The 233,476-nt window shown below is 47.9% G+C and overlaps 10 protein-coding genes and 1 long non-coding RNA gene across 31 annotated transcripts; 3 read left to right on the forward strand and 8 right to left on the reverse strand.

Annotated features, from left to right (window-relative positions):
- Window positions 1–1,855: 1,855 nt before the first annotated feature.
- On the reverse strand, window positions 1,856–18,552 carry LOC148109232 (uncharacterized). The gene is made up of 2 exons (XR_015726416.1): window positions 5,446–18,552; window positions 1,856–4,225 (listed from the first exon to the last, which is right to left on the reverse strand). It is a non-coding gene; the product is annotated as an uncharacterized LOC148109232 (long non-coding RNA).
- A 134-nt stretch (window positions 18,553–18,686) lies between these two features.
- On the forward strand, window positions 18,687–81,758 carry SNX27 (sorting nexin 27). Of its 2 annotated transcripts, XM_045790535.2 has the most exons (13): window positions 18,687–19,205; window positions 41,049–41,280; window positions 56,475–56,667; window positions 58,217–58,281; window positions 60,184–60,288; window positions 65,916–65,994; window positions 67,811–67,974; window positions 70,156–70,245; window positions 75,654–75,710; window positions 76,006–76,155; window positions 76,429–76,557; window positions 76,950–77,009; window positions 77,908–81,758. In XM_045790535.2, exons 1-13 carry the CDS (start codon window positions 18,895–18,897, stop codon window positions 77,953–77,955), a joined length of 1,683 nt encoding a protein of 560 aa, XP_045646491.2. In that variant the 5' UTR covers window positions 18,687–18,894; the 3' UTR covers window positions 77,956–81,758. The 2 variants fall into 2 exon arrangements, with proteins under 2 accessions (XP_045646491.2, XP_045646492.2); XM_045790536.2 differs by lacking the exon at window positions 75,654–75,710 and having other exon boundaries at window positions 18,705–19,205.
- A 5,082-nt stretch (window positions 81,759–86,840) lies between these two features.
- Window positions 86,841–105,076, reverse strand: CELF3 (CUGBP Elav-like family member 3). 12 transcript variants are annotated; one of them, XR_015726415.1, is made up of 16 exons: window positions 104,814–105,076; window positions 104,558–104,719; window positions 100,330–100,534; window positions 99,068–99,150; window positions 93,899–93,947; window positions 93,346–93,474; window positions 93,129–93,208; window positions 92,108–92,251; window positions 91,805–91,946; window positions 91,444–91,593; window positions 91,008–91,073; window positions 90,576–90,716; window positions 90,161–90,304; window positions 89,337–89,474; window positions 88,347–88,408; window positions 86,841–87,657 (listed from the first exon to the last, which is right to left on the reverse strand). XR_015726415.1 is itself a non-coding variant. In XM_045790527.2 (15 exons), exons 3-14 carry the CDS (start codon window positions 100,472–100,474, stop codon window positions 89,347–89,349), a joined length of 1,398 nt encoding a protein of 465 aa, XP_045646483.1. In that variant the 5' UTR covers window positions 100,475–100,534; window positions 104,558–104,719; window positions 104,814–105,076; the 3' UTR covers window positions 86,841–87,657; window positions 89,337–89,346. The 12 variants fall into 12 exon arrangements, 11 of the variants coding, with proteins under 11 accessions (XP_045646483.1, XP_045646487.1, XP_045646482.1 ...); XM_045790527.2 differs by lacking the exon at window positions 88,347–88,408 and having other exon boundaries at window positions 93,346–93,471; XM_045790531.2 differs by lacking the exon at window positions 88,347–88,408 and having other exon boundaries at window positions 86,842–87,657; window positions 100,330–100,435.
- A 724-nt stretch (window positions 105,077–105,800) lies between these two features.
- On the forward strand, window positions 105,801–132,305 carry RIIAD1 (regulatory subunit of type II PKA R-subunit domain containing 1). Of its 6 annotated transcripts, none has more exons than XM_087866296.1 (5): window positions 105,801–105,954; window positions 106,429–106,505; window positions 110,995–111,041; window positions 120,867–121,864; window positions 127,664–132,305. In XM_087866296.1, the coding sequence occupies exons 1-4, from the start codon at window positions 105,871–105,873 to the stop codon at window positions 121,004–121,006; spliced, it is 348 nt and encodes a 115-aa protein (XP_087722422.1). In that variant the 5' UTR covers window positions 105,801–105,870; the 3' UTR covers window positions 121,007–121,864; window positions 127,664–132,305. The 6 variants fall into 6 exon arrangements, with proteins under 6 accessions (XP_087722422.1, XP_087722423.1, XP_087722421.1 ...); XM_087866297.1 differs by having other exon boundaries at window positions 120,867–121,204; XM_087866295.1 differs by lacking the exon at window positions 127,664–132,305 and having other exon boundaries at window positions 120,867–121,204; window positions 121,714–123,691.
- Window positions 130,650–134,797, reverse strand: MRPL9 (mitochondrial ribosomal protein L9). Its single transcript, XM_045790657.2, has 7 exons — window positions 134,638–134,797; window positions 134,308–134,464; window positions 133,699–133,823; window positions 133,432–133,482; window positions 131,883–131,984; window positions 131,289–131,372; window positions 130,650–131,173 (listed from the first exon to the last, which is right to left on the reverse strand). The coding sequence occupies exons 1-7, from the start codon at window positions 134,752–134,754 to the stop codon at window positions 131,039–131,041; spliced, it is 771 nt and encodes a 256-aa protein (XP_045646613.2). The 5' UTR covers window positions 134,755–134,797; the 3' UTR covers window positions 130,650–131,038.
- A 3,105-nt stretch (window positions 134,798–137,902) lies between these two features.
- On the forward strand, window positions 137,903–141,060 carry OAZ3 (ornithine decarboxylase antizyme 3). The gene is given in 6 exon segments (XM_045790656.2): window positions 137,903–138,144; window positions 138,433–138,493; window positions 138,495–138,569; window positions 139,306–139,481; window positions 139,997–140,082; window positions 140,832–141,060. Coding segments are annotated over 6 exon segments (561 nt in total). The 5' UTR covers window positions 137,903–138,124; the 3' UTR covers window positions 140,975–141,060.
- A 1,753-nt stretch (window positions 141,061–142,813) lies between these two features.
- Window positions 142,814–157,801, reverse strand: TDRKH (tudor and KH domain containing). Its single transcript, XM_045790655.2, has 14 exons — window positions 157,722–157,801; window positions 149,754–149,902; window positions 148,900–149,006; window positions 148,115–148,304; window positions 147,273–147,412; window positions 146,848–147,172; window positions 145,687–145,847; window positions 145,327–145,499; window positions 145,038–145,102; window positions 144,625–144,776; window positions 144,292–144,393; window positions 143,934–144,030; window positions 143,660–143,749; window positions 142,814–143,477 (listed from the first exon to the last, which is right to left on the reverse strand). The coding sequence occupies exons 2-13, from the start codon at window positions 149,875–149,877 to the stop codon at window positions 143,697–143,699; spliced, it is 1,689 nt and encodes a 562-aa protein (XP_045646611.2). The 5' UTR covers window positions 149,878–149,902; window positions 157,722–157,801; the 3' UTR covers window positions 142,814–143,477; window positions 143,660–143,696.
- Window positions 157,802–166,277: 8,476 nt separating this feature from the next.
- LINGO4 (leucine rich repeat and Ig domain containing 4) lies at window positions 166,278–172,689 on the reverse strand. Its single transcript, XM_045790514.2, has one exon. The coding sequence runs from the start codon at window positions 168,785–168,787 to the stop codon at window positions 166,880–166,882; it is 1,908 nt and encodes a 635-aa protein (XP_045646470.2). The 5' UTR covers window positions 168,788–172,689; the 3' UTR covers window positions 166,278–166,879.
- Window positions 172,690–172,838: 149 nt separating this feature from the next.
- Window positions 172,839–195,372, reverse strand: RORC (RAR related orphan receptor C). Of its 3 annotated transcripts, XM_087866298.1 has the most exons (12): window positions 195,244–195,326; window positions 193,042–193,071; window positions 190,183–190,237; window positions 182,034–182,119; window positions 181,557–181,698; window positions 179,844–180,353; window positions 179,501–179,622; window positions 178,412–178,544; window positions 178,142–178,249; window positions 177,849–177,959; window positions 176,377–176,486; window positions 172,839–173,487 (listed from the first exon to the last, which is right to left on the reverse strand). In XM_087866298.1, the coding sequence occupies exons 3-12, from the start codon at window positions 190,187–190,189 to the stop codon at window positions 173,326–173,328; spliced, it is 1,491 nt and encodes a 496-aa protein (XP_087722424.1). In that variant the 5' UTR covers window positions 190,190–190,237; window positions 193,042–193,071; window positions 195,244–195,326; the 3' UTR covers window positions 172,839–173,325. The 3 variants fall into 3 exon arrangements, with proteins under 3 accessions (XP_087722424.1, XP_045646472.1, XP_045646473.1); XM_045790516.2 differs by lacking the exon at window positions 190,183–190,237 and having other exon boundaries at window positions 195,244–195,372; XM_045790517.2 differs by lacking the exons at window positions 190,183–190,237; window positions 193,042–193,071 and having other exon boundaries at window positions 195,244–195,343.
- A 4,986-nt stretch (window positions 195,373–200,358) lies between these two features.
- On the reverse strand, window positions 200,359–201,738 carry C2CD4D (C2 calcium dependent domain containing 4D). Its single transcript, XM_045790513.2, has one exon. The coding sequence runs from the start codon at window positions 201,736–201,738 to the stop codon at window positions 200,686–200,688; it is 1,053 nt and encodes a 350-aa protein (XP_045646469.1). The 3' UTR covers window positions 200,359–200,685.
- A 7,028-nt stretch (window positions 201,739–208,766) lies between these two features.
- On the reverse strand, window positions 208,767–219,714 carry THEM5 (thioesterase superfamily member 5). Of its 2 annotated transcripts, XM_045790512.2 has the most exons (6): window positions 219,273–219,714; window positions 217,732–217,933; window positions 216,319–216,457; window positions 212,483–212,593; window positions 212,060–212,184; window positions 208,767–211,748 (listed from the first exon to the last, which is right to left on the reverse strand). In XM_045790512.2, the coding sequence occupies exons 1-6, from the start codon at window positions 219,393–219,395 to the stop codon at window positions 211,705–211,707; spliced, it is 744 nt and encodes a 247-aa protein (XP_045646468.1). In that variant the 5' UTR covers window positions 219,396–219,714; the 3' UTR covers window positions 208,767–211,704. The 2 variants fall into 2 exon arrangements, with proteins under 2 accessions (XP_045646468.1, XP_045646467.1); XM_045790511.2 differs by having other exon boundaries at window positions 208,767–212,184.
- Window positions 219,715–233,476: the final 13,762 nt, after the last annotated feature.

The raw sequence follows: 233,476 nt of genomic DNA on the forward strand, positions 1-233,476 counted from the left end.
AGGAACTGGGAGCTGAGACCAATATATATATCTATATCTGTATCTGTATCTATATCTATCTATCTATCTATCTATCTATCTATCTATCTATCTATCATCTATCTATGTATTCTCTCTTATCTCACACCTGGTCTATAGGATATACTGTAATCTCAGGGTCAGGAAGACAGAAATTGACTACCTTCCAAAATCTCTCCCTATTCTCTTTCTCTTTGTAAAAAGAGTCACTCTCCTCAGTGATTCAGGCGAGAGACCTTAAAGCCATCCCTGACTCCTCTTTCCATTCCTTTGTCCTTTGTGTCCAGTTGGTCAACATGTCCTGACGTTTCCTTGTTTGAAAAATTTCTCAGCTTCGCCTCTTCGTGCGTCCACAGCCTTGTCTCAGCCAGTCTTGAAGGCTGGATTGCCTCGGAAGCCAGTGCCTGCTGGTTCCCTACCTTTTAGTCTAACCTACCCCAAGCCCATCCCCCTTACCACCATCATGGGAATCTTTCCCAAATACTAGTTTCATCCTATCAGCCGGGGTTATTCAGCCAGGATGAAAAAAGGCTGATGGGAAGCAGGACAGTCTCTAAAGATGAAACTCTCTCCTGTAGGAGGAGGCGCAGGTTACTCCATCTGGCTCCAGCGGGCAGAACTCAGGTCTGTGGGCGGGTTTGTAGGAGACAGCCAAGAGACAAAAGACGCACTGACAGGGAGAGAGGCTACTGCACTGTCATGTCCGGTTGCCAAGTTTCCCTGCGGACACCAGTAGTAGCCTAATTAGAAAACACCCTGAAATATAAAATACCTAGAAATTGGGGCGCCTGTGTGGTGCAGTTGGTTCCGCGTCAGACTCTCGGCTTCGGCTCAGGTCACGATCTCAGGCTTGTGGGATCGAGCCCCGCAGCTCGCAGTGAGTCAGCCAGAGTTTCCCTCTCCCTCTCCCCCCCGCCCCCGCTCACTTGCTCTCAAATAAATAAGTAAATCTTAAAAAAGATACCTAGAAATCACCTTTATTGGAAATGTCAACGAGCGATGTGAGGACAATGACCAAATACGGGAAAAGTCATTGAAGAAAAATTCCCTGGCTGGCAAAGTCAAAATTGTAAAGATGTCAATTATTTCTTAATTTATTTTCAGGCTTTGTGTAATTACAGTGAAAATCCCAACAGAGTCCTTTTAGAATTGGATATAATTATTTTAAAATTTATCTGAAAGAATAAACAGGGGAGATGGCAAAGAAAATGTCGAAGGCAGAGCTTAACCGGGAGGAGTATTAGTCTTGGCTGATAGTAAAACACATAGCTTACGCATCAATTTAACAGACTGGCTAGGCAAAAATCGACCCAATTTTATATCAGCATTTAAAAAGAACAATGGGGGGATGCCTGTGTGGCTCAGTCAGTTGAGCGGCTGCCTTTGGCTCAGTTTGGGTCCTGATCCCAAGGTTCTGGGATTGAGCCCCGCAGGGGCTCCCTGCTCAGTGCGGAGCCTGCTCTGCCTTCCCCTCCCCTTGCTTGTGCCCTCTCTCTCTGACAAATAAATAAACAAAATCTTAAAAAAGAAAAAGAACAATGGGGAGAAAGGCATTTGAACAGTTGGTTAAAATTTGGGGTGTGGGGGAGGGAGTAGAGGGCTCTATCCTTAAACAGTACACCTAAATAAATCCCACTTAATTAAATATTACAAGTTAACTGTAGGAAAAAATATAATAACTCTGACAGGAGATCCATTTAGAATTTTAGCACTAAAGGTCATGAAGGTATATGTCAATTATACCTCAATAAAAAAATTTAATTCACAAAAATGTGGAATTCTGAATTAAGCTAAAGGAGGCCAAAAGTGAATGAGGAATTATTAGTGACAAAGATGATGAAAATGTAGCATTTTTACTGAGAAGTGCAATGTAACATTTTTAGTGATGAGCGCAAATATAAAAATACGAAGATCGCCTTAGACCACTGGTCGGTGTACGAATGGGTAGTTCATACACGCGTTTCCTAAGCTCCCACTGTGCCGCCACCTAGCCTCGGCCTGAGGATTCCAGTACGGTGACAGCAGTACGGGAGACAAGGGTGTCGGGGGGATAACGTGGGCTGCAAGTCCAACCGGCTTAAGCAACACAGGATCAGTGTTCAGTTCAGGTGAAAGGCAAGTCAGCGGCGCCGCAGGCCCGGGCAGGTGCTCGCGGAGCACTCTGAAGTCTCGCTCAAGACCTGGGTTTGTTCTGTCTCCTCTCTGCGCAAGAGCTTTGTTGCAGTGCTTCTTGTCATAGAGTAAAACGGGCAGCACCACGAGTTCAACAACAGAGAAATGGGTCCAGTGCGTGAGGATGTGGCTTCCCTGGGATATTATGCATTCACTACGAATGGCCTTTATGAGGACTGTGTCACATCAGGGAACAGTGCTTAGCATGCCAAGTGACAAAAAGTAGGGCACATTTTATGGACACTTACTACAGCTTTGCAAAAGAAGGAATGTTTCTAAAAAGGCTAGAAATAAATACTCTGACCCACTCACCATGCTAGTGCAGCGTGGTTTGTTTTTCTGTTTGGTTTGTGTTATTATTATTTTTTTTTTAAAGAGAGAGACAGCCAGCGAGAGAGGGAACACAAGCAGGGGGAGTGGGAGAGGAAGAAGCAGGCTCATAGCGGAGGAGCCTGACGTGGGCTCGATCCCAGGACCTTGGGATCATGCCCTGAGCCGAAGGCAGACGCTTAACGCTTAAGGACTGAGCCACCCAGGCGCCCCTGGTTTGTGTTATCTTGACCCTTCCTTTTCCAAACTTCCTATGGCGCTCATTCTTCTCTCTCCAGCAAGGCCGCTTCCCACACCGCCGTCGGCTCCTGTGGGGATCATTCCTGTCTTTGTACGTGTTCTGGTGTTATTTCCTTCACCTGGAGTGCCTTCTTCTTTTGACCCGTTACCTGTTAGATATTTACTGATCATCAACACAAGCATATTGTGCAGCGTATGGAAGATAATGTACATGAAAACGCTTTGTAAAGTGCTTTACAGGTGTTAGTTTTTATTATTAGGAATTAAAAAGGAAGAGGAGGAGAAAGAGAAAGAAACCTATTACTTGCACAGTATTGTGCCAGGTGCTAAGGGAGATCAGAATGGAAAAATCCAGAAGCTTACCATCTCATCGGGTGGGTAGGGGAAAAATAACGACGTGTGGAATGCTAACATGAGAGAGGCAAGTAGTGCTGTGAGAGAAGGGTGGAGAGGATGTGGGGTTAGAAGCAGACCCTGAAGGATTCGGGCAGGTAGGTCCCAGGAGGAAGGGCAAAAAGAAAGCCCAAGTTAGAAATAATCAGCCTGTGTGGGGGATGGTGAGCACAGTTGAAGAGTCCTGCTGGAGGAGTAGTGGGGGACTAGCGGGCAGGGGAAGCAGCTAGGGTGGGCACTGCCCCCAGAGTCCGGACTCTAATCTTTACAGCAACAGGTCTCCGATGGAGACTTTTAAAACTAGTGTGTAGGTTTCAGGGGCACAGGGGTCTTCCTCACCTCTCTTGTTCAACACTGAATCCCTAGTGCATAGAAGCATGGTTCCTGGCACACAGTAGATGCTCAATAAATGTTAGTTGAAGGGAAGTGGGAATGAAGGCTAATCCCGAAGAGGTGGACGACGCAGACTGAAAAGGTAAAGGCTGCCGGCAGAGAGACAAGTTAACAGACTGTGAGGGCACCTCCAGGCATGAAGTAATGAGAGAAGGACCTGGGCTAATGGCCACGGAACTGCAAAGTAAGGGGCTGCTGTGAGAGCCATTTGGAAAGACGGGCTAGGTCCTAGTGACCCACCAACTGAACGCAGGACATGGAGAGAAAAGAATCAAAGATAACATCAAGGAAATTCACTCCTACTTCAAGATGGCCTGGGTTCCTCTGCCAGGAAGGCTTCCCAGAATTCTCAAGCCTGTGCTGTGTGTTCCCTTTCTGAACGCAACACAAATAATCTGTACCACCCCGTTTTAGGGTGTAAACATTATAATCCAGACTTTGCTTATGTTTGTTTGCCCAACTAGACTACAAGCTCTTAAAGGTCAGGGCTATCTCCCGTCCCCGCAGCGCCTGCCTTTACGAAGTTGATGCTCAGTAAGTCTTCACTGGCTGAGAAGAAACCTGTATTCTCCTCTGTGCTGAAGAGGGTGTTCTACTTCTGTTTCTTTTCTTTTCTCTTCTTTTCCTTTTTTTTTCTTTCTTTTTTTTAATTGCTTTCATCTTCTCTCTTGGTTGGTTCCTGGAAATGAGGAGGAGGCACATTCTGAATACTAATACTTTCTCCATGGAAAAGTCAAGTGCCAACGACTGGCATTGCCACCAGCAATGAAGAATTCCATTCACTCATTTGTTCTGATATTGGCTTAGTCGTAGGGGAGTAGTGTAGCACAGAGCCTAAGCTCGGCTTGGGCTTTGGATCTTGCTTATGATCTTATTTTTTTTAAAGATTGTATTTATTTGACAGAGAGAGAGAGAGACAGCCAGCAAGAGAGGAAACACAAGCAGGGGGAGTGGGAGAGGAAGAAGCAGGCTCCCAGCGGAGAAGCCCGATGCGGGGCTCGATCCCATTACGCCCGGATCACACCCTGAGCCGAAGGCAGACGCTTAACGACTGAGCCACCCAGGCGCCCCTGCTTATGATCTTAGATCTCTCATTTACTGGCCATGCTCATTTGGAAAACTTAGTGTCTCTTAGCTTAGATTTCCTCATCCGTAAAATCGAGATGATAATGTCTACCTAATAACATTTACTGCATGCTAACCATGTGCCAGGCACTGCCATTTAATTCCCATTTGACAGATGTGGACATGGATATGCAGAGAGAGTAAGGGTGCACAGGCAGGAAGTGTAGAACCAGGAGCCAGTCACAGGCCACCTGATCCCACAGCTCTCGTGCTTGGTGCTGTGCTTTCTAGCCTCACAGGTGTGGCGGTGCGCAGCGTAAAGCTGTGTGGAAGCATCACGTGCCATGGGTCTGGCACACAGCAGACCCTGGATATGTTAATTATTGTTAATATTTTTGAGCACCTAACACGTCAAAGGTAGAGGCTTAGGCTTTGGGGATGTGAACAGGAAGAGAGACGCTCTGCCCTCAAGTTGCTACCAGTTTGGTAGTGCCACCGCTGTTTGTGGGCCAAGGGGCAAACACACAATCATAAACGAACACCACTAAAAGAAACCACAGAAAGCACAGAACTTCCTCACTTTACAGGTGAGAGCATTGAGGCCCAAATTGGGGGTGGGGGTGAGTCGCTCAAGGCGGAAGCTTGGATAAGAATCTAGACCTCCTACACTGGAATGCTGGGTCCTCGGCCGAAGAAAGTGCCCCCAAAAGGCAGGGGATGGTCCTTATCCAACACCTGTATGCACTTACAGAGCAGCTTTCCTTGGGGAGCAGAAGATGGGGTGGGGGTGCCACGGACAGGGGCAGAGAAGCCCGTCAGGTCGTCTCTGCTCACCTGGCTCACCAAGTCTGCAACTCCTTAGCATCATCGTGTCCTTCTAAGCTTCAAATGGCAACTCCCTCTTCCTTCCTTGTCTTCCAATGAGGATGGGAGTTCCATTCCAGGCTACTTCTCTAACTGGGATGCATCCTTGGCCAAGTGACAGAACCTCTCTGATCCTTGGGTTCCTTCTCTTTAAAAAGAAAGCCAAAAAAAAAAAATGGGGGTTGGACTAAGGTCCCTTTCAGCTCTAAAATGGCGTGGGTCTCGTGGGGGAACGCTTTCAGAGCACGTTTACTCAGCAAACCTGAAAAATAGAGAAGAATTTTTTGTTTGCCAAGCAGAGGTGGCGCTGCACTGCACGTTGCAGCCACAAGAGGGCAGTAGGTCCTCGAGCACCTGGGCAGGTGGCCGTGGTGGGCCCCACAGGAAGAGAAGAGGCAGGCTCTCTCCCGGACCTTCCCTGGGGTCACGGAGTTCTCCTGTTGTAAATGCCAAACTCACTTCTTTAGCAAAGGGCAGCCAGCAGGGTTGGGGTGAGACAAGGGAGCAATTTTGCAAATTAAGTCTAGCATCAAAAAGATGAAAGACCAGGGCTAAAAAGAAATTGGATTCTAGGAAAGTAAATATTTTATGAAAAATTGAAAATTTATCCCTGTCCTAGTTTAAGTTGCCTACAGCTCACATCATCAGAGGCAGAGCTTTGAGAAGAGCTGGGAGCATTTTACAGGCTGATAAAAAGTTTGGCAGGCTAAAAGGTGATTTTAAAACCTTGTTTGTGAGGCTCATGTGTTAGACCAGCGTTTCCTAAAGCTACTTGAGAAGTTTCAGTTTATTTTGCTCATGTTTAGTAAGCCCTTACTCAAGAAAGAATTAGTTCTGGAAGCTTCCAAAGAGCTCAGCCAAGCTACCACTATTTTTGTTTGTTTGTTTGAGATAGCGTAAAATAACCCAAACTATCATGTGTCATCGAATGAAGAGCACCAGCCTGGACACATTAATGTGTGGAAAGGAGAGGAAGTGAGGATGTCGAGGAGGCCTGGGTACTGGCTTGGCTTATCCTCTTCCAGAATTCCAGTCAGCAATAATCACATTCCAGATCATCACAAAAGCCCATAGATTCCAGATGACCTGCCCAAGGGCCTTTTCAAATATAAGAGACCTTGATTCCTTGAGAAGACAATTCCCATTGTAAATTACAATCTTGCAAAACTTCTACAGCACCCGCACAACAAAAACTTAAGCCTGAGTCTTGTATAGAAAGGGAATCTTGCTTAATTATCAGCAGTAGAGTTACAGCTTCCATTCCTTTTTGCCTCCACACCCAGGGCCATGAAGGGGTGATGGTTGGGATTAAGCTGCTCGCTGCCTTACTCATCGAGCCTCATTTCTGCACCTCTATCACCTTGTGAGTTTCCAAAACAGACTGTGTCCTCCCCCACCTCTCTGCTTTTGCTTTTGCTGTTCCCTCTGCCTGGCACTCTCTGCCTTGCCTTAGCTTTCTAACAAGCTTCTATTCAACCTTCAAAACCCCACTCAAATGACACGGTTTGGCGAAGTCTTCCCGACTCCCCAGAGAATCCCCAACAGTTAATCAGTGCTCCCATAGCAGCTGGTCCAAAACTTATCCCATTCTGCAATAATTGTTTGTTTTCATGTCTGCCTCTCCCCCCAGACCTGAGAATTCCTGCAGGGCAGAGCTAATGATTTATCCCTGTGTCTCCAGCCTTGGCCCAGTGCCTGGCCCGTTGTGGATACTCAGCCAATGCCAGCTGAACGGAAGTGGATTCTCTTTCCTGTAACCAGCACAGTGTCTTGCGAGGTGACTGACCAGGCTCACAGAACGAAACAAAATCCTTCTTGAAGGGAGCCCTGGAGCACTGCCTGGTATCAGGAGCTAAATGCAGAAAACTGCTAACATTCGATGTCTGTGCTTTGGAAGGCACACAGCATTCAAAGCTTTTAATGGAGGCTATTTGCCTAGAACCTATTTTAAGAATAAGATGACACGTAAGGAGAAATTTTCTGATCATGTGATTGAGCTCTGGGACATGCATTTAAGGGAGTGATGGGTGCTCCCTGTTGAAGATCTTCATAATCTAGATGTTTTGGAAAAGACTGTTTGGAGGGAGTAGGTTACATATGAACAGAGACTTCTGATTATAAGTTTATGTAACAGAAGCACTCAGCTCTGGGCACTGGACATGGGGTGCGGCTTTGCTAGCTTCCGGTGGAGTGACGTGGCCCTCCATGAATGGTTGTTGGGGTTGGATACACAACTCACTTCTCTGCACAGCTCCTCACAGCTTGGTCTCATTTGCAAACATCTGAGGGATTAGGAAATATTAGTAGATATGTGTTGTCAGTAAATAGGCTCTGTGAGCGCTGCCAGCACCCGCTGGTGCTAAGTGCCTGTGCCTTCCCTAGCCCCAGGTCTTCCTCTCTGCCTCCTTGGCCCAAAGGCTCTTGGCATGGGTGTGGGGAGCCCCAGCTGTACTGAGAGAGGACTAGGAGACGAAGGAAGGGGCAGGTAACCTTCAAGGGGAAAGGAAGTAGGTTTCATAGTTGGTTCCATTCTGTGTGTGGGGGTTCCCTTGCAGGGCACTTTTGGGGGATGGAATTTCTTCATCTGCACGCCAGTCAAGACGACAGCGGGTATGAGAAAAGAGGGAAAGATGAGACATGATGTGGAAAGTAGTGATTGCCGAGGCTAGGAAATGATTCTCACCCACAAATTAAAATGGGCAAAAGCTCAACATTAGGTTATCAGAGAGAACCATGAATTTGTATTATACGTTTGTACCTTTTTCAAGTTGAGTGAAGTTCCTTCATTGTATATCTTAAACAGCCTCACTATTTTATTAAATTTTTTATTGTGATAAAATAGACATAAAACTTATCATTCTAACGACTTTGAAGTGTATAATTCTGTGGCAATAAGTATATTTACATTGTTGTTCGACCGTCACCACCATCCACCTCCAGAACTTCTTCCTCTTCCCCAGCTGAAACTCCGTACCCATTAAACACTAACTCCCCACTTCCTCCTCCCCCAGCCACTGGCAACTACCATTCCACTTTCTGTATAAATTTGAATACTCTAGGAATCATATAAGTGGAATCATACAATATTTGTTCTTTTGTGACTGGCTGGTTTCACTTAGCCCATCTTTCAGATTCATCGGCGTTGTAGCATGTGCCTCATTGTTTTATTATTATTATTATTTTTTAGAGGCGGGGAGGGGCAGAGGGAGAGGGAGAGAGAGACTCTTAAGCAGGCTTCATGCCCAGCACATAGCCCCATGCGGGGCTTGATCTCACAACTCTGATATCACGACCTGAGCCGAAATCAAGAGTCAGATGCTTAACCGTCTGAGCCACACTGTTTTGTAAGTGTATCCTGCAAAATCTTATTTCTTAAAGTGTCTCCATGTATAGATTAAGTAGGCATCGTCATCTCTAGTTTACAGTCGGAGAAACCAAGTTGAAGAGAAGATAAGAGCATCGATATGACAGGCTGCGTCTTCAAATCTATATCCCTCACACCCTTCTTTCTTTCGGCAGAGCCCCGATTTTGTTCTCCTATTTACTGGCAAGCTCTGCAGGGACTACTCTTAGCTCCATGAGTAAGTCTTGATTAGTTTGAATCAATCACAGTAATTTCGGTTCCTTTGCCAATGACTGGTTTAAGTGATACACTTTTGGCCAATGAGACATGAGAGAAAACCGATGCAAGACTTTTAGAAAGAGTTCCTTTGCTTTTACGAGTAGACACAAGAAGAAACTTCCTATTTTCTGCTTCTTAAAGTGGTCACGTGTGTGTGACGCTTGGAACTCAGTAGCCATCTTGCCACCATGGGAGGAGTCAGCCAAATGTTGAAGTTGCAGAGGAGAGAGATGGAAGGAATCTGATCCTTGACGATATGAATAAGCTGCTGAGTTAATCAACACTCGAACTCCCCACCTTAATCTTGCTATTTATGTGAGATCATAAATTTCCTTGTTGTTTAAAGCACTTTAAAATTTTCTGTACTTGCAGCCAAAAGCGTACTGAATGACATGTTAAGGATTACAGCTAAGCAGGAATGCAGAGGACACAAGTCTCACTCCCTTTTTCCACTGGATGATGCTAGTGACTCAGGACTGGTCTTTCTGCTATGCGATCTCCCAACCTATTGTATTATTTCTGAACTGTTGGCTCTGGGAAGTAATTTCTGGGAAAAAGGACCCATGGAAAATTAAGTTTGATTTTGAGGAAAAAGTGGGGGGCATTGGAGAAAACGAAGAGAGACCCAGATAACACAGTGACAACTGCCTTGGGAGTTACAACTGGAAGGACGGTGAAAAATGTTATTTGGGAATGACCCTCTGAAACAGAACAAGTGTGGTGAGAGGGGCTGATGGAAAAAAACCAGCCAGTGTGGCTGTAAGAGCCAGGGAGCTTTTCCTTCCAATAGGAAGCCCAGCAAATCTTGGAGAGGTGGTATGTAGCAAAGTGGGAGACAAGGGCATGATATGAAGATGGCCAGGTGAAGGGCTCTGAAATATCACAACTACTGGTTGCTGCTAGAGAAGTAACATAATTATAATTACATACCAAGCTGACGCCAATGGTCACCTAAGTGAAGCCCATGGTAGATGGTACTGGCTACTTTGTATAGTTTACCCACAGCTTTCTTTTGGCTTGTGACGTGGGTGAGTGATCCAGGTTTGGACAATCCTAGTTCTCTGTCCAGGCAACTTTAATTGGTCCAGGTGATGGGCACATGAAAGGGTCAAAGTTCTTCCCTGAGAAATATTTGGATTTTGAGAAAAATAAGGTGTTTCTCACTAATAGATAAAGAGAAGAAGAGATGAACAAAAATGAAAGACAGATGAGAAAGAATGAGGTGGCCCTGGGTTCTCTGTGTCTGTCCCTACGGCTGTGGTTCCTATAGTGCTTGGTTTAAATCAAGGAGCCATCCCAGTTTGGCAGATTGTATTTTTCAGAGTTGGCCACTTGCTACATCCCATCCCACATACTCTGATTATGTTGCAAAATTGACACTCTTCTCATCTAGTGGTTGTGTCTGTGTCCCCTCCTATTGTACCTGAGCAGACCTGTCTGACCACCAGGACCAAAGCAATATGGTGGAGTGATGTCATGTGACTTTCAATGCTGAGTCATAAAAATTCCATGCACTACTGCTTAATTCTTCCAGGACATTTGATTTTGGAACTCAGACACCACGCTTGAAGAAGCCAAGAAGAAGAAACCACATGAAGAGGCTATGTGTGGGGGTCAGGCCAACAGCCCCAGCTGAAGTCCCAGCAGACAGCCAGCCTCAACTGCCAGGAGTAAAACATTCCCAGATGACCTCAGCCATCCAGTCACCCTTAGCTTTTGAGTCTTCCCAGCTGAGGCCCCGGGCAGTATGGGCCAGAAACCAGTCATCTCTATGTGTCCTATCAGAATTCCTGACCCACAGGGCCATAAGCATAATAAAATGGTGGTTTCATGCCGCTAAGTTTTGGGATGGTTTGTTACACAGCTACAGTTAACATGAATACCCAGTGTCCTTCTTAGTTATGTGAACCCATAAATTCTCTTTGTTTTGCTTAAGCTAGTTTCGATTAAGTTTCTGTGACTTGCAACTAAAAGAAATTTGATTCATATACCCTTTATTCTGCAGGTATTATTCACTCTTGCAAATCAGTGACTCAATTTACCAAAAATAAATAAATAACTAATTTTTCATGTGGTCTTCATGGAGAAAGTACAGAAAAAATAGTGAGGAGGATAGAAGACTCAGAATTAGGAAAAGGGTGTAAAAAAAGGACTCTCTTTTTTGTTTTCTTCAACCCATGAGTCCATGGGTAATGACATGCTTTATTGCCTCATTTAAACCACTTCATTTTTCTTTCTTAGTGTTGAGTTCTGGCCACTGATGTGCTGAGGGACCTCTGACAAGACGTGATACATTGCTCAGTCTATTTGTTTTGTCAGAGAGTGGTAGTGGAGGGAGCTATTTCTTCATCAGCGAAATGAGGGAATGGGGCTAGATGTGGTATCTATTAGTATACATATTAATGATAACTATATGCTAAGCATTATGTTACGTGTTTTCCACATATCACTCATTTTACCCCCGTACAGCAGCTGTTATTAGACACTTTCTGGTCCTTTTCTGGACTAAGATTCCATCGATACTCCTTCTCTTGTGCCTCTCACTCTCCCACTCTCTGAGGACACAAGTCACGTGTGACAAGTTCCTTGTTTTCCAGAAACTCACGTTCAGACTGGAAAGGTAAAGCCGGACTAGACGTTAAATGATCACCATTGAAACTGAGTGTCATAAATACACAGGAGTTACATTTGTTTTCTGCTGCCGTGCAACAGATGACCACAAACGTAGCCCCTTAACACAACACACATGTATTATTTCATAGTTTCTGTGGGTCAGGAGTCTGGACTCAGCTGGGTCCTCTGTAGGGTCTCACAAGCCTGCCATCGAGGCGTTGGCTGGGCTATGTTCCTTAGGGGAGCCCAGGATCCCCTTCCAAGCTTATGTGGTCAGCGGCAGAACTTCTTGTAGGCACGGGACAGAGGGCCCCTACTTTCTTGCTGTCAGCTGGGGGCAAGTCTCCGTTCTTAGAGGCTCCTGCAGCTCCCTGCCGTGGGCCTTCTCCATAGGCAGGTCAGAACACAGCAGCTTTCTTCCTCAGAGCCAGCGGGAGACTCCTTCATCCTAGTTTGCTGGGAAGTGTTACATAACGTAACTGTTAGCATGGGAGTGACACACGTCACCTTTGCCACATTCTGTTGCGTAGAAGAAAGTCACAAGTCCTGCCCACAGGCAAGGGGAGGAGATTACACAAGCGTGTGACTCACCGGGAGGTGGTGGTGGTGGGGGGTGCCCCTGCAAGGTGTGTCTGCCACAGGAATTTAGAAAAAAAGATAAGTCAGAGTGAACTGGAATCCTCAAGGCAGGCTCTATGGAGAGACTTAAGCTAGAGCTTAAAGGAGGAGTAGAATTTAGACTCACAAAAAGGGAAAGAGAAGAGGCAGATTATCTAGGATCAAAGGACCGTACACATATGAGCAAAGGTGTGAAGGTGGGGTTCTCACTTAAGTTAATGCCCACACAAAACCTAATGGAAACCTGCTGACTTTTTACATCACAAAGGGTAGGAGGAATTTCTTTCTTTCTTTCTTTCTTTCTTTCTTTCTTTCTTTCTTTCTTTCTTTCTTTCTTTCTTTCTTTCTTTCTAAGATTTTACTTACTTATCTGAGAGAGAGAGCAAGCGCATGAGCAGGGGGGAGGGGCAGATGGAGAGGGAGAAGCAGACTCCCTGCTAAGCAGGGAGCGACTCCAGGGTCAAGACCTGAGCCATAGGCAGACGCTTAACCCACTGAGCCACCTAGGCACCGCTCTTTTTTTTTTTTTTTAAGATTTATTTATTTATTTGAGAGAGAGCTAGCAGAGGCGAGGGGCAGGAGAGGGAAAGAGAATCTTTTTTTTTTTTTTTAAAGATTTTATTTATTTATTTGACAGAGATAGAGACAGCCAGCGAGAGAGGGAACACAAGCAGGGGGAGTGGGAGAGGAAGAAGCAGGCTCCTAGCGGAGGAGCCTGATGTGGGGCTCGATCCCACAACGCCGGGATCACGCCCTGAGCCGAAGGCAGGTGCTTAACCGCTGTGCCACCCAGGCGCCCCGGGAAAGAGAATCTTAACCAGACTATGCTGAGCACAGAGTCCCAGGCAGGGCTCCGTATCATGACTCTGAGATCACCACCTGAGCCAAAATCAAGAGTGGGATGCTTAATCGATTTAGCCACCCAGGCACCCCAGAACCTTTTTCTCTCTTTAACCAAAAGGAAGCTGGGTAGTGAAGAGAGTCCTGGCCGTGATGTCAGAAAATTTGGGTTCATGGTTCAGTTTGCTATAAACTAGCAGTATGACTGGGGCGGGCTGCTTAGCTAAGCCTCATTTCCTCTGGATGCTTCTATTGACATGGCTATCGTGAGGACTATGGAAGCTCTTGGGTTGGAAGTGCTCTGCATACTTTCTGGGTCCCCTTTCCAAAGGCAGCTTCAGCGAGTTCCAAGACCCCACTCTCTCCAAGGACACCTTGCTCTTGCTCTCGGAATCCTCTTTCTCAGTGTCACCAGGTCTCTCTTCAAGTCTCCTGAACGGCTGGAGGGAGGCATTCTCCAGGTTCTGGCCTTGGCCCCCCTAATCACTTTGTTTCCCGCTCTGCCTGGTGCACTCCTCCAGCACCACGCACCACCCGGAGCCCACGCTCACCAACACATGCTCGGGCAGACCCTTTCCCCAGCACCAGACTCACGCATCCAACCAATTACTCATCTGTCCGTCCTGGATCTCCCCCAGACCCCTCAAATCCCTCGTACCCAGAACTAAACTCTTTGTCCTCCCCTCGAATCTCTTCTTCTTCTGCCTGGTCTTGGGAAATCACACCACCAAGTCTGGGCTCTTAGGCCATTCTTTCCCGCCTTGCCCCCACATCTGAGCTCCAAGTGGTGCCAAGTTCTCTCTGCCTGGTGAGGCCCTCTGGTCACCATGGCCTAAGCCTCCCTCTTGTCAGTTCTTGTGGGAATCAGGGCACCTAGTTCTCAACCGGTCCTCCTGGCTCACTTTGTTCTCCACACTTCCTGCAGGATGAACTTTCTCAAGCATGGATTTAATAATATGTCTGCTCTGCTCAAAACCAGTCAGAGGCCCCTAAATACTTGGGAGTGATTTTCAAACTCCTGGACAAGATATTCAATATCTGAAATCCTCTCAGATGTGATTCTTGCCCACCTCCCCTCTTACACCTCCAGTCCTACTGACTGCTGTCAGTTCTCACACTGCACCATGTTCTTTCAGGTCTCTGCATTTCAGTGCACTGTTCCTCTTGTCAGAAACACCTGACCACACCATCCTTCTCTGCCTTGCTGACCCTTCTCATCCATGATTACTCAGCTTAGTGATTCCATTTTCAAGACCCCTCCTATGAGCACTCTTGCCAGCTCGTGCAGACCTCTAGCACAACTCTCATTACTCTGGAGACCCAAAGCCGGTGTTGTAATTGTTTTTTCTTTTGCTCTCTTCCTAGATTGTGAGTTCTCGTGAGCAGTATGGTGTCTTATTTTAGTTTCTTATTTTGATGCTCTGATCACTTTTTCTTCCAATCTGATCCTTTCGACATATTTTATGTATTTATTTTTTGAATAGGTAACACATTCATCTGTCTAAAATTTCAGAAGCTACAAAAAGCTGTATAATGAAAAGTTTCCCTCCAACCGCTGTCCCCACTCCAGCCGTCCCGTTCCCCTCTCCAGAGGCGATCAATATTATTAGTTTCTTGTGAATACTTCTAGGGATATAAATACTTCGAGAGATAAAAACATATCTATGGTTCCCCCTTTACACAAAAATGTTGTCACGTTCTCCAGCCTGTGCTGTACCTTGTTTTCACTTATGCACTGTACCCAGGAGATCATTTAATTGCAGCACATAAAGAGCTTCTTATCCTTTATTTTCAGTTTTCAGCTTTCCATTGTGGTTGTATCCTAGTTAACCAATGAACATTAGGTTATTTCCAGTCTTTTGCAAATACAGATAAAACTGCAATGACTGTCTTCACAAAAATGTCACTTCACACATGTACAAGTGTGACAGTAGAACGAATTCCTAGAAGTGGAGCTGCCACATCAAGGAGTATGTGCATTTGCAAGTTTCACCATGTCATACTGCCCTTCATGGAGTTTGTAGATAAAATCTTATTTATCTTTGTATCCCTAGCCACCATTGCTGAGTCTAGAACAGAGCAGGCATTCAGTACATTTTTTTGTCAAATAAACAAATGAAAAAAATAGCTCTTTCAGTGGAAGCTCCCTTTTTCCTTTCTTTAATGTCTTTAGTGGATAAATAAAAACATCCAGTGGAAAAAAGACAGTCTCTTCAATAAATGGTGCTGGGAAAATTGGACAGCTACATGCAAAAGAATGAAACTTGACCACTCTCTCACACCATACACAAAGATAAACTTCAAATGGATGAAAGACCTCTATGTGAGAGAGGAATCCATCAAAAACCTAGAGGAGAACATAGGCTGCAACCTCTTTGATATCGGCCACAGCAACTTTTTTCATGATACATCTCCAAAGGCAAGGGAAACAAAAGAAAAAAATGAACTTGTGGGACTTCATCAAGATAAAAAGCTTCTGCACAGCCAAGGAAACAGTCAAAAAAACTAAGAGGCAGCCCACGGAATGGGAGAAGATATTTGCAAACGACACTACAGATAAAAGATTGGTATCCAAGATCTACAAAGAACTTCTCAAACTCAATACACGGGAAACAAATAATCAAATCAAGAAATGCGCAGAAGATATGAACAGACACTTTTCCAATGAAGACATACAAATGGCTAACAGACACATGAAAAAATGTTCAAAATCATTAGCCACCAGGGAAATTCAAATCAAAACCACACTGAGATACCACCTTACGCCAGTTAGAATGCCAAAAATTGACAAGGCAGGAACAACAAATGTTGGAGAGGATGCGGAGAAAGGGGATCCCTCCTACATTGTTGGTGGGAATGCAAGTTGGTACAGCCACTCTGGAAAACAGTGTGGAGGTCCCTCAAAAAGTTAAAAATTGAGCTACCCTATGATCCAGCAATTGCACTACTGGGTATTTACCCCAAAGATACAGACGTAGTGAAGAGAAGGGCCATATGCACCCGAATGTTCATAGCAGCATTGTCCACAATAGCTAAATCGTAGAAGGAGCCGAGATGCCCTTCAACAGATGACTGGATTAATAAGATGTGGTCCATATATACAATGGAATATTACTCAGCCCTCAGAAAGAACGATTACACAACATTTGCAGCAACATGGACAGGACTGGAGGAGATTATGCTAAGTGAAATAAGTCAAGCAGAGAAAGACAATTATCATATGGTTTCACTCATTTATGGAACATAAGAAATAGCAGGAAGATCGGTAGGAGAAGGAAGGGAAAAATGAAGGTGGGGTAAACAGAAGGGGGAATGAACCATGAGAGACTGTGGACTCTGGGAAACAAACTGAGGGCTTCAGAGGGGAGGGGGGTGGAGGATTGGGATAGGCCAGTGATGGGTATTAAGGAGGGCACATATTGCATGGTGCACTGGGTGTTATACGCAAATAATGAATCATGGAACATTACATCAAAAACTAAGGATATACTATATGGTGACTAACATAATAAAAATTTATTATAAAAAAAATTCCTTCCCATTCAGAGCTCAGTTCAAACCAAATGATTGTACAGTATCATTGTAGAGCAAAATTCTTACTCCAACTTGTATTATTTCCCCTATTTGTGCAATTAATTGACTCCCTTCTTCATTAGGTTGGTTATAAAATAAGGTCATACTAACTTTTATGTTCTAACATAATAACTGAATCCTCATCCCACATTTTGTGAGATGTCTTAATTATTCTACTACTCTCCTCCCCCACATCCTGAGCAATTGCTGGAAACCCATACACAGCCCACAAATTCTTTCAGGGGGCTGCTTGTTGCTTTTATAAGTCATCAGACCTGTCTCTGCAACGTAACTTTTACTTTGCTTTAAGATTTTATTTATTTATTTAGTTGAGAGAGAGAGAGAGAGAGAGGGAGAGCGAGCGAGCATGGGGGAGGCAGAGAGAGAGGGAGAGAGAATCTGAAGCGGACTCTGCACTGAGTGTGGAGCCCAACCAGAGGCTCCATCTAAGAACCTCAAAATCATGACCCTAGCTGAAACCCAGAGTCAGACACTCAACCGAATGAGCCACCCAGGTGCCCCACTTTTATTGTCTTTTTAAAACTATAAATCCCTGTTGCTTCTCCTGGATTATTTACTAGCTGTGTGGCTTCTCTATGCCTGTTTATTCATCTATAAGTAGGGCACATTATGGGATTGTGAACATTAAATAAAATTATAGATGGAAAGTCCTTAGAATATGTTTGGCACATAGTGATGTTGAAAGAAACAGTCCTTCATGGGTCTGTCATGCTTCTACTCATCTTCCTGAGTATGCCGAAAATGCAACACCCTGACTGCTGTTTACCAGGGTCAATTCTCAAGGTTGTGTTTATAGCGAGCAACTTTAAGAAATGAAGTAATGTCTCCCTCCAGGACGGAGAACAGGTTTGCTTACTACTTCCCATAGCATGGTAGGCTCCCCAAACTCAGTGTTCCCTCAACTGTGCTGTAAATCCACCAAGTAAGTGCACGGCATTCACGTGAGCCCTCACGTCAGCCCCATAAGACTTACGGGGAGAAGAATTGTCATAAACGTGCTGAAGCTCATGTCCCTTCCTGTGTCCTAATAGTCCTTTGTCTCCGACCCAGGAATTCTGTGTCTTTTGTCGGCATCCAAAAAACAGTAACAGACTAACTTACCAGCCAGTCAGTAGGGTAAAATAAAATACCAGACTCGAGTACTAAGTGCTTAAGTAAGCTATTTTCATTATTGTTGCTCTTGCTCTTTTTTCTGGCCTTTGCCGGGCATTCTGCACACTATCCGTGAGCGTACATTTGGGTAGGTAGCTGAAAAACAGCAACTGCTGCCAGTGGCAAAGAATTCTGCTGTGCTGTTGGGGGCAATAAAATAAATTAGAAAGAAAGGTAACTTCAAAATCATTGCCCAATTTAAAGTACTACTTGGCCCCTCTACCACCCAGGTCTCAATTGTTGAGACCCGAGTTCTCCCTGCAGACACTTTTCGTAGAGTTGGAGCCTAGCTTTTATGTAGTTGCAATACATGGAAGTTGCGAAAAGATAACCGGGCCTCAGTTCCTGTTACCTAACAGCTGGATGACTCTGGGCTCTCTACGGTTCAGTGTCCGAATAAGTGAAAGAGAGAAACAAATTCATGATCCAGTCAGCTCACAAGGCTGTTGGGGCTACAGAATAAAATAATATATGTGAACACAGAAGGTACTGAACAAATGAGTTGTTATAATTTAAGGTTGCAACTTAAGGCTGTCGAAACACAAACATCAGTTTATCCTAATATTATTACGAAATGAGTTATGAAATGAAAGAAGAAAAAACTTGCCCCACGTCAACAGCTGAATCAGTCCGCCGCGCTCGGTGCTGTGTAAGCTGCTCAAACTACAACTCCCGATAGGCTTTGTTCTCCAACTGCGTCACATAACCTCCGCTCCGGCCCGGGCCCTGCCCTCTCCCCTGCCCCCACAGTCCAGAAACTACAACTCCCAAGAGGCTCCACGGGGCCCAACCGTCCGTTTTTTCCCCCCGCCCCCGGCCTCCCGTTTACCCCCGCCGGCAGCTCTGTGGCGGACTCTGGTCCCGCGGGCGGCGGAGCGGGCGCGCGCGTCGAGGGTCGCGCGGCTGCTGAGCAGGGCGAGCGCGCGCGAGGAGGGAGTGGAGGCGTAGGGGGGCGGGGGTACGGCTCGCTCGCTCGCAAGATGGCGGACGAGGACGGGGAAGGGATTCACCCCTCAGCCCCTCACAGAAACGGAGGTGGCGGCGGCGGTGGGGGATCCGGGCTCCACTGCGCCGGGAACGGCGGCGGGGGAGGCGGCGGCCCGCGGGTCGTGCGCATCGTCAAGTCCGAGTCCGGCTACGGCTTCAACGTGCGGGGCCAAGTGAGCGAGGGCGGGCAACTGCGGAGCATCAACGGCGAGCTGTACGCGCCGCTGCAGCATGTGAGCGCCGTGCTGCCCGGGGGGGCGGCCGACCGGGCCGGGGTGCGCAAGGGGGACCGCATCCTGGAGGTGTGAGTATCTGGGCTGCCCGCCGCCCCACCCCGCCCCACCCCCTCCGGCCGTCTCTGCATCTCCCTCTACCCCTGTCGCCTTCAGGCCGCACCGTCCCCCCTCCCCCCTCCAGCCCCTGAACCGGTGCTCGGGACTCTGTTCCTCTCAGGCCCCGCACCTTCTTGGGGTTGACCCTTTCACCTACCCGCGCCCTGGGTTTTCGTGACCCGCACCTCCCTCCTGTAACCAGTCTACGTCCCTGCGCCCCCGCTGTTTTTACCCCTGCCCCCATTCTTCTCCCTTCTTTCCTGCCCTTTTGCTTCCCCCCCCCCCCCGGGCATGCCGCTTTCTGCACCTCCCTGCCCTCCTAATGGACTTCTGCCCCTCGCTGACAGCATCTCCTTTTCTGACCCGGCCCCTGCCGTGTCCTCCCCAAGTTCTCATCTTTAGCATCGTAGTTTGTTCTCCACTGCTGCCGTCAACCCCCATGGACCGTCCCTCTGTCCTCTAGACCGAGTAGGCAGGACCTGTGATCGGCTCCCACTTTTCCTCCGGGAATATCATCCCTCCACTACACTCCTTTTGCTTTCCTTAGTTACCCTCTCCTGTGGTTAAGCACCCCCTGCATTTTTCTATCCTGCCTTGTGTCCCTTTCCTCCCCTCCCTTTTGGATTCACACTCCCAAGAGTGTACCTCCTTCTCTGACCCCTGCTTGCTTGCTTTTGGTTTTGTTTTTGTTTGGTGTTCGGGGACGGTGTCTTGGACACTGGAGTTTCTTTACACTGTTGTCCCGTATTACACCAGGCTTTTGAACCTAGTGTCTCCCATCTCCACATCCCTCTGAGAGCATCCGTATTCGGCCTTCACTTCTGCACCATACTCCTGCTTCTTTTTAGTCAGGATTATGGTGGAGCTCTCCTTCGTTCCTGCTTGCCCCCCAAACTATACCCCTCTTTTGGGTCTTTGACCTCTTTACTTTTTCCAGGCATGCCCTTTCCATTCTCTCTCTTAGTTTATCCTGTTGTGATCCCACGCTCGACCTTGTCCTATTCTTTATCTCCTCCAGGCTGCTTTCCCTTCTCTTTTTAGGCTCCTGCTGCAACCCATTCTCTTCCCTACTGCAGCCCCTCCCCCTTCATACTCCTCGTCTTTACCTCCCCACTGCATCCCTTAAAGCTCCAGCAGGATGCTGCCCTGCCTTGCAGTTTCTGTGCAGACCTCTGCCACCACTCTCATCCAGGTTTTACCTTGGTGGCTTTGTACTTTTGTATTAAAATTTGTGTAGTGATTGCTGGTTGACTGGTAGGTGGTATGTGCTCTCATAACCTCCATTCTCCTCAGCAGTCTTCGGTCCTGTATCTCTTGCCTTTTTACTGAACCTTATTTTTTCACACTTTTGCCCTGTCCCTTGTACTTGGATTTGCCCTCATGACGTCTTTCTCATTTTTAATAAATGTTATTTTCATTATAATTTCCACAACCTTCAGTCTCTCCTTTAGTAAAACAGTAGGTTTGCTCAAGGTTTCAAAGAGGTTAGTATCTTGAGGGTCTGGCCTATAGAGGAGTCCATTCCTTTTAATTTACCTTATGTCCCTTGCTCTTATCCTTGACACTCTTACTCTGTGGAATTCACTCATTCTGTTGCCTCTTACCTTCCACCTGAAGAAAGAGTAGCTCACCAAAGTAACTGTTTGGAACTATTAAACCTTCCATGTATGCTTTCTTTTTCCATTAATGTTCTATGTGCTCTTTTCTTATTCTCTCGTGATACGTTCTTAATCTTTGGGGGCTAGGGCATTCAGATATAGAATGCAGTAGTGACCAAAATTTTGCTTCATACCTGGGCATCTAATTCTTTTCTTTCTAGATAACTCGGAATCTGTGGCTGATGTTTCCTTCTGATAGAAGCTCTTGGAATTGTCATTTTCCTTTCCCTTTGGAAGTTAACTTTGGATCCAGCTGTTTATTTTTAAATTTAAAATTGAAGTATTTATTTAAAATTATGAATTTATCATAAAGTTCTAAGTAGTTTACTCTTTATAAGAGCTAAAGGAACTAAACCAAAAATAATTCTGTAGATGACTACAGCTAACATGATCAACCATTTCAAATATATATGTATATATATATCAACTAACATTGTTGGTAGCTTCTTGCCTTTATTGTGATTTTGTAACAGAGTCTAGACATAAATTAGGTACTGTAAGGGAGACCTCCGATGATCCCCTAGGACAGGTGGAAGGACTTGCCTCAGGTCCGTGTTCCAGTCTATGCCCATTCCTCCTTCGACAGAGAAAACACTGATTTTGGAGCATACTTGGTGGTGAGCAGAGACTCTGTCTTTGAAATGACCAGAAAGTGGGCAGGACAAAAGAATGCTCTTTACTTAGAGAAACTTACTCTGAAAGGTTGTGATGATGAGACTTCTTCCTGGCAATGGTTTCTCACCTTCCAACTGTATTTCGATTTCCAAATTCTGTGAAGCTTCTTTGCAACTATTGTGGAAATGGTGATAGTTGCAACACAGAGTCAAGCAAGTTGGCAAATTCTCTGAGACCTCAGCTATACGGTCTCTTTCCTTCTTCCAAAGTCTGCATCTTCTCCTTAGGTTTTCAAGTGAGAGGAGGAAATTAGCAAACAGACATGATTCTTGAGGGATATCTGTGTCTGTTACTTGTTTTGATTTTGGTTAGGTTGATGCTAATTTCCCTAAGGCATTCTTCAGGCAGCACTCCTTAGAGCTTTTCTTTGTCTCCTACAAGTTCCTTAAGTCACCTCTCTGTTGTCCCAGGAAAGTTTTGCATGTTATTGAAGTGCCAAAGTGGGGTCAGGGTTAGGCATAGGTAGATTATTACTGTGTGGACATAGTTTGCGTGAAGACCTTGATGATTGCTGTTTAACTAAGACTTGTCCCTTTTTTAGACGCTTTCCTCCTATACACAAATTATTCCAATTTTCATATATTGTAGTCATTTGGACAACTGAGTTGTGGAAAGAACTGAGTAACTTTGAGATTTAAGGAATTAAAAGCTTGGACAAAAGTAAGAGCATTGGCTTCTCTCTATTTCTTTTAAAGTTTACCTTACAAACGCCCTGTCCTGATTGAATCTTAGAACAGTCATTAAACTAAATTCAGTATGGTTCAGTTTGTCCTTTCTCCCTTCAAAACCGACTAGATTCTAACCGGTTTGGAAAGAGTCATGTTACAGGGCTTGGTAGTAGGTTGTGAACAAGCCCTCTGGGCTCTAAATTTTACTGCAGATGGAAAGTTTTGTACTAGCAATGTTAATCTCCACCTTGTAATTTTTCCCAGTGTAACATATATTGAATGTTTCCCTTTGATGTGTATATACCTGGAGGGATGCTTTCAATAAGTAGAACCAAAATAAATAGGTCTTTGCACTAATTATATAGTATGTGAAGTAACATTTGACTTCAGGTTAATTTTCTTAAGGTTAAAGTATTTCCAAGGGCTCTTGATTGATTTCTTGAGAGGTGCCTTTAGGAGGGTTATAGTTGTGGTACCATCTTTATTTTTAAGGGATTAAGTTTATCTGTTGACTAGTTTGTTTTATCTCTTTGGTATTTGGGTAGTGTGGTCTTTAATAAGCATGGACCCCTAAGATTGACGTGAAGCATTTAAATTCATGATATATTTGTACTGGATAGAGTATATGCTTTCCCTCTTCATAGCTTCAAGATAATATACCCATCAACTTTCCTTTGTTAAAGTTACACTTGATCTTAGCCAAAAGACCAAGAAGCGATTCCCTTGTTAAAGTTAAACCATAAGAAAAATTAAAGGTATATATATATATTTGTTTATTGGGTGTTCATTTTAATAACTTAGGAATATATCATGGGCATTCTTTTTTTTTTTTATTTTTTGACTTCATTTAATATTAAAGTTTGGACTAAAGAGGTTGCTGCCACAAGAAGTATTTTTATGAGTTAAGTGTGAGTCATTTAATGTTGACTGCCAGTACCTTCTCAGGAGCTGCTTTCTCAGTTGTAGGTGAATTCTCTTTGGCCAAGATTTTCCAGGTAGATTTTAGAAATGGTGTTTGAAATCATGGTTATTGATCAAAGGAAAATTTTATGGTAGTGATTCTTAAGCTTTAGTGAGAATAAAAATCACTGAGTATGTTTTTTAAAAGTGTGGATTCTTGGACTCACCCTTTAAGGGTTATGTATGATTCAGTAGGTCTTGCATGGGCTGTAGAAGTCTTTATTTTTCACTCCCTTTGCAACCCACATACCCAACCCATACCTGGAGCCACACTGCAGGTTCCAGGCCTTGAATTCTCAGTTCATCTTATCTTCGTGGTTATATTGAGAGTCATGAGCTAAGACTATACTAACAAATAGTGATTTGTTAGGCTCCTGAACTCCAGCCCTTAGAAAGTCAATTCAGTAAGACAGTGGACTATTATATCTGCTTATCTAGACTTTATTGAATCTTTCTAAATGTTGTAATAAAGGTATGTGGTGAAGAGTGAGGACAAGTTAATAAAATCATTATATCACTTTGCACTTTTTTTAAATTAAAGGTTTATTTATTTTAGAGGGGGGGCACGAGGAGGGGAGGGGCAGAGGGAGAGAGAACCTCAAGCTGACTCTCTGCTGAGCACAGATGCACGGCTTGATCTCAAGACCCTGAGATCATGACCTGAGTGGAAATCAGGAGTCAGACATTCAACATCAAGAGTTGGACATTGGGGCGCCTGGATGGCTCAGTTGTTAACTGTCTTCAGCTCAGGTCATGATCCTAAGACCCTGGGATCGAGCCCCGCACAGGGCTCCCTGCTCAGTGGGGAACCTGCTTCCCCCTCTCCTCCCTGCTCATGCTCTCTGTTGCTATCTCTGTCTCTCTCAAATAAATAAAATCTTAAGAAAAAAAAAAGAGTCGGACATTCAACCAACTGAGCCACTCAGGCACCCCTCACTTTGCACTTTATGTAGTGTTACAATTTGCATAGTATTTTTACATTTGATCTTCACAACAGCCTTGTGAGATAGGAAGAATATAAATTCCTTGAGGATAGGGACTATATACATCTGTGTTGTTTCCCTAGCCAAACGTCTAATGGCATATAGAAGGTATTATTCAAAAAATATTTGCTGAATGAATGTATGAGTATTTTTGTCCCTTTTTCATAAGAGAGGAAACTGGGTGTTGCGCTAACGAATATTAACCAGAATTAAACCTAGGACTTTGGATTCTAAATGCAGTGTATTTTCCATTTCTTTGTTTTCTCAGCTATTTTTGACTGTTAATATTCTTGACTGTTCTTGACTGAATACTCACTTAAAATTCTTAAAATTTAGTCACATCCCTATAAACTTGGAAAGCAGTTGAGCTTTGGTTCTGTTGTGAAATGTAACTGTCTTGTATCATTTTTTACCCTGTCTCTCTGATTGTTAAATTGGATGGGTGACAGGGAAAATGGCTGTTCGTTGCCCTTGTTTGTTGATATCTTTATTGGTTATCAGTGAGGAGAGCCTGACATAATCATAATTGCAGCCCCAGGAAGTACTTTTAATTCCCTAGGTAGTTGAGGTAGCAAACAAATAAAACTAAATTTGAAAATAGCATTTATCTTCCTCTTGGAAATCACTGCCACAACAGTGCTGTTATCACGAAAAGATCTGTTGTTAGTAACATGAAGATGTGTCCAGGTCATATAAATTATTGTGAAGAAGGCTTCTTTTCAGCCCCCACTGACTAGTTTGTTTCAGGTGAGGGTTTGTTACCATGCTCTCAAGGATAATTATTTTTTAAGATAAGTCCCATTGGGAGTAATTCTTTTTTTTTTTTTTTTAAAGATTTTATTTATTTATTTGACAGAGACAGCCAGCGAGAGAGGGAACACAAGCAGGGAGAGTGGGAGAGGAAGAAGCAGGCTCCTAGCGGAGGAGCCTGATGTGGGGCTCGATCCCATAACGCTAGGATCATGCCCTGAGCCGAAGGCAGACGCCCAACCACTGCGCCACCCAGGCGCCCCCGGGAGTAATTCTTATGATAAGCAAAGAGACTCAATTGACAATCAGACACTTAAAATTTATGATTGCTGCCCTGTGCTTTGGGAGCATGATTTGTGGTGAGTTTATTTGTTAGATGATGGCATTACTGACACAGTGGATGTTGTAGGTTTAGGTTAGAGCCAGTTAGGATCATTCTTTTTGACTATCCACTATATAGATGATCTCTGTGCTTTACTTGGGCAGTTCTATAAAAGTGTATGTATGGGTGGTATACTTCTAGCCCCACATGTGGAAAAAAAATATTGAAGATTTTTTTTTTAAGTACGCTCCATGCCCAGTTGTAGGGCTTGAACTCACAACCCTGAGATTAAGAGTTGCATGCTCTACCAACTGAGCCAGCCAGGCGCCCCGAAAATATTTAGGTAGTTTTAAAATATTTTTAAAAAATTTGCAAGTCTCTGTAGGAGATATATTTTATATTAGAACCAATATAAATACAAAAACCCCACCCGAAGCAAGTTTCAGAAAACCATATTTAGTGTTACTGTGCTCCCTGGCATTTTTTAGTCTGTTCGGTATTTCAGAGTTTTTTGTTTTGTTTTTTGAATGCTGATGGTGAGCCACATTAATTTCATGACTATTAGGTTATGATCTACTGTTTGAAAAACAGTGATTTAGGGTATCACTTTTCTGGTGTTGGCCCACTGATATATCACCTAATCTGATTTTGCAATTAAGCGCAAACTATGTGTAAATTATTGTTAGGCCTGTATGAGTCACGGAGTCCCCACATCTCTGTCCTTGAGAAGCTTAAAACACTGTGGTGGGGAAAATGTATAGTTTACTGTGTGTAAAGCAAATGAATTAATGGAGATAAAGGAAAAACACTATGGAGTTTAAAGGAAAGAGTGAATATGGTTGAGATGATTGGTGGGTAGATCAGTCATAGAAAGCTTTTAAACTGTGATTGAAGGACAAGTGTAATTTCAGTAGAGAAGCGGGAAGGAATTTATAGGTTGAGGAAACTAAAGGGAGGAGGATATGAAAAGTTCTTGGGATAACAAGGAATCTAAAGTTGCTATTTGTAGACAGTTGTGCTTGAAGTTAGATCAAAAAGGTCTTTGAATGCAGTGCTACGAAGTTTGGATTCTTTTCTCTTTTTGAGGTCAGAATATAATTAAATGTGCATTAATACCTAGGACTCCCTGTGAATTTAGTTTTTATTTAATTATTTACCCGAAGAGGTTGAATAACTTCCAAGGCCAAGGAGGAAAATCACTATTAGAATTAGAAGAATTTCAGAGCATCTAGTCTCTTGGGCTGTCTTGTACTATATAAAGAAGGGAACTAAGAACAACTAAGCTCTAACACCCAGAGCTGGGAACAGCTGGTGAGGAGTTGGTTGCCTTTAATTTGTATGTGTTTTACCTCACATTCTAGTCCAGCTTGTCGAATATCCACTTCTCTTTCTAAGGTTTTTTTTTTTTTTTTAATTTATTTATGTATTTGGGAGAGAGAGAGAGAAAAGAGAGGCAGGGTGAGAGGGGCAGAGGGAGAGATCTTCAAGCAGACTCCCTGCTGGGTGCGGGGCTCCATGCGGGTCTCCATGAGGATCTCACAACCCTGAGATTGTGACTGGAGCTGAAATCAAGAGTCGGATGCTTAACCCACTGAGCCACCCAGTTGCCACACTTTAAGTTTTAAATGAGTGTACTTAACTGTTGTGTTCACAGTTGATAAGTTTGATCCTTATATGCTGTAGGCCCACTGTGCTCTGCCCTATGATGTTCTGTTTTAGCTGTTCTAAGAATTCCTAGCTTGCTCCTCTGATTTGAAGATGCCTCCTTTAATTTAAATCTTTTGTTTCTGCATACAGCATATTGTTGGGAGTTGAGGGGACTGAAGACTGTAGACAGACAACTTTAAATAAACTAAGGTTTATACCTGCCGTCTACCTTCTGAATGAAAATCCATACAAAGATCCTTGAATAAGAATTGGTGATGACCACAAAGTAAATTTTTGCTTTCTGTCAGTAATGTGAAGGGTACTTCAGGATTAACTTGTGTGATATGGTTTTAGTCATATGCTAGGTAGTATGTATGTAGTCTCTTATTTTTACTTAGTGTGCTCCCTGCTAACCAAGTAAGGTTCTCATAATAGTTGAGGAAGTACACCTATTTGCAAGGTATTAAAGTTGCAGAGTAAGGAACTGTATTTTGTTCTTATGGGTACTTCCTTCCATGAACTTAAGTTATTATGAAAACATCTTTTAAAAAAATGATTTATTTTTGCTTAAGCTATCTAAAACTGTAGAGTCTTGCGTCAGACCTCAGAGCAAAACTAGAATGACAGATCTATGTATTCTGTGGACTTGAAGCACAATTAATTTACTTCTCTTTGGAAAAGTACAGAGTGTCTGCAGAGAGTCAGCTGCTTGTGTGGATATTCTCCCAGCTGTGTTCAAGCAGCTGATTACTCTTAGAGAACTGTTCAAGGAGATTAACCAGGAAGTTGTCTTTTTCCCCCCAAATACTGCAGTACTTTTATATTTATATGTCTATCTGGTTTTAGTTATGTTTATTTAGTGTGTTTTAAAAATTGAGAGATTGATTAAAATAATTTTTGGCTATCTTGGAAAATGTGAAGGTTTTGGAAACTTCTTCCACTTCTTTTACTGATCAGTTTAATCATCTATAAAATTTGTAATTTGTAAAGTGTGTCATTTGTCTACTGAATACATCATGGGTTACTTACTTTTTTTTTTTTTTACGCAATATTACTGTCATTTTGATTTTGGTAGGGTTAAAAACTACTTTTTGGATCTGATTTCTCAAGATATGTAACCTGCATCTATCTTTACTTGGAAACAGCGATGAGTTTTGTTCTCTAGCTGGTATTTTGAATCCAAGGAAATGTGACACTTTTATGAGTTATGTGCTGGTAGATTATTTTAGATTTCCCTGCCCTACCCAGTTATTCTTCATATTGCTGATTCAGGAAAGGTCTTATTGTACCTTTCTTCTTGTTCAATGTGTTGAAATAGACCATAGCTTACAGAAACTATAGTCTGTGTTCCTCAGCTTCCGAGAGTAATTGCCCACATTTAATTTGGATTAAAGGGTGGTATTTGACTGCTGAAGGACGTATCCCTTCAAAAGTATATCTGTTGTTAACTGATTTTTATTGTTACAGATTTTTAAAAGCCGTCTCTCATGAATGAAGATATTTGAGCTGATACATCTGTACTTCTTTCTTTTCTTTCTTTCTTTTTTTTTTTAAGATTTTATTCATCCATTTGACACAGAGAGAGCGAGCACAGGCAGGGGAAGTGGCAGACAGAGGGAGAGGGAGAAGCAGGCTCCCCGCTGAGCAGGGAGCCTGATGCGGGGCTGATCCCAGGACTCTGGGGTGGTGACCTGAGCCAAAGGCAGGCACTTAACCGATGCCCAACCGACTGAGCCACCCAAGCGCCCCCTACATTTCTTTCTATACACTCGTGTATAGTACCTCTTGAGAGTAATTAAATATTTAGGAAATAGGTATTAGGATTCAGGGTGCAGGCCTAGAACAAACTTACCAGATCACAGGAGGAGCCATGCTTTTAATCACATGTAGCAGTCCAGAAATAGTAGTGAAATAGAACTTTAAAAAAATTAAGATTCGATGTTTGGTAACTTGTGTCACTTACAATCTAAGATTGTTGATAAAGCTGGTAGATTTTATTCTTTAATTAACTTTCGCTGTGATCAGTATACCAAATTAAAAACATTTGGGGGTTGCATTTAAATTGGCCATGTAGGCAGTGGTTCAAAATACAGCAGATCTCAAACTCTTTGAGTTGGTGTTGGGAAATGATTTAAAACTGAATATGTTTGTTTACTGGTCAATAACTGAGGGAGGGATTCTCAGCAATAGTAGTGTACGTAGGAAGCTATGTCAGCCTAGGGAAACCATAGTGGCTACTAGCAACTTTCTTACCCCTATCTAACATTCATTACCCCACAGTATAAAGGAGTAATCCAGTTTTCACATCCAGCCTTACATTTAAATAGAACCACACGTTACTACATGATGATCAAATGTTTAAAGGCAAAAATTGAAAAACAGTCCTATCAAAACAAAATAAGTCAGTGTTGTATATAGTTTTAGCATCAGAACTTTCTTTAAGACCTTACTGGTAATTCTTTAGCCTCTGTCATGTGAGGGAACCCATTGTGCTTTAATTTTTTCATACTAAGTGTGGTGCATTTTGTTTTCATGAGGTGAACAGTATAATTACAATAGATTTTTCCCAGAATTCACATGAAATAAAGACTTGCTTTTTAAATGTCAGCATGTTTATTTCTTACCTCATTTTGCTATCCTTGGAGTCAGTGTTTATATTTAAAAATTAATAACAACAATTCGTTAATTTTATTTGCAACACATTTGAGTAAAAGAAAACAGCCTCACTTTGAAATTGCTTACGTAATTGAATGCCGTATTTTACTCTTAAGCATTATTTCTACTACCTCCCATAATAGAAAGCAAGATGATCACTAATACTAAAGTTTGGAAAATGTAGAGCTTGCATAATGTTTTTAGTACTTCCCCCTAAACAGTGAAACCAGTATAAAAGTTAAAAATAAGGATTGGAGTTATGGAAGTGCATGAAGGAAAACCATTATTTAATGTTTTTCCTGGTAGTCTTAATAATTTTTTCATTCATTCAGGGAGGATTTTTAAAAATTTTTTAAAAGATTTTATGTATTTGGCGGGGGGAGAACAAGCAGGGGGAGCAGCAGAGGGAGAGGGAGAAGCAAGCTCCCCCTGAGCAGGGAGCCTGTTGCGAGGCTCGATCCCAGGATCCTGGGAACATGACCTGAGCTGAAAGCAGATGCTTAACCAGGTGCCACCCAGGTGTCCTTCGGGGAAACATTTTAATGAGTGCTTACTACCTGATGAACATGGGATTAGACACAGGGGATAGAAAGTTGAATAACACGTAGTCCTTGCCCTTAGGAAATTAGCTGCATATCCATTCCTCTACTGAAGGACATTTGGTTGTTTTAAAGTTTTGGTAATAATAGATAAAGCTTCTTTTTTTTTTTTTTAAAGATTTTATTTATTTATTTGACAGAGACAGAGACAGCCAGCGAGAGAGGGAACACAAACAGGGGGAGTGGGAGAGGAAGAAGCAGGCCCACAGCAGAGGAGTCTGATGTGGGGCTCGATCCCACAACGCCGGGATCACGCCCTGAGCTGAAGGCAGACGCCCAACCGCTGTGCCACCCAGGCGCCCCAATAGATAAAGCTTCTATAAACATCTGTGTGCAGGTTTTTGTGTAGACAAGTTTTCAGCTCCCTTGGGTAATACCAAGGAGGACAGTTGCTAGTTCAGGCGGTAAGAGTATGTTAGTTTTGTAAGAAGCTGCCAAACTGTCTTCCAAAGTGGCTGTACCATTTGGCATCCCCACCAGCAATGAAGGAGCGTTTCTGTTAATCCATATCCTTGCCATCGTTTGGTGTTGTCAGTGGTCTGGATTTTGTTCATTCTACTAGGTGTGTGGTATAAAATTCATTCTTTAAATTATAAAGTATTGTAATGTGTTAGAGAAAATTTGGAGACAAAGGAAAATAAAAATAATCCCCCATCCTATCATCCTAACGAAACTACTTTTGGTATTTTGGCTGTCTTTTTTTAAGGCATCTTATATGAAGTTGATTTTTTAAAATTAATACTTTATTTTCCAGAACGTTTGATTTACAGAAAAATCAGACAGAGTTCACATATATCCTTCTTCCACCTTCACCATATACTTTGTTCTTTTATGAACATCTTACATGAGTGTGGTCCATTTGTTTAAATTAATGAACCAATATTGATATGTTATTACTAACTTAAGCCCATAGTTTGTTCACATTTCTTTAGTGTCTAGTCCTAATGTCTTTCTGTTCCAGAATCCCATCCAGGATAACACATTACACTTAGTAGTTGTGTCTTTTTAAGCTCATTTTGGCTCAGTCTTTCTGTTTTTGATGACCTTGACAGTTTTGGATATTGGTCAGGTGTAGTATAGGGTGCCTGACTATTGGAATTTGTCTGATCTTTTTTTTCACAATTAGACTGGGGTTTTGTTTTTGGGGGAGGAAAATTATAAAGTACCATTTTCATTCGTTCATATGAAGGGTATGTACCATCATTATGATTTGTGATGTTGATCATCTGGCAGAAGTGGTGTTTGTCAGGTTTCTACACTGTAAATTTATTCTCCTCAGCCCCTCTCCCCTACTGTACCCTTTGGATAGGAGTCACACTCTGTGTGGCCTACACTTAAGGAGTGGGGAGTTATGCTCCCCTCCTCTAGAGTGTAGTATCTGTATAATTTAGTTAGAATTGTTCTGCATAGGAGAAGGATGCCTCTTCTCCCCCATGTATTAATTTATTCAGTCATTTATATCATTATGGACTCATGGATACTTACTTTATAATATGGGTTATATAATCCAATACCGCTTTATTTTATTGCTCCAGTTGTTCCAGCTTTGACCACTGGTAGGTCTTTCAGTCGGCCCCTGTGCCTTTTGCCATACCCCCCATTAATGTTTGGCTTGTTTTGTTTTGTTTTTGAGTATTTCTTTACTCTGTGGCACTACCAAAAGCTCCAGGCTCATCTTGTGTATTTCATGCCCCAATCCTGGAATCAACCATTTCTCCAAAGGGTCCTAGTTCTTTTTATTGGGGAATAGTATTAGGAATCAAGATCTGGGTGCTAGATGTGGTGGCAGCTACTAGGGTATAACTTCTTTCAGGTCCTCTCAGCTGACAGCCAAAGAATATATGTGTGTATATTAACCCCTGTATATACAGATGTCTATAAATATTTCTATATATAACCATCTTTATATTAAGTTAAACATGAATTCTTACTGATACTGTAGCTTTACTCCATTACCATATGGATTTTTTGTCACCCTCCCTTGCAGATCTGTACATTTCCACTTCAACAGTGAGAAATTTGGCTCCCCACGTTCATCATTCATTTACTTAATTGTTCAATTCCAGTATACATGTATAGCAGTTGTTAACTTGTACCCTGGGGAAGCAATTTTATCGACTAGAGTATAGTGCAGTCCCTTTTGCCTTTGTCTTACAGAATTCATTCCAGTGTCTTAGGTCTGTACCTTTTCCCCCACTCCCTTCAGTGAGGTTGTTTGATATCCATTTGAAATACGGTTAAATGCTCTTGTCACAGTCTGGGATTCTCCCAACCTACTAGCTGATTTTTTAAAAATTTGCATACATTAAGGTTTATTCTTTGTGTTGTAAAGTTCCATAAGTTTTGACAAATGTATTATGTTATGTTTGTGCTGTTACAGTGTCATACAAAATAGTTTCACTGCCCTAAAAATCCCCTGTGCTTCACTTATTCATACTTCCCCTCCCTCCACGCCCCTGGCAACACACTGATCTTTGCGTTTTCCGGGATGTCATATAATTAGAATCATACAGTATATGGCCTTTTCAGATTATCTTCTTTCCCTCAGCATATGCATTTAAGGTCTCTCCCCCTACACCATGTCTTTCTGTGACTTGATAGCTCATTTCTTTTTGTAGCTGAATATTCCATTGTCTGGATGTACCACAGTTTGGTTTATCCATTCACTTACAAAGCATATCTTGATTGTTTTCAGGTTTTGACAATTATGAATAAAGCCAGTATAAACACTTGTGTGCGGGTTTTCACATAAATATAAGCTTTCAAGTCAATTGGGTGAATACCTAGTAGTGATTGCTGGATCTTATGGTTGAAACTGTTTGGCTTTTTAAGAAACTATCAGTTTGTATTCCAAAGTGTCCATACCGTTTTACATTCCCACCAACAGTGAATGAGTTGTTCTTGTTTCCACATCTTCACCAGCATTTGGTGTCATTAGTTTTTTTGGATTTTAGCTTTTCAAATAGGTGTGTAGTATCTTGTTTTGATTTGCAATTCTCTAATGATGAATGATGTTGAGTAAATTTTCATGTTCTTTTTTCCCCTAGATTTTCACTGAGCAGGGAGCCTGACATGGGGCTTGATCCCAGAACCCTAGGATCATGACCTGAGCTGAAGACAGACACTTAACCCACTGAGCCACCCAGGCGCCCCACTTTTCATATTCTTTTTTTTTTTTTTTTAAAGATTTTATTTATTTATTTAACACAGATAGAGACAGCCAGCGAGAGAGGGAACACAAGCAGGGGGAGTGGGAGAGGAGGAAGCAGTCTCATAGCGGAGTAGCCTGATGTGGGGCTCGATCCCACAATGCTGGGATCACACCCTGAGCCGAAGGCAGACGCCTAACCGCTGTGCCACCCAGGCGCCCCCACTTTTCATATTCTTATTTGTCATCTGTATATCTTCTTTGGGGAGATGTCTGTTCATATCTTTTGTCCAGTTTGTAATTGGGTTATTTGTTTTTTTATTGTTGAATTTTAAGAGTTCTTTCTATATTTTGAATACAAGTCCTTTATCAGATATGCATTTTCCATATTTTTTTTCTCCAGGCTGTGGCTTGTTTTTCATTCTCTTAACAGTATCTTTCACAGAGCAAAGTTCAGCCTAGCAATTTTTTTCTTTCATAGATCATGTTTTTGTTGTTATATCTAGAATCTCTTTGCCATACCCTAGATTATCTCCTGTTACCTTTTAGAAGTTGCATTTTATAATCCACTTTTTTTAAAAAAAAAGATTTTATTTATGTGTTTGACAGAGAGAGGTAGAGAGCACAAGCAGGGGGAGCAGCAGAGGGAAAGGGAGAAGCAGGCTCCCAGCTGAGCAGGGATCCTGATGCAGGGCTCAATCCAAGGATACTCGGATCATGACCTGAGCCGAAGGCAGACACTTAACTACTGAGCCACCCAGGCACCCCATAATTTTGTACTTTTTAAATTGTTGACAAGATTTGCTGTTTATTGGAAAAAGCTCAAACATTTTAGAAACCTTTGGCCATTTACATTCTCTAGTTATACTTCTCTTTTCCTATCAATAGATTAGGTGTTTTAAAATGTAAGATGCAAGATGTTATTATTTCTGAAACAAATTCCAAAAAATTTATTTAGTGGTCCGGAGTAGTAATTTTGTGTAGATGCATCCAAGCTTCACTTCTTTTGGCAATGTTCGGCTTACGCATGTTTGAATCTCTAATCTTGAGTTTAAGGGCAAAGTACAGCCTGATTGCTAAGACAATTAGTCAATAAAAATATTCTCTGACTTGATTGTTTGCCTGAGTAAGATAGCAAGGAGGCAGAGTTAGATGAAAAGGAGCCAATCTAAGCCAGTCAGTTGCTTTAACTGCAAACTTAGAAAGGACAGATCTTCACATTTCAAGAGTAATTCCTTGTTTTTATAGTCTGGTGTCTAGTATTGCTGTGTACCCACTAACTGGGCAATGAACCAGTGAAAAGTCAAAGGAAGTGTCTCTCTTCTGATGTGTTGGGGGTCTGTTTTTCTCCAACTTCTGAGTCTTCACCCAAATTCTAAGAAGATATATTGTGAAGAAAGTAGGGAGGTTGTTTAAAAAGCTTTGTGCAATTGAAGAAATAACAGATATGTAAAATTCTTAAAAACTACTCATAATTCTAGTCACCCTAATTCAACTATTTTCGTATTTTACACATTGTGCCTTTTCTTGGGCAAAAGTATTTTATGTGCTCATAATCACAATAGACAGTATTTTGCATTTAACATAGTATAAGGACTTTTCCATGTTATGTTACATATAATCTTTGTAGATATTTTTTAAGAATAATTGGTCCAGGGGTGCCTGGGTAGCTTAGTCAAGTGTCTGACTCTTGGTTTTGGCTCAGGTTGTGATCTCAGGGTCGTGAGATTGAGCTCTGCATTGGGCTTGTGTTCAGTGCAGAGTCTGCTGGAGATTCTCTCTCCTTCTTCCTCTCTCCCTCCCACTGTGCTCCATCCCATGCTCGCTCACTTGCTCTCAAATAAATCCTAAAAATAAAAATCCGGAAAAAGAATTGTATGGTCCATTTGCTAGATGTACTTCAATGTCTTTATTCAGAGTAATCTAAAAGTAGAATAGGGATTATGTTTCACTCTGATGAAGGACTACTATTTCACATTTATAAATGAGGATATTGTATAATAATTTTTTTTAAGATTTAATTTTTTTTTAAAGATTTTATTTATTTATTTGACAGAGATAGAGACAGCCAGCGAGAGAGGGAACACAAGCAGGGGGAGTGGGAGAGGAAGAAGCAGGCTCATAGCAGAGGAGCCTGATGTGGGGCTTGATCCCACAACGCAGGGATCACGCCCTGAGCCGAAGGCAGACGCTTAACCGCTGTGCCACCCAGGCGCCCCTAAGATTTAATTTTTAAGTAATCTCTTGATTACTTAAAATGTGGGGCTTGAACTCACGATCCTAAGAACAAAAATTGCGTGCTTAAAGGTTTTATTTTTTATTTTTTTAAAGATTTTATTTTTAAGTATCTATACCCAGCATGGGACTTGAACTCACAACCCTTAGATCAAGAGTCACATGCCCTGGGGCACCTGGGTGGCTCAGTCGTTAAGCATCTGCCTTCAGCTCAGGGCGTGATCCCGGCGTTCTGGGATCGAGCCCCACATCAGGCTCCTCTGCTGGGAGCCTGCTTCTTCCTCTCCCACTCCCCCTGCTTGTGTTCCCTCTCTCACTGGCTGTCTCTCTCTGTCAAATAAACAAATAAAATCTTAAAAAAAAAAAAAAAAAAAAGAGTCACATGCCCCACCTACTGAGCCAGTCAGGTGCCCCAGTAATTTTTATTTTTAAATCAGCTGTATTGAGGTTTAATTTACGTATGATCAGATGCACACAGCTCAGGTGCACACAGCTTAAGTGCAGAGTTTGAGTTTTGACTAAGGTATAGACCCATTTAACCACCACCCCAATCAAGAGATAGAACACTTCCCTCATTTCCGAAAGCTTCCTTGTGTTCCTTTGCATTCGGTATTTACCTCTGCCCCCAGACAGCCACTGATCTGATTTTACCACTGTAGAATAGTTTTGCCTCTTCTGGTACTTCAAGTAGGTGATGGAATCAAATCAATCAGGCCCTTTTCTGTCTCACTTCTTTTGCTCATTGTGTTTTTGAGATTCATGCATGTTGTTGTGGATATCAGTAATTTGGTCCTATTTATTGCTGAGTAACAGTCCATTGCATGAATATGCCACAATTTTTTTTTTAATCTGTTCACCTTTTGATATTGGGCTGTTTTTAGCTTTGGACTATTATGAATAAAGCCTCAGTGAACATTCAACAGCAATTGTTTGTGTGGATATGTTTTCATTTGTCTTGGATAAATACCTAGGAATGGCATTTATTAGGTCATATAGTAAATACGTGTTTAATTTTATAAGGAATTGCCAGATTGTTTTTGCTTTATGCTCCCATCAGCAATGTATGAGAATTCCAGTTCTTCTACATCTTTGGCAAAAGTTGGTTTTGTCCTCTTTTTTATTTTAACCATACTTGTGGGCATGTAGCCGCTGTGTTTTAATAGACATAATTGAAAACTATATCATATTGCTTGCAGTTATAGGAATTTATTGTCTATTTTTTTACAGGCTGCCTCTGAGGGACTAATTGCCCTTTAATTACTTTCTTAAATGTCACAGGGGGTCAAGATGATATTCTGCTTACCACACAGAATGGCTCCTTGCTATGGTGCATTTAGTGATTGGCTCCGTCATGTTTCCATCCATATTTAGTATATACTGAAACTTCCTTCACAGTATACAAACCCTGACTATTTAGAGCTTTTTTTCTTGCTTTTCAGAGTGTTTATATTAGCTTTACAATTTCCCCAGCTGGCTAACTTTAGTTGAACAAGAGTCTTATCTAAAGCCACTCTTATTAGCTAGCTGAAGGCCTCTGATTGGGCTAGATTTTGGTCTTATGTAAAAAATGAGAATTTTTAAAAAATTATTAGGTATATTTTTATAATGCTGAAAACACAGAGTAAGTTTTAGGTATTATCTAGTTACTTAAACAAAATTTTGGTCTTATTTGTGGATTGTTGCAGTTTTTTACTAGCCTTTTTTTTCCCCCTCACATTTTATTATGAAAAATTTCAAACATACAGAAAAGTTGAAGGAAATACACAGTGAATACCTGCATACCTACCACCTAGATTTTATAATTAACATTTGGTTGTATTTGTTTAATCACATATCTGCTGAAAATGTTTTGATAGTGTGTTTAAGCCGTTCCTTTTTTTTTTTTTTTTAAAGATTTTATTTATTTGACAGAGATAGAGACAGCTAGCGGGAGAGGGAACACAAGCAGGGGGAGTGGGAGAGGAAGAAGCAGGCTCACAGCAGAGGAGCCTGATGTGGGGCTCGATCCCATAACGCCGGGATCACACCCTGAGCTGAAGGCAGACGCCCAACCGCTGTGCCACCCAAGCGCGCCAAGCCGTTCCCTTTCTTTATAGAAGAACATAGATGAGTAGGACGCATTGGGAAGTAGTTACTTTTGTGTGGTGTAGGACTAGGTGGTTCTCTGATGCAGTGGTCTTATGAAGATGATTCCCTTCTTGTGATGGGTCAGTGTAGGTTGAGAGCTTGATCATTTATTTTCAAATGAATTCCAGCTAGATTATATGACAAAGAAGAAAGGCAAGGGAGATCGGTGATGGAAAGGATTTGTGTCATCAGGAAGCCAATATGCTACTAACCTGCTTGCCCAACTGATAATACTATCACATGAATAGCTATCATTTATTGAATGGTTACCATGTTCTAAAGCTTTATCTCATTTTAGTTCTCATTCTGTTAGCTATAGGTATTATTAGCACCATTTTATGGATTAGGAAACTGAGGTTTAGTGAGATTGAATAATTTATCAACGTCTCATCTGTTAAATGGCACAAATGGTACTCAAACCCAAGTCTGTCTGACTCTAGAACCCATGCTTTGAACCAGAAGTCTACTGCTGGAAGTTTCCTTTATTGCAGAATTTATAGTTTACATTTATGTCTTTAGAATTGTCCAAATTTGGGCCACACTTAATTAGAACTTGGTATAGTGGCATTCTTGTGGAAAAGAGGATATCATATAAACATTTTTATGATTGTGAAGGCCTCTTAATTCTTGAGGAGGGAAGGCCCTTTTTGAAATTAAACGTCCTGGGGTTTTTACTGACCTCATTTCATTCTTTGAAGAATGAAGGAATTTCCAGCCTTGTATTAAATTGTGGAATGTATAGCATTCCTTTTATAGTTGAACCAAATAAACATTAGCACAAGTGTGTTTAGAATGTGACACTGGTAGTTCGTTCCTGTCTTTCTCTTTTCTTTCTTTCTTTCTCTTTCTTTCTTTCTTTCTTTCTTTCTTTCTTTCTTTCTTTCTTTCTTTCTTTCTTTCGGTTCTTGGGATGATAGTCAATTTGAAGCTTGGTCTTTCTGATAAAGAAGTGAAACTAAGCAAACTCCCTTGCTCCCTGGCTCTTGGAGTAAGCTTCAGTTAAGTTTCTCTGATGACTTTTGGGGCTTGTTTTTTAAGTGACCCAGGAACAGTGTAGTCTAACTTGAAAACTGAATGGGTGGAGAAGTGTGCATTGAAAGCAGTAGTTCTTAATCTTTCTGGTTAAGAACTTTTGAAGCCAGTGGAAGCTGTGGACCCCATACTCAGGGGGAAAAATACGTATATGCACAAATACAGTTATACAGACAAATGCTATAGGTGTTCAGCAACCCCTGGCCTATTGACAGAATACCCCAGATTAAAGATCTTTTAAAGGGGAAAAAACAGGGGAGCTGAAACATAAGATTTGAGCATAGTAGTTAAACTTTTTTTAATAAATGTGTACTTCATAAAATTGATTATACTAACATAAAAATCTTGTTCTAGTATCCAAGATTTTCAGTCTCTTAAAGTGAGTTTTCCCTACTTTGTTAAAAAAATTTTTTTAAGGGTATTCATGAGTAAGCTAAGATTCCTTGCGGTAGATGAAGTTCTCTATGTTGATTTCTAATTTTTGCTTTTTCCATTTTATTTCTTCTGCCAGCAAAACATTTTGTCAGAACTACTAATAAGACTAAAGATTTAGATGAAATCCTTTGGCAATCCCCAACTTCAGGTTTCCATTTCTTCTTCAGCCAACATTTTTTCAACAGCTACACACTACTTTCTTATTATACCTTCTAATGCAAGTGTTCAGGTATTATTCCCAGTGACTTACATGTTTCATTACATTAATCCTCACAACAATCCTTTTAGAGGCTTATTATTGTCCCCATTTTACAGATGCAGAAAACAATGCTAAGAAAGGTTAAATGACTTAGTTAAGACCAGTGCCTGTACCAAAGGCAGGGCCAAGATTTGAACCCATAGCTTTAAAGCCCATTTTTTCTCTGTTTTACTATCTAGCTGTGTGATCAGAGTTGAGCATTTTTTTTCTGATTACTAGTTTGACCTGATCCAAATTTTAAAAGCCCAAATTTCCATCAGTGGAAGGGGTGCTTTTATTTTTTTCTATAGCTAGTCAATTGTAAAATTACTGATTTTTTTGTGTGTATAAGTTAGATTTAGTTTGTGAAATGTCTAGAGTGCTGATTTTACTGATTAGATTGTTAAACCCAAAAGGAAGGAGGCTTAGCAGGGTGATCTCCTGCCTGTTCTGTTTATATAAATGGATGTTTCAGATACCAGAGTTTGACAGAAACAATTCCAGTGACTGAAAAGTTTGTGGAAGGCCTGTTACTAAACTTAGCATCATTTTCAGGAAGGAAAAATCCCTAATGGTTTGCAACTGAAAAAGAGCTTAACTCTAAAGGGTAGTAGATAAGCTTTTATCACATTGACTAAAGGCCAGCCAGGTGTATGTTTCCTAACTCTCGGGGGATAGCCGTGGAGGGAACCTCCAGGTCAGCTAGCTGCCTAGTGGTTTTTGCTGAGACAGCAGGCAGGGTCAGCATTGTAGGAAGGTAGTTCAGTTTGCTGAGTGAATTTTGTGAAACTCAGCATCTTTCTTGACAAAATTATTGTTCTTCCAAACCTTGTACTTTTCCTAGTTGCAGCTTTTTTATCTAGTGAAACAGGGAAGAGAATGAGTAGGTTGATTTACTATATAACTTCAGATGTAGGTTTTTTTAGTTTGAACTGATGACACAGGGCTTTAAGTGAGATAGCACAGAACAGAAAGAATAGTAGATAGAATGCTAAGAGGGATTAATTGATATAATTGGGAGGACAAAGGAAGTTGGTTCACATAATGAAATTTCAAAATTGCCTTTTTAAGAACCAAGTGATAAAAGAAATTATTTGTATGAAGATATATACCACTTAACTCCCAAGGTGATGAAACTTGGTATAAAGGAAAATTAAATTGCCTGATTTGGAGATATGGGGTGAAATCAGTTATAGATGTGAAAATTACCTTGAGTCATACTTTCGAGTCTTTACAAATTAAAGGAATGCATTTTGTGAAAAATTTCTTCTAACAGAAATTTTAGGAGGTTTAAAAAGAACTAAGTAGAGTTCAAATGGCAGCATTGTTAGAAGACACTTTGATTGTATTGTATACATGCTTGGTTAGGATGAGGAAATTAGCTTTGAAAGCTTTGTTTCCTCTGCAACTTCCCCATGTGCTTTCCTGAAGCTGTGTGTGGGATTCTAGCATAGAGGAAGGGCAGGTTCTCTCACCTGTTTCCATTTTTTCTCCCTGCCATAAATTCACAAACACTTTTTCACGTTATGATCTATAAAAATATAAACAGCTTTTCTGGAACCAAATTAATCTTGATTTTATGGTTCATACTGCGTGACACTGGAGTCGGGGCAGGAGGGTGGAGATATAAGGTGTTTGGACCCTTCTGGTTTATGGGATTTCTTTTTCGCTTTTTCCCCTTAGGAACGGCGTGAATGTTGAGGGGGCGACACACAAGCAGGTGGTGGACCTGATCCGAGCAGGCGAGAAGGAATTGATCTTGACAGTGTTATCTGTACCTCCACATGAGGCAGATAACCTAGATCCCAGTGACGACTCGTTGGGACAATCATTTTATGATTACACAGAAAAGCAAGCAGTGCCCATATCGGTCCCCACATACAAACATGTGGAGCAGAATGGTGAGAAGTTTGTGGTGAGTGTCAGCCCAAATCAATCCTCAAAACATTTAGCTTTTATTTCCCCCCAGCCTCGTCATTTATGATATATATTAGAGCACTAGAAGTAATCACCGCAACCTAGATCAGTTTGTCTACCAGGAAGATGGGTTCACACATAAATAAAAGACACTGACCATAATTTTTTGCAGGGGGTGAAGTACAGTAATGAAGAGGATTTCTATTTCTGCTTAAGTATAATTCCATTTTCTTTCCAGACAGTTTTAAGTTTGCATTCTGGCCTGTTGTAAGCATGTGTTAAGTTGGTTTTATTTGTTTATTCTTTTATTGGTTGCCATATCTTTTTGCTAATAGCAGTCTCTTACTTACAATTGACTCTGTAGAGGTATAGAGGAAGATGAATTTCAGAAGGTGGTGTCTTCCAAAACATTTGGGTAATACAGAATTTGTCCACATCAGGACCTACAAATGCCTTACACTCCTCTCCACGTCTTGTTCTTTTTTGTTTTCTTTGGAGATATCTGCGTGAATTATTAACTTGGTTTTCCGCAGGGTCCTAGTTATACTCTGACTCCAGTTCACATGAACCATTCTGTGCATTTCCAGCCTGCTGCTGTTGTAGATGTGCAGGAAAGCCCACCCTGAGTTCTGGGTGACATGTGCCAGCCCTTTTTTGAGTACCTTTGCTTGTTCCTCAAAACCTAATAGCTGCTGGTAGCCCAATCTACTTACTTTTTCTCTTGATTGAGGTGTGCTTTATTAGCCTTTGATTATTTGGGGAGTGTTGATATGAGAAATTCATTATTCTTTGTAGAAAGCGCAGTGAGTTGTGTTAGGTATCGGCAAACAGACTACACGTGTTTCAGGCCGCACTGCTGACTAAAGTTGCAGTCTCTGAAACTGGGATTTGTTCCCTGTATAGGAATGAGCCACAGGACATTTATGATAAATTCTTTTTAGTGGAGAGATGAGAAAAGCAAGCAAAGAATTCAGAAAAGTTCAGAAAGATCAAGTGATGTTCGACTGCATCTTTAATTTAGCTGATGATGATAGCACATAGCATAGTTTATGTCAGCTTGGTCTATGGATTCTCAGAGCCATTTACACAAAGTTTACAGTTCTGTGTTTCGAAGGTGCTATACTTTGAATCATAAGGCGTGTAAAAAGTAGAAATCAAGGTCAGCTCCTAAAAGTGGAGCAGATTGGAAGTTGAGACCTTTGGGAATTACCTGAGACCTTGGGGAACCTCTGTAGACTTCAGAAAAGGAATGAAACTACTGATTGTCCCTTTTACGAAAATCAACATTATTGAGCATAATTTACCTACATTAACATTCACCCATGTTGAATGTCCAGTTTCATGAGTTTGGATAAATGTACATAGTTTTATAATCACCATCATCACAATCAAGATACAGAACATTTTCACCACCCCAGAAAGCTCCCTTGTGACCCTTTGCAGTCAGTCCTCTCCTCATAACCCCATCCCTGTCGACCACTGATCAGCTTCCTGTTAGTATATTTTGTCTTTTCTAGGATGTCAAATCAACAGAATCATATAATAAGTAGTTTTTGGTGTCTGGCTTTGTTCATTTAGTGTAGTCTTTTTAAGAGTATACATGTTGCCTGTATCAGTAGTTTGTTCCTTTTAATTGCAATTAATTTTTAATTGGATAAATTTACTGCAATTTGTTTATCCAGTGACTTGTTGATGCATGTTTGGGTTGTTTGCAGTTTGGGGCTATTATGACTAAAGCTGCCATGAAATAACATTAATATATGGGGCTTTATGTAGATGTATGTTTTCATTTCTCCTGAGTAGCTAGGAGTGGAATTGCAAGGTCATATGGTAAATGAAAGTTTAACCTTTTTTTTTTTTTAAAAAAAAGATTTTATTTATTTGAGAGAGAGAGCATGAGCACGAGAGAAGAAGTAGGGCAGGGGCAGAGAAAGAGGGAGAAGTGGACTCCTTGCTGAGCATGGAGCTGATCACAGGGCTCGATTCCAGGACCCTGAGATCATGACCTGAGCCACCCAGGCGCCCCTCCCATTTTAAAACTTAAATTGCTTATCTTCTTATTTTGTTGTTAAGAGTTCTTTGTGTATTTGGAGTCCTTTATCAGAGAGGTGTTTTGTAAGGTATTTTTCCCAGGCTGTGGCTTGCCTTTTTATTTTATTTTTATTTTTAATTTTTTATTATTATGTTCAATTAGCCAGCATATAGTACATCATGAATTTTTGATGTAGTGTTCAGTGATTCATTAGTTGGGTATAACACCCATTGCTCATCACCACACATGCCTTCCTTAATACTCATCACCCGATTATCCCATCCCCTCACCCTCCTCCCTTCTGTAACCCTCAGTTTGGTTCCCGGAGTCGAGAGTCTCTCATGGTTTGTCTCCCTCTCTGATTTCTTCCCATTCAGTTTTCCCTCCCTTCTCCTACAGTCCTCTGCGCTATTCCTTATGTTCCATGTGAGTCAAACCATATGATAATTGTCTTTCTCTGCTTGACTTATTTCACTTAGCAAATCCCCTCCAGTTCCATCCCTGTTGATGCAAATGGTGGGTAATCATCCTTTCTGATGGCTAAGTAATATTCCATTGCGTATATGAACCACATCTTCTTTATCCATTCATCTGTCGAAGGACATCCTTTTTATTTTATTTTTAACAGAGTCTTTCAAAGAACAAAATTTTAAATTTTGATGTCCAGTTTGTCTGTTTTGTTCATTTATGGGTAATTCATGTTCTAAGACATCTGCCTAACCCAAGGACACAGATCTTTTGTTTTCTTGTAAAAGTTTTATAGTTTTAACTCTCTGTACAAAAACTTTATTGAGGTGTGGTTCACATACCAGCAATTGCACACCTTAGGTATACATAATTCAGTGGTTTTTAGTTTGTTCCCAGAGTAGTGCAACCATTACCGCAGTCAATTTTAGAACATTTTTATCACCTCAGAAAGGCTATACCTTTTAGCCACCATCCTCCAAACCTCCCATCTGCTCCCTACAAATCTTTGTCTTTATAGATTTGTCTGTTCTGGATATTCCGTATAAATGAAATCATAATGTGTTCTAGGGTTTATCCATGTTGTAGCATGTATCAGCCTAGTAACATTCCATTGTCTGGATGTGCCTCATTTAGTTTCTCTCTTCTTCAGTTGATGGACATCTGGGTCATTTCTACTTTTTGGCTGTTAGGAATAATGCTGTTTTGAGTATGTATGTACAGTTTTTTATGTGGATATATGTTTTCGTTTCTCTTAGATATTACGTAGAAGTGGAATTACTGGGTCATATGGTAACTCTTATGTTTTAACCTTTTGAGGAAATGCCGAACTGTTCCCCAAAAAGTGGCTGTGTCATAGTTTTCACTCTTATGTTTAGGTCTGGGATCCATTCAGAGTTGATTCTTGTATCAACACTATGATATAGGGGTCAAGATTTTTTTTTTTTTAAGATTTTATTTTCATTTATTTGACAGAGAACACAAGCAGGGGGAGTAGGGAGAGGGAGAAGCAGGCTTACCGAGCAGGGAGCCGGATGTGGGGTTTGATCCCAGGACTCTGGGATCATGACCTGAGCTGACAGACGGTTAACGACTGAGCCACCCAGGCGCCCCAGGGTCAAGATTTTTCCCCCCATATAGATATCCAGCTGTTTCGGCAACCTGTGTTGAAAAAGAATATCTTTTCCCCATTGAAATACCTTGGCTTTATTAAATGTTGAAGATCAATTGAATATATATATATATATATATATATATATATATATATATATATATATATATATATATATATAGTTCTGTTTCTGTATTCTGTTCCATTGGTTATGTCTGAACATTTCAATATTTATGTTATTTTGAGGTTGTCCTCTGTTTAGTGTCTTTTCCCTTGAAAAGGGAATAGCCTCCTGGTTCTTTTATACAGTGAGTAATTTTGGATTGTATCTTGCATATTGTGAATGTTGCATTGTGTAGGCCCAGAGTTGTGTGATATTCCTCTGAAAAATGTTGATGTTTTGTTTTACCTGGCAATTAACTGTAAGCAGTGCCACCTGTGGGCTGTACTTCACGTGTCAGTTCAGTTCTTTCGGATGTTTCTATGCTAGTTGGAGTCTGTTCTCGATGTATATCATTCAGGGAAGGATCAGTATGAGAAGTATGTGGTCTTCATTCACAGAATTAAGGCATCCTTTTCTCTGTTTCTCTCTTCTGGAATTGTCCACTCATTCTGATGGCAGCCATGGTTGCCTAGAATCTTTTCTCTCTTTCCTCCAGACAGCAAAATGTCAGAGTTTCTATTGGAATTTTAGTTGCCTAAGTCAGGCTGCTTTGTGACTGATGCCCACTATCAGAGCAGACCCCCCTCCGAGCCCTGTGGGGTACTCCATGTTTTGACTCCCCTCTGCAGTCTCTTTCCATTTAAGTGTAGTATTCAGAATCCTTCAAGTAATTGGCTTTTGCATTTTGTCTAGAGTTTGTAGTTGTTATCACTGGAAGGTTGGTCTTTAGGGGAATCTTCAGTTCCATCAATTTTTTTTTTTAAGATTTTATTTATTTATTTGACAGAGACAGCCAGCAAGAGAGGGAACACAAGCAGGGGGAGTGGGAGAGGAAGAAGCAGGCTCCTAGCGGAGGAGCCTGATGTGGGGCTCCATCCCACAACGCTGGGATCACGCCCTGAGCCGAAGGCAGACACTTAACGAATGCGCCACCCAGGTGCCCCTCAATTTTTTTTTTTTAAATATATAATGAAGCTGTTGCCTTCTTGATGAATTGGCTCCTTTGAGAATGAAATATCTCTTTATTTTCTATAATACTCTTTGTTCTGAAGTCTTTCTCTGATATTATCATATAGCCACTAATAGCTGCTTCACCTTTTATTTTTCTTTTTAAGATTTATTATTTGAGAAATTGTGCACGTGGGGTGGCGGGGAGGGGCAGAGTGAGAGGGAGAATTCCCCCCCCGCCCCCCCGCAGCAGAGTCCCCACTGAGCGGGGAGCCCAACATAGGGCTTGATCCCAGAACTCCAAGATCATGACCTTAGCCAAAATCAAGAGTCCGCTGCTTAACTGACTGAGCCACCTAGGTGCCCCCCACCTTTCTTTTGATTATTGTTTTCATTGGATATCTTTTCCATCCGTTTACTTACGTATATAGCATACTTAAGGTGAGTGTCTTATAGACAACATATACTTGTGTCTTGCTTTTTTTTTTTTTTTAAAGATTTTATTTTTTTATTCGACAGAGATAGAGACAGCCAGAGAGAGAGGGAACACAAGCAGGGGGAGTGGGAGAGGAAGAAGCAGGCTTCTAGCGGAGGAGCTTGATGTGGGCCTCGATCTCATAACACTGGGATCATGCCCTGAGCCGAAGGCAGACGCTTAACCTCTGTGCCACCCAGGCGCCCCTGTGTCTTGCTTTTTTATCCAATTTGGCAATTTTAGTCTTTTATTTGGAGTCTGTAGTCTACTTATATTTCATTTGATTTATTGATATAGTTAGGTTTATAACTACCATATTATTCTTTGTTAACTGTATCTCATCTGTTCTCTATTCCTTTTTTCCTCCTTTCCTGCCTTCTTTTTGATTAATGGAGTATTTTTTTAGATTTTGTTTTATTTTTTAAGTAATCTTACCTTGGGTCTTGAATTTATAACCCTGAGAGCAAGGTCGCATGCTCTACCAACTGAGCCAGCCAGTCGCCCCAATGGAGTTGTTGCTGTTGTTGTTGTTGTTGTTGTTGTTGTTTTGAGAGAGAGAGAGGGCATGAGTGAAGAGGGGCAGAGGAAGAGAGAATCCCAAGCAGCACAGAGCCTGATACGGGGCTCAATTTCACAACCCTGAGTTGATGACCTGAGCCAAAATCAAGAGTCAGGATATCCGCTCAACTGACTCAACAACCCAGGAGCCCCTGGGGTGTTTTTTTAATGATCCTATTTTATCTCCACTATTGTATTATTAGATATAATTTATTGTTTTATTTTCTTAGTGGTTGTTCCAGGTTTGTAGTATACATCTTTATAAATATTACCTTTAAATAATATAGTATACTTCTCATATAATAAAAGGCTTTTACAACAGTATATATCATTTCCTTCCCTCGTCCTTTGTGCTGTTGTCATACATTTACTTCTGTATGTGTTATAAATTCCATGTTACTTTGTTGTTATCTTTGCTTTAAACAATATAAGAGATTAAAATTGAGGAAGGGGTTCTTTTATATTTACTCACATAGTTACCATTTCTGGTGTCCTTCATTCCTTTGTGTAAATTCAGTTTCCATCTGGATTCCTGTTGCTTCTGCCTGAAGAATTTCCGTTAATGTTCTTATAGTGCAGATCTGTGGGCAATGAATTCTCTTAGCTTTTGTTGGTCTGAAAAAGTCTATTTCGCCTTTATGTTTGAAAGATATTTTTACCTGGTAGAAGATTCTGAGTTGATGATTTTTTTCTTTCAGTACTTTAAAAATGTGACTCTAGTCTACTGGCCTGCATAGTGTCTGGTGAGAAGTGAGAGGCCTGCTTATTTTAGTTTTGTTCCTCTCTATGTAGTTTTAACCCTTTATAGTGACCTTCAAAGTTTTTAAACTTCAAAGCTAGGTCTTTTTTAGTCTTTATCCTGCTTGGGGTTTTCTAAATTTTATAGCTCTGTGGTTTGGTATCATTATTTTTCAAAAATTCTCGGCCAGTATGTCATCAAATATTTCTTAGCTATGTTCTTTTTCTCTTGTCCTTCTGAGATTCCAATTACATGTATGTTAGACTGTTTGATATTGTCCTACAGCTTTTGGATGCTCTATTCTGGTTTGTCTGTCTGTCTTTCTTTCTTTCTTCCTTCCTTCCTTCCTTCCTTCCTTTCTTTCTTCCTCCCTTTCTTTCTTTCTTTCTTTTTCTTTCTTTCTTTCTTTCTTTCTTTCTTTCTTTCTTTCTTTCTTTCTTTCTTTCTTTCTTTCTTTCTTTCTTTCTTTCTTTCTTTCTTTCTGTAATATTTATAACCCTGTTTTCAAGTTCACTGATTATTTCCTTAGCTGTGTCCAGCCTACTGTTAACTTGTCAGAGAAATTCTTCATCTCTGATATCATGTTTTTTATTTCTATCATTTCCCCTGAAATTCTCCATCTGTTTACACATGTTGTCTACCTTTTCCATTAGATCTTTTAATGTATGAATCATAGTTATTTAAGGTCCCTGCCTGATAGTTTTGACACTTAGCTATCTCTGAGATTGCCTTACCTCTTGACATAAGTGGTTTTTCTTTGTCTTACTTTTTTGTCCTGTAATATATGATTGAGTGCCAGGCATCATGTGTAGAAAAGTAGAGACTGAAGTAAATAGTATTTGAACCTGAAAATATGCACATGTCTTCTTCTTTCGGGGATCTGGGTGTTGTTTTGGCTTTGGTATCTTTATTGTGTCATAGGCTTCAAATTCCTCTAGGCAGCTTTGTGCTTAGAGTGGGGGCTGGGGTCAGAGGCTCTGTTTTTCTGTGTTTTGCTCTCCCTTCCCTCTCAACTTTTAGCTGCCCCTGCATTGCCTGTACCACAGACAAGTTCTCTCCACCTTTGCCTATCCCCCATTGGTGGACTGCTCTTGTTTTTTTATTTAGGCTAGATTTGTAGTGGGAGTTCTCTGTTATCTGGTCCAGCTTCCATCTTAGACAGGGTCCACAGGGACCCTGTGCCTGTGTCTTGGGAGTGAGACTTTTTTTTAGTTTTTCTGCCCTTCTTCCTTATCACAGCTAAACTCTGCCTTGTATCTGTGGTTAGTCTTGGAAGAGTTTCTTGTCCCTCCTCTAGCTGTAGCAGACTCTACTTAGTATCAGTATAGGAACTTGGGCCTGGGGCGCCTGGGTGGCTCAGTAGTTAAGCGGCTGCCTTCGGCTCAGGGCGTGATCCTGGCGTTCTGGGATCGAGCCCCACGTCAGGCTCCTCTGCTGGGAGCCTGCTTCTTCCTCTTCCACTCCCCCTGCTTGTATTCCCTCTCTCACTCTCTGTCGAATGAATAAATAAATCTTAAAAAAAAAAAAAGGAACTTGGGCCTAAGATGATTTCCTGCCTCTCACCAGGAGTAAGGAGTAGAGGGTTTTTGCTTTTAGTTTTTCCCCAGAAGCAGTGGATCTTTGCCAGTGCCCTCTGAATGAGAGGATTTGCTGCCCATCCCCCCAAGGGCTTAAGGCTGTTGCTTAATAGAAGAGAAGGGTCTAGGGGAGGTAGGTGGGGCATTGTCTCTCTCCCCCAACAATTGCCAAGCACCTCTCTAATGCCTGCACTGCCACAGTAGCCCATTTCTAGTGTCCTGCTCTGTCTCTAGTTTTCTTGTGAACACAAGACGCCCATGGGGAAGACTTATAAGTGCATGGGAGATCTCTTATCTCTGGAGTGGGATTACTTTTCTTGCAGCTTCCTAAATCCTAAACAGAAGCAGTCAGTGAGAGCTGCTTAATGTATTTGTCTGCTACTACTTTTGTTTCTGTCATTTCTGAGTCTCCTACTGACTGAGTTTTCTCCAGGTTATAGGTCAAATTTTCATGTTCTTTATATGTCTAGTAATTTTTGATGGGGTATTGCACCCTGTTAATTTAATGTTACTGTGTGTTAGATTTGGTTATATTCCTTTAAAGAATGTTAGATTTTTTTCTTTTTCTCTTTTTTTTTTTTTCTTTTTCTTTTTTGCTGGCATGCAGCTAAGTTACTTATAGATTACTTTGATCCTTTTTCAGGTTTGTCTTTAAGCTCTTTTAAGGTGAGCATAGAGTAGCCTTTACTCTTAGAGCTAATTTAGCTCTACTCCTAAAGCATGGCACTTTTGAGTTCTTTTGAATGCCGTGGAGATTCAAGGGAGAGCTCTATTCTGGCTGTAGAGAAGTCAAATGACTCCAGATGCTCTTTGAACTCCAGTAATTGTTATTTACAGCTCACTCTGGTAATAGTTCTTTCCTCAAATTGCTATTCAGCCAGAATTCACGGGGATCCTATGCAAATTTCTGGAGCACTGTCTCTCTTTCGCTCCCCACCTCTTGTGTACTCTGTCCAGATTCTAGCTGCTTTGGCCTCCCTGAGCTCTAGTCTCTGTCTCCACACTCAGTGAAGTTGCCATGCTGTTTGGATGCCCTGTCCGAGGTGCAGTTCAGGAGCCACCTCTAGACAGAAACCCTAGGTTATGGTAGGGCTCATCTTTTTTGTTTCCCTTTTCTCAGGGATCACAGTTCTTACTTGCCTGTTGTCCAGTGTCCAAAAAATAGTTGTTTCCTATGTTTTGCCCAGTTTTCTAGGTGTTTAGTGTGGGAGGTTAATTCCAGACCATTCAGAAGTTCCCAGATTATCCTATAAAAACAGAATATTTTTATTTATAGGTAATTCAATTAAAATTTCATTTTCAATATTCATGATTTTAAAAGAAATACCAGTGGAACCCTGCTTCATACTTTTTATGAAATCTGATTCCAGGTGGATTAAGGACTTAAATGACAAAATAAAAAAATTAAAAGCTCTTAGTAGAAAGTATGGGTAAATAGGTTTTTGATCCTGGGTATAGCAAAGAGTTTAACACAGAAAGCATTGGTTATAAAAATATTGATAAATTGGACTCCGTAAAACTGAGAAATTTTTAAAAATTAAGTTACGTAATAAAGTGAGAAGACAAATGACCCAGTAGAAGATGCAGTATACAATGAAAAAGATTGTCAAGAACTTATAATGAACTCTACAAATCAATGAGAAAAGCACAAAAACTCAATGTAACACTGAACAAAATATATGAATGTGTATTTTATAGAAGAGGACACTCACATGGCCAATAAATATGTGAAGAGATGATCAACATTATTAGATGAAACAGTAGAGAAATGTAAAGTAGGACCACAGTGAGAAATCTTTTCACACCCGTTCCCCATTGGCAAGAAATTAGAGGATCTTTTTATGTTTTACTGAAAGGAGTATAAATTGATGTTATCTCTTTAGGTTGATTATTCCCATACCTTATAACCTTGCAGTTCTACTCTTAGTAAACCTAAGAGAATCTCTTATATATGTACAACAGAGGGCATGTATACAAGCTCATAGCAGTATTTGTTCATGATAGCAAAAACCCAGTAGCAACCCAAGTGCCCATCAACAGGATAACAGATATTTTAAAAGCAAAACAACAAACTGTTATATACAACAGAATAAACCACAAAGGTACGTAACATTGTGGTTGAGACTAAGGGAAAAAAATAAGCTATGAAAGGTCTCACTCTGCATGATAACCTTTTTATAAAACTAAAATACTCCCCCCCACCCTTTTTTTTATTAGTTTCAGAGGTAGAATTTAGTGATTCATCAGTTGCATATAACTACCCAGTGGTCATTACATGAAGTGTCCTCCTTAATGCCCATCGCCCAATTATCCCTTCCCCCCCCATCCACCTCCCCTCCAGCAACCCTCATTTGTTTCCTAGAGTTCAGTGTCTTTTATTTTGCCTCCTTTTCAATTTTCATCTTATTTTTCCTTCCCTTCCCCTACGTGCATCTGTTTTGTTTCTTAAATTCTGCATGAGTGAATTCATATGGTATTTATCTTTCTCCGATTGACTTATTTCCCTTAGCGTAATACCCTCTAGTCCCACATCCATTCACATCTTTGCAAATGGCAAGATTTTTTTCTTTTTGTAATATTCCATTAAAACTAAAATACTCTTTAAAAATTAAAATAAAAAATAAAAATTTAAGGATTACTTATACATACAGAAAAATACCATAAAAAGAAAAGCAAGGGAATGATGAACATGATTGAATATGTTAATTTTGGGGGTCAGGGAAGCAGGGAGAGGGCATCAAGGTGGCGGACTATGGTTAGAAATTATTGTCAGGTGGGGCGCCTGGGTGGCGCAGTCGTTAAGCGGCTGGCTTCGGCTCAGGGCATGATCCCGGTGATCTGGGATCGAGCCCCACATCAGGCTTCTCCGCAGGGAGCCTGCTTCTTCCTCTCCCACTCCCCTGCTTGTGTTCCCTCTCTCGTTGGCTGTCTCTCTCTGTCAAATAAATAAATAAAATCTATAAAAAAAAAAAAGAAATTATTGTTAGGGTCTTAGCTTATAGTGTACTTTTTGCAAGGTGAAAAATACTGATTAAATATCCAAACAAAGAGCTTGCCATAATGAGACTGTGTTGTGAACCAAGGATTATGATTAATCCAGTTCTGTACACCTGAGGTCCAAATAAAGAAAAAAAAGTAACAGAGACCATATATGATCCATCTTAGGGAAAATACACATATGCGTGCATGCACGCACACACAAGAAACCTAAGTTATTTAAGAGCATATTGTGGCTTTTATGCATTTTAGTTTCAAGAAAAAGCCTAAATACTTCAGCATTTGGGAAAAATCCTGGAGTTAAGGATCACACACATTTTACCCAGAAATCAACTAAGAGTGCTGTATCTCCTTTTACTTTATAAGCAGCTTGTGAATGGCAAATAATGTAGTTTTTTTAAGATGAATTTTCAGCTAAACATAAGATTAAATAGGGTGGTGTTGGAAACAATTTGTTGGTCATAATGTACATTGAAGATTCATCCAGAGCAATAGCGGGAACCAGGACAGCATCTATTTGACTTTTGGAAGTTGAACTTGGGTGATATTGCCAAAATGTCATCATTCTATTTTTTTTCTAATCACTTTTGCATTATGTAAGGAGATTCTCTTCTGTGTGTTTAATAGCACAACTCCTGTCACTTACTAGAGATTTGAGAAAATGAGAACTTTTTAGTATTCAGATCCTACATAGGATGAGACATTACCATTTCAAAGCCTTAAGAAATCTATAGGTGGGGGGTCTAAGGAACCAACAAAATGGAGATCTCTGATATCTGGAATTTCAGTTTTGCTGCTGAATACAGAGCCCAAATGTTAATAGAATTGCTTTCCCTGCAGTGCGTTGTACTCATTGTAAGATTTTCTCAGTTACAGGGCGCCTGGCTGACTTAGTAGAGCACAAGACTTAATCTCAGGGTTGTGAGTTCAAGCTCCACATTGGGCATGGAGCCTATTTAAAAAAAAAGCGAAAGAAAAGAATTTGTCAGTCACCATCTTCTGGCATTCATTACATAGAATTAATTCATGAGGCTAGAGAGAGAAATGGCATGGCGTGGATTTTCAGCATTTACATACTAGAAATTATTTCGAAGCTGAATTTTAGTGAAACTTTGACCTGCAGAATCCAGAGAAACAAAATTAGATCACTGAGAGATAAGTTTTATACTTTCCCCACCCATATTTTTTCCCTGTTGAACTCTACTCTCCTCTATCAGGAGAAGTAACTGAAATTAATGAAACTCTTGCAGAAAATCCAAGACTTGTCAACAAATCCTTTACGAACATGGTTGGCTGATCAAGGTAACACTCAGTAATCCTTCAGAATTGGATACAATAATGAGTGAAGCATATGATAAATACATACAATCTATTGAGGAGTGAAAATGGAAGCCCTCAATAACCCCCCCAGTATGAAACAAAAGAAAGAGAGGAAGGAAGGGAAGAAAGAAGGAAAGGAAGGAATGGAAAGAAAGGAAAGAAACTTGTTACCTCAGACAACTGGCTTTGCAGTCTGAACATTCCAACTTGAAGTCTTTTGGGATATGGTCAGTTGGAGAAGAAAGTGACCAGTGATCATAAAATTTAGTGTACTATTGCAAGCTAGACTAACTTCATCTAACTCCATTGAGGAGCCAGCCAGTTGTAGGGTTTAAATTAAGGTAGAAAGATCCTAGAAGCACTGCCTGCCTGTGTATTTCTTTAGTTCCTATTTGATTATGTTCCTCTTCAAGTCCAGAGAATATATTTTTTGATAGACATTCTCGTTTGTAATGAGACTATGGGCATTTTTTTAAAAGATTTTATTTATTTATTTATTAGAGACCACACAAATAGGGGAAGCGGCAGGCAGAGGGAGAAGCAGGCTCCCTGCTGAGCAAGGAGCCTGATGCAGGACTCGATCCCAGAACCCTGGGATCATGACCTGAGCCAAAGGCAGACGCTTAACTGACTGAGCCACATAGGCATCCCGAGACTATGGGCATTTCTCATAGACTGTGGACATTCTTGAGTTTTAGGCAGAAGACCTCAGCATGCACTCAGTGAATCAGTCATTTTTTTTTGCGGACAAGTGTGTCCAAACCAGGGAAATATGAATACTAGTAGACCTTGGTTAATTTTAAGGACCAGTGAAGAACAAAACAATCTTTGGTGATCTTTTTGTATGTTTCTCATTTGCTAAACACAGTAATTTAAAAATGGTTTGGCTCTTGTGGAAGCCATTCCGACCTGCATTGAAGTATTACAGAACTGTCAAGCATCCGGATTATTTGTATTTCTGTTGCCTTGACGCCACATTTAAATTGGGAGTGGTGGGGAGGTAGATGAGAGGCTAGTTGATATTGCTCTTCTCACTTTATAAAGAAACTGAAAGTTGAATCAACTTTTCAGGTTTCTTGTTGAAATTATCACAAAAGCCTCTCAGGCTGTAGCATTCTTTTTACCCTAGGAAATGTTTTACTGGACTTGAGGTCACTCAAGTGATCACCTTGGGAGAAAGCAGTCGTAGTCTTCATGTGCATTATCAAAGACCTACTCTGCTCTTCCTTGGAAAAAGACATTGGGGAATATCTTTGAACCAGCAGTGTCACCAGCTAGTTTTACCTCCCTCCCTTCCTTCCTACCTAGTATGAGGAACTCAGGCTGATATGTATCACCCATAGTGTTATGGACTTGCTTTTTAAGCAACGGAATGGTGATGTTATTGAGAAATTTGGATAGTTTAGTTTGAGAAGGAAGTATACAAGACCAGATTGACTGAATAAGACTTCATAAGACTGCCTGCCCTGAAGAGAACTGGGGTCTTGTCTAAGGGGAATGCTGTTCTCTGTTTTATGCATTTGTACTTCAGGAGGCAGTGATGGGAATACTTGCTAATATATGTGATTCATTACAACTTTGAGTGATAATCACAGGAAGAAAGCTCATTGATCAGGATCATAGACATCCTTGGAGACTGTTTCATAGTGATTAGTGGCTTTGCTTTTAATTGGGGAGGAAACAGGTGGAGAGTTATGGGAGAGAAGTCTTGAATGAATAAATTATTTTATTTTTGCATTTAATTCATACGTCCTAAATCACAGAAGCATGGGAAAGATACTTCTTGAGCTTTGAAGGAAAGGTTTTGGCCTATACAGTCTCAGTGATTAACTCTTGATTCCTTGAGTAGATGATCTGTTTTGTGCACAATTAAAATTTGGAATGATTTTTGCAAAGCCAGTAAATGTGATTTGGGGCCAGTTTTTCCATCTCTGCCTCATTTGTTATATTCTGAGAATACAAAGTAACTTGGATTATTAGATGTTTTTGGATTGTACGTTCTGTCACTTTCCTTTATGAGGGTACATATTCAAGAATTTCACATATATCCATTTATTTCTTCATCAGATATTTACTGAGTACCTGCTATGTTCCACACCCTGTTCTAGAAGCTTGGCATGTATCTGTGACCAACAGACAAAAATCTAACCATTTCTTCTCGAGGAGTATTAGCTCTGTAATTACAGGGTCGTCCTTAGAATACATTTATTCTTCAACTTTTTGTTAACCCTGTTTTAATGATGGAAGGAAGAACAAAACTAAAGATATCTGACTTCAGGAAAGGAGTTTTTGCAACGAAAACATTTTGCTAACAAAATGATACTATTACATCATTTTTAGAACTTCCTTTGAGGTTTGGGCCACACACAGATATCAGTCACGTTGCTTTCTAGTCAACCCTCACTTTGTACATCTCTAAGTTTGCTTGCTTGTTCATTCACTAGATTTACCACGTTGGCTTTGAATGACTTAAATTTCTGAAAATAAAATCCACTCTTAAAAGCTGATAATTGCCTTTGAAGATATTTGAAACAACGTGTTGGAGGTAATTTTAATAGCAAAAATAAAATCATGGGCCACTTGAAAGGAGGAACACTCTGTTGTACATATCATTTTTCGCATGTTTATTAAAAGTAAGTCTTATTTTACAGTGACCATGAACACAATCTCTGTTAAGTACATAGCAGATACTTTACCAGTATTTGAGCTTGACTTTAGATGATTCTGTGATTTAATTTGTAGTAAGTAGGTTTTTTTGTGTTTCTTTTCTTTCTTTTTTTTTTTTTTTTGTTCTTTCCCCTCACCAGGTATACAATGTTTATATGGCAGGGAGGCAGCTGTGTTCTAAGCGGTACCGGGAGTTTGCCATCCTACACCAGAACCTGAAGAGAGAGTTTGCCAACTTTACATTTCCCCGACTTCCAGGAAAGTGGCCGTTCTCTTTATCAGAACAGCAACTAGATGCCCGACGTCGGGGGTTGGAAGAATATCTAGAAAAAGGTAAGCTGGCCTATTAAACTCTACTATCTTAAGTAGACATGGAGTCTAGGTATGTGCTACAACTCTTAAACTCCGTAGCTAAGTTTCCTTAAACTCAATAGTGAAAGTAAATCACATTTCTCTGACCGTTGATGTTGAATGATCTGAGCTTTGAAGCCGAGACTGAAATGTCCAGGGATTAATAGTCTATTTCATTGACTTGGTGAGCACTTAACAACAGAAAAGTGTGTAGTTTTTGATGCATTAGGGACCTTTATTTATAGGGTTGTATTATTTGCCAGCAAACACATACAGACAGACACATCAACATGCTGCATTGATTTGGAAACTAAGTGGACATTATTTAAAACATTTTTGTTAAAATGATTCTCAGTTCACTGGCGTATCCTACTTGAAAACTCCTTTTTCCTCTTACAGGTGCCAAGTTGTAGGTAATCTAAGGTGCTGTTGATCTAAGCAGATTATAGGTTGAAGTATTGAAACCTGCTTGTTATCTCAGGACTTCCAAACAGTATATCAGAAATCTGGGATGTGGATGTTGAAACATTTGCTTATTGGAAAGGCAAGGAGAAATGACCTGGATCTCCAGAATAAGATGGTTCATTTTGTGGCTCAGAGAAGAGATCTGGCTTCACTACATTGTGGAGTTATGTAATTTGCCAGCTGTGCAACAGGCTTTTTTTAAAAAAAAATACTAATTTAATAGAATAATGGTCTTACGTGATATTTATTAATTCTTTGTCCTTGTATAGGAACTAATTGACCTAGTTGAATTTTTTTTTAACTTTAGTATAGAGCCCTATCCCTGAAGAAAAAAGTATTTCCCTTGTAGAAGTTAGTGAGACTTCCTCATCTGTTTTTAGCTTTTTTCTAACATGGAATGGCCTCTAAACACAGCCCTTGGGAAATGAAAAAGGGCATAAATTTTTTTTGATGAAATGAAGTAAAATCATCAGTATAACTTAACATTCTCATGAGTGTCAGGAAATTAACTTTCTTAGATTTAGACAAGTAGCTACTTACCTGCTTTCCTTCCTCCCTTCCTTTTTTTCTTTTTCGTTTTTTTGGTTTTCTTGAAGCTAAAGTTAGTGAGGTGAGAAGATGTGCTGAGCTTAATACTTAATTACCTACACATTTTTTCCAAAGTGGTTTTAACTGCTTGTGGTTCTCTGACTGGACTGATTCCTAAGCCAAGCAGACATTTTCCCTTTTGTATTTCAGTTTTGTGTTTGCTTTATTCCTAATTGACTGTATCCTTGCTCTGTTGTCTGACTTGGTCTTAGTTCACATGAGATTGCAAAGTTAAATTTACTGAACTTTCTCTTTTTTGGGGTGACTTCCTTTGGCTATGTTTAATATTTTTAGCAAGCTACATCTTTGAACATCCTATCATTCCTCTGTTCTAGTTCATATTTATGTGAATGTTTGTTGTGCCTTAACATGTCATATGTCAGGAATGGCATATCACCTCTGCATTGTTCGATATGTTCTTGACTTTAAAGTCTTGATTTTAGGGCCTCATGCCAGATTCTATTTTTGCTTTCTACAGTGTGCTCAATACGAGTCATTGGTGAGAGTGACATCATGCAGGAGTTCCTATCAGAATCAGATGAGGTATGTGAATACTCCCTTCAGTGACTGTTTACCTCTTGGCTCCTTGTGGGGGAAAATAAAGATATCGATTATAGATTGAATTGCCATGAATTCCCCAAATGACTAGTTTTTCAATTTCCCTTTCTTCTGTACGCTGCTTATCTTTCAAGACCTAGTGCTAGGTTCACCTTCTCTTTGACGCTTTCCCTGATACTCAGGGCATTGGTTTTTCATTCCACTAAGAACTTTCGCAGTCAGGACCACCCAGTCATCACCTTGTTGCTCTCTCATTCTCTAATTTTTTATACATATCATCAAATTATCACTAGACTGTGAACTACCTATAGGTAAGAGCTAAGTCTTTTTTTTTTTTTCAGTCTTATTGAGATAGAATTGCCAAATAAGATCCGTCTGTATTTCAAGTATACTACTTGATGTTTTGATACATGTATACATGGTGGAAGATCACCACAGTCAAGCTAATGAATGTATCTGTTACCTCATAGTTACCATTTTCTTTCTTTCTTTCCTTTTGTGTGTGTGTGTGTGTGTGTGGCGAGAACACTTAAGATCTACCCTCCTAGCAAAATTCAAATACACAATATAGTATTGTTAAGTCTGATCACCATGCTATTATACATTAGAACTCCAGAACAAGGGCTAAATCTTGATCATCTTTATATTCCCAGTGCCTTACCATAATGCCAAGCATATTGTAGGTGCTTAATAAATGTTAATGGAGTAGAAGAATGAATATGTAATGCTGCTGTATTAAATAGTGCATTATCTACTAATTATTTTATATGTGTATATCTATTTTCCCAACTAGATTATAAGTTTCTTGCAGACAAGGGCTTATAATGAAGTAATGCTTAGGATGGTTTTAGATGATGAATATTTTTTAAGTGGTAAATGAAAGTTGACTTGCTCTTAAATAGTTGTTTCTCTCTAATAAAACTTAGAATGTCAAGAATCTCTTAGAGGAGGGGCACCTGGGTGGGTCCGTTGGTTAAGCATCCAACTCTTGATCTCAGCTCAGGTTTTTTTTTTTTTTTTTTTTTTTTTTAAGATTTTATTTATTTATTTGACAGACAGCCAGCGAGAGAGGGAACACAAGCAGGGGGAGTGGGAGAGGAAGAAGCAGGCTCATAGCGGAGGAGCCTGATGCGGGGCTCGATCCCACAATGCCGGGATCACACCCTGAGCCGAAGGCAGACGCTTAACCACTGTGCCACCCAGGCGCCCCTCAGCTCAGGTCTTGAACTCAGGGTGATGAGTTCAAGCTTCGAGTTGGGCTCCACGCTGGGCATGGTGCCTACTTTAAAAAAAAAAAAATCTGTTAGAGGAATATATTAATCATGAAAAGCAATAAGAAAGAAGGATCTTTTGAATTAAGGGGTAAGAATTGTTTACTCTTCTCTAGAAGAAAATTGGGCATTATACTAACTCAGATTCCTGCATTTCATCCATTTTTCCTGTCAGAGGTATCATGATTACTTCAGGGTTTACAAAAGAATTTAGGGTACCACTTGAGCCAATCTAGCGTGCCTAACCAGAGAATGTTTCTCAAAACTACTGCCTTCAGTTGTTTTGTTTTCTCATTTGCAAGTTCTGAATGTTTGGAAGTAAGCCAAAAATCTCATCTGTGTTTGACCTAGACTGCTTCACACAAGTGTTCTGTTTTGAAATGTGAACACATTGGCTTTAACATGTTTCTTTCCTCCCTGTTCATCTTAAAGGTTAACTTCAGCTGCAGCCTGAAGTCAGCTTTCTGACTTGTAAAATGTATTGACTTTAATTTTTTTACCCCTTTTCATTGGAACTTGCTTTCTATCACGTTTAGGTTGTTGTTTAGCTAGCACGTTACAAGGAGAGTGAGGATATGCTGGGTCATAAATTCTGTCTCTGTGTCTTTTCCCCCAGAACTACAATGGTGTCTCCGACGTAGAGCTGAGAGTAGCACTACCAGATGGAACAGCAGTTACAGTCAGGGTTAAAAAGAACAGTACTACAGACCAAGTATATCAGGTAAATTAAACTTGAACAAGTAGACTCAACGTTGGATTGTATAAAGCGAAGGAAGATTAAATGAGTTAATACATATAAAGTGCTTGGACTATCTGGCATATAATAAGTTTATTAAATTTTAGCTACTCTTGTTGATGTTACTATTAATGTGAAAGTACTTTGCCCTCCTTGAAAGAAAGGTACAGTATATAGCCTGGGTCATAGTGGTTGTGATTAGCCCCCTTCTTTTTTTTTTTTTAAAAGATTTCATTTATTTATTCGACAGAGATAGAGACAGCCAGCGAGAGAGGGAACACAAGCAGGGGGAGTGCGAGAGGAAGAAGCAGGCTCATAGCGGAAGAGCCTGATGTGGGGCTCGATCCCATAACACCGGGATCACGCCCTGAGCCGAAGGCAGACGCTTAACCGCTGTGCCACCCAGGCACCCCTAGCCCCCTTCTTTTTAATTGTAAAAGACTTTAACATACCTGAAAACAGAACAGTACAGTGAACCTCCATTTTTCCATCACTCATATTTAATAATCATCAAGATATTGCCACATTTGTATTACCTATCCTTTTTTCCTTTTCCTTTGTTTAATTTTTTAAAAAAGATTTTATTTGAGACAGAGAGAGAACATGAGCAGGGGGAGAGGGGCAGAGGGAGAAGAAGGGCAAGAAGCAGACTTCCCACTGAGCAGGGAGTCTGATATGGGGCCTTATCCCAGGACCCTGGGATCATGACCTGAGCGGAAAGCAGACCCTTAACCGACTGAGCCACCCAGGCGCCACTTAGTTTAAATATTTTAAAGCAAACTCCATTTTATTGGACCTGTGTACTTTTGGGATTTATATTGATAAATCTCTAAAAAAATGACATTCTTCTTATATAAACACAAAGCCATTATAAGACCTGAAAAATTAACAGTATTTTCTACGCATTAACTAATATCAAATCCATAGTCAAATTTTCCCAACTGTCTGAAAATGATTTTTTATAGTTGGTTTGTTAAAATCTGGATCTAAACCAGGTTTGGTTTTTATGTTTGTTTTAATATAAAGCAGTCTTCCTTCCCCAACTTTTTATTTCCATGTTATTGGTTTGTTGCCGAAATTGGGTCTGTGTTATACAGTGTCCCACATTCTGAATTTATCTGTTTATCTGTGTCATTTCTTATGTCCATCTTCTCCTTATATTTTGCATAAATGGAAGTTTGCTCTAGAGGCTCGATTAGTTTCAGGTTCAGCTTTTTTTTTTTTTTTTTTTAATAAGAATACTTCATAAGTGGGGCGCCTGGGTGGCTCAGTCGTTAAGCGTCTGCCCTCAGCTCAGGGCATGATCCCAGAGTCCTGGGATCGAGCCTCACATCAGGCTCCTCTGCTGGGAGCCTGCTGCTTCCTCTCCCACTCCCCCCTGCTTGTGTTCCCTCTCTCGCTGGCTGTCTCTCTCTCTGTCAAATAAATAAATCTTTAAAAAAAAAAAAAAGAATACTTCATAAGTGGTGATATATATATCCATCCTATTGCTTCTCAACAGAAGTTACAGAGTATCTGGTTATCCCACTTTTAGTGATACTAATAGTAATCAGTGGGTTTAGGTGGTGATAATCTGGGCTTTCTATTGTCAGGTTTTCCATTGATGTATAATCAGATGAGTGTATGTATCATCGATGATTGCTGCCTTAACCATTGATTTCTTTAAGGGTTGCAAAGTACTGGTTTTCTGAATCTGTCATTTCTTCATATTTGTTAGGTAGAATTCTTCTGTAAAGAACTTTTCCTTATTAACTAGGGCTATGTAGTTACATAGGTTTCCTACAAACCTAAAATAGAGTTTGTAGGAAAGGGAGGATAAATATTGGATTTTTTTATTGCCAATTTTCAGAGTAAAGAATTGGTGTCCTAGTTGATTCCAGTGATGTCCAATGAGATAATTATTTTTATTTTATTTTATTTTAGTATCATGGGCTTTTAGGTATTTAATGTGATTTAATCATATATTATCTTTGATGCTCAGATTATTCCATTTTTGGCCAGGGAAGCTCCTTCGTGTCTGCTTCTGTATTCTTTTGATGCTGCTTATTTGTGATAGCATTGTTGCTTTTTGGTACAACAAGATGTTCTGGCCTCATCTTTGTATATTTCTCATCCTAGATCTAGAATCAGCCACTTCCCTCAAGGAGTCCTGGTTTCTTTCAGTGAGAAATTATATATATATATTTTAATTTAATTTAATTTAAATTCAGTTAATTAACATATGGTGTATTAGGTGTATTATTAGTTTCAGAGGTAGTGTTTAGTGATTCATCAGTTGTATGTAACACCCAGTGCTCATTACATTACGTGCCCTCCTTAATGCCCATCACCCAGTTACCCCATCGGCCCACCCTTCTCCCCTCCAGCACCCTCAGTTTGTTTCCGTAGTTAAGAGTTTCTTATGGTTTATCTCCCTCTCTGATTTCATCTTATTTTATTTTTCCCTCCCTTCCCCTATGAGCCTCTGTTTTGTTTCTTAAATTCCACATATAAGTGAAATCATATGATAATTGTCTTTCTCTGACTGACTTATTTTGTTTAGTGTAATAATTCCATCCATGTCGTTGCAAATGGTAAGATTTCATTCTGTTTGATGGCTCAGTAATATTCCATTTATATGTATATCACATCTTTTTTATCCATCGATCTGTTGATGGATGTCTGGGCTCTTTCCACAGTTTGGCTTATTGTGGACATTGCTGCTCTAAACATGGGGGTGCAGGTGCCCCTCTGGATCACTACATTTGTATCTTTTGGGTAAATACCTAGAAGTGCAATTGCTGGGTTATAGGGTAGCTTTTGAAGACCCTCCATACTGTTTTCCAGAGTGGCTGTACCAGCTTGCATTCCCATCAACAGTGTAAGGTTAGGTTTCCCTTTCTCTGCATCCTCACCAACATTTGTTGTTCCCTGCCTTGTTAATTCTAGCCATTCTGACTGGTGTGAGGTGGTACCTCATTGTGGTTTTGATTTGAATTTCCCTGATGCCGAGTGATGTTGAGCATTTTTTCATGTGTCTGTTGGCCATTTGTATGTCTTCTTTGGAGAAATGTCTGTTCATGTCTTCTGCCCATTTCTTGACTGGATTATTTGTTTTTTGGGTGTTGAGTTTGATAAGTTCTTTATGGATTTTGGATATTAGCCTTTTATCTGATAAAATATTTGCAAATGTCTTCTCCCATTCTGTCAGTTGTCTTTTGTCTTTTGGGTTTGTCAACTGTTTTCTTTGCTCTGCAAAAAGCTTTTTATCTTGATGAAGTCCCTAATAGTTCATTTTGGTTTTTGTTTCCCTTGCCTTTGGAGGCATGTGTAGCAAGAAGTTGCTGTGTCCGAGTTCAAAGAGGTTGCTGCTTGTGTTCTTCTCTAGAATTTTGATGGATTCCTGTCTCACATTTAGGTCGTTCATCCATTTTGAGTTTATCTTTGCGTATGGTGTGAGAAAGTGGTCCAGTTTTATTCTTCTGCATGTGCTGTGCAATTTTCCCAACACCCCAACACCATTTGTTGAGGAGACTTGTCTTTTTTCCATTGGATATTCTTTCCTGCTTTGTTGAAGATTAGTTGACCATAGAGTTTGTTTTGTTTGTTTTGTTTTTTTTAAACAGACAGCACAAGCAGGGGGAGCAGCAGCATGAGCAGGGAGCCCAATGCGGGACTAAATTCCAGGACCCTGGGATCATGACCTGAGCCAGAGGCAGACATTTAACTGACTGAGCCACCCAGGCGCCCCTAGTTGACCATAGAGTTGAGGGTCCATTTCTGGGTTCTCTGTTCTGAGAAATTATATTTAAAGGTCATGATCTGGGTGCTAGATCTAATCCTTACTTTTAGGCCTTTTTGTTTATCTTTAATCCTGATTTGATCAAGACTTTCGGAGGCAGATTTCTGGATATTAATGTTTATTTTTCTTTTGTAGCAAAGAAACAAATCTGTTGCCCATAATTTACTCATGTACTATATACCATGGCAAAGGGTATGTGCAGAATTTGAGGTATTTCTGAAATTACAAAACGGTGCAATGATTGCAAGGAAAATGTTAATTTTATAAGTTGCTCATGTTTTGTATTCTTTGTTTTTTTGGTTTTTTTCCCAGTGTTTCCCTAGCAAGGCCAATTACTTATTTATTTCTTTGGCACTTTTCTCCTCATCCTGAGATTTGTAGCTATAAGCCATTTTCCAAACCTTGAAAGCATTTCAGTTTCTGTTCAGTACAGTATAGAATGGTGACTTAGAACATTTATAATCTCCAGTTTCTGTCTCACATTAGCGATGAACTTAGTTTTGATATGTGAGTAGATCTGGGAAGAAGGATATGATTATATTTGGTTTACTGAGACACTAATATTTAACAATTTTATCTTGTTCAGTTACTACCTTATTTATATTGGGATTGATCTTGAAAAAGAATTGTGGTACTATTTTGTGTTTTTTGAGTTTTGTTGTCCTCTGTAATTTCAGTTTTCATTTATTTGCACATGGAGTCTTTCAGTTGTTTTTTGTCATATGAGCTCCTAGAAAGAAGGACTAATACTTTTTTTGTTTGTTTGTTTTTGTTTTGTTTCTTTTTAAAAGATTTTATTTGCCAGAGAGAGAGAGAGCACAAGCAGGGGGAGTGGCAGGCAGAGGGAGAAGCAGGCTCCCCACTGAGCAAGGAGCCGGATGCCGGACTCAATCCCAGAACCCTGGGATCATGACTCGAGCTGAAGGCAGATGCCTAACCGACTGAGCCACCCAGGCACCCTCTAATATTTGTTTAATATGCTTCTGTTGTCCCAACATTTTACTGTCTTCATGTGGATATTCATGGTGATAATTCTTAGGAAATGGAAGTCCCCAGCCCGAGGCATGGATCATCCAAAAAATAAATAAGAATAATTTTGAAGCATGAACAAAACTGACAACCTATTTTAAGCTCAAGAACCAAAGATAAAGATTTTGTATGTTAACAGCCCGTATTAAATATAGTTAAATGTGTAAGAGTGGATATTTAAGAATTTATTTTCTTCTTAAGATCTGTTCTTATCAAGCACATGACTTCTAAGTGGTGTTAAAAAAGACCTTCGTCGGGGCGCCTGGGTGGCACAGCGGTTAAGCGCCTGCCTTCGGCTCAGGGCGTGATCCCGGCGTTATGGGATCGAGCCCCACATCAGGCTCCTCCGCTATGAGCCTGCTTCTTCCTCTCCCACTCCCCCTGCTTGTGTTCCCTCTCTCGCTGGCTATCTCTGTCAAATAAATAAATAAAAATAAAATCTTTAAAAAAAAAAAAGAAGACCTTCGTGGGATGAAGTCATATTTTAGAGAGAAAAGATGATATTTAAGGAGAGATTATTACCAGCTTGAATTGAAGGGGGAAACTCATATTTAGAGATCATAACTGTTTGGGTCAAATACTACAGGTATTTTTCCCCTTTTATTTTATACATATGTGTGCGTGAGTGCATGTACACATACATACAAAGAAGAATAGCTGTAGACCATGAATTTAGTTCATGTGAAACCAAGATGGCAAAACTCCTCCCTTCTCTCCCCTTGCACACGCACACACCTATCTCTTCCCATAGTATTGTCTGATTTAGTTACCCTAAAATGAATCTGTCCTGTTTACACTATAGGCTATTGCAGCAAAAGTTGGCATGGACAGTACGACGGTGAATTACTTTGCCTTATTTGAAGTGATCAATCATTCCTTTGGTAAGTGCCAGTCAGCTGATTTAAGTTTTGTTTGTGGGTATTTTATTCTAATACTATCAAACTGAAGCCCCCAGAAGCTGTCAGACTGAAAATATTTGCCTAGAATATAAGAGCTTGCAGAAGGGGAGAACCCACTCATTAGGACTGTCTCCTATAAGCAGACCAGGCAAATCCTATTAAGCCCAAGTAAAAAGGGTGTCTGATCACTGTCAATCCTTTTTCCTCTTTCGTAAGTATAATTTACTTAGACCTAGCACTGATACTTCATAACATTTTTTAAAATCAGAGTTTCAAAATTAATATATTCCAATGAAATAGCCAAAAAGAGGGATATTCGATTTAGCCACACTTGTTTTAGTGTGCTTTTATGTTTTTTGTAGATAATTAAGAATAGCTTTTTATTTTCAGGAGTTAGAAAGAGATACTTTGCTTAAAAGCCTTTGCTTTCATGCATGTATTTAAGTTTCCACGTAAATAGATATTCTCTTTCTAAGAAATTCTATTGCATGGTGACAGGAAGTTTCTCATATGTTATTTTATAAAAACTAGGGATGGTGGTCACACTGGTTGCATTGAGATCAGAAAGGGAAGGAAGCACTGAGTGCTTGCTGTTAATGCCATAGGTTTCCTATAGTTGATGGGTCTTTTCCACATCATATATATATATATATATATATATATATAGGCTAAGGCCAGAAATGACAGATAATATTGATTGATCCCACCTTTCTTATCTGGAAAGGGGGAGAGTTTGGTAGGTTTGGGTCACCTCGCCGTCCCTGGTAAGGTAGAACAAGGTTGATTCCTCCTGAAGCAGCTGTCTCCTTATTACTCTACATCTTCCCAACTCCCTATGGTCTAACTAGACAGATATAAATGTTAGAGGATTGCTAGGGAACCAGGGCACTTGGAGTCTAATCTTACCCTTTTTTCCTAAGCTTTAGTTAACAAATAAAATGGGAAATATTAAATCTGTCTTTTGCAGTATTACAAAGTCAAGTAAACATTGAGAAGAAAACTCTGTGCCTTTCCAAAGAAAAGTAACATAGAAATTAAATGTGATAGTTTAATGCTGTGCATTGTTAGGAAGAGGAAGAAACATTACTGGGAAGATACTTTTCACCTTGATGAATGTCTTAGAGTTGGGGGTGGGGGGTGGGGAGAGCCTTTTAGCTCTTAACAAGAGAAGCAGTTCATTGAGAATTGCCACGTGAGAGACTCTGAATGCACCATAGGTGGGTGGGTAAGAGGAGAGGCTTGCTTTAAAGATGTTCAGTGGACATTGCTGTAACTTACAGATCATGGATAAGGTATTTTAATTGACTTTGGAATAGATGCTGTCTGCACAGTCAACATGTTAGCTGAAGGGTGTGTCATACAGGTGATAGATTTCCATCAGTTTGACGCTCGATTGCCATAGTCATAGTTAGAAGGATAGATTTGATGGGTAGTAAGGAGGGCACGTATTGCATGGTGCACTGGGTGTTATACGCAACTAATGAATCATCGAACTTTACATCGGAAACCGGGGATGTACTGTATGGTGACTAACATAATATAATAAAAAAACATTTAAAAAAAAAAAAAAGAAGAAGGATAGATTTGGCTAGAGAAATGGTTATTCTGTGGTCCCATAGGAGAGCTCCCTGATGGTTCTAAGACAATGTTCTGGTTAAGGATAGACTGCCATACTTGATCTGTCTTACACAGTTTGTGCTGAGGAAATTCGTTATATATCTTTTCACTTTAGCTTTCTTTCTTTCTTTCTTTTCTTTTCTTTTTTTCTTTTTTTTTTTTTTTTTGGCCTTCTCTTCAGTACGTAAACTGGCACCTAATGAATTTCCTCATAAACTCTACGTCCAGAATTACACATCAGCTGTGCCAGGCACCTGCCTAACCATTCGAAAGTGGCTTTTTACCACAGAAGAAGAAATCCTCTTAAATGACAATGATCTTGCTGTTACCTACTTTTTTCATCAGGTAGGTGAATTGATCTTCCTGGAAAGGCCTGATTTCTTTTTCTGCTTATATGTAGTATGTAATTTACAATCCAGGGTGAGTCCTTGGATAAACTGCTTTGCCTCCTATATCTTAGTTAAGTTACATTTTTAAAATGTTCTGTCATGGGGCAACTGGTTGGTTCAGTCAGTAGAATATGCAACTCTTGATATTTGGGTTGTGAGTTCCAGCCCCATGTTGGGTGTAGAGATAACTTAAAAATAAAATCTTTTAAAAAATAAAATAGAATGTTCTGTCCCACTTAACGGAAGATAAGTAAGTTTAAGAAGTAAAGATTTTTTTTTTTAAAGATTTTATTTATTTATTTGACAGAGACAGCCAGCTAGAGAGGGAACACAAGCAGGGGGAGTGGGAGAGGAAGAAGCAGGCTCCCAGCAGAGGAGCCTGATGTGGGGCTGAATCCCAGAGCACCGGGATCACGCCCTGAGCCGAAGGCAGACGCTTAACGCCTGTGCTACCCAGGCGCCCTGAGATGTTGTTTTTTTAAACAACAGGAAATGAGCATATGGCTATGTACCTATTAAAAAACTTTTCATCAAAATTTACATACATAGAGTTTAAAGCATCAAATAGTTCTACACAGGTTATGAAAAATGTTAGTTACTCCACTTATCTTTATCTCCACTCCTCTTAGACAGCCATTTTCACCCCCTTTAGCTTTGGTTTGTTGTTGTTTATTTTGTTTTGTTTTATATTTACTCCCATGTCTCTGTCATGACTTGGTTATATTGCTCCTACTTGAATTTTCAGATTCAAGTGGTATCTCTTAATTTCCTACTATAGATGATGAGATTCTAGCTCCATTTCCTCCTGCATTCCCACCCCATACCATGCCTGGACCCATACTCAAGCGTACCTTGCTAGGTGACAGAGCTAGAAGTTGAACTAGTTTCTTGACTTCAACTCTGAACTCATTGTGTTATGTAAATATTTTCCCTTAAAAGGCTATGGGGAATAATTTTTACTTTAAAGAAATCAGCCATCTTCCATTAAAGGTTCAAGTGGCCCCAACCTGGTGCCTGCAAAAGTCATCCTTGTAGCAGATCACTGAGGTTGGGTTCTGAGTACCCTGGACAAATGATTCTGTTTGTTCTTTTCCTTCCTTTTTTTCCTCTCCCAAAGATGAGTTTTCCCTTCTATTCGATTTTTAAAGTTTTTCTTGGGGTAGAGTGAGGTTGGGAAGGAGATGCATGTTTCATATAGCTGAACCAGGCGTAGTTGAGAATAAGAATAAGCATATTATATCTAGGTACCTTCATGCCTGTATCAAGTGCTGTTGGGGATTTTTGTCCATGTACCATCTCAGATTGATCACTTCCTGTCTTCCAGTTGCTACCACCCTAGCTTACAGTCTTGTTTCACTTCATGCTTAAAGCACCATAACATCATCAGTCTCCCTTATTTCATTCTCTCTGTACCTTGGTTCATTTGGCACTCATATACAAATCAGTCTGTCTTTTAAAAATAACACAAATTTTTATTGCTTATTTTAGCTCCAGTAGTCCTTAGTGCTGTCCTTAAATCTAAATTTCTGTGCCTGTTTTCTGGGATCCTTCATAATCTGTTAACTTACCCATCCAGTGTTCTATTTTGTTGTCCCCTGACACGTATCCTTTATTTAAATCAGGCAGATCTGTCTCCCAACTGTATTTAAGCTCAGATGCATTCCTGTTTCCTGACTTCCGTTTGTAGTTTTCTCTGTTCAGCCTAACCTTTGGGGTCCAGCCAGGCTTCCCTGATAACTATGATTAGCCAAAAACTCTGCTGTTCTTACTGTGTATCTCTCAGTATCTAAACCATACATCTTTGCTACCTCATTGTTACCTTTAACAATTATATAGTGTCTTTCAGTGTTCTCTAATTGCTTCAACCTGTATAAATTAACTGGAACTTAAATCTCTTAACAGGAGAAACAAGATCCCTCTTGTGCCTACAATTCTTGAGCACATACTGGGCCCTCGGTAAACGCTACTTATTCCAGTAAATACATCCTTGTGGCAGAGTTCACTGGTGATGATGATGGTGGTCTAAATGGATAAGAATTTTTCTGAAAATGAAGCTGCGTCTCCTTATTTTTATCAAGAATATGCTCGATAATGACTTTGATGTTCCTTTCTTCCCTGCCCTTGTTTGTGGTGACAGGCTGTTGATGATGTGAAAAAAGGTTACATCAAAGCAGAGGAAAAGTCCTACCAATTACAGAAGCTATATGAACAAAGGAAAATGGTCATGGTAGGTTTATGTTCCCATAATCTCTTTATAACGTTCCCCTTCTTATCTCTTAAACCTGTTGTTCTAGCGATTTTTGAAAGATGTTACAACTGTTCAGTGGCTTGATTAATTTAAAAAAAAGGAGGGGGATATAGATCTTCATGTAAAGCCCATTATGTTCCTCCATTTAGCATATAAGAAGATATTTTGCCACGTGTGGGTATTTAACTTTATTATTGACAATAACCAAACAGTATTTACTTTGATAAAAAGTTCTAAAACAAAAGATGTGCAAAACATTTAATATGTAAATATCAATTCTTTTGAAGTTGAATTTTTATTTTTAACGTTAGAAATTATTTTATTTTGGCTCAGGTCGTGATCTCAGGGTCGTGAGATCAAGCCCCGCCCAGGGCTCCACACTCAGAGGGGAGTCTGCTTGAGATTCTTTCTCCCTCTCCCTCTGCCCCTGCTTCTCACTCTCCCTCTGCCCCTACATCTGCCCTGCTCGTTTGCTCTCTCTCTCAAATAAATATTTGAAAAAAAAGTATTTTATTTGTGATTTAGCAATTGCAAAATTATTTGTTTTTATGACTTCCTTCTCTGCAGTTGCTTAAAACATGTGTGCTCGGTGGTGCCTTTGGTTAGTGTGGTATCTTAGAGCTGTGCTGTTTGATTCAATAGCTGCTAGCCTCATGTAGCTATTTACATTTAATTTTAAACTCATTTAAATAAAATTCAATGCCTCAGGTGCACTAGCCTCATTTCAGGTGTCTAATAGCCACATATGGCTAGTACCTGCCGTGTTGGACAGCCCAGATACAGAACATTTTCATCATCACAGAAAGTTCTGTTGGAGAGGGGCTGCCTACAAAATTCCTTAAATGTTTTAAAATGAGTTTTCGGTTTGCACCTGCCATAAATACAGGGATGGAAATTGTCAAAAGTAAAATTTGTAAAGAACACTTACATAAACTTTCACTCATAGCATTTTAAAATTTCTTTCTTGGCAAATTCACATATAGTTGGAAGTTTTCCAATTACAGTTTTTCATGATTTCACACAAGACAGTTATTGCATTGGTGATGATGCTGATAGGTCACTAACTTTCTTTTGTACCCTCTATGTGTGCACTTTTTATGAGGGAATATTCTCTTTCTAAACTAATTGGGTTGGAGTAAGAATACAAATAAGTCAACCATTGAACGCAGCCCATAATCTTATAGCTGGGATAGTTATTTTATCGCTTATATGACAAAAGTAATAAATCTGTTTGTCTTAGAAAACTGCCAGAGATCAGGGAACCATTTACCAATGTTCTGCATATCAACAGGCTAAAATAGACAAAAATCTTTTAAACAGAATTAATTCTTGGCAGAATTTTGGTAAAGGGAATTTTACTATGTGAGGAACTGGATTTTAAAACTCGATTTTGGGACACCTGGGTGGCTCAGTCGGTTGAGCATCTGATTTCCGCTCAGGTCCTGGTCTTGGGGTCCTGGGGTCAGGCCTCCCCGCGTTGTTGGGCTCCACACTCAGTGGGGAGTCTGCTTCTCCCTCTCCTTCTGACCCTCGCCCTGCTCTCTCTCTCAAATAAATAAAATCTTAAAAAGAACACAAAACTCGATTTCCACTTGTTCTTTAAGATCATGGCATTGTCTTCTGTATATCAATGCGTGATTCTGACGAGCACATTTGCATCTTTTTGGTGAAAAGGACCAAATACTAAAGGGACCATCAGCCTCTGGAATACTTCTTTGCCTTTGCCAAAGGCAGCAAGTCAAAGTAATTTCATAAGGGCTTCTAATAATTCCAATATGGAATACATATTGTTTCTTCGCACATGTAGTACTCTGTACACACTGTCTTCCATTTATGCATTCATCAACAAATATTTGTTGAGTACCAGGTGTGTGCCAGGCACAGTAGAAGGTGCTGAAAATATATAAATAGGTTTGGGTTGTCCTATGGCAAAATATATAAGATCTGAATTTAACAGCTTGGTAATCTATTACAAAATTACTTTTAGACTCAAATTTGTATCTCGTAATCACTCAAGTTAAGAACTCTAGTACAGGGGCAGTTGGGTTGTGCAGTTGGTTAAGCATCTAACTCTTTGTTTCAGCTCAGGTTGTGATCTTAGGGTCATGAAATCAAGCCCTGCGTAGGTGCCTCTGTTTAGGACTCTCACTCCCTCTCCGTCTGCCCCTCCCCCCCCCAAGCTCACCTGTGTGTCCTGTCTCTCAAATAAAGAAATGAATCTTAAACAACAACAACAACAACAAACCTTAAGTACAGTTGATGTTTCCCCCTTGGATCATTGGAATTGAGTGTAAGATATGCTTAAACATTTATGGAATTCTGTTGTCTTGAAAACCTAGTGCCACAAAGAAATGTGTACTAGCCCTATAATATTACAATTAGATTTTAAATAAAATCCCACCAAAGTTTGAAAAGCGTGAATTTTATTTAAGTATAATTTTATGTATTCAAGTATTAGTGTTCAAGGACATTAGCCTACCCAGTGGTCATGTTCAATACATTGAAACTTCCAACTCAGATGGACCCTTCTGAGCCCATGCATCTTGATAGCAACTAAATATTGTTGATAGGCCTAAGATTAGGTCAAATCACTGCTGTTAGTTGCCAAATCACTGTGAGACCTTCAACAGTTCACAAACTTCTCAGTTTTAGTCTCTTTTCTATAAAATGGGAATATTCAGATTGCCAGCTATCAAGTAGGCTCTTGACAAAATACTCCAAAATTCTTAAACAGTCTGTAAGTTCCCTGGTTTTCCAACTACAGAGGACAGCTCGTATCTTTATGCTTTGTGCAAATCTAGGCATGTAGAGATTTACCTAAAGCTGAGAAATACTACCTGACCTGAGAATCTTTGAAAACGTTGCATTTCCCATGTCACACCGAGGCCACCGGTGCCCTTAGTTTCCACTCAGGCTATTTTTGGAACTTAACACTATTAGAAAGTCCCCTAGAGGTTCTTTGCTTTCAAGGACTAAATTCTTGAATATGTAGGGATAAATCAGCATTTTGATTCAGAGGTGAGAAGAAGGGGCACATGTAGTGTGCCTGGTACTGTCCGAGGCACAGTATGTACATTCTCATTTCCTCCTTCTAACAACCATGCAGGTGTGCGGGGAAGTGGAGTCTGAGAGATGAAGATTCTTAACTAATATCACTTAGCTTGTCAGAAGTGGAACTAGAATTTGAACCTATTTCTGTCTGACTTCAAAGCATGTTTTTCCCTATAGCGGGGCAAAGCTTTATTTCCAGATGGCAGAGAGGAAGCCCCCGGGCAGAGTAACTTAAACAAGGTCACAGAGAGAGAGTTCAAGGTATGCATAGCTCCATGCCTCATCTGATGTCTTTTCCTAATCCCTCCCATTGTCTACGTGTTTCTCTTCTGAAGAAATAAAGCTCCCTATTAGGAATATGGCAGAAATATTCTTAAAACGGTAGTGGTGCCTCTCAAAGAGGAGAAGTCTCAGCAAATGTGTTACATGTAATGCTTTCTTGGTAAAGGACGTGAACAGAACCAGCCCCAAGGCTGCGTGACACGTTCCAGCATTTGCAGAGGTTCTAAGCATCTTTGAGCAGAATTTGCTGCTTATTGAGCATGCAGACTTTCCCATGACTGTTAGGAGGATGCCGTGGATTGAGCACTGGGAGGCCTGCTTACAGGGCACTCTTCTTTTTCCCTTCAGTATCTTATTGTAGAAAATTTCAAATAAGTAAAGAAGTTGGAAGAATAGTACATTTAACCCCCATGTATTCATTACCCAGTTTCAGCAAAGTTCCACTTTTCTGCCGTTCATGCTTTATCTGTCTCACACATGTGCTTTTTTCCCCTGCAGTTTTTAAGAGTAATTTCCATATACATCATTTCACAGGGCATTCCTGAAAGAGGAAATAGTTGAGCCCTCTGGCTGAGGATAATGGAGTCCTTAAAATTACTTTTTTAAGCTGTCATTTATTGAATACCTAATTATGTACTAAGTACTATGCTAAATACTTTAATGGTCACAAATAACTGTGTGATGTAGGTGCTATTACTATTATCCTTTTCACAGGAGAGGAAACTAAGGCTCCTGGGGTTTAGCAATTTATCTTGAGTGCAAGTCCCTTGCCCAAGGTGACGGAGCCAGGATTCAAGCCTAGGGTAGTCTGGGCCCAGGCTTGTGCCCACTCTTCGTCCTGCTTCCTGTCCCAACCTTTGTTTCTGCTTATAACCGCAGAAGAGTTTTATTCCATGGCACTGCCTGTCCTATATACCAAAGTTTAGAGGCCAGAGATAGCTTTTTGGTCATAGTGCTAATGGCAGGGCCAAGCAATATCTACTTTTATCCCTAGTACAGGAAGGATGATGAGATAGGCGGATGGAGTAGGGTGATGAAGGAGAAATGAGAAAGGAAAAGTGACGCGAATCAGGTATTGTGGCACTTTTGAATTGACCCTGTCGCTGTGTTCTTGGTGTCATTTTATAATTTTTCCCCTTTGAAGTTGCCATTATTTTACCTAAACAGAAATAAATACAAAGTAGGGAAGGGCACATGTGGTGTGACTTTTTTCCATGGGCCTTTGAGTCCTTCCAGAGAGTCTCTGGGGCAGTAGCGACGGTCTTGGGTGCCGTTCCTGGGTACCAGAGCTACAGTTGCGCAGGGTCCTTTTTGTGCCTACATCCCTTTGTCTCTTCTCTCTTAGGCAGAAGGTGACTGCAGTGTGTTCCATCTCCTGCCATCTCGTGCGGATAGCTAGTGTGCCGTGCCTTTGTTTTCCTTCCAGCAGTCCCTGCATGTCCCCAGTGTGCTCTGTTCTCCTGTGTGCGGGGGCTCAGGGCTCTTTGCTTATTTCCTGGTCAGTCCCTGAAAGGAAACTGGGTCAGAGTCCATGCATCTTTGTTTTTTAAGTCATCTTTTCCCTATTTCTCTTCTGTTCTCTTTCCCACTCATCTTTTACTCTCTGTTCTCAACTCAGAATAGTGAGTTGAGTGAAAGAGAGGCCAGTCTTCATTGTAGAGGGGAAAGGACAAAACTGAGTTGGAGTCCTTTCTGAATCAGTCTTACACCACCATACTTCTGAGGGTTGTATATGCCACTCCGTTTGGGCCATGTGCTTTTTAAGGAGGCATAGGTACTGGAGACCAGGGGAGGGTGGCACTGATTTGGGGACTAGTTGGCAATGGAGAAAGGACCAGTGGCCAAGAAATTAAATCTGGCTTCTAATCTTGACTGTGCCACCTGTGACCTTAAGCAGGTCTCCTGTGGGAGACTCTGGGTCTAGCTTTAACAGTCTCTTTCAGCTTAAACATGTTACGAGTATGAGATTTGGGGTCGCTTACTTCTCCTCACGGAGATCCTTATTATAACTTGATTTGGGAGGAGACCTGAGATCCCTTTCCTTAATCATGCAGATCGGTTTGATTCCCACCCCGGAGGCAAGTGAAAGGAGAGGCAGGCATCCTGGCATTGTGAGTTCCCCTGTGGACAGAGCACCTCTTCTGGCTCGTTTGTGTACTTACGAGGTGGAGAAAGGAGGTGGGGTTGGAAGTACAGAGGTAGCCCCTGGAAGTGGAACAAAGGATCGGCTCCAAGCCACGGCTCTTCTCAGGGCTGGGTGTGAGACCAGGGCATGGTCTTCAGGTTGCTGGGTGAGAGGATTCCTTTCGTTCTTTCTGTGGCGCCACACCAGCAGCCCTTCATGGTGGTTTAGTACCACAGTGAACCACAGTAACACTGTTTTCACTCCCCCCCCCTTTTTTTTAGTACCTCAACATGCTAAGGACTTGTGAGGGCTACAATGAAATCATCTTCCCCCACTGTGCCTGTGACTCCAGGAGGAAGGGACACGTCATCACAGCCATCAGCATCATGCACTTTAAACTGCATGCCTGCACTGAAGAAGGACAGCTGGAGGTGACAGTTCAGCGTGGGGCTGGGACTGGGAGCGCTAGGGACACTGCTGCTCACTCGCGTGCTGGGAGGGGAGGTGAAATCAGAGCTCTTTGGGTGGGGCAGGTAAATCGGCACTGGGTCCACACCAATCCTTACCTTCCTGGCTACTCACGCGGACTCTTACTCTTCTGTCAAAGCCTTTTCTTTGAATCATTTCACTTCTGTCTGGTTCAGAACCATCCTAGCTAAGCTCCTCAGCATTCTCAGACTTACACTCTTGTTTCGGTTGTTTAGAACCAAGTAATAGCGTTTGAATGGGACGAGATGCAGCGATGGGATACAGATGAAGAAGGAATGGCATTCTGCTTTGAATATGCCCGAGGAGAGAAGAAGCCTCGATGGGTTAAAATCTTCACACCATACGTGAGTGGTAGACAGGGAAACAGTCTTGGGGAAAGTAGATTGGGTTTGAGGTTCTCAAGCTGAAGGCATAAATGGGGAGAGCTATAGAGGTAGCAGTTGTGTTCTGAACCCTAGAGCCCCCGGCATCTTCCTGTCTCTCCTGGAGGGCTGACTAGGATTGGCAGTTTCACGTCCCGTTTGACTCAAAACTACCACTAGAAGGAGCCAGAGAATAGTAGATGAACCCAGGCCTGGGTGTTTTTTTTTTTTTTTTGTGGTGCTTGTCAGGGTTTTTCTCTAGGCTGAGCCACATTTGGGAGGTGGGGTGACAGAGGGCAGGAGTTCAAAGGCATGGCCCTGTGGTGTGTCTTGAGAAGTCAGTGTTGCTATGTTGCTTTGTTTTTGTTTTTCAGTTTAATTATATGCATGAATGCTTCGAGAGGGTGTTCTGTGAACTCAAGTGGAGAAAAGAGGTAATTCTAAACAATCTTGAATTGACTTTTTCATCTTTTTGTGTATTGAAAATGATATGGCCAGATAGATACCTGGGACCTTCAGTTCCATCTGAGTCTTTATAGGAATATTAGTTAGAGACTTTATTCTAGGGAGGTTATTTTCCAGCCTTTGGATGCTGAACAGACTGCAGAAGCAGCCCTGCTTCTCCCCTGGTCCCTTGGGTAGCCCGGCTGTAGGCTGTTCCATCTCCCATGACTTCATGGACCCTCCTCTGCTATGGTTTGTTTTGTTTTGCTTTTGTTTTTTTAATACAATCACTGCCTGTTCCTGACCCAAAAGGGCAGCTGTCCTCAGTTTTAGCTGTTCTGACGAGACGAGTCGTGACAGAACCTGTCTGGGCTAACCACTAATGCGTATGTGTGGGAAGGTTTCTGCTCCTGTTTCACTGCTGTCCGTATATGCTAGTGCTGGAGCAGAATTTGGAAGATTCTGAATAATTAGCTACTGATTCTCAAAGACAATGTTTTTGAAGTTCAGCAGATAAAGTCAGGGTTATAGAAATTTATATTTTTGGTATAGTAGAAAGAATACTGGGCTCTGAGAATCAAATCAGGATTTTTTTTCCAGCTTTTTTCCTCCCTGCAACGTTGGACAAATGAGTCTCCCTAGATCTCAGTTTTCTTGTCTTCTCTCATCTATAAAATGGGAAGGCTGAACCAGATAATTAATATCCAAGCTCCTTTCTGGGTCTAAAAGGCTGTGCTTCTAGATGGGAAGTTATAGCAGAGGTGGAGGCCAATCAGATTGAGACATCTAGCCATACATATTTCTGTTTCTGTCTGAGGGTGGCTTCCAGGTGGGAGGAGACGCAGGCACCTCAGGCTTCCCAGTAACTGGTCTCTGTTTTCCTTTCAGAACATTTTCCAGATGGCGAGGTCACAGCAGAGGGATGTGGCCACCTAGCCTTTCCTCACCCCCTCCTCTTCACCCTCATCCTCTCACCCCTTTCGTCTCCTGTGTCAGACAGAGTAACCATTAACACAAAAGAAGAGAAAAAGGAAAAAAGTCATTATGTTCAAAAGCCCTAAACTAAATACTATTAATAGTCCCTCTGAATTTCATGTCTCTGGAATTGAGCTGGTAGAGAACAACAGGTTGGTCAGCACCAGGAGTCAGCTGAGTTAAGACAGGAAAATAAGCCCAACAATGCGCCAAAGGTATCTTTGTCCTTTCACCTGGGCCTCATACCAACAGACTCTCCTTGTACTATATTTTTAAAACTGGAACTATGAACTCCATCCATTTGCACTGTTCAGACATATATATGTATGTATGTAAAAATTATATATACACAAATTAGCTGCACGTATATACATATATATATTTCTTTTTAAATTTCATATTGATGGCAGTACCTTTTTTAGCTTGTGTTTTTACACACCTTTCACTAGAATTCATGACTTCTCTCTTGCTCTCTTTATTTTGAAACAAACTTTAAAAAGGAAAAAAAATATTTTACCAGGAAAATACCTCTCCTCGTGAAGGACTCGAAAAGTTTACAACCTGCTTGGGTTTTTTCCCCCCTTTTTTGTATTGAGTGAAGATTCTGGCTCATGGGTTGCCATAGAGTCTGAGGAGCAAGGAGCATAGTTTCTTTATCTTCCAAGAGGCTGCTGGGGAGGAGAAAGAGATGTGTTTCTCAAGGGCAGCAAGGCTTGCAGATCTGCAGGGAGAGTCTAAAGACTTGGTGTGGTCCTTGATTCCAAGACAACTTTCCTGGTCCATCTCTCTCTCTTTCCACTCATGGCTTTCTAGCCACATTCCACATCTCCTTCTCACTTCCCGAGGGCCCCTCGAATGCTCTCCCTCCACTGGCCTAGAATGGAGGGGAGGGTCAGCTCAGGAGGTTGATGCCGCAGGAACCTGAAATACTTTGTGGATGTAATTTCCCATTTCCCTGCTGTTTCTGAAGCAGACAGAGTACTAGGGACCAGAGTTGAAGCCAATACCTTTAGGCACAAAGATTGGACTTAGTAGGGGGAAAAGAAGGAAGAAATGCCCTAAGTATCTAAGCTTTTCCCTACCCATTCCTGACCAATAACCACCCATAACCAGTTACATTCTCTGCAACTTCCTTAAAGAGCCGTATTGGGGAGGGATCTGACAATATCCCCAAGGCCTTGGGGAAACTTGGAATGAGTCAGTGGTCTGTGCCAACCAAACCAGTGCCCATCCAAGCCAGCTTAGGACCCAGGAAGGACCAGTAGGAATATGGTTGATTTGAGTTGGATCTCAACTTTTAATGAAAAGGAGACTGAAGGAAAACCTTTTTGTCCCTCAAAGAGCTCCTCATCTCACCTTGCACTTTGAGCTTTTGTGACCTGAGAGCTGCATCTCAGGACGTAGGGGCCGGGCCGACCAGGTGGGGCGACACTCTCAACCCCAGGTTCTAAGATACTGTATTGGGAGCTCAAAGTTGGGCTCTGATGCAACTAAAACACTTCTGTGAGCCTTCTTTTCTTTTTCCCTTCTCTACCTTCTAAACAAAAACCTCCATTGGGTGGCATCTTTTGCTTTGTCTAACTGGGAGGCAACCATATTTGGTTTAGTCACTCTACTGAGCAGTGGTGGGGTGGTTTAAAGTTTCTTTTTTGGTGACTTGTTTTTGCAGATCGTTGTGAGGCCACTTTTCCTTCTCTCTCACTCTGTTATCCTGGCAACTGCTTGCCCCAGGACAGTGTGGGATCATACAGGACACTTGTCTCCCCTCCCCTTCTCCAAATCTAGGTGGAATCAGAGAATACAGAACGTAGGGATGCTGAATGTTTTACGTTATAGAGAGTGATCCCTGGTTTGAAAGTTTTGATACAGGATTAACTACTTTTGGCTTAAATGAATTTAATAATGAGCCAAAGGACCCTAGAAGGAAAATATGCTGATTCCCCGCTCCAAGATGCTAAAGAGGCTTTCGGCGCCAGCTTTGCTCAGACTGTAAACATAGCAGCAGTTTGCCCATATTCCCTCAGAGTGGGAGAGGAATGAACAAATCTGGAGTCCGTGCAATATCCCAAATCCTGACCTCACGTTGTGAGATGTATCCCCCCCCCCCCCCACGGGGGATACCTGTAGCAGGGAGGCCCCTTGGACTGGGTGGATGCTGCTCTGGTCCCTTCGTGGCAGAGCTTTCATTCCCTTGGTGCTCTGGAGACTGGGCGAGGGCCCCATGGGTGTTGGCCTGTGGGCAGAATCTGTTTAGGGACAGCCCCCACTTGTGGCTGTACCACTAACAAAGCACCCTGTTGTAGCAAGGAGGGGGAAGGAGGGAGCCCATGGAGGACGGAACCTTCCCCTCTTCCACCCACGGCGGCCTCCTGGACCAGGGCAAGGGTCACTGTGGCTCCATAGGATCAAGCTCTTTTTTGCATGAAGCAGTGTTAGTGTGACACTCCTTTCCCCCCTTGCTCTGTACTTCCTCTCCCTAATCCCTGCTCTCTTTCTTAGTCCTGGGTTCTGCCCAGGGAGCCTTTCTGCTCAGTCTTCTTTTGCAGTTTGTTTCTGGGAAATGGAGGGGCTCTCCCTCCCCTCTGCTTTGCCCCAGCAGAGCCAGCAGGATCTTCCTGATCTCCTGTTGTCCTCCCCTCTGTACTCAGTTTCTGTCCTCTTTGGTAAAAGCTCAGAGTTTTATATAGATCAGGAGAAAATGCAGGCCCTGAGAAACCTGTCCCTGCAGAAGGGTTTCCTTGGGCCATGCTTTGGGCTCTCTGCTCTCTGTATTTTTACTTTACTCTTCCATTTTCCTACCCTCCCCTTGCCCTCAGCCTAAGCTCAGCCCAGATATGTGCTCAGGGCAGCTCCTAGGCCTGGCCTGCCTGGTTTCATCCTGTCATCACCCGGGCCGGTAGCTTTGGTTATCCCCTCTTGTAGCTCCAGACCTAGTGCTTGGAGCAGCAGTACAGGGCATTGACAGGAGGGGACACCTCTCTCTCCTCTCAGAATTTGCCAACTTACGGCCTGGCTCCTAGGAGGCAGTTTTCCTTGCGGAGACTGCATCCTGGTTGACCTGAAGTCTCCAGACCTGGAGGGACTACTGTGCCCCCCCTTCTCTCCATTGTGCTCTCTGGCTGGATCAGTTCAGTCTAGAGACCATTTGGGCTGTTGGAGCCCAGCATACTGCTAGGTTCCCTCACCAGATTGATTGTGTCCCATTAGCTTCCTTTTGAAGGGAGGACAACATGGTTGATAGAAGAGAGGCAGTGGATTTGCTTCTTCGACTCCTGTCTTCCAGTTTCACCTCCTGCCTTCCTTTCCCCCTAACCCTGAGCACGTCATGCCAGGCCTCACTCATACCAGGACAGCAGCTCACTCCTCAGCAATAATCTTGAGTGTGGGGAATGTTTAGGGTTCCAGGGAAGGGCAGGAGCAAAGAGGGGAGTGCTGCAGGCTGGAGGCACTTGGCCAACTGCTAAATTGGACACCAGTTTTATATCATGCCCCCTTTTTAAGCCAGTGAGCTGGGCTTCAGTTTTCCCCAAGCCATGCATACTTTTAATTTATTTGAGAAACTCTAATTGTATTTTCACTGCAGTATCTTGTATTTTTTATTTGTGATTTAAGAAATGTGAAGAGAAAATACACAGACACATAATGGCTAACAGTGTTTCTTTCATTCCTTGTTCTAGAGCTAACCACTCTAAAATTGTTTGGTTATGTCACTTAGTGTAATTAATTGTAACATATTCTTTTAAATAAATTGATTTATTGATGAATCTAGTCTATGCCTTCCTAGACTACACATCCTTTGGGTTGCATGGGAAGAAGTGAAGAGGGACCTTTGAGATTGGAGTTAGAAAGGTCAGTCTGAAAATGGGAAGGAACACCTGCCTGGTTCTCCCAAGTAGCTAGTGGGGCAGTCTTTTGAGGGCAGGAGCTAGAGAAGGGCAAGAGAATGAGAAGCTGGAAGGCCCCTCGCCTAAAGTTCTGCTTCCAGTGGCTCCATTAAATGCCTCCTCCTCTTTCAGAGGTCGGAGTTGATTATGCCAGCCCCCTGCCCCCCCCCCCCCCCGCCGCAATCCATGGTAAGACTCACAGGACTCCTCTCCCTCAGCCTTACTCAGATGGAGCCTAGCAGAGCCCTTGGGACACATCTTAGCACTGTCCCCCTACCCCAGCAACATGACATATACTATTTGATTTTACAAATACCTCGGGAGACTGATCTCCTGAATGTGAACCTAATGAATAATAATAATAATAATAGGGGCGCCTGGGTGGCACAGCGGTTAGGCGTCTGCCTTCAGCTCAGGGCGTGATCCCGGCGTTATGGGATCGAGCCCCACATCGGGCTCCTCCACTATGAGCCTGCTTCTTCCTCTCCCACTCCCCCTGCTTGTGTTCCCTCTCTCGCTAGCTGTCTCTCTCTCTGTCAAATAAATAAATAAAATCTTAAAATAATAATAATAATAATACATAATAATAGGCAATAATATTCCCTCCTCTGCCCACAGCCCTGAGAATAAAGGTGGTCCTGGGTGAACTTTGTTTTTACAGAGGAATCCGGTGCCGTGGCCTAATGACCTACTCCAAAGAGTACCTGCTTCTCTCTGTACATTAATTCATGGGCTGAATCTGCTCTGAAAAGCTCAGCATTTGTGTTAGGTCAGATATTTTTGTTATTTTTGTAAACCTTTTTTTATTTTTATAACCCCTGACCATATGCTTTTGCTCCTTGATTGAAGACTATAAAAGCAAAAACTAGTTTGACATTTCTTATGCAGTTTGGGGAGAGACATTGGTTCAGGGTTTCATTCACTCAGCCATCGGCATTAAATAATTGGAATCTGATAAATCTGATAATGGGGAAATAATTTTTTTCTTTAACAAGGAAAGAATCTGTAGAGAAATAGAAAGTGGAATCCCAGAGTTGAATGACAAAAATTTAAGTCAACAAACACTGATTGGCTCTCTGCCACGCTCAGGGCACCCTGTTCCATACCACAGCAGGTACGAAGGCAAAGTAAGAGCCTCATCCCCACTTTCAGCCCAGCGGAGAACTGAGAGATTTACGAATGACATAATACGTGGCAGTGGAAGGTTGAAGTGCCATAAGGACTAGGAAGAAGGGGGAAAGAAGACCTCTGGATGAAAGCAACTAAGGACATCTTCGTGAAGAAAGTGGCATTTAAGGTGAACCGTGTAGGACGAGCAGGATTTCAACAACAACGTTTTCCGCAAACCTTATTGAGCTGTTATGTGCCTGACACTTATAATTGGGAATGAAAAGCCTTGGGGGGAGGGGAAGGATCAAACTTGTCCAGATGAACAATGAGTAGTCCTATTTGATTAGAACATCGGGATGTGTAGGAATAAGATGGATGATGATGTTTGAAGAGCCTTGAATGCCAGGATAAAGTGTTCTACATTAAAAAAAAAAAAAGTTTTGTTTTTTGGCGCTCCAGAATACATATAGAAGGCTCAATTAGGACACTGCTATGATTAGTTGGGAAGTGAAGGCAGTGATAATTGAAAGGGACATGGATGTGAGAAAAAAATTGTGGAAGTAAAATCTTTTGTAATAACATTAGTGCATGTGTCAGGAGTAAAGACTCCTGAGGTTTCATGTCTAGGTGGCTAGAAAATAGAAATGTTTTAGCTTTGGACCTATTATGATTTAGGCATGGGTGAGAAATCTAGATATATAGACATCCAGTAGTTACTTTTTAATTATTTGTTGAGCACCTTCTAATGTTCTGGGCACTGTTGAGGGTGATGGGAATAGAGTGGTAAAAAAGGCAGAAGACAGACTCAGCATCTGTCTGTGAATGGATTTGTAGAAGGCTTCTATGGAGAACAGGTTGTAGGAGGGCACGAAGGGAACCGTAGAGACAGATGAGGCTACCAGAGGGCTCTGGTGGTACGAGGGTGACTTCGGACTTTGTGACCATGGAGACGGAGAGACAGATGTGCGAAGGTCAACAATGTATTTGAGAGAGAGGACAAGTAAGGCTTTGCAGTTGGATTGGATAGGAGGTGTGAGACGAATAGTGGTGCTAGATACTTGTGAGGAAGACTGAGGGAGGAAGGCACTACCCAGACTGAGTTCAGGACAAAAGTTCATTTAGAAACACCCAACTGGGAGTCATTCTCATCGAGTGGATGAGAGGATGCAGTATATTGGAGGGAAACCCGATTTGTGGGGGGCAAGAGGAAGCTGCCCGATTACTCAGGGAAGTAGACCCAGAGAATGGGAATCTTCGAAGGACCAGACACTTGGCTCAGGGCGACTCAAGTTGTCAGACTCGGAGAAGAGATGTCTTGGCCACAAGTGGAAATGCCCGCAGTCACAAATACTAGAAGCCAAGACCGCGAAGGTCTTGACATTTTAGCAGGAGAGTGAAAAGACAAAGGAAACCCTGCAAGTCAGAACGGGCTCTGAGGGGTCTACACTGAGGAAATGAAAATACCTTGCCTGACGTTTGTGCGTTTCTAAGCTCTCAAAATATGGCCAGGGCGTGGGGGATGCATTGGAGGAATTATCCAGGGCTTTTCCTGGCCACACTCTCATCCCTGGAGCCCCCTAACTGAGGATATTTTTCTAAATGTCTGTTTTCGTTTCTATAAATGGAAGACTTCTCCCAATCCTGCTATTAATCTGTCAGCCCCACTCTTCTGCCTTAAGAAGTTCTTTTCCTCTTCCCTTCTCTTTAGGCTGCCATTACCATTGAAACAGTAACTTGATCATTTTAGCAGAAGCAGCTGAGTTTCATCCTGCTTGGTCTGAATTAGGGGATCCTATTGTCCTCATTTCTTATTTCTTCCGCTTTCCCATTTTAGTACTGCTCAGGCCTCTCCTCAGAAGAGGTGGTAGTGACCTTCGGGAGCTAACAGAACTACTCTTCTTTATACCCTTTTTACTATATTTGAAGCTCATGTGATGCCTAGAAATCAGTTTATACAAGATACAAGTTCGGAGCTGCTGCTTCTGTCTCCGAGTGTCCTACGTTTTGCCATCAAAGTACGTGGAGATAATGAGTACTGGGTGATGTACAGAATTATTGAATCACTATATTGTACACCAGAAGCTAATATAACACTAACTATACTGGGGTTAAAAGCATTTTTAAAAAGGACATGGAGAATCCCTGCCCCCAAAATATTTTGTTTCCCCCAGAAGACCCCTCCGTGTCTCCCTCTTCATCATTCAACTTCTATCTACTGCTTCTCTGGAGAAAATGTGGCGGCAGCCTTGCAGGGAGGGGCACAGCAATGAGCAGTGACAATAAATACTCTTCAGTGTTTGGTGAGGGGCTGCCTGAGATCAGGGAAGATACCAGGAGGAGGAAACTTCCAAGTCCTTTTGCCTCCCAACTCCCACATCCCAGGAGAACCCACCAGTCAGTATGTCACCCTGGGAGATGCTCTTGGGTCTAAAATTCACCTTCCATCTCTCTGTCCTGACCCAGAAACTGTGGTGAGGCCACAGCGAGACAGTTCAAGGGAAAATTCCTAGTGTTGATACCAACTCCTGCTATCCTTACACACACGCATACACGCGCACACACACCTATATATTTGAGATTTCAGATGCTCCTGGCTGGATTCTCTTCCTTCTGAATAAGGCCCCATCTCTGATATCTGCCCATCTAAGAGACTTTCCTCCCTGAAACAATATCCACAGATATGTTTCTGTGGTACTCCACATGTCGCTTCTCTTTCTACTACTCTCAGTTTGGGGCAGTTTAAGAGAAGGCCAAAGTATGGGGCTGAGCTGGGCTGGGTGGTAAGGATTCATGCATCCTGGTGGGACTGCTCGGCCTACGGCTGGCTGGGCTGGAAGTTATGTAAGCAAGTTTAAAGTGGGGGGCGCAATGAGGGTGAGGTGGCAGGTTGCTGCTAAAAGCAAGTGGCCCAGATGCTGTGAAGTCACACACTACCCCTGTGTGAGCCCCCTGAACCGATCCCCAAAGTAGTTCACAGAGAAGAATCTAAGGACTGAACCGGAGGGACCTCAGGGCTTCTGCAGTCCACCTTCTGCGTGATGGGAATCGCTGCCACAGCCTGCTTGGTACTTGTTGGGATCTTTGCCTTGGGTCAAAGAACAGGTAGTTGAGCCTGCTAGACGAGAGAATCACGGGCTTTGGAGTCTGACATATTGGGCCTCCTTCCTGCAGCCATCCCTTAGTAGCTTTGTGACTCTGGGTAAGTCAATTACCCTCCCAAGCCCTTTTTAACCTGTCTGTAAAATTCTATCCTGCCTCACAGAGTTGTTGGGAGGTTAAATGAGGAAATGTACATTAAGGGCCTACAACAGAATCACAGCAAAGCTTAGCTCCCTGTATCCCCACTGGTGGGTGCAGGGACAGCTCACCCCCATGAACAAGGGAGAAATGGAGATCAGGAACATGAGACTCAAGTCCCCAGCCTTCAGAGTGACAGGGCTGGATACAAGAGGCCTGCAGGCCTGCTTGCTTCCCTCTTTGCCTAGTGCTGCAGAGCACTCCAGGATGAAGCCCCAAGGAAGGGTGGAAGAATGGGATCATGAAGCCATGGTCAAGGCCTGGACCTGCTCAAAGGTCTTGGACCCTCCCAACAGGTCTCTCTCCCAAACCTCCCTCCCTTCCTCCCCTCCCCAGTGCGCAAAATGCCCTACCCTCAATTTTCCAAGACTCTCATTTGATGCTTTTAAACTTTCTTCTTTATTTAGACAGAAAAGACCAACTCTTTAAAAGTAAAATGCAATAAATAAATAAGTTAAGCATAGAGAAGTGTCTGAAATGGACCCCCAGTCTCCCTTACCATTCCCACCCCCACCCCTTTCCCCTAAAACCTCTTCCTAAAGAAAATGATCAGGTAATAAACCCCTGTAACCCTCCCCACACCCCTCCTCCCAAATACCCAATCACCCCCAAAGCAAAGGGAGAAATCAAGAGAGAGAAAAAATCCAAGGGAAACATTGTCTAAACTCCCAGAAAGAGAGATGGCAGCGTCCGGGCCGGGCCGGGCCGGATAACGCACGGGTGGTAGTGGTATTTACACGGAGGGGACCAGCAGAGACTGTAAACATTTTTAGGGGTTGGGGGAGGTCTTTTCCTCTCGAAAGGAGGAGGGTCTCTGTGGCTGACTGGTGGAGAGGCAGCCCTCAGGGCTCCCCCACACCCTCCTTAGAGGGGGCCCATGGGGGAGGCAGTGAGTTTTAGGGCTGGGAGCCCAAGGTTCAGGGATATCCTACCTCTAGCTGAGGGTGGCAAGGAGTGTGAGAACCAGCTTCTGAGAAACCCCTAATGTGGGGAAGAGGCTGGGGTGAGGGTGAGGTGGGGAGCTTGTGGGAGGCCCCTCTGCCCTCCCGGGGGCCACAGGCCCACTGGTGGGGGAGGCAAGTGCGAAAGCTGGGCACAGAAGGTCAGCACAGGAGCCCCAGCAGAAGGCAGATACCCCGGAGCCTTTGAGCCTGTCCCTTGCTCCCTCACAAAGGCCAAAAGGGCACCTGGGAAGAAACAGGCCCTTCAGGAGGGGCGGGGTGGTGGGAATGGGCCGGTGTCCTGTTCCCCCAGGGCTGTGAAGCAGCTTTTGCCCCAGAGCCCCATTGAGGCCCCGGGCAGGTGTGCAGAGAGGGCTGGGACCAGACGTGGGGAGAGGCGTGTGGTGCCCCTTCCTCTGGTGTCTCCAGACCTGTGAAGGAAGGAGACATGGGTGAAGCTGTGGGGAAGACACAGCCAATGCAGGTCACAGGCCCTGCCAGGGAAGAGGTAGCTGGGTTGGCTGATGCAGGATAGGATGGGGCCACCTGGGGAAGGCAGGTCATCGGAAAGGCCTCAGTCCAGATGGAGCCCCCCAGCTGTTGGACAAGGGGCAATGATGGCGGAGACGGGAGGGAGAGGCCCCATGACATAAGAAACCAAAGGATATTCAGAAGGAGATATTCACATAGCCCGTGAGAGAAAGAAAGGCTGGAAGATATGGTGACAGGGACTGGAGGGGACAAAGCAAAGGAGTGAGACAACAGGCAGGCAGGCAGAGATAGCTAAGAGAAAGGAGGAGAAGGGGCAGTGGACAGACAGACACCTGGAGGAAGAGCAAGGCGGCCAGACTAGGACCTGGGGCTGGGCTTAGGGCTGCAGACTTGAGGGCTGAGAACCCCAGCCCCTAGAGTGCTCTCATTCCTTTTCAGAAAGGAACAAAGAAAGCAAGAGAGAAATGCACAGACACAGACCACAGTCACCAACCACTGTTGACCAAGCACATCCCGCGAGCTGCCCCCGGCCCTGACCCTGGGCTGCGGGGCGCTTCCCTCCGCGGCCCCCTCCCCAAATAACAAACAATCGGCTCCAAAGACAACACGCTCGTTCCATGCAACTTACAGGGGCCCGGAGCAGGGGTCCGGGGATGGGGGCTTCGGCCGACAATGGACACGGGCCCTGGGCTGGGGGGCCCCCAGGGTGGGGGGAGTTAAGCAGCCAGGATTGGGGGGAAAGGGGGAGAAACAGAAGATGTGGGTATTGTTCTTGGGTTGTGTTTTTTTCAGGGGTTTGGTCCAAAGGAGATTAAACAAACACAAAAGTCACCAAAGCTCACAGCTCTGTGGCCATGAGGCTAGGGTAGTGGTGGCAAAGGGGTGGAGAGGACCCATTTAGTGAAATTCAGGCAGTCCAGCATTTTGGCCTCCTCCACCTAAACCGAAGCTGCTCCTGGGAGGCCTGAAGCTTGGAATCCCCCCAGTCTGTTCTATGCACGTTCCACTGTCCCACGGGTCTATACTACATAACAGTCCAGGGTCTATACTACCTGGAGTCCAGGGCACTGAGGATCTGATGTCCCCACCTCTCAGAAGGATAGTTATTCCAGGAGCCATGATTCTAGAACCCTCCAGTACCTTATACCAGTCCCCTTACTTCCCCAACTCTACTCCCCTAATTCCACTCCGACCCAGAGGAAAACCAAAAAGAGAGAGACACACAAACACATGGACACAGACAAATGAGACCAGATACTGAGGAAGACCGGGGAGGGGACACAGATCTAGACAGACCTGGCTCTCTCTGGGGTCACGTGTATGTGTTTGTGTGTGTGTGTGTGTGTGTGTGTGTGTGTGTGTGTGTGTGCGCACACACACGTGGATGTATGTGTGTGTGAGAGAGAGAGAGAGAGAGAGAGAGAGAGAGAATGACTCGGGAGACTGAAACACAGCAGAAGGAGCTATACCAGATCCCTGCTTCAAGTGCCCAGAGTTGGGGTGGAGGTGGGGTGGGCATCCCTGAGGCTGGGGGAGCAAGGGTGGGGGCGGTCCGAGTGAGGGCCCTGGCTTCAGTGTGAGGGAGCTGAAGAGGTCACAGGATGGGAGCAGGACCCACCTGGGGGCCCTCAGTAGGGCCGGTTGGCATCCTTAGGCCGCTTTAGCTGGACTTTGAGGCGCTTCATGCCGATCTGGAAACCGTTCATGGCCTGGATCGCAGCCTGGGCACTGGCCGGATTGTCGAAACTCACAAAGCCTGAGGTGAGAGGGGCGTAAGGCCCAGCCCAACTGCACCTCACCTGCCTGTGCTGAGGGCCAGAGCCTGCTCTTTGGCTCCCCGGCAGCACCCTACTTCCTCCTGGGATCCTGAATGCCTGGCGCACAGTAGGCATTCGACGGGTAGCTGCTGATTGATAGGGTGAGTAAATGAATGTGGTCCAGCCACTCACATGCACTAGGACATTCTTTCCGGCACTCTTTGAAGGGCAGCCCCTTCCTCAGCCTGGATAACTCTGACCTGCCTTTTGAGAACACCACTTGTGGCCCTTCATGACTTCTCAAGTGGGGAGGACAAGGCTCCTTCTCCCCTGAAGCAACTTTTCAAAGACACAAAGGCAAAAAACTCCACTCCCTAAGACTTCCTTTTGAGAACCAAACACCCCGTTCCCGAGCCTCTTCCAGTCGTCATGGAGCATGAATCTGACCAGGGCTCAAGGAGAAAAGGTGAAGCTGCAGTTTTTGGAGGAAGAGCTGGGCCTGGACAGCAGCCGGTACGGGCTGCCGAGGGTGTAAGAAAGGCTCTTTCCGACTCTGGGACAATCTGGATTTCAAAGTGTGGGCCCGCTGTGACCATAAATGCCTTCAGCTGTCTCGGACCTTGTCCACGCTGGGACTTTGGCAAGAATGTGCCATATTTTATCTTTTGGATCGTCATATTCTTACCAAAACACTTGCTCTGATTGGTGGCCCGGTCAACAAAGACTTTGGCTGAGATGACGTGGCCAAAGGGGACAAACATCTGGAGGATCTCCGAGTCCGTGAACTCCTGGGGCAGGTGGTAGATGAAGATGTTGCAGCCGTCAGGGCCTGGGTGGCAGCAGAGACAAGAGGAAAAGCTCAGCAACTGGGAAACACTCAGGGGGCAAGGGCCCCACAGAAAGCAGGCCCTGAGAGGACCCTCCAGTCCCAGCCCCCAGCATGCGGGCCAGGGCGCCAGACACCTCTTCCCCACTTGCTTTCTTCCCACACACGGGGCCAGAGTCAGGCTTGGAGCAGGCGACAGGGAGGCCCTGGCCCAGGACAAGGGCGCTCCTATCCCCGAAGTCTCTGGGCTGGGAGGAGCGCGCCCAGGCCGCACCTTCCCGCTGCTGCTGCTGCGGTTGCTGCTGCGGCTGCTGCGGCTGCTGCTGCTGGGGCGGAGGTGGGGGCTGCTGGGCGACCAGGGCGGGAGGCTGCGGGAACGCGGGCGCGACCAGGCTGTAGGCTGCTGGGTAGGCTGCTGCGGTGGGAGAACGGAGAGCTAGTGGAAGTCCCCAGATCCCCCCCGCCCCCGGCTCCCGGGGACCTCTGGCCAGCCCCGTCTCCCTCCCCCCAGCCCAGGCCAGTGCGGTGGACAGGGCTGAAAGGTGTCCGAGAAGGCGCCACCTGGGACTCTGGGAGCACCGCCCCTAACGGTAGGGCCCGTAGGAGCTGTCAGGAAGCGCGAGGAGGTGGCTGGCAGGGCGGGGCGCCCGGCAGCCCAGCCTCTGTCCCCCGCTGCCCCTCCCGTCGGGGGGCCTGGGCTCCTCACCTGTGTAGTGCTGCATCCCCGCGTAGGCCTGCTGCAGGGGGTCCACGGGGGCCGCGGGGCTCTGGGCTGGGAAGAGCAGCGCTGACTGTGAGGGTGGGGCAGGACGCAGGGCGAAGGCCAGGTGCGGGGGGGGGGGGGGGGGCGGACAGCCTCACAGGGCACGGGGTGTGGCAGGAGCGCGCGCAAAGGCACAGAGCCGCGGGCAGAGAGGGCAGAGCGTGGTCTGTGACTGGCCGTGCAGCCCTGCGCTCCTCCAAGCCTCAGCTGCCCTGGCTGAACGGCCAGGAGCATCCCTGCCCCAGCCGGACAGAGCAGGAGAAAGCCCCTAATCACCCCGAGGCCTGGAGAGGGACGTGTGCCACGGCTGTCTGCCGCCCATGGGAGCCGTGGCTTTGGTAGTGGCCGGGGAGAGAGGGGGGCAGGCAGAGACCCCCACCTGGGTAGGGGTGAACCCCGTTGGGATACAGAGCGTCAGGGGCAGGCTGCCCGGTGGGCTGCGTGGGCACTGGGCTGTAGCCGTTGACGCCCAGGGCAGCAGGGATTGCAGAGACGGGCGTGGCAGCGATGGCAGGAGGGGTGCTGGTTCCTAGGGAGGAGAAAGCGACAGAGACAGAGCGGAGAGGCGCGTGTGCACGCACAAACGCGGAGAACCCGTCAGCACGTCTGCAGGCAGAGGGAGGAAGCAGGCCACTGAGCAGTGCCCTGGGTCCCACCCCCCGGCCTCCGACACACGGCGGGGTGGCTCCTCTGACGGGTCCCATTCACGCCCAGCCCAACCAGTCCCACCTGGGCCTTACCTGAGGATGGGGTGATGGGAGTGGCGATGAGGCCATTGGCATTGATGGCGGCCATGTGCTGCATCTGCACGGCAGCCATGGTGGCCATGGGGCTGAGGTAGGCGCTGTGAGCCGCTACCAGGGCTGCCTGCTGCTGCATCAGCTGGGGGAAGGGCAAGAGAGGAGAGTGGGAGCAAGTCCCCTGGGCCCAGCCTGGTTCCCCTCCCAGCCCTGGGCCTCGGCACTGGAAGGGTGGGGACCGGTCCTGGAAGCCAGGAGGAGACAGGGAGGGGCCAGGCCCGGTACACAGGGGTCGGTGCTCACGGCCTGGGTGTAGGCGCTGTAGGCTCCAAACTGCAGGGCGATGGGGCTGAACATGCCCAGCTGGGTAGCCACCTGCTGCATTCGGCGGAGACCTCGCTCCTTCTCCGTGTCAGCAAACTTCACCACCAGGCTGGATGAGGCACCCTGGGCAGGGGCCATGCGTGTGGTTAGAGGGACAGAGTCGGGATCTCTCCTCCCCAGAGCCCTCAGGGCCCGGCCTCAGTTCCACCCCGCAGGCTTAGCCTCTTTGGGAGGGCAGACATCATTGCGCCTCTCTCATAGGCGAAGATTTTAATCCCAGCCTCCCCCTGTGCCAGGATGTGCAAGAGACTAGAAAAAGTTGAGGAACTCGAAGGCATGTGCTTGAAAAGGGAAAAGCCTACTGGAATCCGAAGGGCATCGCTGGCTTCTCCGTGAGGATTCTGAGCCAGAAATTATCTCCAGGGTGGATCAGCCACAGCCAATAGTTAATCTCAGGATGGTTGTGGCAGCTAGCTGCCCCAGCCCCCGTACTGCCACTCCTACCCCGCACCCCAAACCTCATCGTGTGTTCAGAGGACGAAGCCTCAAGTTTTAATACCACCTTGGACTAAATAAAAAGCCAACCCAAGAACATTTGCAGAGATTGTTGTAGAACCCTGGAATCTAGAATGCAGTTCTCTATTTAGTGTTGTATCCTCTTGACCAAGTTCCTACTAAATGCTTGCCCAGCCTCTGCTGAGGGACCCTCAGAGTCAGCTAGTATCGTTTGAGAAATTTGCTCTGCTGGAGAGCCCTCCACGAGTGCAGTCAGTCTGCTAATGTACAGAGGGCACGGGGGGCCTCTAAACAAGCGTTCCAATGCCCAACCAGTGAGGGTGGGGGGTATGGGAAGGTGGGGGAAGAGACAGGAGATGGAGAGGCTGAGGGGGGGAGGAGGCCAGAGAGGAGGGCAAGGCATGTGGACTGGAGGTGAGGGACACGGGTAGGGGTCAGAGGTGGGGAGATGCCATCTAAAATGTGAATGTGAGAGGGGGCTCACCGGCAGGGTCCGGCTGCTGTGAAGGGTGTTGATGGCCGCCTGGGCCTCGGCGTGGGTCTGGAACTTCACAAAGGCGCAGCCTACAGCGTCCAAGAGCAGGGAGGAAAGGGTGAGTGCTCACCCCCAAGGGCCCCCACTGTCCCCGTTGCTGGGAAGCCAGGGGACATGCGCAGGAAGGCCAGAGGGCCCGGTTGGGGAAGGGGTAGCGACTGGATACCTTTGCTGGTGCCATCCGGCCCCCGGAGCACAGTGCACTCGTCTATGGTCCCAAAAGGCTCGAACATCTTCCTGACGTCCTCATCTGTCTGCTGCTTCCCTAGCATCCCCACAAAGAGCTTCCGGTCTTCTGGGGGGTAAGGCACAGGAGGAGGGGCCTGTTCAGGGCACCCTGGCTGCTTTCCCAACTCTACTCTGGCTTGGAACAGGCAGGAATCCTGCCCTTCACCTTCAACAATGCCCTGGAGCTCCAGGCACTGCCCTCGCCCTAGGACTAAGGCTTCTAGCATGTGAAACCGGTGATGTTTGGGGAAATGGGGTACAGTTACAGAGAACGCTCAGCCCAGTTCTGAAGGACTTGCACTTTACTCTGGGCTGCAGTTTTGCCATCTCTATAATGGGCTGGATGACATCCCCTCTGACCACACTGACTTCAATCCCCACCTTGACCGGGAACCCTATGGAATTCTCAGATTTTCTTCCTCAAGAGAGGCTGCCCCTCAGCTACTCCAAGCCCTGGGCCTAAGTCCAGAGTCCAAAGGTACAGCACCTACCTCCTCGGCTCTCGCTGTCGGCCGGCTTGACCTGGATTGGCCTGTTCATCTAAAGGAGAGAAGAGAAGGCAACTGCTGGGGACCTCCTCTGAACCCCCCAGGAGCCCTCCCCAGGCCAGGACCTGCAGAAAGGCTAGAGGGAGTGAACCCCAGGCCCTGAACTGCTGATGGGAAGGAAGGGATGGGCCTAATCTGGTTTAGGATTAGGAGCCGAGGGGATTAGAGGCAGTGGAAGGTGAGGATGTAGACTGAGGATGCTCCTGGGGCCAGCTCTGGCTCCCTCGAGGCCCCGGTGACTTGGCCAGGGGTAAGTGACGCTGTCTTTAGGGGGAGAATGGAACTTCCCGTAGGACCTGGGTCCTGAGACAGAGCCCAACCAAGGGGCTATTCAGCAAGAGCTGCCTCAGTTTTACAAAGTAGGGGCAACAGAGGCCACTCCAAATAAGCAGCCCCAAGGAAGACTATCGACCCGGAGACACCCCACAGATGCCACGATTTCCTTCTAACCCCTAGAGGTGTGTCTGCTTCTCTATCTGCCCCCCTACACCCCTTGACCCCAGGGGGAAGGCACTCGGGCAGCACAAAGGGAGCAGATGCCCAGTCTCCGTGGCAACGGGAGAATGCGCGCCATGGCAACAGCCCACTCAGCCTGATTTATCCCTCCCGTCACCCTGGCGACCATGGTGACGTCATCACTTCTGCTGCTCCACACACCCGGAGAAGGAGTGTGGGGGGGTGAGAACAGGGTAGGCTGGGGGCGGAGGATTTGGTGGGGGCTGGGCGGTGGGGGAAGGGCCCAGGACAAGCTTCCTGACTCGCGCTGAGCAGAGGCCCTGCAGGAGCCACCCTGTCCCTTCCTCTGCCTTCCTTGGCCAAATCAAATCCTTGGTGTCTCACAGCTGAGAGGGCTCCAAAGGAGGAACTGCTGACCTGCGCTCTTTTGACATTCTCCCTGTACCCTGAAGTCCTCTAGAGCTCTCCCTTCTCTTCACTCCTGCAGCACCTCCCTTTGTTCAGTCTCCAGTGGAAATGCAGACACCCCCCCCCCCGCCCCGGTTCCACTCTCCACGTTCTTGTCTGGTGAGGGGACTTAGCAATGACTTCTGCAGGTTGATTTCCTTAACTGGTGGGGAGCATCTTCGGAACTGGAGGGAGGGGATGGACTCAATATTTCGTGTCTGAAAATATTTTGCTATTGAGGGGCAGTCCTAGCTCCAGTGACCAAAAATAGATATTAAACAAAAGAAACCATTTATCTACAATCCGAGGGGGGGGCTATGGGTATCCTCATGAAAGGCACTGGACTGGGAGTCAGGAGGCCTGGGTTCAGGGACTGGCCCTACCACTCACTAGCTGGGTGACCTTGGACAAGTCACTTCCCTCCTCAGGGCCTCAGTGTTCTCATCTGTAAAACAGTGGGGCAGACCAGGTGGTGGTGAGTCAGGTTCCCCTTAGCTCCCATGTTCCAGCCTTTGGGAATCTTGCGTGTCGTCACTTCACACAGAGAAGCGCAGGACTGATAGTTACCCCTTGCCCCTGCTCACACCAGAGCCTCCTCCCTGGCATCAGGCCATTCCAGTCAGTCTGACAGGACTCTGCTTGTGAGGTATCCTCAGCCCTGGATCAAACCTAAGCCCCACCTCAGCTGACACTCCTGTCCTGCCACCCCCATTTATGGATCTGAGAGCAGCTGGCTGGGGGGAGGTGGGTAACAGTCACCCAAATCCTCCAGCCAATGTGCCCCCAGCTTTATCTTCCACCAATCTGGGATTATCCCATCGAGGTTCAATCCCCTCAGGAGCCTCTGTGTGTGTGTGTGTGTGTGTGTGTGTGTGTGTGTGTGAGAGAGAGGGAGAGAGAGAGAGGTGCGTGTGTGCGGGTGGGGGTTCCATGCCCAGCGCTCTCAGTCTTGCACCCACCTCCTCTCTGTAAAGCAATCAGGAAGTGCCCCACGGGCACCTCAGCACCAGCCACACCCCCTCCAGAAGAGGCAGAATCCGAATCAGGGTCTTTCCACAGCATCAGGGAATGCTTCAGTTGACACCAACCCCTGCCCAAAATGCCCCTAGGGATTGCAGTTCTAGTCAAGGGTGGGGAACCTGAGACCCAGAGAGGAAGGATGCCATCCCTTGCTGCACGGACTCCCAGGCTCAAAAATAGCACCTCAGTAAATATCCACAGCTGATAGGGGTTCACACAAAGACACACGCAAGCGCACAGGCCGCAGGCAGACCACGTTGACAGAAGGCTCCCCTCACTCCCCCACAGATAGACAGCCTCCCTCGGTGGCCCCCAGTGACCCGCGCCCAGGCTCTCCTTCTTGGCCTGGCACTTCCTGTGGGAAGCCTGGTCTTTGTTAGCTCAGCTCGGGCACACCTGCCCCCTCCCCTGAGTCCAGCTGGGCCCTGTTTACCTGGCAACCCGGAGTCAGGCGCCTCTCTTCCCTAGCCACCACCAGCCAGGTGATTAGCCCTCCCGAGGGCCTCCCAAAGAAGAAGAGGTTATTTATACTCTATCACTCAGACCGCTCCCCCACCGACTTGGTCACTCATAAGGCCCTCATCCTTCTCACCAACAGCAAAGACCCCACTTCCAGGAAAAGATCATATTTCCAGAAAAATCTCATTCTCCTGAGGACACAGGCCTGCTGCTCTGCCACCCCTGGCTCCGGACTTCCTTCCACCCGGTGTCCCAGACCACATATGGGTCCTTTCCATGGGGCCAGAATTCACTGGCTCAACAGCAAGCCGACAGGGAGGGCCCATGTCCCCAGAGTGCAATTTTGGAGAGGGCGTAGGGCAGGCTAGGCAGAAGTCCCTCCCCCCACCATCTCCAGGAGGCCACACCCTCCGGGCGGGAAGAATCCAGGGGCCTGTAGCCAAGCCCCTCCTGGGAACACTCAGGGGACAGAAAAGGAAATGGGGCTTGACAGCCATAGGCCCAGCCTCCATTCTTCCTCTCTGCAGCAGAAGCATCACCCTAATAACGGTGGCACCTTGCAGATTCCGGGTGACAGAGGTGGGGAGAAAGGAGAGAGGGCTAAATGCCCCCATTAAAAAAAAGCCTATATTGGGACACCTGGCTGGCTCAGTTGGTGGTACATGTGACTCTCGATCTCAGGGTTGTGAGTTCAAGCCCCATGTTGGGTGTAGAGATTACTTAAAAATAAAATCTTAAAAAATAAAGAAGACTGTATTAGGAGGGTGTGGAGGGAGATTAGACAGTAGGAAGAACTTCCCACAGAGCCAGCACACTAAACAGGTGTCCATGCGCGCGCACACACACATTGAATGACTAAGGAAACAACACTTCCAGGAAGGCAGGTGGTGGAGAAAAGACTTGGGCGATACAAAGGGTCAGGCAGAGCCTGGCCACAGACATCTGCTCCCCTAGACTGCCCTGATTTCCTCCCCCAACTCCCAGCACACGGGTCCCTTGGACGATGGGACCCCTAATTTCCTACTAGAGGCTCTGTCAGGCCAATCTGGATCCTGTCCCCTGAGACAAGGGCCAAAGCAGAGGCCTCAGCGTCACCCGGGAGCTCACTCAGGAGCAGGGCTAGACAATCATTAACCAGGTGCCCTTCTCCCTCACCTCCTACCCTGGGCCTATTTTTCTTCAGGAAGGGGAGGCAGAGCCTTTCTACATGCAGACAGTTGGAGCCCCGTCTGAGCACGCAGGCAGCTGGAGGGGCTGACCCAGGGCAGGCGCCTGGCTAGCAAGACAGCAAGAAAAGAGGACATGTGGCAATGGAGATGGGAACTACTGATTTGTCAGGGGTCTCCACAGAGAAAAGGAAAGAAAGGCAAGTGGAGATGTGACATGATGGAAACCAGGCTTCCCAGGGATGCGTGTACCCACACCCACACAGCCAGGCTGGCGGGCACACGTGCACACATGTGCACACGCATGCGTGCACACACAGACTCCCTGGATCCCAAGCCCTCTCTCACACACACGCACGCACGCGCACAGATCCTTAATTCCATGGGCCGGGGCTGTTCTGGCCGCCTTGCCACCAACTAGGACAAGACAGAGGGGTGAAAGCCAGGCGGGCTGTGGGATTTGCTCTCCTAGCCGTACTCAAGGGTTGAGGGCCACAGAGGGGGTGAGTCACAGACCTACTGAAGGTTTGAAGTTGGGAGTTGTTGAAGCGGTTCTGATTTTCCTGGATGCCCCCACCCTCTTTGCCCATCTGTTTTGTCTGTTCCCCTCCCAAGACAGGATGGAGAATCAGCCTTTTTCCCAATTTCCCACGTGGGGGCAGGGGTAGAGGCTGTGGCACGTGTGTCTCCAGCACCCAGGCTGTGCTCAGCAAATGCTTGCTGAAGGGATGGACGGGGTTAGCTCTCACTACTCCTTCCTGGGGCTCTGGGGGTGGGAGACAACAGAAGCACACAGACAGTGGAACAGAACAGCGCATCCTTTCCCCCAGGCTGCATGGCTGGAGGCATCCTGAGATTCTCTATCCCTGCCAGGCCAGGCCTGGAGCAATCTGCAAGGCTGTCTCAGAAGAAAAGAAAAAGAGCTCTGACTTTTCAGGAGAGATGCCATGTCGGAGGGCATCCCTGCCGCCCTGGGCACATTTTGGGGGTCAGGCCTGATCCTCTGCAGTGATGTCTTCCCCTGCTCTTGCTTGCCCCCCAGCCCAGGCCCACCCAGGCCCTGCTCCACCCTGATGCCCAAAGCTCTTCCTAGGAGACACGAGGTGAGTCTGTCAGAGCTCAGAAGCCAGCACAGGGATGCTGGGCCAGCGCGCACCAGCTGTCCGTGTCACAGCCAGACATCCCACCTCAGAGCCGCCAAAGAGTACCTGGGTGCCTCCTGCTTGCTTTGCCACACACTTGGTGTCCAGAGTCTGTCCCCACACCTCCCAACCAGCTAAGTTCTCTCCCTAAGTGTTGCCCCATGAGCAGGTTGGGAAGTGGGGAAGGGGCGGCATTCGCTCCTTGCAAAGTCACATTTGCTCTGCTAATTGCTCTCTTCCTTCTCTCCAGGTAGAAGAAATGAATGCATCTCCAGCAAGAAAGAGGGGTATTAGAAGGAGAGGGAGTCTTCCTGGTGATGAGAGGAGGTAGAAAATGTGCTCCATGTCTCAGGAAGGTGGAGAGCCCCCTGCACCTTCTAGGGCCCTTCTCAGCCCTCTGGCCCTACAAATATGGGACTCACCCCTGGAAGCGTCTTCTGTTCGTGCAGGGCGCTCTGGGCCTTCAGGGCTGAATCGCGGGCACAGTATGTCAGGAAGGCACATCCTGAGGAGGGGCAGGGGCAGAGAGACCGGGTGGGGATGAGTCCCTGATCTCCCCTCCCTAAAAGGCTCCCCCCAACCACGAGACGGAGGACTGGGAGACTTGTCTCTGCTTGCCACCTTCTGGCCGCTGGATTGGGAAGGTGTCTGAGAGGGGCCAGACATTTTGCCCCAGGGAGTCTCTGGGCTGCTGAGCTGGGGACAGAGACCCAGGGCCTGGGAGGTTTCTGTGATGGTGGCATTGGGAGAAGGAACTGTTGGGAGGGGGGCTTTGTGTGGGGGGGAGAAGGGGCATGTGGTTGCCAGACAAGTGTGTACAGTGTGGTTTCTCTCTTCCTTCGCTGGCCTCTTTTCCCCTTCTCCTTCGCCTGTACCTCCTTCCATCTTGGTCCGCATCACCCCTCTCCTCTCCCATTTTCCCTATTTCCTCATCTCTCTCCAACTCCGCGGGAGGCAGGGGGAGGGTGGAGAGTGGGATAGAGGAGAAGGAAAGGGGAGAGCAGTTCACTGCCAGTCCCTAGGCCAGTGGAGGAGGAGGCAGTGGGCCCCTCACACCCACCCCCAGTACCTGGAGCTCTCCAAGTCCTGACTGGGACCTGACCCTGCTTAGCAAGAGTGCACAGCCCTGGACAGGCCCAAGGAGTGCCTCTTGGCCGGGCCCTCTTAACTTCCGGCCCCCACACTTCCCAGATCTATTCTAGTCTCTGTCCTCCACACCCTGCTTCTCAGGTCCCTCTCTTGGGAGTCCATGTCGACTCTTGCCAGGTTGACCCCCACCCCAATAGTGTCTGAGGCTACTAAGATTCTCAGGCGCACGCGCGCGCGCACACACACACACACACACACACACGCACACACACCCCTGCCCTGCTCCTTATCTCCCAAACCAGATCCTCCATCCTCCTTTGAGTTCATCCACGACATCACCCCCTCATCTCTGGGATCCACATCTCTGCATCCCCTGGACAACTCTTCCCCCAAAGAGGCCGTCCTTAGGCCTGCATCAGAGTCCCCTGCTCACCCTGGCTGTTCTCTTCCAGCTCCTCCATCCCCTCCTTAGCCCCTGAACTCTTTCCATCCATATTGGCCCTTTCCAGCCCCTCTAGCCCTCCAGGCTGGCTTCTCCTCCTCCCAGCCTCCCCTCCCACCCCTGACACCTCTCCAGCCTGGCCTGACCCCTCACCCTTGTGCAGCCCGGTGTACTTGTCCTTGATGACAGTCAGCTCGAAGATCCGACCAAACTGTTCGAAGATGGGCTTCAGGTCCTTTTCCTCCAGATGCCTCGGGATCTGCCCCACAAACAGCTTGATGGCATCCGGCTCCTTCATTGGGGCGGCCCAGGAGGAGGGGCCGAGGGGAGCAGGGAGAGGCCCACAGGCCAGGGGGAGCTGCCCAGCAAGGAGGCAAGTGGTGGGGGCCGGGGCCCAGCCGGGGCTGGCTTTCCCTTTGGCCCCCAACCACAGTGCTGAGCAAAGCGGCAGCTCTTCACACAAAGGAGGCCCAGGGAGTTGAGGGCTAGGGGGTCAGGGGTCTAGGCAGACACTGTCATGCCACCAGGGGGCATAGCCCAAACAAATGATCTCCCTCCCAGAGATTTGGCAAATATCCCAGGATGGGGGGCAATGTGCTCAAGATCTGGAGGATTAGGGTGGTATCAGGGGTGCTGGGAACTGGGGGTTAAGAGTTGGAGTTGGGGAAAGGGCCTGAGGAGGGTGATGGAGAAGGAGGCTTAGGGGTTAGGGGCCTGGTAGGTTGCCAGCAGCGTCGGGGTGGGGGGGCACTCCTGATGTGGGGCAGGTGGAGCTCTCGTTGGCTTTCCCGGGAGGACACCTCCCCTGTGGCTGATCCTTCTGCTGGGTCCGAAGATCCCTGATGCCAGATGCTTGATCTCTGATGGCGGCAGGGCTCCGGGGGTCCCTTTTGCCCTGCCGCCCCCCTTCAGGTCCTCCCCTCAGCCCCCCTCCCACCCCCACCCTGGTCCCCGGGCCTGGGATGTTGCTGGCTGCTCCCGCTGCTGGGGCTGCCTGCTTTCCCGGTCACCTGGGTCCCGGAGCTCTGCTCTCCGGCCGCGCTCTCCTCAACAAAAACCTCCCCCCTCCACACCCCCCTCCCCACTCCCACCTCCTTTCCCCTGACATCAGTGATGTCAGTCTCAGGGGTAGAATACAAATTCTCTACCCTGGAGAGGGACGCACAATCCAGACAAGAGCCACGCCCTCTTTCTATCTCCTTCCTTCCTGACTCCCTTCCCACTCCCAGAAGAGCAGCTGGTCCTGTTGATAATAACCCTTCCCCCATCTTACTCCCCAATCACGAGTTGGGCAAGACACTAAGATGGAGAATTTATAGAGGAGCCCTAAGGTGGGGTCCATTGTTCCGGGGGCTGGAGCTGTCCCCGGTGCTGGAAGCAAAGACCCAGGAGAGGGGAGCAGTGGGGAGGAGGAGAGGGGAGCCGGCATCTGGGGACACTGAGTGTGGGGAGCCAAGGAAAGAATCCAGGGAAAAGAAAATGGCATAGGAACAGTTGGGCAGGTTGGGAGTGGGGGAGGAGGGAGGTGTAGATGGGGTGGGAAGCAGGTCTCAGAGCCTGGGGGAAAGGGCAGAAGGGGACCCAGAAAGGAAAGATGGAAAGGGGGGGCAGGGAAGAAGATAGCGGGGTGAAATGAGCGCAAAGAGAGAACTGTGTATTTTCCAGAAAAGGATCCAAGAAAAACTATGTCTTTCTGGCATTTGCCAACGCCCCCTTCTCTCCCTCTGGGTGGTTTGTGTGTGTAAGTGCGTGGGCAGGGAGGCGGCAGTGGTGACGACTGTGAGAGCTATCGCTTGTAAGCTCCTTGAAGACCAGGGCACGGTTTAATTCAGCATTTTACTGTTTGGGGTCTAGCACAGTGTCTTGCTCATACGTAGTTGCTTAACAATTATTTTTTGAATAAACAGTTGATGCAAAGAACCTCTGACAAGAGCACTCTGATTTCTGATTCCTTTAGGGGGAAGAACCACAGCTGGCAAGCTCCCCAATTTCTCCTCCCTTTGCCCCCCTCTCCCAGTTAGGTTCCTTGGGACTAGGACTCTCAAAGTGAGTCAGGTAGCAAAAAGGGATGGGGGGAGCACATTTGGGGGCCATTACTCTCCTAAACAACTCTTCTTCTACAGGTGAGCTAGTTCCCCTATAATCTCAAGGGAGCTTAATTAACTTTTCCATGCATTGGGCCCACTCACGGCACCCTTCAGTGCAGGGAGTACCTGCTGACATCAACTCTCCGGGACAGGGCAGCCCTTGCTTGCAGCCCTTGTGGAACACCCTGTCTCCTGTCATTCCCTTCTTCATCCCAGAGTGGGGCTGATGTCTCCATAGTGGCACTGGTGTCTCTGAAATACATCCCAACCAAATCCTGGCCGCCCCCATTCCTCGGCTGTCACAGCAGGCAAACCTATCTTCAGGAAGGGAAGTAATAGGAATGGCGCTTAGATGACATGGTGTCCCAGGCATTGTTCCAAGTGCTTTGTATTTACTAATTTGTTTAATCCTCCGCACTACCCTATGGTGTAGGTTCTACCATTACCTCCAAATAAAGATGAGGGAACCAAGGCACCAAGAGATAAAATGACTTGCCTTATGTCACAGAGCTAGAAAGAGGCCTCAGTGAGGGTGGAGCCCAGGCAGTCTGGTTCCTGAGTCCTGAGTTTAAGCCCCACATCAAATGCTCCCCATGGGAATGGAAGGAGTTGTTAAGCTTGGCTTTCTTCCTCTTGTGTCTTTAATTGAGCTCTGTGTGAGAGAAGGTCTTCTTCCTACTGCTTGATTCTCTGTTGACCACCTTCCATCCTTCCTTAGCCTGTGTTTGAGTGTGTGTGTATGTGTGTGTGTGTGTGTGTGTGTGTGTGTGTAAATATGATTACACTTCATCAATGGATGCCCAGGTCCTCCCAGTTGGGCTCCTAAGATGGACACAGGGGGAGAGGGTGGAGGACCCAGTACTGGGTGGTCAGAACATATGATGGCAGTGCCAGGGAACCAAGAGTGCAAACACATCTGGAAAGTAACTTTCCACTCCTTACTCCACCCTCACTGCTCCTTTTCTTGCCTCCTAATCTGATCTCAGTATTTATGGAGATGCTAAACAGATCACACCCTCTGAGGATGGAGCCTAGGAAGACCCCATGGCCCTGTTGATCTGGTTACTCTGTGTCTTGTCAGCAGATCTGCCGCCCTGCTGCTCATTCAGGCTTGGGGCTAATCACATTAATTGAAATATTAAACATTTACAAAAATGAATTATAATGAACTCCCCTTACTCCTCCTCCCAGTCAGCAATGGGGGAGACAGCTGCAGGCAGCAAAATGCCTCCATCCCTTTGCTTAGTTTGTGGTCCCCGGATGGAAGGTTTCCATCTGAAAGGAGAGGCAGGGTTAAGGGGAGAAGAGCTGGGAGGTTGCATCAGGCCATCCTTGCTGGGTGGCTGTGGGCACATCTCTGCCTTGTGAGGTAAATCTAGGGCGTTAACCCTACGGCTCAGAGACTCATTCTGGGGAGTTGCTCTCCAGGAAGAAATGAGGCTTCCAAACCTTACTTCCTCCAAGGTCCTTTCTCTTTCCACCATCCCCAAGATCCCCCTCTTTCTTATTCTTCTACATTCAATGCTAAGCTGCCCTACATAAAAAGATTATTGACTTTATAAAGGAAGAACTCTACTCCTGATTTTAGATTCTTAGGGAATGAATAATTGGGATATATTTCAGAAAGAGGAAAATGTAGTGGTGGTATATGTGGCAAAGTGGCCAGTCACCAAGTACAGGGTGAAGCCACCTGCAGCAGAAACCATGACACTGGACAAAGAATCTATTATATGATCTTCCTTCCCTCAAGTGGCTTCTACCTCAGATGGAGAGGTAAGACAGGCCAGTGCCGTGTGCAATAGTGAGCACCGAGGTGCTGTAAAAACACAAGTAAGTAGAAGTAGCCTCTCTTATTTACACAGAGTGGTATTTGGGCCATGCGAAGTGCTCAGTCAAGAAAGACTTGGTTGATTCTCAAAGTACGAGAAGACCACAGACTAGCAGAAGGAGGACATTACTTATTTTGCGCACAGGCTGGGAAGATGGAGAAATTTTGCATACTTGTGCATGCATGTGTGTGCGTGTGTCAATTTGCCAGTCCAGTTCCAGCACTGTTTAATAGAAGGCAAGCCATATACATAATTTAAATTTCTAGTAGCCCATTAAAAAAGTTAAAGAAATAGTGAAATTACTTTTAATAGATTTTAACTGATATATCCCAAATATTATTCACGGTGCTTATGAATCCAAAATATTCAACATATCCTCAATATAAAGTTATTAATAAGATACTTTACTTTTTTTAAAACTACATGTTCAAAATCCAATGTGTATTTTACACTTAATATACTTACAGCAACATTCGAGTGCTCGATAGCCACAGGTGGCTCGTGGTGACCGTATTGGATAGTGCAGCTGAAGAGCTTCCTCCACGAGCTTTTCTGGGGGTGGAGGGGTGGGAAGAAACAGGTCTTGGCCAACAGGAACTATCACCTCTGGTTAACGTCCACTCCTGCCTGAAAAAATCACCGGTGACAGATGGCAGCTTATCTATCTCTCTACTAACCCTTTCTCCTAAAAGCCAGACAAACAGCTGCAATGATTACTAACCTGGACGAGCTTCCTGGGAAGACCTGTAGCTGACTGCCTCATCTATCTTCCGTGGTTTTTTCCTGGCTTGGGAACTGCCAACATTTTCATTTCTTCTCCTCAGTCTTTGCTGAGAAGGATAGAGGTAGACCACTGAGAGACCCCCTCCATGGCCATGGTCTAAATGCTGGGCTTGTTTTTCCTTGGGCAGTTGTCCACAAATCTGAAAGACCAGCCTCCCTTCTGAGATCTTTTCTCAGTCCCCCAGGAGGCCTCTGCTGGGCATGATCTCCGGGAATGTAAAACTCAGCACCCTATATATGGACAGACAGGCTCCTGCCCTTTCCAGGCCTATTTTCAGCTCTTTGGCTTTATGTTTCACTTTCCTTTCTTCATTAGATACTAAAAGAGCACGCCTTGAAGACCAACTGCCTTTCCCCTCCTCTGTTCAGCTGGGAATGGGAAAGATGATTTAGGATTTATGAGGGGCAACTTAATCTACACAAGAAAGTCAGTCCAAGAAGGGAAACCTCGGGCAGGATGTGCCCCAGGTCCTTTCCAGTATCTTTAGTGTGAGAATGTCCCTTCTTTTACAGCACTCTGTCCACTCCATCCTGTGGGATGCCTTCGTGTTGTTAAGTGTCAAGTGTCTACAGGGCTCATGGAGGGGCTTGGCTTCGGACCTGCGGAAGGGGAAGAAGATTGAATTCTCTCTCTCTACTACTCGGTTTCAACAGCTGCCAAACAAGGCAGAGGGTCAGGAACCAGATTCTGGGAAACTCTGCCTTAGGAATCCCTTTTCCAGTTTTTCTCTAGAGCCAAGGGAAAAAAAAAAAACCTATTTGAAGTTGAGTGAGGTCAAGAAGAAGGGCTCATTCCACATACTACCAAGCCGGGAAATGAGTCCCCCAATCTGGGGCAGGAGATCCCTTGGAGCCCCTCCCGAGTTTACTCGTCTTCAGAGTGGCCCCCGTATTCCTTCCCCCAGCCCCTCCCCGCTTGCTGGTGAGGGCCGGACTTGGGGGGTGGGGCGGGGCCTCGCCGCCGCGTGGTCCGTCGCCTTGACGACCCGGGCAAGATGGCGACGCTGCAGGGCGGGCTTCTGGGGCCGGACCCAGGGGCGCTGAGCCCCGCGCAGCAGGAGCAGCTGCGCAACTTCAAGGTGGGTGCGCCCCCGACTTCCGCCTCCATTAAAGTCAGCCCCCCTAGGACAAGGGCTGCAGACCGGGAGGGCGTCCGGGAGGAGGGCCGCGGGAGCCTGTTCCCAGATGAACTGGCGGAAGGCTGGGGGAGACCCCAGGCGGAACCCTGGCTTCCGGAGCCCTGAACCGAGCCTGACAGGCGCCTGAAAGTGCAGGAAGAACGACCACAGGGATCTGGCCGGTGAAACGGACCGAAACTACTGCCGGAGACAGTAACTTAGATACAGACAAGAACTTCCGGACGGTGGAGACCCTGAGCCCCACTGAGCAACTGTTGGTCTGTCATAAAACAGGCGGCTTAAAATTTCAAACATCCCGGGAAAAGACCCAGGTCAAATGCACACCTAGGTTCCCCAAGGCCTTCACACCCCCAGGGCTTGAACCCTGAAATCGGCCTCCTCATGGAGCGTGACCTTTTGCTCTCATCCCGCTAGATTCAGACTCGGATTGCTAACGAAAAATACCTGAGGACCCACAAGGAAGTGGAGTTGCTCCTAAGTGGTTTCTTCAGGTAGGTGGTTTTCCCAACCGGCCTTGACAGCTAGTGGAAACTATTACCAAATCTTGGTTGGGAGAGATGAGTGACTGCTGCCTTTAGGGTCAGAAAGGTAGGAAAAAATAAAATAAAATAAAATAAAATAAAATAAAATAAAATAAAATAAAATAAAATAAAATAAAATAAAATAAAATAATGCATGTACATACATATATGTTAAACTACATAAATTAAAATATATATATATATTTAATTTTTTTTTAGGTAGACAATTTTTTAAGATTGAGTTTTTCTTTTTCTTTTTTTTTTTTTTAAAGATTTTTATTTATTTATTCAACAGAGATAGAGACAGCCAGCGAGAGAGGGAACACAAGCAGGGGGAGTGGGAGAGGAAGAAGCAGGCTCATAGCGGAGGAGCCTGATGTGGGGCTCGATCCCATAACTCCGGGATCACGCCCTGAGCCGAAGGCAGACGCTTAACCGCTGTGCCACCCAGGCGCCCCTAAGATTGAGTTTTTCTAACTCTGAGATTTGTGGCACCCAGGGTGTTCTTGAGTTATTTCTAGAGGTTTTCTTAAATTATCTCTAAATTCTCAAAAATATTAATAGTCAGACATTTTAGCTGTAAGGATAAATGCATATCTCCTGACACTTGGAAGAGGTAATCTGGCATTGAGAAATTCCACAGGCAGCCATTGGGTGTAGAACACTATTTCTCCATCAGAGGAGCTTAACAAGATCACTAGAACTTAAAAAAAATTCAGGTGTCTGGCCCTTCTCTCCCTGAGAGACTTGTTGTGGAAAGACTCCAGTGGCTGAAAGCCATTCCCCTGTTAAGTCTTGGGGAAGAGACTATTTTCCACCATATCCTGGAGCATGTTTTTCTTTCCCGTACATTGCCCTGCAGCGTGGCGTTTGTTTGAATGGGAGCACTCTGCTAATGGGATGAAAGGCAAAGAACTGTCACAAAAAAAAAAAAACCTCGGAGCAACAGTGGATGAAAACAATAGAGCTATCTCAAATACTGTTTGGCTACAGACAAATAGGCAAGGTTTAAATAATAAGAATGGCTTCCATTTCCAGGCACTGTGTTGGTTTCCTACGTTAGCCTTTATCACCCTGAATTGGAATTTCAGTGTCCATCTTATGTTTCTGTCCCTGGACCAAAACCCCAAGCTGGCACAGCCATGTTTAGGTCTCCGGTGCCTGCACATTGTATGATGTCTTGGTACTTGTGCTGAGCCTTCCAGCAACCACAAAACATAGCTTATCACTTCCATGTTGCAGCGGGAGAGGTGAGGTTCCTTCCCCAAGATGCTGAACCAGGATCCAAACCCCTGGTGTTTCCACTGTGTTGGGTTGAAAGCTCATAGGAGCTGGGGAGCCAGAGGTGGGGCTCTTCTTTGTCTTATCAAAAGTAGACCTGGAGCAGCGTCTTTTTTCCAGGCTCTTTTGTCTTTCCAGGATCTCACTATTCTTCATATCCTGGTCATTTCTCCAATGGCAGCAGATTCTCACAGGGCAGATAGGGGATGGAGAAAGGGAAAATAGAAATTTCTCTATGAAGTTTGGTTTTATTTGACCCTGGGGTAAGGCTTAGGCAAAAGATAGTTTAGGGGTCTTCTGTCAATGTCAGTCCTGGGAATCAGGTCATCATTTTTTGTACTTTTTCTTCTAAAGGGAAATAAAGGTTGACCTCATTCCTATCCTGGGGAGTTTGCTGTCCAAGTGAGGGATGATTCCAGCAGTCAGGTTGGGGATAGATGTTAAAAGCCTGAATTAAATCACCATTTACATTGTTCACAAACACAAGGAATGAGTGGTGGTGGGAGGCGGTGGTGAATGAAGAGGGTGGTGTTTTTAGTCACGAGTCAGAGGTAGCCCAGCTTCTCTGTCCAGGAGAAATTTCCAGGAGGAACTGGATGTCTGTGCCTGGCTGCTGTGAGAACAGCCCCTTCCCTTCCTTGTCATCCCCACCTCTGGGGCCAGGTAGGCCACCAGGCTCTTCCCTTTGCTGTCCCTGAAATTACCTACAGGAAATGCTCCTGGCCCCTTTTAGGCCTCTTTCTGAGGTGGGGGTGGGAGGGGGAGAAGAAGTGTTTAAAGTTTGAGGGTTTGCTTTTGTTGTTTTTGGTGTTACTGTTCCTTCCTTTGGAAGATACCGGGATGAACTAGAATCAGCCCCTCATCTGTACTGGATACTTCGGATGGTTTTTCCCTTGGGAAAAGAGGAATGGAGAAGAGGGGACAGAATCCTGGGCGGCATGCTTGCCCTCACGTCTTCTGCAGGTCTCTGCTCTCGACTTACCACAACCCATGAGAAGCTCTAAAGTGGTTTTGTTGGGAAGCGAGCTCCCCACTTGGGTTTTCCAGATCGTGATGACTTACAGTGATTCAGTCACAGCTCTCCAGGGCATACTTGTATATACAGTGTACGGAACTCTTAATACCTTGAATTTTGGACCTGAAGACTAAAAAGAATAGGGATCTAGATTATTTTAGGCCTCCGGAGATCTAGGGTTTTAGGCTGGAGATATGACAGCAGAGTGTGAAACTGTAGAAAGGCTTTATTAGATATTTTTGTAAGTAGCCAGCAGATGAATCTTCCCAAAATTTAGAACTGATTATGTCATTCCTTGGCCGGAAAAATCTGCGGTGGCTCCACAACATTGCCCCCCCCCAACTTTTTTTAACATTCCGTTGAAATATAATGAAAACTGGCCTAACCTAAACTGGGTGAACTTTCACAAGATGAAAATATACATGGTTCTAGGGTCCAGGTCAAGAAATAGAACCTGACTAGCATCTCAGACCTGCTGAGACCCTTCCAAGCACTTCCCCTCACAAGGTAGCCAGTATCCTGACTTCTCATAGCATGGATTTGTTTGGCCTTTTTGCACTTTATATATGTGGAACTCTCCAGTACATGCTCTGTTGTGCCTGACTTCCGTTGCTCAACTGTGTCTCATCGACCCTCCGTCCTCATGGCTGCGTATGTTCCGCTGTGAGACTCGTCTGAGCTTTAGGCACCCATTCCCCTTGTCCTTTGAATTGAGTATAAATGTCTCTCCCTGGCCTTCCAGGCTCTCCGTAATAGGGCTCCTTTGCTCCTGACTACTCTCTGTGTCTCCCAGCCATCCCAGCCAGATGGAACCTCTGATCATTCCACTGACCTCCCCACCGACGTCATCAGGAGGCACTGACACTCCCAGGGGTCCTGACACTTCTGGACCCTGGGGATACAAAGGTGGATATTCCAGTTCCTCCTCTTGAGGAGTTCACCATCTGTAGGACATGGGCTCTCTCCTTTCATTTCTGGGCCTTTACTTTTGCTGCTTCCCTGGGTCTGGGATGCCCTTGTCCTGTCTACTGAAATCAAGTGGCGCCAGCTGCTCTGTGAAGATTTCTGGGGCCCTGCTCTCAGTAACCTTTCTCCATGTCCACAGCACACTATTAACACCCTCTTATAGCACTTCTTGCAGGGTGCTTGGCCTTTCGGACATTTGGGAACTTACCTGTTCTCTTTTGCTTGACTAATCTCTTTGAGGTGGTGCTGTATTTTATCTTAAAAAAAAAAAAAAAGCAATCCCTCATATCTCGTATAGTTACTTACACAGGATTTGTGCTCAATAATTATCAAATGGAATTCAAGGAGAAGGGAAGTGAAATTCTTAAAGCTTGGGAGGCAGGGTCTTTCTGGGCTGGCAGGGCCTTTCTCCAGGCTGGTGGGCAGGCAGCCACGGCCAGGGGGATATGTTGTAGAGAGCACTGGCCTTGGAACCGCAAGACCTGGGCTCCCTGCCCTTTGTTTACTCGCTTTGTGAACTTGGGCAAATGATTAACCCATTGAAGGTTTGATTTCTTCATATGTAAAATGGGGCGCGGTCATTGCTGTTTCACAGGGTTGTTGTAAAGTGAGATGATATTTGAGAACATTCTTTATTACCATGAAACTCTCTGTGAGATACGGCATGTTCCCTGCCCCAGCAGCAGCGGCGCTGCAGGCCTTGTCAGTGCCCGTGGTCAGACCAGCAGCGGGAGCCTGTCCTCTCCGCTTTGTTGATTGCATCGTGCCCCGACTGCTGTGGGCACTCATGGTTAAATGTAGTCACCAGGCCGTGGGGTTGCGTATATGTCCCACCACACAAGAAGCCCTCAAGGACTAGGCAGGGTGTCCTTCATCTTCACCACCTGTCCCTGGCTTGGTCTCTGGTTCTGTGAAAATGTTTGTTAAATGAATGACAAGCTTCGACTGGCTGGGGCACAGCTGTCTTGTGAGGTGAGCTTAGTGTCATTTAGAATGTTTTGCTTCTTGCCTCAGGGCCTGAGCCTAAGGAAAATATCGAATGGAAGGGTCTTTGTCAGGAGTCCTCTGCTGACTCCCAGATGGGTGTGTCTTGGGTCACTCTGCTCCCTGAAAGGTGGGACCAGCCGCCGACGACACTGAGCGCAGCCTGCCTTCAAGCCTGCTTTACTCCTATCCTTGTCCCTTCTTGTTTTCCAGAGAAATGTTTTTGAAAAGACCAGGCAACATCCAAGAATTTGCTGCAGGTGAGTAAGGCAATGGCTGTTTGGGCTGTTTGAGAAACCAGCCGGAGGAGTATTGTTGCAAATTTAGACTCGGACAAGGCCATGATTCTCCCTGCAGAGTCCGGGGTACTTCTTTACTTGATGTCCCTCTGGGGAGCTTTTTTCAGAAGGCTCTTTCCTCCATTGTCATTTCCTCAAAATGAGGACAGATAAGAAATGAGGCAGAGCTTCCTTGTGGTGAGGATTAAGAATTCTTGAGATTCCCAAAGGAACATACTGGCAGCTCTTTCCCTGGGAACCCTAAAGCAGGGTTCTCCGCCCTGGCTGCACATTGGAATCACCTGGGGAGCTTTTAAGACACGCTGAGGCCTGGGCCCACCCCCAGAGGTCGGTATTTAGTTAGCCCAGGCTGGGGCCCAGCCCCACAGTTGTAAAGGCCCCCAGGTGATCCTCATGGGCCCCACTGCGCCAGCTGGCTTACGGTCAACGGTATTTAGAGGGAAGGGCCGGGTGGAGGCTTTCTTGGGGCCTGTGAGCTCAGGGAGTCGGTGATGGCCTCACACCGTTTCTAACTGAATCTAGTGCGTCTTTGCTGCCACAGCAGATGCTGTCTCTGATTCACATTATGCTGGGTGTATAAAAACCCTCCTCTGTCGTCATCGTGCAAGAGCCTGGCTCTCCTCTGAGAGGATATTCTCAGAGCGGAGAGGGCGTGATATCTCAGAGACGAGCTGGCAAGCTGAACTGAGACAAGAATAACACTTGGCATTTATTTGGGCCCCAGGATGGGCCGGGAGCAGAAAACCCAGAGATCCCTCAGCCCTCTGAGGGCTCCCTGTGCGTCAGCAAGCTGATGAACTGCAGGGCAGTGTGGAAGGGACGGGAGCCATCCTGTGTGAGCCCCTCCTGGGAACGCTGAGCTGCGAGACTCAGCACTCCTCCAGCCAGGGACGGTGACCACGGGATCTGCTGTGACTTGTGTTACGTTGGCAAGCAGGGCCGCCAGGAGCAGCCCTGCTGAGGCCGGGCCGTCCTCGCTTTTGGGCGGAGTAAGCGGTCTCCCTCCCCACCTTTCCCCCTGGGGTTTAGATCATTTCTTCTTTGCATTCTTATCCCAGACTATTTCACGGATCCAAGACTTCCCAACAAGATTCACATGCAGCTAATTAAGGAGAAGAAAGCAGCTTAATTAGCAGAATCATGATGCTCAGCTGTTGAGAGAGACCAGAAAGAATCCAGCCTCAGGGTGGGTGTTAACCTCACTTAGAGACAGAGGCTTCTTCATTCTTGTCAAAATAAGCACTGGCTTCTCGGCCCAGGGTGTGAAAGAAACCAAAGGGAGAAGCTGCAGAGAAGTTTCATGCAAGTGTTTCGTTTTCTTGACACTATTTTGGGGAATTAGGGGCTGTGAAGAGCAGCCCAGGGTTTGTCTGGCATGTCCGTGGCAGGAAGACATCTGTCTTCTGAGCCTAGTGAAACAGAGTCGGAGAGGCGGCGCAATCCTGTGGGAGAGAAGACTGGCGGGGAAACGCGGGTGGGGCTCCTAGTATCCAGACCCCGCTGTCAGACTGCAAAATATCCAGTGCTTCTGCTGGTGGCCTTTTCCTTCTGTCCCCAGCGCTGGGAGCAGACGGGGTTCCCATTGCTCCTGGAAGGGGCGGGAATGGTTTCCCTCGTGGCTTCTTGGACTAGGGACGTTCCTGCTCCCCACCCTCTTCAGGCTCTGCCGTGAGAGCCATCTCCCATTTTTCAGGCAGGATGATTTCTGAAAGGATTTTGCAGGTTGGGATTTTTTCATGTGAGGAGGGAAAAAGCCACGTTCCTGATGTCACAGTGCCGTTTGTATTTTGCAGGGTCACCGGAAGCAAGGGAGCCCTGGTGCTATCAGGATGGGGTTCCGAGCTGTCTTGGGCTGTTGTAAAGGCTTTTAAAGATATTCATTAAAAACAGATCATTCCACTCTCTCTGCTGTGTTTCACTCCAAAGGAGGAAGCCATCCTGCAGGGAGAGCTGTTGCACCCCTCCTTTGACCTGCCAGGTGGCAGGGCTGTCTGTCTGCGGCAGCCGGTGGGCCTCGGCTAGGTCGGCGGGCTGCTCCCACGTGTGCCTCACACTGTGTCCTCCCTCCCTTCCAGGCCTCTTGCTCTCAGAGCCAAGGCTGGATGAAAGAACAGGGTTGGGGACCCTGTGAGGACCACAGCTGATCGGGGTGGCCCGGAAGCCACGTCCACGTTTTAGCACGGCTCTTTTTTTCTTTTTTCTTTTTTTTCCCCAGCTTCCCTCCCAGGTTACCGTATGGCATGTACAGGTGGTGGTTTAACTTTTTTCTAACGGGTCTGGAAGGACAGTGAGAAAATGAGCTTGGATAAAGAAGACCAGGGTCCTGCATCTTGTGAAATATGAATCTAACGGGTGACTCAGAGGTGGTAGACTTCGTTCTTGAGGATTTTTAGCAACAAGCAACGAGCTGCCCATCCATTTGGCTAACAGGCAGGGGAGGGGGCCAGTTGGCCTTTTGACATCCTTTCCAGGCCCAGAAGGCATTGGATGTCTTCTGTGTTTATGCCCCACCTCTCTGGCCTCCACCAGCCACAATCCACTGTATGAAGGACCTCTCACCTGGGTGTCTGGGGTCCACGTCACCATGGCAACAGAGGCATAGCCCAAAGCAGGGACTGTGTTTTCTTTCTTTCACTTGTCTCTGTCCATCTTGTTCCCGGCTACCAGCCCCTCCATCGTGGAAGGGCACCAAAGTCGGGCGTGGAGAGGACTAGTAAAGCTATGCATAATAAGTTATGCAGCAGGAACCTGAAGAGTTATTTCAAGTGCTTTCAGAATCACGCTTCAGCAGCTAGGGCTCTGACAGTGAGGTATCCCTGCTTAGAAAATCCAGATGACGCCTTCAGCAGAAAACCCACGTGTATTAGGACCTCCGATGTGAAGTGTTAAATTAGACTCTCTTGAAAGCTTTCCTGGGAAGAGAGGCCTGCTACAAGGTGGGGAGAGGGCAAAGTGGTTTTCAGATGCTTGAGTGCATGGTGTGATACTGCAGGAGGACAGTGGTTCTTTCTTGGGGGGTTCCTGGCAGAAATAAGAAATGCATTTCACTGAGAATATATTTCAAAGCCAAGGAAAGAATGCATTTGGCATGTGGTCCTAGTGCATCTGCTCTGTGTGACGTCATGTGCTGGGGTCTGATGGCAAGGTGGGGAGGTCATCCTGCCGCGCGGTGCTTGATGGTCTGGGAGGAGATGTGCAGCTTTTCTCCACAAACTTTAACTGTCCGGATAGCTCACCTTTTAGACTGAAAGCTCCATCAGAGCAGGGACCAAATCTAAAAATCGGACTTGCTCCCTATTGCGTTCCTGACTGCTGGCCCCGTGTCTGGCTTGTAGTGTTCAGTAAGCATCTGTGGAGAGAGAGTGCTTGTGTAATTGAGTGAGCCGTCATGTTCTATCAGCCACTATAAAGACTATGAAGTCAGACAGCTGTGGTAGATGGGGGTACACCTAGAGGAGGAGGAAGACAGAGCTCCTGCGCTACCTGCAGGAGTGAGGGAGGCCTCAGGGAAACTGGCGTGTGATGGGTGGGGCAGGATTTGCCTGGCAGCTGTGGAGAGCGGCTTGGGGGAGCCAAGGCACCGCAAGTGCCTCCGTTTTGCTGAGCAGGGTGGTGGTAGCAGACCCTGTGTGTCGCCTGCCCATCCCCCTTACCCCTTTCTTCCTTGCTGACCAAACACCAGCTTCGTTGAGGGCAGCCATGGGCTCAGCCCCAAGTGCTAGATGATATTTCTTCTAAGCCAACCACAGCAACCACGTTCCCTGGTTTCCCAGCCTGCCTTGCAGTGAGGGGCAGTGCTGGTAAGTGTCCTGCGGGTTTCTAGGAAAGCTTTTGCTTTCTTAACAAGAATTGGGGCGGGGGGGGGGATGACAGAGTAAGTCGGTGTCGCCTTCCCTTTTCCCATGAGCCTGAATGTGACGTCTAGACCCGAGCGGCCACGGTAAGGCCGTGAAGTGACAAGCAGGAGGGTGCCCGAGCCAGTCCTCCAAAGTATCAGAGAGGAAAGATCAGAAGACTGAGGTCCTGGTGGCATCTTTGAGCACTTAAACAACCCAGCAAAATGCCTGCCTTCAGACTTCTTGACAAGTGAGGAAAATACATCCCTAATTTGTTTTGAAAGCATAACAGAGTTTAATCCTGACCCACCACTTACTAGATGTGGGGTCTTGGCCAAGCCACTGAACTTTCTTGAGGTTAGGTTTCTCATCTATAAACCAAGACGTGTAATTAGCAGCTCTCCAGGCTGCTGGCTTAGGAGTAAGGAAGGGACAGTGCCTGGCACCTGGGCAGGGTTGGCAAGGGGGTCCGATTGGAGGCGGGCATGATGCAGGGACAAGATGCCGCACAGAGCGTCGCACACAAGGCTCAGGGGGCTGATCTTTGTCATCCAGGCAATGGCGAGCTGGCCAAAAATTTTAAGCCAAGAGGGGTTCATGAAGAGATTTACATTTAGGAAGTGCTGGCGTGTGGAAGTCAGACTAGAGGAAGCTGAGACTATAAGTGGAAAGACCTGTAGTCCCCACCGCCTCCCAGGGCATGGCTCACTCATGTCTTGGCAGGCCCGCAGCCAGCTGTCCCCTGTCCCCTAGAGCGACTGTGCCCGGTGCAACGGAAAGCCCCATTTACAGTGGCTGACGCAAATAAAGCCTTGTTTTTCTCCCCCAGTAGGATGTCTGGCTGTAGGTGAGATTCAAAGTTCAGTGGTATCCACAAGGACCCAGACCAGGCTTCCATCCCTTCCACTCTCGGCTTTAGCCCGTGGCCCCACCAGCGTGACGGGCTGCCTCTGCACTCTGGCGGGGACAGGCAGCAGAGCCACGCCAGCCAGGTCCGTCCCTTTGGTCAGGAAAGCAGTTTCCCAGAAAGTCCTTTCTGCCTGCGTCTCACAGGCCAGACCAGGGTCCTGTGGGCCACCCAAGTGCTCCCAAGACCGGACAAGAGAACATTTAACTCTAGCTTCTAGAGAAGACGGTGTCCAGAAATGAGTGGGAATTGCTGTTGGGTTAGCCCCAAAGCAGTGTCGGCGCTCACCAGTTCCTTCTCCCTGTCCCGGCTAGAATGACCTTTCAAGAAACCTAAACCAGGGGCGCCTGGGTGGCTCAGCTGGTTCAGCATCCGCGTCTTGGTTTCAGCTCAGGCCTTGATCATATGGGTCCTGGGATGGGCTGTGTTGGGCTCCACGCTCGCTCGTCAGGGAGTCTACTGGAAGATTCTCTCCTCCCCCTCCCCCCACTTGCGTGCCCCTTCGTGCCCTCTCAAGTTAAGAAAACTTAAAAAAAAAGAAAGAAAGAAAGAAAGAAAGAAAGAAAGAAAGAAAGAAAGAAAGAAAGAAAGAAAAGAAACCTAAATCAAAGTATGTCACTCTCCCGCCTAAAACCCTTCCATGGTCTTCCAGGCACTTAAATCCAGACGGCTTTCCAGGGGCCTCAAAGCTTTGCGAGACCCCCTCTATCCCTCAGACTTTTTCTGCCCCCTACCTCCCACCTGTCTGTGTTCCAGACACAGGTCTTTTCTCCCTTCCTCAGACATGCCAGGGGAGTTCTGAAGTTAGGGCCTTTGAACTCTGCCTGGATTGTTCTTCCCCAGGTCTTCACAGGGCTGGGGGTCCCAGCTGGGACGCTCTGCTCCGAAAGGAAGCCTCTGCTAAGGGAGCAGGCCTTTCTCTTCTCACAGGGCAATCTGGAGTGTTGGTTTAGGGCCTGCCTCTTCAGTTCCCTCTTTCTCCCTCATGGTTGAAGGACGAGCAGGAAGGGACTATACCAGCGATACTGGTCTTTCTTTTCTGGAAAGCAGGTCTTCCCCAGTACACCCCCTCCACCTCTGCCAGCTCCCACTAACATCTCATTGACCAGAACTGTGCACATGGGCCCCTTTAAGGGAGGCTGGGAAGTTGACTATTTAGCCAGACAACAGTGCCCTAGAGAGCTTCTTGTCACTTTCTCTGAGTCCTTTCCTATGGATCCAGGCATTTTTAATATTTAATTTAAACACCCATCCCCCGCCATCTTCTTTCTTATCACTCTATCTTCTTCACAACACCAGTCGCTGTCGAATATGATCTTGTTTGCTTGTTTTCCTATGACTGTGGCCTGGAGCTGTGGCGAGAGCTGGCTTGGTCCGCCATGTTGGTCACTGGGGTCCTGGCACCCGTGGCTGAATGAAGGCTGAGCTGCAGCACCCAGGCCCGATCTGCACAGGGACGTGGCAACAGGAAATAGAGTCTCATATTTAGGAAGAGAGCTGGCAGGATTGTGGTTTGAATGGGGTAGAGTTATAAGAGTGGGTATAGATTCTAGAATGACTTCTAGGTTTCCTGCATGGGCAAAGGGAGATGTGATGGGATCGTTCACTAACACAGAAGGGAAGTAGATGGGAGCAGGGGAGATGGGGAGATAGATTTAGACCCAAAGATGTCTACGGGTTTGTAATTGGGGTGTGGGTGAAATTAGTATGAATCACTGCGGGGGGGGGGTCAATGGGAGCTGGACGGAGTGGAATTCTAGCCGTGGTGAGGTGGGGATGTGGGTGTGGGTGCACACGCCTTTCTAGAAGCATGGGCGTGACAGGAGATGGAGGAAAGGCAGTAGTGAGAAGGGGAAGTCGGGTCAAGGATGGGCTTTTGTAAGGGGAGATGCTTGAGCGTGCAGGGATCTGGCATTTTTCATCTCTTGAGATCTTTCAGGCTAAAAACGATAGGAACTTCTTAGAAATGTGGCACAGATTGGACCTGGTATTGGAGGTAATGGGGACTAACAGGCGGGCCTAGCTGTGCCACCGTGTGACCAAGAGTGAGCTGCGTCTGCTGCGGCTCCTCACAGTTGGGGCAGTGGCTCTCACGGGCCTGCAGTAGGGATCACCCCAGTCTTGGAGCATAGGGTGGCGAGGAAGAAGGGCAACATTTAGAAAGTGAGGTGCCCTCCTTCTAGCCAGACAGGCTTCTACTGCCCTCTCCTGGGCATGGCTGCAGAGCTGGAGAAGCCGCTGGAGACCGCCTGGTCTGGGGCGAGTGACACCCCGAGTGAAACCGGCAGCAGGAGGGGAGAAACAAGGCTGAGCAAGGGGAAAGAATCACAGATTCCTTCCTTCTCGTAGAAGGAAGTTTCTTCTGAAGTTAAAACATCCAGGGCCTTGTCTCTGGCAGTTCTGCCCCATGAGTTCACTAGATGTGTCCTTCTTAAAAGTGAGGGAAAAAAGAAACCTTGCAAGGTTGATCATTCATTCATTCATTCATTCATTCATTCACTTACTTGCCCACTCATTTATTCAACAAATATTACGGTACATTATGTACCCAGGACACAAAATTTTGGGAAAAAGATACTCTTTCCTTAAGGAACTCACAGTCTAGTGACTGAAGACAGATACATAATTATAATACAGTTTAAAAAGGTGAAGTAAGAGAAACATGCAAGGCCTGATGGGCATGCAGAGGAGGTGGCCAGGCAATGTCCCCTAACGTGGGAGCAGGATGCTAACAGTTGGATCGGGATTGGAGGCCTGTCTAACACCGTGTCTCCCCACTGTCAACTCTAAGGGGCAATTCTCATTTCCTCCAAGGAAAGTTCTTTCTGAAGTCTTCCCTCACTTTTTTTTTAATAAAGATTTTATTTATTTATCAGAGAGAGCGAGCACAAGCAGGGGGAGCAGCAGACAGAGGGAGAAGCAGGCTCCCCGCTGAGCAAGGAGCCCGATGCAGGACTCCATCCCAGGACCCTGGGACCATGACCTGAGCCGAAGGCAAACGCTTAACCAACTGAGCCCCCAGGCGCCCCAGTAGTCACACTTCTGACCCCGACTCTCACAAGCCTCAGGTGGGCTGGAATCTGAGGTCCTTCAAAAGCAGGACTTCACAAAGTAGCCTATTCTTTGGTCATCAGGGCGGAGAGGTGACAGCACAGACTCCTCAAAGAGTTACAGTGATGAGAGAATCTCTGGGGGCTGGGAGAACAAAATGCCAGTAGTCGTCTGGTAGCCATAGGGTAGCTTCATTGTCCAATTAACAAGGACCTGAAAACAAAATCTGATGAAAAGAGGCTAAATCGATTACTGTTTCATTTCCACACTTTATGACTAGAGAGAAGAAAACCAAATGCCAAAGAGCACTGAACTGTAGAATTTCTCCAAGTGGAAATTACTTTAGATCACCAAGTCCAATCCTAGTGATAGATGAAGAAACTTGCCCACAGATGACCGAGTGGTCGAGGGGCTGGCACTCTCCTGATTTCCATTCTCATGTGATTCCAGTATTTCATGCTAGAAAAAAAAAATACCTAGACTTATGAAGCTTGGAGGACAAGATGTGGCTAGGGGACAGTTCAGGAGCATGGAAGTATTATACCTCTGGGTAGTTAGCTTAGTCTTAGAGCTCGCTGCACATGAGGACAAAATTGGGTCATTCATTCAACTAGCATGTGAAAGCTAACTCTCTCACTCGAGGTCATTTCCAGCTACACGAGTTTCATGAATTCACTGTTCTGTACATCGTCTTGAACAAGACGCTATGGGAACATGTACTGAGTGTAAGGAAAGGAAATGCTGCCCTTGAGGAAGGCAAGCTGCCCAGTGTATTCTTTTTTTTTTTAAGATTTTATTTATTTATTCAACAGAGATAGAGACAGCCAGCGAGAGAAGGAACACAAACAGGGGGAGTGGGAGAGGAAGAAGCAGGCTCATAGCGGAGGAGCCTGATGTGGGGCTCGATCCCACAACTCCAGGATCACGCCCTGAGCCGAAGGCAGACGCTTAACCGCTGTGCCACCCAGGCGCCCCAGCCCGGTGTATTCTTGCTCACATGTATTCAATAGATCATAGCAGGGTTTGGAATATGCTACTTTCTGCCTTTTTTCCCCTCAGCCGATGACCCTTCCAATAGTGAAACAACAGACCGAACCATGGAGAAGAGAAAAGTTGTCTCTAGCTGTCCTAGGCATGCCACTCCTCATACTTCAGGGGCTGTATGGACTCCATGGTGCACCGTCCAGATGCTTCCCTGCAGGACAGAAGCACTCACCCTGTGTCCTCGCTCCTGCCTGCACTGCTGGGAATTTTGGCGGCTAACGGTTCTCAGCTGAGACCCCTTTATGGTCCTTCACTGAAAAATCATCGAAGTTATGCCCCCTCCTGAGACAGCCAGTAACCATTGCTCAGTGTGGGAGTATAGAGGTCTGATTCCCTTGCCCCTGTGGGGGACAACTCTGAAGGGTCGCAACAGCTCCAGAGTCCCTCTGTCTGGAGCTGTGGCTTCGGGCTCTTGCAGGTGTGTCGGTCCTGACATAAACCTTCACTCAGATTTCCATCTCAAAAAATGTTTCCCAGGGAATACAACCTGGCAAGAATCAGGGCCAAGACTACTGAGGAAAGCAGATTCTAAGCTGAGATTTTAGTTTATTATATATATGTGCTTATTTGAGGTGGTTGACATCTTTATTGCTTTGGAGTGGGGGGGCTTCCTCTTCATCATCACAGGCTTCTGGCAGCCCTGTGCAGATCTGGGTGGTATTGTTCTCGCGGGTCCTGTGTCTGACGCCGCTGAGGGAGGCCCCGGGGTGTTCTTGTCGATGGTCGTCTCTACATAGGAGGTGGCGGGTATTTGCTGGCTCGATCTCCGCTTCCCGACCACCACTGCACCTCTGCCATTGGCCATGGGCCCCACGCCCACAGTCTTGTGGGGCATCAGCCAGTTGTAGTGGAAGGAGCTGCGAGCTGGCAGTTTACTGGGCTCGGTGGTGTTTGTCTGTTTGTTCCTCTTTTTTTTTTTTTTTAAGATTTTATTTATTCATTTGACAGAGAGAGAGACAGCCAGTGAGAGAGGGAACACAAGCAGGAGGAGTGGGAGAGAAAGAAGCAGGCCCCCAGCGGAAGAGCCCGACGTGGGGCTCGATCCCAGAACTCCAGGATCACGCCCTGATCCAAAGGCAGACGCTTAACGACTGAGCCACCCAGGCGCCCCTGTTTGTTCCTCTTGATCAGGAAGCTGGAGCTGTTCAGCATGACCGTCCAGTGCAGGTGGGCGGACGTGGCAGCAGCTGCTCTCACTGCCGCCGCCGGAGACAGAAAGACCAAACTGGGATTTTAAAGCTGAATCACCTGTGGGCAAACTGGTGGAGAGGACCCCATCACTGGTGGTAGGTAGAGCATGCATGGCCCTGGGACGCTGGCTCAGTGCAATTGTTAAAACCCTCACTAGCTGTGAACTAGGATGGGATCCTGGGGGAAGGGAACACATTGGTCGGGGAAAGATATCAGGTTTGAGGAGTTACAAAGACAATGGAATTGGATGGCTGCTGCTGGAGGCTCTGAATGCATTGGAGAAAGACAATGAAAGGCTGAGGGTAATTCATCACCAACTAAAGGCCAACTGTAAAGCCTGAGGTCCTCCTTGGCAACTTAAGAAGAGACTTTTGTCTCTTGTATCTAGAGGACCCAAAAAGCTGAGAAGGTCCAGCATTTACCTGTAAGAGTAGGAGAGCTCTGGAGAAGTTTGAATTCTTACCTCTGGCAGGTCTGTTGGGAAGGAGTGAGGCCCTGACACATGGGGTGGGACATCTGGGTTGATGCTTTAAAAAATCTTGAATCCCCCATTCTCCTGCATCCCTTGGAACTGCAAAAGTACCCACTTCTTCCTGTTATGCAGGAAGTACCTCCCTTACGCAGCTGAGTACCCCCTTACGGAAGACTGCCTGGTGGCCCCAGTGGGCCTGGCCGGCACGTACTGGCTGGAGATGGTTGAAGATGTGTCAGGCTGGATTCTGAGAGTGTTGAACCAAGGAGAGTGGGACATAAGGGTGAGTAGCTGGGTATGGAAGCACTTTCCCATGATACAGGACTTAATACTCTGACAAGGACCCCAAGAGATACTGTTAATATTGCCTCTTAGGAACTTGGAGGAAGCCATGGCCCACAGTAAGTGAAGCAGAAATGCCAGAACAGCCATGGTAGGTGGTGGAAGAAGGCATCAACCGAGTGGGCATGTTAGAGTAAATATGCTATGTAAAGCCAGAAAGCTCCAAATGATTGTGCTCTATCAGAGGGCCCAAGGGGCGGTCTGTCTACTGAAGGGGTACAGTGAGCCCTGGTGAGACAGGCACCAGGCTCACCGAGGAGCTTAGGGATGGCCTTGCTCTACAGGCCGGCGGTGAGCTGTCACAGACCTGCACTCCCTGCTAGCAAGGGGGATGGCCGGACGCCGAAACGGGCAGGTGGTGGGTGCCAACCAACAGGGATCAAAGTGACTGAATTACCACACTGAGCAGGAAGGTTGGAGAGGCAGCCAGGGTCTTTCTCTTGTGCGCAGTGTTGGACTGGAGCCAACTTACACCATCTAGTGAGATCCAGTTGTTACTAGCATCTCTTCCATACCCAGTGTTCAGTGATGTCACACTGGGTATGTGAAATCGTCAGTGGAAGAGGTATTTATATCACAGAAATTGGCAAATGTGGGGCACCTGGGTGGCTCAGTCAGTTAAGCGTCCGACTCTTGGTTCTCAAGTTCGTGAGATCGAGCCCCGCATCAGGCTCTGCACTGACCATGGAGCCTAAGATTCTCTCTCTCCCTCTCCCTCTGCAACCCCCACCCTGTGCTCTCACATGTTCTCTCTCTCTCCCTCTCTAAAAAAATAAATAATAAAATCTATATATCTATATAGAAATTGGCAAATGCTACAAACCAGGGCTTCCTTCCCACTGAAAGCTGGTTGTCAAACACAGCCCATCACTGCTGTGGTCCCTTTGCAGTCCAATCCCCACCCAAAATTCTGGCTCCTAGCCACTGCTAAATGCTTTATCATAAGAGTTTCACATAAATGGATTCATATAGCATGTAGTCCTTTGTGTCCAACCTCTTTCACTGAGCACATTTTTAGATTTTTCAGTGTGGTGGGTATCATTAGTTCCTTCATCTTGCTGAGTAGTATTCCACTGTTTATGTAACACTGATGGCCACTTGGGTTGTTTCCATTTGGGCTCATGAAGTTCCTATGAACATTAATACCTCATTAGTAACGTTTCATTTCTCTTTAGTAAATGCCTGGCAACGGGACGGCTGAGTTCAATGGTAAGGGTATTCCTTTGTAAGAAATTGCCAAACTCTTTTCCAAAGCAACTATCCCAGCCTGTATTCCTACCAGCAGTATCTGACCAGGTTTTGTGCATCCTCACAAGCTTTCGGTGTTGTCACAATTTTTAATTTTAGCCATATTGATGGGTGTATTGTAATATCTCATTGTGGTTTTAGTATTTATTTTTTTTAAAGATTTTATTTATTTATTTAACAGAGAAACAGTGAGAGAGGGAACACAAGCAGGAGGAGCAGGACAGGGAGAAGCAGGCTCCCCAGGGAGCCCGATGCCGGGCTTGAGCCCAGGACCCCGGGGACCATGACCCTAGCCGAAGGCAGACACTTAACGACTGAGCGACCCAGGCGTCCCACTCACTGTGGTTTTAATTTGCATCTCTCTCATGGCTAATTGTGTTGAATATCTTTTCATGTGCTTATCTTCCCTCTATATATCCTTTTTGGTAAAATATATGTTCAGGTCTTCTGCCATTTTCTGATCCGATTGTAGTTTTTTTCACTTTGAGTTTGAGAATTCTTTTTATACTCAAGATACTGCTTGTTTCCCAGTAGCTTGTCTTTTCATACTCTTCACATGGGCTTTCTAGGAGCATAATATTTAAATTTTAATGATGTCTAAATTCTTGATTTTCCCTCTTATGGATCATTTGGTGTCAAATTTAAGAGCTCTTTGGGGGTGCTTGGCTGGCTCAGTCAGTAGAACGTGTGACTCTTAATCTTGGGGTTGTTAAGTTCGAGTCCCATGTTGGGTTTAAGATTACTTAAAAATCTTTAGGGGCACCTGGGTGGCTCAGTTGGTTAAGTGTCTAGGTTCGGCTCAGGTCATGATGTCAGGGTCCTGGGATTGAGCCCCGCATTGGGCTCCCTGCTCAGCAGGGAGTCTGCTTCTCCCTCTCCCTCTGCACCACCCCCTTGCATGCGCGTGCTCTCTCTCAAATAAATAAATAGAATCTTAAGAAAACAAAACTGATGAGCTTGTTTTGAAAAAAATCCTAAAAAAACCTCTTTGTTTCTTCATAGATCTTGAAATTTTTCTACTTTTTAAAAAAAGTTTTAGAGTTTTAGTTTATTTTTAGGTCCATGGCCATTCTGAGTTAATTTCTGTATAAGGTGTTAGACGTAGGTTAAGTTTCATTTTGTGCCGATGGCTGTCCAGCTGCTCTAGCATTTGTTGAAAAGGCTACCTTTTCTCCATTGAATCACTTTGGTAACTTTATCAAAAAAAAAAAAAAAAAAAAAAAAGTTCGGGCATATTTGTGAGTCTGTTCCTGGGACTGTATTCTGTTCCATTGATCTGTGTGTCTATCCCTCCACCTGTAGTTACGCACAGAACTGATTACTGTAGCTGTGTTAATAAATCTAAAAACCGGGCAGACTTGATATCCCACACTTTTTTCTTTTTCAAAATTCTTTAAGCTATTCTAGTTCCTTTGCCTTCCATATAAATTTTAGGACAATCTTGTAAATGTTTACAAAAAATTTTGGGATTTTGATAGTAATTACATTAAACCTATCTATTTGGGGAAGAAGTGACGTCTTTACTATATTGTCTTTTGATCCATGAACACAGTATGTCTCTCCATTTATTTAGATCTATGATTTTTTTCATCAATGTTGTGTAATTTTCAGCACATAAGTCCGTGTGTTTTATTAGATTTATACCTACATAGTTTCGAGCAATTTTAAAGAGTGTTATATTTTTAATTTTGGTGTCCATGTGGTGTGTGTGTGTGTGTGTGTGTGTGTGTGTGTGTGTGTGTGTGCGCGCATATTATTTTTAGTTTCCTGTAGACTCCTTGAGATTTTCTACATAGACAATCATGTCATCAGTAAATGGGGAGTTTCTTCTTTTGCCTGTATGCTTTTTGCTTCTCTTTCTTGCGTTATTGCACTGTCTAGAACTGCTAGCATTATGCTGAAGAAGAGGGGTGAGAGCGGATATACTTGCCTGGTTCCTGATCTTAGAAAAGCACTCAGACTTTCACCATTAAGTATAATCTTAACTGTAGACTTTTTGTAGTTGTTCTTGTTAAGTTGAAGAAGTTTCCCTATATTCCTATTTTTCTGAGAAAATTAAAAAACAGACTTTTTGTCAAATGATTCTTCATCAATTGATGTGATCATGTGATTTTCTTCTTTAGAGTGGTAATATGGTAGATTACATGGATTGATTTTTGAATATTGAGCCAGATTTACATCCCTGGAATAAACCCCACTTGAGCATGGTATATTAATCTCACCATAATTTGATAAAATCTATTTGCTGATACTTTGTTAAGGATTTTTGTATTTATATGCATGAGAGATATTGGACTGTATTTCTTTTGTACTGTTGGGGGTTTGTTTTCATGGTAATCCTAGCTTCACAAAATGAATTGGGAAGTATCCCCCCTATTGTGTGGAAGAAATGATATAGAATTAGTGTTACTTCCTCTTTAAACATTGGCAGAATTCTCCAGAGAAACCACCTGGGCCTGAGAGTTTTATGAGGGGAGGAAAAGAGGGGAGCTTTAAAATATGAATTAATTCTCCATATTTGTTACAGGGCTATTCAAACGATCTATTTAACATTGGGTCAGTTATGGTAGTTTGTGTTTTTCAAGGATTTTGTCAAATTTATGCATATAGAGTTCATAGTGTTCCCTTACCATCTTTTTGATAACTGTGAAGTCTCTAGTGATATGCTGTTTCATTCCTGATATTTGTAGTTTGTCTTTTATTAGTCTTGCTAGTGGTTTGTCAATTTTATTGATGTTTTTCAGAATACTAGCTCTTCGTTTCACCGATTTTCTCTATTTCTCTCTTACAAATTTCATTGCTTTCTGGTTCCTTTTATTTTTATTGTTTCCTTGCCCATGCTTGCTCAGGGTTTACTTTGCTCTTCTTTTTCTAGGTTCTTGAGGTGGGACTTAAGATTGACTGATTTTAGACTTTTCCTCTTTCCCAATATATGCATTTAGTGCTTTAATTTTGCCTCAGCATTGCTTTAGCTGTGTGACACAAATTTTGATATGTTGTTTTCATTTTTTTTAAAAGATTTTATTTATTTATTTGACAGAGATAGAGACAGCCAGCAAGAGAGGGAACACAAGCAGGGGGAGTGGGAGAGGAAGAAGCAGGCTCACAACGGAGGAGCCTGATGTGGGGCTCGATCCCATAACGCCGGGATCACGCCCTGAGCTGAAGGCAGACGCTTAACCGCTGTGCCACCCAGGCGCCCCTGTTGTTTTCATTTTTATTCAGTTGAATGTATTTAAAATTTTTTTCCCTTCAAAATTCCTCATTGACCCATGGATTATTTAGAAGTGCATTTAGTTTTGAAGTATTGTAAGATATCCCCCCCTATTTTTCTATTGTTGATTTCTATCTTGAGTCCATGGTGATCAGAGAACACATTCTGTATGATTCCATTTTTAAGTTGGTTGAGATTTTCTTTGGGGTCCAGGATATGGTCTATCTTGGTATATGTTCTGTGGGAGCGTAAAACAAGGTCTATTCCGCTGTTGCTGGGTGGAGTGTTCTATAAATGTTGATTAGGTCCTGTTGGTGATTGTGTTGTCATCTCAGTATCAGCATCTACTGATTATCTTTGTTCACTCAGTTTGAGGTCTTCCTGGTTCCTAGTATGATGAGTGACTTTTTTTCCCCAATATGTAACGACTTTATTATTTTTTTAAAAAGTAATCTCTATGCCCAATGTGGGGTTCGAACTCACCACCCCAAGATCAAGAGTCACCTGCTCTATTGACTAAGCCAGCCAGGCAACCCATGATGAGACTTTTTATTGGAACCTGGACATTTTTGTATTATGAGGTTGAATCGAAATTTAAACTTGTATTTAACTTCCTATGAACTGCTTTGGCACTGGAGGGGGAGGTGGGACTTCATGATCCTCCGTCAGCTCTAATCTCCGGCTTTATTTAGGTTTCCCCTTTGTACTGCGCCCTACACTACAGTGCAGGAAACTACCTCTAGGCAATAAACTGCGGCAATCAGAGGGCTCACCTCATTTCCCTTTTCTCATTTAATGAAGTTTTGCACTACCTGCTTTCCAATATCCATAAACATTTATAATTTTGTCTGTATTTTTCGTTATTTATAGTGGGAAGGTCATTTCTGTAGCTGTGATCACTTCATGGGTGGAGGTGGAAGTCTTCCTGAGCCAGTTTTTCAGCTGGAACAACTGATGTTAAGAGGCTAGGCCCGGGGCGCCTGGGTGGCACAGCGGTTAAGCGTGTGCCTTCGGCTCAGGGCGTGATCCCGGCGTTGTGGGATCGAGCTCCACATCAGGCTCCTCCGCTATGAGCCTGCTTCTTCCTCTCCCTCTCCCCCTGCTTGTGTTCCCTCTCTCGCTGGCTGTCTCTATCTCTATCAAATAAATAAAGTCTTTAAAAAAAAAAAAAAGAGGCTAGGCCCCTAGGAGAAGGGACCTTGAAACAGCACGACAAGTGTGTAAGGTAGTAATCCCCCCAGTCTTCTCCCATAGGGACTCATGACCATTTGTTTGCAGAATACACACCGGAAAAAGAGGAATATTCGACCATTTGAAGAACTATGAAACAGGGTCCTATCGGATACCGATGTCCACAGATCTAAAGCATCATCGTGGCCCTGTTAGAGCGGCAGTGTATGGGGACCGGGTGACAAACGTACTCCAGACCAGGTCTGGCTCTCAGTGGTCCTGCTGGGTTCACAGATCCACCTAGTGGTCCTCTTCACTGGTCCTTAATGGTAACCGAGATGGACATATTTGCTAGTTGGCCGAACTACAGTAACCACAACAGGGTAAGAGCTCTCATGGTGGAGAAGACCAGCATGAAGCTCTTGAAGCTGCTGCCACCATCTCAGGCCACGATAATAAAACTATCACATCAGTGGCCCTCTTGAAGACCTAAAGGATGCAGGGATGGTGGTCCCATCCTAAGGCCATTTGAGTCACTCTGCTCCCTGGTAAAACCAGACAGTTCCTGGAGACTGACAGTGGATTATGGCAATCTCAACCAACAGGTAATTTGCAACAAGGAATCTGCTGTGCTAAGTGCAGGTCTTTGCTAGAGCAGATTAACAGTCTCAGGTACACGATAGGCAGCCATTAATCTGAGCAAGATATTCCTTTCCATCTCTGTAAGAAAGGAGGATCATGAAAAATTCGCTTTCACTAGGGGGGTGAGCAGTACTATGTATTTACAGTCCCACAGCGGGACCATGTAAACCCTCCATCTAGGCACTGCACAAAGTGTCACATTACCACGCTGACGACATCATGGTCGTCGTACAGGACAAGCAGGAAGTGGCAAGTACGTTAGAGACTGGTGGAACATAAACCTGCAAATACTCAGTGATGTGTTTGGAGGTCCAGTGGTGGTCGGGACTGTGCCGGGACATTCCCTCCAAAGTAAGGGAGAAATTTTACGTCTCCCACCTCACTACTAAGAAGAGAACAGACTGCCTGGTAAAACTCCTTGGGGTCTACAGACGGCATATTCCACGGTGTTTTGACACATGCATCGATTTTGATGATAAATGGACAGATGCAGTCATGGCCTGCGAAGGGCATGATGATGACGTACGTTATCAGGTTAACCTGTTTGGACCAGAAGTACAAGCTGAGGGGGTGTGGGCAAGAATCTGGATGGGGAGTAGAGCGGGGAGAGGATAAACACCCACTGCAGACGGGACAAGCTATAGCAACAGGGGCTGTGAGCCGTCCCAGACCTTCCTCTATTAGTTTTCCCAGGAAAAGGGGCCCATGAGAATCCTGAAGGGATCATTCTAGAATTTATGAAGTAAATGGATCTGAAGAGCACAAAAGGTGGACTGCAGTGGAGACTGCCACTGATTTCCCGCTCCAGGACTGAAGCACTCCTTTCCCAAGCTACTGAGAATGCTGATGGCTCTCATCTGAGTCCCCCCGGGAACTGCCTTTGCCTAAAGTCAGTCACCTCACCCAAGCACATGGCCCTTTCCTGGTCCATGTGGGGGTATGTACGTCTGGCCACTTGCCTCAATAGGTTACACATTTCTGTACAGCTATCCTAACTTGAGCCTGAGGGACCGACGAAGGTCTTTGTTGAGACCACTCAGCTCGACCTCCGCCTCTCCCCAGTCCTGCTTCCTTGCCTCTCCCACAGGAGTTGATTCAGTGGACTCCCCCCACCATCAGCTTCCTGCACACACATTTCTAGTTCAGTCTGTTTTGCCAGGAACTAACACTGTGACAAGTGAGCACTGAAATGCGCTGGAGAGGAGCTGTGCGGCACGTGGTGCCTGTTGCGCAGGCAATTTCAGAGAGCTTCACGGTGCTACTGGCGGTGGTGTGAGAAGATGCGGTGTTGAATGAGCTCTTCCTCATATTAGTAGGGCTGGAGATCACTGAAATAACACCACCAGTGGCAGACTTGAGTTATGAAGTCTGGCAAGTGTGAGGCTGGCCACAGCTATCAGTGCAAGTGATGACAGACCGCTGTTAGTTGGGACGGCCTCACGTGAATGAAAGTTACTTAACTGACTCAGATGGTAGATGAGCTCAAACACTATGATAGAAACAAGTCTCTCTGAGCTTCTGGTAAGGACAGTAGAGTCAATGGCCCCTTTCCCTTCCTAAACTGAGTGACCTCACATTATATTTGAGTGACTAGCATAATTAATTTGTCAATAGTTGGTCTTTTTTCCACTCACTGACCTTGAATTTATGCAGAACTATCTACTTCTCTTATCCCCCATCAAGATACCTATTCCATAATTACCCAATGACTAGCCCTATATCATAACCCTGGTCTAGAAACCAAGATACCATCTTTATCGTAATTTCAGGGGCTGGTTATAGAAATAAAAGAGAAGTTCTCCTTAAATTTCTTTCATCTCAGCTCCATTTTCTCCCAACAATTATACCCTTAGGCCTTATTTGGATCCCTTTAGAAAAGTAGCATCCATTATGCTTATTCATACTCATGACTTTATCAATATACCTAACAAAAATAACTCTTAAGACCAAAGCCATATCAGCTTGTTAAGTACTATGCCCACAGCACCCACGGGCTGTAGCCTGCAAATGCTCTTCTTCCTTTTTAGCACCAAACCCCAGTAGCTCAAAAGAACAACCTACTTGGAGGTCCTATCCCCAGTCTACTCAAGCCTGGTAAACAACATCTAAAAAGAACACAAGCTCTATAGTCAGTGATATCGTAACAACAGCACTGCATGGTGGCACATGGCAGCCATACTTGGGTAAGCCCAGCAGAACGTACAGAATTACCCAATCACTATGCCGTACAGCTGAGACGAACATAACATGGTGTCTCATGTATGCTACAATCAGAAAATTTTGAAAATTAAAAAGTTAAAATTTATCACAACATGCACACAAACTCTTAAAGACCATACACAGCACCATTTGTAGTTGAGAGAAATGTAAACACAAAGGTGCGTATTAAATCACAACTGCATAAAAATAACTGCAGTGCACACCGTATCACCGTCATAAAAAAAACAAAAAATAAAAACAGCACAACCTCTTTATTTCCTCTTGAGATATAAATGTTCAGTTTGTATGAGAATGAGACCAGTGTGGCTAGCTCTTCCATTTGTTCCAGCAAATTCCAGGCTAAATATGATCTAGACTGTTTACATCTGTTAATATGCAGCTTATCTACAGCCTGGTACCCCGTGAGCAGGACGGCCCCGTAAGGCCAGATGCGGTAAGAAGCAAAGTCGGAGGCGGGAGACACGCAGGATTCAACGTGGCTGTGCAGTTCAGGCCCACGTCCCCACGTGCTCTCTAGAACTCCATTACTTGGTCAGAGCTGGGAGTGGTATCGGGGTGCTGGCCCATTGGTGCTCCGCTGCTCCTCTGATTCTGCTCTTCTGCTTCTGAGGGAGAGAAGGTTCAGATCGTCTGGGAGCTGGTGGGGGCCATTCCCTTGGCGGCTTGCTGGGCTAACCAGTACTTGTATCTTTTGGTTCTGGGCCTCTCAAAGTTCACCACAGACATAGGTACCCTCACCGTGTCAAGTCCATTTACCTGTACACAAAACGACAGGAATCCTCAGAGGTCAGCTGGGCAAATAAGACCTACTACCACCCAAGCCCACCTTTTCACCCAGCCAGAAAAAGGAGACAGTACATGAAACACTCACCGTCACCTCGCACCAGTACTCGCCCCACCGCGTAATGGGCTCTTCTGGTAACTTTAATGCATGTGGGGCGACCACAACGCCAAGCTGCAAAAAGTGACAGCCAAAAGGAGCTCTGTTTACATTGATGCAACCGTAGGCAACCTCGAAGGTTCTGGAATTTCCTGTACAGGAATGAATAAAACTGAGGAGCTGACCCTGACTGTTCCCACGGGAGGACACAGACCTCCATAGACAGTGGCAGAGAAACTCAATCCTAGTTTCTCAGAAACGGAGGAGCATTCACCAAAGAGAAACAGGTCTTGAGACCAAAATTACTGCATCCACAGAAGTACAAACTCCCCAGTGAGTCACATTTCCTAGGTTTTCCCTAGCTGGAGAAGAAATAAGTAATACCACCATCTTTTCCTATCAGTCTTCAAATTCTGACCGCCCCTAGTCCTTAGTCATTTCCCTCCCACAGCCCCTGCAACCAGCAACGCTTTCCCTAACGCCAGCTGCTGATCACACTCCTTCCTAACGATGGGATCGAGCCTGGGCCTCCCTCCCAGGGCAGCTTCTACCCTCAGAGGTACAGCGGTATTTGGGAACACTCACATTTCTGAAGAAATGGCGGGCAACTATTTCAGGGTTTAGCTCCCATTTGACGTTGTTCTTCATCCCCACCTCCAGGTGACAGCTTCTCAGAAATTTCACTGTCTGATAGGAGTTATACACAGGACATAGGTCAGAATTGCAATCAAAGGAGGAGAAACACGTTAGCAAGAGGCACAAGGTCTGAGCTCAGGAAAAGGGCACAATTTCTGCCTCAAAAGCATACAGGTGAGATGACTGGGAAAGAGAGCATTCTTATTGTCTCAAGGCTAATTTTGTAGAAAGATGTTTTAGTGAAACTTTGGAGGAGGAGGTCACCTATACCTTGTTGTTCCTAACCAAGGCGGAGAAACAGGCCATGTCAAAGTTACACTTATCAATGGGGATCAATGGTATATCTCAGGACAGACTTTTTTTTTTTTTTTTGAGAGCTAGCACATGCACAATTGGGGAGGGGCATAAGGAGAGAAAGAATCTTTATTTTTTTTTACAATTTTTTTTTTAAGATTTTATTTATTTATTTGACAGAGAGATAGCCAGCGAGAGAGGGAACACAAGCAGTGGGAGAGGAAGAAGCAGGCTCCCAGTGGAGCAGGAAGCCCGATGCGGGGCTCGATCCCAGGACCCTGGGATCACGCCCTGAGGCAAAGGCAGACACTTAGTGACTGAGCCAACCGGGTGCCCCGGAGAGAGAGAATCTTAAGCAGGTTCCACGCTCAGCACAGAGCCTGACATGGGGCTCGATTTAACAACCCTGAAATCATGACCGAAGAGAAAATCAAGAGTCAAGATGCTTAACCAACTGAACCACCCAGGAGCCCCAGGATAGAATGACTTTCATAGACCATTTTAACCCAATACTTCTGGCTCTTCAATCCTACCCCTACCCTATTAACAATTTCTCCCTACTTACAGAATGAAGTATAAATTCATTAGCTGAGGATTCAAAATGTATTACAAATCTCACCCCAACCTCCTTTCCAGCCATGTTTTGTAATATTACCCTATATAAGTCCTCTGGTTTTGCTAGACTGGTCTACTTTCCATGTGAAGCACATGCCTGAACTACCTATACTTTTTGTCCCTTAATACCTTTCCCACCCTCCTGGTCTATCCAAAGCCTACTAATCCCACAAGGCCCAATTCAATCCCGTCTGAAGAAAAGCCCTCTCCAATCACCCTAATCCTTTTTGGTCCATGTCATTCTTATAATAATCTACTGACTTGAGGTTACTGATCACGTTCTCATGTGTCTATGTTCTCTGCAACTTGTCTGTAAATATCCATGGAGGCAGAGCCCTCATCTCACACTTTTCCATGGGTCCCCTGGTAATCAGGTTGAGGCCTTCCTCAATAAGCTAAGGAACTTCACCCAACAAGTAAGGATCTTCCAGGAGGTCTCAATACCAGTTATGGCAGCCAAACATTTCCCCTTTCTTCTACACTTGTCTCTGCAATCAGGAGATTTCAAAGAAATCAAGAAGCCTCTCAGGAAGAAATTGATGACTCCTTAGGTGACAAATAAGTAACAACTTTCTGTGTTTTTACTCACCATCTCACCTGCCTTAGTCTGGATCTTCTCTAATTTTCCTTCTTGTCTCAGCTACAAAAGAAAGTAAAGATGAAAAAAAATAGGAAAAGAAAAATGGGTCCATTATAAATATCGAACTTACTATGCTAGATATAAGCTGAGTTTCTGGATTCCTGTTCTTCTAATCCCTATCTCATTTTTAAGTTAGATAGCAAAGGAAAGGAAGTTGCTAGAAGAAATCTTAAGGTTTTTATTCCTCCAAGTCCCTCTGCCTTCCTTTGCACTCACCAGTTTCTCCTCCTCAAACAGTTTCTTATTTTCAGGGGATGCATACACAGCCAGACCTTGAGGCAGTAGTTGATTCCGGCCCAAAGATTTCTTCACTGAGACCAGGTCACCCCGGACTCCAAGTCCTGCCAATGAGAACAGACAGTGGATCAGACTACTAGGAGTACCTAAAGAGGAGGAGATGATCAAAGAAAGACGCGCCTATTACTCTCTCACAGCGCTTATTCCTCCTAGAAGAAACGTTAATATTCACTAAGAACAACACTTAAAGACTTCTAATTAGTTTCTTTGGGCCTGATTGAGAAATTTAGTATTCCTGTACAAAGTGAGAGTTGTGCCATCACAGGATTTCAGTAACTGTAGCACATGCTGTTACGCCTCCTTTTCCCTCCACGCACTGTCACTGATGTTGCTGCATTCATGTTCCTTTCTCTATGCAGATAGGCAAGGGCACAGTCATCGTACTTTCTATGGCTTCTTCTTAAATACAGAGCAGTTCATTTCTACAAAGTAGAGAAAGGACGGAAAACAGCTAAGGGGGGACGGCAGGAAAAAGGTGATGCCAAACAGAGCCAGCCTAAGACAGGAAGTATCTTCGCCAGGCCTCACCTTCCACCGACTGCGTGAGGATGAGCTCCAGGTTGCTTTTGGGCCCGTGTTTCGTGTCCTCTACCAGCTTGTAGACCCGGTGTCGCCGGTGTAGGCGCGGCCTCCGGCCCTCTCCGGCCAGCGGCACCTTCCACCAGCGCTCCACGATGACCGTGCCCTGGCAGCCGGGGAGCGAGGGTGAGCGAGTCTCCCGAGAACCCCCTGCCGCCCTCAGCCGGCGGCACACGGACAGCCCGCCACTCCCAGGCCGCGGCCCCCCCCGAAACACTACTCGGCCGTAAGAAGCCCCACCAGAGGCGAGGACCCTCAGAACTCAGAGCTGGCCCTCACCCGATAGTGAGAGAGGCTGAAGTCGCGCTCCGGGCCGGGGGTGCCCCCTGCGAGTCGGGGGAGCAGCAGCCCCCGCACGGTTCCTCGCAGCAGGACTCTCGCCGCGGCCGCCGCCATGTTCCCAGCGCCGAGGGACAGCGGAGGAGGCCCCCGGCGCCGGCGCAGGAAAGGCCCCAGCGGCTGCCCGCGGCGCGCCTGAGCCGCCGCCACTCTGGCTGGCGAAGCCGAGGGGCAGACCCGGCCCGCGCTGGACGGTGGTCTCGCCGCCTGGCGGTCGCCGGGAACCTCAAAAGCTGAGGCGATGAGCCGTGATTCAGCGTTTTCCCCTACTCCCTGCTCCCTGTGTCTTCTCCGGGCAGGCAGGCCCATGGTTATTGACAGATCGTGGCATGAACTGGAAAAGACACCGTCTCCCTCCTGGCTTCGCTTTCTCTTTAAACTGGGGGATTTGGTTTCTCTCTAGCAGCTCTGGCGTTCTGTGGTAACTGGAGGCTGACGGGAGAGGGATGCTGCTCTCACTTTTCCTTACTTCAGATCTTCCTAAAAGTGGCGGAGGGATGGGATCCCCTGGAAGACTATGGCAGCCCCAGGAGGAGGCCTACCCTTAACCTTTACAACTGGGGTATTTGACCTAGTATTTAAAGAATTCTAAATCACAAGGGGGATACGCCACAGAAAAAGGGAAGTATGGCAGTGCTGGGGGAGCAGAAGACAAGTCGGGGACAAAGCACAAGGTGCGGTGAGGGTTGTGGGGTGTCCGCTGTGCATTGTCCCGTTTGTCTTCTCCCTCAGCAGCAGGGGCCAGACTGCTCTGTGGAGGGTCTCGGGGCTGGAGAGAAGACCACAGAGATGGCATGAGTAGGGTCTGTTCGGCGGCAGAGAGCGTGTGAAGGTGCTCCAGGCATCCCGTTATTCGACCCCTGAACGTCCTCCCTCCTCCCGATTACACTTGCCTCACTTGGCTGCCAGGACACAGTTTTGTGTCGGGTTTCTTCGTGCTTCACCACTTTTCTTCAGAGTTTGCTTTGCTGATTTCTCCTTTTCTCCGAACTTGACTTGGTGTGCCCCTAGGACAGCCTTTGGATCTTGACTCTTTTCAGTGTACACACCTGCTTTGATCTCTCATTCGGTCTCAGTGATTTCCAAAGTTCTTTCCCCATCCTAGACTTCTCCAAAGCGTCAGGCTTGAATATCCTGCCGCTCAACGTCTCCTTATGTATCTATTGGACCATTGGAAGTCAACATGCTTCGAGCTAAACTCATCTGTATACCCGGCCTCAAACTGCCTCACCTGCAGCCTCCCCCTCGCAGTTGATGGAAACTGTTCTTTCAGGTCTTGGACTCACCTTCTTTCTCTCAGACTCCAGGAAATCCTGGGGATTCTATCTTTAAACTGTTTCCACGATCCAACCACTTCCCACCACCTCCGATGCTCCAGCCTGGAATAAGACGCTCTCTTTCTCCTGGATCACTGCAGTAGTTTCTTAGCAAATCTGCCTTAGTGCTCTGCAGTTTATTGACAACACAACACTCAGGATCTTTTAAAACACGTACATCAGATCATGTCATCCCTCTACCCAAAACTTCTCAGTGACTTCCCCCTTTACTCAGAGTAAAAGGAAAGGACCATACTGCTGTCTACAAGTCCTCCCTAATCTGGCCCATTAACTCTCTTACTTGATCTCCTCCTTTCCTCATAGCTTACACCACGGCCTCCCTGCTTCTTGAAAACATCAGGCGCTTTCTCCTCAGGGCTTTTGCACTGGCTGTAGCTTAGCTATGGAATGCTCTTACCCCCAGATGTTGGCTTGGCTAACTCTCCCACCTTTAAGTCTTTGATTAAATGTCGACTTTTCAGTGACGCCTGCTTGGATCACCCTGTTTATTTCTCTAGCCTGCCCTACCCCCTTCACACTCCTGATCTTCCTTTCTCCTCTTTTCTCCCTAGCAGTTATCATCTAACATACTAAATTTTATTATGTTTGTAGTTTGTCTTCTCATTGTTAAAGATTTATTTATTAAAGAGAGAGAGTACAAGCAGGGGGAGAGGGAAACATACAGACTTCCTACTGAGTGGGGAGACACACGCTACGTGACCTGAGCTGAAATCAAGAATCAGAGCACTTCACTGACTGAGCCACCCAGATGCCCCTGTCTTCTCACTGTTGGAAGCTAAGTTCCATTAAGCAGGGCTCTTTGCTTTGTTTACTGGTGTATCCCGAGCACCTAGAATTCAGTAGGTTCTCAATCAATATTTTTTGAATGTTTGAGTGAATGAATATGCAGAGGTGTCAAACTGGTAGCCCCAGAATCAAATTTTGCTCACAGTGTTGACTTTTTTTCATCAACAGATTTTATTTTTTGAGTTAATAGCCAATAGTTAAAAATTTTAGAGGAATTGAACGCAAAAATCTATCTTTTTTTTTTTTTAAGATTTCATTTATTTATTTATTTGACAGAGACAGCCAGCGAGAGAGGGAACACAAGCAGGGGGAGTGGGAGAGGAAGAAGCAGGCTCCCAGGGGAGGAGCCTGATGTGGGGCTCGATCCCAGAACGCCGGGATCACGCCCAGAGCCGAAGGCGGACACTTAACGACTGCGCCACCCAGGCGCCCCACAAAAAAATCTATCTTTCTATTCTATGTTGAAAAATCATACGATCTGGGACCACTGAGTCTGCATTTCTACAACTTCTTGTTGTCAGCTTCTTTTAGACAGGGTATGAGCTTTCCATTTTGCTACAGCCTCACCCAGCAGCTCCACTAATTCCATTAGCTGTCCTGGCTCCTGGAGGCTGTTTGCAATTTCTACCCTACAAGGCAATGAGATAATTCAACAACGTGTTGCACCCCTGGATTATTGAAGGTAGGGATGATAATAAAAGTTGACTTGATAGGAACCGGGAACCAAAGTATTAGGTCAGACATTAGATCAGGGCCTTGGAAGCCTACAGTGTTAGATACCAACCATTTAGTTGCTGCAGTGGGATGTGTGTGTGTGTAACCCAAGAGTGCGCACACACATGCGTGCATATGCCAGAATAAGGGGCCAGGTTGGGTGCGCTCAACAAGTACTCAGGCAGGGCTGTTAACTAATCAGTACAGAAGCTAAAGTATTCTAATCACTGGTACAGCCATAAGGTACATACTAGATGAATAGGAGCTGTAGTTAAGGGGGGCGGGTGGGGTAAAGGAGCAACAGAGTGGGGTCCTGAAGTGACATAAGGGCTGGCCCCTTGCCCATGTCATAGTGCCCACCGGGTCACAATGACACCAGGCTGTATGAACCTCTGCTACCCATCTCTGAACCTCACTTTGCCGCAGGGAGGCACTGAACTGAGAAACTGCCTTGTTACAGGTCGCGCCCCTCTGCCTTCTCCCTTTCTTATATCAAGAGGGGAAAAACACGGAACTACCTCTACCCGATCTGGTCACCATACGCCTATTACCTTTACTGTTACAAATACCGGATCACCCTCCGGGAGAAGATGCTGCCTTGTTATAAAAGGTACTTGTTTTCATCTCTACTTGTAGTTGTTTATACAAACTGTCAGGAAAAATAAAAGAATTTGAAGGAAATTCCCAAGTGGCAAGAGAGAATAGCAAAAGAGGGTGGAAGGCTGGCACGGAACTTTAACAATTTTCCATCTGGCTGGCCTGGGAGAATGGAAACAGGCCGATTCACAGAAGATACAGAAGATAGTGCCAGAGCCTTGCCTTATGTACCTGGAAGTTATGAGCCTCTCCCCTTCTCAGACACAGAGGGAAACTAATATGGGCCCCTTTTCCCAACCAGCATCACTTACAAGGAACGGGAGGACTTGACACTCCGGCCCCGTTCCTGCCTTCAGTGCTCCTGAGTCCCTAGCAAGCCTCCAGGTGGTCAGAAGCACTGAGCAGGGTGACCACGACCAGCTTAAAGAATTATACTCGGTAAGTGGCCTGTGTGCTGGTGCTGTGCCGGGGAAGCCTCTGGCTGGCTGCAGCGATACCTCGTGAAGAAGAGGCATCAGCTAGCTGGAAAAGAAATCGTAGACATTGGAGCTCACGTGGAACAGCTGGTTGCTTTAGGAACAAGGGTTCTGGCCCAGAGATATTAAGTCAGGATCACAGAGCTGGTGTGAAAAGTAGAATGGGAAGAGGGGGTGGGGAAAAAAGGTATAGGAGAGTGTAGTAAAACTTCGGGGACATAAAGTTGTCTAGATGCTAAGCAGGGAGTGGAAACCAGAACTCCTCAACTTGCCCCTGTATCCTACTGCAGTAGCACGCCTGTGGGTGACCTCTGCATTTTAAATGAGAAACAGGAGAATCAGAGAAAACCCTATCATGGAAAAAAGTGGAAGAGCGTTATCAGTGAGACAGTGAACAAATGACACAGTGTTGTTTAGAGAATAAGCTCTCTGATGGAAGTTTCTGAAGGGTTGGTGCGCCTCTCAAGTGAGGTCAACAGGCGGTAATAATGCCACTGCATCGACTCCTTTCTAGATTGATATCGAGGAATTGAGAGAGAATTAGGTCCTAGGACTAAGGGATAGAGTAAGACTTTGGCTCCAGTTCTCCCAGGCTCCCTGTCAGCCCCCAATTAGCTTTCTCAGACAGAGCCAAATCAGCCTGCGGTCTGATCTGAGGTCGAGATGAGAAGACCACTACTCTTTTACCCCTCTTCCAGGCTGGGAACCTGACGGTGCTGGCTACTGATCCCCTGCTCCACCAGGACCCAGTGCAGTTAGACTTCCATTTCCGCCTCACCCCCCAGACCTCTGCCCATTGGCACGGCCTTCTCTGTGACCATCGACTCTTTCTGGATATCCCATATCGGGCCTTGGATCAAGGCAACCGGGAAAGGTGACTGAGCCCAGATGGGAAAGCAGGGAAGGGGGGGTGAGAGGGGAAGAGGCAGGGGGTTTCCTTCTTTTATGTCATAATCAGGTAGTGGGTATGCTAACCAGTGAGGGTTGATTCAGAGGCCAGATGCTTTCACATCACTGAACTGGCATGCAAACCCGCCTGGGAGCTGAGCCCGAATCTGGGCTTCAAGGCATCACAGCCCATGGGAGGCTGCTGGACTCAGATTCAGAAACACAGCTGTGAGGATCCATAAATAGTTCAGTAATAAGACGTGCCTTCCAGCTGTTTGTCTTTATAGAGCAGTTCCTTCTCCCCACGCCCCTTTGAGTGTCAGTCCTACTGTGTGCAATCCGTGGCCTTCAGAGAAAAATCAGTCCATGCAAGTTCATCCAACTTTCACTTCCTGGCTTAGGTCAGGAAAAATGGAGCAATAAGGTTTCTTCTACTCCAAGGAGGGGTCTGGATTTTTAGTTCACTAAACAGTAACCATGATTCTTCTCTCTGACCCCTAGTTTGACTGCAACACTGGAGTATGTGGAGGAGAAGACCAATGTGGACTCCGTGTTTGTAAACTTCCAAAACAACCGGAATGACAGAGGTGGGGATCGGCTGTCCTTCCTGGCCCATGGTGCTGAAGCAGCTGACAGCAACTTTTCCTTTGTAGGAGACCCTCTCCCCCCTCTTTTGAAGAGAATGTGCTCATAGGCATTTCAGGTCCCCCTACCCCAAGGAGATGAAGGCACCGAGCACTCTGTGCATTCAAATTACACTGGGATTATGAGGAAGGCCCTGCAGGTAGATGTCAGAAGCCAGACTGAAGCAGCACTGGTGAAATTAACACAGAACCGTTCAAGGCTTGTAGCTGGTGGGACAGGAAGGACCTCAAACATATTAAGCACCTACAGTGTGAAGGGGTTGAGCATAGGGCCAGGAGGACAGGAATATATTTAAACAGATGCTTGGAGCACATGTTGCAGAAACCACCTCTTCCCTCATACTCTGTTGGTTAGAAGACAGATAATGGTCAAGAGCTTACTACACCATCATTGTGTTGGGCTTCATAAACATCAGCTCATTTAATCTTAGATTCCGTGAGGAAGGTTCTATGATCCCCATCTTACAAATGAGAAAACTGAAGTTCAGAAAGGTTAACTTGTAGAATGTTACAAAGGCTCTAACACGTTAGAGCCAGGGTTGGAGTCTAAGTCCGCTAGTCCACAATACATCATCCTAATGCCTACACTACTCGGCTTTCCCCCAGCTATTCCCCAGTGAAAGAAGCCAAAGCTGGGGGAATAGTGGTACAGAGCCTCAAAGTGTGTTCTAATTTTTTCCCTCTTTTCACAGGTGCCCTGCTACGGGCCTTCAGCTACATGGGCTTTGAGTTGGTCAGACCAGATCACCCTGCCCTCCCTCCCTGGGAAAATGTCATCTTTATGGTGTATCCCCTTGAAAGGGACCTTGGCCACCTCTCCAGTGAGCCTCCCTGAACATGCTTATTCCTACTGAGGGGCTGGGAGCCTTGATAAATGGGAACCAGGATGTGATTCAGGACACCTTCCATCCTAGGAATAAAGGGTAGTGCAATCCTCAAGTGTTCACTTTTCTTGGGGGGGGGCGGGGTTGGTTATGCAATCCTCAAGTGTTCACTATTTCTTGGGGGGAAAGCGGGTTGGCTGGAGTGGAACAGGAGCCTTACAGAGCTGAATTCACTGGAGGATAAACATTTAATGATGGAAAAAATCAGAGGTACCTACACCAGAGAGGGAAGAGAGCCAAGGACTTTAGGTTCCTCTGCCTTCCCCCCTACTCCCAAAGCCATTTACTTAACCTAACTATTTACCGAGCACTTGCCAAGAGCAAAAACCAGGCACTATGGAATTCTGAAAGACTTAAGCCTTGTTGGGAGATTTTCATCCATATACTTCAGTTCAAATTAGAGAACTACTAATTCCTTTTCTTTGGATGTGGAGGAAATCCAAGAAGGTACCTGGATCCCACAGCTTTGGCTCAAGGGGAGGATTTCAACAGACAAAATAAGAAATAAGCATAGAAGAGGACATTCCACACAGCAGGAAAAGTACGAGTTTGTGTTGAAAGAGTAAGGAGCCCACCTGATTGGGATGTTAACTGACAAGTGACTTAAAAGCCACATTAAAGGGAGAGACTTGTAATCACAGTAACAGACTGCAGCCAGGAATGAGGCACCACTCATTTTCCTGAGCACCAGGTCCCATGAATGATCTGTATCAGGGACCCTCTACTTAAGGGTGACTGCCAAGGGGCCACGGAGCCTGGTGACTAGTGGGCCTCATGACCTGGTTGTTGAGCAGTGCCAACCCCAGGGCCAACCTGCTTCAGGGGTGGGTTCACTGTAGCCAAGTTCTGAAACCTTGCCAGGGGAATGGCAGTCCTTCATGGATTCTTCCAAGACGCCACAAGCTACTCATCAGGGATGCTCCTTCACTGGAGCCTTTCTGCTGAACAGTACTGAGATTTTTTTTGAGAAAATAAACTTTGAAAATTGTGGTTATGGGAAAACAGTCACCATGAAGTATACGGGTAGGCCTAATTCCTAGATTCAAAACCCTGCGTAAAGTATCCTTATACGCTAGTTAAGTTCTGCAGCTCACCTTACTGATCCTTAAAACGCCCTCCCTGTTCATTTGTCATTAACCCACCACCCACATTACTACACGCTGCTTATAATGTCTGCTTCCAAGTCCCTTCACAGCTCTCACTGGCCACACACTACTGCCCACAATGTGGGGAGACAGGAGGACATGGCTCCCAAAGGTCTTACAGGAAGTTCTCACAGTGGAGATCTGCCAGAACCCAGGCCGCTTCTTCCAAGTATCTAGTTTGGGTGGTTTTTTTGAGAGAGAGAGAGAGTACACATGCATGTGAATGGGGGTGGGGGTGTCGTGGGGTGGGGGAGGGGCAGAGGGGGAGAATCTCAAGCAGAATCCTGCTGAGCAAGGAGCCTGAGGTGGGGCTTGATCTCAAGATCATGACTTGAGCTGAAATCAAGAGTCAGACGCTTAACCGACTGAGCCACCCAGACACCCCGATGGGTTATTTATATAGCCTAAACTGAAATTGGTCTGGTTCTTAGTGAATGGTTAATTCTGAAGTAACTTTAGGGAAAGGATAGGATCTGTGCATGGGAGGGACACTTATTTCAAAAATGGGCCATCCTTGTGAGGCATGTGACGAATTCTACCAGGTTTAGGTTCAGAAGATACCCACAGACTTGCTTCCACCTTGATTCAACCAACATTTGTTTTAGATAATTTTCTTGAGAACTTTATTCAGCAAAGAATCCCCCAAATGATTCAAACAGCTATATAAGTTCTCTTCCACTCTCTGGATGTGTGTATACATATGGATACTACACTAGCACTTTAGAACGTTTCCTGAGCCGCTCTCTCCTTGTCTACTTGTATTTTAACCAAAGTTTACAGGGAAATAGCTGGAGCAACTGTTTCAAAAAACCTATCTTCAATAACACATCAGCAGTTAAGGCTGGGAGGCAATGTTCTCTTCCCATTTCCTGAGGCTTTTTGATATAATTATGCTGATTTCTGCCTCTTCCTCCTGACTCAACTGCAGTCTTTGAGGTCACCACTCAAAAACCTCCTTTAACTAACAGTCACCTGATGAGGTGAGTCAGAAGTCCGCAGAATCATCACTTCCAGTGACCAAACCCTAGCCGCTTCCCAGCGTCAAAAAGGACACAGCCTTACAGAAGCACAGACCAGTGAGCCAGACGTTGAGAAGCCTGGAGACAAACTCTGGAAGAAGACAGGGTCGGGTGGGTGGAGTGGGGACAGGTACTTGTCCCCCTCTACCGCGCACTCTTTCCGGTAGTCCAATAGGAGCGAATGCATTTGGTCCACAGCAAGCCAGATCGTGTTGGTAACAGAGGAGGGACTACAGAGATCTCTTTATCATAGGCTCCTCTCTCCAGGCACCAAATCCTGTGCCAAAGTCCTGCCGAAGACACAAACACAGAGACAGAAAAGGCTTGAAAGGGCTCAACCTGAGTGTGAAGCTGCAGGAAATCAGCTGCAGAGCAGTGTTCAGACAGGCTAGGGAAGAGAGAAGAAAGCAAGGCCCCTGTTGTCACCCTTGTTACTTTCCTGCTGTTACAGACAGAGGAGAGCTGCACTCACATGGCAAAGCAGGCGACTGAGGCAGCTGAAGCCAACTTCAGATCAAGTAGTCCTCTTCCAGGTTATCGTCCCCAGACATAGAGGCAGCTTCTGCTTGGCAGGAATGGAGAGGAAGTTAGGCACGGCCACTGAGACTCAGGGGAAAACGGGCTTCCTGGTGCTCAGTGATCACTTTGGTTAAGAGCCAAGCTTTCATGTCACCCCTAGTTTGGAGAGACTCTTTGACAAATAGTTAACACCCAAAGATGCTCCAGGGAGGAAATGCAGCTCGTACCTGATAAGCTGAGGCAGGACAGGGTATTTGCTATTTCTCCAGGGCTGTCCTTGGTCTCTGTGAGCACGCTGCCAAGAGACACGTCTGTTTCTGTGGCCTGCAGGGATGAAGCCAGAGGGAGAGGAAGAACGCAGTGTTGGCCGGTGGGAAAGGAGAGGCCACCCTACCGTTCTGCCCACAGCATCTGGCTAAGGCAGTTGCGTTTGGCTGCCAAGAGGGACACGATGCTTCCTCTGAGCAACCTGTGGAGCAGCAAGTTAGGAAAGCCCTCGCAGAATGCACGTGGCCCTCCTGTCTCTCTCGGCACCAGACCCGCCCCGAAGCAGCGCTCTACGTGCAGCCACAGTGGCTCACTCACCGCGTCGTGCGGCATGTCTGGGACAGCTCTGTTGTCTTCCATGTCTTCCGGAAGCTCAACTGCGTATCCTTTACGAACTAATTCTAACCCAATATCAAGTTTCTGAGAAGAGAAATGAAAAGGGAATGATGTTCTCTCTGTAGGGAAGGGAATATCTGAGGAACTAGGACACAAGAGTTAGGATTGATATTTCAAACACATTCCTTTAGTGGGACAGAAAGCAGGATCTTACGAGGTAGGAGTAGTATCAGGTAAGGGTTTCTAGGAAAGAAAGTGAACGAGACTATAAATATACTGAAGAGATGTTGAGCAATGAGTGGACCCCAGTCGTACCTTCCCATTGCTAGTATCATATAAGTAAATCTTGGGCCAAGTTGAGATCCCAGTCTGGACATAGCTGGAGATCTTGGCCACCAGAGGCTTCCAGTCAGCACAGTGAGTGAGTCTGTCAAACTCATCCAAAGCTTCCTCTTCCCACTGTTCACCTGGCAAAAGATTGCAGGGAGAACCTAAGAAGGGGTCCCTGCTGACAGGGTGAGATTACACCCTGGAGGGAAATCGGAACCACCTCTTTCTACTCCAGAAGGCACCTATGTCTGCCTGCCAGGTTGCTGCTTTCTACTCTGAGGAGGAAAAGACACCTTAGCCCCCAGAACTCAAAAAGCCTGGGAATGTGAGAATCCCTTCCATGTGCTGTATAAAAGTTATTCTGTGTGGAGGCAAGGTCAATAGGCCATGCAGTTTACCTGAGGGGGCGATCCGTGCCAGACTACACTCTATTGCTTGAAATGGAAGGCTTAGGAAGTCACTCCTAAAGTGAAAGAAACTGAAATTAGAATCCCAGAGCCAGAAGGGTCTCTTATAGTCCTTGTTTCTAGAGATCACCAATTAGCCCAGCTGAAGAAGATAATCATCTGCTCTCTGTAAACAGGTTCTCTTCCCACTCCCCCTACGTGATGAGTGCCAAGAGCACACCACCAGCTATGGCCAAGGCTGAGTTAACAACTGAGACTCCACCCTGGCCTCCACACTGACCTGAGTGCCCGGAGGTCCTTCAGTGGGCAATCTCCATTATCCCCAAAGTCAACGAAGTAGAGGTCTAGGTTCCCATTATCCAAGGTGCCAAGGACCCGAGCTCGATACCAGGAACCATTTGTAGGTAAAGGTGCTGCTACGATGTCTCCCACGTGCACAGTCAAGTCTTCAGGCTGCACGTGGGGGTGAGATCAGGATGGGGAGAGTTAGGATGGGCAGGCTAAGAAACAGATAAGCAGGAAGTACCAGAAGGAAGAACAAACAAGTAGCTGCTTCCCAGGAAAAGAAGAGAACATACCAAAATGAAAAAAGATAGGCCCCTTTTTCATCAAACCCAGCCCTGTCCCTATGACAACTCACTAGACTATTGTCATAGTGCTGGGTCATCTCACTGACAAGCTTATCCAGCTGCAGGCTGCGGGAGCCAATGATCTGGATCCAGAAGTGGTTGGGATGCTCAGAGGCAGAGACATAGACTTCCAGGAATTCATCGGCATGGAAACTGAAGTCAGGACTGGGGACTAAACACAGGGATAAACAAGTTAAGCTACAGAATCCTCGCCATCTAAGCTGGTGACCATATCAGAACCATCTCTGGTTGAAATGGGTAGACTGTCTCAGAGGTGAGAGGTACACACACCAAGAGGCTATTACCATTTTAAAAATGGCTGGAGGGACAACTGGATGAATAGACAAGAACATCCTGAAGACAGGTCCTAAGTTGAGCTGTGCACCTTTCTATGTAACTGAGTAATAGGAGAGTTTACATTCCTAGTCATTTGCCATGTATTCAAATCAGACACCAATTATAACAAAGGTAAATTCTCCATATGCTAGCTGCAGCATGGACCAGTGGAAAGATGTGGGCCTGTTCCAGATCTCATTCTACCACTGACTCATCATGTGACCCTGGCCAAGTCTGCGAACCTCTTAGGGGCCCTGGTCTCTGCCCCCCATCCCAGAACCTACACACAGAAGAGAATGCTCACAGTCTTTTCATTCTTCTTAATGGTGATGATTTGTAAAAACAGTAATGAGACAGGCCAAAAAAACAAACAAAAAAAGCAAAAAAACCCCACAAAACCCCAAAAAACCAGGCTCAGTATTTTACTTATTTAATAAATCTGTGAAAGAATATCATGTAAATTTAATTATTTGATATATTTAGACTATTTTCCCGTGACCTAGCATATTTTAAGATTTTATTTTTAAGTAATCTCTACACCCAACGTGGGGCTCAAACCTACAACCCTGAGATCAAGAGACACATGCTCTACTGAGCCAGCCAGGGGACCCATGAACTAGCATATTTCTATAACATTCTCCATCATTAGCTGGTCTGTGTTCAGAAAATTATTTGTTTAGTACTAACCCAAGTAAAATATTACCACACAAAGGGACATCTGTGAAGACACAAGTGCAATCAAGAAAACAAATTGTTTTTACTGCTTCCTACTTTGGGTTATCTAAGCCAGGGTTTCTACTTCCATACGGCAAATGGGTTCCCACTTTGTTACATACTTTCAAACATGGACATCTCTGGACTGGTCTGGGCTCCAGATTTCTGACAGCGGTCACCATTAGGTTTCTCCCCAGCACCTTCGGGCCCTACCACAGCCGTGTCACTGCCTCCTTTTCGGGGAGGAGCTCCCAGCGACGTAGCCGGCTCCGGCTCTGCGCCAGTACCAGCGTTCTTCCACAAAGCTGGCTCTCCAGCTCCACCAGTCTCTGTCACTGCCTCTCTTCTTATACTGATTGGCTGCTTGCGTGGGACTCTGGTTTCTGCAGAATGAGCAATTCTCTTCCGAAGTTCTTCATCTTCTGAAACCTTCTCCAGTATCAAATGCTGTGATAAGAGATGAGATCTCTGTGGCCAGATATTCTCACCCAGGATGGAGTAAAGGGTTCTCATTCTTAGACACAATTTAAGTCTATTAGCTACTTGCCTTGGCTGCTGCCACTTCCCTCTGTGTTCCTGAGATTGTTATAAGTCTTGATAGTAGTAATGTCCCCTCTGATTCTTTGTCACAGGTAATTTTGGCTCCAGAGGCCTTACAGATAGAACGAATAGTCTCCCCACCTCTCCCTGCATTGAAAAACACATCAAAACCTGTCTTTCCCTCCTGGCCAAACTTAATTACTAGGGAAATCACTATTTTGTATCTACTCAGAGAGAAGAGTCAGTTCTCACTTCCAAAGTGAAGGAAATGTAAGATATTGACTAGAAAGCAGGAGCTACTGCAATCCTTACTGTAGGAAGGGGACTAGGGACTATCTGCTCTTTCTGCTTAAACTCTTGGTTAGTGTAACTTCATGTCATTTCCATTTTTTGACCATTCAGCATACTTTATACCTGCACTTCAGAAGAAGATATCCTACACAGTGCATGAAACACTGGACCAATGACGGGCATCTCTCTACCTCTAATAGCAGCATAAGGAATGCTCTCGGGGAAGGTGCTCTCTAGAAGAACACTATCTTGAAAGATCTGGGATAACATGAGCAGGCTCAGCTTCCCTTTAAATATCTATTATGAGGTAAATACATTTACCCGAACCCTTCTGAAACCTAGTAGTAAGGTTCAGATCACACAGCTTCTTGAGGTAACGGGTTTTGCTTTACCACTGGTTCTATAAAAAAGTAAAGCTCTGGTCTCAATGTCCCTGTCCTCCCCCCATCCCCCCAAGCAAGGTGAAGGGAAGTAGGCCAGGAAAAATCCTTGGGAAGGTGAGAAAGAAGGCAAAGGTGAAGAAAAAAGGGAACAGCAGAGGAAGCTGTCCAGTGGTACCTATGATCCTGCCCACAGATCTCTGAGGGACGGAGAGCTGCTCAGACACGGGGGTATTCTCTGTCAGGATCTGATGGATGGCTGCTTTGGCCTTGCACACCTGAACAGGAAACCCACTGATAAGCAGCACCCGTTCATCACCTACATCCTCCGTGTCCACGTCAATCCGAGCACCTGTCTGTTTCCGCAGCTGCAGAGAAAAGGACACGTGGCGGTACGCTCTGAAACAGCTCCTGTGGGGTCAGCGAGGTACACTCTCAACCTACCCCTGGAGGGAGATGGAACTGGACAGTACTCAGCTAAAGCGGGATGCTATAAGCTGTCCTCGATTACCTGCACTTACGGAAAGAGATTAGTGACAAACCTAACCTCAAATAGCAGTTAATTCAAAACAGTTTCTCTTTGTGTTTAGAACCCTCTTTCCCCCTAATTTTATTTGGATTAGAGAATCAAATATTTTGTTTTCTTGACATTCCAAATGAACACTAGAAGAATTAGATAGCAATTCAACATCTACTAAACATCAGTGAGAGCTCATTAATTCCATAGCAGGAAAGAATGGTTCAAGCTACACCAAGTTGAGAGCCATGCAATCAAAGTCCCCACCTCAAACGGAGTCATTATGCTCTAGTACTCCTCTTGAGAAGGAAAAGAGCATAGTTAGCTAAAAGTTCCTGTATTTTTTCTTTTAAAGACATACATAGTGCAGGATGGGGGCAGAGAAGGGAAGCAAGATTAAGCAGAATCAATCCCTGGGAAAGCCAACTGCCTGCTTACACACTTACCTGTTTAATATTGGCTCCTTGCCGGCCAATGATGAGCTTCACGGCCTCCTGGGGAACTCGCATCTCTATCTCAATGTCGTCCTCCCCAACAAACGTCAAACGCTCTTCTGCACAGATCATGGCTCATCAGATTAGACTTAGATAGCGTCCAAAGTACCCCAGCCCTCCCCTGACGCTAGCTGTCAAAGAGAATGATCCACGAGATAGACCAAGAATCTCAACCGTTATGACATGTAGCAGCATCTGAGTAGGAATGAGAGGGGCCCAGAGGACCAGAACAGGCGCATTATCTCTGGGATACTATTTCAGATGCTAAAATGCGTAAAGCATTTGGATCTGCAAGGAAGGAGTACTGGATTTTGGACAAACTCTATCTCCCAGGAGATGATTCCTGGGGAAGAATGAAGACTAAGAGCTGCCCAAGGAGTCCACTGGGTTCAGAACTTCCATTTGTACCTAAGTCCCTTCTCTAGATCCTATTCTATAGGTCCAGCCTGTGGGGAAACTGGATTCCATGGTTAGCCTTCTAACAAGTAAATACAAGAAGCATATAAAAAAGATAAAGAAGAGTATAGATGCTAAAAAAAAAATAAATAAAAAGACAAAAAAGAACCCATTGCAGTGCTGCTGTTGAAGGGAACAAATCAAAAGAAATGAGTTTATCATTTCATAGACTAGCTGCACATTAAGAACATAGAAAAGAAAAAACAAAACAGTTTCAAAGATCCCTCACAGAAAGCTAATTACATCCCAATAGACATACCCACTCCAGCAAGGAAAATTTTCATTTCAATTTAACAAGGCCAGAGCACATTCTGAACATTTCTATACGCACAGCTGTGGGGTTCACATACCTCTGCTTTCCCTGTATCTGCGGTAGAGGATATAGGCAACCGTTGCACTGGCTGGGATCCCGAGGCCCAGTGCTATTTTCTGAATAGTGGACAAACTTGTCCAAGAAGTTCGTTCAGTGGACATTTTCTGTTGTATTCAGATTTACATCCTGAAATAAGTAAATGAGGGAAAAGAAGCAGCTTTCATCTTGTACCTTTATGACTGGCCAAGAGGCATGGGAACATATTACAACATTATTAAAAAGAATACTATTACCAGCCTTTCTATGTTAAGAGCCTGAGCAGTCTCGAAATCTTTTTTTTTTTCCTCTCCAAAATCTATTTCATGTAAAAGGTCTCAGGATATTTTTTTCAAAGTTGCTAAGGGACATATATAATTATAGGCAAACTTCATTCCCTCCCCCTTCCCAAGGAAGACCATACACTGATCACAATTTTATAAGATGAAAGAATAAAAAAATTATTAAATGAATCAAACATTACAAAAATTTACCTTTAGATTTCACATCAGACTACTTAAAATTGCTTATCTGTGCCCTTCCATGCCTCGATGCTGTTCCAGAAGCTGTTGTCTCTGCGAGGAATGGCCTTCCAGGCCCAGTTTTATTTTTTTAAAAGATTTTATTTATTTGAGAGAGAGAGCGTAAGCGCACAAGCAGGGGGAAGGGCAGAGGGAGAAGCAGACTCCCTGCTGAGTGGGGAGCCTGACAAGGGGCTCCACCCCGGGATTCCGGGATCATGACCTGAGCCAAAGGCAGATGCTTAACCAATGGAGCCCCCCAGGCGCACCTTCAGGCCCATTATTCTTACTCCTGATTTCTATTTATTCCTCAGCTAACACTGAAAGAAGGTCTGCCCTGCTCCTTCACCAAAACTACAACTTCCCAGGTAGTCAACCTAGATGGCTTGTACGAGCCCTATCTAATCCCACCTCCGCACCTTCTTTTTCTTGGTTTTTCCTCCTCTTTCCCTGTTAGTGCCTCTGTAGTTTTGGGCTTGTCTTCCTGTGGCCTCTATCCACTGCTACCGTCACTCTGCTGTCTTTGGCAATTTCATTCACACCTGCAGCTTCAACTACTACCTATATGCTAATGACTCTAACAGCTCTGCACCTGACTGATTCAGAAGCTCACCAAATCTCATTCGGACCACTGGCCTTGTTGCTCTTTGTATCTTCATTTTGCTGCCGAGCTATCTTTTTTTTTTTAAGATTTTATTTATTAGAGAATAAGCGAGCACAAGCAGGCAGAGGGGCAGAGGGAGAGGGGAAAAACAGACTCACCTCTGAGCAGGGAGCCTGATGTGGACTCAATCCCAGGACCCTGGGATCATGACCTGAGTCAAAGGCAGACACCTGAACTACTGAGCCGCTAGGCCCCGCTCTGCCAAGCTAACCTGAACATCACTATATTTCCTTACTCCATAACCTCTCTCACCCTCCCAGACAATTCATACCATCTCTTCTCAAGCCTCTAGCACCTCCTCCATCTTCACTCTCAACTGATGCCTTACTTCCTACGCCACTGGGAAAGTACAGCATTCAGAGAAAATAGTAACTAAGCTCCACCACACTTACCCACCTACCTCTATGCCCAAATCCCTACCTTCTCTCCTGCAGCCATGGATGAACTGTCTCTGCTCCTGGCACTGAAGGCTCTCATGAAAGTGTTGCTCTCCTTCCTTCTCATGCATTGTTAATATTTTCCTCTCCACTGGATCTTTCTCTTTCCATCATGCCACTGTTTCTTGTTTCTTAAAGAAAACCCTTTCTTGATTCCACTTATTCCTCCAAATACTTCTCATTTCTTCCCTTCCTTTTACAGGAAAATCCACAAGTGCCAATACTTCTGTGCTCAATTTTTCTTTTTTTTAAGATTTTTTATTTATTTATTTGACAGAGAGACAGCCAGCGAGAGAGGGAACACAAGCAGGGTGAGTGGGAGAAGAAGAAGCAGGCTCCCAGCAGAGTAGCCTGATGTGGGGCTCGATCCCATGACTCTGGGATCATGCCCTGAGCCGAAGGCAGACACTTAATGACTATGTCACCCAGGCGCCCCTCAATTTCTCTTCTTGAACCCACTCCCACTGTTCTTGCCAAGGTCAGCAGTGACTTCACCTGGCTGAGTCCAATGGTCAATTCTCCGTCTCCACTCTACCTGCCTTCATCCCCCCATCTGGCACAACTGGGGACTCCCCCTGTTCTGAGACCCTTTGTTTACCTGGCTTCCACAACAGCACTCTTCTGGTTTTCCTTCTCCCTTTCTGGCTGATCCAGTCAGTTTCCTCCTCCTGCTTTTAACCTCTAAACACTGCACTGCCCCCCAGGGCTCTGTCCTTTGCCCTCTCGTGGGTTCTACCCCACTTCCTCAGTGATCTCACCAAGTTTCATTCACAGCTTGGCTTTAAATCCCGTCTGTACGCTGATAACTCCCCAATTCATAGATCCAGTTAGGACATTCTCCTGAACTTCAGGTTTGTGCACCAGCTGCCTAGGAGATGTCTCTATTGGATAGTCTAATAGGCACCTCGACCTTAACAGGTACAACGCTGAGCTCCTGATCTCACCCCCCCACCCCGCGTCGGCAGTCTTAGCTGACTCAGTAAATGGCAAGTCCATTCTTTTAGTTTCTCAGGTTAAAAATCTTACTCGTCCTCTCCCTCAAATAGCACCTTTAGTCTGTCAGCAAATCCTATTCATTCTACCTTCAAATTATCCAGAATTTGACCACTTTTTACCTCTCCACTGCTAAGACCACCATGTGCTCTAAACCATCATTATCTCCTCTAGATTACTGCAATCAATATCCCGGCATTTGCCACTGTCCATTCAGTTTATTCTCAACAGCTGAAGTTAAATAACATTACTCAGCCACTCAAAACCTCCCAGTGGTTTATCAATCTCGCTATATTCATAAGCCAAAGCCACTGTATTGACCAGTGAGGTCTTCATTTTGATTGTATCCCCAATGGAATGTAAACTCCACAGGGCAGGAATTTTTGTCTTGTTCCTCAGTGCACACAGTAGCCAGTCAATAAACATTTGTTGAATGGATAAACTTCTTCAGCAACTTGCCTATGTGAAAACTCAATGGCATAAAAGGTTCTTTATAATCTGATCTCTGCCTACCACTTTCACAGCCTTATATTCTAATCCCACGTCCCGGGAACCGTGTCCCTGCTCTACCCGTGTCACTTCTGTCTTCCTGGTCATACTCCTTAGCCCATCTGGTCTCCCTGGCAAAACCCTACTCCTTCCTCATGTCTCAGCTCTACTGCTACACTTCTTCTGAGGCCTGTGGGATTTCCCCTGGCTGTCTTAGGGTGAGTTTCTCCTTAGCTCCTGTGGCCCTGTGAACGAGACTTCCACGATAGCACTTGTTCATACTGTATGCAACTGCGTGTCTGTTATGCCCGTGTCCCCTCCAGACTGGCCCCAAGCAGGCTAGGTCAACCACATCTATTCAGCACTTCTGGGAGCTAGATGCTATTGTGGCACTAAGGATGAAAAAGATGAAAAGATAAATGTACTGCGTAGCTACTATGCCACCAGGCACTTTACCTCCATTATTTTAGTTGATCTTCAAGCAATCCTGTAAGGTAGGAAATGTTAACCCCAATTTTACAGAGGAATACACCTGCTGAGAGAGGTTACCTAGCCTCTTACGCAGAGTCTGGGTTATTATTTGGGTATTAAAAATCCTACAAAGTGGGGCGCCTGGGTGGCACAGCGGTTAAGCATCTGCCTTTGGCTCAGGGCGTGATCCCGGCGTTCTGGGATCGAGCCCCACATCAGGCTCCTCCGCTATGAGCCTGCTTCTTCCTCTCCTACTCCCCCTGCTTGTGTTCCCTCTCTCGCTGGCTGTCTCTATCTCTGTCAAATAAATAAATAAAATCTTTAAAAAATAAAAATAAAAAATAAATAAAAATCCTACAAAGTGACTTTAGAAGCCCCTCCCCCCTTTCTTTTACATAAACTCAGCAGAACAGTACTTGGTGTCATTATTTAGCAAATTTAAAATTAATAAACACTAGTGGAAAACACTGTGGCTGGTAAAAAAACTAAAGACAGTGTCTACTCCAGATAGTACAATCTAGTAGAACAAAACAGTGTGGCTTTTGACAAAACTTGCTTTAAAATGAGTGAGGAAATACAAATTATGCTATGATTTGCCTCCCGGTATAAAAATTCAACCCAGATGATTTGATATCCAAGAAAAAAAGGTTTTTTTACCTTTAAAAAAAACTGGTTCTAGGAAGGCTCAAAACATACTCATTACTATAGGACCTACTCAGGAATAAAACTTTGATTCTAAATGTGCTTTTTCTGAGGAGGAAAGAAAAAAAACAGTGCTTTCCCTAAAAGCCTTTCAGGAAGAGTCATGAAGGAAAAGAGGAGACCTAGCACAGAAATCTCATTGCAGGGGTGCCCGGGTGGCTCAGTCGGTTAAGCGTTTGCCTTCAGCTCAGGTCATTATCTCAGAGGGGTCCTGGGATTGAGCCCTGAGTCTCCCTCTCCTTCTGCCCTTCCTGCCCCACTCATGTTCTCTAATAAATAAAATCTTACAAAAAAAATTCTCATTCCAAGAAGCAGTCAGAAATCATGTTAAGACTGCAGGTGGGGGCGCCTGGGTGGCTCAGTCGTTAAACGTCTGCCTTCGGCTCAGGTCATGATCCCAGCGTACTGGGATCGAGCCCCGCATCAGGCTCCCTGCTCCACAAGAAGCCTGCTTCTCCCTCTCCCACTCCCCCTGCTTGTATTCCCTCTCCTGCTGCCTCTCTGTCAAATAAATAAATAAATAAAATCTTAAAAAAAAAAAGACTGCAGGTGGATTTCTTACTATATTCAGACAGAGGACCAAATTTGGCATCTGGCCTCAAGAGCTTTACAGACCAGTAGAAATGAATAAAGTTCCTTAGAGAACCACCAGAAGTTTGCCTATGTTTTTAAAACCTATGTTTTTAGATAAGAATTTTAAATAAATTTCATCCACTCTCTTGCCCACTCGTGCGCCAAAGAGAAAAACCTTGTAATTCCTGGGTGAGGGACTCTTTTCAAATGTCTTATTTCAGGCAATTCATTATTCAGTAAGAGGATCCAATACATACAGATCACTTTGGAGATTTAGTATAGACATGGAGAAATGTGGGGTTTTTTCTTTTTCTTTTTTCTTTTTTAGTGGGAAGAAAAGGATTGAGTTTAATGTGAGTTTGAGTTGAGGTTCCTTTCCTAACTGGATTAAAAAAAAAAAAAATCAGCTTCTCTCTTTTTTCCTAGGCTGTAAATAAAACCTTTCACTCCTCTCTGTGCAATTTTGGGTGGTATGTTTGCATATACCAAAGGAAAGGAAACAAGCTCTGTTTCATAAAGATTTTTGCTTAAATTCTTGAATTTTTGAACCTCAAACTGCTATTTTCTTATATTAAGAGATGGTCTATTCTGGGTATCTAGAACAGAGTTCACTTCTTTTAACTAGTAGTTACTTCATATATTTTCTCATCTGGTCTCTAAAGTGCAAAGCTTGTCTGCACTATTATAGTGCCTCATTTAAATAGTGCTAACTCTTTGTTATGGGCTGAGGATGCTGGGGACACAAGTAGGAATAAGAATTCTTGCCCTGAAATACAGTCTAGGAGGAAAGATAAAACACCAAAACAGGGGCGCCTGGGTGGCTCAGTTGTTAAGCGTCTGCCTTTGGCTCAGTTCACGATCCCAAGGTCCTGGGATTGAGCCCTGCATTGGGGCTTCTACTTCTCCCTCTCCCTCTGCTGTTCCCCCTGCTTGTGCGCTCACTTTCTCTGTCAAATAAATAAAATCTTAAAAAAAAAAAAAAATCAACAGCTGGGCGGGGGGTGCTAGAACTTAAAAGACTTTTTAGATGGCACAGAGTTGAAAACCACCTTGTTAAAATACAAATCATTTTTCTGCATCCAAACCAATAAATATTGAGTATCCAACGTGTGGTTGGCCCTGGGGGATACAGCAGTCCTGACAGACTTGGTAGCTGCCTTCATGGGGCTTTCTATCAGCAGGGAAGGTCTTATCTTGACAGGCAAGAGTCTGTAGGTGTTAAAGGTTTTGGGAAACAAATCTAGGCCTGTGAATAAGAGTGGTAACTTAATCTGCACTTTAATGCTGTCTGCCTTTTAACACCACCTTTCTGGCCACAATTCATGCCTAAGAAACCATAGAATTTTAGAATTGGAAGGACAAAAGAAATGATCTGATTCCACTAATAATGTTACAACTGGGGAAACCGAAGCCCAGGGAAATAGAGGGATTTCCCTAAGGTTACACAGCTAATTAGTCATTTCCATACAATGCGGTAGGCAATGTGGTTTGAAGACCAGTCACAAAGGCACCTCTTTAAGGAGACTCAAAAAACTAATAGCATTTTTACCCCAGTTCAGAAACTATCAAGATCAAGACAAAAAAATATCTGATATTCCTCTGGCTCTGCTGCCAATGCCCCCCCTCCCCAATCCCAACCTTCCTTGCTCAGTTGGGTTTCATCACTGTGGGCTTCCATAGTGCTCCGAACATCCCTTCATAATACATGCATTCTTGACTAATAGCTGTGTCTGTAGTGAGAATGAATGGAAGGCAGCAAGTGTGGGGGCAGGGAGACCAATTCAGAGGTCAGTTCAGGTGCCAGTGATGGAGATACAGAGAAGGAGAGTTTTAATACGTAGAATACACACAAGATCTAACAACTGATTCATGGGAAGGTTAGAGGATGAGCCAAAGAGCTATCAGGTTTCTCATTTGAGCACGTGGTAGATGGTGTTTGAGACACAATATTAATGATTTGGTGGTGGAAGGAATGTGGTGTGAGATGAATGTCCATGACGAGGATAAATTTTTTAGGTGACTTCTATTTGAATTGAAAGCTAAATTTCACTAAACTCCTTTTCACATATTACAAATGAAGTTTGCATTGAGTTATCTTATTTCTCAAAGAATGAACATCTACTTGATTAATCAAGTAAGATTTTGCTATAATATACATATCATTTCATATAGTTTTTTTTTTAAATAAGTGGGGAATAACATGATGGCAACAGGGATATAACTGTATAGTACTGAATGCCAGCTTATGTTTGATTCTATTACTTCAAATTGAATGTGAAAAGGATGTTGGAATTTAAGACCATAGTTCTAGGGGAAGCTGAGTAAAGAGGAGACACGTGGATCATTTCAAGGTGAGAAATGCAGATAATGGTTTTCAGTAAAAACCAATTTTGAAATTTCGTGACATTTATATGAAACAGTTGCTGACTATTTGATATGCATAACTAAGGCTTACTTTTATGTTATTTCAAAAACATGGTTAGGAGTCAAATCATTGTAAGCTCCATGGGGCAAGGATCTCTCATTCCCTTATCTCCTAATAACCAGAGCCTACAAAGCAGCTACAACATGGTGACAGGCCTGTTGAATTGAAGCAGCTCGTTCAATTTTCATCCTTGCTACATTTAGTTTTAACTAATGAGTGAAGAAAGCCAACGCATTTCAAGCTGAGAGTAGAGTAAAAATGTAGCTTTGATTCGGAAGTCTTCAGCCAAAACCCGTGGGGGAGATATCTGCATTAGTAAGGAGGGAAACTGGGAAAACAAAAACCCCAATTTATTATTCTGACGACTGTAAATTGTCACCCTATTAGAATAATTAAAGAAAAAGCCGGAGAAAATAAAAAGCAAACTGATAAACTGACGGCGGTTCTCAGGTCTCAAAAAAGATCACTCGAGGAGTCCAAAGTAGCTTGGGGCAAACACTCCGGCACCGGGTCCGTTGTGGGACCAGAGCCTGTCCTCCGAATTCGGTTGGTAGCCCGGGGCTCGGCTGCCCATACCCTCGGGACGCCTCCCTTCTCTCAGCCCCACATTCCCGCCTGCTTGTTGCCTGGGGTACCCCTGGCCCGACCCGACCTCTCGCACTCCCAAGCATCCGCGCCCGGTCCCCGCCTTTACCGCTCCTCGAGTCAGCCCTCGCGCGCTCCGCCTCGCACCTCTATCCAGCAGCCGTCGTCGCCTTCTCCCTCCCGCACCGCAACTCGAGCCCCGCCTGCCTCGCTTCAGCCGCCTCTTCCCCGCCCCCGCAGACCGCCTGCACCAATCAACGCCCGGCTCGTAGTTCGACCAATCAACTGCCCCGCCACAACCAATCCTTCCGCGGGCTGCCCCTGAGCGACGCGGCTGCGGCGTGCTGCTACCCAATTACCCGGATGGAATTCAAAGCCGGCCATCACGTCAGCCAATAGGCGCCAGGGAAATCAGACGCAGTTAATTGAGACTGCACCTGCTGAGAATTAAACAGCCAATCAGAGCCTTCACGGAGTCCTCCCAGCACCTCCAGTCCAATTACCGAGAAAGCTTCCACCTCCCCTAGCTGGACGAAGATCAGCTCTCCTGAGTCTGGGACGCAAGGGGCGAGGGCGTGGAATTACTCATGCGTGTCACCGTTCGCGAAAAATTAGTGCCTTTGTACAAAGCCAGTGCCACCGTGGGGGAAAGCAGCCTCATGATGGGCGATGCTCCGCCACTTGTTTGCTCTGTGATCTTTTGCCTTGTTTGGTCCCAATACTGTGGCAGGGACTCAGGAGGAATGGAAAACATTTCTTTTTGGAAAGCATAAAACAGGCTTGGTAGACATGGAGAGATTGAGGGGAAGGAGATGCTCGGACGAGTGAACAGACGATGAAGACGGACGCGGCCGCAGGAGAGATGGAGAAGCACCCGAGTTTGAGCGCCCCGTGGTAAGGGAGTTACGGGTAGTGCGGGCGTCAGGGGCTCGCCCTTCCCTAGGGATCGAGGGGAATGGGTCGGGCGACCGGCGCAAAGGCCCAAGCCAGGGGGCCGTTTCTGTGGAGGGCGGTAAAGGGGGTGGGCTTTCCCAGGAGGCGGTTTCCTTTGGAAGAGGGCGTTCCAGCCGCCGTTGAGGACGGTTGGGCTCTGCTACCGCCGCTGAGCGGCGGGGAGCCTCGCGAGCCCGACCCCGCACACCGGGGACGCGGGGTTGGGCGCTCCTCGTAACGAGGTCTTCTGCGCTATCTTCTATTACTCTGTCTGGCCCACGATAAGCACTCCGTGGATGTTGAAGGAACGCCAGATTTTATCTTTGGTCAACGGGGGCGATGCCTTTGGGCCTCAGGTTTTCGTTTTGTATTAATTTTTAAAATGTACATTTTGAATAAGTAATACATACGTATTCTACAAAATTCATGGGCATAAAAGGTTATTACAGTGAATAAGGTCTCTCTTCCCTCAAGAGGCAACCAGTTTTACCAGATTCTTGTACATTTTTCACAAGATATTCTATAGTAAACTTGCACATACTGTATGTGTATATATATATATAAATTTTTTTTTTTTTTTTTTTTTTTTTTTTTTACTCAGTGGATAACTTATTATCCGTACTGTTTTTGCAGTGTCTTTTTATTTAGCCTGGGTAGCTAACCACAGCAGCACATGTACCTGTTTCATAGTACGTCCACAGCAAGCCTGAGGGAGGTATTAAGATACATTTTACCAGTCCTTTCACATTATATTGATACCCAAGTATACTTCATCTGGCTCTTGTGTATCTGTATAATACATCCTTAGGGCTGGGAATACTAGGTCAAATAAGTGTGTGCATTGTTTTTCATTTGGTTAGATACGATTTTGCGAATTCCCAAAGACTTCTCATTTTCATTCCATCAGCAATGTTAAAAAAGATTTGGTAAAAATAGTATGTATTGCCAAATTGCCTTCCACAGAAGATTTAAATTCTCCCTCCCATCAGCAATGTATGAAAAGGACCTGTTTGATAACATACTTATGCTTTCTGATTTTTGACAATCTCATAGTGTAAATGGTATCTTTTTATTTTAATTTCATTTCTTTTTTTCTTTAAAGATTTAGAGAGAGAGACAGCACGCGCGCGAGTGCGCGCAAGGGGGGAGGGACAGAGGGAGAGAGAGAGAAAATCTCAAGCAGACTCCTCGCTGAGCACAGAGCCCCTGTGGGGCTCAATCTCTGGACCCTGAGATCATGACCTGAGCTGAAATCAAGAGTAGGACACTCAACCGACTGAGGCACCCAGGAGCCCCTAATTTCCATTTCCTTTAAGTCAGGTCGAGCATCTTTTAATATGTTTAAGTGGCAGTTGTATTTTTTTTTTGTAAATTGTTCGTATAGTTTGTTCATATTTATATTGGTTATTAGGTCTTAATATTTGCTCTTTGTTCATATATAAATTAAAAATAGTTTTCCCTTTTCTCAGTTTGTCCTATGTCTTTTTTTTTTTTTTTAAGATTTTATTTATTTGACAGAGATAGAGACAGCCAGCGAGAGAGGGAACACAAGCAGGGGGAGTGGGAGAGGAAGAAGCAGGCTCCCAGCGGAGGAGCCTGATGTGCGGCTCGATCCCATAATGCCGGGATCACGCCCTGAGCCAAAGGCAGACGCTTAACCGCTGTGCCACCCAGGCGCCCCTGTCCTATGTCTTTTTACTTTGCTTATGGTGGTATTTTTGCTATGCAGATATTTTTATTTTTATGTATTTGAATTTGTCACCATTTTTAAATAACTTCTGGGTTCCCTATAATATTTAGCAAAGCCTCCTACTAAGATTTTTAAGAAATTCTGTGTTTTTAAAAAAATACTTTAGGGGCACCTGGGTGGCTCAGTCGTTGAGCGTCTGCCTTTGGCTCAGGGCCTGGTCCCGGAGTCCTGGGATCGAGCCCCGCATCAGGCTCCTCCGCTATGAGCCTGCCTCTTCCTCTCCCACTCCCCCTGCTTGTGTTCCCTCTCTTGCTGGCTGTCTCTATCTCTGTCAAATAAATAAATAAAATCTTTAAAAAAATAAAATAAAAAATACTTTAATAGTGTTTTTTATGTATGTAAATATTCTGGAATTTAGTTTGGTGTAAAAGAGAGAGCCAACTTAATTTTGTTTTATTCATTTCTACTTATTGCATAAACCCATATTTCCTCCATTTTTTTTGAATGCTATGTTTATAAGACCCGAATTGCCATATGTATTTAAGTCTGTTTCTGAATTTTTCGTGTTCTATTGATCTCTTTTCAATTCTAGTACCATAACTGGTTTTTAAAATTGATGTACATTATGTGTTTTCTCATCAAAATTTTAAAAGTTGATGTGTGATATACATATAGAAAAGTGCACAGATGAAAAGAATACATCTTGATGAATTTTCAAAAATGTAGCACATTTGTGTAGCCAACACCAGATCAAGAAACAGAGCATTACCACCCTGCCCAAAGCCATCCTTGTGTTCCTCCTCAGTCACTACTCCCCACAAGGGCAAACCGCTCTTCTGATTTCTAATAGCACAAACTAGCTTTGCCTCTTTTCGTTTTTTATAGAAAAAGAACCGCACACTATGTACTTTTTTGTGTCTGGGTTGTTTTGTTCGACGTTATGTCTGTGAGGTTCAGCCGTATTGTTGTGTGTAGTGTTAGTCCATTCGTTCTCATTGCTGTGTAGTACATTGTGAGAATATATCCCAAGGTACTTTTTGATTGTGCTGTTAATTTTATTTTGATTGGAACCACATATTGTTAGATTACCTAAGGGAGAATTTTATTTGTGGTACTGAGTCTTCCTATATTGGTGTTCCATCAGAAGCATTTTAAAGTTTTTGTCCTATAGACTTTACATATTTCTTGTTAAGATTATTCCTTGGTATTTGAGTACCTTGATTGCAGTAGTCACTTTTACTTTTAAAAAGGTAGATGAGTAGTTCAGACCTAAGGAAGAATGTCCATTGTTGCTATAAAGAGTACAAGCCTGCTTTATGGACCCGTTATCTTCTAGTTCCAACAGGAGCTGGTAGACAAAAAGGATATGAAGGGGAAGTCCAAAAGGAAGGGTTACAAAGTAGCCACAGGAGGAGTTGTTTTTTGTTTTTTTTTTTAAGATTTTATTTATTTATTTGACAGAGAGACAGCCAGCGAAGAGAGGGAACACAGCAGGGAAATGGGAGAGGAAGAAGCAGGCTCCTAGCGGAGGAGCCCGATGTGGGACTGGATCCCGGAACGCCGGGATCACGCCCTGAGCCGAAGGCAGACACTTAACGACTGCGCCACCCAGGCGCCCCCACAGGAGGAATTTCTTAATCAGAGCAGTGGAAAACTGGGTGTAAGCACTTTTCCCAGAAATTTTTTGAAGATGGAGTGTTGACTTCTAATTAACTTCTAATTGGCCGAGCAGGGAGGTTGGGCTGTAGAAGGGATAGTTTTAGGTAAGATGAGTCCAAACTCTCAAATCCCATTTGGGATTTATCATCTCATGCACCCCTCCAAGAGCCCAAGTTAGGATTAAATGATTGGCGTATGAGGCTGGGATTGGATGAATTGTGATTTCTGGGTCCTCATGTCCAGTTCTGAAGAGTCTGTCTTCTTTTCTTGAAGGGTGTTCTAAACAGGGTGCAGGAGTAGATGATAGCAGTTAACTTAAGGTCTGGGTTTTCTAGAGCATTCAGTGAGCAGGTGTTTCCATTCAATAAGCCAAGTAGGAAAGTGGACTTTAGCTACAGGGCTGGGCAGTCAGGGGTTCTCAAAGTCAGTAGCCTGGTCCCAGAGCCTTTGCTGCTCACAGAGTTCCCTTCTTGGACAGCAGGCAGACAATCCAATCAAACAATATTCAGCCATCTGCGTTTTTAGAAAACAGCACTCATTTCTCCCTCTGTCTGTTGTAGGAGTTACCCCTTCCTCCCCCGTGACTCAAGGCTCTGCATCTGCAATCAGCAACCCAGAGGGTGGGCCTTAGTATCAGCAATTATGCTGTGCTGCTCTTTAGTCTTTAGATCAGATGGATGGATTGTGGCAGGTGTCCTCTGCTTCTCTGGCCTCCACCACTCAGCTCTATGTCTTCCTACTTAATTCTCCTTACAGAGCAGTTTGGAGGAAGAGGACTCAGGAGTCCCTGAGATCAAATGCTCTCCATCCTGAATCACCACCACGCTCACTTCTTTGTGCAAAAGTCCCTCCCCACCCCGAAGTCTCCTGCCTCCCCCTAAGAGATGGAAGCTGGTGGGAGGAGGGGAACAGGGGAGGGGAGAAGCTGCTCCGACCTGTGCTAACATCCACTCTGTGCCATAGTCCTTCCCAGCATTTTCTCCTTGCCTAGGATGGACCCGGAGAGTACAGGCAGGTTCGGCCTCAGGCTTCCCCCACCCCAAACCCCCAGCTGCTGCTTCTCATGGCAGAGCTGCTTCAGCTGCATTCCAGGGAGACTGTGAAGCCTTCAGGGTGACTGAGGACAATCTATGACCATTTTTGTTCATAGCTCGCACCAGGCATTCTCAGAGGGCTCTGTGACTCCAAAAAGCTGTGGATCCAAAAAGCCCTGCAGGGCTTTCGTCCTTGAATCAGAGATCGAGCGTAGCAAAGGGAATGGAGACATTGGAGTATATAAGGGACTGAAATGGGGAGTGCCCAAATGCTGCCTGAGTATCTTGGGGTCCAAGCCTCTCTCAGATTAGCTGAGACTGTGTCTGAAATGGAAGAGAGGAGGGTGGAGGGAAGGGAGGATGGGGTAACCTCAGGAAGTTTCTGTCAAGAGGGGTAGGCAGAAGGTAGGCAAATTCTTCTTGACCTGAAATAGCTCATAAGTTGTTCCGCCACACTAGAAATTCCCAAGCAGCCTCTCTATAACCTAAAAGGTTGTTGAGGTTAGAACCCAGAAAAGGACCCAGGAAATCTGAAGCCTCCAAACTGTGAGAGGCTCTGTTGCTGGCATCCAGTATTTCAGTTCGGACCATCTGATCCATGGAATTTCTGCCCCTTTCTGCCCGGCTCTGGGGCAGAGGCAGCGAGGACGTTTGGAGAGGGAACTGAGAAGAAAGGGTAACCAAACAACCCTCAGCTTCCTTAGTGGTGTCTTAGAGTTCCTAGAGTTCCTGAAGGCCGGGGAGAACCAGCAGCTGGCCTCGTCTCCCTAAGAGACTTGTTCTGGGTGGTGGGTGGAAGAGGACCCAGTCAGACGGATCAGCGGAGAGGCCCCGCGGAGGGGTCAGAAGAGCAGGCGATGACTAAAGCAGCACACTTGGTGGAAGGCATTTGCATTTTCAGTTCGACAGCCCCGAGTTCAACAACAGCTCCCTCACTACCTGGCTGTGTGTCCTCCAGCAAGTTCCTCAATCTGTTTAGCCCTGGGGAGAGCCTTTATTGGGCTGCCCCCACCGTGGGGACCGTAACTTCCCTGCACGTGAGCACGTGTCCCCAGTTGCGTTTACATGCTCCTTGACACACGCACACGCACACGCACACGCACCAGCCACACCTGGGCTGCGGGCAGCCTTCCCAGGCAGGTAAGATGAAGAGCTGGCTTGCTGATGATTGGACAAGCTGGAAGTGCTCATCACAGTGACCTTGCCGCATCAAAGCGCTTTAGGAAAACCTGTGTAAGGAAAATCAGGGGTGGTAGTGGGCGGTAGCTCCACGGGCATTTTCCCCAGGCCGAATGTGCTTCTAGAGGCTACTTTGCCCACCTCTGCCAGGAAGGCCCTTGTCTGTGCCCAGGGGCGGAGTGTCTGCAGCTGTGCTGTCAGTAGAGGGGCACTGGCCACGTGTGGCTTTTGAGCACTTGCGAGATGGCTAGCGCTACCACGGAGTGGACTTTTAAGTTTATTTCAGTTTAATTAAGTTAATTTAAATGTTAAAACTGATACTGGATTTAGTTATTGGAAAACTTTCAATATATTTGGAACAATGTGGATGTGTGAATCTACTTTTTCAACAGTGAATTTTATGAAACCTAAGAACAGCTCAGATCTTTCTAGGGAAAATTTAGTGATTGAATTGAGATGTGCTGTAAGTGTAAAATATACACTGGGTTTCAAATACGTAATATGAAAAAATGTAAAATATTTCATCACTAATTTTCATACTGATAACATGCTGAAATGATAATAGTTTGGGTACCCTGGGTTAAATAAAATATATCAAAATGTAATGGTATCTGGGTTTTTTGCTTTTTAAACGTCGTACTAGAACATTCGCAATTACACGGGTGACACGTTCTATTGCTATCGGGCAGCGCTGCTCTGGAGACTTTGGGACTCGGGCATCTGCATCTTCTGCTCTAGGGCACGTCGTCTGTTCCCCACTGCCTCTGGGGGCTGCCCAGAGGTTCATCTGCACGGCAGTGCTGCTTCTGCCCTCTTCTGCATTGCAGAGTGGGCAACTAGAGTAAGAGCCTCCAGTACTGGACCCCCAAGTCCCAACCTAGTAAGCTGCGGGGGGAAGATTTCGGAGAGGAAAGGGATGCCAGGGAAACCTTTCTGGTGCCTTATAAACTGGAGAGGGGAGGTTGCCAGGATGTAAGAGAATTGTGTGAGGGTGGTGGGGGTGTGGTTGGAAGCTCAGGGATACTGTTTTCTCAAGATTGTTGGATTTTCCAGCCTCACTCTCCAACCTGCTGGGCTCTCACCTCTGGTCCACTCCCATATCCTCACTGGGCCCCACTGAAGAGCTTGCCTACTGGTCAAGTCTGGCTGTCTCCTGGAGGGCAACTGCTCCTCTCCTCTGTCAGGGACAGTTTGAGCTGGGAATCTTCTAATGAGCGGGGTCTCCTCGAAGCAAGGACACGAGCAGCAGGAATCGCTAGGAAGCTCATGATGCTTGCATATTGAGGGGTGGTTGGGGGCTCTTGAGGGCAGAGGGGAGCTAAGGACACTGAGCAGATGCTGCAGAGAGAGAGGCTCCCCAGGGCCACATGACTCCTCACTTCTCAGTCCCCCTCCCTGCCCTTCCTTTCCCTTCACCCCTCCCCTTCTGATGATGCTGAGGCTGCTGCCTCGCGAATCTGTCCTTTTCTCTGGCTCTGCCTTGCCTTCTATTTGAAGCACACTCAGGCAGTCGGCATCTCCTCCCACCCTGCCTCTGTACCTGGGGTCTCTGTTCAGCAGTGACCTCTATCCAGAGACAGCTTCCCACCGGGGCTGCGCTAAACCGGGACAAGGCGCACCTGCAGAAAGGTAGTGGAAATTAACGAGGCAGCCAGATCCTGCTGCGGCCTCTTCCCTCCGCTTGTCACTATAGTGTGCGGTGCCCCTTCCTGCCTGTTTACTCCAAGCCTGGTCCTGCTGGGTTCTGGGACTCTCTCCTGGGACAACTGCAGGTTCTTGCTTTTGTTAGGCATTTTCTAAGAGTTACCTTTATACTTTTCCTCCAGGGCGCTGGGAATCTGTGATTGGGAGACCATGATTAGGGGATCCCAACAAGAATGAGAAATAAGGGAAGGAGCTGGGTGTCCTAGGCTGGGATTTCCGCAGCGGGATCTCTTGGATGGTGGAGGATCTCTCCTCCAGCCGCAGAGATGCAGAGGACAGGGAAAGGGCTGAAACTGAAACAGGCTGGGTGTCTCTCCAGAACATCTCTGGGCCTCCTCCTGTGTCATGCCTGTATGTCAGGCAAACCCATTGGGTACATGCTCAGTGAGCAGGCGGAAAGGGTAGGAAGGGAGAGATTTGCTAACGATGAAGGGGGAGAAAGAGTGAAATAAAGAAAACGCCCAATATCACACTTCGCTTAGACTGCTACAGTCATGGCCGTTTGGCAGCAAGTTTAATGATGTGACAGCTGGGGCAGGTATCGGAGGCTCATGCAGACATAGCGCCAATGTGTAGTCTGTCCCCACCCCGCCCCCCTTGCACACTCATATCTTCTTAGCCTGGGGTCCTTGGCCCTAGTTTCTTGTGCCTGGGGAGGGGACAGAGCAGAAAAAAGAGGGAGACGGCCTGGTTGAGGAGCAGAAAATCTGAGAAGCAAGCGGCACTTCCCAGCCTCACCTCTGCAATAATCTTACAGCTGCGGTTGGCAGTTGGTAGTGATTGTTAAAGGGTGTAAGTGTGTGCGAACAAGTAGACTGGAGCCTTGGGGACGTGTCCTGCTTTGTTGGGGGGGTGGGGGGAGGGCTGGGCTGACTATGGATCTACGTCTTCTGCTCCCTGGGACCCTCAAACTGCAAAAGCAGAGCGAGGCCGACCGTCGGGAGCACCATTAGCTACCGGCACGATGCAGGCAGGTGTGGGACTAGGTTCTGGTCCAAGCAGCCTTGGTCTTCTTCCATTTTGGTATCTGAAGCTGGCTTAGCTGGAATTCCAACGTGGAAGGAAAGGTCAGAAGAGCTTGGCAGTGACCCGGTTACCCCCCGAGTTCTTATCCCCAGAGGGCCGAGGGGCCACAAAGTCAAAGGTCGTGTGATGTTTGACCCGGCCTTTGCCCTTGCTCCAGAGGGCAATGAGGCCAAAGCAGAGGGTCACTGAGGTGAGGAAGGGGAGGAAGCCAACCGCCAGCACCATAGCGACGCCCCTGCTATCCAGGAAGAAGGGCCCTGGGATCCCCGGCGTGGTGATATTGGGGTCAGAAAGAGTGCCATTTGGTGGTTCAACCTGGATTACTTCTAGCCAGGTCGTCAGGGAGTCATTCCCAGCAACATTGCTGACCATGCAGACATAGGCCCCTCTGTCCTGTAGCTGCACTGAGCGGATCTCCAGCGTCCCGTCCTCTAGGACCCTCACTCTCCCAGCCTTTCCCAGCCAAGCCCCCTGAGGCCTCATCCAGGAGACGGTTGGGGCTGGGTCTCCGTCTCCGGAGCAGGAGAAAACAGCATGCCCCCCCTCCTCTGCAATGACCCACCGCGGCCCGGACTTTCGGATCAGGGCCGGTCGGCAGGTGAAGTGCCCCGGAGGTAGGATGTCTGAAAACTCCCTCAGGCTCTTGCCCTGGACGTGCCGGGGGCCAGCACAGGCAGGGGGTGACGTGCCGAAGTCCAGGTGGCGGCGGAGCCGGAGCAGCCAGCGGAGGCGGCAATCACAGGTCAGGGGGTTGCCAGACAGCCTCAGGGTGACAAGTTTGTCTGGGGAAGGGAAGGCTGTTTCCTCTAGTGTCTGCAGGGCGTTATCGGCCACATCCAGGAGATGGAAAGCAGTCAAGCCGTGGAAGGCGTGGGCAGCGATGGAGGTGAGGCACGCGCCTGACAGTCGTAGCTCCTGCAGCCGCACCAGAGTGCTGAGCCTTCGGGCTGGGATGGCTGAGATGGGGTTCTGAGATAGATCCAGGACCCTGAGGAAGCTCAGGTGGTGGAGGGCTTGGAAGGGCACCGAGCTCAGATTGCAGCGGGTGATGGCCAGGCTGCTGAGATTGAGCCCGACCAGGCTTCCAGGCTCCAGAGCCTCCAGAGATGGCCAGTGGTGGATCTCCAGCTCCTTTAGCTGCCCCAGCCCCTGGAGTGCCCCAGCTGGCAGCCTCCCAATGTCTAATTCTCGAAGCCTTAGGGCCACCAGTGCCGGGAGGCGGGCCAGGGCCAGGCCAGGCACTGTGCTGAGGTTGCAACGCTCCAGCGTGAGGGTGCTCAGCTTGGCCAGCCCTGCAAAGGCCCTTGGAGCCACAAACACCAGGTGGTTGTCCCCCACCTCCAGCTGCTGGAGGCTGCCAAGCTCCCCAAAGGCTCCGTCAAGGAACAGGACAATCTGGTTGAGGCGGAGGTCCAGCAGCCTGAGGGCAGACACACCTGAGAAGACCCCGGGCCCCATGATTCGCAGCCGATTGCCCTGCAGCCTCAGGGTGAGTAGGCTTTGGAGGCCGTGGAAGGCTCCAGGCTCCAGGGTGGACAGCTGGTTGTAGCTGAGGTCCAGCTCCTGGAGCAGGCCCAGGCGGGAGAGCATGCCCCGCTGAAGCGCCCACAGGCGATTCCCACTCAGGTCCAGGAGCTCAGTGTCCAGTGGGAGTCCCCCAGGCACAGCCTCCAGTCGCCGATGGGCACAGAGCACTGCCCGGGGCCGGGAGGTGCAGTCACAGACAGCAGGGCACCCTCCACAGCTCCCTCCGGGCAGGAGGAACAGGAACAGGAGAGGGGGCCATGGGGGCCAGGCTCGCTTTGGGGCTGTGGCCGTAGCCATCCCCTGTGCAGTCCTGGAACAGATGATGACATGGTCCTTTTTGGAAAATGACTTCAGATGATGGTGACCCTGGACTTCCCCAGGCCTCCTTAGAGGAGAGAGAGATTGAGCTCTCTGTCCCGGCATTGCCAGCGAGTGGGGTGTAGGCCCGGGACCAACTCTGGTGGGCCACCTCCTTGGGGAATCTCAACATTCCTCCTGCCCCCCAGCCCTGGTAATAGGCCAAGTGCTTACTGGCTCACGGAACCCTAGTTAAGCCTGACTTCAGTGGGGAAAGTTTTCTGTGGATGGGACAGGAAACAAGGAGGTAACTTTGAGTCTTCCTGTAATGGGTTTTTCCCGTATCTGTGAGATCCAGGAATACCTCTGGTTCCTGCTCCCTGATGCTTGTTCTCCGCAAGCTCTGCCCTCCCCCTCTCTGCTGGCTCAGGGGGAATCACATCCTTGGATTCCGATTGGAGCACGGTCCTCACCTTGACGGGGTCCTCCAAGGCTGGGAAACATGCTCAGCTCTGCTCCCCCAGGCTGCACTTACTGCCCCTCTGTCTTTCTCCAGCTTGATGCAGGGCCTGGGGCCCTGAATTAGCAAGATCCAATCTCCCGAGATGCCTGTGCGGCAACAGCCAAGCTGCTCCTCAGCACCCCCCCCCCCCCGCCGCACAGGCTGCAGGGGGCACTTGAATCCCCACAAGAACCCTAAGGGCGACCTCTGTAGATGACACGGGGGGGTGTGAGCGACCCAAGGAATGCCCAAGGTTTGAGCTTTGTTGCTTGGTCTTTAGTCTCTTTAGTCTCTAGTCTCTTCTATTCCTCCTCGGTGGTGTTTTGATTTAGTCCAATGTGTGAATCTGAGGGAGTTCTCTTGTCCCCTTTGGGCTCAGCCGTCTGAGCCATACACAAGAGACAGACTGTGAGCCAGGGAGGCATAGACAAGTGAGAGACAGCGCCTGGCCCGGTACTGTGGGTGGGAAGCAGGGGAGCCCTAGGCTGGCACAGCGATCTCTGGGGGAGGCCGTGTGCATTGCTTGTAGACTGCAAGTGGGTTTCTGGGAACCGAGGGCCTGGGCAGAATCAGGATGACGGTGAGTCGAGTGGCCACCTGGCACTGACTGAGGTGCTAGAGGAGAAGGGGCCTGGTGCTTGGTGAACTCACCCTCAACTCACTCTGTTCAGTGTCAACAGGGTATTGAATAAGGGAGAGGAGGTATTGGAATGGGCAAGGGAGTGCTAAAGAGATGGGACAAGAGACAAATGATCCTCCCTGGGAGGCAGGATGCCTGGGTTTCTTCCAGCTGCAGGTCCTGATGGCCTTTGGGGCTTCAGGCTGTCTGGGCCCTGAAGGGTCAGCTTTCTCCCACACGCCCCATTTTCTCCCACATGGAATTTAGGAGAGGCAGTTTAAGAGATGGTATGAGTTCTTCCCAGTCCGGGGGACCACATCCCTGGAACCTGACTGGAACGAGGCTCTGCAGCCCTCCTTTAGAAGGGCTGTTCTGGCGGCTCTCCTGCGGTGGTGGTGGGAAACTGAAGCTCACAGAGGCAGAGGGATGCAGGACACCATCCCAAGGCGTGGGGGTGAGAGAGTGGCCCGGGGCAGACCCGGGCTGCTGACCAGGCTCCTTGTCCCCAGCCAACCTAGCAGGTATCGCTGGCATGCTGAGAGTTCTCCAGGGACAGACGTGTCCCAGTCTCCCTCATTCTCCCCGTGCCTGTTCTGGGAAGTCCACCTGACAGCTAGCTCTTTATCACGACTGCTGCAGTTCTTGCTCCTCCGTTTTGCTCTGCATTCAGCAAAAGTGCAGTGAAGCATGTAACCCAGCTTCCCTTCCTCCCACTGCTGTGAGTTTCCTCTTAGTCCCCAAAGCCTGCTGGGCCAGGGGCTGGGGGATCTGGGGACAACCCCTTTTCTTTATTTATAAGGTGGCTAATTTAATCACAAACTTCCCTTGCCAGTCTCCATGGCTACAGGACTGGCTTCCAGCCACTTTTGTAGGAAGAAATGGGTGTCAGAACCACTTCTTTCTTTAAATGGGGTGGGGTCTGGGGCATCATCTCTTCAAGGAACAGAAAGCTTTCTTCTTGGGTCTGTGTGGCAGTCCAGAGACACATCTGAACCTGGATATCCCTTTAAAGCAGACCTGACTGAGGCATGGGGACCTGCGTGGGGAGAGGGCTCTTGGGGGAAAGATTTCTGGGATTTCCACACTGAAATGTGGAAAAGCCCTTCCCAGAGGTAGAGGAAGCCCTGGGGAGAGGGAGGGAGATCTCCTTAGAGTCCTTCCCCACAGGGGTCTCTGGGACATTTGAGTTTTCCCATCGAAGTCTGAAGTCCGGTGGGGCCAAGATCAACGGCTGGCTCAGGGCGGCGGGGGCGGGGGAAGGGGGATGGGGGCAGCTGGTGGGGAGGGACAAGAGGGGCACAAACCCTTTAGCCTGACAGGCACGCTAGTCTGGCCTCGTCTCTGAGACTGTTATAGAGAAGGGCAGCTGCAGCCTTGGGACGGGAGGTGGGGTCACTTACCGGAGTAGCTGGAGGGTGGCATCAAGTTGGACCCCGCATCTGTGCAGGGCTGGGGGGCGTCCCATTCAAGCTGCACCCCGGGGGCAGGGGGCTGTACTTTCCGGAGTGTCTCAGTCCTCGCTGCCGGCCGCCCGCCGCCCTCCCGCCTGCCTGCCCACTGTGGCTGCTGTTGCTGCTGTGGCCGCTGCTGCCAAGACCGAGGTAGAGAAAAGAGCCAGAAAGCATTTCTCCTTTTTTTTTTTCCTCTCTCTCTTTTTAAACCAGGCGAGAATGAGTCTGCAGCAACCCTGTTGGTGCAAAATAAATAAATAAAGCAACCAGGGAGGGCTGCAGCAAGCGCCACTACAGGGTGGCGAAGGGGAGGGAGCGCAGGGGGAGACTTGGGGTCCCGGAGGGGTCAGGAGGTAGAGGCAGCCAGCAGCTCGAGAGGGTCTCTTGTGGACATCCTAACTCCCCTCTGGGGAGGTCTGGGGCCAAGCACCTTCCTCAGGGCTGTCTTTGAGTCTCCCAGATGCAGGGCGATTCTGTGCAGCCTCTCCATCCCAATGGCCCCCGTGGGTATCACTTTGTGGGGAAAGTTCTCAGTCCAGAACGTCTGCTGTGGAGCTTAGTTTGAGACCCCTTGTTGCGGGTTCCTGAGGAGCCGCTCCCAAGCCTCCCTGGGGGGCTGCTCAGAGTGGGGGCTGCAATCCTTATGATGTTCATGGCTTCTTGCTGGGCTAGAAACCGGGGTCTCCACACGGGAATGAGACAGGAGAGCAGCTTGCCCATGATCTGATTTAAGAACCGCCCCCCGCCGCCCCTGCCACACATACCTCTGGCCTTTAAAATCATTTTATGAAGAATAGCACAAGCTGGGGTTTATGTTTGGCCAACTAAACCCCGCCCCTGAGAGGCACACAGCACCCCCACATCACCGGCTGTTTATCCCTCAGAGCGGGGCTCACAGCGATTGTGAAGCCAAGACAAGTGCTGGGGCATGATCACAGCCAGAGCAACGGGTCTGTCCTGTTCCCTGGTCTCCTCCCTGCTAGAGTTGGGATGGAACCGTCTTGTTTCCTTTCCGCACGATGGCGGGAGGACTCTTCCAGGGCTCTGTCTGGGGCATCTGACTGACCGGTGTCCAGCCATCTCTTCTTTTGGGGTTTCTTGTACTAGAAGACAGCTGGGGCGGGGATTGAGTTTGGGCCACCCCAGGTCTAAGGTTGGTGGACTGGCGCACCACGAAAATGTTCTGGGGTCCTTCAGGGTTAGGACTCTTTCCCTGAGGCCACTAAATACCTCTGAGCTGTGACCTCAAGGAAGACAGAGATTGTGTCAGATGGAATGTGTCCACAGAGGTGCATAATTGCGGCTGGAGTTTGTGAGTGTGTTTCACCTGTGTGTGGATGTGTGTCTCTCATCAGATGTGTGCTGACCCCCGAAGTCTATTTCTAAAGTGCACACAAGAGGTTTGAGTTCTAACTCTATCTATGATGCTCTTGGCCTCCATCGTACCCTATCCCTATACCCAAATCCCATAAAAAAATTATCCCAGCCCCTTACCCCCTCCCATCCTTATCCTCCACATATCCACCTTTTTTTAGACCCTGGGAAAAGGGCAGGATGCCCAACCACTTCCTTGCTGAGCTGAGAAGAAGGGGGAAGCAGAAAATCTAAAGGTCTGGATTCATGTTATATACAGGTCCTTCCGGCCTCCAGCCGCCAGTCTCTGAGCTTGACGCATCTCCCCAGCCAAAGCCCACAGGGAAATGCAATGAGGTATTTTAAAGTCCTGTTCTTAGCTTCTGAGCCCAGAGTTGAGTTCCGTTCATCCAGGGTGTCCCTGAGGACACCATGGTCCTCCTAGAGGTCCTTATGTGCCACCCCAGGCGTCTCAGAAGCTGGGGGTGAAGGGTCATGGGAAAGGAGACGCAACAAAGCTGAGGCCGGAGATGGTGTTCCTTCCTCGCCACCCTCTGGCTCTTGGCCCACTGTCAGGCAAGGCTGTGGGCAGAAAACCAGTCTCAGCAATTGCTCACCCCTAAAGAACAGGCAGGGACCACCCTCCAGGAGCACAGGCAAGAAAAATGTGAAGGTGGGAGGAGATCCAGGGAGGACGGCCAGTAGGCTCTAACGAAGGGAAAGGAGTCCCTCCTCCAGGTCACTCAGACAGCCCTTCGGGTGACTCAGTTTCAGTGCTGAAGAGTTCCTTGTAGAGTGGAGGGAAAGCAGCTTGGACCACGATGGGGTGGAGATGCTGGAAGGTTTGCAGCTTTTCCACATGCTGGCTACACAGGCTCCGAAGCTTCCCCTTGGGCGGCAGCTGGAGGTGGGTTAACAGGGGAGGAGGGTCAGTACTCCAGCCTTCTCCCCAGAGCAAAGATGTCCTCTCCTTCCTGGACTAGGCAACCCTCCTTGCTTCGCCCTCTGCACTTGGCACTGGGGCAGTGGCTGGATTAGGTCCCATCACAGTGGGGGTATGTGTTTAGGAAACTGGAGGCACGCGAGGGCTGCTGCGGGACAGGTGTGTGCTTTCTGAGTGAACCCCCGATCACATTCTTGCTACTCCTACAATGAACCCTGGTGAACGCTCTAACTCACACTTTCTACTCGTACAATAGTGAGACCCTGCGACTCTGTTGTAGCCTATCGCGTGCCTCTTGGACCTTCGTCGATGCTGTCCTCCTCACCTGGAAGGCCTTTCTGATTCTTTGCTTGGCTAAGGCTTCCTCACTTTCAAGTGTCACCCCTCTGGGACTGTTTCCCTAATCACCTCTCCCTGCACCAGGGGCCTTTCCTTTGGGCTTCCCTCTGTGTAGGTAGCACGTAAACACCATTTTAGGAAAATGGTCTAGTTTCTGCCTTTCCACCCTTGCTAGGTTTAATCTCCTTAGGTAGGGTCTCTCCTTGTCTCCCTCTCTCTGCATCCTCTGTTCCTGTCATAATGCTTGGCATATGACAATGCTCAGGAACTGTTTGAATTATAAACAGTTTCCAAGCAGGTACCCAGCACCACCAGTACTCAGCCAGAGGGGAACCAAAGAGGCCCAGAGACCCATGAGGAGACAGAGGCGGGGCGACCTCGCTGGGGAAAGGCTGAGAAAACCATTCATCTTCTGCAGCTTCCTGTATAACCGAGCTCGGCTTGAAAGGACCATCACTAGCTGCCCCCCTCCCCCCGCACTTAGTTTCCTAGGAAAGGGGCAGTCAGAGAAGACCAGGCAGCATAGATCTCTTGATGTCTCTTGGATTCATCCTCCTCATTTCTCCTGGTTTAGTCTGAGTTTGTCCGGACTATCACAATAGCTTCATCTCCCCATCCGTCCGTCCATCCATTCATGGATGGTTGAGAACCTACTGGGCTAGGCACTGTGATGGGCTGTGGTGACATATCACTGGATAAAATAAAGTAGAATGAGATAAAATGTCTAGCTTTATTAAATGCCTATTCTAACGAGGGAGCCAGAAAACAAATATATAATATGTCTGAGAAATTCTTAAAGAACAATAATGCAGGGTGAGGGGTGGAGGGTTTTTTGCATCAGGCTGTCAGGGGAAACCTCCCCAGAATGAGGAGATGGAGCAAGCCATTTGGAAGACGAGGGGAAGAACCTTCCAGGCAGTGGGAGCAGCAGGTACAAAAGCGCTGAGATGCCACCGTGCATGAGGTGCCAAAGGAATAGCAAGGAGGCCAGTGCTGCTGGAGCAGGTGCCCGGGGGGGCAGGGAGAGGAGCGCAGGGGAGGAAGGAAGTCGGGGTCATAAGGGAGACCAGTCCGCCATGACAGACTCTAGAGCTGCCGCTCAGCGGGATGGGCGGGATGGGCGGCTACAGCAGGGCTGAGGCCTGGGCTGCTTGGCTTTGGCAGGATGGACCAGCAAGGGCCAGAGGCCTCTTGACAGGCCACGTAAGAACTGATGGGGAGGGGCGATGGTGGGAGGTGGGGGGGGTGTATTCTGAAGGTGGGGCCGACCAGACCTGCTTCCCAGCTGTGCTCCCAGCTCCAGTCTCTCCTTCCAAGCCTTCCGCCCAGACTTGAAGTTCTTTAGGGTATAGACTGTGCTGTAAGTCATTTCTCTGTCCTCGGCACCTAGCACTCACTGTGCCTGGCACATAGCAAGGGCCCATTGCTTGAACGATTACATAAATGCTTCCCCTATGCTGCTTCCAAATTAAATTGCCTAAATAATAGCTCTGATGACATCATTCTGCTAGCCTCCCGAGCTCTCCATTGCCTGGAAATAAAGCCTTCCCTCTTGAATATGGCACTGGAAGTCCTCTCTGATTTGCTACCTGACCTAGTTTCAAGCTTGTCTTCTGCTACTTCCCTGCCCTCATCACTCAATGCCAGCCCCCAATCTTACGTGTTAGTCGGAATGTACCATGAGCTAGTCCCCATATATGTACTATTTTGCCTCCTTATTTTTGCTGACTGTTCCCATAGCCTGAAATGCCTGCCTCACCCCCATGAAGGTCTGTTGAAATCTGACATACGTCATGGCCGACTTTAAATGCCACCTTCCTAGGAAGCATTTATGTCCCACTCCGAGTAATACTCCAAATTATTTTTAATCCCTGTTCCATGCTGTCATAACATTCCCCCAATATCTCTTATCAACGTAACCTATCAGGGCACAGGGATATGGTGGGAGAGCACTGGGATTAAATCTTGCATTTATTACTTACCAATCATGTAATCATACCATTGGACTAGTTGCTTAAGTCTCCTCATCGCTAAAAGGAGGTTTTAATACTTGTCCTATTGACTGAGGATGACAGCATGTCTGGGACAGCACCTTGTTCATCGCATTACTAGCGTAGCACATACCGTGTGCTCCTCTGTATTAGAGTTACTGGTACACGAGCCACTTTGTACCACACTCAAAACCCCCAGTGAGGGCACGGACCGCCTCTCTGTATCTTCCCATTCCACGGTGCCTTGCACAAGCAGGTGCTGGGTGAGTGCTGTCTATATTAAGCCACATTATTTCCTGTCGGCCCTTCCCAATTCCAAGTTCTCTTAACTTCCCGTCTGTACGCACATGGAAGTGACAGCTCACCCCCTTGGTCCCCATGCTGCTGCAAGCTCTCCGGCGCAATGTGGCACTCAAGCACTTCCTACTCTGTACCCTTGGAGCCTGGCCCTCACAAGCCCTGGTAGCCCAGCTCCGGCGCTGGGCCTGAGCTCCTCCACCTCAGGGACTGCTCCTACCTTTGCCAGGATGCCTTGGCGGTGAGTCTTGTAGAGATGGTGATGAAAAGCCAGCTCCAGGTTGTGCTGCAGCTGCTCGACTTTCCTCTTCTCTTGGAGCCCTGGCCGGTCTGAAGGAGGGCATGGGACCACAGCGAGAACAAGAAAGAACATGGACATTAACTTCCCCCGAAAGGATGTATCACGGATGTGTGTGCTGGATAGCAGCCTTCTCGGCTGAGTGCGTGTGCGTCCTGGTTTGATCATGAAGAGCTCTGGGGCCCGGGGCTTGGCTAGCTGTCTATAAGGAAAACTGGGGAGAGATGAAAGAGATAAAAACATCCAATCTCCTGGGACGCCTGGGTGGCTCAGTCAGTTAAGGGTCTGCCTTCAGCTCAGGTCCTGATCCCAGAGTTCCAGGATCGAGCCCCACAGCAGGCTCCCTGCTTAGCGGGGAGCCTGCTTCTCTCTCTCCCTCTGCCCCTTCCCCTGCTCCTTCTCCTTCTCACCTTCTCTCTCTCTCTCTCTCAAATAAATAAAATCTTAAAAAAAAAAAAAAGAAAGAAATAAAATCTTTAAAAAAAAAAAAAGAACATCTAATCTCCTGACTCCAAGCGGCCTTCTCCCTGGTACCCTGATATTTCATATAGCCCGTTCAGGGCTAGGATTCCCCTATGAGGGAAAAATGAGACAGAGCCCTGTCGCCTGGCCAAGGATGAGCCCGATAGCAGGTGGCCGTGGTGAAGCCTTCTAGGCCAGCAGCAGGGCCTCTGCAGCCATCTGTGGCTAACTCCAACAGACAAACCACTTTTGCCCTGGCTCCATAAAATAGCCAGAAATCATTTTTTAAGTCTTTATTTCTAATTCGAAGGACGTGTTCATGTCTCTACTCATCGGCAGAGCCAGACAACGGAGAGTCTTGATCGGGAAACTCTGGTTAGTAGCTCGACCCACTTCCCAGGTTCTCCAAATACTCAGCGTCCCCTGGCTCAGCCCAGCCTGCTCCGTTCCCGTGTAGTGGGTATCCAGAGTCCTGCCACGGCAGCACACCGTCTCCAAATTAGCTCGCGCACAGCAGTGATTCCCAAGCACATGACAATCACTCGCGGGAGGCTGTAAAAAATCCTGGTGCTCTGGCTGTGCCCAGATCAATGACCTCAGAGTTTCCGGGAGTGGAACCCAGGAAGAATCACTTTTCAAAGCTCTCCAGGTGATTCCAATGTGTGGCCTCACCGGACTCACTGACATGAGAACTCATGAGCAAATGAGAATTCGGGAAGTGGTGCAATTCCTCTCACCCTCCTGGCTACCTGGCTCCCCATTCCTCCAACCCCACCTTGGAGGGTGCTTCCCTCTTTGAGGCTCCTCTGAATCTTCCTTCTGCTCTTTAAAGCCATTTCCCAGATTTAACCACATTCGAAGGTCCAGACCCTTCAATATCCGTTGCTCCCCTGCCACCTGAGTGTCCCCTAGGCAAGCCCAACGACACTCACTGGCATTGATGAGCACAAGGGCTGTGTAGAGAGCAATCTCGTCCTCGGAAAAGTGCAAGGAGCTCAGGGAGCGGGAGAAGTCGAAGATGGAACTGATGAGCTCACTGCAGCCTGAGGGAGAGAAAAACCAAAGAATGAGCAATGTGGGTGAGGCCACGGCACCCGAGGACACCCACCCTCTTGGTGTTTGGAGCAGAGGGGTGACCTGCCCTGAAGAGAGGGTGCCTGGGTCTTGGGACTCTAGATGGGCTTGCCATCCAACTCCTGTCTCTCCCATTTCCCCTGCCCCTCACCCAAGGCTCGAAACAGCTCCATGCCACCGTATTTGCCTTCGAAAAACACCGTGTGGTTGTCAGCGTTGTAGGCCCGGCACATCCTCACCAGCACTACTTCCATTGCTCCTGGGGAGAGGGGGGGACATGCAGGCAGGAGTCAGGCAAAGCCAGGGAGCTGGCTCTGTGCCCCTCAGTGTCCTGCTCTCCCTAAGCCGTCTCCCTCGCTCAGCCCCGCCCCGCTGCGTGCTCGGTCCCCCTCCCTCCAGGCCTGCCCCCCTCCCTGGGCACCTGCTTTGAGAAGCACAATCTGGTCATTCTGGCAGAGCTCCATAAAGCCTGAGAGCCTCTTAGCGAACTCCACCACGTACTGAATGGCCTCGGTGAGGCGGTGGGCGCAGCGTTCCCACATCTCCCACATGGACTGGAAGGAAGGAGGAGGGTCCCACTGTAGCCCCGTTTATGACCTGTCGCCCTCCCAAGGCCCTGGGAGCCCAGACTGATAAACTGCGGGCGTGAGGTTCAGAGCTCCCACACTCTCCGCTCTGGCGTGTTCAGCCTATCCTCAGCACAGATGCGCACTCGGGGTCAATCCCTGTCACGTGGCGCGCTCACGGAGCTCCCACCAGCCGCTGGCCTGAGTCAGCTGTCGTGGGGCAAGAAAAACATGGGAGAGGCAGCTTTGCCCTCAGAGTTTGCATTTTGATGAGAAGAGAAGCACATACCCCTCTCCCCAAAAAGACCGGCCCAAAGGTCTTAATAATGTAGAGAGGCAAAACTTCAGTGCCAAACGAGTGTTTTTAGAACAGGTGGTATTGTCAAGAGTGTGACAGAAAAGGGCATAAACTCAGGAGCCCGGTAGATCTGAGTGTAGCTGCGGCTCCATTACTGTGGGACCTAGAGTAAGTGTGCTCACTTCTCTGAGCTCGGTTTCCCAGTCTGTTAAGAACAGAAATAAATGCCAGCCTCATGGGTTGCTGTCGTAACGATGGAGGGTCATTTATGGGAAACATTCAGTACTGGGCAGAGAAGGGGCGTTTAACGAACGGTGATCAGGGTTCCGACTACTGCTGTCATTGAGAGGGGACAGGAAAGGAGAGTGTACCGAGGGCTGTACGCACCAAGGTCTGGGTGCTGGAGGAGGGAGGATGAAGGCCCGGCAAAACGTTTACAGACAGGGGAAAAGGAAAACCTCTCGCCCATCTGCTAGGGTATAGACACACACACACAGACGCACAAGCACGCATACACCCCATTTTAAAAACGGGTACGCACTTGTGTCTGTCTGTGATAGCCTGCCTCGCCCTAGCCCACTAGCACGTGCAGGTACCCCTCTCTTCCCTGCCCCCCACCCCCTCCCACATGGTCTCTTGGCCTCACCTTCCTCTGGTAGCTGGCCACCTCCTCCCGGGAGAAGATGTTAGGGCGGTGCCGGAGCAGGTCCTCCAGCCGCAGCTGACACGTCTCTCGGTAGGACTTACAAACGTTCTGCACCAGGTGCTCTGAGGCCGGAGGAGGAAGGCACAGGCCCCACCTCAGCCAGCTGCTACCCTACCCGTACAAAGCGCGCTCCTCGTCCTGGCCTACCCCTGCTCTCCCTCCCCTCCTCGACCCCGCAGCTCCCTTGGGCTCAGGATTGGTGTACATGGGGTGCTGACTAGGGCCCCTCTCTTGGAAGCCCCTCCCTCATCATCCCTACCCTCTCCGCCACCCAGCTGCTCACCAGTCTCCGTCAGGGAGGCATAGGACGCCTCCGTGGCACTGTGGAAACTGGGGCTGCAGTAGCCGTCCGGGCCCCGTCCTGGTTCCTCGAGCCCAGGATGCCCGGCATCCTCAAAACGAAGTCCACATCTGTCACGGCTCAGCTGGCTGCCTGTGCTGTAGAAACCCTCACTGGCCTCAGCCTTGCCCGTCTCGGGGCTGTATTCCAGGTGGTATGAGGCCCCGTCAGGCCCGGCCTTGGCCAAGCTGCTCAGGTAGGAGGACCCGGAGCCTGGGGCTCTCAGGAGGCCAGGGGGGCAGGCCGCGGCCTCAGGCAGGTCGGGTGAGGAGCCCAGGGGAAGCTGCCCATCCGGGAGCCCTACGGGGCAGGCGAGGGGGTCGGCTCCCTGGCCCCCCGCTGGCGGGGTCTTGGCCACCTGTCCCCGCTGCTGCTGTCGCTGCCGCTGCAGCTCCTGCACCTCGGCGTGCAGGCTGTCCCTCTGCTTCTTGGACATGCGGCCGAACTTGACAGCTGAAAGAGGCCAGGGGTCAGGTTTCAAGGCAGGAGCACAGGGGACAGGGCAGCATCGACAGGCATTTTGACCGTTACAGAATTCACTTGCTCTTCCCTGGAGAAGTGGCTCCAAGCAGAACTTCTCCAGTGTGGCCTAAGAACCTCCCCTGGGGGCCCCCACTTTTGCTCGAGACCCCTCCCACCTCTTGCAGGTGTTTGCCGCAGGACTGAGTCCAGCCCAGGCATTTCGTCTCCCGAGCAAACTCTCCCAGCTGGAAACCAGCTTCTGCTGGTAGCAGAATTCAAGCAGTAAGTCTGGACTGAGGACTCTGGCCTCCTGATGTTGGGGCTGGGGGTGGTCGAGTTGGGGGCCTCGAGCTGTATTGGGGTCACCTCGCCTGTCTGGGAGGGTCGGAGGAAGAGGAGAGCCGAGAACACAGGTCTCCCTGTGGTCAGGCCTGCAGGCTCCCTGGTGACCTAGATACTCACCACAGCCCAACCCAGGCTCCGCGGCTTGTTTCTGAACATCCTCTTCTGCTCTCTCTTTCCTGCCTTTTCACTCCCCCCACACCCCTCCCAGGTGTGGGGGCACAGCCCCTCGCCCCGCCTGCCCCTTTGCACCCCTGCGTGTTTCCTTTCACTTTGTTATTTTGGGCTCTGAAAAGTGCTGACGGGCTCTTTCTGGCTCCTCATCACCCCAGGCCTCCCCCAACCCCGCCCTGGGCTCCCTCTGTGGTGATGGGGGCTGCGCTGAGGCAGTGGGCGAATATCGAGGAGAAAGGCACGGGGAACAGCAGCCCTCCCCACCCTCCCACCTTCCAGGTGGTTCTCCGGCTGCCTCGGGCTCCAGTCCTAGCCACTGTCCTGTGTCCCAGCATGGGGCTGGGGGGCCAGGGAGATGGAGCTAGTACTGCAGCCATGGGGCAGGCGGGACGAGGTGCGAGCTGCATGGTAACTGGGTCGCAGGCAAAGGGAGTGAGGAGAATCCGTCCCGGGAAGAAGAAAGTGAGGAGTGTGGGATGTTGGGGAAAGGGGCTGTTCCAGCAGAGCCTACCGTGGGGACCACGAGGAGCTTTGGTGAGGTGCACCCCCTTGGGGCATGGCCAGCGCAGGCCCCACGGAAGGACGTTTCTACAGGGTAACCCCTGCCTGGCACAGCAGGCCAGGCTGCCTCTTTGGAGGCTCCAGGGAAAGCCCGGGGGTCTGCCCGGTTGGCCTCACCGTCTCGGGACATGCCCAGGGCCAGGCATTTCTGCAGGCGACAGTGCTGGCACCGGTTCCGGCTGGTACGGTCGATGGGGCAGTTCTGCTGGCGGGTGCAGGAGTAGACCACGTGACACTGCTGGCTCCGGCGAAAGAAACCCTGGGGAAGGCAGGCAGAGCCCTCGGCTGCCAACCCTGGCCAGGCCCAGCCCGGGCCCCAGGGCTTCCAGCCCAGGCTCTGGCCGCAGCTTTCCCAGACCCTACGACCAGTCCGTTTTCTCTCCTCCCTTTCTCAGCGACCATACAATTGCCACGCAGTCATGTCCCCAGATTAAGACAAGGCCCTCCTGTGTGAGGCACTTCTCCAGCAGCTCCCCAGCTGCCTCGGGAGACCATCCCTGGAGTCAGAACGAGGGCCCCAGAACCCCTTCTCCCCGCCTTGGTAGGGACTCTGTGTGTGTGTGTGTGTGTGTGTACGCGTGTGCAAACGCTCACCTTGCACCCCTCACAGGTGATAACCCCGTAGTGGATCCCAGATGACTTGTCCCCACAGATTTTGCAAGGAATCACTTCAATTTGTGCTGGAAGAGAGAAAGAACACACGGTCAGCCCAGGGACCTGACCCTGGTAGATCCAGGGACACGATGCTTCCCCGCCCCGCTCCAGCTTGCTCTTCCCCTCTCGCAAAATGGAAGAAGTGCAGTGAAGAATGCCGCTCCGCAAAGGGTCTGGGGAGGCCGTTTTCGGTCTCACGGGGCAGCCAGGAGCTGTGTCAGCCCTGCAGGGACAGAAGATACCGCTGCAGAGGGGCCACCTGCTCAGCCCTTCGAGTTGAAAAGCTCCAGTTGCCCCCCTCCCGCCGGGGGACCTAGGAGTTCTCGCTGCTTTACAACACCTGCTTCCCGCCCAGGGGGCTTCCTCTAGGCCACCCTCCCCCAGCAGACTTTGCTCCCATGGGCAGAGGGTGAGGCATGGGGGTGGGGGGGGGGAGACGTGGTGTGCCAGGCAGGAGGCACCTGGGCCGGGTAGAGATGCTGACCATCCTCAGCCTGGCAGGGAAGGCTCAGGGGCCAAGAGGACAGGGTCCGCAGAGTGGGGCCCAGAGAAGGTAAGGAGGAGTGAGGTGGAGCCCAGCAGACAGCTCAACAAGCCATGTCTGTCAGATGCTGGCGATTCAGGGCGAGAATCAAACAGGGCGCCGAGGCCCCAGGCCCTGGAGCAGAGAGTGGACAGCTCTGCGTGAGTCCACATGGGAGAGTGTCTGTGTTTATGGGCCCAATTGTATGTGCACCAATCATGAATGTTAGCTCTGCCTGGGACTAGAGACCATTTCATTCAACCTTTGTCCTTTTTTTCCTTTCCTTTCCTTTCCTTTCCTTTCCTTTCCTTTCCTTTCCTTTCCTTTCCTTTCCCTTCCTTTCCCTTCCTTTCCCTTCCTTTCCCTTCCTTTCCCTTCCTTTCCCTTCCTTTCCCTTCCTTTCCCTTCCTTTCCCTTCCTTTCCCTTCCTTTCCCTTCCTTCCTTCCTTCCTTCTTCCCTTCCCTTCCCTTCCCTGTCCTGATGGAGGAGGGTACACAAGGTGGTTGGCCCAGGTTCGTGCAGCTAGTTTGCCCCAGAGCGGAGTCTGTACCCTAGCTCCCCTGCTTTCCATTACACTGTTCCGTGTACATGGCTTTTGGGGTCCATACATCAGTGGGCATGTTGGAGGGTGTGTGTACACATGGAAGGTACGTGTAATTGTGAGCCAGCGGGCACACTTACCTGTTTGTGTGTTAGTGTGTGTTCATTGGCCAGTAGGACCCCCAGCTGCCCACTGAGCTCATCGTGACCTTTCAGGGCTCCAGATACTTCTCCTCTACTTTGCCCTGTCCCTGTCAGTGCCACAGCTCTCTACTGAGTTTCAGGGACTAGCAGTTGGCCTTATCCCAGCTCATCTTTGAAGGGGAGTTGGGATTTCCACTATGTCAGGGGTTTTCATCCATCCCAGGGGAACGGGGGTCTCTTCTCTGCCATTGGGGCCCTACTGCCTCCCCTTTGAGTGGGGAGGCTGAGGCTGAGCAGGTCAGAAAAGTGATCTAACGCCGCAGCCCCAGCTCCTCTCTGACCGGCCCCCAACCACGTCCCAGCCCAAGGGTCAGTGGAGGCAGCAGCTGGCCTGTAGGGCAAACCTGGGTTCCGCTGAGCTTCCCTCTGGCCCAGGCCTGGACCCTGGTCGTGTGTAGGGCCTCCTGACATGAGGTGGGGAGGGGACTGTGGCTTGCCCACCACCCCCTGAAATTTTGTTTGCCTCATCTTGAGACCGTCCTCCCCTCAAGCCGGCTTTGAGCTGGGGCAGAGTGAACAGCCACCTCATGGGGGACAGGGCCTGCGGCTATCGGAAGTTCCTCCACAGGAAGCCTGTTCTCTCCCCACCTCAGCCCCCACTTGCCTGCCCAGCACCCACCCAGGACGCTGTGATTGTTGGGGACAGATGGCAAGTGAGCCTTTCAGATTCTTTCCAGTAAATGAAGAGCAGATTGGAATGCACGGAAGGGAAGAGAGAACAAGAGGGGACTGGTGGCTGGAAAAGGGGCAGAAAATGTGGGGGCACCTGTACGTCAAGTCACTTAGATTCTCTAGGCCCAGGTTCCCTTGTCAGTGAGATCAGGATAGAAAAGGACATTGCTTGTCCATGGGATGACGGAGGTAGGACGGTAGGCGTGATGACATTACCCGTGGAAAGCGCTGTTTGAGAGGCAGACTGTACGTACGCTGTTAGCACAGAGCAGAGCTGAAGGCGAAGAAATGCAGCGGGCCCTGAGGCCCAGCAGAAGCGCTCGGGCCCCATAGCGTCTGTGCTTGCCTCCACACCTTTCCCTCCACCAGCGTGGGTCTCTCTCCACAGTGGCCCTCGGCCCAGAGAGGGGAGAAACCAACGTGGGTCACCCAAAAAAGTAAGCAGAGGGGAGATTAGGCCAAGCCACAGTGGGAACTCGGACTCTAGCCCAGCAGGCAACCACAGGCCTCCCTGCCTCTTCCCTTCTCCCAGAGCCACATCCGCGTGCGTGTGTACGCCAACCACACAGGTGACCCAGACACATCTCTCCCCACCCCACACCTGACCCACCGCTGGTCCCGGCCCCAGGAGCCTCACAGCACTGGAACCCAGACCTTGTTCGTCTCATGGGATGACGTGGCCAGCCATGGACACCCTTCCCAGATACCTGTGCCGGGGGGACGCTGGAGTTCGGACCCCAGCCACCAGGCCAGCCACTCTTTAGGGTTCCCCACCCACAGGCCCCCAAAGCAGAGGTGCACGGTGAGGCGGGAACACAGAGTCAGAGGTTCTGAGCTAGAGAGACCAAGAGGTTTGGGACTGGCAGACAACAGAGACTTAGACCCTGAGATGGAGAAACAGGTGCAGAAACACAGAAAAACCCACAGTGATGTCCTGGCCCCAGTGCCCTGCCCCTCACCCTGCCTGCACCATCGGGCCCTCTGCTCCCACTGCTCCCTCCTTCCCCTGCCACCTGTACTCTTTTCAATGCCATCTGCCTGAAACCTCAAAGAGAAAGTACCGGTGCGCGTGAGCGTGACTTGTGGAGGCGGGGAGGGGGAACGGGAAGGGCTGGCAGCCGTGGCAGTGGGGTGAGCAGGAGCTGAAAAACACCTCGGATCCCTCACCTTCACAACCTACCCCTGAGCCCCTGCCTGAAGCAGCAGGTGATGGGAACCCAGATTGGGGAGGGGGAGCTGAGTAATCACAGGATTACTCAAACTGTTGCCCTGGAGCCTGGCCTGCCAGGAACTTACCATCTAAGGGCCTGACGGTGCCAGGAACTCGAACCAAGCAAAGGTCAGGCCTGTCTAGGCCAGCCCCTGAGGCCCCCGCTGCTTCAGGAAGATCTTTGTACCTCACCGCTGCTCTCTCCCAGGGCCCGTCAAAGGAAACACTCCCGTTCCCAGGAGACAGAAGTGCCTACTAGCTCATGAAAGCTCCTGAACACATCTAGTGACTGCGTGACTCTAGTCCTTTGCGTCTCAACTAAGATCACCAAGGGATCTTGTGAACATTTCGCGAGCAGGTCCCTACTCACGTCTGGGGCCCAGATTCTGCATTTGGACAAGCTCTGGTTGGTGCCCACGCTTGCTGGTCCTCAGCCTACACTTTTGAGTAGCAAGAATTTAGTCGTCTTGGGGCTTTTGGGCCAGGCTGCGCCTCCTGGGGGATGAGGACGGGGTTGGCCATCTTTTCCCCCAGCTCATTCTCGTGTCTTTTCCTCAGCCTGGGAGACCTCTAAAGCTTCATCCTGATACGGTACTGGGCAAGGAAAATGAATCTCTCCTGGGTTGCTTCAGAGACTGGAGTCCCCCAGGGAGCTCATTATGTACACCTCCTATGTGGGCAAATCCGGTAGCGACAAGGTGGTCTGTCTTCCCCTCCCTCAAACCCCTCTAATCTCACCCTTCCCACAGCTGTGAGATTCACTGATAGTGCTCTCTGAATGCATCCAGAGCCTGGCCCAGTGCCACCTTAGGAAGCCAGCCCTGGGCCTTGTCCAGGTGCCCTACGCCACAGAGAGGAAGTGGTAGGAGCAAAGGAGGGGCTCTAACCCAGGGGGATCTCTCCCCTCAAACCCCAGAACGTCCCCCAGCCCTGCGGGAGAGTGGATGCAGTCAGAGGAGCTGTGGGGCTTTATCTTCTCCTGGTGCTTTGTCAGTCTCCAGCTGGCCTTCCTTCTCTTCTCTTTCTCTCTCCTCTTTTCCAGTGGACAGTGATTAAGGGGGGATAGTAATGATAGACATAAGCCTGGGCTGAATTCTTACTCCGTGCCAGGCTCCACGTACGTGTTTCATTAATGATCATGACAACCCTGGGAAGTAGGCATTACTTGCGTTGTCCCTGTTTTACAGATGAGAAAGCAGTCCAGGAGGGAGTAAGTGGCTTGACTAAGGTGACACAGTCTGATGTGGCATATGTGCCATTTGAACCCAGATCTCTGTAACTCAAGAGCCCATGTTCCCACCCGTTAAGCCATACCCCCTGTAAGGATGAGATGCCCACATACGTTGAGGAAATGGGATAGGGGATAGGGGACGAGGTTACTAGCTGCAGGGGAAAAGTGCGAAGAGTGGAGGTGGGCTGGGAACAGAATTCAGAGAGGACCCCCCGTGGAACTAAAGCCGGAACTGTGTCTACTGTAAAGACCCACAGGGACATGGTTCCCTCTGTCCCAGCTCTTCCTCTGCAGCGCCCACCTCCTCCTGCCTTTACTCGTGTCTTGGGGCAGGCTTCCAAGGCCAAGGTGGAGCAGCTCGCCTGACCGACAGAGTCCCTTCAGGGGTGTGGACTGGCTTTTGTGCATCTCAGTAGGCCTCTGCAGAGATGAATGAGTGAATGGGAAAGAGGAATGCAACTTTTTTCTTAGCTTAGCTCCCCCCAACCCCCTACCGGCACAGAGACCACAGCTCTGGCCAGGGGTCCCCTGTGTACCCCAGCCTGTCACCAGCCTCCCTCCCTTCTCAGCTCTCCTTCCCACAGCTTCTGCAAAGCTGGAAACCACACTGGTGGGTGCCACCACAGGGGAGCGGGAGGGGGAGGGTTGGTGGGGGGCCAGGAGAGAAGCCACTCTACCTGGCGAACACCACTCCCAAGCCAGGGTGAGAAGTTTCTGCTGAGACATCCAGATCCCAGGGCTGAGAAAGTAGTGAAGCTAAAACTCAGGTGGGCGAGGGAGAGTCTGGGGTTCTGAAAAGCCACGAAAGACAGCCAGCCACCTGAAACCCCTCCTGGTGCCCCCGCCACCCCCGCAGTCTGGGACAGGAGAAAGGAGGGGAAACAAAAGAATTGAGTGAAAACAACCAGTGAATGGGGGGAGGGGATGAATCACCAGGAAGAAGCTCTGAGGAGTGAGTGGGAGCCCCAAGTCACAGTCAGCGGCTTCCCGGCCTCCAGGTTGTATCTCTCTTCCACAGGGCTCTGCTGTTCCAGGACACATGGAACCCAGGGACACTCTGGCTCTGGAGCTGAGGCCCTGCCCTGTTACTGACCCTTCCCCAAACAGACATCCCCATCTGTTCTGAGCCCGGAGTCCCAGGACAGCATTGCAGGCGCAGTAGGAGTAGAGGTTAGATCTCAGAAGGGACTAGCCATGCAGGACGAGAGGAGACCCCAGGGCTGTCTTCGTTAGGACAACTCTTAACATGGGAAAGTCCCTGCTCCCTGTTTGAGTCAGGGGCACAGAGGCAGGGCAGGGGAGGGAGCCCCTGGGAGGGGTGGAGATACCAACACCCACGCTTCACTGTACGGGACAGGCTGGGATGCTCCGGCTTCTAGTACCTTGGGCTGGGGGTGTTTGGGATTCCTGTTAGGAATGGAAGAGAGGAAAAGGCAAAGGTTCAGGGGTGATACAAGGAAGGAGGGGGCCCTTTGTGAAGTCTTCACGTGGCCCTGGGCTCTCAGGATAAGAGCTATGGCACCCTGGGGACCTGGACTTCTTTCTGGCCCACTGCTCGTCATTATTGTGACCAGACTTGGAAAGATGAGGGCACAGCAAAAACAGGCATGCCACCTCACACCTGCGTGCCCCCCACCTCGCCATCCATACCCAGTACTGGGGCCTCACGCCTCTCGGCTCCACACTGGCCATGTCCTCGGAGAGAGATGGCTAGAGCCACCATCCCTCTGGCTGGCTGGGAGTCTGGCTAACGGACACTTCCTCTTTACTCAGTAGCGGGTCGCCATGGCAGGGAGCTGTGCGATCCTTTCAGAACCTCCATGGACTCCATGCCTCCCCCTCTCTGCCTCTCCAGCCCTGATCAGTACTCCGCGTCTCCCCTAGGCTGCCCGTCCTCCTCCCTCTGCATCTCTCTCTGTGTCTGCGTACCTTTCCATCTTCTGTGCCCCACCTCTGCCTCGGGTTTCACACTGCGATGTTTTGGCGGTATTTCCTGGTATTTCTCCATTTATAGCTCCATCAGGACACCATTGGCCTCTGCACCGCTCTTTATTTCCTGGTCTGTGTCTGTCCCTTGGTCCCTGGGTGTGTCGCAGTCCCCAGCCCCCAATGTGCTGCCTCTCTCTGGTTATGGTCAGAGGGCGTGGAGGTGGCTGGCACTCACTGGGTGTGTGTGTGGCGTGGGGGGGGCAGTCAGGTAACCTGGGGCCGTGAGATAGCCAGAGATGCCCAAGTGAGAAGGACCAGTGGCATCCACCCCCGGATCGGAGGGGACCCCCTCTCCTATCTACCAGCCTGGATGGAGCTGTTGGGGGGATATCTCGTAGAAGCTCCCTCATTCAGTCCTGGGGACTTCGGCTCTCCTGCCAAGCCCCTTGCTTACTAGGGTGGATTTGCTGACTGGGGGCCGTTTCTGGGAAGACTGGTTTGCTAACCTTTGCTGCTAATCGGAAGGAGCTAGAAGGAAACGAAAGCTCCAAAGGGCCCCTCCTCCTGTGGAAGTTTTTGGCTCTTTTCCTCTCCCCTCCTGACCCACCCCAGCCCATACACCTGCACTGCGATCTTGGTCCCAAGCTCACACTTGTCTATGGCCTCCTCTCCATCCATGTCCTGTGAGAGCTGAGATGCCTTCGCTCGCCTTGGGGGTGCTCACCTTGGGGACCAGGGCTCTCTCCTTGGTCCTGGGTCCTCAGAACTGGGAGCCTCTCCAATGTTGGTTTTGTTTTTAAGTTCAGCTCTCTAGTTTTGCTGATGAAGAGACCAGGGCCCAGCGGCTTGCCTGAGGCTACGTGGCTAGTCAGTGACAGAGCTGGCACCAGAACCTGGTCTTTAGACTCTCAGCCCATGGGTCTTTCCAGGTCCCAATATGGCCTCCCTTCCGTGGTTTGTGGGAAGACCCCAGGTTGAGGCTGGGGCTGCCTCAGGCCTCAGGGCACAGGGACATGGGCTTCCCTTTTCCTCATTTGCCCCCTGCTCCGAGAGGCTCTCTAACTTTCCTTCCATGAATACAGGGATTGTCTGACTTACCCGTCCTTGCGCTGCTAGAAAGCACAGGGGCCCCAGACATCTGCCCACTAGCTGCTGACCGCACACCAGGGAGGGGGTGAAGCTGAAGGCTTTCTGCTCCCGTCTCCCCTGCCCTATCCCCCTCATCAGATGGGTGACTGAAAATGGGCACACACGCGCACACATGCGCTAAGACCTGGACGTGGGGTTCTGACCCTCTCTACCTGCCCGTCTGCCTTGCCTCTCCCTGTCCTGCTGCTTCAGGTCACAGCAGCCCCTCGGGCTCCTCTTTCACCCCCCTCGGGGGCAGGTTGGAGGCATGGAGGGAAGCCCAGCAGTGGGAGTTAGCAGCCTCCCTCTGCTACAGCGGCAGGGGCAGGATCAGGGGCGAAGCACTGGCCTCACAGGGTTCAATCCTTTCTTGTTAAACGAGGGCCAGAGCCCCTCAGCTACTCCTGCAGATCCTTCCAGGGCCCACGACAGAGTCGTTCCTCTATGGCCCCGTACTACCCTGCTCTTAGACTCCTTAGCGACTCCACCTGTATCCCAGCAGACACTGGCCTTGACGGGGACACATGCTGCCGGCAAGAACGAGCACTCAGCTTTGCTCACACTGTCCCCAAGACACCCCTCTGTTCCAGAGGCCCAGGGATGACAACAGCATCCAGGCTTCCCCACTCCCAGGTGGCCCCATTCACTTACTTCTCATGACTGAGCCTTGGGCTTTGCCGCCTTAGCGCTCTGTCCTCAGCAGGGGCTGGTCCAGGGATGGGGCACAGCTGGCAGCTGGGTTGGGGGTGAGGCCCTTTCTGCAGAGCCTCAGCCCACAGCTCTGCACCTAGCTCTCTTCCAATTCTTCTGGGCCAGGGGGGTTTAAGCCACCACCACACAGGTGGCCCAGTGACAACCCCCCCCCCCACTGCATCCCCACCCCCTCTGGGGTGCAGCGAGTAGGATGACAGGCGCCCCACGTGGCCAATCTGGGCCTGGGGCAGGGTGTGAGGGGCGGGGCAGCCAATTGCAGGGGGCGTTGGAAAATTCCAAAACCACATGTGACAGCCACACGCGGTAAAAGCTGTTTCCACCCGCCAGGGTAGTTCTGGCTGGGGAACCAGAATGGAGCTCACAGGAACCTAGCCAGGTTCCTACTACCCCTCCCACTGAGGACCCGAGCCTGACACTCTTTGCCAGGGATGTTTCTAGAGGTAAGTCACAGGATGCCTGCCCCGGGGGCAGGGGCTTGTGCCACCTGAGACCCTGTAGACTGCCAACAGCCACCCAGTGGGGTGCAGTCTGGGAGGCTGCCCCACCACCCACCCTGCTCATGCCCTCCCTACAGATGTGGTTCATGCCCTGGGGCTAGGGAATAAATGATAATAGAACCAGGACTAGTCATCAGACAAATACCCGCTATCTGCAGGAAGTGTTAGTCTGTCAGAAGTTTCCTCAAGAGCAAAACTGAAATTGGAATGCAGATAATGATGATAATGATGTCATGATGGTGATGGTAATAATAATAATAATGTTTACTTTGTGCCAGAAACACTTAAGGTTTTATATGGATTATCTAATACTCACAAAATACTTTATGAGGGAGGTACCATTATCCCCATTTTGAAGATGAAGAAAATGAGACACAGAGAGGTTAAGTAACTTGCCCAAGGTCACACAGCTAGTAAGTGGTGGGGTCAGGGTTCAAACTGAGGCAGTTTAGCCCCAGATCCCACTTGAGGAATGGGATGGTTTCTCTGGTTCAAGTCTGCTCTTGAGGGTGTCTCAGCTTGGGAAGACTCCGGGCATGTGAGTCTAGAGTTTCTTGGCCTGCGGGTCCTTCTGAGGGGCTCTCTCAGCCTCATATCTGCTCTGTGAGGTACCTCAGCCTGGGGGTTCCCTCTTCAGGGCCCTTCAGTAGCTAGGCCCTCTCTTGGTCTGGGAGTCCCTCCTGGGTTCTTCCTTCTTGGGCTTGTCTTGGACCCCCTCCTTGGGGTTATCTCAATTTGGAACCTATTTTTCTGAGCCTGCCACCCCGGGGGAGTCATTAATCTCTTCTGGATTCTCTGCAGCAAACTTCCTAAGAGGCCTCTGATCTTGCCAGGCCTCTAGCAGCTCCTCAGCCTGGTACAGGCCTTGCCCTGCTGGCCTGCCTCTAGCTCTCAGGACCCGGGCAGTGGATTGCGGGAGGGGCTGTCACCCCGGCTTCTCATAGGACACTCTGGGGTGGGGGTGGGGGCATGATCGCACAGGACCAGTGGGCTGGGAAGGGGGAAGGGGGCGTGGTCCTGGCCAAGGTTTCTGCGGTAAGAGGTTAAGGTAGGAATGGAGCATAGCCTCTTCCAGTTCCAGCTGCTCCGAAAGTCCCCCATCTCCCTCCCCACCCACATATGGTCCCTGGCTCCCATCCCCCAGCTCACGAGCACGTCACTCCTTGACCTGCTTTCCTCCCAGGGCCCTGCTCAGCATTTCCGTGGGGCCCTGTGGCTAGGGGCAGGCGAGGCACCGATCAGGATTGTGCTGAGCAAAGCAAGCCCCCACCCAGGAGGATGTAGCATCCTGGATGGCCCCCCAGCCCCTGTCTGCCCAGCTCAGGGACCAGGCCATGCTGTTGCCTCTGAGACTTCTCTGCTTGAAACAGGGAGGCTGTAGGCAATCTTGGAAGCTAGAGCGGGCTCAGTGAGCTCTCAGGAGGAACTGGTGGGTAATCCCAGGGAGCGCCGTGGAGAAATGCGGGTGGTCTCTCTTGCCCCAGAGTGGTCCTCGGGCCTCATTAATTCAGGGCCATATGCTTATGGAAGCCTTCCCCCAGAGTACCCTCAGGCTGTTAAGGGCGCGCATGGCCCTGATAGGATATGAGCTTTGGGACTGAGGCGGAATGGGTGAATAGTAGCTTCTCCCACAAACTAGGGGGATAGATCTGATGTGCTGAGAGAACCCTAGAGAGGATACATACTCGCCAGTATCCATTGGGAAGTCCTTCCTGAGCTCTAGCCCCCTTCCCACATGCTGTTGCCTCGGTCTTTCAGGGCCCAGAGTGTCCCTGTGTGTCACGTTTCCTACAGAGGTGAAGGCTTTCCCGCTCTCCAGCTCTGCGCAGCCTGGCTCGTTCGCACCTCGGGACGTGTTAACCACCGAGATGAACTGCAAACAGGGCTCAGCTGCCACAGAGCCTGGTGGTGCAGGCTCCCTGCATCCCTGAGGCTGCCCCTGCCTCCTCCTGCTCTCTATCTCCCTCCTCCCCTCTGCGAGCTCCTGTGCCTCTGTCCAGCACCCCTCCTCTCCGACTCCCACGGACTCCTTTTATAATCGTTCTCTCCCCCGCTCCTCCTCCTCCTCCCTGCCGGCTTCCCCCTGATCTCCCCTGGCCCTGCTCTTGAGGTTTCTTCATCCATCCCCCTGCTAGGCTCCCCACCTCCCCTCTTTCCCTAGGTGCAGTCTCTGCCTGGCCCCTCTGTGTCTGGGCCTGCTCGGAGCCGCCTTTGTCTGGTGCATACCCCCAGGAGCCCCGCTGAATTCTAGCCATGTCTCCACACCCAGCACCAGCTGCCGCCCCTACCCTCTACTCACAGGTGTGGGTCTTCTTTGCAGCCAGCAGCTCTGGAAAGAGAAGAGAGGGGCCGGGGCCAAAAGCTGAAGACCACGGGCACCAGGAGACACAGCCCTCCCCATCACAGGCCCCATCCCACCTCGTTCCTTCCTCCAGAACCTGGGGTCTGAGCGGAAGGTGGGACCCTCCTCCACAGCACCCCCTCTTCATCCTCTGCCCCGCAGGTCCTCAGAAGCGCCAGGCTTCTCACTACCTCTGGGAGTTCCCCGGACTATTCCTTCTCCCAGAATGCCCTTCCTGACACCCTGGTCAGCGTAAAGCCAACTTCCCCTCATCCCTCAGGCTTCCGAGGCCCCTCTCCCCGGCCCTTGTGCTGACACTCAGCACTGCGCTTGGTTTCCCGACACTCCCCACGTTGTTACCTAACTGCTATCACTGTGTCATTATCCATGAAATGAGGCTCTCCCGCTAGCTGGGAAGCTGCCTGCCTCATTGACCTTGTGAGTCCCAGAGCCTTCATAGTGGCGGGCCCATTAGAGGCCCGCGATAAATATTCTGCAGCCAGAGTTACATCTCTGTGGGAGTTAAAGCTTTTGGTTGCTTATTTGTGCCTGAAAGCCCCTAGGACCACCAGAGGTGTGGAGGTTGAGAGTAAGACGCTGAGGATGTTTGGAGGAAGAGGCAGGAGAGCTGTGAGCACAGACCCCGCTCTGCCTTCCCTGGCCTCTGGCCCTCCAGCCTGCAGAGGAGGGAATCCCTTCCTCGGGTTGTCCAGGCAGAGAGCAGGCAGTAGAGTGCCCAGGTGGGCTGACGTGGGGCGGGCAGGGATGCACATATTTCCGAGGGGCAGCTGCTAAGGGGGAAGCCTTAGCTAGAACGTCGTGGCCGCGGTGGTGGCGGTGGGAGTGGAGTGGGTGGGGAAGGTGGTCATTCATTTACAGCATTTATTGAACACCTACCGAGGGGGCCCCTGGGAAGAGGCTTCCCCTGCGAGACCTTGGTCCATTTCCTACAACCTCACAGCAGCTCCTCATAGAGCACGAGGCCAGCCTTTTGTCCCCGACAAGGAAAAGCCCTTATGTCCTCTATAGTCTCCCTAAACTCTGGATCTGCTCTCCTGTTCTAGTCTTCCTTCCGCTGCGCAATCTTGGACACCTCTCCACCATCCCCACACACTGTCCCTCTGCCCAGGAGATGCTCCCCACTGGTGGCTTCCTCCACAGGGCAGAGTGGGGGTGAACGGACTAGGAGGGTTGGGCTCTGCTGGGGTGGGGTGGGGGAGGACTGCCCAGGGAAGGAGTGGTTCCATCCGGCCCCTCCCCCCTCCCCCTGATCCTGACTGGCCCCACCCAGCTTCCTCCCTGACGTGGCACCCTCTCTCTGGCCTCCAGCCTTGCACCTCAGAGCAGCCCTGGGGTGGGGGTGCTCCCCTCGCCCGCCAGCTGCCTGCCGGGGCAGTGGACTTCTTCCTCCACCAGGTGGCCCCAGAGCCTGCCGGCACTCACTCCCTTCGGTGCTCATAGCGGACCAAGCATGCGGCCGCGGGCCCTGCTCTGAGAGGGTCCCTGAGTTAGACCATGCGTGGGGCCAAAGACTGCCTGACTCTGTCTCCCGCTGCCTGACATTCTCAGCAGAAATGAAACCCCACACTTCTGGGACAGTGGGGAGGAAAGTGCCAGGCTAGTGGGCACGGGCAGCTGACAGGGTGTGGTTGCTTCCTCCCCCAGCCCTCAGTCTGTCACCCTTAAAGGCAGGACAGGGTCCTCCATTGGTGAACAGAAGGCGAGCGGCCAGCCTTCCAGCCACTGCGAGGGTTCTGCCGCCTGAGTAAAGCAGTGTTACCAGCTCCTCACAGGGGGCGCATACGCTTGGGAGGGCCTGCCCACATTCTGACCCTTCCTGGGCTCTGCTCTTCCCCCCACCCCACCCCGCCCTGCACCTGTCTCTCCCTTCTCCACTGCTCCCTTTCTTTCCTCTCCATGTGTTTCCTGCTTCTCCCAGTTTCCATGCTCTCCTCCTCCGCTGTGTCCCCAGCCCCTCCTCCTGCCTCTCCTGCACTTTCCATCAAGACTGGCCTGTGTCCCCTGCCAATCCATCTCTCTCCTCCTTTCTTGTCTTGTCCTCCTCCTCCTCGCTTCTTGACCAGACTCTTCCAATCTCTCTCTCTTCTGAACCTCCTGGCAAGTCCTTTCCACCTGCCTGCAGGGCCATGGGCCTCTTACCCTGCGAGGCTCGGTGCTGTCTCTGTGGGGCCCTGTCCATGGGGCAGCTCCCTTGGTGCCGTCCTTGCTGCCCTGGCTGCCCAGGAGGGCAGGGAGCAGGGCCCAGGGGAGGGAGGAGGGAGCAGGGAGGGAGCACCTGGCCCGTCAGCAGGCAGGGGAAAGGAGTGGCTGGCAGAGTGGCCTGGCAGCGGGAGGGGACGGGGCGAGACCAGAGGAGCAGAGTTTGGAGCCTTGAGGAGAAACAAGTGAAGGGAAGGGGACTAGCATTTATTGATCACCTACTGTGCGCTAGGCCCTTTGCCAGGCATTTTATGTAAATCTCTGATTTTCTTCCATCCTCGCAACACCCACCATTATTGCAGATTTACCCATAAGCTACATGACGCTCAAAGATATTACTGACTCGCCCAAGGACAATACGTGGCTGCACTGTGATTTGAAGCCAGGTCTTTGTGACTTCAGGATGGCGTGTCTTCTACCTGACCAAGAGAGGTGACAAGAACGGGGAGATGGGGAAGGGAGGGCTTCTTTGGGGGGGATTGTGCTGCTTCTCCAGGATGAGGTCAGACTCATCCCACGGTTCCTCCGTTTCTTGAGGCCTCTGCCTGCTTAGCCCCTGCACCTCGCCGCCCTTCCCTAGAATTCCCTGGCTTGCCGATGCCTCCGTATTTTCCTGGTCTGTCAGGGGCTCACTGCAGGGCTGGAGGAGCGTGTGGGGGCAGAGGAGCATCAGGATAGGAGGGGCCAGGAGAGGCCACACTGCACTAGTTGGAGGAAGCAGAGCCCCCAGACTCGGTGGGCTTCAGGGCACAGTGAGACCGGTGCAGGTCCTGGAGGCCACTTCTCCCGCACAGCCTCGGTCCAGAGTTTGATTAGCTGGGCCTGGCTCTCCTGGTTACCCAACAGGCTGGCTGGCCAGGGGCCAAGATGCAGCGGGGCGGCTCCCTGGCACCTCCTCCTGCTCTCACTCCCAGCTGGTAAACAGCAGAGCGGGAGCCAGCCACGCCACAGCACGTGGCACCTGGCATGGAGAGGGCAGGCAGCTGTCCCTTCCCTCCCCCGCCCTCCCATCTCGCCATCCTCCACTGCTGCCCCACCCTGGAGCTTCACGCTCTGCTACCGTCAACACCTCCATTCCTGGGTAACTCCTGGTGTCTCCCAATGGCTGCAGCTCGAGGGACAAAGGTTAGAAGTAGAGAAGGACTTCCCAACTTCCTAGGATGCTGGGCAAGGGGATAGGGAGTGAGGAAGAGTGGAGTGGCCACTTTTGGGGAACTTCCTGTGCCAAAATTCCGACGGTGTGTATCTGTGCCATACCCTTTTGGTAAAGGCATGGCCCATGCATCTATGTGGCCCACATCGATCTATCTCTCTGTGGCCCACACGTCTCTGCACGGAACATGATGCTGGTCTGTTTTGGGTCTCTCCCTCTCGGGCAGGCTTGGATGAAAAGGCAATGCTCTCCAAAGCACCACCCCACCTAGTGCCCTCTGGCAGACAAGTAGAGCCAGCCAGAGGCAGAGGGATAGGGGTGCAGGGGAGGACTGGGGTCCTGTTGTACTGCTCTCCCCTTTCCAGCCCCATGATTGGCTTTGCTTGCACTCTCTCTGTGTCTCTCCCTGCCCGCCCTCCCTGTCTATGGCTCCATTTTCTGTGCCTCTCTTCATCTGTGACTCTGGGTCTCCCAGGGCCCTTTCTGACCTCTCGGTTGTGGGCACCATGCCAGGCGGTCTGGCCACCCCCGATACAACAGGTATGGCTGCCTCTCCCAGCCACACCACTCGTGCCACTGTGCAGGGTGGGGAGGAAGTGACTGGGGGTTTGGAAGACTGGGTCCTGACCTCTAGGCCTAAGCAAGTCACATGCCTCCTGGACATTCTTGGGTCTCTACCCCTTCCCTGTCCTAAGCATGGATGCCTGGGGTTCTTCCTCCCTCGGGCAAGAAGGTACTGTGATCATTCTTTTGGAAGTCCCCCCTCATGCCTAATCTTCCTCCCTCCTGCTCCAATCACAGCCCCTTTTCCGGAGGAATCAGTCCTTTCAAAGTGGGGCAGTGGTTTGTTTTTGTTTTTTTTTCCTCCTCAAATTCATTCTTACAATTCTTATGCAAGGAAGAGGCTGATAGGGATCAGAAAATCATTTCACCCCCACGTGCCCAAGTTCCCTTATCAGACTGGGGAATCTCAAAGCAGGGGACAAGCAGCCTGGAGGGGGCAGAGGGTGGTGGTGGTGGCTTGGAACTCTGGAGCAGTCACCGACTTGTTTTCCCTTCCTCCCCACCCTGTAAACCACAGAAACCACTTAAAGCTCAGTGCAAGCCTGCCCTTCCAGGGAGGGCTTGGGGGTGTGAAGGTGGAAAGTATGTGGGGCCTGGGCAGCCTGCAGGCCCCATATACCCCAGCCCCATCCTTCAAGGGTCACCCCCTCTGGGAAGTCCAATTCAAGTCCAGTTCAACGATGAGGACCACTTTTCTTGGGTCTTTTCTAGGCGGTCCATGCCTGGGGAAGCCTCGACCCAGGGAGGGGCTATAGCTCCTCCCTCAACCATTAGGGAAAAGTGCAACCCAGGCTCTACAAACATCTGTGGAGCCCGTGGCCTCCACCCCTCCCCCTTCGTGTCACAAAGGCCACCGTGGGTGGAGGGAACACTGGGAGTTTGACCCCAGCTCCTGGCCCTGAACTTTCCATGGTGACCCTGCCTGTTCCACTCATCTGTCAATTAATGTCTGTGGTCACTTGGGCCTGGACACAGCAAGGAGTGCTGTGAGGCAGGGGCTGTCATTTTTGGAGCCACAAGACTTAGATAAGAACACAGCCTGCGATTTATTAGTCTTCAATTACCACATGGGTAAAAAGGGGATGATAGCAACTGTCCTGTGAACAGGCTTTGAGGCCCCCCGCTGTGTGCACACAGGAGGGGTTCTTAGTCCCTTATTTGTCCCAGGGCACATTTCTGTGGCTTTAGTTAACTAGCAAGTTCCTCTGGGGACACTGGCCTCCAGCACAGGGGGACAGCTCACAGCTGTGGCCTGAGTGAGCTGCTCTTTTAGTCCCCACCTCACAGCCCCCTCGGAGCAGCAGAGTAGGGTGGGGCATCTGGGGGAGCCAGGGTCCTAAACCTTCTTTGCAGCTGGGCCATTCCCAGGCATTTTTACTTAACCTCTCTGATCTCTCTCAGTAGAATAACAATACCTAACTTACTGCGTGGTTGTGATGATTACTGGGATAACACAGGTAAGCTACAGGACCTGGTCCAAAGTACTATGGTTAAAAAAAGATGTTTTGGCCCATGCCTACCTCTTTCCATTTCTTTTTTTTTTTTTAAGATTTTATTTATTTATTCGACAGAGATAGAGACAGCCAGCGAGAGAGGGAACACAGGCAGGGGGAGTGGGAGAGGAAGAAGCAGGCTCATAGCGGAGGAGCCTGATGTGGGGCTCGATCCCAGAACGCTGGGATCACGCCCTGAGCCTAAGGCAGGCGCTTAAGCGCTGTGCCACCCAGGAGCCCCTCTTTCCATTTCTATAGTCGTCCCTTCTCTTTATCTGACTCCCCTTTCCTAGGCCCCTTCCTGCTTTCTTTTTCTCCATAACATATTACCAAGTAACTTTTTTTTTACATTTTACTTCTTCATTTTGTAACTTGTCTGATCCCCTATGTCTGTTTCCACCACTGGCACCTCAGTGGGGCCTCCCTACCTTGTGTTGCAGGAAAGCATGAATGAAAGTTGGATGGCCTCTACATTTCTTTCCAGGCACTTTCAAGGGGGCATCACATCCAGGTGCTCACCAAAGGTTGTGATGGGGGGATTTGGGGCTGAAGTAGGACAGTGTTAAGGACAGAGCTAGACCCATGGGTGATTTCACAGACTGAAAAATGGGAGAGCTGTCATTCTAGGGAAGGAGAAGACCCCTTTCAGAGTGACCTGGGTGGGAGGTGGCAGCTGGCGCTTAGAGATATTATAGCGAGGGGATTAAAAGCCCGGACTCTGGAGCCAGACCCTCCGGGTTCGAATCCTAGCCCTGGTCCTCACTATAGGAGTAAAGCCCAAGGTCACATTGGCTAACGATAGTACTTAGCCCTCCCGGGAGTCGCTGGGAAGAAGCAATGAGTTAACAAGTCGTTGAACAGTTCTTGCTGGGTGATAATCCTGTAGGTGTTAGCTCTTATTATTGTTTGGTCAATGCTACCACCTGGTGGACAGCTGGAGCAAGCGTTCCCTGGCCTTGGGCGGGGGCTGCTGGCGGGGGTACCTCACCGGGGAGGGAGCCGGCGGCGTAGCGATCTGACGGCAAGTACGTGTGTGTTGTGTTAGCATCACACAGGCGGAGGTTTATCAGGATCCCGCAGGTCCGTCCCTAGTTCAAGGCACCAAGGAAACTGAGAACGGGCCCCAGGCGAAGGGGGAAAGAAACTGGATTGGCCCAGTGCCGTCCTCCTCCTCTCCCACCCTCCCCCCTTTCTTCCTTTAAGCCTGGCTTGAGCCAACCAGGAACCAGCTCCAGGGAAGGTGGAGAGAGAGGGAGAGAAAGAGAGAGAGAGAGAGAGAGAGAGAGAGAGAGAGAGAGGGAGAGAGAGAGAGAGAGAGAGAGAGAGAGAGAAGAAGAAGGTCACTGCTGACGTCAGGGACATTCAGGTAGGAGGTAAACACAATCTGACCTACATTTATCCATCTCCTTCCCCACCCTCCCCCGACTCACTGCGGTAGCCTTTTCCCGGCATCTTTGAGAGGAGCTTTCACACTCAGGTAGGACGCCCTCCCCATCTCAATCCTTGGAACGTTTTATCTCCACCATTCTCTCCTCCAAGTGCTTCTCAGACTCTTGGCTGCAGCTTCGCCCCCTAGGGTGACACAGGCATAGGCAAGAGAGAGGACACCTAACTCAGCACCGTGTGCTGACATATCCTGACTCACTCTCAAGACACAGAAATGTCATCTCTCCTCAGGACAGATGAGGAGATAGATGAGGGGGGACTGCTGATTTCCCCTGTGCAGCCCCAAGGAGCCCCCTGGGGGAAGGTGGCTGGTGTTGGTTTCCGGCACAGAGGTTTTTTCTGGAGCGACTCAGTGATGGGAGGGCCCCTGAAGGGGTGGAGGCCGTTTTGGACAGGGCCCTAGGACCTACCCAGCCCAGACCTATTTACCTAGCTTCAGCGTCTCTGGGGGATGGAGCCCAGGATTGCTGATGTCTGATTATTCTAACGCTCACTCAAGTTTGAGAACCACCCTTGCCGTCTGCTCCAGCTCAGTGCGAATGAGCTTCTTCCATCCCTGGTACAGCACAGGCAGAAGGAAGAGAGCAGGCTGCAGTTCTGCGCGTAGGGTGCCAACGAGGGGAAAGGACATTTTATTAGCAAAAATAAATACAGGCTGGGCAGATGAAAAGAATGAATACTGCAGACCTAGGGGAGACCTCTTTGAGCAGGAGACAGTCTCTCAGTCTACAGGCTGAGATGGGCAGGCGCCAGGGAGGTCCCCGGACCTAATCCCCCACCCAAGGGGGGCAGGAGGGCAATGAGGGGCGTCTCACACTCCCCCAGCAGCACGTCTCTGCGGAAGCCTGCGCCCCTGTCCAGCACCTTGGCTCTCAGACTGCGGGCGGCCAGGTCTGGCGGGCCCAGCCCGTCGAAGAAGAAGTCCTCGTTGAAGATGGGGTTGGCGCTGCATCTGACCACGCGGCTCCTCTGGCCCCGTGGCCGGACGCGCGGCCGCAGCCTCAGCACCACGCAGCAGCCGCCGCCGCCGCTCCCGGGGCCGGGCCGCGAGCGCGGCAGGCCCTCGGCGCTCACTAGGCGCAGGCGCAGCCGCCCGGGCCCGGCCTGGTACTCGGCGGAGAGGCGCAGCTGGCCGCCGCGGGGCCCGAGGCGCAGCACGCTCTCCTTGGTCGGCCTCAGCTGGCAGCACAGGAAGTCCAGGTGGAAGAGCGGCGGCCCCGGTGGCCCGGCGCGGCGCTGCGCGTGCGGGCTGCCGTCGGCCGAGCTCGCCTCCTCCGGGGACAGCGAGTGCGGCCGGGGCCGGCCGGGGCCTGGCCGCGGCGAGCCGAAGGGCGACGACTCGGGGGACGAGGCCGTGTCGCTGTCGGGGGCCCGGCAGAGGCGCAGGTCCGGGGCGGAGACGTGCAGCCGGGCGTGCGCTGGGGAAAGCCCCCCGGCGGCGGTGGCGGCGGCGGCGGCGACGGGCGGCGGATGGAACAGGGACTCGCGCCGGCGCGTGTGCGGGCTCTCGGGCAGGAAGGCCCAGCCTTCGCGGCCTGCCAGGTGCGGCAGCGAACAGGCCGCGGGGAGGCTGCGCCCGGCCGGGGGCTCGGCGCCGCTGGCGTCCGGGAGCCGAGGCGGGATGCAGAACTGCGGGATGCTATCGGGAGTGAGCACGTTGGGACAGGCGCGCGCGGGCGGGCCCGGGGCTCGGCGCTTAGGGAGCAGGCTGGACGGCGCCCAGCGGGGCCTGGACTCCGGGGGCCCCAGCCTGTAGCCGGCTTTCTCCAAAAGCCACATGCAGTGGGGTGGGGGTGGGGAAAGTCCGAATTCCGTGAGATCTAGAGGGTGCAGAGTCAGCGTTCCCGGTGGAGGCCTGCGGAGGAGAGAAGAGGGCCGGAGGTGGGTGATAGGTTGGTCCACCACAGCACACTTCGCCCCGCACTTCGCCCCCGGCGCACGGGCCCCCCGTCGGAGCAGGAAAAACAAGGGGCGGTGCAGCCTGGGGTCCTGGGGAGAAATGGAGGGCACTGGACAGTCACATTTTCAGAGGCAGGCCTTAGACCTCCGAGATCTCAGACTCTGCCATTAGTGCTAAAGATGCCCATCACTGAGGAGTTCAAAGTCCCCACACACTCATTAGAACTCTAGGCTACTGTTAGAAGGGAGGAGCGTTCTCAGGGTATCAGAAGGTCTATAGTCACAAACACGGACACAGATTCCGAACCGTGCTGGTACACCCTGCTCCCCTGAAGACACACGGAGGCCCTAGGCCGACTTATCCCCTTCTCTCTCGCCCATCCCGAACTCAGACTCTCCTGCAGGTCTCCTCTGGTGCCTCTCGGGCTGCCTTGAGCAAGCCTCTCCAGACTGAGCCATCCTCCGGCCCTAGCCCCACCTGCCTCCTCTTGCTCCTCCCTCTCCTCTCTGAGAGGCTCCAGGCCAGAAGCAGACTTGCTGCACACCACCCGGGGCCGGTCCAAGGAGACGCACCTCTGGGGGTCACAGACTGCCCTCCTCCCCAAGCCCTGGTTGTCCTGCTCCAGCCTCCCAGCCCCACCGCATCCTGAGTCTGCGGGGCGGGACCGGCCTTTGGGCCGCCACTCCCACTCTCCACTACTCTCCCTAGGAAACCACTGAGCACAAAGGCGGTATTGATTCTCAGCCACCCCCAGAGCCCGCTCCCAGAGGCTCTGCCGCCACTCGCTCACCACACGCGGGGGCCCCACCCGTGGGACCGCGAAGTTCCGACCGTCTGCCTGGGAGTCCGAGCCCGTGGCCCTCTCGGTCAGATGCCCGGAGTGCAGGCCTCACCTGTGGGCTGTGGCTGGTGCCTGGCCTCTGGCTGGCAGGTGTTCAGAGCCCGGAGGGGAGCAGCTTCCTCTCCAGCCTGCTCCCCCAGCCCAGTCCTTCTGGGAGGAGCTGGCAGGGCCCTCCGTTGCCTACGTACGACCTCTTTTCCTGGATAAACAGAGCTCTGTCTCCACGGTCATCAGCCCGGCCTTCTTAACTCCTTCCTCCAGGTTTCTAGCAGCAAGCCAGTCCCGGTTCCAGCCTCCTCTGCTGGCCCCCTAGGAGGGCTGCAGGGAAGAAGGAAGTCGTCAGTGGGCAGTGGCCTCCATCCATCTGTGCTGCACAGGCCCCACTGTAGCCCTGGTAGGTGAAACCAATAGCCATGGTCACACAAACTGCATGTTCTGCCCTCCTTGCTGGACTCCTGCTTTGGCCCCCATTGGCCAGTTCTGGAGCCATCACAATAGCTCTCAGACACAGTGACTTGCAGTGACTAGTTCTCTGAACTACACTGGCTCAAGGAAAAGTGACCAGGATCCAGATTTCTGGACATAAAGACTGAGGACAGAGCTGCTTCTATCAGTGGGTCAAGCTCCAGCTAGCCTGTGCTCCTTGTCTTTGGCAGAAGGCTGTGAAACTGTAACATGGAGGGTACCTCTCCTCCCTTCCCCTCCCCTGCAGGCAGATCCTAGGAAGCACAGGCCACCGCTGGCAAGATGAGACCCTCAACTGCGCCCCTGGCCCTCAATCTCTCAAAGGCATCAGGCTCATTTCCTCCTTAGGATCTTTGCATAGGTCGTTTCCTCTCCTAGGACGATTCCCCCCTTTCATCCTTCAGATCTGGTGGCCCTCACTGACAGTCTCCCATCTAAATTAGGGGCTTCCGTTGTATACTTTCACAGCACCCCATACTTTTCCTTTCTGGCATTGGTCACAGGTTTGTTTTTTTTTCTCTGTGATTTTTGTATGTGATTATTTAATGTCTTTTTTTTTTTTAAGATTTTATTTATTTATTCGACAAAGAGAGACAGCCAGCGAGAGAGGGAACACAAGCAGGGGGAGTGGGAGAGGAAGAAGCAGGCTCATAGCGGAAGAGCCTGATGTGGGACTCGATCCCATAACACCGGGATCACGCCCTGAGCTGAAGGCAGACGATTAACCGCTGTGCCACCCAGGCGCCCCTATTTAATGTCTTATTAGACTGTAAGCATCATGAAGACAGTGCTTAGCACAAGACAGGTGCTCAATCAAGATTTGTTGAATGAGTTAATGACATGAAGCAAAATTATGCCTCAGTCAATTTATTCATTCATTCACTGTGCTGGGTGCTGGGGATGCGCAGAACGGGGAGCAGGCTAAGGGGGGAGACAGACAGTGAACATGCGAACGGCAGCAAGATGCAGGAAACAAGATGGTTATTTTGACATCTGCTACTTGAGAGTTTTGGAAGAGCATGTGTTTCTTTTGTGGAGCTCCCTGGTGACCTCAAGCCCTCCAGGCTCATGCGCTGACACAGTGCAGCCCTGGGGAGCGTGGTCTGTGTGGAGTGCTGCAGCCAAGAACTCAAGGCTTTGGCATCAGTCAGATGGGTTTACCAGCTGTGTGATCTCTGGCACATAACTTAGTCTCTCTGGGGTTCACCTTTCCCATCTGGAAGAGGGAGAAAAACATACCTGACTCTCAGAGTTGGTCTGAGGATTAAGTGAGATAACATATGGGCATCAGTTCAGCTCACTTCCGCTAAAAGCACAAGAGAACAGAAACCCCAACTCAATCTGACTTGACAACAAGACATTTTTGGCTTCTATAGTAAGAAGTCCAGAGTAGGGTAGAGCGGTGCCTGGGTGGCTCAGTCATTAAGCGTCTGCCTTCGGCTCAGGTCATGATCTCAGGGTCCTGGGATCGAGCCCCGCATCGGGCTCCCTGCTCAGCGGGAAGCCTGCTTCTCCCTCTCCCACTCCGCCTGCTTGTGTTCCCTCTCTTGCTGTATCTCTCTCTGTCAAATAAATAAAATCTTAAAAAAAAAAAAGAAGTAGGGTAGAATTCAGGGAAGTTTGATTCTGTGGCTTCGTTCATTCATTGAGTTGCAGACTGTCCACAATGTGCCAAGCGCTGTGCTGGACTGGAGGCTATAGCAGTGAAAAAACAGATACACCTCCTAGGCAGGTGAAGTTGATACTTCAGCAGAGGAAGAAAGATAACAGACACAAAAAAAATTAGTAAAAAAAGGTACCGTTTATGAGAAGGAAAGCAGTGTTGGGAAGAAAATAAAGTAGGGAAGGATCATAGAGGAGCGCTCAATTTTAAATGGGGTGGTCAGCGATGGCCACCTTGAGAAGGAAACATTTCAGTAATGACTTGGAGAGAGGAAGGTTTTCTGAGGGAAAACATTCTAGGCAGAAGGAATCATCAATGAGTGGCTCTCAGGCATAAGCATGCCTGGAGTGTTCAAGGAGGCAAACTGGTCCGCACAGCTGGAACAGAGGGAGTGAAGGGGAGATGGAATCAGAGGCGTAACAGGGCCAGATGCTGTAGGGACTTGTAGCCACTGTGACAGTTTTAGCTTTTACTTGAGCTGAGGAGTGATATGACTTGCCATGTATTAAAAGGGTTGCTCTGGTGACTATGTTGAGAACAAAATGAAGGGGATAAGGGCATAAATAGAGAAACCAGATAGACTATTGAAATAATCTTTGCACAAGATGATTGGGGCATAGATCAGGGTTGTAGTAGCCAGTTTCTAGATCTGTTCTGAAGATCAAGTCAATAAATGGATCCTCTCCGTCTAAAGAGAAAGAATGATCCAAGGTTTTTGGCCTGAGCAACTGGAAGAATGGAGTTACTGTTTGCTGAGAAGAGGAAAGATTAGGAGCTCAGTTTTGGATCTATGAAGTTTTACTTGCCTGCCAGACATCTAAATGGAGACATTGAGTAAGCGGTTGCATATATGAACCTGGAGCTCAGAGGAAAGGTCCAGACTGGAAATGTAAGTGTGGGCACAAGAGAAATGAAGATGGACTTTAAAGTCAAGAGCCTTGATGAAGTATGGGTAGAAAAGAGTAAGGATCCTGGGCTCCAGGCTCAAGAGGGAGAAGCAGACTCCCCGAGGAGCAGGGAGCCTGATGAGGGGCTCGATCCCAGGACCCTCAGATCATGACCTGAGCTGAAGGCAGACACTGACTGAGCCACCCAGGCACTGGGCATGCCAACAGTCAGAGGGGAGAGGAGGAGAACCAGCTGTGCCAGATGCCGTGGCAAGATCCAGTAAGGTGAGGACTGAGAATTGATCATTGGATTTAGCAATGCAAAGCCATCAGTGACTCTGCCAAGAGCAGTTTCGGTGCAGTAGTGGAAGCAAAGCTTGGTGGAAGTGGGCTGCAGAAAGATTAGGGGAAAGAGACAAAAAACAAAACAAAACAAAACAAAATACCTCTCTTGAAGAATTTGCTGAAAGAGCAGGGGGAAGTGGGGCAGTGGCCAAGGTGGGAAGTGGAATCAAGAGAGAAATTTTTATTTTTTTATTTTTTTAAAGATTTTATTTATTTATTTATTTATTTATTTATTTATTTATTTATTTATTTATCAGAAAGAACACAAACAGGGGGAGAGGCAGGCAGAGGGAGAAGCAGGCTCCCCACTGAGCAAGGAGCTGGATGCAGGATTCGATCCCAGGACCCTGGGATCATGACCTGAGCCGAAGGCAGACGCTAAACTGACTAAGCCACCCAGGTGCCCCAAGAAATTTTTTTAAAATGTATTCATTTGTGAGAGAGAGAGAGAGAGAGAGAATGAGCAGGAGGAGGGTCAGAGGGAGAGGGAGAAGCAGACTCCCTGCTATGCAGGGAGCCTGATGTGAGACTCAATCCCAGGACCCCGGGATCATGACCTGAGCTAAAGGCAGACGCTTAACCAACTGAGCCACCCAGGTGCCCCAAGAGAGAAAAAAAATTTTTTAAAAGATTTTATTTATTTATTTGACAGAGAGAGAGACAGCCAGTGAGAGAGGGAACACAGGCAGGGGGAGTGGGAGAGGAAGAAGCAGGCTTCCCACGGAGGAACCTGATGTGGGGCTCGATCCCAGGACGCTGGGATCACGCCCTGAGCTGAAGGCAGATGCCCAACAACGGAGCCACCCAGGCGCCCCAAGAGAGAAAAATTTAGATCACAGAAATAATGATATGTTTGTATGCTGATGGGAAAGATTTCACAGAAAGGGGAGAATTGGTAATGTAGAAGAGACAAAAGAGGATTAATGCAGCATTTTTCCGGAGTAGAAACAAAGAATAGGTGTTGGACATGGTAAATCAGTCTGGGGGTTGTCCTTTGCCTACTGTGTGGACAGTTCACCCAGTTATTGGAGGGAAGGTAGAATAACTGAGTAGAGGTAGAGGGTGGAGGAGTGGGTGGTGGGGACTTGTTCCCTCTGAGTGCTTCTAATTGCTCAGGAAGCAGGATGCAAGGTTACCAGCTGAGAGGGATAGTGGTTGGAGGAGGAGGTGACTCTAGGGTTTGAGTAGAGAGGACCAGGAAAGGAACAGTCACCCAGGAGGACAGGGGAGTGAATGCTCTAGGGAAGCGCAAGGTGGCTGCTGGGCAGTATTGCAGGCTTGCCTCTAGGATAGCAGCCATGACTTTATGCTGAGACCAAACAGCTTGCTTGGGAGATTTTTCTCCAGCTGTGTTCATTTGTACAGATGTAGGGGGAAAATGGGCCGAGATTTGGTTTAGGACTGTGCTCAGTCGCTGACAGTTCACTTTCTGGCTCCCTCTCTTTCCATTTCCTTCTCTTGGTGGATAAAATCAAGGGCACATACAAGAGCGCGCACCACCTGGGTCGCACGGCGGTGGGACTGAGAACTGAGTATAGATAATCCACAGCCTGGCTGCGTCAGTCAGGGTCTGGTGCGGAAAACAGCTCCTCCTGGGCAGTTCCACAGAAGGAGTTTGACACAGGAAACTTGTTACAAGGTGTTGAAAGAGCCGATGGGTTGGTGAAATGGTCTAGCAGGATCAGGAAGCGTGGAGACACAGCCACGATTTGAGTTGCCTTTCAAAGCAAAGAGAAGGGGAGAACTACCCTAACTTCTTGCTACTTCCCACCTTCCAATCTGTCACCTGAGCCTGTCAAGGACAGTGACAAAGGAACCTGGGAAATGTAGGTTGTGGTCACTGGCCCTGCACAATCTAAGGAGAGTGTGGGAGCAATAGGGATCTGAGAACCATCAATCAAATGACTGGCACACGGAGTAACCACAAGTTGACTTAATGAGAACAAGAAATCAGACCTGGAAGGAACTTAGACGTCACTCACCCGTCCTTTCATTTTGATAGAGCAGGGAACAGACCCAGAAAGCAATGATGTGCCAAACAGTAGCAGAGTTGAGGCTAGAAGCCAGATCTTCTATGTCAAAGAGCATCGTTTGTTTTCTTGAACCCTAGAGGTCTTTGGATTGGAGCAGAACTGCTCCCTCCAGTGAGGCCCAGAGTGCTGCCTGCTCACCTCTTCCAGCACCATCACTGCCACTCCTGCAGACCTTCACATGTGACCCAGGGCCCTGATCGCCTTCTTCCTGCTGGTGCCCTTGTAGAGGGACACCTGGAGGACTGGGCATTACAGAAGTCACCTGGGTTCAAGCCTGATGAAGAGGCAGGCAAGGGACAGGACTTTCCTCCGAGTAGGCAGGCAACTGCTACAAGGCTCCCTGGGCTTTTGGGTCTGCTGAGCTGTCTGTCCCGTGGCCTTGAGCATGACCTCAGGTAGCGTAAGTTGCTACAGTGCCCATTGTGGGCGGGCACTGGCAGGTGATGGGGTTGGTGATATACTGTGTCTTATGGCTCTGGCTCCTTACCCAAGACCTTTGACAAATGACCTAGCTCTGTAGCTCCAGGAAGGCCTTGGAGCCCTTTCTTTTGGAGCTGGTGTGAGCTATCAGTATCTCCTGCTTTCTCGAACTGGTTGTTCTTAAAATTGCATTATTCACTCTTTGGTTCTCTTGGCACTTGACTCAGGCACCTGGAGAAAACCTATCCTCTGCTTTTTTTTTTTTAGATTGATTTATTTATTTGACAGAGAGAGAGAGAGACAGTGAGCGCACAAGCAGGGGGAGCAGGAGAGGGAGAAGCAGGCTCCCCGCTGAGCAGGGAGCCCAATGTGGGACTCGATCCCAGGACCCTGGGATCATGACCTGAGCCGAAGGCAGACACTTAACTGACTGAGCCACCCAGGCGCCCTATCCTCTCCTTTAAGCAGAATAAGCTGCCACATTTGCCTGGATTCCAGTCCATCTACCTTTACAGTAGTTGCATTCCAGATGAATTGTTTTTTAAGTGTGGAGGCAGCAACTCCCCTTTTCTGCCTAGAAAGCTGTCATACTTGACCTCCTGGAGAAGAGAAGCATTTAGAAGTCTAGAGAAGTGTTCCAGCAGGTGATGACTTTATTTCCCTTACCGATATCCCTGCCTGCCCTCCTGGCCTTATCCAGTGAAGCCTGACATTCACAGCCCTACTATGGGGTCTTGCCTGAGAGCTTCCCACCTCTGTAGATTTCCACCCTGTGCCTGTTTCTGTTAGAAGTGCCAGGATGGGGGCCCCAGCTCCCGGAACCTCAGCCTAGGCCTGAACTTGAATTCTTCACTTTCTAGGATAAGGGTTTGGATATAGACTCTTCCTTCCTCTGCCCACCCTCCTCTCAAACGGAGACAGTGGTTGCCAGCTAGTCACCAAACCCTTTTCCCTTTCTTCCCCAACATAGAGTTAGACTGTATTTTCCAACCAACCTCCTTTTGTTGTTTAGTGGGGTCTTGTGACTAAGATCTGGTCAATGGAAATGCTTTGAGGCTTGATCCCCAAACACCTCCTCCCTTGTGATTCTCTCCTCTCTCATCTGGCAACTGGATGCCAACATCCAGGATGATTTGGGAAGTCATGTGGTAAAGACGGCAGAGGCGTTGTCAGCCAGATTTCTGGTTGAGTCCAAGACACCAACAACTGGGCTTTATGTCCGCTCTATTTAAAATATGGGTTATACTTCGGAGATGTAAGGGTTACCTGTCTCGGTATCTGGCTTTACCACACCTAATAATAAAATCCTCTGTGATGTGCCCCTTGGAGTTCCCGTTCTTCGGTAAAACCTCTCAGGTCCTTGAGCTCTTCCTGGGCATTGCCGGCACCCACTCCGTTTTGATGGCAGCCCGCCTGGCCCTGAGGAGCTGCTCAGTTTCCCACTTCTCTGCAGGCTCAGAGGCGGCTCCGGCGGCTCCAGGATGACAACTGCCTCCTCCAGTCGGTATTCTTCTCCTTCATGTCAGATCCTCCTTAAAAATGGGCCAGCGCACATGTTCTTTTTTCTCCTTTACCACTGTTTCCTTGCCTGACTTACCGGCCGCTGTCCTGCAGTCTTGCCAGCTGGCTCATGCCTTCCCCTCACCCCACGTCGGCGCACTCCAGATCCCCGTTCTCCACCGGCAGCCGGGTCTTCTGCGTGCCTCGGCCCATGTGTACCTGACCCCCACGGTGGCCTATCGCAATCAACACCCTTCTTCCAGACCTCTCTCCCCACTGAGAGCCTTGCCTCCTATTTCACCGAGGGTGCTGAAGTCCTCTGGCCTGAGCGCCCTCAGCCTCCCGTCCCACTGTGCGCTCGCCCTTCCACGCCTGCCGCGTTCACTGTCAGAGTCACCGGCGCTGTCCCCACGCGTGCTTCTGATCCGTCTCTAAGACCAGAGAGCTGTTCTGTGGGATGACAGCTCTCTCCCTCCTAGAGTTTCAGCCTCTCTCCGCTGGCTCCTTCCAAAGCAATTTATAAATATAGTCAACCCTCTTTCCTTAAATAACATCATCAATAAAAACAACATTCCTAGAAAGAATCATCTAGATTCACTTTGTCATTCCCAACCATTTTTTTCATTCACCATAATCTGGATTTTGCTCCTACCTGGCAAAGAAGACCCTTGCCTTCCTCATCACCGAAGGCAAAGGCCTGCTTTTAGTCCTCCTCTGTCTTGCCCTCTCTTTAGCATTTGACACAGCTGACCCCTCCCTCTTCCACATAGTCATTCCTGTCCTATCCTCAGTCTCTAGTGGCTTTTTGTCCTTTGCCCCAACTTTAAGCCTTAGTGTGACTGGCAGTTCTATCTTTGGCTCTATCCCTATCCTTCGTTTTTCCCCTTCCCCTCCTTTTACTCTGTATACTTCATTCCCGTGGTTCCACGTCCGTTTTTCTATTGATGACTCACAGACCGAGTCAGTGGGTCATCAGTCTCGAGCTCCAGACCACAAGTCCAAGTTCCTGCTGGTGCTCGCCATGTGACCCAAGTACCACGGCCTTCAAGCTCAATGGGTGGGAAACTCAGCTCAGTATCCACCCCCACCTCAAAACTGCTCCTCTGCACTCCAGGTAATGCCACCTGCAATTCCTAGGCCGGAAACTTGGCATCACCCTGGAAGACTCTTCACAAATCCACGACATATATTTAGGGGCAGAGTCCCACACTCTTGTTTGTGACGTGTTCCATCTCTTTCATCTTCAACATGTCAGGCCCTTACTATGTCTAGCTGGGGCCGTGCAGGGGTCTCCTAACCAGGGTCCCCACCTCCAGGCTTGCTGACCCTCCCTTTACTGTCACCAGTGTCATTTTTCTAAAAAACAAAACTTTATGTCACATGCCACCCCCCATCAGGCTACACCCTTTAAAGTCTTTCCTCACTGTGTGCTTGGCTCCTCACCCAGGGCCTGGCACCTGCAGCTGCTCAGGTCTCCTGGTGCTGAATGGGAAAGGGCGTGTGTGGGATGTGCTGGCAGGATTCTGACTTCCTGCTCCAGAAGGTCTGAACATGAGAATGAGGCCAGGAATCTGTTTATTCAGAGGAAAGCACCCTCTCCTTTACCTCACCAGTCACTTCCTGGGGACCCCTCCTTGCTCTGTAGTGGGTCCCAAATAGGCAGAGCAGGCAGCAGGAAGGCATAGTGACTGTTACTGGGGTGATTCGTTTTCCAGCTGCAGCTGAAGGAAAACACCTGCAGGAGAAGGGCACACTGAGTGGCAGGAGCGAGGGCAGAGACGGCAGGAGCTGGATGGGGGGCTCTGAGCACTTGCATCCCATTACCTGGTGCCTGATCCTGTCCTGGGGGAACAGGTCGGGCCACTTATACCTAGAAAAAAATCCTAGGCAGGTTCTCCTTCATCGGAGTCCACAGCAGGTGCCCAACCCCACTCTAAGAGGCTGGATCCCTGCTTGGGACTGCATCCTCTGCATTCTTCCTTCCATTTGTCCTGTGGGTGATGGTGGCAGGACAGAGTCTGGGGCTGGGGCTGAGAACCTCTTTACCTGAGCACTTGGCATAGACTGTCTGCTGGTCCCTGCTCTGGGCGATGCAGGACATGTAAACCTTCTGGTCCTCGATCTTCTCCACGTCAACGTTCAGTACAGCCAGCGAGCCCACAGGGATCAAGCTGGAAGAGGAGGTGGTTTAGCCCATCCCTCATCTGACTCCCTGGCCACCATCCCTTCAGCCCTCTGTTTCCCCAGCCTTCTCTTCGTCCCATTCTGCCTCGACGCTCAGGGCGCATTTGCACATTTCCAGAGTCTGACGGCAGAGGCTGTGCTCTGGCAGGGACTAGAGGGACAGCTGTGCAGTGGCTGGGGAAGGCGAACGGCAGACAGGGCTCCCGCACCCAACCACTGAGCATGGCCTCTCCTCAGTGGTAAAAGGGAATGACTCTGGCCAATACCCCAAGGATGCATACTTACTGTTTGAACCTGATGCTGAGGCTTACTGTGAGCAGTCCCTGTCCAGCCAGGTAAGCAGTTTTAGAGAAGGTCTCGTCCATCATGGCAGCCAGGGACCCTCCGTGTGCAAACCTGGGGGTGGGGCAGGAGCTAGGCCTGGGCTGCAAGCCTCCCTGCCACCCGCCCTGGTCCTGACCTGGAACCGCCCTGCCTCTGCCTTTCTCCGGGTGAGGAAAGGAAACAGAGCAGGATGCCCGCTGATCAGACTGGCCCGAGTCACTTCAGCTTTTCTCCCACGTGGCTTCAGCAGCGCAAGCACTCCCTGACATAATTGTTTTATTTCACCAGGAAAATGTGTTTTGTTTTTTTCTGATAAAGTTACTGGAAAAACATTTTTTTTCTGGTTCATCACCTAATTGCTGGCAGCAAATGCCATCATGGGGAAAGGTGCGCTCATACAGGGATGGCAAAGCCCCTGTGCTTCTCAGCTTGGGCTCTGAGGCATGGCCTTGGGCCAGCTCCCACCCTACCCGTCACTACAGCTGGTGCCGAGCCCACGTTTTCAAGGCAGGTAAATGTGAACCGTAACTTATGCCCTCTATAGTGCCAACAGGATGGCCTCCTGGGCGGTGCTGCCTGCAGAAAGCCCAGGGCCCCCTTCGGCGGGATGCTGCAAACACCTGCTTTACTTAGAGCGAGAGACGGTCATAAACTGACCTTCACGCCAAAGCCACTTCGCTGTTGGTTAGGCTGGGGAAAATAGATGGGTGCCCAGATCTAGACCACAGAGAACATGAAACAGATTCAATGTTCTGACCTTCACAAGCATGATTCTCCATGGACCAGGCCAGCTGCCCTGTTGTGCCCGCGTGGATTACCCTCCTGTTCCCACCACCAGGAGGGGAAAGAGCTGGGGGCCATGGAACCACACTCCCCTGGTTTGACTCCATGCTCCTCTCACTGCCTGTTCGATCTTGATCAAGTTGCTAGGTTGTTGAGCTGCTAAGTTGCTAAGCTTTTCTGAGCCTAAGTTTTTCCACTATAAATTGTGAATAAAAATAATTCCTATTTCATCAGATTACATGGGGTAATGTTTACAAAACCCCCTACTTACACATTGCTTGAAAGAGGGAAAAAGAAGTTGGTGCCAAAGAACCCCAAACCTGCTCTTCCCTTGTTATCCTCCTTGGCCAGACAGGGGTCCCATTGGCAAGCATGTGGATTTTGCAGGACAGCTCTTAGCCAGCCAGCAGCCTATCCCTCTTCATTGCCTACGGGCTGGGTGGATACTTGTGACAAGATAGAAAATATACATTGGTCTCTGCCCTGGATTCAGCACAGCGCTGTTGAAACCCTCGTAACTTCCTGGATGATGGAAGTGTCTTGTTCTACTGAGGTCACTCTGGGCGGGCTCCTGGATGGCTCCTGGATGGGGACTGGTCCCCAGAAAGACCAAGCCATGATTAGAAGCTTCTAGAAAAGGGAGAAGGGCTGGAAATGGAGTATACGATGGATCATGCTGGCATGAGGAAGCCTCCATAAAATCCTAGTGGCATGGAGTTCAGAGAGCTTCCAGGCTGGCAAACACAGGCACAGTGGGAGGGTGATGCACTCTGACCCCACAGGGACAGAAGCTCCTGCGCGCCTGCTTGGGACACTCCCAGACCTCGCCTTACGTGTGTCTTCATCTGGCTGTTCTCCTATATCCTTTATCATATCCTTTAATAAACTGCTAAATGTAAGCGTTTCCCTGAGTTCTGGAAGCCTCTCTAGCAAAGTAATTGAACATGAGGAGGGGGTTGTGAGAACCACTGATTTGTAACTGTAGGGGCCAAGGCAAGCTGCCCTAAGATGGGCCACTTTGGCATGAATACTATTTTGAGTTGAAGGCAATCGAGACCCTGTGGGGTCAAGAGAAACTTTAGCCCCTCCCTTCACTACATAGAAGAATTTAAATTGGGGGTCTTTCCCAGAATAAATGTTATTACCAGAGACAAACTTTACCTGAGTGACTGACCCATCTATATGGCAGGGCAAGCATCTAATTACCAAGCATCTGCTCTTCCTTTTATTGCCCTGTGAAGTGCAGTCCTTCCCTTCGAAGTCCCAAACCCCTGCCCCCTGCTCCTTAGTTCAAGATGACATATAGTCTTCATTTTGCCTGTCTTCAGAATTTCCATGTCCGTGTGGATTTCCTGTATGTACACTACTAAACTTGATTTTCTCCTGTTAATCTGTCACATGTCAATTTGATTCCTAGTCCAGCTGGAAGGAACCTTGAAGGGGACAGGAAATTCTTGCTTCCCGACACAGCCAAGTCAGACAGAAGTTGTGGGAACCTGAGGACCTGCTACTTGCTATTGGAGTCTGAAGTGGGGGCAGTCTTGTGGGCTGAGCCCTTACCCTGAGGGATTGGATGCTGTCTCCAGGCAGATGGTGTCAGAATGGAGTTAAATTGTAGGACAGCCAGTGGGTGTCACAGAATTGCCTGGGAAAACCTACACCCATTTGGTGATGAGAAGTATCAGAAGTAAAGTGTCCGATGTGAGTAATCAAGGAGACACACAGGAGAGAAAAACATAGTAGGCAAGAACTGTTTTTTCTCCCTGCACAGTAGACAGACTGAACTGGGTATTTCTTTCTATTCAGTATTAATCTCTTCTCTGAACCCCTCAACCACTGGCTTCAGTGTTGGATGGTCCTCCTCTAACTCTCCTGTTCAAAACAAAACAAAAATCAGCTACACTTCACCCCCCATCCTTGCCTTCTGGGGTTTTCCTCTTCAGAATGAAGGGCATTCCTGACCTGTGTAGGCTCTGACCTAGTCCTCCAGTGTCTGATTCATCAGTTGGAAAATCAGTGTCCTCATGGAAGATGCCTTTGGGATGGCCAAAGTGACCAAAGGCTGCAGTCTGAATCCATGACCTGCGGAGGTGCTGACATCTATCAAGATCTCTGAATTTAACTGCAGCTGAGTCCCTCCCAGGCCTTGGGACCCTAAAGCTGCTCCCCATCCTTCTTTCTCCCTTGTAGGAACTCTGGCACCACCAATTGCCTTCAGTGACTGTCTAAAGAAGGAACAGGGATGGAGGAGAAGACAGACAACCATGGATTTGGTGGCTCAGTGGCCTTTGGCAAGAGGCTCAAGGCCAGCTTGATTTCCCTTGTGAAATTTGCCTAGTGTGAGTTCCTTCCTGGGCCTATCCCAAGTTTGAAGGCAGCAGAGTATAATGGAGAGCCAATGGATTGGAGTCCCAGATCCTGGGTTCGAAACCCGATCTGATTTGGTTTTGTGTGCTACCTTTCCCCTCTGTGCCTCCGTTTGCCCCTGGGCAGAACATGAAGTCTGGAGAGATGGTGTCTGATAGCTATATTGTGCCATATGATTTGTGAGTACATACATATAGTCCCATATTTCGTATCTTTCAGTCATTCTGGGAGCTGGATATTGTTGCCCCAGGTTTCAGATAAGAAGGCTGAAGGCCAGAGGTTAAACTGCTTGCTTAGGGTTCCAAGGCCAGCAAGGCACAGCAGGACTGAAAGCCTGGCTCCAGATCTTGTCCTCTTCCAAGTTCACAACACCTTTCTCAAAGTGGCCTCTAAAACCACCTTCTTACTGGAAAAACCTCAGACCTCCATAAGGAGGCTCTCCTTATCTGCACAACGGGGATTGGGCCAGATGACCCAGAATGTCCCTCCAGGCCTGGTGTTGAGACAGGAGCCCAGTGCCCACCACCCCCACCCAGCTCCTTAGGGAGAGGTACAGACTCTGAGGCCTGGTGTGTGGCTCATCCATCAGCTGAGCCGAGCCCAAGAAGCAGCCGAGGACATCCACCCAGGCCCTGCCTGTGGCTTACCCTGGGGCCCCCTCCAGGTAGGGGCCAGGTTGGAAAAGACAGATGGACTTCTTCTTGGATGGGTGGAAAAAAATGACATACTCGTAGCCTTGTCCTTCCACTTGGATGCACCTGGTGAAGATGCGCCAGTCCCTTTCGTCTACGGAGAGATGGGCAGTGTTGCAGCTGGAGAAGGGCATGCGTGAGTGCATGGGGCCAGTCGGGATGCAGGGCCAGTCATTCAGCATGAGGGGTGGAGCCCTGCCTCAGGCACAGGGTCCAGGAGGGAACCGGAGGACACCCAGGCTCTGCCATCAGGCAGTGTTCAATCTGAGAGCGGAGACACAGCCCTCTCCTCAGGGAGCCCCCAGTCTGGTGGGAGAAACACTCAGGAAGTTCCCTGGCTGAGGGGCAGAGATAGGCTCATGGCCAGATCAAAACTTCGACAGAACTTAAACGGTGGAAATAAAAAATGTAACATGTAATTCACGTATAATTCAAAATAAAAACAGTACTAAACAGTAAAATCGGGACGCCTGGCTGGCTCAGGTGGCACAGCATGCGCCTCCGGTCTTGAGGCGGTGGTGAGTCTGCACCCCATGCTGGCTGTGGAGATTACTTAAGAATAAAAGCTTTTAAAAAGGCCACAGTAAAATAAGTGCAGAAAAGTCCACCAAAGTTCTGATTTTCCCCCCAAGACAACTACTACAACAACTACATCCTTTTTTGATGGTTACCAAATACTTCGAAAAAAAAATATTTTGGTGACCCTGCTTTGTGGCATAAACGCAAAGGTCATCTGCCTGCTGTACCACCCATTCATCAGTGGGCAGGAAAACCACACATATGAATGAGAGAGACAAGAAAACAGGGACGTGTGTGAGCCATGGGCATGTGCACACACACACACGCATCCACACACATGAGGAGAGTGGAGGTGGAAAGTTCTACCCATCTGATCTGGTGGGTGTTTGGGGAGACTGGCTATGGACCCAGTAGAGCAGGGATGGTGTGCCGAGGCCTGCGGTGGGGGAGGCAGGCCCCAGGGCCTTCACTGGGTGGAGAGGAGGACTTGGGATAAGGCTTGACAGTATGGGAAGAACACCCCGTGAGAAGGCAGAAGGGGGGGGGGCTGAGGGGCTGTGCTCAAGGTGTGGCTCTTGGCTGGGAGCAAAGGCCAACACTGGGTTGTGTTCTCTTGGATGGGAGGAGGGGGACCAGAGATCAGAATTCTTTTCCCTTCTCCTCTCCCGGCCTGGGGCTGCAGCATCAGAGGCAGGTCAGACACAGAAAGAACTTTCCGCTGAGAACTGGAAGGGAGCTTGCGGATCTCCTTCCCGAGGCCATGAGAGTCAGCACAGAAGGGGACTGGCTGAACTCACCTGGGGGATGGGGAGCACGTGTGCCCATAGGCCCTTCCAGGCCAGGCCTTACCTGAGGGCACTGCTAACCCCAATGGGAGCTTCAGCCCCTGGATGTGGTCTCTGTTGGACTTGAAAGAGGGCAGTTTGACCCAGCCATCAGTCTTGGTCTTCTCCTGCAATTCATGGTACAGGCTCAGCATGTCTGGACACCAGCTGGCATTGGGAAGCGCATAATCCTTCAAACCTGTCTTCTCCAGACAGAATCTTGAGACCTGTGCAGGAAAAATCAGGGAGATTAAACAGCTTCCTGGGGGACGGGGGCTGCTGCTTGGGCTGTGGAACCTCTAGGTGGTTTGCTCCTGGGTTCTTGGCTCCTCAAGCCCTTCCACCAGTGTTGACTTAGAGGAAGCAGCCCGTTTTCCTTGCAGACGGTTAGGGGACACCTGTGGGTGACTGGCAAGAGGACGCTAAAGTGCAAAGGAAGGAAAAAAAAGGAACCGGGGCTGACAAGTAGAGGCATACTGCTCTGTGGTGTGCCTTACAACTGTCCTGTTTAAAAACCTGTGAGCTGTTCTTTGAGGCTAAGAACTGCTAGTCTAAGCCCCACTGTACAGATGGGGAAACTGAGGAAATATGGCCAAGGCTGCCAAGCTTGTGAATGTGAGAACTGATGGTCAGACTAGAGCCTGTCCTGAGACACTGTCTACCCAGTCATTGAGGGTCATTGTTACCACCCCCTTACCTCAGGGGCTATTCCAGCTCTGTCTACAGCTGTGGGTCTGCCCAGGCAAGGTGATCTTTTGAAACATGTTCTGGGTGCCCGAAGAAGTGTGATATTATCTTTGGGAAAAGTGAGCCCTCTGTGGCATCACACACTCACGGATCAGTCACAACTGTGGGCAGAAGGCTGGCTGCTCGCCAAATCGCACACAGGGTCCTCCATCTAGCCATGTCCCAGTGATCTGAGTTCCACAGGAGGAAAGTGACTCATTGGTGGCCACACAAGATTCAGACCAGGATGCAAGTCTCCTGGTGGTCTTGGTTTTGGATCTGGGCTTCTTGGTCTTCCTCCCTCCCTCCCTTCTTTCCTCTCTTTCTCTTCTTTTCTTTCTTTTTTCTTTCTTTCTTTCTTTCTTTCTCTTTCTCTTTCCTTCCTTCCTTCCTCCTTTCTTCCTTCTTCTCTTTCTTGCTTCCTCTCTTTCTCTCTCCCTCCCTCCTCTTTCTTTTCCTTCCTTCCTTCCTTCCTTCCTTCCTTCCTTCCTTCCTTCCTTCCTTCCTTCCCTTTCTCCCTCCCTTCTTGCCTTCCTTCTTCCCTCACTTCCCTCATTTTTCTTCCTTTCTCCCTTCCTATCTTTAGGCCCAACATGGGGCTCGAACTCACAACCCTGAAATCCAGAGTCACCTGAACAACCAGCTAAGCCAGCCAGGGGTCCCTTGATCTGGGCTACTTGATATCCCAAGAGCACCTTCCCTTTGCCAAATCCAGTAGCTCCCCAACACACTGCCCACTTGCCCCAGCCATCATCTGGGAAGAGGAAATTTGGGGTACTCCTTATGCCCTAGGCCCCCAAGAGAACGGCGCCTACCTGGCCGAGCTGGGAACTTACTCACCAGGGAGTCCGTGGAGGATCCGAATGTTGAAGTGAGGATGAGTCTGGGCAGGACCTGGGGGACACCAGGAAGGACTCTGTGCTGGCTAAGTCTTCCCGCCACCTGGAAGCCTCTCCTTAACATGGCTGAGCTCTGAGGTTGGGCTGGTAGGACTGCTGGCAGACTCTTGAGAAGGCAGCAAAGTGGGTGAGCACTTGGTGCTGCTGGTGCAGTACGAGCCTCTCTCCCTTTCTGTCACATGGCTTTCCGCAGCAGTCTGCCTCTGCAGGTGACAATTAGGCAAGGCTGGGCTGGTTCGACACAACACCCACAGATGTTTGGGGCCTTTAGCTGGTCCCAAGCCCCACCCCGCGCTTGGGGAGGAGCAGATGTGCTTGGGTATGAACGCCTAACAGGACTGGCCTGAGTCCAGAAAGAAACTTTTGTTAAAGAGAAAAAAAGTGGGGGGTGCCTGCGTGGCACAGCAGTTAAGCGTCTGCCTTCGGCTCAGGGCGTGATCCCGGCGTTCTGGGATCGAGCCCCACATCAGGCTCCTCCGCTGGGAGCCTGCTTCTTCCTCTCCCACTCCCGCTGCTTGTGTTCCCTCTCTCACTGGCTGTCTCTATGTCTGTCAGATAAATAAATAAAATCTTTAAAAAAAAGAAAAGAAAAGAAAAGAAAAAAAGTGTATAAAGAAGTAGCATACGGTACATGGGTACTCGGACAGCGGCCCTGGAGTGTTTGGGAGGCAATCCAAGAAGACTCCCAGAAAATTCCCAGAAAGGTCAGGGAGGTCTGTCTCTTGGTTGGAGAGTGTTGGGGGAGCGTGTGTGTCTGTTGGTGGAGACTTGCGGCGCGTGCTCTGCAGCAAGACCCCATCAGACCTCTGGTATGGTCCTGGCACCCAGAAAACCGATTCACGGCCCCTGGCCAGAGCTTCCTTTATCCCAGACAAGGGGTCACTCAGAGGGGCCTCCACCTGCTGGCCCCTGGAGGGGATACCGGTGAGAAGGAGAAGGTCTTAGAGGCAGAGACGGCGAATCATTTGGGAGCAGGCAGCTTAGCAAAGGTGCTTTGGGAACCCCAGGGAGGGGGATGAGTGCTGGGGGCGAGATGCGGAGCTGGGCAGTGGAGGCCCTGTCCCTGGCAAGCCTGGAGGAGAGGCCGCTTTCAGTGGAAAGTGGGGAGGGATGTTCAGCCAGTGTCTGCAAGGTTGTGCGCATTTTTGGTGGTGGTATTTCTTCCATTGAGTTAAAACTGCCAGTTTTCAACTAGAAGTCCTAGTTTTTAATTCACTGGAGAAAAGCATGCTCTGAAGGTCAGGATCATGCAAAGGTCGAATTATGATGATGATGGTGGTGATGGTGGTGGTGGTAGTAATTTTGGCAGTTTCTGGAAAATCAGAACTTATTTAAGAGGGAAGTTTACAGGTTTTGTTCCACTTTCTGTATTTGGCTGCCCCGGAAGACTGGAGTATAGCTATTTTCCTCATGTCCTGTGACGATTTGAGTGAAATTTCTTCCAGGACAGGGAAACCAGGTTTTTGATTGATTCAGTCTCTGGATCTAGCCAAAAGGATTTGAATTAGTTGGTAACATTTTAAAAAGCAGGGAGTTCCAGACAAAGCAGGTGAAGGCTGTCCAGATAAGTAGGGCGAGCTGGCAGCGGCGGCCGGCTGGGGTCGTGCAGCAGGCCCTCCGGCTCGCCCCAGGCCTCCTCCGGTACATCCGCCTGTTCCTTGCAGTCTCCATATGTGATACTTGAGGGAAAAGGTGGGACTCGAGGAGGAGACGGGAGAGAAAAGAGGAACCGCAGAAAGGGCTGTAGAGGGATCTGAGGAACCCGGAGTAGGGAGGAGGAGGGGCTCCATAGGGGCCTGATCCCAGGAAGGTTGCAGTTGCTGTCCGGATTCCAAGAAGAATCAGTAGCTGAGCCTGAGAAAGGAAGTCCTCGTTTCATTGCCCAAGAGCCCTGTGGGGGCTGGGTTATCACCCTTGCACAGCCCGACTTCCCTTGCAGATTGTATACCCCAGTGGGATCAGCATCTCTTATTGCCTGACTAGAAGACGAATACTCTCTGTGAAATAACAGAAAATATATATATTGGTCTCTGACCCTGGTTTCTTTTTTTTTTAATAATTTTTTTTATTACTGATTTTGTTATTATTTTTTTTATCAGCCAGAGTTTCCCGTATCTGCACCCCAGGCTTCACCCTGAATGGCCAGTACCTGAAGGCGGGGCCCAAGCCCTGCCTAGACACTCGCCTTCTTCACCACGCTAATCTGTAGGGCTGGACCTATGACCAAGGACACACTAATCGAACTATGAACTATGAGGCTTCTACCCCAAGAGGTAGCTGTGGCCACTCTCTTCTGAGGCCTGGATCTCCCTACCCTAAGGTTCAGGCTCCATTGGGGTTCACCCATACCCATCTCTTCTTACCCGACCACTCAAAGTAATTTTGTCTTGCGTGAGACCAGTTGGGAGCACTGGAGTGCAGGGAGGAGAGGGAAAGGGCCAGACGGGCTACCAGCTTCTAGTCTCCTTTGCACTGAGGGCCAGACGATCACCATGAGAGGAGGGCCATGGGAGGCTGAGAACTCACTGCTCAAGAAGACATGGACACTCCTGCCCTGCTGTGTATAGATGGAAGATATTTATATATATTTTTGGTTGTCAATATTAAATACAGACACTAAGTTATAGTATATCTGGACAAACCAACTTGTAAATACACCACCTTACTCCTTCTATAACTTACCTAAACAGACATAAATGGCTGGTTTTTAGAAACATGGTCTTGAAATGCTTGTGCGTTTAGGGAGATTTGGATGGAATGGGAGAGAAGCAACTGCGATAGTGACTTTGGACTTGGTGACTCGGGATCCAGTCCCTTCCAAGCACTTCTGATCAACACCCTCTACCATGAATGCACCCGATCTCACCTGATCTCCAGAAGCTAAGCAGGGTCGGGCCTGCTTAGTACTTGGTTGGGAGACCCTCTGTTGCTTAAAAATCTGTATGACCCCTTACTACCCAGAGAAAATCTAAATATCCTGGCATTCAAGACATTGTTCTCCTTCACATGATAGCTGGTATTCAAAAAATGATACTTACATGCTAACCTTGATGCTCAGGCCTTGATACGCATTATCTTGAATGTGAGGTAGGTATATGTCTGCACTCGACAGGCTCAGAGAGGCCCGAAGCCTCACAGCAAATCATTCTAGAACCCCTACTTTTCTTTATTTTTTCTTTTTTTTTTTAAAGATTTTATTTATTTATTCGACAGAGAGACAGCCAGCGAGAGAGGGAACACAAGCAGGGGGAGTGGGAGAGGAAGAAGCAGGCTCCCAGTGGAGGAGCCCGATGTGGGACTCGATCCCGGAACGCCGGGATCACACCCTGAGCCGAAGGCAGACGCTTAATGACCGTGCTACCCAGGTGCCCCTAGAACCCCTACTTTTAACAATTACACTACACAACCCTTACCCCATACCTGAGTCCTTCTACTACCCCCCCAACCAATGGGCCGGTGAGCACTCTCAAGCTGCATTTCTCCATCCATTTCATTTGGAAATGCCCCCTCTGATCCAGCTTAGATGGCTGCTGTGGCCTCTCTAAAACTTCTGACTCCCACTCCCATCCCCACCCAGAAATTTCAAGAGCTTCATCTGTTCTTTCCTGTGGTACTATATACCCTTCCACCTTTTATCTACAACTACTAATTTCTCCCTCTAGTATTAATTTCATGGAAAGAAGTCAATTTGTTCATCTGGGTCTTTGGCATTAAAGGTGGGCTTGGCACACAGCAGGCACTTGGAAAATAGGTGAAATAAAGCACCAAGGAAATTCGTCCCTAGAGCTTCTGCTGAGAAAATCGGGGGGGGGGGAGTTGAAAGGGGGGTGGAATTTGCCTGTAGAAGCCCTCAGAATTGCACTCGGAGCTATAAAATTTCCTTGGCACGAAGAGTGGTTGTAGGAGGGAGAAGGGAAAACAGGTAGTAAATGGAAGTGCCTATGTCCATTATCATTAGGTACAAAGACTCTGAGGCATTATCCATTCATCTCACAAATGCGGAGTGTGGTTCAGAAAAGGGTTAGCCTTGCTGGAGCTGGAAGGCTTAAGTAAGCCTGAAGGTTTGGGGCCAGGTGAGAGATTAAGTGTGACGGAGGAAGCCTTACGTGTCGCCAAAAGGGTTCCTTTGAAAGCAGTTATTTTTGTAAGCTTCGAGGGGACCCCTGGAGGGGCAGTGCAAAGAGGAGGGTTAGGGACCCAGAATGCCGGGGGGGGGGGGGGGGGTGTGAGCTCTGGTCTCTCAAAAGCTCATGGCGGCACTCCTGGCGATTGTTGCCACTGGATCCAAGGAAACACATCAGGGATGGACCGGGGAGGGAGGAGCGCACCAAGGATGCAAGGACGATGGCGCCCATGAGCCCGAAGCCCCGAAGCTGGGCAGAGCCCACAGCACCCCAGTCCCGCCCCGCCCCAGGGCTCCAGACCCGGGTGTGAAACGGCCCGAGAACCCACTGCCCGGCTCCCTGTCCGCACTGAGATTGCCCCTACGCGCCCGCCACGGGCCATTTCCCAAAGTGCGTGGTGTGCGCAGGCGCCGAGAGCCCGGACCCGCCCCAGCCGTGGCCCACAATGCTCCGGGAGGCACAGCTTCCGTTCCCTCGACGCCTTTTCTGCCGACGGCGCAGGCCACCATCGCCGGGACGATTGATCGTCCTCCCCAGACCCCAGCAGCGGTGCTCCGGGACCCACTCGGACGTCGTTCGTTTCGCCACCTCCCTGCCCCTGGTTTGTGAACACAGCTCCTAAATCCCTTGGAATTTTCTGGGTGATACAAGTGTCTTTTGTTCTAATGAGGCATTAGAGCCTCCTGGATAGCTTCAGGATGGGGACTGGTCACCGGAAAGACCAAACCAGGATTAGAAGCTTGGAAGCTACTGTCCCTGTTGGTCTGAAACCCCTTGGGAACTTCCCTGTGTAATCTGAAACTAGCCCATAAGGGAAGGGCAAAGAGAGACTGGATGAAAGAGGCAGGACACTCCGGGTTGGTAGGTGGCAGTTTTAAGGAGCAAAGGGAACTTACAGGAGAGGCTGGCCTTGGGTGGCGGCAAGACAAGTGGATCCCTGCACCCACCTGGCACATTTTAGGTTTAGGGAGAGAGGGGCCTTAACTGGATTCAGTCGTGTGTACTATGCAGGGCTTCTCAACACCACATCATTACGCAAGGCTGTGTCCTTGGAGCAGCTTCTTGGAGTAGGAAAGGCAAGTGGAACCCACATTCCAAGGACAGGGGTGGGGGAGAGGAGCTCTGATTACCAGGGTCCAACTTAGGGTCAGTCAGCAGTCTTCTTGATGACCTTCCCCAACATGTCCCACCCTCTATTCAAGAAGGGGACAGGGGCTGGAGATTGAGTTAACAACCCATCATGCCTATGTGAAAATCTCCATACAAATACCAAAAGTACGGGGTTTGGAGAGCTTCCAGGTTGGTACACCCCAACTCTGTGGGAATAGCAGTTCCTGTGCTCAAGGCCCTCCCAGACCACATCTTATGTATCTCTTCATCTGGCTGTTCATCTGTATTCTTTAGCAAATGCTTCATTGTATAACAAACCAGTAAACATAGTGTTTCCTGGAGTTCTGTGAGCAGTTCCAGCCAACAGCTGATCTGAGAAAAAGGGTATGGGAACTTCTGATTTGCAGCCAAGTCAGACAGGCATTGTAAGTAACCCAGGGACCTGCCACTTGCCATTGGCATCTGAAGTGGGGGACAGTGTTGTAGGACTAAGCCATTAACCTATGGGGTCTGCACCTAACTCCAGTTAGTGTCAGAATTGAATTGTAGGGGTGCCTGGGTGGCTCAGTTGGTTGAGCATCCAACTCTTGGCTTTGGCTCAGGTCGATCTCAGGGTCATGAGATTGAGCCCTGCGTTGGGCTCTGTGCTCAGAGCAGAGTCTCACTGGGATTCTTTCCCTCTTCCTCTCCTTCCCCATCTACCCCTCGCCCCATCCCCCGCACTCTCTTCCCCCGTTCTCTCAAATAAATAAATAAATAAAATATTTTTTTAAAAAAGAATTGACTTGTAAAACATCTACCTGGTGTTGCAGAGACTTGCTTGGTGTTGAGAAACACACATCTGGTCAGAAGTGCTGTGCAAGTATAAAGGAGAAACACGAGAAATTTTTCCTATGGACATCCTCCCACTTCAGTTGTTTCACAACTTTTGGTTGAATATTTCAAATATTTACATCATTATGCTTACGTAAGTTTTGTTCTCAGCCTGGCCAAGTACTATAGTTAACTTTGCTTTCTGGTGTAACTAATTTTCCTTGAGTTGATGATTACCAAGTTTCGGCAGGTGCGGTGGCCCAGGGCAATGCAGGGAGCTGACGCCGCAGCCCTGCAGATCCACCTTCATTTCCCAGCTGGGAGGGAAGAAATCCAGAAGAGAGGAAAGAAAAGAAAGACCGACCTGGTGATGTCTGTGATCTATGAGATAGTACAATGGGGTCAAGGGTGTGACAGGTGGAAGGTAATTAGAAAGAAAACTATCTGAGAGAACATTAACGCTGATGGCAAAAGCTTGGGTGTGGCCCTGCAGTCAGTGCATGGAGGAGATTGTTTGAGGCCATCCACGAACGTGTGGGTTCTCTCTGCAAGACCGAGTCCCTTCCAGATGTGGGCTGGGAGATCAGCTATGCAGAGAGGTAGAAGGGTGTTTGCTAGTGCCTTGAATGAGTTTTGTTGCAACATGAACTTTGGCCCCAACCCTTCTATTGTGAATTCAGCTCAGAACAGAGAAAACTCTGGGGCGCCTGGGTGGCGCAGTCGTTGGGCATCTGCCTTCGGCTCAGGGCGTGATCCCAGAGTCCTAGGATCGAGCCCCACATCAGGCTTCTCTGCTAGGAACCTGCTTTTTCCTCTCCCACTCCCCCTGCTTGTGGTCCCTCTCTACTGGCTGTCTCTCTGGAAAAAAAAAAAGAAAGAAAGAAAAGAGAAAAAAAGAACAAAGGAAACTCAGCTAGGAGGAAAGAAAGCTTCTCCCCAGAACTGTATGCCCTGGAGAAGCAATTAGAAAAAAAGGAATGAGGCGCCTGGCTGGCTCAGTTGGAGGAACAGGTGATTCTTGATCTCAGGGTCATGGGTTCAAGCCCCATGTTGGGTTTAGAGATTATTTAAATAAAAATAAAACTGAAAAAAAAGGAAGAAAAAAAAAAAGGGAAATCAGTGAAGGTTCATTATAATTCAGAACTCCTGTTGGATTCTGATTTAGCCTGTTTGCCTGCTGGGTTCACTTCCTGTTTGGGACCCACAGGGGAATGTGGAGTCTGGGGGTTTCTCTCACTGTGATACAACCTGTGCCCAGAAGCACATCCTGGGCCAGATCTGACAGGTAGGTGGTCCAAGGGAGAACCAGCAGTAGTATGCGGGTAAATAATTAACAACTGCCTCTTGGGGGTGGGGAGAGCTCAGAAGTTTGCCAACTTCTCTGGTCGAAATATTCCCGTGGTGGCTGATTTCAAGCTACCCGTATGAAGCCACGGACCCTGACTGCAAAGCTGGGAACAGATGTACATGGTTGGCTCCTGCAAGCTGGTGGGAACTGGCTCCAGCACACCAGTGATCTAGAAACTTCTGTGGTGTGGTGTGAAGCAACGGGGGTTTCCGTGGATCACTTCCCAGTCCAGGACTCTTTCTTCCTTCTGGCAGGCTGCCAAATCTGAATTCTTTGTCTCTTTGGGAATTCCCTTTTGCCTCGAGACTGTGTAGTAGCCCTTAGTCTCCCAAGCCTGCCCTCCTCCCCCTGCTCTCATCCAACAAACTAACGGGACACTTTTTGCTTAGAGATATTTACTGTAAACCACTAAATGGAAACAGGTAAAGAGGAGCATTTCCAGAAATCTTACAAAGTCCTTCTCACCTTGGGGGCCCTGGAAGCCCTCTCCGACCATTCTGGGCACGTTGTGGAGCTCCCCATGTGGCTGGCTCCCCGCTGTGATGGTGGGTCCTGGGCACTTTGGAGTGGCTCTGTCAGGATGGCCCCATCGGGCCATTCTGGATGAGGAAGGGACTTCCCTAGTGGCCTTCCTAGATGTCTTTGCTGTTCTGTGAACGCAATCCCTCTTGAACACTTGGCTCTTACACTCATCCCCGCAATTTCTAGAGGGCTCCCAGGCTGCCCATGCCCCTCTCAAAATCCGTGACTGATCTTCAGACTTGTCAGGCTGGTCCCGACCTCAGGGAAGCTTAGTTTCTTGACCTTCTGAGGCAAGGGTCAGGGGCCAAGCTAAGTGATGGGAAACCAAGGGCACTCAGGTCTCAAGAGTTGCCATGAAGGAACATAGGCTGTTACCAGCTTTCTGGTATTTTCTGGTAATTTCTCCAGAAAAGCCAATACAAATCCAGACTTTTATGTTATGTGAAACCTTCCAACTTTCAAACATTGCAACTATTTAAAAGTACATTGCTTGCACCAAATCAAATGCCTTTGTCTGGATCTTGTCTGGCAGGCTGCTGACCATGCCAGCTGGTTAAAAGCTCATTCCTGGCCCTTCTCACACCACCACTCTCCAAGGAGTCTGCCGCTCTTCTGTTCAAGTCCCGTCTCTCTGACTAGCCCCGGAGCACTCCTCTTTTTATGGCTCCTTTAGGGAGGGACCCTCCTAGGATTCATTTTACACCCTGGACACCCACAATGGGCACTTTGGAAAGGAAAACAACTGTCAAGAGTTGAAACTGATATATCAGTTGACTTGGGGTTTTCGCTCCATCCGGTTGCTAAGGGGTTTGGTCTGTGCTGTGTGTGGGACCTGTGAACAAGCAGCGTGGGGAAAGGCAGAGGCTCAGCCTCAGAGCAGCCAGGACTGGAAGGGTGGAAGGGGAGTGGGGCGGTGAGTCTGCCTTCACCAAACCTGGGCATGGGATGGAGCTAAAGGAAGTGGTTGCCAAGAGCTGTGCCCGGAGGAGCCCTGAGTGGGTGGGCTGGTGGGTGTCGTCTGGGGGAAGAGTGAGCAGGGCTGTGGAGGAAGCCCTCGTGCCCAGGGGAGCCAGGCAGCTGAGAAGCAGACGCTGGCTCCAGGTGCCTTTTCTTGGTATGATCACTGCACTGACGGAGGGGGTCCCAGCAGAGCACAAGGCAGGGATGTGCCAGGACTGATGGGGACCTCCCCTTCCCTCCCCACCCCAGCTCAGCTGGAGCTCCTGTTTGCGAACTACCAAGAGGCAGAGAGCCAGGACCGCTACGCTCAGAAAGTGACAAATCCTGAATGGGTGTGTGTGGCTGTGTGTGCACACCGAGGGTTCGGCTCACAGTTCCCAGCCAGGCTTGTACTTGAAATCCCTCTTCTTCAAAAAAATTTTTTTAAGATTTTATTTATTTATGTGACAGAGAGACAGCGAGAGAGGGAACACAAGCAGGGGGAGTGGGAGAAGAAGCAGCAGGCTCCCAGCAGAGGAGCCCGATGTGGGACTCGATCCCGGAACGTCGGGATCCCGCCCTGAGCCGAAGGCAGACGCTTAACGACTGCGCCACCCAGGTGCCCCTGAAATCCCTCTTCTTCAGACTCGGTCACTTGAGAGGAGGTGTCTTCAGATCAAAGGGACAGCCACAAAGTGCCACTGAGAGATCTGCTTTCCTAGCTTGGGGCATGAAGTAAGGTCACGTTCCATTTAAAACACGTTCCCATGATACCTTGAACCCTTTCTTCCCTGCAAACTCTGAAACAGGGCTCTCAGCTCTCTGTTGAGCTAGTTCAGGGCCCAAGCGTGTGAGCCCTCCAAGTATAGGTGATGGTGGCTTCACTAGCTGCTGTGGGGTGCCCAGTATTTCTGCCCGCTTTCCTCAAGTCACCGGCATCCTGCTGGTAGGATGCATGTCTCTCACGTGGGTATGGAGCCAAGTCCTGGGGCCCTGACAGGGCATCACTCCTGCTGACCGCCTGGCACAGGCTAGGGGAGGGGGAGGGTGTGAAGGCAATTCCTCCTCAGGCCTCCAGGAGGAGCCTCCACTAGGCCTTGGGAACACGCTCACTGGGTGTGTCAGGGGCCCAGGGGCCCAGGGGCCCAGCGGCCCAGCGGCCCCTGCAGGAGGCCTTGAACAGTGCCCTCACAGGGTAGCCACCTCAAGCTCCCACCTGTGTGCTTCCCAAGCAAGGAACCCCCTCCTTTTTGGGGCAATTTCCCCTGCCAACCTCCCTGTAGCCACCCTTCTCCCCCTCCCCTTCTCCCCAGCCACTCCTCAGACCTCCACTTAGTCCCCGTGTAGGAGGCCCACTCGCTTCTCCAAATTCTTCTCATCTTTCACTAGTGTTCCAGAGCCGATAAACCCTGAAGGATTAGCATCTGAAAAAAGCCGTTCTTCCTTTCCTGGGGAATCACAGGGCTCTATCTACGTATCTCTGGGAGACAAGCAGCACTATTGCATTCCTTGAGTGACAGGTAAGGATTAAGTTTCACAGGAAACCAGCCTAACCTTGGGTTCCCTCCTCAAAGCCAGGCTGCCCGGGGAGCATTTGGCTGGGGCTCTGCCTTGGGTTCTACGAAGACAAAGAACCCACAGGGAGGTCCCTTCCCGAGGCTTCCTCCTGGCTCAGTGGGGCAGGGTTGCTCCGAGGATGTGGCCTTCTCGGAGGGCAGCTCTCCTGACCATGGCTGGGCACTGGGCACATGGCATCACCGCTGTGCCTTGGTGGCCCTGCCAGCAAAGAGCAATGCTGCCGCTGCTCGGTGTAGAGTTCCTTGGTGTCGAGAAAGCCTTGCTCCCTCCCCTGGTGCCCTCTGCTAGGCTGAGCTGGCATGGCTCCTGGACACTAGGAACCCCCGTGCTTTACCCTCGCCCCCACCATCAGCGACTACAGCTTGAGTTACCTGGCTGTACACACGTCTGTGCGTGCACACACACCCTCACACGTAGACACGGGCACGTGTGCTCACTTACAAACGTACTGTGCGTGGCTACGCACACTCATATATGCAGACACATACTCACACAGATGCACTCTCACATACACAGATGTGGACATATATACTCAGGAACATATACACGTGCATACGACACGCAAGGGTCTGTACACATCTAGCCGTTCGCATACATGCATCATACTGTACACACATACAGGCAATTAGACACATGCGCACACGCCCCCCACGGCATTTGTACACACACTCACGTGCACACACGTGCACAGAGCCTCGCATACACACCACGCATGCGCACATGGTCACACACGTTCTCATTCCCCGTTTACATCCTGTGATATCGACAGTTACTGCACCATGCATTGCTCATCGTAGTTTAAAGTTCTACCTCTCTTTTAAAATGTAAATATTCCTGCAAAGGGTCACAATGGAAGCAGTTATTAGTTATTTTTATTTCTCAGTTTAACTGAGAACCTGAAAGTAGGTTTGTTTTGTTTTGAAGATCTTATTTATCTGACAGAGAGAGAGCAAAAACGGGGGGAGCGGGACAGGGAGAAGCAGGCTCCCCACGGAGCAGGGAGCCTGATGCAGGGCTCAGTCCAGGCCCCTGGGATCATGACCTGAGTGGGAGGCAGATGCTTAACTGGCTGAGCCACCCAGGTGCCCCCTGCAAGTAGGTTTTGATAAGAAGTGACATTTCTCTGGATACACACTTTTGCAGGTACCCTCTCCCTGGATCACACAGACTTCCTCACAGCGGAACTCCTACACAACCTCAGATCGTCTGAATCTGGATGTGCCTCCAAAATCTTTAGACCTTTGGTCTAAATCCCTCATCTTATAGAGGAGGAAACTCAAATTCATTGAGGGCAATCAAGGCTCCGAAGTTGTATTTCCAAAACAGATCTGAATCTGTCCACTTCCCTTGTCATCCACATATAAAATCCCAAGGCAAGACTAATCACTTAGGTTATGGGCCCCCTTCTTGGACCCACGTCTGCAGCCAAGGGGATGAAGAGCTATGACCGGCTAAGGCTGGTCGAGCGTGTGCCCCCCTGCCAGGGCTGTGATTGGCAGCACCCCCATACACGCTGGAATCAAATGAAACCTGAAAGGGTTGTCTCCCAAGCCAGCACAGTTCTGTTGCCAGAAGACCAGGAGGCAGGGATAGTGGGCAGACCAAAAACAACTGATGTCCGTGACTGTATCTTAGCAATTGTCTGGAAGTTTCTGCCTCGAGTTTTGAACAGAAATAAACGCCAAGGTCAGTTGTGACGGGGGAGGGGCAGCCAGAGGGGCTTGTCCCAGTGTGAGGCCCGTGTTTTGGGCAGTTTGGGCAAGAAGGGATGAAATACAAAGTAAGAGAAGGACGGGTAACAGTGCTACAGTTCAGATGGTTTTCGACTCTAAAGTAGGCTCTTCAGAAACTGGGGATGTTTGTGGGACATGTCACAAATGGACAGAGAACTTGGATGACTTTATGGAAACTTTTTTTTTCATATTTTAGATATGGGTGAAGTGGATATTATTCTTGAATCTTGTTTCCAGTTCCTTTCCTTTGTCACATTTATCCTTACCTGTGGTGGCAGGTTTACTTTCCCTGGAACAGTGAGTTACTTCAGGGGGAATCAACAGCCTGAGTGTGGTCCCCTGACTTAGAGCATTTAATACATTTGTATTCCTGACGCAGCTAATGAGACAATTAGCTACAACTGTGTCACATTTACCCCCAGCCCCTTGCACTTACTTTACTTAGTATTGTTATTACTTCAGAGGTTTCTCCCCTGACCCTTAAAATGGGCACTAGTGATATGGTACTATAACAATTTGCCTTATTACTAAAACTTAACCAATTTCTTGATTGGGGTATCATTTTTTGTAAAGTAGAAAGTTTTCAAAACTCAGATTTGAAAACTCTGGCCTGAAATCGGTGATAAAAGAAATGTCCGTTCCACCTCTGCCTCCTTCCGGATCTCTGTCCATCACACTGACACCCTGCGTGCCTGGATTTGTAACAGCAGGAGGACAGTAAATCCTGGTGGTGGAGTCTTGAGATCTGGAGTCAGAATGACCCAGACGCAAATCCCAGCTTTGCCTCAGCTTCCTCATCTGTAAAATGGGAACAATCAGAGTACCTACTTCATGGGGCGGTTGTGCGAGTTTGGGAAATTTACTTACCCTCACACGGTTTGCTCACAGGTAAGATAAGGCCATCAATAGTATCTAAGAAGTAAAGGGCGTAAGGCTAAGGTATTTACACAATGACTGGAAAATTGTAACTTTAGGCAATAGCTATCCTTTTTTAAATAATTCATGTACCATTCCAGAGAAGCCCTATGGGCCAATTTGTCTTCGTTTCATTCCTGAAAGGATACAGCATCTGTAAACAGCCTCTGTAGACCATTTTAACACTGCTTCCCCCCGGGACAACTCAAGACACCATCAGCTGATTGGGCAAAAGCCTTGTAAAAATCTATTGTACAGGTGCTGAGAAAGAAGATTCTTAAGGTTGCTGTAGATCGCTGCCACCTGGAAGTTGATAGCCCTCGGGTTTTGGCCCCCTTCCTCCCCTCTCCCTTTCCGCACTTGGCTAGATTGCCATGCTCTGGAAGCAAAAGGCTGAGGGCAGGAGAGGGTTTACAGGAGGGTGGGTGGACTGCCACAGTTCAAGGCTGGCCACATTTTTCCAGGGGGAGCCAGCTGGGACTTTCACACTTATAATTGTGCACACAGTATTCAGAGTGTTGAATGCTAGTTCTAACGGCATGTGCTCGGAGTTCAACCTATAAGCTGCAAAGTGACCCCCAACCTGTGCGGGCGAGTGAGTCATAGCTTACCACACCCCAGGCTTGCTCCTCCTGTCCTGCTGCGAGTCCAAGAAGCCAGGAGCCACCTGGGACCAAGGGGGCAGTCCTTGTTCCTAACATGGCAAACATGGGGTAGGGATGCTGAGGGAGCCTATCTCTGCGGCTGGTGCTCTGCTCTTTCTTCACTTGACCCTGAGTTCACTGTAGTGACTGAGACATGTCCCCCCACCGACCCTTTCTTCCACAGTTACTAGGGGCCACCCAGGCACATCTTGCTTCCATGGTGACAGCCACCACTGCTTTCTGGCGGGGAGGGCAAGAAGAGAAAGTTCTTTTCCCAGAGTGAGGCTCACCTCTTTGCGTTCCCTCCAGCTGGGCCGGGTTCCCACTGGCCCAGTGCTGTACGGACAGACTATGGACAGACTATGGATGGACTACGGACGGACCACAGACCACGGATGGACTACTGACGGACACAGTTC

The sequence above is a fragment of the Ursus americanus genome, chromosome 12 (genome assembly GCF_024610735.1).
Source record: "Ursus americanus isolate L20-20 chromosome 12, mUrsAme1.1.p, whole genome shotgun sequence".
Classification (NCBI taxonomy): domain Eukaryota; kingdom Metazoa; phylum Chordata; class Mammalia; order Carnivora; family Ursidae; genus Ursus; species Ursus americanus.

Bases quoted from the DNA above. Each gene is read 5' to 3' on its own strand.
- SNX27 (XM_045790535.2), top strand. From the start codon at position 18,895: ATGGCGGACGAGGACGGGGAAGGGATTCACCCCTCAGCCCCTCACAGA. The intron at 19,206-41,048 runs GTGAGTATCTGG...TTTTCCCCTTAG, and splicing joins GGGGACCGCATCCTGGAGGT to GAACGGCGTGAATGTTGAGG. The intron at 75,711-76,005 runs GTGAGTTCCCCT...CCTTTTTTTTAG, and splicing joins GAGGCAGGCATCCTGGCATT to TACCTCAACATGCTAAGGAC.
- CELF3 (XM_045790526.2), bottom strand. From the start codon at position 100,474: ATGAAGGAGCCGGATGCCATCAAGCTGTTTGTGGGGCAGATCCCGAGG. The intron at 99,151-100,329 runs GTGAGGGGTCAG...GCCCCTCCTCAG, and splicing joins GTACACCGGGCTGCACAAGG to GATGTGCCTTCCTGACATAC. The intron at 90,717-91,007 runs GTGAGGAGCCCA...CTCCCACCGCAG, and splicing joins GGGGATGCAGCACTACACAG to CAGCCTACCCAGCAGCCTAC.
- RIIAD1 (XM_087866296.1), top strand. From the start codon at position 105,871: ATGGCGACGCTGCAGGGCGGGCTTCTGGGGCCGGACCCAGGGGCGCTG. The intron at 105,955-106,428 runs GTGGGTGCGCCC...TCATCCCGCTAG, and splicing joins AGCAGCTGCGCAACTTCAAG to ATTCAGACTCGGATTGCTAA. The intron at 106,506-110,994 runs GTAGGTGGTTTT...CTTGTTTTCCAG, and splicing joins CTCCTAAGTGGTTTCTTCAG to AGAAATGTTTTTGAAAAGAC.
- MRPL9 (XM_045790657.2), bottom strand. From the start codon at position 134,754: ATGGCGGCGGCCGCGGCGAGAGTCCTGCTGCGAGGAACCGTGCGGGGG. The intron at 134,465-134,637 runs GTGAGGGCCAGC...CCCGGCTGCCAG, and splicing joins TCAGCCTCTCTCACTATCGG to GGCACGGTCATCGTGGAGCG. The intron at 133,824-134,307 runs GTGAGGCCTGGC...TCTCATTGGCAG, and splicing joins CCTCACGCAGTCGGTGGAAG to GACTTGGAGTCCGGGGTGAC.
- TDRKH (XM_045790655.2), bottom strand. From the start codon at position 149,877: ATGTCCACTGAACGAACTTCTTGGACAAGTTTGTCCACTATTCAGAAA. The intron at 145,500-145,686 runs GTGAGTTGTCAT...CCCCACGTGCAG, and splicing joins AGCACTATGACAATAGTCTA to CCTGAAGACTTGACTGTGCA. The intron at 143,750-143,933 runs GTACGAGCTGCA...CCTGCCAAGCAG, and splicing joins GTCCTGCCTCAGCTTATCAG to AAGCTGCCTCTATGTCTGGG.
- LINGO4 (XM_045790514.2), bottom strand. From the start codon at position 168,787: ATGCCGGGACAGAGAGCTCAATCTCTCTCTCCTCTAAGGAGGCCTGGG.
- RORC (XM_045790516.2), bottom strand. From the start codon at position 195,283: ATGGACAGGGCCCCACAGAGACAGCACCGAGCCTCGCAGG. The intron at 182,120-193,041 runs GTGAGTAGAGGG...TCTCTCTTCCAG, and splicing joins TGCAAAGAAGACCCACACCT to CACAAATTGAAGTGATTCCT. The intron at 176,487-177,848 runs GTGAGTGTCGTT...GCCCTCCTTCAG, and splicing joins CCTTGTGCTCATCAATGCCA to ACCGGCCAGGGCTCCAAGAG.
- C2CD4D (XM_045790513.2), bottom strand. From the start codon at position 201,738: ATGTGGCTTTTGGAGAAAGCCGGCTACAGGCTGGGGCCCCCGGAGTCC.
- THEM5 (XM_045790511.2), bottom strand. From the start codon at position 219,395: ATGTTAAGGAGAGGCTTCCAGGTGGCGGGAAGACTTAGCCAGCACAGA. The intron at 217,934-219,272 runs GTGAGTAAGTTC...TTTCCTGCACAG, and splicing joins GATCCTCCACGGACTCCCTG to GTCTCAAGATTCTGTCTGGA. The intron at 212,594-216,318 runs GTAAGCCACAGG...CCCCACCCCCAG, and splicing joins TACCTGGAGGGGGCCCCAGG to GTTTGCACACGGAGGGTCCC.